The sequence below is a fragment of the Salvelinus alpinus genome, chromosome 17 (assembly GCF_045679555.1).
Source record: "Salvelinus alpinus chromosome 17, SLU_Salpinus.1, whole genome shotgun sequence".
NCBI lineage: Eukaryota > Metazoa > Chordata > Actinopteri > Salmoniformes > Salmonidae > Salvelinus > Salvelinus alpinus.
In genome coordinates this window covers 39,787,316-40,049,120 of record NC_092102.1, presented here as the reverse complement: position 1 = coordinate 40,049,120, position 261,805 = coordinate 39,787,316, and the positions used below count along the sequence as shown (strand labels likewise).

The 261,805-nt window shown below is 44.1% G+C and overlaps 9 protein-coding genes, 1 non-coding gene and 1 pseudogene across 27 annotated transcripts; 8 read left to right on the top strand and 3 right to left on the bottom strand.

Annotated features, from left to right (window-relative positions):
- Positions 1–23,341: 23,341 nt before the first annotated feature.
- Positions 23,342–27,150, bottom strand: snai1b (snail family zinc finger 1b). Of its 2 annotated transcripts, none has more exons than XM_071348929.1 (3): positions 26,763–27,150; positions 25,125–25,646; positions 23,342–24,650 (listed from the first exon to the last, which is right to left on the bottom strand). In XM_071348929.1, exons 1-3 carry the CDS (start codon positions 26,836–26,838, stop codon positions 24,469–24,471), a joined length of 780 nt encoding a protein of 259 aa, XP_071205030.1. In that variant the 5' UTR covers positions 26,839–27,150; the 3' UTR covers positions 23,342–24,468. The 2 variants fall into 2 exon arrangements, with proteins under 2 accessions (XP_071205030.1, XP_071205029.1); XM_071348928.1 differs by having other exon boundaries at positions 25,125–25,649; positions 26,763–27,148.
- A 32,660-nt stretch (positions 27,151–59,810) lies between these two features.
- On the bottom strand, positions 59,811–59,882 carry trnaa-ugc (transfer RNA alanine (anticodon UGC)). The gene has a single exon. It is a non-coding gene; the product is annotated as a tRNA-Ala (tRNA).
- Positions 59,883–81,159: 21,277 nt separating this feature from the next.
- On the top strand, positions 81,160–93,866 carry tp53inp2 (tumor protein p53 inducible nuclear protein 2). 3 transcript variants are annotated; one of them, XM_071348964.1, is made up of 4 exons: positions 81,160–81,450; positions 90,740–91,195; positions 92,248–92,404; positions 92,709–93,866. In XM_071348964.1, exons 2-4 carry the CDS (start codon positions 91,072–91,074, stop codon positions 92,974–92,976), a joined length of 549 nt encoding a protein of 182 aa, XP_071205065.1. In that variant the 5' UTR covers positions 81,160–81,450; positions 90,740–91,071; the 3' UTR covers positions 92,977–93,866. The 3 variants fall into 3 exon arrangements, with proteins under 3 accessions (XP_071205065.1, XP_071205064.1, XP_071205063.1); XM_071348963.1 differs by having other exon boundaries at positions 91,864–92,404; positions 92,712–93,109; XM_071348962.1 differs by having other exon boundaries at positions 91,864–92,404; positions 92,709–93,109.
- Positions 93,867–97,957: 4,091 nt separating this feature from the next.
- Positions 97,958–110,319, top strand: LOC139542928 (glutathione hydrolase 7). 3 transcript variants are annotated; one of them, XM_071348927.1, is made up of 15 exons: positions 97,958–98,187; positions 100,185–100,746; positions 101,033–101,259; positions 101,404–101,555; positions 101,713–101,830; positions 102,105–102,172; positions 102,905–102,978; positions 103,087–103,280; positions 103,956–104,043; positions 104,192–104,319; positions 106,085–106,173; positions 106,363–106,515; positions 107,586–107,703; positions 107,949–108,186; positions 108,324–110,319. In XM_071348927.1, the coding sequence occupies exons 2-15, from the start codon at positions 100,527–100,529 to the stop codon at positions 108,497–108,499; spliced, it is 2,043 nt and encodes a 680-aa protein (XP_071205028.1). In that variant the 5' UTR covers positions 97,958–98,187; positions 100,185–100,526; the 3' UTR covers positions 108,500–110,319. The 3 variants fall into 3 exon arrangements, with proteins under 3 accessions (XP_071205028.1, XP_071205026.1, XP_071205027.1); XM_071348925.1 differs by lacking the exon at positions 97,958–98,187 and adding an exon at positions 99,585–99,741; XM_071348926.1 differs by lacking the exon at positions 97,958–98,187 and adding an exon at positions 99,840–99,989.
- Positions 110,320–115,300: 4,981 nt separating this feature from the next.
- Positions 115,301–137,307, top strand: ncoa6 (nuclear receptor coactivator 6). 8 transcript variants are annotated; one of them, XM_071348921.1, is made up of 20 exons: positions 115,305–115,496; positions 119,036–119,357; positions 119,532–119,687; positions 119,820–119,942; positions 126,347–126,460; positions 126,570–126,676; positions 126,803–127,520; positions 128,024–128,161; positions 128,301–128,971; positions 129,088–129,372; positions 129,526–129,668; positions 130,419–130,537; positions 130,627–131,042; positions 131,163–131,393; positions 131,546–134,861; positions 134,963–135,019; positions 135,817–135,844; positions 136,351–136,392; positions 136,660–136,799; positions 136,953–137,307. In XM_071348921.1, the coding sequence occupies exons 2-20, from the start codon at positions 119,084–119,086 to the stop codon at positions 136,997–136,999; spliced, it is 7,125 nt and encodes a 2,374-aa protein (XP_071205022.1). In that variant the 5' UTR covers positions 115,305–115,496; positions 119,036–119,083; the 3' UTR covers positions 137,000–137,307. The 8 variants fall into 8 exon arrangements, with proteins under 8 accessions (XP_071205024.1, XP_071205023.1, XP_071205020.1 ...); XM_071348917.1 differs by adding an exon at positions 117,030–117,124 and having other exon boundaries at positions 129,088–129,668; XM_071348923.1 differs by lacking the exon at positions 136,953–137,307 and adding an exon at positions 136,074–136,124 and having other exon boundaries at positions 115,301–115,496; positions 129,088–129,668; positions 135,820–135,844; positions 136,660–136,755.
- Positions 137,308–137,603: 296 nt separating this feature from the next.
- top1b (DNA topoisomerase Ib) lies at positions 137,604–162,230 on the top strand. Of its 2 annotated transcripts, none has more exons than XM_071348915.1 (21): positions 137,604–137,751; positions 138,054–138,078; positions 140,568–140,658; positions 147,203–147,326; positions 147,616–147,674; positions 147,825–147,941; positions 148,205–148,268; positions 148,343–148,431; positions 148,929–149,044; positions 149,173–149,294; positions 151,672–151,794; positions 151,926–152,113; positions 153,645–153,789; positions 154,443–154,586; positions 154,759–154,944; positions 155,739–155,807; positions 157,400–157,514; positions 157,803–157,927; positions 158,140–158,234; positions 158,456–158,605; positions 160,778–162,230. In XM_071348915.1, exons 1-21 carry the CDS (start codon positions 137,719–137,721, stop codon positions 160,878–160,880), a joined length of 2,283 nt encoding a protein of 760 aa, XP_071205016.1. In that variant the 5' UTR covers positions 137,604–137,718; the 3' UTR covers positions 160,881–162,230. The 2 variants fall into 2 exon arrangements, with proteins under 2 accessions (XP_071205016.1, XP_071205014.1); XM_071348913.1 differs by having other exon boundaries at positions 157,800–157,927.
- A 3,426-nt stretch (positions 162,231–165,656) lies between these two features.
- Positions 165,657–202,181, top strand: plcg1 (phospholipase C, gamma 1). 5 transcript variants are annotated; one of them, XM_071348906.1, is made up of 33 exons: positions 165,657–165,967; positions 166,661–166,954; positions 173,320–173,472; positions 173,605–173,698; positions 173,821–173,868; positions 178,984–179,068; positions 179,187–179,270; positions 179,494–179,516; positions 179,600–179,669; positions 179,863–179,964; positions 180,685–180,803; positions 181,331–181,416; positions 188,090–188,210; positions 188,403–188,571; positions 188,714–188,836; positions 191,417–191,518; positions 192,662–192,849; positions 193,255–193,455; positions 193,574–193,693; positions 194,600–194,780; positions 194,872–194,949; positions 195,071–195,174; positions 195,293–195,386; positions 195,747–195,813; positions 196,706–196,869; positions 197,073–197,169; positions 197,260–197,484; positions 197,650–197,798; positions 198,000–198,114; positions 198,409–198,570; positions 198,727–198,815; positions 199,172–199,449; positions 199,608–202,181. In XM_071348906.1, exons 2-33 carry the CDS (start codon positions 166,738–166,740, stop codon positions 199,648–199,650), a joined length of 3,951 nt encoding a protein of 1,316 aa, XP_071205007.1. In that variant the 5' UTR covers positions 165,657–165,967; positions 166,661–166,737; the 3' UTR covers positions 199,651–202,181. The 5 variants fall into 5 exon arrangements, with proteins under 5 accessions (XP_071205007.1, XP_071205005.1, XP_071205006.1 ...); XM_071348904.1 differs by having other exon boundaries at positions 197,046–197,169; XM_071348905.1 differs by having other exon boundaries at positions 195,744–195,813.
- A 203-nt stretch (positions 202,182–202,384) lies between these two features.
- zhx3b (zinc fingers and homeoboxes 3b) lies at positions 202,385–214,751 on the bottom strand. The gene is made up of 7 exons (XM_071348908.1): positions 214,460–214,751; positions 207,567–208,522; positions 207,272–207,379; positions 205,245–206,990; positions 204,221–205,060; positions 203,459–203,762; positions 202,385–203,346 (listed from the first exon to the last, which is right to left on the bottom strand). Exons 2-7 carry the CDS (start codon positions 208,353–208,355, stop codon positions 203,336–203,338), a joined length of 3,798 nt encoding a protein of 1,265 aa, XP_071205009.1. The 5' UTR covers positions 208,356–208,522; positions 214,460–214,751; the 3' UTR covers positions 202,385–203,335.
- Positions 214,752–217,115: 2,364 nt separating this feature from the next.
- Positions 217,116–221,076, top strand: rab5if (RAB5 interacting factor). Its single transcript, XM_071348912.1, has 4 exons — positions 217,116–217,461; positions 218,113–218,216; positions 218,497–218,626; positions 219,525–221,076. Exons 1-4 carry the CDS (start codon positions 217,354–217,356, stop codon positions 219,564–219,566), a joined length of 384 nt encoding a protein of 127 aa, XP_071205013.1. The 5' UTR covers positions 217,116–217,353; the 3' UTR covers positions 219,567–221,076.
- Positions 221,077–229,862: 8,786 nt separating this feature from the next.
- On the top strand, positions 229,863–246,216 carry dhx35 (DEAH-box helicase 35). The gene is made up of 20 exons (XM_071348902.1): positions 229,863–230,020; positions 230,668–230,795; positions 230,888–230,980; positions 231,511–231,588; positions 231,784–231,888; positions 231,986–232,047; positions 232,182–232,251; positions 232,757–232,816; positions 233,276–233,388; positions 234,777–234,873; positions 234,954–235,112; positions 239,051–239,261; positions 239,454–239,578; positions 239,829–240,074; positions 240,293–240,370; positions 241,589–241,718; positions 241,818–241,899; positions 242,002–242,073; positions 242,316–242,427; positions 243,797–246,216. The coding sequence occupies exons 1-20, from the start codon at positions 229,960–229,962 to the stop codon at positions 243,833–243,835; spliced, it is 2,121 nt and encodes a 706-aa protein (XP_071205003.1). The 5' UTR covers positions 229,863–229,959; the 3' UTR covers positions 243,836–246,216.
- LOC139543307 (U2 spliceosomal RNA) lies at positions 244,178–244,283 on the top strand (annotated as a pseudogene).
- Positions 246,217–261,805: the final 15,589 nt, after the last annotated feature.

Sequence of the window (261,805 nt, the reverse complement as noted above, 5' to 3'; positions counted from 1 at the left end):
GCTCCCTGACAAAGGGATACACACACCGAAACATACACACACTTAGACAGTAATACCAGTCAGTCTGAGTAAGGATTTTGCAGGAAAGTATTGGCTGACTGTCCTGGCCCGAGTCCGCTGTGGAAATTACAATATTCTATTTCTAGTTGTAGTCACAGAGGAATTAACTTCTGTTGTTTGGACAGGAAAGTTATATTACAGGAAGTGGAGGTAAAACGCTGCCCTGTAGAATACTCTTCCATTGCACATCCTGTGGCACTGATTCTCAGAGCCAGCCGAGGAATATCCACCCCCCCCTCACACCACCACAAGGCCAACTGCCTGCAATAGTATTTTTATAATCTTCATCCTCCCTGACCTGTTGCTCCCCTCCTGGCGCCAGTGGTCTCAGCCCCCCCCCCCCCCCCCTGTCTCATACACAGACTCAGCCCCCCCACCATCCCCCTGTCTCACACACCCCCCCAGCCCCTCCATGGATAATTGAGACCAGCTGTTGCAAGGTGCCTTCCCTCCACCCCCTCATCCTCTACCCCCTCCGTTACCCTCCTGCTGCACTTGCCTCTCTGGCAGATTGAATTGGTATTTGTAGACCCCTCCTTGCTTTTCCAACACACAAACAAACACAATCCTCCCATTCCATAAGCCTCTAACTGTGCTTGTCAATACCCATCAATTGTGATGATTGACAATTGTGATGATTGATTTAAAAATGTGATTGTATTACCTGCATACTTGTGTGAGAGGCTGCTTTCTATGTGTTTGTCATTGATCCCCTGTACATTCTGAAACTCACATAAACCAGTATTAGACATTACTGATTTACACTCACTCACAAACACACACTGGGGGTGAAGGTATGGGGGAGCTGATCTCCTCAAGCCCTGACACAAATGGGCCAATGGTGGCAAAACACTAGCCCAGCCGACACTCTGCAAGGAATGGGGGGGGGGTGTATTCCTGCACATGGCTCTATCCCGGTTGGTCCTATGGGGTCAGAGCTACTGTGTGTGTGTGTGTCATGGCCTCTCATTGGGGGGTGAGACATTGAGGCTCCAGACCCCCATGGTAGGATTGCTCAGGGAGTCTGCAGGGATCCTGCTACTTTGATGCCCCCACCCCCTGCCAGGACGTTAATGAGGGGCTGTGGGGGATCTGACTGGAGCAGTGATGGTTGTGTATGTGGTACAGAGAGAGAGAGAAATAGGAGTATAGTTGTGGAGAATAATATATATAGAATAAGGAGAAGAATATAAGAGTAACTCTACAAAGCATTCAGTCCTTATCTGGTTAAACACCTAATCCCCATCTGTCAACCTATGAGGGTAAAGCACAATTGATATGGAGACGAGACCAAATTGACTTTTGGAGCTGGATTTCAATTTAGAAGAACTAAAAAGAAGAAGAAAAATATTGAATATAAATGACACTTTTGAATTGAGTGAATAGACATTGAAATGGAATTGACCCCAATGCTGCTGCAGTAACTAGCTTGGTAGTCTGTTGTAGCTCAGTTGGTAGAGCATGTCGCTTGCAATGCCAGGGTAGTGGGTTTGATTCCCGTGGGGGATCAGTATGATAATGTATTCACTCACTACTTTAAGTTGCTCTAGATAAGAGCGTCTGTTATATGACTCAAATGGACATCTAGAAGCTGAGAGACTGATGGTGTATGTGCGTGGGAGGTTTTTTCTGTTTAAAGTGTGGCAGTGCAAGTCCAGGCCAGCATGTATGGCAAAGGACTGGGACTCAAAACAGGTGCTCTCTTTCTTTCTCTTTCTTTTCATCTTACTCTTTTTTCACTCATTCTCTCCATTTCTCTCTCCACACTTGCTGAGGCGTGAGGGCTTTTGCTGGGAGAGGAGTAGAGAGGAGGAGGGAGAGGGAGGATGGGGAGCGAGGGTGGAGGCTGAGCTTAGGAGGGGCAGTAATTGCTTTATTAGTACTTTCTTTACCTCCCTCCTTATCCCCTCTTTCCCTTGATGTGAGGTGTCAATTCTAGGTTGATTAGATATTTGTTGCTCATTTAGCGCTCCAGTGATAGAGGCAGGAGGGAAGGAGAGAGGGGGTGAAATGTGGAGAGGAGGGAAGGAGAGTGGGAGTGAAATGGGGAGAGGAGTGAAAACCTGTTAATGGAGAGACTGTTAGAGTGATAGTGAGAAACGCTTAAGTCACCTCTGTTTGAAGAGTAGATAAATTAAAGACAAGTTGGCTAAATGTCCCGATATGCTAAAGTGGCGGTTTCCTGGCTTCCTAGCATCCTTTCCTGTCCTGTGTCCTCCGACCTGAAAGAGCAACTCGACCATGCCTTGTGTATCAATGACTCTAATCAATTCATCATGGAGCAACACTAATGCAATTGACACAAACAGCAACCACAAGAGCAACACAAACCCCTCCAAACTCTCAAAAGAGCAAGCCAAGGAGAGTGTTGCTCGCAACAAATCCAACATGTACATTGTATCTCCAAGGTTGATGGTGTCTTAAAATAGGAGAGGTGGAGCTGCGCCACTTTAGACAATTTGAACAGTCTTGTATAATCTGAGTGACTGATCCAGGCTCTAGATCTCCAGGACCCAGGGGGTAGTGGGGTGGTCTAGCCCCCAAGGGAGCACCTTATTGGGCCTACCGTAAGCCCCCTCTCCCTTGCCTGCCGTCAGTGTGACGTGGGTCCAGACTTATACAGCTGTTTGGGATAACTGGGGTAGAATCTTGTCTGTCACTGTAGGGGGAGAGAGGGGGGGGGGGGACAGGGACGAAAGAGAGAGATCCATAATCATCAAATTAATTTTAGAGTTGTGTATTGAGGATTGGGAGTTTTACAGTAAATTAAACAGAGAAAGGGGATGCTTACACCTCCCTCCCTCTGGCCTGTGTCGGATGATCCTCTGGTAATCATGTCCCATTTGGCTAGCGTTTATGACATCCTGTCTTCAGTGTGTGTGTTTGTATGTTTGTCCTTGGTGGCATCTCTCTGTAATAGAACGGATGAGGGCCAGAGCATGTAAGCGGAGTTGAGCGGTTGGAAATCCCGCTCATCCCTCATGGAGCACCGCTCCAGCGATCCACGTCCTTTCCAACCGCTCTGCTAAAAACCGCTCCGTCACAGGAAAAAAAACTGCCGCTCCAATTTCACTCATAAATGAATTATTTAGGCTATAGCCTACAAAGAAATACATTGTGAAGCATTTGCGAGGGCGACACAATAGGCTGGTATGAACATAAAGAGCTCAGCATTTAAACATGTTGTTGTGTTAAATCATTATATATACACTGCTCAAAAAAATAAAGGGAACACTTAAACAACACAATGTAACTCCAAGTCAATCACACTTCTGTGAAATCAAACTGTCCACTTAGGAAGCAACACTGATTGACAATAAATTTCACATGCTGTTGTGCAAATGGAATAGACAAAGGGTGGAAATTATAGGCAATTAGCAAGACACCCCCAATAAAGGAGTGATTCTGCAGGTGGTGACCACAGACCACTTCTCAGTTCCTATGCTTCCTGGCTGATGTTTTGGTCACTTTTGAATGCTGGCGGTGCTTTCACTCTAGTGGTAGCATGAGACGGAGTCTACAACCCACACAAGTGGCTCAGGTAGTACAGCTCATCCAGGATGGCACATCAATGCGAGCTGTGGCAAGAAGGTTTGCTGTGTCTGTCAGCGTAGTGTCCAGAGCATGGAGGCGCTACCAGGAGACAGGCCAGTACATCAGGAGACGTGGAGGAGGCCGTAGGAGGGCAACAACCCAGCAGCAGGACCGCTACCTCTGCCTTTGTGCAAGGAGGAGCACTGCCAGAGCCCTGCAAAATGACGTCCAGCAGGCCACAAATGTGCATGTGTCTGCTCAAACGGTTAGAAACAGACTCCATGAGGGTGGTATGAGGGCCCGACGTCCACAGGTGGGGGTTGTGCTTACAGCCCAACACCGTGCAGGACGTTTGGCATTTGCCAGAGAACACCAAGATTGGCAAATTCGCCACTGGCGCCCTGTGCTCTTCACAGATGAAAGCAGGTTCACACTGAGCACATGAGCACATGTGAGAGACGTGACAGAGTCTGGAGACGCCGTGGAGAACGTTCTGCTGCCTGCAACATCCTCCAGCATGACCGGTTTGGCGGTGGGTCAGTCATGGTGTGGGGTGGCATTTCTTTGTGGGGCCACACAGCCCTCCATGTGCTCGCCAGAGGTAGCCTGACTGCCATTAGGTACCGAGATGAGATCTGCAGAGCCCTTGTGAGACCATATGCTGACACATGCACATTTGTGGCCTGCTGGAGGTCATTTTGCAGGGCTCTGGCAGTGCTCCTCCTTGCACAAAGGCGGAGGTAGCGGTCCTGCTGCTGGGTTGTTGCCCTCCTACGGCCTCCTCCACGTCTCCTGATGTACTGGCCTGTCTCCTGATAGCGCCTCCATGCTCTGGACACTACGCTGACAGACACAGCAAACCTTCTTGCCACAGCTCGCATTGATGTGCCATCCTGGATGAGCTGCACTACCTGAGCCACTTGTGTGGGTTGAAGACTCCGTCTCATGCTACCACTAGAGTGAGAGCACCGCCAGCATTCAAAAGTGACCAAAACATCAGCCAGGAAGCATAGGAACTGAGAAGTGGTCTGTGGTCACCACCTGCAGAACCACTCCTTTATTGGGGGTGTCTTGCTAACTGCCTATAATGTCCACCTTTTGTCTATTCCATTTGCACAACAGCATGTGAAATTTATTGTCAATCAGTGTTGCTTCCTAAGTGGACAGTTTGATTTCACAGAAGTGTGATTGACTTGGAGTTACATTGTGTTGTTTAAGTGTTCCCTTTATTTTTTTGAGCAGTGTATAAATTGTGCATATAGGCTTACTTACAATTAAATACAAATTAAACAAAAAATTACTTATTAGTGCCTTTTTAGAAACATGAGTTTGGCTAGTCTTTGGCTTCAAGCTCATGCGATGGTGCCTGGAGAGAAGGCCAGCAGCGGAGAATACCCTCTCCACACTTGCAGAGCCATTGGGGATGCAAAACACCCTTTGGCCACTCTCGCCAGGCTGGGCAGAGATGCAGAGTTGTTAAATAAAAAAAATCTATAGGTAGCTCTCAAGGTTTTTAGGCAAAATAACCCAATCAAAACAGAAAGCTCCTTGACCATGGAAATATGCCAGGCATATTGGGCCAAAATCAATTCATCTATAGATAATAGAACAAAAATTAAGGAAATGTTTAAGAGATCAGATTTTTTGTTTATTAATACTTTGCTACTGTGACACAGTTATCTTCCCACCTTGTTCCTTTTTTTTAGCATGTGCAGGTAGTAAGTAGACCACAGGAGGTTGGTGGCAATTTCATTGGAGAGAACGGGCTCGTGGTAATGACTAGTGCTATTGGTGGAATGGTATCAAGTACATCAAACACATGGTGTGCAGGTGTTTGATGCCATTCCATTTGCTCCGTTACAGACATTATTATGAACAGCCTCCACTGAAGTACACCGTCATGCCTTCAGGATATGTGTCTTTTCAGATTCCACAATTACTATTTCGTTGTGGACACTATATCACCACACTCCCTCTCTTGGTCCTCGTTTTTGTAAATCCCCTTGATTTAGCATCTGTGTGTTTTATCAGTTTCTTTATGAAAATATTTAGTGAACTCCATGACAGTAGCTAAAGCAAAGGGCTATAGCAGCACACAAGTAGACTACAAATGCATGCACTCGTGAAGTGAATGGTATTGGCCCGAGCTCGTGAAGTTAGTGCTATTGGAGCACTACTGGAACAAAAATGGAGCGGGTGAGAAGGCCGACACTCCAGCCTTTGGGAATCTTGCTCCATGCTCCAGACAAATGGGGCACACTCCAACTCCACTTCACGCTCCGCTCCAGCTCCGCTCCGCGCTCCACATCATGCTCAACTTCACACTCCTGCTCCGCTTCGCGCTCCACTTCACGCTCCACTTCACGCTCCGCTCCAGCTCCATGCTCCACTCCATTCTCCACTCCACGCTCCGCTCCAGCTCCACTTCTCTGACATTCTCTGATGAGGGCACATCTGGAAAAGCTTTTGCACAGACCTAAATTGTTGTGTGTGTGTGTGTGGTGTGTGTGTGTGTGTGTGTGTGTGTGTGTGTGTGTGTGTGTGTGTGTGTGTGTGTGTGTGTGTGTGTGTGTGTGTGTGTGTGTGTGTGTGTGTGTGTGTGTGTGTGTGTGTGTGTGTCTGCGGGGGTCGGTGGCACCGTGTCGAGGCAGTCATGTGGGAATCCTCTCAGCACTGTCCTGGGGTGGGGGTGTTTTCCTTTGGGTTCAAGAAAACAACCTGTCAAGTAATGACTTCAACGTCTGAGGGAGAAGAGGGGGAGTGAGGGGAGGAGGAGGGGATGAAAGGGGGATAAGCATACGTACCTGCAAATTACTCTCTCTCAGCTGGTCCTGAGGAGTCAGAACTATGGTGTGTGTGTGTGTGTGTGTGTGTGTGTGTGTGTGTGTGTGTGTGTGTGTGTGTGTGTGTGTGTGTGTGTGTGTGTGTGTGTGTGTGTGTGTGTGTGTGTGTGTGTGTGTGTGTGTGTGTGTGTGTGTGTGTGTGTGTGTGTGTCTGATGAACTAATTTCATCCTATTTAAATCTGAAATACAAGCCATATAATTATGTAAAAGGAATAGGTATTCAAAATAGAAAAGCATTGAAATACAATGACCATAGATCCTCATATTAATTCATCACACTGGCAATTTATTATTTTAGAGAAAATATAGCCATGGTGGAAATGTGAGGGGCACAAAGTATTTGAAGATGGCTGGGGGTGGTCCGTACCCGTCCAGAAGTTGGAGAATTTTGCATTTTTCAAACACCTGAAAAAGCTTTTTTCCTGCAATCTAGAGCCATAATTATTATGCTTAATTAAATGTCAAAAATATGTTTATTAGGGCCCTCCCGAGTGGCGCAGCGATCTAAGGCACTGCACTACTAGAGACCTGGGTTCGATCTCAGGCTGTGTCGCAGCCGGCCGCAACTGGGAGACCCATGAGGTGGCGCACAATTGGCCTAGCATCGTCCGGGTCAGGGGAGTGTTTGGCTGGCCGAGATGTCCTTGTCTCATCGCGCTCTAGCGACTCCTTGTGGCGGGCTGGGTACCTGCACGCTGATTTTGGTCGCCAGTTGTACTGTGTTGTTAGTCTCTTTCCAACAACGACTGTGTGAAATACCACAGAAGAATAGTACTTTTCATTACTATATTAATCAATACCATATTTACAGGTCGTAGACAACAAACATCTTTTCGAGCTAGTAAATTAGCTTAATTAGCTAGCTAGTCATTTCAGGTAACTTAACCTATACTTATAGTACCTTCAGAAAGTTTTCACACCCCTTGACTTTTTTCACATTTTGTTGTGGAACAGCCTGATTTTTCAATTGATTCAATGAAGATTTTGTGTCACTTGCCAACACACAATACCCAATAATGTGAAAGTGGAATTATGTTTTTCGGAATGTTTACAAATTAATTTGAAATGAAAAGCTGAAATGTCTTGTGTCAATAAATATTTTGTTATGGCAAGCCTAAATGAGTTCAGGAGTAAAAATGTGCTTAACAAGTCACATAATAAGTTGCATGGACTCACTCTGTGTGCAGTAATAGTGTTAAACATGATTTTCTAATGACTACCTCATCTATGTACCCCACACATTATCTGTCCCTCAGTTGAGCAGTGAAAGTTTAACACAGACTCAGTCACAAAGACCAGCTATGTTTCCCAATGCCTCGCAAAGGGCACCTATATATAATTATTGCCACCAATAAAATGTTGAATATTTGGGGCATAAAATCATCGAAGCTCTGCAGATTTTGTTGTGAGGATACAGAATCAATAGACCATTTATTTTGGTATTGCCCTCAGGTAGCCTGTTTCTGGTCTCAGGTTCAGGAATGGCTGAAAATACAAAACATTGATCTAAAATTGACCCTAGAAATAGTACTGTTTGGAGATCTGGAGAGACCGGGTAAGTCAATTCCTAATATACTAATACTCTTAGTAAAAGTATTTATTTCAACTTGCAATCTGTGGATTATATTCGATTAGATAGATTGAAATTGTACATTAAACATCACAGCATAGTTGAAAGATATACACTACTGTTCAAAAGTTTGGGGTCACTTAGAAATGTCCTTGTTTTTGAATGAAAAGCAAATTTTTCGTCCTTTAAAATAATATAAAATTGATCAGAAATACAGTGTAGACATTGTTAATGTTGTAAATGACTGTTGTGGCTGGAAACGGCAGATTTTTTATGCAATATCTACATAGGCGTTCAGAGGCCCATTATCAGCAATCATCACTCCTGTGTTCCAATGGCACGTTAGCTTATCCAAGTTTATCATTTTGAAAGGCTAAATGGTCATTAGAAAACCCTTTTGCAATTATGTTAGCACAGCTGAAAACTGTTGTCTGATTAAAGAAGCAATAAAACTGGCCTTCTGTATACTAGTTGAGTATCTGGAGCGTCAGCATTTGTGGGTTCGATTACAGGCTCAAAATGACCAGAAACAAATAACTTTCTTCTGAAATTCATCAGTCTATTGTTATTCTGAGAAATGAAGGCTATTCCATGTGAGAAATTGCCAAGAAACTGAAGATCTCGTACAACGCTGTGTACTACTCCCTTCAAAGAACAGCGCAAACTGTCTCTAACCAGAATAGAAAGAGGAGTGGGAGGCCCCGGTGCACAACTGAGCAAGAGGACAAGTATATTAGAGTGTCTAGTTTGAGAAACAAACGCCTCACAAGTCCTCAACTGGCAGCTTCATTAAATAGTACCCGCAAACCACCAGTCTCAACGTCAACAGAGAAGAGGCGACTCCGGGATGCTGGCCTTCTAGGCAGAGTTGCAAAGAAAAAGCAATTTCTCAGACTGGCCAATAAAAAGAACAGATTAAGATGGGTAAAAGAACACAGACACTGGACAGAGATATGGCTTTTTCTTTTCATTTCACAAGGCCAAATGTACACTAGAGTTGTTACCAAGACAACATTGTTCCTGAGTGGCCTAGTTACAGTTTTGACTTAAATCATCTTGAAAATCTGTGGCAAGACTTAGCTGTCTAGGAATGATCAACAACCAACTTGACAGAGCTTGAAGAATATTTAAAGAATAATATTGTACAATCCAGGTGTGCAAAGCTCTTAGAGAGTTACCCAGAAAGAGTCATAGCATGAATCGCTGCCAAAGGTGATGATAACATGTACTGATGAATTGACCCAGGGGTGTGAATACTTACGTAAATGAGATATTTCTATATTAGATTTTCAATAAATTTGCAAACATTTCTAAAAACATGTTTTCTCTGTCATTATCGGGTATTGTGAGTAGATGGGTTAGAAAATAGATTTTGAATTGAGGCTGTAATACAACAAAATTTGGAATAAGTCATGGTGTATGAATACTTTCTGAAGGATTTTCTTTGGCCCCCAAAAATTCCTGCTTACATTGCTGTCGTGGAATGACGTTCATTGAGCACTAGAGACATCAATTGCTAATTCACGTCAAGGTTCTGGCAATATTGTTCCATCGTTTACGTTTTTGTAACCTGAATGCCTAGTTGTGCTATCATGCCAACTCCTTGTCACTAATTCTCATTCCAAAAATTTTTAGCTTTACAACGAGCAGTGGCTCACTCATGTCAATCATGGCTCCTCTCAGCCATTGATTGATGTGATTGTCTTTATTGCCTTGGCTGGTCAGTGGAGAGTGGTTTAGTATTGTGGTGGATAGAGGTGATCTTAAATGACACAGAGTTGGAGAAAGCAGATGGAGACAGGGTTGTGTTCAGTCTGTCACAGCCCACTGACCAGCCCACTGTGTGTGTGTGTGTGTGTGTGTCTGTGTGTCTGTGTGTGTGTGTGTGTGTGTGTGTGTGTGTGTGTGTGTGTGTGTGTGTGTGTGTGTGTGTGTGTGTGTGTGTGTGTGTGTGTGTGTGTGTGTGTGTGTGTGTGTGTGTGTGTGTGTGTGTGTGTGTGTGTGTGTGTGTGTGCGTACGTGCGTGGAGACACAAGTCTCTGCACAGACGGACAGGTGTTAGGGACAGGAGGTGCCGTGTGGCCTGGGGGCGTGGTCAAGTGGTGACACACCTGTCCCTACTCGCACAGGAGGGTCCTGTTACATAGGAACACACACACCTGCATCTTCCCTGCCATTGGCTCTGACATGCACATGCCAAGAGTAGCTTTCGTTCAGGCAGTGTATATCACTTAGCCATGAAAATCCAGTCCATTTTTCTCAGTAACCCTAGCCAAGGAAAACATGCCAGGGTTAACTCTATATGCCTTTCACACTATCATCACGTTGGAGACTGAGAGAAGTATGACATATGAGAACAATGATGTTACGTATAATCCTGGGTATGTGAAAGAGAAGAGAGAGAGAGAGAGAGAGAGGACGGGGAAGAGAGAAGGAATGAGAGAAAGGGGGAAGGACAGGTTCTTGGTCTGATTTAGGTCTTCATCTACCATGAGATACATTTCCATTTGAGTCATTTAAGATCTTCCCCGGTCAGTAAGGATATTGTTACGTCTGATGCTGTGCTATAGGGAGGAAAAGGAACGCCTCATATGGATCCAACTAAAGAAGGTTGAACAATTAAAGTGTCATTGAAGCGAAGTGAAAGACTGTGAAGGGGGCCGAAGATTCCAATCGTTTCATTCAGTATAAGAATGAGATGAAGTGGGATTAGACAGTGATGTCATAAATCTCAACATTCCTCAGGAAGGAATGTGCTTACTACGAACCAAATGGATCTCCAACTATACTGTCAATCTTAACCTGTGTGTGTGTGTGTGTGTGTGCATGCGCGTGTGTGCATGTGTGTGTGTGTAAGGGGACACCGGTGTGTGTGGCTTTAAGATGCTGTAAGAACTTGGAGATGGTTGGATAAGCGTCTGGCCTGGAGGTTTGGATTTCAGGCAGGTGCATTTGTGTGCCCTTCGGCTGCCCGAGGGACAGGATGAGACGGGACAGGAGAGGAGGAGGGTGGGGGAGTGGGAAGGAGGAGGGAGGTGGGGGATGCAATCTGTGCTCAATCACAGACAGTCATTCAAGCTCTCACTCACTCACTCAGACAGATCCCACTGGGCACAAACTGGTTGAATCAACGTTGTTTTAACGTAATTTGTAGACGTATTGTGACGTGGAATCTACGTGGAAAATACATTACATTTTGAAAAAGTTATCAAAGTATACTGTTGTTTTGAGAATGAAATTTGAACCAAAGGATTATGTCTTCATTGTAACCAATTTTCAAAATAGAAATACCTTGTATAAAAATATGTTCAATTTGTGCCTTTGAAACGACGTCAGATCTACAACTTTACATCCACTATCAGAAAAAAAACAATAGGTTGGGCAGCACCTCCTACTGGAGAGTTGATATTTGTACAGCTATTAAGTTGGTCTCCCATTCAGGGTTTTAACCAAGCCCAGCTCTGCTTAGCTTTTATATTTGTCACTTACAGTGCAATCGTGAGAATGATTATTGAGAAATATATTAATAACTAAATATATTCACTGTTGCTATCGAAGTCATTCGAAAGGGCAGGTTTAACAGAGCAAATTAAATGTAACTATTATTATCAATGATACTCTTTGAGCCTATATAGCATTTGCAAAAGTCATCAACAGCTATTGTTTAAATTCAACCCAGAGTTCAACTAAACATAGACAATATAAACATAGACACTACCGTACAAAAGGGTTTTTCTTTATTTGTACAATTTTCTACATTGTAGAGTAATAGTGAAGACATCAAAACTATGAAATAACACATACGGAATAATGTAGTAAACAAAAAAGTGTTAAAAAGTGTTAACCACTCTGCACTCTGCGGTCCGACTCATCCCAAACCATCTCAATTTGGTTGAGGTCGGGGGATTGTGGAGGCCAGGTCATCTGATGCAGCACTCCATCACTCTCCTTCTTGGTAAAATAGCCCTTACACAGCATGTAGGTGTGTTGTGTCACTGTCCTGTTGAAAAACAAATGATAGTCTCACTAATCCCAAACCAGATGGGATGGTGTATCGCTGCAAAATGCTGTTTAAGTGTGCCTTGAATTCTAAATAAATCACAGACAGTGTCACCAGCAAAGCACCCCCACACCATCACACCTCCTCTTCCATGCTTTACGGTGGTAAATACACATGCAGAGATCCTCCGTTCACCCACACTGCGTCTCACAAAGACACGGGATTGGAACCAAAAATCTCAACATTTCCACCGGTCTAATGTCTGTTGCTCGTGTTTCTTGGTTCAAGCAAGTCTCTTGTTATTATTGGTGTCCTTTAGTAGTGGTTTCTTTGCAGCAATTTGACCATGAAGTCCTGATTCACACAGTCTCCTCTGAACAATTGATGTTGAGATATATTTGTTACTTTAACTTTATTTGGGCTGCAATTTCTAAGGCTGGTAGCTCTAATGAACTTATCCTCTGCAGCAGGTTAACTCTGGGTCTTCTATTCCTGTGGCGGTCCTCATGAGAGCCAGTTTCATGATAGCACTTGATGGTTTTTGCGACTGCACTTGAAGAAACTTTCAAAGTTCTTGAAATTTTCCGGATTGACTGACCTTAGTGTCTTAAAGTAATGATGGACTGTTGTTTCTCTTTGCTTATTTGAGCTGTTCTTGCCATAATATGGACTTGGTCTTTTACCAAATAGGGCCATCTTCTGTTTACCCCTCTACCTTGTCACAATACATCTGATTGGCTAAAACGCTTAAGAAGGAAAGAAATACCACAAATTAACTTTTAAGAAGGCACACCTGTTAATTTAAATGCATTCCAGATGACTACTTCATGAAGCTGGTTGAGGGAATGCCAAGAGTGTGCAAATCTGTCATCAAGGCAAATGGTGGCTATTTGAAGAATCTCAAATATAAAACCCTTTTTTGGTTACTACGTGATTCCATATGTGTTATTTCATAGTTTTGATATCTTCACTATTATTCTACGATGTAGAAAATAGTACAAATAAAGAAAAACCCTTGAGTGAGTAGGTGTTCAAAAACTTTTGACTGGTAATGTATTGGCCTTGGGTTTCAAGCTGTGGTTGATTTCAAATTTCATCTTCAAGTTAATCATTGATACACTATATTTACAAAAACACATTAACTTGTATATAAATACAAAATATCTGACATTGTTTTCCTATTTGAACTTTGTTGTGCTTTTAAATGGTTGAAAGCGCAGTGATAATACATTTAGACAACTAAACCAAAAATCTTTATTTTTTATTACATTTTGGGGATTTTTAAACAGTCTACCTGCAGTGAAGCCGCTCAACATTACATTCAGTCATCCAACAGACACTCCCATTCAGAGCGACCCACAGGAGCAACCAGGGTCAGGCGTTTTTATTTAACCTTTATTTAACTAGGCATGTCAGTTAAGAACTAGTTCTTTTTTACAATGATGGCCTCCGCTGGCCAAACCCGGAAGACTCTGGGCCAATTGTGTTTAAATGTGAGTGTGTGTATGCATGTGCATGTGCATACAACTACAAGCCCCTGCAAGGCCTCAGCCTCAGGAAAACAGGCATCGGATGTAACAACGTTCCTTTTTAGTGTCAGTTAAACTTCTATTTTTTTTTTTTTTTTACTTTTATCTTTGACCGTCGTTCTACCCCATGTCCAGCAACTTCATTCCTACCTGTCTCCAGTTCCACATCCCAACCCTCAGTTTCCCTCAACATCTTTGGATTTCTACCAGCCTTATATCTTTCAACTATGCTGTGATATTTAACATACAATTTGAATCTATCTCATCAAATAGAATCCACAGATTGCGAGTTGAAGATAAATACTTTTACTAAGCGTATTAGTATATTAGTAATTGACTGACCAGGTCTCTCCATATCTCCCAACAATGCTATTTGTAGTGTCATATTTTTTTATATATTTTATCTGACATTTTTTTTCCATTGGAATTTGGTTGTTCTTTTAGATGGTTGAAAACATAGTGATAACACATTGGGAATTCAACAAACTTCTGGATGTCGTTTTGAGCGGGTGAATAAAGGTTGAAATCTCATTGATCAACATCTCAACCAAATAATACCCCCAAATCTACATTGAAATGACGTACGTGGTGTGCCCAGTTGGATCCCAGATATCCCCCAACCCACACGCCCCAGCCTCCCACCTACCCACCTCAGCTACCTCCACCCGACCCAATCCCTCATGGAGAGGAATGTCGGAACAATACAATTGTCCTGGCCCCTCCCTGCCCCAGCCCCAAGCAGGTCCTGACAGGAGAACAAACGTGCACCTTGCACCTCTCAGCACAACCGCTGGCGCCCCTGAGACACATACCTCAATACCTGTGGCAGAGAGGGAGAGAGAAGGGAAGAGAGAATCTCACTCTACACACTAATCTGCCTCTCTTTCTATACATTTCATCTATGATAGTACTGCTTTTATCCACCTGACTTCCGTTGTTTTCTTCCAAATATCTCACAATTCTTTTCTTATATTCTCCTTCACCGTCTCTCTCTCTCTCTCGCTTTCTCTCCCACTCATGTCATGACATGCTGTAGCCTTGGCCTATGTGTTTGTTTGGTAGTTTGACACCTCCTTCAGAGCACAGTGTTGGTTCCCCTCTAGCTCTCCCCTGCTCCTCTCTCCACTCCTTCAACGGGGAACAGAGGACAGAGAGGGTCTGTACTTGGGAAGAGTGACACAACACCAACCTCATGTCTCATTGGAGAGGTGGGCAGGAAATGGTGTGTACCCCCTCAATGGGGTCATATCCTGTCCAGCAGCTTGTATTTGTCCTGAGATGTGAAGTTGTGTGTCTGTGTGTGTGGTTATGTGTGTGTGTAGTTGTGTGTGGGGTTGTGTGTGTGTATGTATTGTGCGTGTGTGTGTGTGTGTGTGTATGTATTGTGTGTGTGTGTGTTTGTGTGTGTGTGTGTGGGGGGGGGGGGGGGGTCACAGACAGATTAGGGACTGAAGGAGAACCAAAGGAGGGACAGAGTGAAAGAGCGAAAGTAGTGTGTCCTTTTTCTCTACTTGGCACAGACACAGCTACAGCAGCCCATGACAGTGATCAGAACTACATTACAACATGTTCTATTCCTCAACCAATACAACACATCTTTTGACCTCCTGCTTCCCCTCGCTCGCTCGCTCTGACAAACCTCGACCATTTCATAATCTGTGTGTTTCATCATTCCTCTCTTTCTCTCTCTATGATCCCCCTTCTCTCTCTCTATCTCTCCCCCTCTCTTTTTCATTCCTCCTCTCCCTTTTTCCCTTTCTCCCTCACTTCATAATGAGAAATGTTTCTAAAGCTGTTGGGTCTGCACTAAAGTCCAGTAAAGCTCCATTGTGTGCAGGTATGGTGAGTATTGGGCTTGTAACTATGTTAGTAGTAATTCTAACCCGGTGACAAAGGCCTCCTGGCTGGAACCTGATCCCAGTGACTCAGCCACCAAACCCCATTGAGTCAGTCCTGGCTAGCTCAAAAACTCTAGTCTTTTTAGACATAGGCTGAACTCTGCTGTCACTTATTGATGTGCAGTGGTATACCCCCCCACCTCCTTCACACATAGGTACATCACACACACATACATACAGGCATGCACACACACACACACACACACACACACACACACACACACACACACACACACACACACACACACACACACACACACACACACACACACACACACACACACACACACACACACACACACACACACACACACACACACACACACACACACACAGGTGTACACACAGGCACACACATACACATACACACAGGTATACACACAGAGACATGCACACAAACACACACACACTGATGTGCGACCCCGCCCAGATGTTTTTTATCAGCGCTGCCGGATTGGTGCTGTTTATACAAGCCTGACAGCTCACTTCCTGTGTCCCAAACAGAGAGAGAGAGAGAGAGAGAGAGAGAGAGAGAGAGAGAGAGATTACTGCAGTAGAGAAGAGTTAAAAGAGGGGGACAGAAACACAGAAGCCATCTCCCTCTCTGTGTAAAGTAGGTCAGCAGAACATGCTACATTATCTAACCTGAACTGAACAACACAGCTATCTCAATGAGATGTTTCTCTCTGTTTCCTGGTTCTGTTTCTCTCCCTCTATCCATCCTTCTGTCTCTCTCTCAGACTGCCACACACACACACACACACACACACACACACACACACACACACACACACACACACACACACACACACACACACACACACACACACACACACACACACACACACACACACACACACACACACACACACACACACACACACACACACACACACAGTGTTTCAGAAAAGAAGGCTGTATTGTGTGTCAGTAATGGTTCAGGAATGTCACATTAGTCAGGCGCTGCATGTGTGACTCGGACATAAAAACACACACCGACATCACAAACATGATCTCAAACACACACCGACATCACAAACATGATCTCACACACACACACACACACACACACACACACACACACACACCCACACCCACTCACTCACTCACCCACCCACTCACACACACACACACACACACACACACACACACACACACACACACACACACACACACACACACACACACACACACACACACACACACACACACACACACACACACACACACACACACACACACACTTAGAAACACACCAGCATCTCCAGTGATCTCACTGCCTCAGAGCTACAGGGTAACAGGGTGCCTCCTACACAGACACAGACAATAGCCCAAATATGTCCCCCTGGCTGGCTGGCACAGCTTAGGTTTCATTGATGGAGAAAATAACGCTTTTTTTTTTACAAAAATGAATATAAAACTTGAGTCAGTACTTGCACAATTATGTGCATGCGTGCATGCATGTGTATGCTCACTGGGTGCCAGTGCGTGTGCGTGTGTGAGTATGACAGACAGATGCTGTTGCCACCAGACACTCAGCCCAGCGGGGGTTCTATTACCTCTGACTGTTGAGTGAAATGTTTAGTTAGAGTCGCGTTAGGCCTACTGCCAAATTGGTTGGCATGACAAGTGTCATTTTCAATACGACTGAAAAGAAATGAAGTGAACTCCATTACGTCATCCTCTACCACTCAACAAAACATGCACAGAAGTTCCATCCATACAACCTACCCACCCACGCTCCTCTCTCTGCCCAGCTAACCTGACACCGTCGGGGGATCAAGCAGAGTTCAGTCCCCCCTGCCCTGGCTCTCTCTCTCTCTGACTCACCATCTGTGTAGACCCACTACATCAAACTCCCCCAAACTCACACTCACACATGCCCATATCCCTATAAAACACTGGAGAAAAAAAATCACGCACACACACACACGCACACCATCTATCCACCACACCAGACTTTGGGATCCTTTTCCAAGGTGGGGTGGCTCTATTTACATTACACACAAATGAGGGAACCTGAGCCCCTTCTGGCCCTGTTGTGGCCCTCCTCACCCCCCAAAACACACACACACACACCCCATCGCCAGTCCCCGCTATGGGTAGAAACACATTGTTACCTCAGAAAGACTGTATGGGTGAGGAGGGCAGAGCATACTGCACACATACCCTACCCATGTGTGGGGGGTTAGTTAGGGGTTTAGCCAGGATGTAGTATGAAAGGCTGGAGGCAGGTAAGGGAGTCAAATGGGCCATATGTGTGAGTGTACCAAGACCATGGGATAGCTGGGGTTAGACCCTATAGCTGGGGTTATCAAATCAAATCAAATCACACGTGACAAATTATTTGTCACGTGTGCCGAATACAATAAGTGTAGAGACCTTACAGTAAAATGCTTACTTACAGGCTCTAACCAATAGTGTAAAAAGGTATTAGGTGAACATTAGGTAAGTAAAGAAATAAATCAACAGTAAAAAGACAGGCTATATACAGTAGCGAGGCTATAAAAGTAGTGAGGCTACATACAGACACCGGTTAGTCAGGCTGATTGAGGTAGTATGTACATGTAGATATGGTTAAAGTGACTATGCATATATGATGAACAGAGAGTAGCAGTAGCGTAAAAGAGAGGTTGGCGGGTGGTGGGTGGGACACAATGCAGATAGCCCGGTTAGCCAATGTGCGGGAGCACTAGTTGGTCGGCCCAATTGAGGTAGTATGTACATGAATGTATACTTAAAGTGACTATGCATATATGATAAACAGAGAGTAGCAGCAGCGTAAAAAGAGAGGTTGGGGGGGCACACAATGCAAATAGTCTGGGTAGCCATTTGATTACCTGTTCAGGAGTCTTATGGCTTGGGGTTAAAAACTGTTGAGAAACCTTTTTGTCCTAGACTTGGCACTCCGGTACCGCTTGCCATGCGGTAGTAGAGAGAACAGCCTATGACTGGGGTGGCTGGGGTCTTTGACAATTTTTAGGGCCTTCCTCTGACACTGCCTGGTGTAGAGGTCCTGGATGGCAGGCAGCTTAGCCCCAGTGATGTACTGGGCCGTACGCACTACCCTCTGTAGTGCCTTGCGGTCAGAGGCCGAGCAGTTGCCGTACCAGGCAGTGATGCAACCAGTCAGGATGCTCTCGATGTTGCAGCTGTAGAACCTTTGGAGGATCTCAGGATCCATGCCAAAACTTTTTTGTTTCCTGAGGGGGAATAGGCCTTGTTGTGCCCTCTTCACGACTGTCTTGGTGTGTTTGGACCATTCTAGTTTGTTGTTGATGTGGACACCAAGGAACTTGAAGCTCTCAACCTGCTCCACTACAGCCCCGACGATGAGAATGGGGGCGTGCTCTGTCCTCCTTTTCCGGTAGTCCACAATCATCTCCTTCGTCTTGGTTACGTTGAGGGATAGGTTAATATTCTGGCACCACCCGGCCAGGTCTCTGACCTCCTCCCTATAGGCTGTCTCGTCGTTGTTGGTGATCAGGCCTACCACTGTTGTGTCGTCTGCAAACGTAATGATGGTGTTGGAGTCGTGCCTGGCCATGCAGTCGTGGGTGAACAGGGAGTGCAGGAGGGGATTGAGCACACACCCCTGGGGAGCTCCAATGTTGAGGATCAGTGTGGCAGATGTGTTGCTACCTACCCTTACCACCTGGGGGCGACCCGTCAGGAAGTCCAGGATCCAGTTGCAGAATGAGGTGTTTAGTCCCAGGGTCCTTAGCTTAGTGACGAGCTTTGAGGGTACTATGGTGTTGAACGCTGAGCTGCTAGACGCTATAGCTGGGGTTAGACCCTATAGCTGGGGTGAGACGCTATAGCTGGGGTTAGACCCTATAGCTGGGGTTAGATGCTATAGCTGGGGTTAGACCCTATAGCTGGGGTTAGACCCTATAACTGGGGTTAGACCCTATAGCTGGGGTTAGATCCTATAGCTGGGGTGAGACCCTATAACTGGGGTTAGACCCTATAGCTGGGGTTAGATCCTATAAATGGGGTTCAAACAGGGTCTAGCTTACAATGTCTAGGGGCAGTGATGGCAGAGCAGAATGCAGACACACTGTGATTGCAGAGCAGAATGCAGACACACTGTGATGGTAGAGCAGAATGCAGACACGCTGTGATGGTAGAGCAGAATGCAAACACACTGTGATGGTAGAGCAGAATGCAGACACACTGTGATTGCAGAGCAGAATGCAGACACACTGTGATGGTAGAGCAGAATGCAGACACGCTGTGATGGTAGAGCAGAATGCAAACACACTGTGATGGTAGAGCAGAATGCAGACACACTGTGATGGTAGAGCAGAATGCAGACACACTGTGATGCTGGAGCAGAATGCAGACACACTGTGATGGTAGAGCAGAATGCAGACACACTGTGATGGTAGAGCAGAATGCAGACACACTGTGATGGTAGACCAGAATGCAGACACACTGTGATGGTAGAGCAGAATGCAGACACACTGTGATGGTAGAGCAGAATGCAGACACACTGTGATGCTGGAGCAGAATGCAGACACACTGTGGCTCTAGCGGCCAGGACCAGAGACTGCCTGGCTTATCCTGCAGCCTGCAGCTTGAGTTGAGCGGGGGGTTAATGCTCTGCTGGGGTTTAGCCTAGCTGTGTCCAGCTGTATCCAGGCCTGCAGCAGTACAGTGCAGTATGTGGGTCAGGAGGGTTTCTCAAACTCTGCTGATTTCAAGCTACCTCCTGCCTAGGGGCCAACTATCTCTCAGCTGGAGCCAGGCACAGGTTTTCAAAAGATCATTATGTCTCTCTTTGCTCGTCTCTCACTCTTTAATCTCCCACCCCAATAACTCAGACACACCTGTAGGATTGTCAAACATTTGCCTGACGACAGTACTTAGCACATTTGAACAGAGCGTCGGGGGGTCTCTTTTGTGTTCAGAGAGCAAAGACCTTGAAGTCGTCAGCCACTCAACCTTGTTAAAATACTCCAAAGCAGAAGGTGGCAATAGCCTTATTTGGCAATGCATGTGTGTGTGTTTGGCTTAGTTTTTTATATAGATTCCGATTTTAGCTAGCTAGCTGCACTAACGTTGCTATTTTGTAGAAACCCTTTGTTGATACTACCAAGATGGTCACAGCTCGAGAACTACCTAGCAAGATGTCGAAGAAACAATTTAATTCACTTACCATAATCCCTACTGCCAGTGCCAGCCCATAGCTAAATGTTTAGCTAGCTAGCTAACGTTAGCATATTCACTAGCTAGAACAACTTAGCTAGCTAGCTAAGGTCACTGCAGTAACTTGGCAGCTAACACAGGCAGCTGTTTTATGGAAACAAATCCATTGTGATTTAATTATAATGTCAATAGTAGCTACAGTAGTAAGATAGCTTGGAGGAAAATTGTAGTGTTGTGTGCATTGCGTCTGTGTACTACTTAGCTAGCTAACATCCTATAGCCTACATTGCATATGAAGTGTGACTGACTCATGACATTTAACCATGGATTTACGGAGGAAATGCCCTCTTTTTTCCTTTTGTTGTCACTCCTGTTGGCTTCCCCATGTGGGGTTTTGTGCTCTCTGATTGGCTCAACATCAAGTAGAAACGGCAGGTTCGTCGCTACCATGTCGGCACGCAGCAGGTAACACTTTTCTTATAGCAAGAGAAGGAACGGCCTCCACTGTTATAAGTACCTACTGGCAGTTTATCAGCAGTGAGATTCTCGGTGTGTTTCATGCTTAACCTCTCACTCTTTCTCCCTCATCCAAACTGCCCTCTCTCTCTCTCTCTATCCACCTGCAGTCAGTCCATTCATGCACCCCTCCAGAACATGTGTTGTCCATGTGTTGTTGGCTCAGCAGCCACACACATGCGTATGTGCTCAAACACACACTGCCCTGTGTAATCTGTGCTGAAAGCTTGGCAGGTGTGTGCAGGTGTTCCATACATCCCTCAACACCAGGGACTCAAACATGTCTGCACTCTCACACAGCACTCTTGCATACAGACACAGACAGACACATAGACACAGACAGAGACACAGACAGAGACACAGAGAGACAGAGACAAAGACAGACACATACAGAGACACAGATGGAAACAAAGACATAGACACAGACAGACACAGACAGAGACACATACAGAGACATAGACACAGACAGAGACACAGCCAGATACATAGACACAGACAGAGACAAAGACGGATACAAAGACAAAGACACAGAGAGACAGAGTCACAGACATAGACACAGACAGATACAAAGACATAGACAGAGACATAGACACAGACAGAGACATCGAGAGAGACACAGACACAGCCAGATACATAGACACAGACAGAGACACAGACGGATACAAAGACAGAGACACAGAGAGACAGAGCCACAGAGAGACACAGACATAGACAGAGACACAGACAGATACAAAGACATAGACACAGCCACAGAGAGAGACACAGACGGATACATAGACACAGACAGAGACATTGACAGAGACACATACACAGACAGAGACACAGCCGGATACATAGACACAGACAGAGACACAGACGGATACAAAGACAGAGACATAGACACAGACAGAGAGACAGAGCCACAGAGAGACATAGACACAGACAGAGACACAGAGAGACAGAGCCACAGAGAGACACAGACATAGACAGAGACACAGACAGATACAAAGACATAGACACAGACATAGACACAGACAGAGACACAGACTGAGACATAGACACAGACTGAGATACAGACAGAGACACAGACAGAGACAGAGCAGCACACTGAGACAGAGATAGAGCAGCACACAATATACAATGACTAACTAAAGTACTATATCAACATTTATTACCCCTACCTACATGTACAAAGTACCTCGACTAACCTGTACACAATATACAATGACTAACTAAAGTACTATATCAACATTTATTACCCCTACCTACATGTACAAAGTACCTCAACTAATCTGTACACAATATACAATGACTAACTAAAATACTATATCAACATGTATTACCCCTACCTACATGTACAAAGTACCTCTAAAGTACTATATCAACATTTATTACCCCTACCTATATGTACAAAGTACCTCTAAAGTACTATATCAACATTTATTACCCCTACCTACATGTACAAAGTACCTCTAAAGTACTATATCAACATTTATTACCCCTACCTACATGTACAAAGTACCTCGACTAACCTGTACACAATATACAATGACTAACTAAAATACTATATCAACATTTATTACCCCTACCTACATGTACAAAGTACCTCTAAAGTACTATATCAACATTTATTACCCCTACCTACATGTACAAAGTACCTCTAAAGTACTATATCAACATTTATTACCCCTACCTACATGTACAAAGTACCTCAACTAATCTGTACACAATATACAATGACTAACTAAAATACTATATCAACATTTATTACCCCTACCTATATGTACAAAGTACCTTTATTGTGTAATTTGTTTTTTTACTTTGCTTTATTTACTAAATAAGTTCTTATATCTGCATTGTTGGTTAAGGGCTTGTAAGTAAGCATTTCACGGTAAGGTCTACACCTTGTATTCTTGTATTGTATTCTTATTTTTATATTTATTTAAAAAAATGTAAGCTTTATTTAACTAGGCAAGTCAGTTAAGAACAAATTCTTATTTTACAATGACGGCCTACCCCGGCAAAACCCTAAACTGGACAACGCTGGGCCAATGTGACAAATAAAATGTTACACGGTGTGGTTATTGTGCGGTAACAACAGTACAATACATGTATAGTTATAGTTGCAAAATAATATTTGAACGGAGTGAAAAGGAATGTATTTGATACCATTCCACTAATTCTGCACCAGCCATTACCATGGGCCCATCCTCCCCAATTAAGTTGCCACCAACCTCCTCTGCCAATAACAGACCAAGAACAGATTTAAGACAAAGCTTTATTTACATATGGCAAGCAGTGGAAAGGAACATCTCTGCTGGTTTAGGAATCATATCAACACATCTCATGATAAATCACAAAGTTATTTGTAGCTTAAATAGAGCATCATGTTCCTGACAAATTGGCAAAGGTGGCACATACAAACTCTCGTTATAAAAAATCTGTATAAAATCTTGCACAAAATTATTTGAGGCATTTATAAAAGTTTGATTTGAAAATGTTAAAGCGCAGATGGTTCAAATGGCTTTGGTTCAGTTACCTATTGGATATAGGACTTAGACTGCCTTTGGTCATTCTGATATGGTCAACTGACTTGTGACCCAAAAACAGAGGGACGAAGAGGTTGTGAGTGAGGGGAAGAAAGTGAGGAGGTAAGGGGAGGAGTGAAGAGATAAGGGAAGAGGAGATAAGGGAGAAGGGGTGAGGGGATGAGGGGTGAGAAGAGATGAGGGTCAACTTTTGAGGTCAGAGCTAACACATCTCTCAGTATCCTGCCTCCACAGAACACCATACAGACAGCTGTCCACACCTGTCCCAATACATGTATGCTGTGTATGTGGACTATGAGAGACGACATTCACTTTCTACACACACGCCAGCAGCTGCACTATGGTCACAGTCCCGGACCAGCCAGGACCGAGGGGTATGCTGGGAATTAACTGCATGTCCAGCTGCTCCCTCCACACACATATACACTTGATTGACCTCACATTCAACACCAAGTCTCTATGCATAACAACAATATGAAAAACATTTACTTGTTTTCAATTGTCAGTTTTTTTATATATTTTTTTACAAATGGAAGGCACTTCAGAATTCAAAAGAGTTCACTTATAGGCAACACCCTCCCATCCCTGTCCTTCAGGCCACGAGGTTGCTCAATGGGGGTGCCTAATAGCCCTCCAAATTGATGGATGACAGTGTTTGGGGATCCACCCCCCCCTAAACATTGTCTGAGTGGTCCTGGGTCTTTCAACCCACTACAGTCGGTTCCTACTTTCACCCAGAGCAACTTACAGTCTGTATCGCAGTAAACATCCCTTATGGGGAATTGAACAACCGTGTCATCTTCGGCCAAACGTTCTAAGCCGCTGGGTCAGTGTGTGTCTAGGAGGCAGGGCAGCAGCCGGAGGCAGTGTGTTTGTGTAGCAGGGACATCCGGCTGAAGGTGCGAGAGCAGGAACCACACTGGTACTTCTTCACCTCAGAGTGGGTCTGCATGTGGGCCCGCAGGTTGGAGCGGTCCGCAAATGCACGGTTACAGTGTTGGCAGGAGAACGGACGCTCACCTGAAAGGGAGAGAGAAAGATGTTAGGAGACTTGTCTTGATAAAGATTGTGTAACCAAAACATCAACGATGTGCAATCCCCTTTGCTGACTAAAGCCTTTGATTGACTTCTTTCCTCGCATAAACACAGAGATAAGATAGTGTTACAAGGAGCAATAACATGTGTTTACACCTCAGGGGACATTAATGAATATCAATCCCTGGCCAATCCCTAAGCTTCAACCAGTTTGAACTGGGCCCGACAGAAAAATGGGTTTATTGGTCACATGCACAGGGTCGCAGATGTAATTGCAGGGTACAGTGGAATTCTTAAGCTCCAACAGTGCAGGTCCAAGAGAAGTTAGTGAAACAATAAAAATAGTGAAATAAATAAGGGTTATTACTATGTAATTACAATGTGTACAACTATCCAACAGTGTAGTAAAGACCCCTATAACAATCCCAGTGCCATAAGAATGTAGAGGGTAAGACTCACCAGTGTGCGTGCGGATGTGTCCTCTGAGCAGCCAGGGTCTGGAGAAGGCCTTTCCACAGGTGGTGCAGACGCAGGGCAGGGTGTGTGAGCGGATGTGCATCTTCAGAGCCCCAAGGCTGGTGTACTCCTTTGGGCAGTTTTTGCAGTGGAAGGCTGGTCGAGGCAAGGCCTGGCTGGGTACGGAGCTGATCTCGCTGCCCCTGGGGCAGTGGGTGAGCTGGTGCCTGGAGAGGCCTGAGGGGCTGCTATAGGTCTTGCTGCAGTGGAGGCAGTGGTAGATGTGGTGGGGGGGTACAGGGCTGGGGGGGTCCGATGTGCGCCCTGCCTCCTCCTCATCCTCCCCACTGCTGCTGGAGGGGGAGCTGCTGAGGTCCACAGGACCCGTGAGGGAGACGGGGGACACAGGGGAGAGAGGTGCTGGGAGGGCGTCCATGTTGAAGAGCAGGGCGGTGGGGTAGTAGGTCAGCACAGAGCTGTTGTCCCTCATCGGGAGCTCAGCAAGAGGATAGCACTCTGGTATGACTGCTGAGAGAGAGGGGGGAGAGATGTTATAAATGTTTAGAGAGAGCTGGAGTGGGTGAGAAAGAGTCAGTTAAATCTAATTACACAGGTAACTTGTTTTCCTTCTCAGTGTCTTGTTACAGTCAAACTCAGCGTTCAACGCAGCCCTGTTCCAGCCATATGACTCGATTAGCAAACTTCCCAATTCACCATGGGCACTTGCCGCAAAGAGATGGGCCACAACTCTTTCACACACACACACTTAAATGCACCAATAGAAAATGTGAACCCTTTCCTGTTAAGCGTCTTGTGCACCTTGTTACACACTAGGTGCCAAGGTTGACAACCGTATTCACACACTAGCCATTATTGTCTGCCTGCCTCTCTGGCTCCTCACCAAATAGGCCTATTAAGCCAACCTCATCTCATAGACCAGACTTAATATTGTAAATGGAAATCCGGGAAACTCAAATAAATATAATATGTTAAGTTTGGTATGGTTACATAAGACAGAAGGTTACTTAAGGCAAAAACGAAAGTAGGTTGGTCGGTTGTGGTGGACGCAACTACTTAGTTCTTTGCAACTATTTAGCATGTTAGCTAACCTTTCCCCTAACCCTTTTCCCCCTAACCTTAAACCTAGCTAATGTTAGCCACCTAGCTAACGTTAGTAACGCTAATGTTGGCAACAAAAAATTGGAAATCATTACATTATCATACATTTAGCAAATTCGTAACATACATACGAAATGGATGATGACGTCCACGTAAGATACTATTTGAAGTATCCCGGATTTACTTTTACTATGTTACATCTACTCCTGAGTCCGGGTTGCAGCAACGCTATTTCCGCAGCTTATTGACACCGGATCGCCAAAACACTGGAGGGGACGTGATCCCGACTGTTAAACGGGTTCATGAGGATGTATCAACGGAAAACGGTCTATTTTTTTAGTTGAGCGCTCACCAAGGTGAATTCATGACATCGAACCGTTATGAGGTGCACTTGCTGCTAGGCTACACTACTTAAAATCTAGGCTAACCTCGATTAAAATATACATGTGTTCTCATAGTCATTTTAACAAAAATAGCTCACAACTTTGTGCAGAATTAGAAGTTTTGATTTAAACAATTTACCATTCTGGCTTTCCAACTCGCTGTAATTTGGCCTCTTGTTGGTGAAATACTTCTTGACAAGGAATGACCGAGGCATCTTTGCACGCCTGGAATATTTCTGTTTTTGCAGATGAAGAGTGACTTCTGCTCTTTCCTTGCAGGGTGGTGCCCGTCTCCCAAACCTCTCAGGGAAGGAATTGAATCACAGCGTTCCAAGACACTTCACTATGCACCACTCGATGCAGCACACAGAAGCTGTCCACTCCAAAAGTCCAAAGATACTTTATTGTTTCCAAAGAGGCGCAGTTGTTGATAAAAGGATGATTCAATCGACCACCAGATAAAAGATAAGTTGGAGCAGGGAGTCTGTCCCCTGATATAGCAGCTGAGGGGGAGAGGGGGTGGGCAAGGATATCCCCGCCTCAAGACACACCCGCCCCAAAATACGCACCACTAGGATCCTTGCTGACCGCAGGTGCCCGATCGATGATGGACGCACTTGGCTTGCAGACCAGAATCTATTCACATTACAATCCAAAATTGCTAATTGATTGCAGACGAAGCGCATTCCGAAGAAGATTATGCAAATACTTAAATGTCCTGTTGTCACCTGTCTGCACTGGTGCGAAAGGCCACTGATGATAACTAATTCGGCTTGCTACAACAAACGAAAAAAATATTTAGTAGAAATTACGTTTAAAACAGTATTATAGAATGCATACACAATTTCCTATTTCTTTCCTTCTTTTTTAAATCACTAATTACCCTCAAAATGTTGTATTTATTTAAAAACAATAGACAGGCCTAATTGAATCAGAATGTTATCTTCAAAACACCGTTTATAAACCCACAAGAGTTTGTTGAACGCTCTCAGGTGACATTCCATGTAGCCTGCCTAATGGAAATAGGCCTAGAATAAACGCGGTTCCTCAGATAATTGCTCCTAACTGAAGCTGGAGCGTCCTCTGTTGGAACAAAGCAACACGGCCACTGAAACTATAATGTGTGTCACTGAACACCTTATCATGAACTATTAGTTTAACAACAATTCAGATGTAGGCCAACTTTTTATTTCGGCAATTCTGCACAACTGCGTGTTTTTACGGAGCCATTAAGGGGGTATGGGGCTATGTGTTATAGCCTATGCCATGTCAACTGTGCTTTGGTTAAAAATGGACTCCAACCTCCCTGAATTATCCACGTACAATGGCAGCATTTACGCACACACAGGCAAGGAGACATTTGTATTAACGCGCTGCAGACAAGCGCACCGTTCTCCTCTTTCCACACAAAGGACCGTGCTCTTCATTCATGCTCTCCACTGCAGGAGCTCTGCGGGAAACCACCCGACTTGCATGAAAAGAGGCGCTGTTCTCTCGCATGTGTTCGCAGTGGGACCGGGAGGGAAATTAACCGAGCCGACAGGAACAATATGACGCCGTAAAACCTCGCTAAAGTGCCCAAGGTGCCATGAAATTCACTGACCGGGTCAACCCCCAGAAGAGGTTACACACAGAGACACTGTTTGACACTTCTGTGTGCCATATATTTAATTGGTTTGTGTCAGGGTGTTGCCTAAGTAAGTCGAACTTTGTAAAACAAAAACTGTTCAAGGCAACAGTTAAACATATAAATAAAATGAGGCCTGTAATTCAATGTAGTTTATGCCTTGTTAGTTAGTAGGTTAGACATCCACAGCTACCTAGGCCGGATACAATCAGATAACTGGTGGTGTTGAGGTGCCAGTCGCCCTGTCCATTAGGCGTGAATGTAACGGTTCTAAGTGGCCCTGTTTAACATAACGATAGGGGGACCAAATGGCATATGCCATCTTGCGCGGGGTGAGGGGTGTACACCTGTCTATAGGCGCCATTGTTCTGGAACCCAGGAATGTCACGGCAACAGCATGCCTGATGGTTCACACGTCGTTAGCGCGCTCGTTCACACCGACGCCGTGCAGACTGGGGGTCATGGGGGCAAGGCCGCTGTACAACCTAAAAGCTAATAGCGTAGACATACAAGAAAGTAGTAGAACTATACATCATTCAAATACGACCATTGTAGGTACATATGTGAAGGTACTATTATCCAAAGTGTGCCACACAGAAGCTGCGCTTTTGTGTCAATCAAGGGTACTTTAGGTCACTTGTTGTTTTTTGTCTTTTGTTATCAGCCTCTCTTCATCCTCTCTTCAGCCTTTCTTCAGCCTCTCTTAATCCTCTCTTCAGTCTTTCTTCAGCCTCTCTTCATCCTCTCTTCATCCTCTTTTCAGCCTTTCTTCAGTCTCTCTTCAGCCTCTCTTCAGCCTCTCTTCAGTCTCTCTTCTCTATCAACGCCACATGCAACAATTTCAACAATTTTACTTAGTTACAGTTCATATAAGGAAATCATTCAATTGAAATAAATAAATTAGGCCCTAATCTATGAATTTCACATCACTTGGCAGGGGTGCAGCCATGGGTGTGCCTGGGAGGGCATAGGCCCACCCACTTGGCAGCCAGGCCCACCCATTGGTGAGCCAGGTCCAGCCAATCAGAATGAGTTTTTCCCCACAAATTGACTTTATTACAGACAGAAATACTCATCAGCACACCCCCAGACGATCCCACAGGTGAAGAACCCGGTTGTGTATGTCCTGGGTTGGCGTGGTTACACGTGGTCTGCGGTTGTGAGGCCAGTTGGACGTACTGCCAAATTCTCTAAAACAACGTTGGAGGCAGCTGATGGACATTCCTGTAGTCAGCATGCCAATTGCGCGCTCCCTTGAAATGTAAGACATCTGTGGTATTGTGTTGTAAAACTGCACATTTTTAAAGTGGCCTTTTATTGCCCCCAGCACAAGGTGCACCTGTGTAACGATCATGCTGTTTAATCAGTTTTTGATATGTCACACCTGTCAGGTGGATGGATTATCTTGGCAAAGGAGAAATGCTCACTAACAGGGATATAAACAAAAATATGCTTTTTGTGTGTATGAAACGTTTCATGGATTTTTTTTAGTTCAGCTCATGAAACATGAGACCAACACTTTACATGTTGTGTTTATATTTTTGTTCAGTGTAGATAGGGAACAAAGGCGAAACAGAGGGATAGAGAGGAAACAGAGAGATACTCCTGGTGTGCCTTCTCCCTGTACAAGACACTAAAACACTAAATACATGACCAATCATTATGAACATCCACGGTCAGGCCTCCTTGTTGCAGTGGATGCCTGACTGATTGCAGTGGGCACCATTATGTTTAAAAGATTAGGATGTATGGAGAAAAGTGGTATATTAAATTGAAAAGAAACTCTGACAGATGGTGATCGTGATGCTCCACGGATTGGATCTTATTACTGACGTTCCGGTCTCACAATCGACCAATCATCAACCTTGATTCAACCTTCGCCATGATGGAACATCAAAGGCTGAGTTCCTTTTCCATTTAGAATCTAGAGAGGCATACAGATGCACAACAAAACAAGATGAACTTGTTATTTTCCATGAATAAGTCAAATAGGGTACATTTACATTTAAGTCATTTAGCAGACGCTCTTATCCAGAGCGACTTACAAATTGGAAAGTTCATACATATTCATCCTGGTCCCCCCGTGGGGAATGAACCCACAACCCTGGCGTTGCAAGCGCCATGCTCTACCAACTGAGCCACACGGGACCACAGTGTAGGGTACCTACATTGGGTTCTTAGAGAAGGCACAATGAGATCAGGGTTTTCAATTAAAATGTCCACTCATTTTCTTTTACAATGTAAAAATAATTTGTCCCCTTATGCAGAGCTGACATGACAGACATATGACTATACATTGAGTGTACAAAACATTAGGAACACCTGCTCTTTCCATGACAGACTGACCAGGTGAATCTTGGTGAAAGCTATGATCCCTTATTGATGTCACCTGTTAAATCCACTTAAATCAGTGTAGATGAAGGGGAGGATCCAGGTTAAAGAAATATTTCCAAGCCTTGAGACAATTGAGAAATACATTGTGTATGTGTGCCATTTAGAGGGTGAATGGTCAAGGCACATTTTAAACGAGGTATGGTAGTAGGTGCCAGGCGCACCGGTTTGAATATGTCAAGAACTGCAACGCTGCAGGGTTTTTCCACACTCAACAGTTTTCCTTATGTATCAAGAATGGTTCAACACCCAAAGGACATCCAGCCAGTTGACACAACTGTGGGAAACATTGGAGTCAACATAAGCCAGCATCCCTGTGGAACGCTTTTGACACCTTGTAAAGTCCATGCCCCGGCAAATTGAGGCTGTTCTGAGCCCAAAAGGGAGTGCAATTTAATATTAGGAAGGTGTTCCTAATGTTTTGTACACTCACTGTATTTCCATGTAGTGTTTTTTTTGTCTTTACCTTTTTTGTTAATCTTTAATCAATGTGCTCTAAAGTGCTGTTTTAGTCCATTGTTCAGCTACAGTAATAGCCCTGCAATGTGAATGTTCCTATTAGCATGTTAATAGTCTGACTTTTTGTGTTTTGCATTTAAAGACATGCATTTCCAATCACATGTTAACGTGGCAATAGTTCTATTTCTTTGATCAGAAATGATTGGGAGGTAATGAACAACAGATATGGTAAACCAGCTTTTAGCTTGAAGCTAATCTATTGTCAACTCCTGATGAACGCAATAGCTTTGGACTGTCAGTGAATGCTTTCACTGAAGCATTCATATCCAATGCAAATCAAAATGCAATATACTGAAATGTAGTTTGGACTATATGCTCACCTACAAGAAGTCAATAGTACTTTCAATATTTGCATGCGAAAAAATTGACTCCACTAACATTTTTCTAGAAACGCTAAAGTTTTCCAAAGATAATGCTTATAGGACAGCTCCTCCGTGGTCTGTGTAGAAATGTAGGGGGTTGATCATGAGGGACCTATCCACCCTGATTAGAGTGTTGATGATGCGGTCGTTACCACTCACCTCTGTATTGTGTTGTAGAGTAGAGCCATTCCGATGCCTTCCTGCCGTATGGTGTGTGTGTGTGTGTGTGTGTGTGAGTGTGTGTGTGTGTCTGTGTGTTAGTGTGTGTGTTAGTGTGTGTGTGTGTGTTAGTGTGTGTGTGGGAGGGGGGGTGTTGGTTTACCCCAGGACTCAATTACTTGATTAGATAAAGCCATATGGTTGGAGAAATGTATAAAAGCTTCTGTGTTATATCGACAGTATCTCATCCCCATACAGTAGCTACCTGTTTAGGAGATTCACTGAGAGAGTATCTCTTTTGAACGACCGTTGTCTCCTTTGCCTCAAACAAGAAACAACATTTAGTAGGCATGGCAATGCAAAGCCACTTGACATAAGTTGACATTGGTGATCAAAACATATTGTTATGCCATTGCTATATTACAATGTTATGTCAAAGTGTTGACTAGAGGAAGAGAGATAGAGAGAGAGAGAGAGAGAGAATCCAATCCCATATCTACTGGGTGAAATACCACAATGTGAAATCACAGCAGCAAGATTTATGACCCGTTGCCAGAAGAAAAGGGCAACCAGTGAAGAACAAACACCATTGTAAATACAACCTATATTTATGTTTATTTATTTTCACTACAACACTGTACATAGACATAATTTGACATAAAACATTTCTTTATTCTTTTGGAACTTTTGTGAGTGTAATGTTTACTGTTAAATTTGTATTGTTAATTTCACTTTTGTTTATTATCTATTTCACTTGGTTTGGCAATGTAAACATATGTTTCCCATGCCAATAAAGCCCTTAAATTGAAATTGAAGAGATAAATAGAAAGAGAGAGAGAGAGAGAGAGAGCTAGCTGAGCTGCCTGGTGTTCTGAGGCTTGCTGACCTAGCAGGGGGAGATAAGGTGTCTTTGAGGAATGTAAAGACAAACCATATGGACACACTCACTCGGCAGGCAGCCCTAAATCACCACTGGAGTCAGTGGATTAGTCTTTTAGCACCCCTACTCAAACTAAGCTCATTACCTGTGTGTCACTTCACTGTTCCCCATGGGGTTCAACTGTAGTGTGTGTTTGCATGCATGTGTGTGAGGAGAAAGGGTCACCTTTTAGGGTGGATAGAATGGGAAACAGCAGGAAAGCGATTTGGGGGCACTGTCACCCTCTGTACCTATAGCAGCATACTGGAATAGTTTTGGGTGTACGCGTCTGAGTTTGTTTCACAAACAGTTTACCATTTCACTGTAAGGTCTACTACACCTGCTGTATTTTTTATTTAATTTTTTATTCTACTTTTATTTAACTAGGCAAGTCAGTTAAGAACAAATTCTTATTTACAATGATGCCCTACCAGGGAACAGTGGGATAACTGCCTTGTTCAGGGGCAGAATGACAGATTTTTACCTTGTCAGCTCGGGGATTCAATCTAGCCACATTTCGGTTACTGGCCCAACGCTCTAACCACTAGGCTACCTGCCCAACGCTCTAACCACTAGGCTACCTGCCCAACGCTCTAACCACTAGGCTACCTGCCCAACGCTCTAACCACTAGGCTACCTGCCCAACGCTCTAACCACTAGGCTACCTGCCCAACGCTCTAACCACTAGGCTACCTGCCCAACGCTCTAACCACTAGGCTACCTGCCCAACGCTCTAACCACTAGGCCGCCCCAGGTAGCCTAGTTTATTCGGCGCATGTGACAAATAAAATGCAATTTGATTTGATAAGTGAGACACACTTGGAAGTTTTTCCACATTTTCTAAGGCCTCATCCTATATGTAACGCGCTTATTTCTAATATCTTCAGGAAAATCACCACAACGTCAACACAGACAGAGCAAGCAGACACAGAGGAGAAAATGGCAGGAATGCATTTCTTACAGAGAATAACATGCCACTGTTACATGATGACAAACAAATGAAATATACCAGTTGATACATTTAATGAGCCTCTGTTGGACACAGATGTGTGCGGCTATCTATTGCAAAACCAGTGGAAGAGGTATTGCAGCAACACAGCACAAGGCAACATCCATCTCTTCTATTTGTGTAAGGAGATCCAATCTGCATGTGAATGACTTTGTACACCACTCACTCACTCACTCACTCACTCAATCAATCAATTCTTGAGGTAGTCTCTAGTGTCACTCCAGAATGGTCTGGTATATTTTGCTGGGAACAAACACAAAAATACAGTGTGTTTGTGTGTATGTATGTATGTGTGTGTGTGTGTGTATGTGAGTGAGTGAGTGCGTGAGATAAAGAAAGACAGACTGACAGTGAGAGAACTACAGACATCATGGATCACACTTATGTACTGTCATGGTAACAACTGATCTGCGTGGCTATGGGGGTGGATTGTATGGGGGTGGACTGAGGACAGTGTGTGGGTGTCCTTCGTGGCATCTCTCTGTAATAGAACGGATGTGGGCACATCCTGGAAAAGCTTTGTACAGAGCCGCAGGGTTTGGGTTGGTGTGTGTCATCTTCCCCTTCATCATCAAACTGGCCTTCACTTGTGTGGTGGGCCTTTTCTTTTTCAACCTCCACAGCCCAGTGTGGAAGGCCAGGCTGAGGCTAGGGACGGCGGTGCACTGCTGGGGGAGACGGAAGCCAGGGGTGGGGGTGCACTTGAAAACCAGTCTCTAATGACATACTGAATAAAATTACAATCTACAAAGACACAAATCATTTTGGGGGAAGCAGATGTTTTCAAATTTCAGTATATATATATTTTTTACAATTAGCATAATTATATTCATAAATGCTGTTCATAAAAATGGCCTTTTTTGAAAGTGCATCACAGGACACACACATCTAGCCTATAGGCCAGGTCTATAAAACGTTTAAAATGTAAATTCTGTTTCTGGTTTTGTGTTATGAATGAGTTAAATAAGTTGAAGGACTTATAGATTAAATAATTTAGTTGATTTAGTATTGCCATGATGACCAGTAATAAGGTTAACAGAGAGTGTATGGTTATTCATTGATGAAGAAAAACATGATCACTTTGGTGTGAAAAAATTATAGTTTTGGCAGTCACCCACAAGTAGTTATTTCCTGTTATTTTCTGAATACATTTCAGAAGTACACGCGGAAAGCAGGAGCGCGCATTAATAACGGGGCGCGCACCAGTGACTCCGTTTGATTGATTCATCAGCCCGCTGGTGCTCGTTCACGACGCTGAGGAAAGGACGCGGATGCAGACTATTGGATGCCCTAATGAGAAGGTGAGATTCTCAATAATATTTATTTTGTGGTTGATCTTTTTTGGTTATTTATTGTAATCTTAATCATGATTCAAATTTGATATAACACATTTCAGAGCATAATTAGAGGATTATTAAATCAGAAAACATTTCAAATGCATATGCATGAAATATTAACCTAAGATATTGATGTTGAAATAAGAAACATTTGCTAATGGATTCTTTGTGTCAGTCAGTCAGTCAGTCAGAAAGCAAACACTTATTATTGTCTCTATAGAAAATATTGTTGTTGTCACATACTGACCATAGAAAACCTTTATTTTCTATGGTAGAGTAGGTCAGGGCGTGACTAGTGGGGTTAGTCTAGTTTATATTTTCTATGTGGGGTTCTAGGTTGTTTTTTCTATGTTGGGGTTTTGGTATGATTCCCAATTAGAGGCAGCTGGCTATCGTTGTCTCTAATTGGGGATCATACTTAAGTAGCATTTTTTCCACCTGTGTGTTATGGGATATTGTTTGGAGTTAGTGCACATCTGTAGTCACGGCTTGTTTGTTTGTTTTGTTTCACTATTAATAAAGTATGTTGAACTCTACATTCGCTGCGCCTTGGTCCATCTCTACAAACGAACGTGACTGTTGTTTTTTCGTGCTTTGATTATTGGTTATTGCTAATCCATATTTGCCACTGCATTTAGCTCAGCATAAAACATGTTTTGCATTCATATCACTGAGTACCATTATTTAAACAGGTAAGTCAATTGAGAACCAATTTTGCATCAGTAACTGGTGTGTTTTTTTATGACACAGAAGATCTGTTCATAGATGAAGACTTTATCTATTCACCTGTTGATCCACTTCCTTTATTCACTTCCTCATTTATCCTACAATACCTTCTAACATGGAGAACTTGGAAACCTTAAACCACAATTGTTCTAGGTTCGCAACAGATTTCGGTCAGGTTCTCAACGTCTCCTTTATGTTCTGTCCTTTGCAATAACGTTGTGTAACGGGGTCAGTCACACCATCTTCCTGGGCTCCTGCCGTTTCCGGACCCCTCCGGGGGTACCTGTAGGCCTCTCGGGCTACAGTGGACCTAGCAGTGGGGGTACTGCTCATCACACAGAGATACAGGCACCACTGGCGGGAAGAGAAGGTGTGTAGGTCTTCTAACATTCTGATTAAGGTCACATCATTTTCTAATGTTCTGATATACTATTGGTCCTACATGCTGATGTTTTATTAAACAGTATGATGTTCTCTTCATTTGTTCTATCATTCTGTGATCCCTGGCTGGTTCCCGTCCACAGAACCACAGCCACAGGGGGTTGGTCCCTGTTTCCTGATAGGACCCATATTCGCTGGGTGTACGTTAGTTTCAGTGACCACCATCTTCCTGCTGTCAGTGGAGAGGGGTATAACGGTGCTGAAACCCCTGCATAAGAACCTAGTGGTGACCAGAGAGAGGACTCTGTGGCTGATCGCCCTCTCCTGGCTGTTATGCTTCCTCCTGGCTGTCTCCCCTCTTCCTCAGAGGCGATAATATCACTCTGGAGTACAACCTCTGCAGCAAGATGTGTAACTACGCCCTCTCACCAGGAGAGAGGCAATATTATCAAGAACATAAGGTTAGTACAGGAGGCTGAGTTGGAGTTGTCTTTTGTTTGTCTGTTTGCTCTCTCTATCTCTCCCTCCCTTCAATTCAAGGGGCTTTATTGGCATGGGAAACATATGTTAACATTGCCAAAGCAAGTGAAGGGGATAATATACAAAAGTGAAATAAACAATAAAAATGAACAGTAAACATTACACTCCAAAAGAATAAAGACATTACAAATGTCATATTATGTGTGTATGTATACAGTGTTGTAACGATGTGCAAATGGTTAAAGTACAAAAGGGAAAATAAATGAACATATATGGGTTGTATTTACACTGGTGTTTGTCCTTCCCTGGTTACCCTTTTCTTGTGGCAACAGTACACAAATCTTGCTACTGTGATATTTCACCCAGTAGTATTTCACCTGGGAGTTTATCAAAATTGGGGTTCTTCTAATTTTTTGTATCTTTAATCTGAGAGAAATATGTGTCTCTAATATGGTCATACATTTGGCAGGAGGTTAGGAAGTGCAGCTCAGTTTCCACCTCATTTTGTGGGCAGTGTGCACATAGCCTGTCTTATCTTGAGAGCCAGGGTTGCCTTTCTCAATAGCAAGGCTATGCTCACTGAGTCTGTACATAGTCAAAGCTTTCCTTAAGTTTGGGTCAGTCACAGTGGTCAGTTATTCTGCCACTGTACTCTGTTTAAGGCCAAATAGCATTCTAGTTTGCCCTTTTTTTGTTAATTCTTTCCAATGTGTCAAGTAATTATCTTTTTGTTTGGTTGGGTCGAATTGTGTTGCTGTCCTGGGGCTCTGTGGGGTCTGTTTGTGAACAGAGCCCCAGGACCAGCTTGCTGAGGACTCTTCTCCAGGTTCATCTCTCTGTAGGTGATGGCTTTGTTATGGAAGGTTTAGGAATCGCTTCCTTTTAGGTGGTTGTAGAATTTAACGGCTCTTTTCTGGATTTTGATCATTAGCGGGTATCGGCCTAATTCTGCTCTGCATGTATTATTTGGTGTTGTACATGGAGGATATTTTTGCATAATTCTGCATGCAGTCTCAATTTGGTGTTTGTCCCATTTTGTGAATTCTTGTTTGGTGAGCGGACCCCAGACCTCACAACCATATAGGGCAATGGGTTCTACAGATGCTACTTCTGGTTAGACAAGGGGAGGTGGTGTGTCTTTGACAATAACAGCTGGTGCGCGATGTCTAATAAAGAAGGCTCGAGGTATTGCTCACTTGAGGTAGAGTACCTTAGTGTAGTCTACAGCTTATCATATCTACCAAGAGTTCTCATCTAAATTATTCGTAGCTGTCTATTTACCACCACAGAACGGATGCTGGCACTAAGACCACTCTCAACCAACTCTAAGGCCATACGCAAAGAAAATGTTTACCCAGAAGTGGCGCTCCTAGTGGCCGGGGACTTTAATGCAGGCAAACTTAAATCAGTTTTACCCAATTTTTTCCAGCATGTCACATGTGCAACCAGAGAAAAAAATCCTAGACCATCTTTACGCCACACACAGAGATGCATACAAAGCTCTCCCCCGCCCTCCATTTGGCAAATTTGACCATAATTCTATCCTCCAGATTCCTGATTACAAGCTAAAGCTGAAAATACCAGTGACTCGCTCAATACGGAAGTGGTCAGATGACGCGGATGCTAAACTACAGAACTGTTTTGTTAGCACAGACTGGAATATGTTGCTGGATTCGTCCAATGGCATTGAGTACACCACCTCAGTCATCGGCTTCATCAATAAGTGCATCGACGTCGTCCCCACAGTGACTATGTACATATCCCAACTGGAAGACAGGCAACATCCCCATCGAGCTAAAGGCTAGAGCTGCCGCTTTCAAGGAGCGGGAGACTAATCCAGACGCTTATAAGAAGTCCCGCTATGCCCTCAGACGAACCATCAAACAAGCAAAGCGTCAATACAGGATTAAGATTGAATCCTACTACACCGGCTATGACGCTCGTCAGAGGTGGCAGGGGTTAAACTATAACGGACTACAAAGGGAAACTCAGACGTGAAGCGAGCCTACCAGACGAGCTAAATGCCTTTTATGCTCGCTTTGAGGCAAGCAACACTGAAGTATGCACGAGAGCACCAGCTGTTCCGGACGACTGTGATCCCTCTCTCCTTAGCCGATGTGAACAAAACCTTCAAAACAGGTCAACATTCAAAGCCGCTGGGCCAGACAGATTACCAGGACGTGTACTCAAAGCATGCACGGACCAACGGTCAAGTGTCTTCACTGACATTTTCAACCTCCCCCTGACCGAGTCTAATACCAACATGTTTCAAGCAGACCACCATAGTCCTTGTGCCCAAGGAAGCGAAGGTAACCTGTCTAAATGATTACCGCCACGTGGCACTCACGTCGGTAGCCATGAAGTGCTTTGAAAGGCTGGTCATGGCTCACATCAACAGCATCCTCCAGGACACCCTAGACCACCTCCAATTCACATACGACCCCAACAGATTCACAGATGACGCAATCTCAATCACACTCCACACTGCCCTTTCTCACCTGGACAAAAGGAACACCTATGTGAGAATGCTGTTCAATGACTACAGCTCAGCGTTCAACACCATAGTGCCCACGAAGCTCATCACTAAGCTAAGGACTCTGGGACTAAACACCTCCCTCTGCAACTGGATCCTGGACTTCCTGACGAGCCGCCCCCAGGTGGTAAGAGTAGGCAACAACACGTCTGCCACGCTGATCCTTAACACTGGGGCCCATCAGGGGCGTGTACTTAGTCCCCTCCTGTATTCCTTGTTCACCCACGACTGCGTGGCCAAACACGACTCCAACACCATCATTAAGTTTGCTGACGACACAAGTGGTAGGCCTGATCACCGACAACGATGAGACGGCCTATAGGGAGGAGGTCAGAGAACAGGCAGTGTGGTGCCAGGACAACAACCTCTCCGTCAATGTGAGCAAGACAAAGGAGCTGATCGTGGACAACAGGAAAATGCGGGCCGAACAGGCCCCCATTAACATCGACGGGGCTGTAGTGGAGCGGGTCGAGAGATTCAAGTTCCTTGGTAGCCACATCGCCAACGAACTATCATGGTCCAAACATACCAAGACAGTCGTGAAGAGGGCACAGCAAAACTTTTTCCCCCTCAGGAGACTGAAAAGATTTGGCATGGGTCCCCAGATCCTCAAAAGGTTCTACAGCTGCACCATTGAAAGCATCCTGACTGGTTGCATCACCACCTGGTATGGCAACTGCTCGGCATCTGACTGTAAGGCGCTACAGAGGGTAATGCAAACGGCCCAGTACGTCACTGGGGCCAAGCTCCCTGCCATCCAGGACCTATACAATAGGCAGTGTCAGAGGAAAGCCCATAAAATTGTCAGACTCCAGTCACCCAAGTTATAGATTGTTTTCTATGCTCCCGCACCGCAAGCCGTACTGGAGCGTCAAGTCTAGGACCAAGTTTATTTTAGTAAACTGGGTAAATATTTTTTTAACCAACAGTGCGGTTCAAGAGGAGTTAAGGGTTTGTAAGTAAACATTTCACGGTTAAGTCTACACTTGTTGTATTCGGCGCTTGTGACAAAGTTATGCCCTTCTTGCCTTGTCTGTCAGATCGTTCACAGCTTTGTGGAAATTACCTGTGGCACTGATGTTTAGGCCAAGGTACAGTTGAAGTCGGAAGTTTACATCCACGTTTTTCAACCACTCCACAAATGTCTTGTTAACAAACTATAGTTTTGATAAGTCGGTTAGGACATCTACTTGGTGCATGACACAAGTCATTTTTCCAACAATTGTATACAGATTATTTCACTTATCATTCACTATCACAATTCCAGTGGGTCAGAAGTTGACTGCCTTTAAATAGCTTGGAAAATTCCAGAAAATAATGTCATGGCTTTAGAAGCTTCTGTTAGGATACTTGACATCATTTGAGTCAACTGGAGGTGTACCTGTGGATGTATTTCAAGGCCTACCTTCAAACTCACTGCCTCTTTGCTTGACATCATGGGAAAATCAAAAGAAATCAGCCAAGACCTCAGAAAACAATTGTAGACCTCCACAAGTCTGGTTCATCCTTGGGAGCAATTTCCAAACGCGTGAAGTTACCACGTTCATCTGTACAAAAAATAGTATGTAAGTATTAACACCATGGGACCACGCAGCCGTCATACCGCTCAGGAAGGAGACGCGTTCTGTCTCCTAGAGATGAACGTACTTTGGTGTGAAAAGTGCAAAGCAATCCCAGAACAGCAAAGGACTTTGTGAAGATGCTGGAGGAAACCGGTACAAAGTATCTATATCCACAGTAAAACGAGTCCTATATCGACAACCTGAAAGGCCGCCCAGCAGGAAGAAGCCACTGCTCCAAAACCGGCATTAAAAAAAGCCAGACTACGGTTTGCAACTGCACATGGGTACAAAGATCGTACTTTTTGGAGAAATGTCCTCTGGTCTGATGAAAGAAAAATAGAACTGTTTGGCCATAATCACCATCGTTATGCTTGGAGGAAAAAGGGGGAGGCTTGCAAGCCGAACATCATCACAACCGTGAAGCACGGGGGTGGCAGCATCATGTTGTGGGGGTGCTTTGCTGCAGGAGGTGCTGGTGCACTTCACAAAATAGATTGCATCATGAGGTAGGACATTTATGTGGATACATTGAAGAGAAATCTCAAGTCATCAGTCAGGAAGTTAAAGCTTGGTCGTAAATGGGTCTTCCAAATGGACAGTGACCCCAAGCATACTTCCAAAGATGTGGCAAAATGGCTTAAGGACAACAAAGTCAAGGTATTGGAGTGGCCATCACAAAGCTCTGACCTCAATCCTATATTACATTTGTGGGCAGAACTGAAAAAGCATGTGCGAACAAGGAGGCCTACAAACCTGACTCAGTTACACCAGCTCTGTCAGGAGGAATGGGCCAAAATGCACAACTTATTGTGGGAAGCTTGTGGAAGGCTACCTGAAACATTTGACCCAAGTTAAACAATTTAAAGGCAATGCTACCAAATACTAATTGAGTGTATGTAAACTTCTGACCCACTGGGAATGTGATGAAAGAAATAAAAGCTGCAATAAATCCTTTCTGACATTTCACAGAAATGTGTTTTTTGCCTATATTAACTTGTTCTTTGTACATAAAGTGTACATAAAGTGTTTATCCTAACTGACCTAAGCCAGGGAATTTTTACTTGGATTAAATGTCAGGAATTGTGAAACTGAGTTTAAATGTATTTGGCTAAGGTGTATGTAAACTTCCGACTTCAACTGTATGTATAGTTTTTTTATGTTCTCTAGTGCAACGGTGTCTAGATGGAATTTGTGGTCCTGTCGACTGGACCTTTTAAAAAAAAAACTTACTGAGATTTACCGTCAGGGCCCAGGTCTGGCATCTGGGTGGAAGATCTAGATGCTGCTGTAGGCCCACCTTGGTTGGTGACAGAAGCACCAGATCATCAGCAAACAGTAGACGTTTGACTTCAGATTCTAGTTAGGTGAGGCCGGGTATTGCAGACTTTTCTAGTGCCCTCACCAATCGTTGATATATATGTTGAAGAGGGTGTTGCTTAAGCTGCATCCCTGTCTCACCCCATGACTTTGTGGGAAGAAATTTGTTTTTTGCCTATATTAACCGCACACTTGTTCTTTGTACATGGATTTTATAATGTCGTATGTTTTTTCCCCCAACACCACCTTCCATCAATTTGTATAGCAGACCCTCATGCCAAATTGAGTCGAAGGCTTTTTTGAAATCAACAAAGCATGAGCAGACTTTGCCTTTGTTTTGGTTTGTTTGTTTGTCAATTAGGGTGTGCAGGATGAATGCGTGGTCTGTCGTATGGTAATTTGGTAAAAAGCCAATTTGACATTTGCTCAGTACATTGTTTTCACTGAGGAAATGTACGAGTCTGCTGTTAATGATAATGCAGAGGATTTTCCCGAGGTTGCTGTTGACGTATATCCCACGGTAGTTATTGGGGTCAAATTTTTCTCTACTTTTGGGGTGATCAGTCCTTGGTTCCAAATATTGGGGAAAATGCCAGAGCTAAGGATGATGTTAAAGAGTTTTAGTGTAGCCATTTGGAATTTGTTGTCTGCTTTTTTGGGTTGGAGGGTTTTTATTTTGTCTTGTAGTTCATTCAAGGTAATAGGAGAATCCAGTGGGTTCTGGTAGTCTTTAATAGTTGATTCTAAGATTTGTATTTGATCATGTATATGTTTTTGCTGTTTTTCTTTGTTATAGAGCCAAAAAGATTGGAGAAGTGGTTTACCCATACATTTCCATTTTGGATAGATAATTCTTTGTTTTTTTTTGTGTTTTCCAATTTTCCTAGAAGTGGTTTGTCTATGGATTCTTAAATTACATTGAGCTGATTTCTGGCATGCTGTTCCTTTTTCCATAGTGTATTTCTGTATTTTTTTAGTGATTCACCATAGTGAAGGCGTAGACTCAGGTTTTCTTGTTTCTTTGTTTTTGGTAGGACTGGTTTTTCAATTCCTTTTAGGTTTTGCATTCTTCATCAAACCATGTCATTGTTAATTTTCTGTTTGACATTTTTAGATTTGATAGGGAAGCTGAGAGGTCAAATACTGTTAAGATTTGCTACTGCCAAAATTACACCTTCACTATTACAGTGGAACGTTTGTCCAGGAAGTTGTTAAAAAAGGATTGAATTTGTCGTTTCCTAACTGTTTTTGGTAGGTTTCCACACTACATTCCTTCCACCTATAGCATTTCTTAATATTACTCAGTTACTTTGGCTTTGATGCCCCATGACTGAGTATTGCTCTGTTCAAGTAGACTGATTTTGCTGTGGTCTGATAGGGGTGTCAGTGGGCTGACTGAATGCTCTGAGAGACTTTCCTTTTGCATTTCTAGCCAAGTGTAAAATATTCCTGTTTTGATTAATTTAATGGAGTGAGTTAGGTCTGCTCTATACCAAATTAGCATACCCCTTGAGTTCCTTCCCTGTTTCACACCTGGTAGTCTCTCTGTCTCTCAGTGAAATGACTGGGGAGATGATGAGAAACAAACTGATGCCAGCTGGTCCTGTGTTTTTTCTTCCAGTCAAGTCTAATATACTGTGAAAGACTTTATGTAACAGGTGCTTCAGATTCACTGCTTTTCTCTCTCTCTCTCTTATTTTTTATATTAAAATGTATTATCCTAACTTTGCAGAGCAGTCTTGCCTCGTATTTTAATATCTCACCCTCTCTCTCCCTCTGCTCCAGAGCACCACTGGGGGAGGGTGATGCTTCTCTTCCCTGCCTTCAATATCTCTCTCCTGGGGGCCACCTCAGTCGTCAACCTGGTCACCTTCTCTGCTGTCCGCAGCTTCTGCCACGCCAGGAAGCAAGTGCTCACTAAAGCTCAACACACACACGGGTCTGCCTTTTCCAACCTGCGAGCGGCCAAGACCATTCTTATCCTTACAGCCTTCCTCTTATCCTTGGTGGTCCCCGTGGCGGTTCTCGTGGTGGGGAGTGTTCCAGGTGTAGTCTGGTGTCGGTTCTCCCGCTATGCCTTCTGGCTTCTAGCCTGCAGTAGTGGGTGGAATATTCTGATCTACAGCGCATGGGACCACCGGTTCCATCAGAGGGTGCAGGAGCTGTTCCTGGGGAAAGTGGGCAGCAGGATGCGGGTAAAGAGCTGGGTCGGACCCCTGCACTGGCTCATTGGGGTCGAGGAAGGTCGGGACGCAGTGTGGCAGTCATCAGCAATGTCTTGGCCCCTGACTTTACACTGACATAAATACGCACCTCAGAGATCACCGTCAGACATGAGGTCCCCACGGTCACCAGTCTTAGGAGGACAGAAGACAGGTCACCTATTTGTTCTAAAAAAATGTAATTAAAAAATCAAACAGTTTATCTAAAAAAAAATTAAGTAGAGAAGTTGCCATAGCAGTTGGATAGCCAACCGACCTGCAGTAAAAGTTCAAATAAGAAGAGAAATATGAGGTCTAACATATTTAAGGCAGATGTATGTCCAAAATAAGGTTGGGCGCTGTATGATAGTGATCAGGGATGTTTTGAGCTTTGAAACTCAACGTTTCGGCTCCAGTGCAACTACAATCAGGAAAAAAAGGTGCTAACTAGAACCTAAAAGTGGTCTTACGGCTGTCCCCATAGGAGAACCCTTTTAGTTCCATCTAGAACCTTTTTGGATTCCATGTAGGGTTTCCAAAAGGGTTAGAGCTGGAACCAAAAACATAATCTTGCTGGAACCAAAAATGGGTCTCCTATGGGGACAGCCAACGAATCCTTTTTTTCTAAGTGTAGACTGCATGGTTTTATCATGAGCATTGTCTATGGTTTCTATATGATACAAATAATATTGTATTTGTCACATGGACCGCATACATGAAATGGTTATTTACAAGCCCTTAACCAACAATGCAGTTTTAAGAAAATAGAGTTAAGAAAATATCTACTAAATTAACTCCAGTTTAAAAAAGGAACACAATAAAATAACAATGAGGATATATACAGGGGGTGGTACTGAGTCAATGTGCGGGGGACAGGTTAGTCGAGGTAATTCAGGTAATTTGACAAATTAAAGGAGAACAGCACACTCTAGGAGCTCCGATGCAATAATTGAATTACCTAATATCCAACGTTTCAACAGACAAGCTGTCTTCATCAGGGTATAATAACAAACACTATGGGGTGACTAGTTCATATAGTGTCAAAGGACACACACAGGTGTCTGTAATCATGGCCGGGTGTGGCCTTATATCATTGGTTAATTCTCATATTAAAATAGCATTCAAAAAACATAAATGGATAGCATACGATCATAGATACAATTTGGCTACATAGGCCTACAAACATTTACAATAGCAAAATCACAATAATCACAAGAATGGCTTCAGATAAAAGTCTATGTTGAGACCAAAGGGATCAAGGATTTTTAAATTAAAGATCCAGGCAGCCTCTTGTTTTAACAATAAATTGTCGAGGTCACCCCCTGGGTAAATCCAGTTTTTGCACCTAATGGTGCTACGATGCTCCGAGATTCGTACATTTAAATCGCACTTTGTTTAACCCACATCATTTTTGCCACAAGGACAAGTTATAAGATAAATAACTGCCTTAGTGGAGCACGTGATAACACCTTTGATTGGGATCTGCTTCCCTGTTTGGGGGTGTTTGAAAGATCTACATTTATAAGTGCCATTGCATTGAGCACAGCCATTACACTTGTAGTTTCCATCCAGTAGGGGCGTAAATAGTCGTTGTGCAGGGATATCTTGGGGTGGTAAATCAGAGTTTACCTATTGATCTCTGAGATTTCTGCCCCGCGAGAATACGACCAAGGGAGGGTCCGAAAACACATGACCGATACTGTCATCGGATCTTAGAACGTGTCATTGTTTGTGAACGATTCCCTTAATTTGTTCAGAGCACTTTTGAACAGCGGGTAGTTAGAACGCAAGAGTGCTTCTTTTTGCGAGACTGACCTCGAAAAAGATCATGTCTCGGTTTGTTTTGAATTCTCAATGGCAGTATTAATCTGACTATTTTTGTATAGTCAGATCTTCTGTAATTTTCCTTGCGTCTCAGCCATATTTCTGACGAAATCGGATTGTTTGCAAATTATTTTGATTTGACAGAATTGGCAGTAGGGCAAACTGTTTTTCAAGGGAAGTGGGTGACAACTATCAGCCCTCAACAAACTGTTATGATCAGTAGGTTTCCTGTAAAGATCAGTGTATAGAACGTTATCTTCACACAAGATCAGATCAACGAAACTGATTTGACGTGTTTCTGATTGCATAGTAAATCTCAGATGCTCAGAACAGGAGTTAAGAAAAGCATGGGACACCTGGAGCTGTTTTGCATCACCCCTCCATAGAACAAAAATATCATCAATGTACTGTTTCCAAATAAAAATGTTAGGCAATATTTTTTGTTGTTGAGAGGGTTGAATATGGCCTGTTTCTCCATGTAACCCACATACAAATTAGCATAGTTAGGAGATGGGGGATCCCATAGCAGTACCCTTCGTCTGAATAAAGAAATCATTTAGAAACATGAAGTAGTTGTGTGTGAGTACTATATCAGCCAATGTTATAATGCATTCACTGGAAGGTAGTTCATTAGGGTCACGTTGAGGAAGAAAATGTTCCATAGCTTCAATACCGCCCTCGTGTGGAACATTTGTGTATAACGACTCAAGATCAAAAGTAACTAACAAAGTATTATCAGGGAGAGGATCAAGAGATTCAATAATAGAGATCATACTGCTGGTGTCCTTTACAAAGGAGGGGCGCTGTTCTGCGAGTGGTCTAATAAAAAAGTCAACAAAAGTTGATAGAGGGGTCGACACTGCGTCAATGCCCGCTACAATAGGGCGCCCTGGAGGTTTGGTAACATTCTTGTGTATTTTCGGCAAAGTATAGAAAGTGGCAATTTTAGGGTGTTGAATAGCCAAAAAGTCGTGTTATTTTTTTGGTTATCTGACCAGAACTTAAATACCCATCTAGGACAGTAAAGATTGTGTTCTGAAAATGGGCAGTGGGGTCACTCATTTACATAAACAGTCCTATCCATGAGTACAACCGACCCCGACGTATCGGATTGTAAATCAAGTTTCCTCTGGTAAAATATGGTAAGATATGTGCTCCTGTTTGTTCTTAAGGAGATGATTTTTTTTTTCAACGAGTCCGCAATATGTCTCAGAGTGATTGCAATTGGCTGGAAGTACAAAATAACTCTTACTTCCAAAAGGAGTCAGAGTATGTGCAGCAACCTACAGTTGAAGTCGGAAGTTTACATACACCTTAGCCAAACACATTTAAACTCATTTGCGACCAAGCTTTAACTTCCTGACTGATGTCTTGAGATGTTGCTTCAATATATCCACATCATTTTCCTTGCTAATAATGCCATCTATTTTGTGAAGTACACCAGTCCCTCCTGCAGCAAAGCACCCCCACAACATGATGCTGCCGCCCCAGTGCTTCACAGTTGGGATGGTGTTCTTTGGCTTCTTCGGTTCTTCGGCCTCCCCCTTTTTCCTCCAAACATAACGATGGTCATTATAGCCAAACAGATCTATTTTTGTTTCATCAGACCAGAGGACATTTCTCCAAAAAGTATGATCTTTGTCCGCATGTGCAGTTGCAAATCGTAGTCTGGCATTTTTTATGGCGGTTTTGGAGCAGTGGCTTCTTCCTTGCTGAGCGGCCTTTCAGGTTATGTCGATATAGGACTTGTTTTACTGTGGATATAGATACTTTTGTACCTGTTTCCTCCAGCATCTTCACAAGGTCCTTTGCTGTTGTTCTGGGATTGAATTGCACTTTTCGCACAAAGTACATTCATCTCTAGGAGACAACGCGTCTCCTTCCTGAGTGGTATGTCGGCTGCGTGGTCCCATGGTGTTTATACTTGCATACTATTGTTTGTACAGATGAATGTGGCACCTTCAGGCGTTTGGGAATTTCTCCCAAGGATGAACCAGACTTGTGGAGGTCTACAATCTTGGCTGATTTATTTTTATTTTCCTATGATATCAAGCAAAGAGGCACTGAGTTTGAAGGTAGGCCTTGAAATACATCCACAGGTACACCTCCAATTGACTCAAATTATGTCAATTAGCTTATCAGAAGCTTCTAAAGCCATGACAGCATTTTCTGGAATTTTCCAAGCTGTTTAAAGGCACAGTCAACTTAGTGTATGTAAACTTCTGACCCACTGGAATTGTGATACAGTGAATTATAAGTGAAATAATCTGTCTGTATACAATTGTTGGAAAAATTACTTTGTCATGCACAAAGTAGATGTCCTAACCGACTTGCCAAAACTATAGTTTACTAAGTGGTTGAATAACTAATTTTAATGACTCCAACCTAAGTGTATGTAAACTTCCGACTTCAACTGTAGATGTTCAGTTGAAACATCAGGATTAGGGGACCTAAAGTATTCCCTTGAACGGATGTTTATAAAAAAACTCAAACATGTCTAACTTAACATCAAAAGTTGTAGGCACAAAAGATAACCCTTTATTAAGCAAGGAGACATGGGCAGGGCTCAATATCTTGCTTGACAAATTAAAGGCACTCAGTCCCGTGAGTTCTGGAACCCCGTGAACGGTCCCCTCTGCTTCTGGCAGTCGTTTCTTCCTTCCCCGTCGGGTGCAGCTTCTCGTCGGTGTGCATGCCCGCTGCCACCTCCGCGCTTCGGTCGGCCTAGTCTCTCGTTGGATATAAAACTGGCACTGGAAGCGGATGAGGGTTGTTGGATAGCATGCAACCATAGATACAATTTGGCTACATAGGCCTACAAACATTTACAATAGCAAAATCACAATAATCACAAGAATGGCTTCAGATCAAAGTCTACGTTGAGACCAAAGGGAGCAAGGGTCTTTAAATTGAGGTAATTTGTACATGTAGGTCGGGGTAAAGTGACTATGCATAGATAATAAACAGAGAGTAGCAGCAGTGTAAAAACAAAAAGGGAGGTCAATGCAAATAGTCCAGGTGGCCATTTTATTAATTGTTCAGCAGTCTTATGGCTTGGGGGTAGAAGCTGTTAAGGGGCTGGATGTTCTCGATGGTGCAATTGTAACACTTGTTGAGGATCTGGGTACGCATGCCAAATCTTTTCAGTCTCCCGAGGGGGAATAGGCTTTGTCGTGCCCTCTTCACGACTGTCTTGGTGTGTTTGGACCATGATAGTTTGTTGGTGATGTGGACACCAAGGAACTTGAAGCTCTCGAACCGCTTCATACAGATAAGATATAGCTGAATTCTAACTTGATGCTTTCACAAAGCGATGTAAACTCAATGAACTGCTATTTCCTTGTACGGTGACATTCAGAATGTTGTAATTGTGTGAGTGTTGATTCAATGTACATTCAAATGAGTCATTGGCTGTGGAAGAAATGACATATTGAGCACATCATAAAACAACCAATTTCAGGTGGGAGGGAAGTTCCTCTTGTTTCTATCTCCTCTGGTAATCATTTGTCTGGTCAGATGAGAGATGGACTGATGCTAGCTGATCCTGTTAGTATACAACTCAGCTAGCCTGATAGGTAGCATCTAATAGTTTGTGAATTCACTTGAATAACAGAAGCTTGTAAGTCAGCCTTGCCTTTTTATTCGTTGCATATTCGTTGTCTTTCTCTCTCAATTTAATTTCATGTTTAAAAATTGTATTACAATGTATATTACTGCCTTAATTTCTGCTGCACCCCAGGAAGAGTAGCATCTGCCTTGGCAGATCCTAATGGGGATCCATAATAAATACAAAATCAAAGGGCTTTATTGGTATTGGAAACATGTTTACATTGCCAAAGTAAGTGAAATAGGTAATACATACAAGTGAAATAAACAATCAGAAATGAACAGTAAACATTACACTCACAAAAGTTTCAAAATAATAGAGACATGTCAAATGTTATATTTTGGCTCTGTACAGTGTTGTGAAAATGTGGAGAATTTCTCTCTGTCTCTCTCTCTCTCTCTCTCTCTTGCTGTCTTACGCTCACTCTCTTTCTCCTATTTCTCTCTTTATTTCTTGCAAAAAACTTAATTACTTTTGCTTTGCTGAACAGCTTTGACTAGTGCCTAGTGTGTGTGTGCGAGCATGTGTATCCTATACATATGTCCATTCCAGGTTTTGCTTTGGTTATTGCTCCAGGGTAAAGCCCCGCTATAACACATAGATTTAACTAAATCTAAATGTATTCTAGCATTTAAATAGGATTGCGGACAAGGCCCTCATGCTTCAGCAGCTTGTTACAGCTTGATGAGGATTCATTGATTGTTTTGATGCCAAGGAAAAACACCGCCCAAGGAGGAAAGGAGATAAGGTCTTTGTCCAGTTCTTCTGGTAAAAGAGACTATCTCAACAAGACTTCTGAAAAATCACAGCACCCCATGACTAGCCTGGTTGACACTCGACCCACGTAACTACACAGCGAGTTGAAGACTAGGGGAGCTGGTGTCAGACAGACTACCCCACGGCAACTTATTTGACAAATATTGTAATACATAACATGCCCATGGATGTTGCTAAAGACAAAGATAAATACATAATTTTCCATGTCTTATGTCCAGTGTTGTTTGGTTCAGAGGTCACCCGACCTGACCTGGTCTCACATGGGTTGTCACGCCCTGATCTATTTCACCTGATCTGTTTCATTGTCTCCACCCCCTCCAGGTGTCACTTATTTTCCACAGTGTATTTTCCCGTCTCTCTGTGCCAGTTCGTCTTGAATGTTTCCAAGTCAACCAGCGTTTTTCCCGTTCTCCTGCTTTTTGCATTCACCTTTTTCTAGTCCTCCTGTTTCTGGACTTTGTACCCGCCTGCCTGACCATTCTGCCTGCCTTGACCACGAGCCTGTCTGCCACTCTGTACCTCCTGGACTCTAATCTGGTTTTGACCTTTTTGCCTGTCCACGACCATTCTCTTACCTACTCCTTTGAATTAATAAACATTGTAAGACTCCAAACATCTGCCTCCTGTGTCTGCATTTGGGTCTCGCCTTGTGCCTTGATATGGGTAGGTTATACAGCCCAAACACATTAACTTCTGCTTTCTGGAGATCTACAGTAACTGAAGATAAGAGAAATGATTACCAAGGGCCAGATTCCTATTGGGGGTCAAGTGATATCCATCTGAGGCTGGAGGTTATCTTGACAGGAAGACCACTAACTCCACTTCAAAGTATCTTGATCCATATCTGGGCTGCTGTGATGCTGGGACTGCATGCAGGACTTATGCAGCAGGATGTAATGCCGTGTAATGGGGTTCGACAGCAACAGAGCAACACAGCAACACAGCAACTGAGCAACACAACACCAAATAAACACAGCAACACAGCAACAAGCAACACAGCAACACAGCAACTGAGCAACACAGCACCAAATAAACACAGCAACAGAGCAACAGAGCAACGCAGCAATGCAGCAACAGAGAAAAATCATCATATCATATTTGTTTTATGTTCTTGGAAGTGGAAATGACAGATGAATATGCATCATCATTATTCAGCTTTGCAGAATTTATGAATGTCTAAGAGGGTTAGAATTCTGGTTGCCTGTGTTTCATCATCAATCATTTGAAAGTCTAATTACAGAGAGAACAGGGAGAAAGGAGAGGCCACTTCACATTATTTAGAGATACACTATTGCCCAGAATATAGAGCTCTGTAAAGGGTCTCCATCTATTGGCCAATTGTGTAACTGAATTGAAGTGGGCGTTTTCTGCCATTGAACCACAAGAGAGCGATAGAAGGCTAGTTGTGTGACGTCTCAGGCCAGCGGATGGCCAGGAACATAATCAATCACAAACGGGAAATTAATTCAAACCGAGTATAACACAGATTCCTAGTGTAGTATAAATCTAAATAATTGTATTAAGTTGATCTGATTCCTTTAACTTGGTGAGTGTTTATTACCTGAGACCTTTCTAGACAACCCAGACAACATACAGGGAGCGGCCTTCTTACAATGGCTAATGATACCTCAAACACACACACACACACACACACACACACACACACACACACACACACACACACACACACACACACACACACACACACACACACACACACACACACACACACACACACACACACACACACACACACACACACAGTCACACACAGAAAGTACTGAACGCGAATGATGAGACACTGTGGAATGTGTATGTTGTGCCTTGCCCTAACATTAAAAGATCAACATTGTGCAATGCTGACCAACAGACTTCAAACAGCAGACAGACTGAATGTTATGACCCTTCCCCTGACGACAGTATGCCTACACCTATCTCCCCTGATGACAGTAGGCTTACACCTATCTCCCCTGACGACAGTAGGCCTACCACACCTATCTCCCCCGACGACAGTAGGCTTACACCTATCTCCCCTGACGACATTAGGCCTCCCACACCTATCTCCCCTGACGACAGTAGGCCTACCACACCTATCTTCCCTGACGACAGTAGGCCTACCACACCTATCTTCCCTGACGACAGTAGGCCTACCACACCTATCTCCCCTGACGACAGTAGGCCTACCACACCTATCTCCCCTGACGACAGTAGGCCTACCACACCTATCTTCCCTGACGACAGTAGGCCTACCACACCTATCTCCCCTGACGACAGTAGGCCTACCACACCTATCTTCCCTGACGACAGTAGGCCTACCACACCTATCTCCCCTGACGACAGTAGGCCTACCACACCTATCTCCCCAGATGACAGTAGGCCTACCACACCTATCTGACTGAGTCACATACTGTACAATCACAAACTAAACCATGCTGTTTTTCCTGAGTAATATAAAAACAAACATGCATCTACAGTACCTTCAGAAAGTATTCACACCCCTTGACTTATTCCACATTTTGTTGTGTTACAGCCTGAATTCAAAATGGATTAAATATATATTTTTTCTCACCCATCTAGCCTCAATACCCCATAATGACAAAGTGAAAACATCTTTTTAGAAATGTTTGCAAATTATAGAACATTTAATACAGAAATATCTAATTTATGACTGAGGGACCTTACAGATAATTGTAACACAACAAAATGTGGAAAAAGGCAATGTGACCGTATGAATACTTTGTAAAGGCACTGTACGTCTTCATGTTTGTGTCGGACATTATGTTTGAAGCTGCTAGTAGGCTACATGATGTTTGTATTGCCTTTATCCTGTCTAATAAACGCATCTAGCAGGCATAACTTTGCATTGTAAATGGATAGTTATTTGATGAAACATTTAATTTAGCCTTTACTACCATAGCCCATAGTAATGCATTGAATAGCACGTGTACATGGCAAAACAGACAGTTCAAAATAAATCGTAAGGAATAAGGTTTGGAAGTGTCTGTCCCATATCTGAGAGATATAAGACAACTTATAGTCAATGGTCCCCTCCTACGCCCCCTCGCTCTTTCTGTTGAATCGAACTGTTGAATCTAACTGGTGGATCAGACTGTTGAATCAGACTGTTGAATCAGACTGTTGAATCACCCATTCCCACAATGGTCAATTAACCGCACACGGAGACAAGAGTAAAGCCCCTTTCTCTCTCTCTCTCTCTCTCTCTCTCTCTCTCTCTCTCTCTCTCTCTCTCTCTCTCTCTCTCTCTCTGAATTCACAGTAAAAATAGAATAGATACTCATTTACCTCTCCATAATTTTCTGTAATGTCTCTGGTGTTCATTGTCAGAGGATAGAGAGAATCATATGCTCACATCAATCGTCTATATTCTAGAATGGCATTACAATCTACCTACATCTATAACCCTGGGTAGCGGCAGGGTAGCCTAGTGGTTAGAGCGTTGGACTAGTAACTGAAAGGTTGCAAGATTGAATCCCTGAGCTGACAAGGTAAAAATCTGTTGTTCTGCTCCTGAACAAGGCAGTTAACCCACTGTTCTTAGGCTGTCATTGAAAATAAGAATTTGTTCTTAACTGACTTACCTAGTTAAATAAAGAAAAAAGGAAAACAAACAAGAATGTTATTATAATGTCTCTACAGCTTTAACCCTAAACTGCTGGGAAGTGTCTCTATGTTGACAAGATAACTCCCTTTTGGGTGCTACAATACTGTCTTTATCGATTCCCCACAATCATTACACATTCTGAATGTGAGTATTACCTTTGTAACATAGCAGATTGCGGCCCGGTTGAGGCTTCATGTTGAAAGCTACGACCTGGTCGAAAGCTTTAAGTGACCAAATGTACTTGGCTAAGTGGGTCAGTCAGTCACAGGAAGGACAGTACGATGATCCCCCAGCATACTCCAGTTCCATGGAGGATAGGATGTCCTGTACAACTGTCCACACTAAACCTAGGACACTGATCTACGGTCAGTTGAGCTTTCATCTTTCTAACAGTTAAACTTGGGATTTGGAGAGGGTAAGCTGATCCTAAATCTGGGTAAATTCTACCCAGAGCCCAAAAGAACATGGTGTCCTTTTCACATATGTTTTGCTTGTTTACGTCTCTTCTTCTTGTTGGGTTGTTGTATCCATGTTGGGTTGTTGTGGTTGTTGTGTCCTTGTTGGGTTGTTGTGGTTGTCGTGTCCTTGTTGGGTTGTTGTGGTTGTCGTGTCCTTGTTGGGTTGTTGTGGTTGTCGTGTCCTTGTTGTGGTTGTTGTGTCCTTGTTGGGTTGTTGTGTCCTTGTTGGGTTGTTGTGTCCTTGTTGGGTTGTCGTGTCCTTGTTGGGTTGTTGTATCCATGTTGGGTTGTTGTGGTTGTTGTGTCCTTGTTGGGTTGTTGTGGTTGTCGTGTCCTTGTTGTGGTTGTTGTGTCCTTGTTGGGTTGTTGTGTCCTTGTTGGGTTGTTGTGTCCTTGTTGGGTTGTCGTGTCCTTGTTGGGTTGTCGTGTCCTTGTTGGGTTGTCGTGTCCTTGTTGGGTTGTTGTGTCCTTGTTGGGTTGTTGTGTCCTTGTTGGGTTGTTGTGGTTGTCGTGTCCTTGTTGGGTTGTTGTGGTTGTCGTGTCCTTGTTGGGTTGTCGTGTCCTTGTTGGGTTGTTGTGGTTGTCGTGTCCTTGTTGGGTTGTTGTGGTTGTTGTGGTTGTTGTGTCCTTGTTGGGTTGTCGTGTCCTTGTTGGGTTGTTGTGGTTGTTGTGGTTGTTGTGTCCTTGTTGGGTTGTCGTGTCTTTGTTGGGTTGTTGTGGTTGTTGTGTCCTTGTTGGGTTGTTGTGGTTGTTGTGTCCTTGTTGGGTTGTTGTGTCCTTGTTGGGTTGTCGTGTCTTTGTTGGGTTGTTGTGGTTGTCGTGTCTTTGTTGGGTTGTTGTGGTTGTCGTGTCTTTGTTGGGTTATTGTGTCCTTGTTGGGTTGTTGTGTCCTTGTTGGGTTGTCGTGTCTTTGTTGGGTTGTCGTGTCCTTGTTGGGTTATTGTGTCCTTGTTGGGTAATTGTGTCCTTGTTGGGTTGTCGTGTCCTTGTTGGGTTGTTGTGGTTGTTGGGTTGTCGTGTCTTTGTTGGGTTGTTGTGTCCTTGTTGGGTTGTCGTGTCTTTGTTGGGTTGTCGTGTCCTTGTTGGGTTGTTGTGGTTGTTGGGTTGTCGTGTCTTTGTTGGGTTGTTGTGTCCTTGTTGGGTTGTCGTGTCTTTGTTGGGTTGTTGTGTCCTTGTTGGGTTGTCGTGTCTTTGTTGGGTTGTCGTGTCCTTGTTGGGTTATTGTGTCCTTGTTGGGTAATTGTGTCCTTGTTGGGTTGTCGTGTCCTTGTTGGGTTGTCGTGTCCTTGTTGGGTTGTCGTGTCCTTGTTGGGTTATTATGTCCTTGTTGGGTTGTCGTGTCCTTGTTGGGTTATTATGTCCTTGTTGGGTTGTCGTGTCCTTGTTGGGTAATTGTGTCCTTGTTGGGTTGTTGTGTCCTTGTTGGGTTGTCGTGTCTTTGTTGGGTTGTCGTGTCCTTGTTGGGTTATTGTGTCCTTGTTGGGTAATTGTGTCCTTGTTGGGTTGTCGTGTCCTTGTTGGGTTGTCGTGTCCTTGTTGGGTTGTCGTGTCCTTGTTGGGTAATTGTGTCCTTGTTGGGTTGTCGTGTCCTTGTTGGGTTGTCGTGTCCTTGTTGGGTAATTGTGTCCTTGTTGGGTTGTCGTGTCCTTGTTGGGTTGTCGTGTCCTTGTTGGGTTATTATGTCCTTGTTGGGTTGTTGTGTCTTTGTTGGGTTATTGTGTCCTTGTTGGGTTGTCGTGTCTTTGTTGGGTTGTCGTGTCCTTGTTGGGTTATTGTGTCCTTGTTGGGTAATTGTGTCCTTGTTGGGTTGTCGTGTCCTTGTTGGGTTGTCGTGTCCTTGTTGGGTTGTCGTGTCCTTGTTGGGTTGTCGTGTCCTTGTTGGGTTATTATGTCCTTGTTGGGTTGTTGTGTCTTTGTTGGGTTGTTGTGTCCTTGTTGGGTTGTTGTGGTTGTCGTGTCCTTGTTGTGGTTGTTGTGTCCTTGTTGGGTTGTTGTGTCCTTGTTGGGTTGTTGTGTCCTTGTTGGGTTGTCGTGTCCTTGTTGGGTTGTTGTATCCATGTTGGGTTGTTGTGGTTGTTGTGTCCTTGTTGGGTTGTTGTGGTTGTCGTGTCCTTGTTGTGGTTGTTGTGTCCTTGTTGGGTTGTTGTGTCCTTGTTGGGTTGTTGTGTCCTTGTTGGGTTGTCGTGTCCTTGTTGGGTTGTCGTGTCCTTGTTGGGTTGTCGTGTCCTTGTTGGGTTGTTGTGTCCTTGTTGGGTTGTTGTGTCCTTGTTGGGTTGTTGTGGTTGTCGTGTCCTTGTTGGGTTGTTGTGGTTGTCGTGTCCTTGTTGGGTTGTCGTGTCCTTGTTGGGTTGTTGTGGTTGTCGTGTCCTTGTTGGGTTGTTGTGGTTGTTGTGGTTGTTGTGTCCTTGTTGGGTTGTCGTGTCCTTGTTGGGTTGTTGTGGTTGTTGTGGTTGTTGTGTCCTTGTTGGGTTGTCGTGTCTTTGTTGGGTTGTTGTGGTTGTTGTGTCCTTGTTGGGTTGTTGTGGTTGTTGTGTCCTTGTTGGGTTGTTGTGTCCTTGTTGGGTTGTCGTGTCTTTGTTGGGTTGTTGTGGTTGTCGTGTCTTTGTTGGGTTGTTGTGGTTGTCGTGTCTTTGTTGGGTTATTGTGTCCTTGTTGGGTTGTTGTGTCCTTGTTGGGTTGTCGTGTCTTTGTTGGGTTGTCGTGTCCTTGTTGGGTTATTGTGTCCTTGTTGGGTAATTGTGTCCTTGTTGGGTTGTCGTGTCCTTGTTGGGTTGTTGTGGTTGTTGGGTTGTCGTGTCTTTGTTGGGTTGTTGTGTCCTTGTTGGGTTGTCGTGTCTTTGTTGGGTTGTCGTGTCCTTGTTGGGTTGTTGTGGTTGTTGGGTTGTCGTGTCTTTGTTGGGTTGTTGTGTCCTTGTTGGGTTGTCGTGTCTTTGTTGGGTTGTTGTGTCCTTGTTGGGTTGTCGTGTCTTTGTTGGGTTGTCGTGTCCTTGTTGGGTTATTGTGTCCTTGTTGGGTAATTGTGTCCTTGTTGGGTTGTCGTGTCCTTGTTGGGTTGTCGTGTCCTTGTTGGGTTGTCGTGTCCTTGTTGGGTTATTATGTCCTTGTTGGGTTGTCGTGTCCTTGTTGGGTTATTATGTCCTTGTTGGGTTGTCGTGTCCTTGTTGGGTAATTGTGTCCTTGTTGGGTTGTTGTGTCCTTGTTGGGTTGTCGTGTCTTTGTTGGGTTGTCGTGTCCTTGTTGGGTTATTGTGTCCTTGTTGGGTAATTGTGTCCTTGTTGGGTTGTCGTGTCCTTGTTGGGTTGTCGTGTCCTTGTTGGGTTGTCGTGTCCTTGTTGGGTAATTGTGTCCTTGTTGGGTTGTCGTGTCCTTGTTGGGTTGTCGTGTCCTTGTTGGGTAATTGTGTCCTTGTTGGGTTGTCGTGTCCTTGTTGGGTTGTCGTGTCCTTGTTGGGTTATTATGTCCTTGTTGGGTTGTTGTGTCTTTGTTGGGTTATTGTGTCCTTGTTGGGTTGTCGTGTCTTTGTTGGGTTGTCGTGTCCTTGTTGGGTTATTGTGTCCTTGTTGGGTAATTGTGTCCTTGTTGGGTTGTCGTGTCCTTGTTGGGTTGTCGTGTCCTTGTTGGGTTGTCGTGTCCTTGTTGGGTTGTCGTGTCCTTGTTGGGTTATTATGTCCTTGTTGGGTTGTTGTGTCTTTGTTGGGTTGTTGTGTCTTTGTTGGGTAATTGTGTCCTTGTTGGGTTGTCGTGTCCTTGTTGGGTTGTCGTGTCCTTGTTGGGTTGTCGTGTCCTTGTTGGGTTGTCGTGTCTTTGTTGGGTTGTCGTGTCCTTGTTGGGTTATTGTGTCCTTGTTGGGTTGTCGTGTCTTTGTTGTGGTTGTTGTGTCCTTGTTGGGTTATTGTGTCCTTGTTGGGTTGTCGTGTCTTTGTTGTGGTTGTCGTGTCCTTGTTGGGTTGTCGTGTCCTTGTTGGGTTGTCGTGTCTTTGTTGTGGTTGTTGTGTCCTTGTTGGGTTATTGTGTCCTTGTTGGGTTATTGTGTCCTTGTTGGGTTATTATGTCCTTGTTGGGTTGTTGTGTCTTTGTTGGGTTGTCGTGTCCTTGTTGGGTTGTCGTGTCCTTGTTGGGTTGTCGTGTCCTTTTTGGGTTATTGTGTCCTTGTTGGGTTATTATGTCCTTGTTGGGTTGTTGTGTCTTTGTTGGGTTGTCGTGTCCTTGTTGGGTTGTTGTGGTTGTTGGGTTGTCGTGTCCTTGTTGGGTTGTTGTGTCCTTGTTGGGTTGTCGTGTCCTTGTTGGGTTGTCGTGTCCTTGTTGGGTTGTCGTGGTTGTTGTGTCCTTGTTGGGTAATTGTGTCCTTGTTGGGTTGTCGTGTCCTTGATGGGTTGTTGTGTCCTTGTTGGGTTGTCGTGTCCTTGTTGGGTTGTCGTGTCTTTGTTGGGTTGTCGTGTCCTTGTTGGGTTGTCGTGTCCTTGTTGGGTTGTCGTGGTTGTTGTGTCCTTGTTGGGTAATTGTGTCCTTGTTGGGTTGTCGTGTCTTTGTTGGGTTGTCGTGTCTTTGTTGGGTTGTCGTGTCCTTGTTGGGTTGTCGTGTCTTTGTTGGGTTGTCGGGTCTTTGTTGGGTTGTCGTGTCCTTGTTGGGTTGTCGTGTCTTTGTTGGGTTGTCGGGTCTTTGTTGGGTAATTGTGTCCTTGTTGGGTTGTTGTGGTTGTTGTGTCCTTGTTTGGTTGTTGTGGTTGTTGTGTCCTTGTTGGGTTGTCGTGTCCTTGTTGGGTTGTCGTGTCCTTGTTGGGTTGTCGTGTCCTTGTTGGGTTGTCGTGTCCTTGTTGGGTTGTCGTGTCCTTGTTGGGTTATTGTGTCCTTGTTGGGTTATTGTGTCCTTGTTGGGTTATTATGTCCTTGTTGGGTAATTGTGTCCTTGCTAGGTTGTTGTGGCAGCAGAGCCAGAGGTTGGTGGGTTGTTGTGTCCTTGTTGGGTTGTCGTGTCCTTGCTAGGTTGTTGTGGCAGCAGAGCCAGAGGTTGGTGGATTGTTTGGTTTATCTGATGGTTCCAGAGGGGGGACAGAGAGCATTCAGTTGTAAACGGTTTGGTCACCAAACAAGGACTGCACTGACCTGTAGCCTACAATATGACTAAACGGCATCCCCAACTCAAAGTTGAAAATAAGAGCCAATCATTATTTATTTATTTATATATGAGGATGTTTTCATCTTGCTGAATAAAGACACTGTTTGATGATGTAATGTATAAAATGAGTAGGCAAAAGTAATACCCCTGTTACTGTTCACATTTCTTTTTAAAATCTTTATCCAATTCCTCAAGTCACAGTCAATTTGAAGATTTGGCTGCAGAGATTGTCTTCTCCTTTCATTTAGACAAAATATATCCTGGAGATGCCGGGGATTGAACCCGGGGCCTCATACATGCAAAGCATGCGCTCTACCACTGAGCTACATCCCCTCCCATACAAGTACTTATGCAACAGGCTTTATGTGCTTTCCCTGCAGGCAGGTGTCAGTCCTTATTGGTCCTGTGAAAGAGGAGCCAATAGGCAGCCAGGATATTTCTGTTTGACTGTTATGCAATATGATTTGAGGTGCACAGTCTTAACCCTTGACCTTGTGTTCATTAGGTAGGTGTGTGTGTGTGTGTGTGTGTGTGTGTGTGTGTGTGTGTGTGTGTGTGTGTGTGTGTGTGTGTGTGTGTGTGTGTGTGTGTGTGTGTGTGTGTGTGTGTGTGTGTGTGTGTGTGTGTGTGGTAATTGGCTTTGGATATTTTTGGGATATTTTTTTTGTCATGAATTTTATTTTGGAGGAGACATATACCACAAAGTACATTCCTTTCTTCCATTCATGTTTTCTTCTGTTCTCTTCATTAAAAAATGCACAATAGATGAAAAACAAACATACAGATTATTTATAGATACACATTTCTTTTTGATATAATCCAGGCTATTTTTAGCTGAAGGCTGTATTTTGGTTCACTGTAATGGGATTGGGGAAACAGCCGATCTTCCCACAGCGCAAATACAGACCCTGGTTGGAAAGAGTGAGAGAGAGAGTGAGAGAGAGAGCGAGAGAGAGAGAGAGAGAGACTAAATTGGAGAAAGAGTGAGTGAGTGAGTGTGTGTGTGTGTGTGTGTGTATATGCATGCATGCGTGCGTGTGTCTCCGTGCGTGCATGCATGCATAATCGGGTGGAGACCAACATTTTCTCATCAGCCATGATATTCTAATCCAGTGGGAGATTAAAATAGCCCTGTTTCCTAATATCCTCCAGAGGGCCTTGGAAAGGACCATGGCCTCTTCCCGCTGATCCCCAGCGAGCACAGTTTGTTCCCCAGCCACACTCTCCACCCAGAGCCCTGCCAAGTACACCCACCTGCAGCCCTACTTGTGTTAGCCATGTAGGGACAGACCCACAGAATCGGACGCATGGAGTGAGGATTTTAGTAGAGCTAAAGGAGAGGAGGAGTGGAAAAGGGGGAAGGGAAAGAGAGGAGGAGGTTGACTCTCTAGCCCCATATCTCTCTCTCTCTTTCTCTCTCTCAATTCAATTTCAATTTCAATTTAAGGGGGTTTTATTGGCATGGGAAATATATGGATTGGCGCCGGAGGGGATGGCTGCCGTTTTACGGCTCCTTATCAACTGGGCTGTTTTGTGTGTTTTTCGCATTATTTGTAACTTATTTTGTACATAATGTTGGTGCTACCGTCTCGAAAAGAGCTTCTGGACATCAGAACAGCGATTATTCACATCGAACTGGACGAAGATCTTTTCTTTAATGAGTAGAATAAACTGGATGAGCTCCGTTCGAGACTATCCTACCAACGGGACATTAAAAACCGTAATATCTTATGTTTCACAAGTCGTGGCTGAACGACGACACATATAATATACAGTTGGCTGGGTTGGCTAGGAAGAAACCTAGAGAGGAACCAGGCTATGAGGGGTGGCCAGTCCTCTTCTGGCTGTGCCGGGTGGAGATTATAACAGAACATAGCCAAGATGTTCAAATGTTCATAAATGACCAGCATGGTCAAATAATAATAATCACAGTAGTTGTCGAGGGTGCAGCAAGTCAGCACCTCAGGAGTAAATGTCAGTTGGCTTTTCATAGCCGATCATTAAGAGTATCTCTGCCGCTCCTGCGGTCTCTAGAGAGTTGAGGGATTGCTCGCCTGAGATAGACTATCTCATGATAAGCTGTAGACCACACCATCTATCAAGAGAATTTTCATCTACATTTTTTGGAGCTGTCTATTTATCACAACAAACCAATGCTGGCACTAAGACCGCACTCAACGAGATGTATAAGGCCATAAGCAAACAAGAAAATGCTCATCCAGAAGCGGCACTCCTAGTGGCCGGAGACTTTAATGCAGGCAAACTTAAATCCGTTTTACCTCATTTCTACCAGCATCTACCAGCATGTGCAACCAGAGGGGGAAAACCTCTAGATCACCTTTACTCCACACACAGAGACACATACAAAGCTCTCCCTCGCCCTCCATTTAGCAAATCTAATCTAAATAGCAAATTCCTGCTTACAAGCAAAAACTAAAGCAGGAAGTACCAGTGACTCGCTCAATACGGAAGTGGTCAGATGACGCGGATGCTAAGCTACAGGACTGGTTTGTTAGCACAGACTGGAATATGTTCAGGGATTCATCCAATGGCATTGAGGAGTACACCACATCAGTAACCGGCTTCATCAATAAGTGCATTGACAACGTCATCCCCACAGTGACCGTACGTACAAATCCCAACCAGATGCCATGGATTACAGGCAACATCCACACCGAGCCAAAGGCTGTAGCTGCCGCTTTCAAGGAGCGGGAGACTAATCCGGATGCTTATAAGAAATCCCGTTATGCCCTCAGCCAAACCATCAAACAGGCAAAGCATCAATACAGGACTAAGATTGAATCCTACTACAACGGCTCTGACACCCGTCGGATGTGGCAGGGCTTGCAAACTATTATGGACCACAAAAGGAAACCCAGCAGCGAGTTGCCCAGTGACACGAGCCTACCAGACGGGCTAAATTCCTTTTATGCCTTCTTCGAGGCAAGCAAAACTGAAGCATGCATGAGAGCACCAGCTGTTCAGGACGACTGTGTGATCACGCTCTCCGTAGCAGATGTGAGCGAGACCTTTAAACAGGTCAACATTCACAAGGTCGCAGGGCCAGACAGATTACCAGGACATGTTCTCAGAGCAGGCATGGACCAACTGGCAAGTGTCTTCGCTAACATTTTCAACCTCTCCCTGACCGAGTGTGTAATACCTACATGTTTTAAGCAGCCAACCATAGTCCCTGTGCCCAAAAAACTGAAGGTAACCTGCCTAAATGACTACCGCCCAGTAGCACTCAATTCGGTAGCTCCCATCAACACCACCATCCCGGAAACGCTAGACTCACTCCAATTGGCATTCCGCCCCAATATACCGCCTCTCAGGAGTGCGTGCTTAGTCACCTCCTGTACTCCCTGTTCACCCATGACTACATGGCCAGGCACAACTCCAACACCATCATTAAGTTTGATGATGACACAGCGGTGGTAGGCCTGATCATTAACAACGATGAGACAGCCTATAGGGAGGAGGTCAGAAACCTGGCCGTGTGGTGCCAGGACAACAAACTCTCCCTCAACATGATTAAGACAAAGGAGATGATCGTGGACTACAGGAAAAGGAGGGCCGAACAGGTCCCCATTCACATCGACAGGGCTGTAGTGGAGCGGGTCAAGAGTTTAAAGTTCCTTGGTGTCCACATCACCAATAAATTATCATGGTCCCAACACACCAAGAAAGTCATTCAGAGGGCACGACAATGCCTTTTCCCCCTCAGGAGACTGAAAAGATTTGTCATGGATCCCCAGATCCTCAAAAAGTTCTACAGCTGCACCATCGAGAGCTTCCTGACCGTTTGCATCACCTCCTGTTATGATAACTGCTAGGCATCCGACCGTAAGGTGCTACAGAGAGTGGTGAGTACGGCCCAGTACATCACTGGGGCCAAACTTCCTGCCATCCAGGACCTACAGTGGGGAGAACAAGTATTTGATACACTGACAATTTTGCAGGTTTTCCTACTTACAAAGCATGTAGAGGTCTGTAATTTTTATCATAGGTACACTTCAACTGTGAGAGAAGGAATCTAAAACAAAAATCCAGAAAATCACATTGTATGATTTTTAAGTAATTAATTTGCATTTTATTGCATGACATAAGTATTTGATACATCAGAAAAGCAGAACTGAATATTTGGTACAGAAACCTTAGTTTGCAATTACAGAGATCATACGTTTCCTGTAGTTCTTGACCAGGTTTGCACACACTGCAGCAGGGATTTTGGCCCACTCCTCCATACAGACCTTCTCCAGATCCTTCAGGTTTCGGGGCTGTCGCTGGGCAATACGGACTTTCGGCTCCCTCCAAAGATTTTCTATTGGGTTCAGGTCTGGAGACTGGCTAGGCAACTCCAGGACCTTGAGATGCTTCTTACGGAGCCACTCCTTAGTTGCCCTGGCTGTGTGTTTCGGGTCGTTGTCATGCTGGAAGACCCAGCCACGACCCATCTTCAATGCTCTTACTGAGGGAAGGAGGTTGTTGGTCAAGATCTCGCGATACATGGCCCCATCCATCCTCCCCTCAATACGGTGCAGTCGTCCTGTCCCCTTTGCAGAAAAGCATCCCCAAAGAATGATGTTTCCACCTCCATGCTTCACGGTTGGGATGGTGTTCTTGGGGTTGTACTCATCCTTCTATTCCTCCAAACACGGCGAGTGGAGTTTAGAGCAAAAAGCTCTATTTTTGTCTCATCAGACCACATGACCTTCTCCCATTCCTCCTCTGGATCATCCAGATGGTCATTGGCAAACTTCAGACGGGCCTGGACATGCGCTGGCTTGAGCAGGGGGACCTTGCGTGCGCTGCAGGATTTTAATCCATGACGGCGTAGTGTGTTACTAATGGTTTTCTTTGAGACTGTGGTCCCAGCTCTCTTCAGGTCATTGACCAGGTCCTGCCGTGTAGTTCTGGGCTGATCCCTCACATTCCTCATGATCATTGATGCCCCACGAGGTGAGATCTTGCATGGAGCCCCAGACCGAGGGTGATTGACCGTCATCTTGAACTTCTTCCATTTTCTAATAATTGTGCCAACAGTTGTTGCCTTCTCACCAAGCTGCTTGGCTATTGTCCTGTAGCCCATCCCAGCCTTGTACAGGTCTACAATTTATCCCTGATGTCCTTACACAGCTCTCTGGTCTTGGCCATTGTGGAGAGGTTGGAGTCTGTTTGATTGAGTGTGTGGACAGGTGTCTTTTATACAGGTAACGAGTTCAAACAGGTGCAGTTAATACAGGTAATGAGTGGAGAACAGGAGGGCTTCTTAAAGAAAAACTAACAGGTCTGTGAGAGCCGGAATTCTTACTGGTTGGTAGGTGATCAAATACTTATGTCATGCAATAAAATGCAAATTAATTACTTAAAAATCATACAATGTGATTTTCTGGATTTTTGTTTTAGATTCCGTCTCTCACAGTTGAAGTGTACCTATGATAAAAATGACAGACCTCTACATGCTTTGTAAGTAGGAAAACCTGCAAAATCGGCAGTGTATCAAATACTTGTTCTCCCCACTGTATATACTAGGCGGTGTCAGAGAAAGGACCAAAAAATTGTCAAAGACTCCAGTCATCCAAGTCATAGACTGTTCTCGCTGCTACCACATGGCAAGCGTTACCAGAGAACCACGTCTATGTCCAAAAGGCTCCTTAATAGCTTCTACGCCAAAGCCATAACACTGCTGAACAATTAATCAAATGGCCACCTGGACAAAATAGTCCCTCCCCTTTGTTTTTACACTGCTGCTACTCGCTGTTTATTATCTATGCATAGTCACTTTACCCCTACCTACATGTACAAATTACATCGACTAACCTGTACCCCTGCACATTGACACGGTACCGGTACCCCCTGTATATAGCCTCATCATTGTTATTTTATAAAGTTTTTATTCGATTTTTTACTTCAGTTTATTTTGTAAATATTTTCTTAACTCTATTTCTTGAACTGCATTGTTGGTTATGGGCTTGTAAGTAAGCATTTCACGGTAAGGTCCACACCTGTGGTATTCGGCGGATGTGACAAATAGATAATAAACAAAAGTGAAATAAACAATAAAAATGAACAGTAAACATTACACTCACAAAAGTTCCCACAATGTTGTAACGATGTGCAAATAGTTAAAGAACAAAATGGAAAATAAATCAACATAAATAAGGGTTGTATTTACAATATTGTTTGTTCTTCACTGGGTGCCCTTTTCTTGTGGCAACAGTACACAAATCTTGGTATTTCACCCAGTAGATATGGGAGTTTATCAAAATTGGGTTTGTTTTCGAATTCTTTGTGGGTCTTTATAATCTGAGGGAAATATGTGTCTCTAATATGGTCATACATTTGGCAGGAGGTTAGGAAGTGCATCTCAGTTTCCACCTCATTTTGTGGGCAGTGTGCACATAGCCTGTCTTATCTTGAGAGCCAGGTCTGCCTACGGCAGTCTTTCTCAATAGCAAGGCTATGCTCACTGAGTCTGTACATAGTCAAAGCTTTCCTTCATTTTAGGTCAGTCACAGTGGTCAGGTATTCTGCCACTGTGTACTCTCTGTTTAGGGACAAATAGCATTCTAGTTTGCTCAGTTTCTTTTGTTAATTCTTTCCAATGTGTCAAGAAATTATATTTTTGTTTTCTCATGGTTTGGTTGGTTCTAATTGTGTTGCTGTCCTGGGGATCTGTGGGGTATGTTTGTGTTTGTGAAAAGAGCCCCAGGACCAGCTTGCTGAGGGGACTCTTCTCCAGGTTCAACTCTCTGTAGGTGATGGCTTTGTTATGGAAGGTTTGGGAATCACTTCCTTTTAGGTGGTTGTAGAATTTAACGGCTCTTTTCTGGATTTTGATAATTAGCGGGTATCGGCCTAATTCTGCTCCGCATGCATTATTTGGTGTTTTACGTTGTACACGGAGGATATTTTTTTGTACAATTCTGTATGCAGTCTCAATTTGGTGTTTGTCCCATTTTTTTAATTCTTGTTTGGTGAGCAGACCCCAGACCTCACAACCATAAATGGCAATGGGTTCTATAACTGATTCAATTTTATATTCCTTTTGATGGCATTGAATGCCCTTCCAGCCTTGTTTCTCAGATCGTTCACAGCTTTGTGGAAGTTACCTGTGGCACTGAAATTTAGCCCAAGGTATATATCGTTTTTTGTGTGATCTAGGGCAACGGTGTCTAGAATGGAATTTGTATTTGTGGTCCTGGCAACTGGACCTTTTTTGGAACGCCATTATTTGTGTCTTACTGAGATTTACTGTCAGGGCCTTGGTTGGGGACAGAAGCACCAGGTCATCAGCAAACAGTAGACCTTTGACTTCAGATTCTAGTAGAGTGAGGCCGGGTGCTGCAGACTCTTCTTGTGCCCTCGCCAATTCGCTGATATATATTTTCAAGAGGGTGGGGCTTAAGCTGCATCCTTGTCTCACCCCACGACCCTGTGGAAAGAAATGTGTGTGTTTTTTGCCAATTTTAACCACACACTTTTTGTTTGTGTACATGGATTTTATAATGTGGTATGTTTTTCCCCCAACACCACTGTCCATCAGTTTGCATAGCAGACACTCATGCCAAATTGCGTCAAAAGCTTTTTTGAAATCAACAAAGCATGATGCTCTCGATGGCTAGTAAAGAGAAATGTACCTGCATGTGTTCAAAGGGGCCCATGTCTTTGTCGCCCTGCTGTGAATACTGTTATGTGACTTCCTTGGAGTCCAAAGGTATGAACACTGAGCATTATGATGGAAACCTATCCAGTCGAGGAAGGAAATATATATTTTGGACAGGCTACAGGGTGCACTGCATCTGTCTACACTGTTCCCTGGTTCCTGGTTCTTTTCCTTCCTAACAGGCAGAGGATTGGGGCCTCAGAGGCATGGGACACAGCTGAGTAGACTGGACAGGAAACAGTAGGCCTTACAAGGGATTGACCAAGTCAGCCCAGAGAGAGAACACACATACACACACACACCGCAGACTATGATTAAAAACCAGTTGTTCCTGATCCAATAAGCCAGGCTGAAAGAGAACTCTAATTAAACATAGGCGGCATGGCAACTCTATACATGTTGTGTTATGCCCTATGACGAGCCATGAACTATGAACTGCTCTGCATGTTTTGTAATTAATTGCTGTAATGAATACCACTGCATGGCCTGTGTGTTAGTGCTGTGCGTTCATTGGCCTGAATTTGTTTCTAGTAGGCCTATAAACAGGCCATGGCCACTGGCATGTCTCTGGTGATACTGATAGAAAGAGTTATCCTGACCTCTCTGCTGTGGCTGTACACTTATCATGAGCCAGGACACTCACACTGAGGAGAGTGTAGAGAGGGAGATAAGGGAGAGAGGAGGGGGGGGGTCTGAGAGAAGGCAGGGCAGAGAGGGAGAGAGAGACATGGTGGAGAGGGAGAGAGAGACATGGTGGAGGGGGAGAGAGAGACATGGTGGAGGGGGAGAGAGAGACATGGTGGAGAGGGAGAGAGACATGGTAGACAGGGAGGGTGAGACATGGTAGAGAGGGAGAAAGAGACATGGTGGAGAGGGAGAGAGACATGGTGGAGAGGGAGAGAGAGACATGGTGGAGAGAGAGACATGGTGGAGAGGGAGAGAGAGACATGGTGGAGGGGGAGAGAGAGACATGGTGGAGAGGGAGAGAGAGACATGGTAGACAGGGAGGGTGAGACATGGTAGAGAGGGAGAAAGAGACATGGTGGAGAGGGAGAGAGACATGGTGGAGAGGGAGAGAGAGACATGGTGGAGAGGGAGAGAGAGACATGGTGGAGAGGGAGAGAGAGACATGGTGGAGAGGGAGAGAGAGACATGGTGGAGAGGTAGAGAGGTAGAGAGAGACATGGTGGAGAGGGAGAGAGAGAGATGGTGGAGAGGGAGAGAGAGACATGGTAGACAGGGAGGGTGAGACATGGTGGAGAGGGAGAGAGAGACATGGTGGAGAGGGAGAGAGAGACATGGTGGAGAGGGAGAGAGAGACATGGTAGAGAGGGAGAGAGACATGGTAGAGAGGGAGAGAGAGGGGCTGAGAGGAGAGGGGATAAAGGGGTAGAGAGGTCTGACAATATTGCGAAGGGGGGAGAAGGGCTCGGATGGCTGAGACTGGGGCAGGGTTAGCAAGGGGGAGTTACTTAGACTAGGTAGGGTTGTCACATTCCAGTGTAAATATGGAATAGGGTGAAAAGAGAGGTAGTCCTAAAAGTAATCTGAGAGAGACTGAGGTTCAGTGAACTGCAGGTCATACATTAGACTGTTGGTCCAGATCAAATAATGGGATATATTTATTCAATGATTTCACCAGCGCACATGCTGCAAACATAAACACTTGGTAAATGTATAGATAAACACTTGGTAAATGTATAGAGAAACACTTGGTAAATGTATAGAGAAACATAATTCTACAACATGAAACTGCACATTATGAATTCCTTTTCTTGTCCTTAACCCCTCCTCCAACTCCGCCTCCTCACCTCCCTGTACCATAGACTCCTCTCCTTACCTCCTCCTCCTCCTCCACCCATCACATGAGAGTGTGTTATGTCATCAGGTTTCCCCTGTTTGTGCTTCCCTCCGTATAGGCAACCCTGGAGATCCATCTATATATCCATCACTCCATCCATCTATCTATCTTTCTATCTACCTCCCTCCCTACCTTACGGCAAATACCTCTGTTCCTCAGGCATATTCTTCTGAAGGGTGCTTTGTCTGACCTGTTAGGGCTTGGCTTGAACAAACGCCTGAACACTGCGGCCCTCTAGGACCAGAGTTGCCCGTATATGTCTTAAAAGGTCAAATGTGGGCAAAACCTCCACAGACACAATGAGGGACACTGAGCCTTTGAGTTTGCTCTGTCAGCTGTTCTATTTCTCTTTCCTGTGAATCCATCTCTTATCAAAAGCACACATAGCTCTGTGATCCCTCTTGTTCCTAAAGCTGAGTACAGAAAAGAGGTCTTGGGTGATATAGTTAAGCAATAAGGCCCGAGGGGGTGTGGTATATGGCCAATATACCACGACGAAGGTACCTGGATACAACCCTTAGCCGTGGTATATTGTCCACATAACACAAACCCCAGAGGTGCCTTATTGCTATTATAAACAGGTTCCGAATGTAATTAGAACAGGACAAATAAATGTTTTGTCATTGGGGTAGGGTCAGGCGTGATAGCAAAGAGCAACTGTGCTAAGTGCGCACACACACACACACACGCACGCACGCACGCACGCACGCACGCACGCACGCACGCACACACACACACACACACACACACACACACACACACACACACACACACACACACACACACACACACACACACACACATATATATCCTAAACACACACACACAGCAGCCCAGTGACCTTTCCCCTACTTCCTCTACCAGCCCCTAGGTGCTTGCTGGGAGAAGTGTAGGAATCCAGTCAGTATTCTGTAAAAACAGTAATTGTAGTTCAGAAGAAGAGGAGGGAACGAGTGAGGAAGTCTATCACTTCTCTGTGTTCTTGATGAGAGTTTTGAAGTCCAGCTGACAACAAAAGACTCTCTGGTCTGGGTTTTTGTGAGAACATTTATGAATCACATTTCACAAGATGTATTTTTGGGTTTCAATCCCGAGAACCCAGCTTTTCATTCAGGGATGGATTTAATTTTATATAATGGGTACCTGGAGGAAAATGAAGGAGGGTCATGCTTTTTCCATTTCAGTCCAGCGGAGGGTTTAGTATGTTTCAAATCTAGTCCAGGGAAGGGTCATTTTCATTTGGAATTGATGACATTTCTATATTTCTCAGTGTTTTAGAATTATTTGCTTATTAGGCTATATATGGATGTGTGCCTGATGCCCCCCCTCATCTCTGATTGTCCGCTGGGCGTGAAATATCAAGTGCGCCTATAGCCTATTTGGTGTCATCTCAATCACATGATCCATAGCCTATAGGCTATGAAGTGCATGCACGGAGAAGCACACGGCACAGTTCTATTTCTAAGATAGCTGTTGGGAGGCTGTTCAACACACTGTCATGGATGCTCCAACCTGAGCCCCGGCATGCTCTGCTCTTGATGATCAAAAACTAAGTAATGGCTGTGCTGTTTGTTCAAATTAGTTTCCAACTAGTCAGTGACAACTGTTTGGAGTTTGATACAGCAATTATGTGAGCTTATTACAGTATTATAGAAACTATGTCCTGGGATTTCCTGTGATCTATGTAGAAGAACCCCTTACCTTCTAGCGACTCTTGTTTAGAGCAAAAGGTGTGCGTGTCCGTGAGAGTCTCAGCTTTTCATGGATAGATTTGAATAGTTTGTAGCTCAAACCCTTTAGGACTCTACAGAGGTTTTTGTAAAAATACCTGACCCTGGACCCCTTCAGGATCCACCCGTCTCACAAACACCGCTCTAGTTCAGCCCCCGATAATCACAGACTAATCACACAGGTTTCAATGGATGCAGAAGAAATCTATCGAATCCAATGGTGCTGTCCACACCCTGATCTGTTTCACCTGTCTGGTGATTGTCTCCCCCCCCCTCCGGGTGTCACTTATTATCCCTGGTGTATATATCCCTGTGTTTCCTGTCTCTCTGTGCCAGTTCGTCTTGTATGTTTTTCAAGTCAACCAGCATTTTTCCCGTACTCATGCTTCTATTCTCTTTTGCCTGTGCTCACGGTTTTTGACCCTTGCCTGTTTTCTGGACTCTGTACCCGCCTCCCTGACCATTCAGGCCTGCCCTGACCTCGAGCCTGCCTGCCACTCTGTACCTCCTGGACTCTGAACTGGTTTTGACCTTTTACCTGTCCACAACCATTCTCTTGCCTACCCTTTTGGATTGTTTAATAAATATCAAGACTCAAACCATCTGCCTCCCGTGTCTGCATCTGGGTCTCGCCTTGTGCTCTTATAGGTACAACCCAGTCTGTAGCTCAAATATACAATGCTTTAAAGGGGTTAGAAGTCCAAAACATGCTGGGACTGTAGGAGTTAAGGGGACTGAAATAAAATAATTTGATTATGTTTGAAATAGCTTTTGTCTCAGGCTGGTAATCAATAGGGCTTATACAGTAACTGAGCTGTAACAAACACCAGGGTCAAAGATAGCAGACAGACAGGCTATCTGCTCCATGTTTGTGTACATGGTGTTATCACAGTGCAGGTATCAGGGAGAGGTGAGGTGTGTGTGTGTGTGTGTGTGTGCGTGCGTGCGTGCCTGCCTGCCTGCCATTGTATACCTGTGAAAGAGTGTTGCTTAGCACTTGGTAACTGTACAGGCCTGTAGCCTTATCATCTTGCCTTCAGTTTAGACCGCTAAAGTTCACATTGCCATGGGGCTGGTCTCTCCTGTCATCCTTCAGTTTAGACCGCTAAAGTTCACATTGCCAAGGGGCTGGTCTCTCCTGTCATCCTTCAGTTTAGACCGCTAAAACTCACATTGCCATGGGGCTGGTCTCTCCTGTCATCTTTCAGTTTAGACCGCTAAAGTTCACATTGCCAAGGGGCTGGTCTCTCCTGTCATCTTTCAGTTTAGACCGCTAAAACTCACATTGCCATGGGGCTGGTCTCTCCTGTCATCTTTCAGTTTAGACCGCTAAAGTTCACATTGCCAAGGGGCTGGTCTCTCCTGTCATCTTTCAGTTTAGACCGCTAAAACTCACATTGCCATGGGGCTGGTCTCTCCTGTCATCTTTCAGTTTAGACCGCTAAAACTCACATTGCCATGGGGCTGGTCTCTCCTGTCATCTTTCAGTTTAGACCGCTAAAGTTCACATTGCCATGGGGCTGGTCTCTCCTGTCATCCTTCAGTTTAGACCGCTAAAGTTCACATTGCCAAGGGGCTGGTCTCTCCTGTCATCTTTCAGTTTAGACCGCTAAAGTTCACATTGCCATGGGGCTGGTCTCTCCTGTCATCTTTCAGTTTAGACCGCTAAAGTTCACATTGCCATGGGGCTGGTCTCTCCTGTCATCTTTCAGTTTAGACCGCTAAAACTCACATTGCCATGGGGCTGGTCTCTCCTGTCATCTTTCAGTTTAGACCGCTAAAGTTCACATTGCCATGGGGCTGGTCTCTCCTGTCATCCTTCAGTTTAGACCGCTAAAGTTCACATTGCCATGGGGCTGGTCTCTCCTGTCATCCTTCAGTGGTACAGTCAGAGAGAGCGAGGCTTACTGGAGAGCATGTAGCCTACAGGACACTGACACAACCTGTTCTGTTAGTTTTGATCTGGGTCTGTGTTCAAAACACACACACACACACTGTCTCCCCTGCCCACGTCTGTACTCACAGGACAGTATGCACACTAGTCAGTATGTACACTACTCAGTATGTACACTAGTCAGTATGTACACTAGTCAGTATGTACACTACTCAGTATGTACACTAGTCAGTATGTACACTACTCAGTATGTACACTAGTCAGTATGTACACTACTCAGTATGCACACTGGTCAGTATGTACACTAGTCAGTATGTACACTAGTCAGTATGTACACTACTCAGTATGTACACTAGTCAGTATGTACACTACTCAGTATGTACACTAGTCAGTATATACACTACTCAGTATGCACACTGGTCAGTATGTACACTAGTCAGTATGTACACTGGTCAGTATGCACACTGGTCAGTATGCACACTAGTCAGTATGCACACTAGTCAGTGTCTCTCTCTCTCTCACTCTCTCTGCCTCGCTCTCTCTCTCACTCTCTCTCTCTCTATTTCAATATCTCCCTTTCGCTCTCTCTCGCTCTCTCACTCTCACTCCGTCCCTCACTCAGATATAGGTTGTATTTACAAAGGTGTTTGTTCTTCACTGGTTGCCCTTTTCTAGTGGCAGCAGGTCACAAATCTTGCTGCTGTGATGGCACACTGTGGTATTTCACCCAGTAGATATGGGAGTTGATCAAAATTGGGTTTGTTTTCAAATTCTTTGTGGGTCTGTGTAATCTGAGGGAAATATGTGTCTCTAATATGGTCATACATTTGGCAGGAGGTTAGGAAGTGCAGCTTAGTCTCTCTCTCTCTCTCTCTCTCTCTCTCTCTCTCTCTCTCTCTCTCTCTCTCTCTCTCTCTCTCTCTCTCTCTCTCTCTCTCTCTCTCTCTCTCTCTCTCTCTATCTCTCTCTCTATCTCCCTATGTCTCTCTACACTAACTCACATTTGTATCATAGTGATTCAGATCAGAGTCTGTGGAGGACATTGAGTCCTGTCTGACCTGTCCTGTCTGATCTAGAAGAATGTGAATATCTGCTCATAAACCAGATTGACTACTGACCATTACACCCATGCTTAACAATAAACCTTTGTCTCAGATTCTGTAAGAGATACTGGCTAATCCTGTGGGCACTGAGTAATACTAACATGTAGACCTGCTGTTAAGCCTTTGCTATAGCAACCAAAAACCCTTACTGAAAGGTGCCTGATGGTCCAAACTTCAATGTACTAATTTCTTGGTCAGGTAAATATGACCTCTGGTGCTCACAGCAAGCCAATAAGACAGTGTATCTCAACACTGACAAGCCCAAACCCATTGGGGTTGTGTGGATGTTTGTGTGAGGGCTGTGTATGTGTGTGTATGTATTTGTGTGTGTGTGTGTGTGTGTGTTTGAGTGTGTGTGTGTGTGTGTGAACAGGATTCCAGACCCTCGGGAACCTTGGCCTGCTTCCAATATGGAGGGTAATGTTATGTGTTAGGTGTCATCTGTGAACGGCATCCTCCCTGACATAACAACAAACTTTCGCTCCATGTTGCAACAAGCAGCAGAACACAGCACGTAGGGCATACACACATTGAAGTGTAGATTCAGGAAAACTAGCACAAGACATAGCTTAAACAAACAGACAGTTAAGTTCTTCACAAAACATAGCTGTAGGTCTGTACATTAGTACAACTGTACTGGACGTTCAAGACTCCGACAAGTGCACACATCATTGAACACCTGTTGAAGTCACATACTGTATGCAAAACACCAGTCTCAACGTCAACGGTGAAGAGGCGACTCCGGGATGCTGGCCTTCAAGGCACATTTCCTCTGTCCAGTGTCTGTGTTCTTTTGCCCATCTTAATCTTTTCTTTTTATTGGCCAGTCTGAGATATGGCTTTTTCTTTGCAAGTCTGCCTAGAAGGCCAGCATCCCGGAGTCGCCTCTTCACTGTTGACGTTGAGACTGTTGTTTTGCGGGTACTATTTAATGAAGCTGCCAGTTGAGGACTTGTGAGGCATCTGTTTCTCAAACTAGACACTCTAATGTACTTGTCCTCTTGCTCAGTTGTGCACCGGGGCCTCCCACTCCTCTTTCTATTCTGGTTAGAGACAGTTTGCGCTGTTCTGTGAAGGGAGTAGTCCACAGCGTTCTACGAGATCTTCAGTTTCTTGGCAATTTCTCGCATGGAATAGCCTTCATTTCTCAGAACAAGAATAGAATGATGAGTTTTAGAAGAAAGTTATTTGTTTCTGGCCATTTTGAGCCTGTAATCGAACCCTCAAATGCTGATGCTCCAGATACTCAACTAGTCTAAAGAAGGCCAGTTTATTTGCTTCTTTAATCAGAACATCAGTTTTCAGCTGTGCTAACATAATTGCAAAACGGTGTTCTAATGATCAATTAGCTGTAACGGGTGTCGTCGTCGGATGAGGAATAATCGGACCAAAGCGCAGCGTGGTAAGTGTTCATGATACTTATTTTCCACCATAATTTGCAAATAAATTCATTAAAAATCCTACAATGTGATTTTCTGGATTTTCTTTTCTCATTTTGTCTGTCATAGTTGAAGTGTACCTATGATGAAAATTACAGGCCTCTCTCATCTTTTTAAGTGGGAGAACTTGCACAATTGGTGGCTGACTAAATACTTTTTTGCCCCACTGTACATGTTTCAAGCAGACCACCATAGGCCCTGTGCCCAGGAACGCCAATGTAACCTGTCTAAATTACTATCGCCATGTAGCACTCACATCTGTTGCCATGAAATGCTTTGAAAGGCTGGTCATCTCACATCCCAGACACACTGGACCCACTCCAATTCACATACCGCCCCAACAGATCCACAGATGACCCAATCTCCATTGCACTCCACACTGCCCTCTCCCACCTGGATAAAAGGAACACCTGCAAGAATGTTGTTCCTTGACTACAGCTCAGCGTTCAACACCATAGTGCCCTCAAAGCTCATCACTAACCTAAGGACCCTGGGACTGAACTCCTCCCTCTGCAACTGGATCCTGGACTTCCTGACGGGCTGCTCCCAGGTGGTGAGGATAGGCAACAACACATTCGCCACGCTGACCCTAAACACGGGGGCTACTCAGGGGTGCGTGTTTAGTCCCCTCCTGTACTCCCTGTTCACCCACGACTGCATGGCCGCGCACGACTCTAACACCATCATTAAGTTGCTGACGACACAAGGGTAGTAGGCCTGATCACCGACGACGATGAGCCATGCTATAGGGAGGAGGTCAGTGACCTGGTCGTGTGGTGCCAGGACAACTACGTCGCCCTCAATGTCTGAAGACAAAGAAGCTGATCATGGACTACATGAAACGGAGAGCCGAGCACACCCCCATTCACATCGACAGAGGTGTAGTGGAGTGGGTCGAGAGCTTCAAGTTCCTTGGTGTCCACATCACTAAGGACCTATCATGGTCCAAACACAACAACACAGTCGTGAACGCCTCTTCCCCCTCAGCTACAACACGGCAAGCAGTACTGATGCACTAAGTCTGGAACCAACAGGACCCTGAACAGCTTCTACCCTCAAGCCATAGGACTGCTAAATAGTTAACCAAAGCTTATTATCTATCCTGTTGCCTAGTCACTCTACCCCTACCTATATGTATATATCTAACTCAATTGCCTCGTACCCCTGCACATCGACTCAGTACTAGTACCACGACTCAGTACTGGTAACCCGACTCAGTACTGGTACCTCGACTCGGTACTGGTATCCTGACTCAGTACTGGTACCCTGACTCGGTACTGTTACCCTAACTCGGTGCAATTACTCAGTCCTGGTACCCCGACTCAGTACTGGTACCCTGACTTGGTACTGGTACCCTGACTCAGTACACTGACTCAGTACTGGTACCCTGACTCGGTACACTGACTCGGTACTGGTACCCTGACTCAGTACTGGTTCCCTGACTCAGTACTGGTTCCCTGACTCAGTACTGGTACCCTGACTCGGTACACTGACTCAGTACCGGTACCTGACTCATACTGGTACCCCGACTCAGTACTGGTACCCTGACTTGGTACTGGTACCCTGACTCAGTACACTGACTCAGTACTGGTACCCTGACTCGGTACACTGACTCAGTACTGGTTCCCTGACTCAGTACTGGTTCCCTGACTCAGTACTGGTACCCTGACTCAGTACTGGTACCCTGACTCAGTACCGGTACCTGACTCAGTACTGGTACCCTGATTCAGTACTGGTACCCTGACTCGGTACTGGTACTGTGACTCGGTACTGGTACTGTGACTCGCTACACTGACTCAGTACTGGTACCCTGACTCGGTACTGGTACCCTAACTCGGTGCAATTACTCAGTCCTGGTACCTCGACTCAGTACTGGTACCCTGACTTGGTACTGGTACCCTGACTCAGTACACTGACTCAGTACTGGTACCCTGACTCGGTACACTGACTCGGTACTGGTACCCTGACTCAGTACTGGTTCCCTGACTCGGTACACTGACTCAGTACCGGTACCTGACTCATACTGGTACCCTGACTCAGTACTGGTTCACTGACCCAGTACTGGTGCACTGACTCAGTACTGGTGCACTGACTTGGTACTGGTACCCTGACTCAGTACACTGACTCAGTACTGGTACCCTGACTCGGTACACTGACTCAGTACCGGTACCTGACTCATACTGGTACCCTGACTCAGTACTGGTGCACTGACCCAGTACTGGTGCACTGACTCAGTACTGGTGCACTGACTCAGTACTGGTACCCTGACTCGGTACTGGTACTGTGACTCGCTACACTGACTCAGTACTGGTACCTGACTCAGTACTGGTACCCTGACTCGGTACTGGTACCCTGACTCATACTGGTACCTGACTTGTACTGGTACCCTGACTCGGTACTGGTATCCTGACTCGGTACTGGTATCCTGATTCAGTACTGGTACCCTGACTCGGTACTGGTACTGTGACTCGGTACTGGTACTGTGACTCGCTACACTGACTCAGTACTGGTACCCTGACTCGGTACTGGTACCCTGACTCGTACTGGTACCTGACTTGTACTGGTACCCTGACTCGGTACTGGTGTCCTGACTCGGTACTGGTATCCTGATTCAGTACTGGTACCCTGACTCGGTACTGGTACCCTGACTCGGTACTGGTACTGTGACTCGCTACACTGACTCAGTACTGGTACCCTGACTCGGTACTGGTATCCTGAATCAGTACTGGTACCCTGACTCGGTACTGGTATCCTGATTCAGTACTGGTACCCTGACTCGGTACTGGTACCCTGACTCGGTACTGGTACTGTGACTCGCTACACTGACTCAGTACTGGTACCCTGACTCGGTACTGGTATCCTGAATCAGTACTGGTACCCTGACTCGGTACTGGTATCCTGACTCGGTAATGGTATCCTGATTCAGTACTGGTACCCTGACTCGGTACTGGTACTCATTGTGTATTTATTATTTTTGTTATTCTCTTTCTATTATTTTTCTATGTTTCTCTCTTCATTGTTGGGAAAGACCCATCAGTAAGTATTTCAAAAGTTAGTCTACACCTGTTGTTTACCAAGCATGGGACAAATAACATCTGATTGATTTGATTTACAGTGCATTCGGAAAGTATTCAGACCCCTTGACTTATTCCACATTTTGTTACATTACAGCCTTATTCTAAAATTGATTAAAAATGTTTTTTTCCCGCTCATCAATCTACACACAATACCCCATAATGACAAAGCAAAAACAGGTTTTTACATTATTTTTTGGAGAGAAAAAAAGAAAATAACTGAAAAATCACATTTACATAAGTATGCAGACCCTTTACTCAGTGCTTTGATAAAAAGCACCTTTGGCAGTGGTTACAGCCCCGAGTCTTATATGGTATGACTTTACAAGCTTGGCACCTGTATTTGGGGAGTTTCTCCCATTCTTCTCTGCAGATCCTCTCAAGCTCTGTCAGGTTGGATGGGAAGCATCGCTGTACAGCTATTTTCAGGTCTCTCCAGAGATGTTTGATTGGGTTCAAGTCCGGGCTCTGGCTGGGCCACTCAAGGACATTCAAAGACTTGTCCCGAAGCCACTCCTGCATTGTCTTGGCTGTGTGCTTCGGGTCATTGTCCTGTTGGAAGGTGAACCTTCGCTCCAGTCTGAGGTCCTGAGCTCTCTATAGAAGGTTTTCATCAAGGATCTCTGTGTACTTTGCTCCGTTCATCTTTGCCTCGATCCTGACTAGTCTCCCAGTCCCTGCCGCTGAAAAACACTCCTTCAGCATAATGCTGCCTCCACCATGCTTCACCGTAGGGATGGTGCCAGGTTTCCTCCAGACGTGACGATTGGCATTCAGGCCAAATAGTTATTCGTTTCAACAGACCAGAGAATCTTGTTTCTCATGTTCTGAGATTCTTTAGGTGCCTTTTGGCAAACTTCAAGCTGTCATGTGCCTTTTACTGAGGAGTGGCCACTCTACCATAAAGGCCTGATTGGTGGAGAGCTGCAAAGATGGTTGTCCTTCTGGAAGGTTCTCCCATCTCCACAGAGGCACTCTAGAGCTCTGTCAGAGTGACCATCGGGTTTTTGGTCACCTCCCTGACCAAGGCCCTTCTCCCCCGATTGCTCAGTTTGGCCGGGCTGCCAGCTCTAGGAAGAGTCTTGGTGGTTCCAAACTTATTTCATTTAAGAATGATGGAGGCCTTTGTGTTCTTGGAGACCTTCAATGCTGCAGAATTGTTTTGGTACCCTTCCCCAGATCTGTGCCTCAACCCAATCCTGTCTCTGAGCTCTACGGACAATTCCTTCGACTTCATGGCTTGGTTTTTGCTCTGACATGCACTGTCGACTGTGGGACCTTATATAGACAGGTGAGTGCCTTTCCAAATCATGTCCAATCAATTGAATTTACCTCAGGTGGACTCCAATCAAGTTGTAGAAACATCTCAAGGATGATCAATGGAAACAGAATGCACCTGAGCTCAATTTCGAGTCTCAAAGCAAAGGGTCTGAATACTATATATCTTTTTTTAAGTTTTAATACATTTGCAGAAATTTCAAAAAAACGATTTGCATTGTCATTATGGAGTATTTTGTGTAGATTGCTGAGGGAAAAAAATAAATTTAATACGTTTTAGAATAAGGCTGTAAAGTAACAAAATTAGGAAAAAGTCAAGGGGTCTGAATAATTTCCGAAGGCACTGTACATGTAGGCTACCCACAAATGTATAAACTCAACACACTCATACAAGTGTTCACATAATTAAAGCCTGGTACAACATATACTGTACATAGGCAAACACACACACATAAAACAAACACTCAGTCAAGGGCCATGGTCACCAGCTTGCATAACTTGTGAGGAGTGGGAGCAAGGGTAGAGGAGGGGAGTGCAGTGGGCGCTGACAGAGATTACTTGTCCCTGGCACAGATCACTGAGTCTGGAGTCACTAGCTGAGGCTTTCAAAACATTCACTGCCCATTGGCTGCTCAAATGCTGCATTCAGACTGAACCCATTTGATTGGCCATTTTGGGTCGAGTGGCGTTCAAAGCCACTCCCACTGAAGGGAGAATTAATCAAATATAGGGAGGGGGAGGGGAGAGTGGGGGACAATGAAATTTAAAGCGACAGTACTCTTAATAATGTGATGGAATATTACCACTGGACAATCAAGTTATTACTGTTGTGTCATTACACATCTATAACATTTATTCAGTGAACATATGTTCCTTATTCATGTGTTATTCAATTAATATAGGCCTAGAGAGGAAGGCAGATTGAAAACTTTATTTTAGGGTTAAGGTTATATTTTGTTTTAAATGTTGCATCGCTGGACTGAAGCTTGCTGGGCGACATTTAGGCCGACTGTAAAGAATTTTTCACACATGAGAGATTGATCAAGAATTTAGTTGCAATTCAATGTTTTAAATGCAAAAATGTTGGTATCTTTAAAAAAAATATATAACCAGAAAGATATTGTATTTCTCCTGCTATCTCTTAGTCCATCAGGAATTAGTAATGATGACAGTGAATTTCCTGTTATGCTGTCAAACAGCTTTCATCACTTTATTGGTCTCACCCACCCTCACCCACACACACAGTCACTCTATAGGCCATTCACAGCTCTAGGACCAGTTTCACCTCCCCGCCACGGGCGCCACCAGTCGTAAACAGTTGGAGGGGAAACAAAACACTGACCTTAGATCAGCTTCTAAGGGCAACTTTATTCTACTCCACCAGAGCAGGTTGACAGCTTTGAGTCGAACTACCCAAACCATACCCAACCCCCACTGTGTTACCAAGAGGCCCGGCTTGGCTCTTGTGTAATATTCCGATTGGTCGTCGGTTCTTGAGGGCGTGGAAATGGGCGTCACTGGAAGTATTGTGATATCACAATCAGCTGTTTTGTACGTTCTACATTCTGATCCGAGGATCAGCTGGAGGAAGCAATAACAGAGGGAAAATCTGCAGGGGAAAAAATCGAACAAGAGGGAAAAAACTGCAGATGTTATACTCTGAACATCAAGTGTAAATTCAAGTTTTACACGAAGCCCCTTCTTCTAAGAAGAAAGCCTTTTTTTATTTTGTATTATGGTGTTTTAACTACCTCACTTAAAAGGCAACCTAAAGCTATGCTTTAAGAATTATTGTCGTTTCTACTTTGTGTGAGATCATCACGTTTACAATTTGAAATATATTGCTAATACAGGTAAGCTATTAAATCTACTTTGCTGTTGTTGTTTGTGCTTTCTGAAAGGCAAACTGTGTAAGCTTGCAGGGTATCAGGCTACCTCTGCCACTGACGCCTGTATAGCTATCTCTGATGATGCATAGCCTATCTCATAACAGCAGATGAAGAAAATGCGAATTAGGTTGTGTTATAAACAGAATCATTCTGAAACAAAACAATCTACATTATGACGGAATTAATCCATTGTAGTAGTGGCTGTCACAGAGGACAATACATTAGTTCTGCATGAAATTAATTATCGACTGTTACGCATCCTAGACATCCGTTTATAGGTCATGGACGTTTTGATGGCTTCCATAAATTTATGCTTTTACGGAAACTTCGACGTCCGGTTTATGATCTCTCAGAATATGAAAATGATGTTTACATAATGTTTTTCACCAAACGCTGGGGTGTTGTGTCGAATGAAGACGATGGGGGGTATTTTTGAATTGTGCCTTTCTCTCTTCCTCAGTGCTTATGTAGGCCTATGTATGGATTTTGAACGACCTCGATATTATAATTGATTCCTTCGCATCAGTCCTATACTGGTGAGCCTATCTGTCATTGCCATGACCCTTCAGCTATATCCATAGCCGTGTCACAGACTCGGAGCTTACACGGATAATTCATGTTTAACCTGACCGCTATCGACAATGACTTATTCTGGGCCCTATTTTTCTCGTCGTCGGTGACATTGGGAAGGTTTTTGTCATCCAAATTACTTTATATCTGGCTTTAAATCAAATGTACACTGCTTGCTGTCGGACCCATAAAATAATAAAACAAATATGTTTTTCCTTATTTTTTTCTCTCTCTCTCATCGGCATCTGTCAATGTGGATCGAAGAACTCGAAACAAAGCAGTTAATGATGTTGAATCATTCCTTTATTTATTAACAATGATTGTGGGTTATTCTTTCTTTTGCATCCGAACAATTGCAGTTTAAATACATAAATAATTATTTGACGGCACCCGAATTGTTCCTTTTCTCTTCGCCGCTGTTCTTTTTTTCCTTTCCTCGACTGAAGTAGGCTGAACCAGCAGCATCAGTGACGTAAGAGTCCTTCGTCATGCAAGCGCATAGGAGGTATTTATGTTTTCTTCGCGATGCCACGCCCATCTCCCTCAGCTCCTCCCTCTGTTTAAACGGCCTTCTGACTGCCATGAGCAGAGAAATTATGAGCGCATCTGGGAATAGCAGAGCAACAGAGCGCTTTTGTTTTGTAGAATTAGGAAGAAAAAATGAAATATATAATTGTCTATATCTGGTCTTTAACTATTTGCTATGAGCTTATACTGGTTTATAACCAGTGGATCAGGGTGAAAAACACAAAAAGCATAAAAGTAATATGCATTTGTACACTGATTTAACACATATTATTATTTTGGCTATGTATAATAAATGATTACCTCAACAGGTACCTGGCAGGGCTGTAATTACCATACCATATGCCATTAGTTTTGAATAACAAATTTTTGCACGTGGGTTCAACCGCCATTCCACACCATTTACTGTAAGGTTATGTTTCCTTTTAGAATGAATTACACCAGTCACCAGTGCTGTCACAATGGAATCTTTATAACCACAAGTAATAATTTAACAGGTACAGTAAACATTGTGATGTCATCCAGATGATAAATGCCTTGTGTTGGTCTATCATATTTCCCCCTTAGTTTATACAGGGCAAAAATATGGGAAACCTCTCGACATTTTACTTGGATACATTTCCAATGTATTTTTTTCCTGTTTTCCCCAAACATCAGTCCTTATATGGACCACCTGAGGCATGAGAGACCACTGCTGGCTGTTTAATGATGTTTCCAATATGTTCCAGTGCTGTTCTTATCCCTGGTGTCGTCTGTCTGTCCCAGTAGACAGAATGGTATATTTATACACCAGGCAGATAATACTGAATTAGCATCACAGCTGACTGATAACATTTGCTTATCAAGGAGACTGAATGGTGCTTCACACAGTTCCTTTAAAGGAAGTGTGTTTGTGTGTGTTTATGACTTGAGAACTCATAAAAAAGTGGCCCTGGGACAGTTTAATATTCTTAGAAAGATTCAAAGTGGGTAAACTCACGTAAATACATTTTTTTATTAATGTTTTATCTCGCATCATCCTGTGACTTCAGTAAGCCTTAAGGAATGCATGAAAAACAGTCAAGAAGGGAGCGGATCAATTCCTCTATGTCCTCTGCAACATCTCTCATATCTCCACCTAAACCATCAACATTAATGTCATTGGTAGCCTTTCGCTTTATTTTACGAGCCTTCTTATGACGTTTTATATTTGCCTTATAAACATATGCAGCCACAGATAAGCCATTACAAAACTGTATAATACAACGATAAGACAGAAGCTAGAAGTTAGAATGAACTTTCTTAGCAGTAGGTTTTTATTGAAATAGAATAAGGCTTTGTTTTATCCTCTCCACAAGCACATCACACTGGTTGAATCAACGTTGTTTCCACGTCATTTCAATAAAATTACATTGAACCAACGTGGAATAGACTTTGAATTGACGTCTGTGCCCAATTAACTTCTGTTTACATCCCTGTTTTGAGAAAGGGCATCATTACTTTCTTCTTGGCTGCTTTCCTGACAGGAGGCTGATGGTCACACACACACACACACACACACACACACACACACACACACACACACACACACACACACACACACACACACACACACACACACACACACACACACACACACACACACACACACACACACACAGACTGGCTCTTTCACAAAGAGCAATTTTGATGGGATCCGATTATGGCTGACCTCTATCGCTTCTGACAAAATGTCTAGTAAATGTGATAATTTCTGTGTGTGTGTGTTTCTCTCCTGTGTCCTCCTGTCGGCCCCTGGTGTCAGTGTCACCATGGCAACCGCCCAAATAAGCAGGAAGTGTCGCTTTCCACCCATGCGTAACATATGTCCCTCTCCTTCTTCATCGCGCTCCTTTCCTTTCATTTATCTCTCTCACCTCATTTTACACCTTTCTCCCTCTCTCTACCTCCTCTGTTTTTATACATATCTGTAGCCTAATCGCTATCTCTTTCTATTCCTCTCTTACACCTCGATCCTTTCCTCTTCTCTCCTTACATTAATCTCTCTCACTTTTTGTCTAATTTTAGAAAGTACACCCTGTCAGATCAGAGAGGTCAGTGTTCCGTCGTACCGTCCAGTAGCCTCTGCAGGAATGATATGTCTCTCTGATATCCAATATCTCCCTCCATGGTTAAATACAGGGACAGAGACTGTAAGTGCAGGCTCCAGTGGCTCAGTTGGTTAGAGTATGCTGCTTGCAACACCAGGGTTGTAGGTTCGATCCCCAGATGACCTATGAAGTATCTAAACTTTTTTGTATATTATACTGTATTTGTTATTTTTTTACTGTCTTTGTGTTACTCCTTCCACCTAGACTCCAGGCCCTGATTACGACCCGAGTTAAGCGTGCGTAAATTGAACTTTTCTCTCTATGCGTACTCTGACCTTGATTTTAAGCATGGGTCGAGTGAACCTGCCGGTTCCAAGTGGAAAAAACGTGTACTTTATTTTTTTCATATAGAAATAACAGCATTCTCCATGCACTGTAATTTCTAAATGGATAAGAGCTAGGTAAATGCATAATCCGTTTGGAGAAGGGGATTGTAAATACACACAGCAATTGTTTTAAGTGATTTTTACTTATGATCCCTGGAGACGAATGTGAAACCAGTGATATGGAAGCTAACGGAAAATCATGTCAACATGACATGTCTTGCTGCCCCTTTTCCACAGTGAAATAGGTTCCAAACACACCAAGACAGTCTTGAAGAGGGCATGAAAACACCTTTCCCAGTCAGGAGATTGAAAAGAATAGGCATGGGTCCTCAGATCCTCAAAAAGTTTTACAGCTGAACCATTGAGAGCATCCTGACTGGTTGCATCACCGCCTGGTATGACAACTGCTCGGCATCCGACCGTAAGGCGCAACAGAGGGTAGTGCGTACGGCCCAGTACATCACTGGGGCCAAGCTTCCTGCCATCCAGGACCTTTATACTAGGCGGTGTCAGAGGAAGGCCCAAAACATTGTCAAAGACTCCAGTCACCCATAGGTCCAAAAGGCTCCTTAGCTGCTTCTACCCCCAAGCCTTAAGACTACTGAACAATTCATCAAATGCACCCTCACCCCTTTTGTTTTGACACTGCTGCTACTCGCTGTTTATTATCTATGCATAGTCACTTTACCGCTACCTACATGTACAAATTACCTCGACTAACCTGTACCCCCACACATTGACTCGGTACCGGTACCCCCCTGTATATAGCCTCGTTATTATTATTTTACTGTGTAACTTTTACATTTTTTACTATAGTTTATTTAGTACATATTTTTTAAACTCTATTTTCTTAAAACGGCATTGTTGGTTAAGGGCTTGTAAGTAAGCATTTTACGGTAAGGTCTACACCTGTTGTATTTGGCACATGTGACCTTTTTTGTGTGATTTGATTTCATAAATAGCTGTGCCATCGTTATGAATGTTAATTGTGTGCCCTCAAAATTTGCATGGATGAAAGTTGGACACCCAAGCTATAGGCTTCTGTAGGGCTGAACCTAGGCTTCTGTAGGGCTGAACCTAACGAATTTACAGTTGAAGTCGGAAGTTTACATACACTTAGGTTGGAGTCATTAAAACTCATTTTTTCAACCACTGCACAAATTTCTTGTTAAATTATAGTTTTGGCAAGATGGTTAAGACATCTACTTTGTGCATGACACAAGTCATTTTTCCAACAATTGTTTACAGACAGATTATTTCACTTATAATTCATTGTATCACAATTCCAGTGGCTCAGAGGTTTACATACACAAAGCTGACTGTGCCTTTAAACAGCTTGGAAAATTCCAGAAAATTATGTCATGGCTTTAGAAGCTTCTGATAGGCTAATTGACATCATTTGAGTCAATTGGAGGTGTACCTGTGGATGTATTTCAAGGCCTACCTTCAAACTCAGTGCCTCTTTGCTTGACATCATGGGAAAATCAAAAGAAATTAGCCAAGATCTCAGAAAAAAATTGTAGACCTCCACAAGTCTGGTTCATCCTTGGGAGCAATTTCCAAACGCCTGAAAGTACCACGTTCATCTGTATAAACAATAGTACGCAAGTATAAACACCATGGGACCACATATCCGTCATAACGCTCAGGAAGGGGATGCGTTCTGTCTCCTAGAGATGAACGTACTTTGGTGCGAAAAGTGCAAATCAATCCCAGAACAACAGCAAAAGACCTTGTGAAGATGCTGGAGGAAACGGGTACAGAAGTATATATATCCACAGTAAAACAAGTCCTATATCGACATAACCTGAAAGGCTGCTCAGCAAGGAAGAAGCCACTGCTCCAAAACCGCCATAAAAAAATCCAGACTACGGTTTGCAACTGCATATGGGGACAAAGATCGTACTTTTTGGAGAAATGTCCTCTGGTCTGATGAAAGAAAAATAGAACTGTTTGGCCATAATGACCATCGTTATGTTTGTAGGAAAAAGGGGGAGTCTTGCAAGCCGAAGAACACCATCCCAACCGTGAAGCACGGAGGGCGGCGGCATCATGTTGTGGGGGTGCTTTGCTGCAGGAGGGACTGGTGCACTTCACAAAATAGATGGCATCATGAGGAAAGGAAAATTATGTGGATATATTGAAGCAACATCTCAAGACATCAGTCAGGAAGTTAAAGCTTGGTCGCAAATGAGCCTTCCAAATGAACAATGACCCCAAGCATACTTCCAAAGTTGTGGAAAAATGGCTTAAGGACAACAAATCCAAGTTATTGGAGTGGCCATCACAAAGCCCTGACCTCAATCCTATAGAAGATTTGTGGGCAGAACTGAAAAAGCGTGTGCGAGCAAGGAGGCCTACAAACCTGACTCAGTTACAGCACCTCTGTCAGGAGGAATGGGCCAAAATTCACCCAACTTATTGTGGGAAGCTTGTGGAAGGCTACCAAAAACGTTTGACCCAAGTTAAACAATTTAAAGGCAATGCTACCAAATAATAATTGAGAGTATAAACTTCTGACCCACTGGGAATGTGATGAAAGAAATAATAGCTGAAAGAAATAATTCTCTCTACTATTATTCTGACGTTTCAAATTCTTAAAATAAAGTGGGGATCCTAACTGACCTAAAACAGGGAATTTTTACTTGGATTAAATGTCAGGAATTGTGAAAAACTGAGTTTAAATATATTTGACTAAGGTGTAAAATTCTGACTCCAACTGTACATGCATACATATACAGTACCAGTCAAAAGTTTGTTCACACTTACTCTTTCAAGGGTTTCTCTTTATTGACTATTTTCAACACCTATTGTACACTTTTTTCCACATTCCAACATTTCATGGTTTGAACTTGAATGTGACAACTTTCAGGATGAATCAAAACCCTGTATTTTTTGTGCGTAAGGGCTCTCCAAACCTGTTTTTTTTTATGATTCATGCATACTTTCCTAACCCTAAAATGTGCCAAAATAATCTACAAAATCAGAGTATTTTTTTAATCTACCAGTTGGTGCTGAAATGGAGACGAAGATGGATAGATGGGTTGGTTGTTTAGCAACAAAAACGACCCGTTCACAACCATCGGGCAAAACAGATGAGGTTGGCTTAGATTGTTGACAACATGTAAACTGTCTTTCTTCTCCAATGTTTATTGAAAACATAAACACATTTGCACAATGACCACTTGTTGTCTCTAAAATATATCGTTGAAGTTGTTGGTTAGCTAGCTAGCAATCAATAACAAGATTAAACAAGCTGAAACGAGCCACGTACGATCTCCACATGGCAGTTTCTTGTCATTCTTGCTAGCAATCTGGCCATCCAGAATCACAACGACAGGCGCGCTGAATTACATGTATTCAACGCGCGCAATGGAAGCACCGTTATATGCACCTTCATAAGGTAAGTCTGAATTCCAACTACTGAGAAGTGTGTAAGAAAGAAAGGCGTGCCTAAGAAAGGCTACTTTTCCTTAATCAGAATCGGGCCCCTCGTGTCTTCTCTCGGTTGTCCATCTGGCCTAAACCCATTCTGTTGTTCACTATAGCAGTAGCACAGGGGGGAGGGTGTAACGCCATTGCGCCTCAGGAACAGCATGGCTGCGTCTCCTTATTCTGCAATAGCTTCCTTTAATCTAAGTTCCTTCATTACAACCCAATTCAAAGAACTCATCTGAAAGAAGCAATCTATCTGTTGGCATTTGTGTCAGAGTGTCTTACAGATTCTAACTGCATGCATACATTTTATGATCCTATTGAGAAAAGACTATTGTGATTGTTTACGCGTATTAAGCTATTTACTTGTTATTCATTTCGGAATTACATTACAATTACCCAATAGTTACACATTTTCCAACTTGAGTTGAATCCTTTGCAGTACAATAAGCACCACAATGTGCGTACTGTTGTTAGGCATAATTTGCTAGTAGATTGAAGACAAATTGACCAGCTGAAACAGAACCGTAAAACTGTTACTGTCTCCAGTCAGCCTGTATCAGTCAGCCTGTCTCCAGTCAGCCAGTATGACCCAGACAAACATTCTCCTGCAGTCTCAAGCGACTGCATCTCAATACTCTAGTGCCTTCCTCTCCTCATCTCCTTCCCTTCATATGCACTGATCTGAGGACACAGAACAGGGGAAAGCATTATAAGTGGATGCCTACTGTGCATTTGGTTTCAGTTTACCCTTCAATTTCTTTCAGATTAGTGCGGGTGAAGGGAAGGAGGTGAGGAAAACACGTGAGACTGTTGAGATGCAGCCAACCAATCACACTTTCTAATCTTTTCCTCATAAATGATTCCTTGACCAACATGATTAAAGTAGCCCTGGAACAGAAAGGCTCTTTTTGTTCAGTTCTGCTCACGTGATTTTGCCACATACACTTCATGGACAAAAGTATAGAAACCTGCTCGTCAAACATCTCATTCCAAAATCATGGGTATTAATATGGAGTTGGTCCCCCCTTTGCTGCTATAACTGCCTCCACTTTTCTGGGAAGGCTTTCCACTAGATGATGGAACATTGCTGCAGGGACTTGCTTTCATTCAAGCACAAGAACATTAGTGAGGTCGAGCACTGATGTTAGGCCTTGCTCGCAGTTGACATTCCAATTCATCCAAAAAGGTGTTTGATGGGGTTGAGGTCAGGAGTCTGTGCAGGCCAGTCAAGTTCTTCCACACCGATCTCAAAACTATTTCTGTGTGGACCTCACTTTGTGCACGGGGCCATTGTCATGCTGAAACAGGAAAGAGCCCTCCCCAAACTGTTGCCACAAAATTGGAAGTACAGAATCGTCTAGAATGTCATTGAATGCTGTAGCGTTAAGATTTCCCTACACTGGAACTAAGAGCCCTAGCCGGACCAAGAAAAACAGCCCCAGACCATTATTCCTCCTCCACCAAACTTTACAGTTGGCACTATGCATTCGGACAGGTAGTGTTCTCCTGGCATCCGCCAAACCCAGATTCATCCGTCTGACTGCCAGATGGTGAAGCGTGATTCATTACTCCACTGCTCCATAGTCCAGAGTCCAATGGAGGCGAGCTGTGCACCACTCCAGCCGATGCTTGGCATTGCGCATGGTGATCTTAGGCGTGTGTGCGGCTGCTTGGCCATGGAAACCCATTTCATGATGCTCCCGACGAACAGTTCTTGTGCTGACGTTGCTTCCAGAGGCAGTTTGGAACTCTGCAGTGAGTGTTGCAACCGAGAACAGACGATTTTTACGAGCTACGCGCTTCAGCCCTCAGCGGTTCCGTTCTGTGAGCTTGTGTGGCCTACCACTTCACGGCTGAACTGTTGTTGCTCCTAGACGTTTCCACTTCACAATAACTGCACTTACAGTTGACCGGGGCAGCTCTAACAGGGCAGAAATTTGACTAACTGACTTGGAAAGGTGCCACGTTGAAAGTCCTTGAGCTCTTCAGTACGGGCCATTCTACTGCCAATGTTTGTCTATGGAGATTGCATGGCTATGTGCTCAATTTTATACACCTGTCAGCAACAGCTATTGCTGAAATAGTCAAATCCACAATTTTTGGCCATATCGTGTATCTCCTTCATCTCGCTTTTTACTACTTTGTGATTTGCAACGCTGCTTTCTAATGTTCCTCTCCACTTGTTCCCATTGTCTTTGGATTTGTAATCTAAATATTTTCTTGCTGTTATTAATAGTCTCCTGTCTTTCTTTTGTCTCCCCACAGGCCTTTGCAGCGATACCAAGTAAAACCTTACATTTGCACTAAGGAAGCCTGTCGAGTCCTGTAAGAAAATCAACCTACGAGATCAAGACAAGAAAAGGGTTGAAGCAAAGAGAGGCCAAGAAAACCGTGCTCACTTTCCTGACCTGGGAACTGTTTGACAAAGCGAAATAACGAACTAAATAAGACTACAAAAATACTTAATAAGTAGCAAAAACACACAAAGGCAGCTAGCTATACCTTGAGAACTACAACTATACACAGAACCTGACTTCCGCGATCCCTGACCCTTGACTTTTTACCCATTGACGTGTACCCGACCAACCAGCCTAGCCATGTTCCAAGCTCTGAGCAGCCTGTTCTTCGGAGAGGTGGAGGAGGTGGCCGCAGAGATCAAGGGGCCCAACCCCTGTGTGACCGACGCTGACGAGGAAGGATGGATGCTGGTCAACCTGCCCGGTGAGTCCTCCCTTAGGGATGGTTGGAAGGGGTTGGAAGTGGAGAGGGAAATGGTAGTCACTAGATGGCCATGCCAGAATGGACAGAAGTGAGGATATTGACGGTACTGTTGAGCATGTACATCAGCTGTTCGTTTTCTAAGGTCAAAGGTTTTGGTGATTTGTGGTCAGCACTTCAGTCCTCTCTAGTGTGGCCATATAGTGATGGGGGTGTGGGGGCTAATATATTGTTTAAAATCTCCATAAAAGGGAATCTGAATAGTTTAGAGGCCACGTCTCAAACTAATTATATAAGCCCCAATGAAACACATCACAAAACAGTCAGTACAACAATACTGTCACTGACATGACCAAGCGGTTATAGGGTCGAAGTAACTAATTATATTATTCCTATTTTTATGTTTTGTGTTTCTTTACCCTTTCTTCTCCCCCCTCTACAATTAAAAAAAAAATATCCTGACATTTCTCACACTGGTGTGTGTGTGTGCGTGTGTCTGTGTGCGTGCCTGCGTGTGTGTGCGTGCGTGTGCTCCCCTTTTAATGACCCCACAACCTGCATGGCTTCTTCCCCTTTGCCTTCCCCTTTCCCCCTAACCTACACCACCCTAAACATACACCCTACCTCAATTGGCCAACTCCTCCACGGTCCCACCTTTACTCTGTTCTCAGGGGAAGCTGATTGTGTGATTCTAGTAGAGGGAGGGATAGAGGCGCCATCGATAGCACAGGCGCAAGCACAAAACAACCAATCAAATCACCCAGACACACCCACCAGAACTGAGTGCCCCGTCCCCTCTCCAACCCCTCCCCCCAAACATCAGAATCGCCACAGAACACACAAAGCTTGTTCACGAGCGGCGACAGTGGCGCCATCATACCCCCTCTCCACTCTCCCTTCTGCTAGCCCGTTAGCCACGGGAATCGTTACGCCCATATCCCTAAAAAGGCGGGCCAGGCTCTCCACCCCATCTGTGTCCCCTGGCAGTAGTGGGTCGGAGAGAGGCTGCATGGACGAGAGCTGGTTCGTTACCCCTCCCCCCTGTTTCACTGCAGAGGGAGCCACGGCCGAGACCAGCCCCATGGAGGATCTGCTTATAGAGCACCCCAGCATGTCCGTCTACGTCTCCCCTAGCAACCTGTCCACGATCTCCAACGGCAACCTGTCCATCGTCGGGGAGGAAAGCATCACCAGCCTGACAGGCAGCATGAGGTGAGGACTGACCGACCGACCGACACCTTATTATATCTTTGTCACCATGTAATAGATCTGGCACATAGCCACAGTTCTATGAGAGAGCTACATTTACATTTAAGTCATTTAGCAGACGCTCTTATCCAGAGCGACTTACAAATTGGAAAGTTCATACATATTCATCCTGGTCCCCCCGTGGGGAATGAACCCACAACCCTGGCGTTGCAAGCGCCATGCTCTACCAACTGAGCCACACGGGACCACATAACTGCTTGACTAATGTTCTATACCCCCACTTCCTCCTATTCCTCCCCTCCTCTAGCAGGGTGGCAGAACCAGCCGCTACCTCTGCCGTCCATAATACCATGCCCACCAGGGTGACCCGAGGAGCCGCTGCCCAGGCTGGTACCCTGGCCAAGGTGACCCAGGTGGCCAGGGTTCAGAGGGGCAAGGCCCGCATTGAGAGGCGCCACCTTGGACGCAACCGCATCCAGCGCCAGAACCGCACTAGGGAGCAGGTTCCCCGCCACGCAGCCCACGCTAGAAACACCTACCTGCACCAGCCCTGCCAGCGTAACATCTGCCACTGAGCTTCCACAAACACAGGGGGAGCCATTTACTCTGAGGGCATTAGTGGTTATACTCCCCCTTACATATATACAGGTAGATTTATATGGACACACACACATATATACTCATGTCGACAAATATGTAAATACACATGCACACAACGTACACGCATCATTTACACATGCACACACAGCACATAGACACTCTCTCTCTCTTTCACTAAATCACTCTCTCACACACACACACACACACACACACACACACACACACACACACACACACACACACACACACACACACACACACACACACACACACACAGACACACACACACACACACACACACACACACACACACACAAATAATTGATTTACGTAGGCTACTGTGCCATGTTAGGCCCTAAACCCCAACCAAGCCCTCTAATTACTTAAGTCTATTGTTGTTAGCTGTCACATATAAACATTTTTGAAAAACTTGCAAAAAAATATTACTTAGCAACTAATATGTGTGTAAAACTATAAAAAGTTCAATCTACTCTCTCCATTTCAGTTGAAACACTCCTCTCCTCTGTCTCTTCCTAGTGGAAGTCCACCTATTTACTGTGATGGAACACATGGCCCTCTCCCCTTTGCAGCCGTCCTAATGCTTTTAATCAGGTTGGGGGACAGACAGGCTAAGGAGGAGTAATTAAAGATGCTCACTCTCTTTCTGCGGGAACAAGCTTTTTTAGGGAATCTTTATTAGATAGTACACCCATGGACACGTAATCATTTTAGCCGTTGAGTATCTACGTAGCTATACTTGTTATGAATGAAGACAGGGAAAGGCTGCCCACATCTCATCTTGTCCTTTATTTGCAGTGTTTGAGTTACGAAACACTTTTTTATTAAAAAAATCTGTTCGCAAAAAGGAAGGGTATACCGTGTACATTACAGTGAGAGAGGAGAAAAACCAGAAGAGGCGTTTTTCCTCTTGTCCCAATGTGAGGGATGGAAGCAGGTTGAGGAAGGTGAAAGAGAGGACGACGAAAACAGACTAAAGAGTAAAAAGAAGACAAGAAACGACGAATTGGAGAGTTTAGATAGGATGACAGAGGAACCAGAGTAGATATAGTTGACTGTGTAGTGTAGCTTTCTGGGTAACCAATAGCTCGTTTTTAGAATGCCTAACTGGCTACTTTTACATATTTGGCTTGCCATCTGTGACTAAGACAAGTTTGCCAATGCTGAAACAAACAGGCACTCTGTTATCTCAAGTCAGGCAGCCTTGCAAAGCAGGAAGCTGATTCCCTAATTTCCTAAACGTCTTTGTTCGACAACTACAACACGATCATGAAAGTAATTCAGAGCTGTCTGGTCATAAGAAGTCTAGTATAGCTAGCTTCAATGACTGTGCATAGTTAACTGTGTATGTCCTGTGCAAATTACTTTGTTGGGACGTACCATAATTATATATGTAGGGAAACTAGCCAAGGGTTGCCTGTAGGTTACAAGGTATGACAGGCTAAAGTAGGTGCAAGGCGGTATAGATGGCAACTCTTTATTATATTTTGGTTTGTTTGTTTGTCTGCTACTGTTATTAAAGTTATGAAGAAGGTAGGCCTAACCAATGCTCTCTGAATGATGTCTGTGATAGGAAAAGCCTGTTCCCTGCAGCCCCATAATGAGAGCACACCGTTTCATCCAAATAGCTGACAACCTAAAAACTTGGCCTAGTTTGACAGAATGACTGTGAAAGATTCACACTTTGAGGAGAATAGTATAAAGGAAAAAAATTGAGAAAAAATCTATATACATTTGCTCAGCACACACATTGGGCTCCAACTGATGTTGTTGTGCTATGATGCTTTTGCATTAAGACACCTCCCCCTAACTAAATATTAACCAAGTGACAACCTTACCCATGAAAAGACGAACAGGGAAATAGATAACATCGACCAATCCCTTTTCACTTCACGTCATTCAGTGACAACAGGGTAATCATGATAGGAGACTCGGGGTGAACACACAAACACACACACACACACGATGTCCACCGGGCTGATACTGCTCAGTGTTTCTAGTAAAGACTAGCTCAAGGACAGAGAATGAGTTATGAGTGACCCTTTACCTTCTACACCCACTCCCTGGCCTCCTAATAGCACATCCAGCCGTAACAGTGTCCCCCACCTTAAGATCCAGCTTACTGAGATGTATTCAACTACAATAGTAAACTATGGTGCTGAAGTCTATATGACTATATACTAACATTTGTCAATTATTTGAGACATGGATGTAAGTTTGCACTGTCATACATTTTTGTGAGTCAAAGTTTTAGCTGTGTGATGTGTGATGTCTTTTATTCTCCCTTGGGATGTTTACTCTTTTCTTTTTGTTTTGTATCGAACCATCAAAGGTCTGTGAGAGTGTGAGAGGATGTGTGTTAAAAAAAATACTTCAAAAGACAAATAATGATCAATTATTTTTCTTGTACATATTAGAATACAGGTTGTAATGCTCCTTGCCGTTAGGTGTCAAAGCGACTCAGGATTAGAGTCCTTAAAGTAGCTACCATCTTGACTGAGGACAATACTGTCCCTGCCTCTTTCCTGAATGGGACAGTAAGGATGCATCTCAATAATCTAAAGTGGCATCCTATCCACTTATCCTTTCCCTAATCTACACTGAGATGTGACCAATTGAGATGTACCCTATTGGAGCTTTTGGGTTAGATGTGTTAACGGTCCAATTAGACACTGCTCTCTAGGGGGATAAAAGTGTAATAACTTGTAACAACACAGGATCATTTCATGCTGGCATCATCATAACACAACACATATTTGAAAGTATAAAGATGTATTTGTGGGAGCAGTGGAATATTAATTGTTCTCTAGATACAGTGAGAGTGAGGTGAGAAATTGTTCTTATTGTTTAGGATGTTCTGAACTAGAAACATTTATTTGTCCCTTCAATCACAAACCACCATGTTCCACTCAACGTATCGCCAACTATCTTGTAAATTACTATATTTTGTTTGAATGATCTACTAATATGATATAATTATTAATATTATGTATATTTATTTTTCTGTTGCTGTTTTAAATGATGACTGTATGTAACTCTGTTTGATCCTATGAATGACGCAGTGTGTGGATTGCAGTAACGACTCACTCACACACACACATACACACACAGATACATACACATCTGGTCTCCATGCTTCCTTAACCCCTAGAGTTTTCTGAACCTTATACTACAGTATCTCTGTGGTCACACTTCTTACTCACATGATGAAGACATTTTACAAAGAGAGAGGGGAGGGGGCCTATACATGAGAGACCATAGGTGTGTGTGTGTGTGTGTGTGTGTGTGTGTGTGGAACTCACCACCTCTAACAAGGCCTTGTTGGTCCTCACTGCGAGACTGTTTTTCTCTTTTTCTTGTTGTTATTTTCCTTCTTTCCATCACCCTCTCACCTTGACGTCCATGTTATCTCCAAGTTGTTGTTTTCTGAGTATGTAGTGTGGGACTAATGAAAGGTGTGAGTTTAGGGTGGCAACCCGCCAATCACAGAGAGAGGGCGGGGCCACCAGGTGCACGTGTGTCTAGTGTGACGTGAGAGTTGTGGGGGAGGGAGGGAGGAAGAAAGAGGGGGTGTGACAGAGGATGGAGTAAGCAGATAGATTGAAAAAAAATCTGAAATGAAATGTATCAACAAAAAAAGATATGCTTGTATTTTTTCCCGTTTAGTTCTTAGAACAGTTGTTCACCTAGTATGTTAATGTTTTAAAAGAAAGGGGGTTGATTGTGTGTGGATTATTTTTGTTCTGCTTTGCGCCCTAAAAATGATGGCAGCTTAAAGATACTTTGGGGTTCTCCCGTGTACCATCTCAATGAGTACACCCCTCCCCCGTCAAAACAACTATTTATAGACATATAAAAAAGATTGGTGTATCTGATATCTATGGTGATCGTGCCTTTCACTATTTCTGCATGGTTTTTGTGATGTACTGAATTGTTCCATCCCTGAGTGGACAGTCAAGTCCATAGACAGTCAAGTCCATAGACAGTGAAGACCATAGACAGTCAAGTCCATAGACAGTCAAGTCCATAGACAGTGAAGACCTATGCAACCACCAACGGATGGGTTAATACAACATCCATTCAGAAAAACGCAGGTACCACACAACAACAACAACAACAACAACAATAAACACTCAGGTTGACAACCTGAATCTCGTCTCGTCATTTACACCTGAAGGACTGGTTGGTTGGGGTGAGAACTGGAGGGAAAGGAAGGGGGGGAGCAGGGTAGCTTGGCTGGGGGTTGGGGTCAGGACTGGGGGGAAGGGGGGGCAGGGTAGCTTGGTTGGGGTGAGGACTGGGGGGAAGGGGGGACAGGGTAGATTGGGTGGGGGTTGGGGTGAGGACTGGGGGGAAGGGGGGACAGGGTAGCTTGGGTGGGGGTGAGGACTGGGGGGAAGGGTGACATGGTCACATGGCTGGGAAAGACAAATGGGGAAGACAGAAACACACAGAAACAACAGCCTCTCCAAAAACGTCCCAGTTTTAAATCTTGTGGGGGAAAAATAAGTATGGGTTTTTGAGCAGCTGACACATTGTACGACCTAGCAGGGTTAAAATACACATACACACTCACATACACACGCACAAACACTCGCACATAGACACACAGACCCACAAGCATACCGTAAATACCATAGTACATAGACTAACAAAATAAGGATAGCAATTTAAATTATACAAGAGCTTCTCATCTAAACCATATTGCACATAGTGTTGCACACTTGATTAATGCTATGATTCACAAATGTGTGGATATTTTAAAAGCCTTTCATTTTCAATTTGTTAAAGAGAGCAAAAATGCTTACTACTGGTATTAAGGTAATTTTTTCAAGAGCCTTTGTCTTTACACTGTACCACTCAGAGGAGGGTATGTGGTGTTGATGTCTCTTAAAGAGATATTTGAATATAGATCCGTGTCTTTACACAAGTATCTCTCCTGGACCTAGTTTGTGTCATATAGTGTAGTGGAAAGTGGCCCTAATTCTATTTCCTTGAGCTGCAGGGTGGTGTAGCCTATAAACAGAGAGAGAGAGAGGCGGTCTGTCCAACCTCAGGTTTCCAATCCTTTCAGTAATCTGCTACAGCACGCCCTAACCTACTGAAACTAGTTCTGCAACTTCAGTAAAGAGACAACACCACTTCCCCTTCCAGAAGCACAGTCTCAGGTAAATGCTAAACCAGATACCTATTTATGTTTTTTATGGGGTGTTGTAGGCTATATGTAAATATACCTACATGTTACGTTTTCAACGAGATCTGTGTTTGTTCACCGACTGTAAGATTCCAACAGTTTGATTGCAGGTGAGTTCTGCCATCTCAAGGTGAGACCATATTGTATTTTAGGATCAACAACTGTAGGCTACCACATCTCATTGTGTGACCTGTAGGCTTACCTTCAGTGGTGACCATGTGACCATTCGCTTTAGTTATGTCACTGATCTTACATATCACCGAAGATCATCTATTATATTGACAAGATAACTGAGTGACCGCTCATATTTAACAATGGAAATACATGTCCTCAAAGATGGAAGGCAGGAAGGAGAAGGCGAGATCAGGTGGGACCATTCTAGCCAATGAGAGGGCAGATAAGCGTGGTAACGATAGGCACAACTCTGATATAAAGTAGTATTTTTCGAAGTTGCCAAAATGCCATGTGCATCAATTTAGGCTATATCGGTACATTTGTAACAACCTAACCATCACAAAACTTCTATTCGATCAAATAAGCCTCACGTATCAAATGAGCAATTTCATTTTTGTTGACCAGATTCGACACTCAATAACCACGTTTCCATCCAGTTTTTATGTGAGTAAAAAAATATATACTGTAGCCTATTAAAAAAAAAATGACAGCTGTGATCGAAACAGGAAGTTACCGTACAATTTTATAAATGCAGACAGATAATTTGTTCGTTCGACATGCGGGAGATCTTTGGTAAAATTAATTATGTGAGAAATGATGGTGGAAATGCCATTAGGCTGAAATATTGATATAATAATCATCATGTAAAGCAGGGGCACAACTTTCTCTAGGGACAGTTCTGAAATTGCATTTCTGTCCCCCCCAGTTTTATCATTGGAATGTGATACAAAACGAGGCAACGGTGTGCTTCAGGACCAATGCGGATGCCTCAGAGCAGTGGGGTAGGCTGTTTAGAGTGTTTATCCTGAAGGATAATAAAAAATAAAAAAATAATAATAAATGATGCCCCCCACTTCTTAAACGCAAGTTGCGCCTCTGATCACGTGCTCGAAAATGTGTCGCCAATTCAAATCACAATTTATTTGATTGGATGGAAACCTAACTAGTGACCTCCACACAAAAATGCCTCACTCCATAGTCTTATTTTCGTGAACAGATTTTAGGCGAAGTAAACTCCTCTTGCTTCTTCCTCTCTGATATCACATATTAGGTGTAATGATTAGTCCAAACAGTTGCAACGTTTTGCAACAAAACGAGAGTTTCTATTGGACGAGTTCAGGTAGTTCCCGCCCCGTTTCGTTCGCTTCCGTTTAATAAAACGTTTAGGAAACGTTTTGCAACATAACGTTTGTATAACGTTTTTATATTGACTGCGTAATGAATACGCCCCTGCTCTCTATCTGGACATGGCTACAGGAAAGCCCTAATGTTCTGCCTTCCTTCCATTATAAATTCTACAAGAACGTCCTATCTGAATTGGTTGATGCTTGAATACAGTTGTCTGTCTCAAATGGTAAGAATTTCACAATTTTGTTTTACTGCAAAGAATATTCCGTCGCAAAGGGGGGTAACCTTAGCGATGCGTCAATTTCTGGAAGCCAGCAGTGTAGGCTGTAGCCTATGTAGGTTGCATCTCGAAGCGTAGGCTGGAAAATCAACAAGGGGATTACAACAACCCTCCCAGGGAGCAGCTGACGCGATCAATTCTGACACATTTGATCTAATAACCACATTACGTGGGTTTTGTGGTTGTAGGCCTAGGTAGATATTTGCCGCATATAGCTGATGTTTCACGACCACTTTCACGGTGGAAGCATAGACTATTGGTAGCCTAATATTCATAGAGGGCTATGTATTTGGCCTACTGTTTTAATACTCAATCTATTAAGTTATGCATGTGGTGTTGGCTTTATTTTCAACTATGAATGATATTAGATGCGTTTGATCTTTCCACAGGTCTTGCGAATGGAATCGGATAGGCTATGAATAATTGCCGCATCACCTCCTAGACCTAGAGGGAGCCAGACAACAATGTTACGGATCAAGTGCAACATTGTTACAACGGAGCAATAACAAGTGTATTATTGCAGACCAATAGCATAACTAATTGCAACATTTTAACACACCAGGCGTAGGCTACATGGCTATCTCGTGTGAAGTCAAAAGGCAAAACTGAAGACAATTCACCCTGAAGTCTGCTGAACAACATCATCAGTGGATGCTGTAAGTCAACAAGAGAGAAGAGCTCAGGTTGCGCTGACTCCTCTATTCATTAGTTTTGTTAACTGGACCACCGCCATGTATAACCCTGCCAACGATGCCGTGGCCGGGTACTCCAGCGGCACCATGGCAGAGAAAGACCCAAGCCAGGAGACGACCCTGGGAAGTGCCTACTCACCGGTGGACTACATGAGCATCACCAGCTTCCCCCGGTTACCCGAGGATGACGTGGTTTCCGGGGAAAACACTCTCAAATCACGCAAAGATGACGACAACTTCCTTAGCGAGCAAGACACGGGTAAGAGACCGGTGGAGACATAGCAGACAATAAGGTGGTTAACCAAAACATCAGTCATAAGGTCTACATAACACTGTCATAGCAGTGACATCTCCTTTATCTCCCTTGTCTGCCAGACAGTCATGTATGATGTTCAATATGTTGTTGTACTCAGAGCCATATACAGTATTTAGATATAAATAATGGGTCTGGTTGTACTTATTCTGGCAACTGCTGCCTGCCTATTGCCCTTCATGCCCATTAAACGCTTCCTGAATTGCATTGACCTCTGACCTCAATGTTCCAGACCCAGACCTGTTTCTGAAGTCAGCCCGTCTGCAGCGTCTCCCGTCCTCCGCCTCTGACCTGGCCAGCCATGACATCACACCCCTGCGAGAGACCACCAGAGACCCCTTAGCGGAGGGCTGTGCCTGCCAGAGAGATGGCCTCACTGTCATCATCACAGCCTGCCTCACCTTTGCCACAGGAGTCACTATTGCTCTCATCATGCAGATCTACTTCGGAGACCCACAGGTGTGTGTGTGTCTGCCTTCCGCCCATCTTCCTCTCTTTACCCTCTACCCATCTCTCTGTCTCTCCATCCTCTCCCTTCCTCTCTCCACCCTCATTCCCTCCCCCAATCTAAGTAAATTCCCTCTCCTCTTCCCTGTGTGTCAGATCTTTAACCAGGGGGCAGTGGTGACTGACGTGGCCCAGTGTACATCTCTGGGCTTCGAGGCCCTGGAGAAGCAAGGCTCCAGTGTGGATGCTGCCATCGCTGCTGCTCTCTGTCTGGGCATCATACACCCACACACCTCCGGCATCGGCGGGTGAGTCTTCACATGTCACACCAGCAGATCATCACCAGCAATAGATAGTCAATAGGATTAGGTGGATCCAAATCAAAGTGTGAGTTATGTCCCTTAGATCTGCAAGAAGAGGATGTGCTTATTGCTGTTGAACAACACTGGTCTTTGTTATTTGCAGTGGAGGCGTGATGCTAGTGCATGACATCCGTAGGAACGAGAGCAGGGTCATAGACTTCAGTGAGACAGCGCCCTCTGCCATCCTGGAGGACATGTTACAGACCAACCTGGAGCTCAAGGTAAGAGCCTCATCATAACCTCAGGCCGAGCTTGAGAGCATCAAAACCGTAATGTATCATGGGTATATTGTGACTGACATGTCTGTTCTACAAAAAAATATTGAGTCGTTACTTATGATGCAAGGTGATTTGTAGATCAGTCAGTCGGCAGTCGCCTGCAATCTTTATGATGCTCTCGAACACGGCCTTAGTCTACAGCTAAAGGTCAAGTGTTGTGTCGGCCTGGAGTTCTGGTATTTGTAGTCACGGGAAATGTTCACTATCTCTGTTCCAGCCTGGCCTGATGGTTGGAGTTCCGGGCATGCTCAGTGGGATGCACCAGGCCCACCAGCTTTACGGAAGGTAAAGTGAAGTCTCCATGGCTTTTTATCACTGATGAAGTCTCTTTGTCTTAGAGCATTGAAGCTCACTAGCCCCAGTTAAATTCCACAAGGTTTAATAGGTTCTGGAGGTCTGCTTGCTCCAGTTTAGCGCACACAGACAGTCCCAAGCCTTTGAATGGGTTTATCAGGAGTAGAGTGTTATTCTCTGTATCAGCCTTGTACAAGGGGACTATTAGTCCATCTCCTGTACAGTGGAGCTATAATTACTCCAGTGATACATGGTCATTATCGTGGCTCAGTTGGAGGAGTGGGGTGCAGCGTTGAACAAAGCTGTGGGTTTGATTACAATGTTGTCTACATGCACTAAATATAGCTATGCACAGATGTTGGATCTTAATTTGATCACTATTTTTTTGCACCGCAGGAAATGCAAACTTATAGTCTATTTGAGTCTTAAAAACACTTCTAAAGTTTGTAATTTCCACTTTGAAATTTCAGAGTTGATTTGTCCTAGCGAAAAATTAATCACCCGCTACAAAAATGTCCATTTAATTATCATTCACATAATAATTAATATTTCTTGTTGCTGCAGAATCATTTTTCTGCTGTAGCAAAATGGCTCAAAATAAGATCCTACCTCTGTAAGTGGCTTTGGATACAAATGTCTGTTAAACCATATTTGATTACAGATTTAGGACATAAAATGTAATGATAACACAATCCAAACGGATATTTTTGAATTTTTTCCCAGAATGCCTTGGAAGGATGTAGTCACCATGGCAGCAGATGTGGCCAGAAGTGGTTTCAATGTTACACATGACCTGGGTAAACATGAGGAATTGATATTATGCTAAACATATTATGCATCGGTGCTCCTTAGATCAGTGTCTAGGGGCAACTTCATCCTACTCTGTATCCCCCCCTTCTCTCTAGCTGAGGCCCTGGCCAAGGTAAAGGACAAGAATGTGTCGGAGGCTTTCCGTGCCCTGTTTCTCCCCAATGGTCAGCCTCCCCTCTCCGGCCTGTTCTCCCGACGACCCGACCTGGCCGCCATCTTGGACGCTTTGGCAGCCAATGGGATTGCAGAGTTCTACAGTGGAAACCTGACCCAGGAAATGGCAACTGCAGTAAGCAGCTCATCTGTCTCCCGGCCGTCAGCCTCTGGCATTGTATAAGCACTCATAAATACTGTATTGGCTCCACTTTAAAAGATATGCTCTGGGTAGACGTAGCACTTAGGGACATCTCTAGGATCAGCTTACCTTCTCTAAATCCTAACCTTAACCATTAGGAGGGGAAAGCGTAACACTGTCCTTGGATCAGTGTATAGGGGTAACTTCATCCTGCTCCAAAAGATACTGCTTCTCGTGACGTCACTTGGTTATTCCTTATTTATAGGGATCTAGTCAACTTTATTCCATCAGCACAACACTTGCCAGAATGGAAAGGTATTATCATGTGTTTCATGTATTTAAGCGATAAGGCCCAAGGGGGTGTGGTATATGACCAATATACCACGTCTAAGGGCTCTACTTAAGCACGATGCAACGCGGAGTACGTGAAAACAGCCCTTAGCCATGGTATTTTGGCCATATACCACAACCCCCTGATGTGCCTTATTGCTATTATAAGGTGATTATCAACGTAATTAGAGCAGTACAAATAAATGAGAGCAGTAAAAATAAATGTTTTGTCATACCCTTGGTATACGGTCTGATATACCACGGCTGTCAGACAATCATCATTCAAGGCTTGAACCACCCAGTTTATAATGAGGTTTTTAATCATGTATTTTCTAACAGGTGCAAGCCAGAGGAGGAGTTCTCTCTGAGGAGGACTTTGGGAACTACACCACCATCCTACAGCAGCCAGCCGAGAGTTTCTATCAGGGTAAATATAGGGTTCCCTTTGAACAAATATCTTTTCACGATTATATTGTGATGATGCATCCTCGCTCCCAATTCTTGCCAGATGTGATATTTGAACCTGCAACCTTGCGGCTAAATGCATCCATTTCTCTGTTGTTGATGTTGTGTAGGGCACCATGTGATGGCAGCCCCAGCCCCCAGTGCAGGAGCAGCTCTGATCACAGCTCTGAACATTCTGGAAGGCTACAACATCACCAGCCAGGTCCCGCGCAACAGCACCTACCACTGGATTGCTGAGGTACTGCGCCCTATTTCATTTACATGACTTATGAAAATACTTGGGTGTCAACCTGATCATTGAGTTAATCAGTAATGGTTGATGATTACTACATGCATCCCATAGTAAATGTTAACCCTGTATACTGTGGTGTCTACAGCATGTACAGTCGTGGCCAAAAGTTTTGAGAATGACAAATATTAATTTTCACAAAGTCTGCTGCCTCAGTTTGTATGATGGCAATTTGCATATACTCCAGAATGTTATGAAGAGTGATCAGATGAATTGCAATTAATTGCAAAGTCCCTATTTGCCATGCATATGAACTGAATCCCCAAAAAACATTTCCACTGCATTTCAGCCCTGCCACAAAAGGACCAGCTGACATCATGTCAGTGATTCTCTCAGTAACACAGGTGTGAGTGTTGACGAGGACAAGGCTGGAGATCACTGTCATTCTGATTGAGTTTCGAATAACACACTGGAAGCATTCAAAGGAGGGTGGTGCTTGGAATCATTGTTCTTCCTCTGTCAAATATGGTTACCTGCAAGGAAACACGTGCCGTCATCATTGCTTTGCATAAAAAGGGCTTCACAGGCAAGGATATTGCCGCCAGTAAGATTGCATCTAAATCAACCATTTATCGGATCATCAAGAACTTCAAGGAGAGCGGTTCAATTGTTGTGAAGAAGGCTTCAGGGCGCCCAAGAAAGTCCAGCAAGCGCCAGGACCGTCTCCTAAAGTTGATTCAGCTGCGGCATCGGGGCACCACCAGTACAGAGCTTGCTCAGGAATGGCAGCAGGCAGGTGTGAGTGCATCTGCACACACAGTGAGTCGAAGACTTTTGGAGGATGGCCTAATGTCAAGAAGGGCAGCAAAGAAGCCACTTCTCTCCAGGAAAAACATCAGGGACAGACCCTTCTGCAAAGGGTACAGGGATTGGACTGCTGAGGACTGGGGTAAAGTCATTTTCTCTGATGAATCCCCTTTCCGATTGTTTGGGGCATCTGGAAAAAAGCTTGTCCGGAGAAGACAAGGTGAGCGCTACCATCAGTCCTGTGTCATGCCAACAGTAAAGCATCCTGAGACCATTCATGTATGGGGTTGCTTCTCAGCCAAGGGAGTGGGCTCACTCACAATTTTGCCTAAGAACACAGCCATGAATAAAGAATGGTACCAACACATCCTCAGAGAGCAACTTCTCCCAACCATCCAGGAACAGTTTGGTGACGAACAATGCCTTTTTTAGCATGATGGAGCACCTTGCAATAAGGCAAAAGTGATAACTAAGTGGCTCGGGAACAAAACATTGATATTTTGGGTCCATGGCCAGGAAACTCCCCAGACCTTAATCACATTAAGAACTTGTGGTCAATCCTCAAGAGACGGGTGGACAAACAAAAACCCACCAATTCTGACAAACTCCAAGTATTGATTATGCAAGAATGGACTGCCATCAGTCAGGATGTGGCCCTGAAGTTAATTGACAGCATGCCAGGGCGGATTGCAGAGGTCTTGAAAGAGAAGGGTCAACACTGCAAATATTGACTCTTTGCATCAACTTCATGTAATTGTCAATAAAAGCCTTTGACACTTATGAAATGCTTGTAATTATACTTCAGTATTCCATAGTAACATCTGACAAAAATATCTAAAGACACTGAAGCAGCAAACTTTGTGGAAATGAATATTTGTGTCATTCTCAAAACTTTTGGCCACGACTGTACTGTATCTGTAAAGCACGGATACTTCTGTAATTTTCACTTACTAATGTCTCTGTCCAGTCTCTGAAGATTGCTGTGGCCCTGGCCAGTGGGCTGGGAGACCCCATGTATGACTCTTCCATCTCAGACATGGTCACACAGATGCTCAGGTAGGTTCTTCTTGATCAACACATTACATCATCAGACACTTTGATCAAACAAAATAAGAAGATGATTGAGACATGAATCACCGTGAAGCGTGAACATCAGACCCGTGTGATGTTTTGAACCATCATAAAGCTGGCTAACTTGTTGATTCCTTGACCGCCCCCCCTGTTGTGCTACCTGTGGTCCTTCAGTAAGTCCCAGGCAGTGCTGCTCCGCCAGATGATCAATGATTCCCAGGCGTTTCCCCCGGGTCACTACATGCCCTCGTACGCCCTGGAGGAGGGCGCCGTGGCCAGTCAGGTCATGGTTATGGGGCCTGACGACTTCATTGTCTCCGTCATGAGGTACAGAAAAGAAACATGCTAGCAGATACCATAGACTTCCAGTCATTGTGCCAATGCTAGTTAGCGTTGGCTCTCGAAACTACCTCTAACTTCCTTCATACTAGACACAGATACATAAAAATGGTATCCATGAGTTCATCTGACTCTGGGGAAGCAGATAAATGGCATCATTGCCAAAATCCCAAAGTATCCCTTTAACCTCAGAGACATTATTAATCAAAAATGTTTGTTCCAATCTCCTATTGAGTTAATAATCCTGGACTTTGAAGGTTTGTGCAATGGAGTAAAGTACTTAAGTAAAATACATTAAAGTACCACTTAAGTAGTTTTTTTTGGTATCTGTACTTTACTTTACTATTTATATTTTTGACAACTTTTACTCCACTACATTCCTAAAGAAAATAATGTACTTTTTACTCCATGCATTTTCCCTGACTTCCAAAAGTACTCGTTACATTTTGAATGCTTAGCAGGACATGTCTAATGACATCCCTGGTCATCCCTACTGCCCCTGATCTGGCAGACTCACTTAACACAAATGCTTAGTTTGTAAATGATGTCTGAGTGTTAAAGTGTGCCCCTAGCTTTCCGTAAATTAAAAAAACAAGAAAACCGTGCCGTCTGGTTTGCTTAATATGAAGAATTAGAGATGATTTATACTTTTACTTTTGATACTTAAGTATATTTTAGTGATTACATTTACTTGTAATACTTAAATACATTTAAAACCAGATACTTTTAGACTTTTACTCAAGTAGTATTTTACTGTGTGACTCACTTTTACTTGAGTCATTTTCTATTAAGGTATCTTTACTTTTACTCAAGTATGAGATTTGGGTACTTTTTCCACCATTGGGTTTGAGTCAAGTTGCTTATGTGTAACTCAGGTTAGGATGCGGTCCAATATCGGCCAAATAGTCATGATTGTATTCAGATGCTGGGTGCTTTGTTCAGAAAAAGAGGACTGTGTAATATGTTTGATCTATTACTGTAAATGTTATTGCAGTTGTTGACTATACATATTTGATGATTGTAAGACGGTTGGTGTTATCTCTGCAATCTCCCTTTAGCTCCCTGAACCGTCCGTTTGGCAGTAGGATAGTGACACCGTCTGGGATCCTGTTGAACAGCCAGATCCTGGACTTCTCATGGTCCAACAAGACCCAGACCTCTCAGCCTCCGAACCCGGTACCACTGCCTGTCATATAATGGACTGGTTTTATCTTTGACTTGGATTTAATCAATCAAAACCAGGGTTTCCCAAGCTCGGTCCTGCCCCCCTCATGATGGGTTGGTTATTTGAATCAGCTGTGTAGTGCTAGGGCAAAAAACAAAATGTGCTCCCAGGCCAGGACCGAGTTTGGGAAACCCTGATCTAAACCACCAGTTATTGGGCATATGAATAACCCTCTCTCTGCTGTCTCTGTCTGCAGCATAATGTCATCCAGCCTGGTAAGAGGCCCCTGTCCTTCCTGGTGCCCACGGCAGTGAGGCCTCGCCTGGGTTTGTGTGGCACGTACGTGGCCCTGGGATCCTCCAACGGGGACCGGGCCCTCAGTGGCATCACCCAGGTGTTGATGAACGTCTTGTCCTCTCGTAAAAACCTGAGTGACAGCTTGGCATATGGTAGACTCCACCCACAGTTGCAACCCGACACTCTCTTGGTGGACTGTGAGTATGGCCTTCAGAAATAGTTTCTAACTTTGTCTCTGTTTCATCCACAAATAATCACATTCATGTACTGTATGTCTAAACACTAAACTTGTTTTTCATCTTTATTCCTTCCCTCACTTCTTTCCCTCTTTCAGCTGAGTTCCTGGAGGAGGATGTGGAGGTGCTGCAGTTCAAAGGTCACCAGGTGCAGAGGGTAGACGTCCTCTCATTGGTGGAGGGCACCAGGAGGACCAATGACCTCATCATTGGGGTGAAGGACCCGCGTAGTGCGGACGCCTCAGCCCTCACCATGTCCATGAACATGCCCTAGCCTTTCTTTACGCCAGGGTTGGGTGAGTGACAGGAGGGGGTGTAGGGGTGAGGGATACAAAAGGGAAACAGAGGGTTTTGAGGAGTATGAAGGACAAATGTCTATATATGATGCCAGTATTTTGGAGGAAAATGATGCTCGAAAGGGCTGATATTCCACCAAAGGGCTGATATTCCCAAAGGGACTGATAAAAACGGGATTATTATGGACAGGTATGAAGGAGGGATACTAAGGGATATTAAGAAGAGGAGTAGAGGTGCAGGAAATGGAGGGGCGTGGAGCAGTCTTTGGTTGTTCTGGAGAAATGTGTAATGAGTCTCTGAAATGGGTTATACCCTACTACTCACACGGGGTGTAGCATGCTGTGTGTTTTCGGTTGTCTTTTGCCAGGCACATTTCACTGTAAATCCACTGGGATATGGCTATGCTCACACACACTGAGAGGACGGAAACTGAAATGGCTCCTTCCACCACACACACACACACACACACACACATTCCTACATACGCACGCATTCATTCCTTTGCACACATAACACACACAGATGGCATGCTTACGTCTAGATTCTCCTCAGTGGCCCATTTAACTTAGCTGAGCATCCCCTCCCCTGCCTGTCGTTATACTTCCACTCATTCAAAATGCCGGCGAATGCCAGTGCATATAAAATCATATGGGTTTGATCTGCTCAGTTCCATTATCTTCCCTTGTGAACACTCAGGAGTTAGCTAGTCACATATTGACACACCTTGATTTATGCTTAGACCACCTGTTTACTGTGTGTGCATTTGTATGGGCAGTGAGTCAGTGACTGAGTCAGGGACTGTCCTTAATCGGATTCTTGTGGCTTGAGTCTAAAGGTGTAGTAGCTTGTAGATATCTAACCTGTTATGAACAATCACTAGGTTACTAGATGCCATTTTGTAAAGAATAGAGATCATATTCTTATCTCAAAAAGAGAGTGGACACCGCACACTACTCTTCACGTGAATGTCGTCCGTCCTCACTTCAATATTGAATGTTATTTATTGCTAGTACTACTGGGTTTAAATAATGTTGTATTATTATTTAAGGTGATCTGGGGTAATGACTGGAAAGGGAGTAGTTTGATAGCTTATTGCAAACATTTTTCAGAAAGGATATTTTTAGAATGAATGGTCAGAGTGACCAGGTTATGAACAATTGCTCGTACAATGGTTTTTGTCTATTTATATTAGCATATTTTGCTTATACTTTGTCATTTGCACAGATGTTTTCGGTTGAGACAACACTTGCGCTATCTGATTTACTTTTTAATATATTGAATGATTATTGTATTTTAGTGAAACAGTAGATGTTAGTCTTTGTGCCCATATTGCTGTGTCAATGGGCTATTTATTATAGCACGTATGAAAAGACTCTCCCTTTGTATTCCAAAATGCTACCACAGGCCAATTCTTATCCATAGCCTAACTGACCATTGTGCTAATACCTCAATAGATGTGGCTGTTTTCAATCTAACTTCAAAATGCCAATAACCATGATAAAACACTGCTTGGTTACATAAGTAATCATTGATGCCATTATGAAGCATTAAATAAATGCATCTTTTATTTTCTCATTTGTTGAGCAATGACTGGCCTATACATGGGCTCTGTTTTATGTGATGCTATTTGCCTTTCCTTCTCCTTTGTCTTAAATTTTAACGTCCACTTGTTTGCACAGTAACAAGGTTGTTTGTATACGCTACGCATTATGTACTTTGTATTGAAAAGTAAGAATTCACACTGGAAGAAACACTGTATAGGAGGGCCCAGTTATGGAATAAATATGTTTACACAGATATGTGTATATAAGGATGTTACTATGTTTTTGAAATGAATTATATTTTTAGACATACTGAACTGTCATTAAATGTATTATTATCAAAATATAAACTATAAAGGTAATCAAATGGCTGTGTCAATATCACGTTTTAAACATGTGGTGCAAATTATTTAAAACTAGTCATAAGCTAGGAACCCAGTGAAAATCTTTTAAGTTCAGGATTTATTTGTCACGTGCACAAGTACAGTGAAATGCTTAACTTGCAAGCCCTACACAAAAGTGTAGAATTCAATATAAAAAAAAGTATAAGTAATAAGAAAACAAAAAACACAAAATAAGATAGGAAGCTATACCGAACAAAAATATAAATGCAACATGCAACAATTTCAATGATTTTACTGAGTTACAGTTCATATAAGGAAATCATTCAATTGAAATAAATGTATTAAGCCCTAATCTATGGATTTCACATGACTGGGCAGGGGCGCAGCTATGGGTGTGCCTGGGAGGGAATAGGGCCGCCAACTTGGGAGCCAGGCCCAGCCAATCAGAATGAGTTTTTCCACACAAAAAGGCTTCATTACAGACATAAATATTCCTCAGTTTCCTCAGCTGTCCGGGTGGCAGGTCTCAGACGATCCTGCAGATAAAGAATCCGGGTGTGGAGGTCTTGAGCTGGCGTGGTTACACGTGGTTTGCCGTTGTGAGGCCGGTTGAATGTGCTGCCAAATTCTCTGAAACGATGGAGGCGGCTTATGGTAGAGAAATGAACATTCAAATCTCTGGCAACAGCTCTGGTGGACAATTTCATGCCAATTTCATGCTCCTTCAAATCTTGAGACATCTGTAGCATTGTTGTGTGACAAACCTGGCCATTTTAGTGGCATTTTATTGTCTCCAGCACAAGGTGTACCTGTGTAACGATCATGCTGTTTAATCCGCTTCTTGATATGCCACATCTGTCAGGTGGATGGATTATCTTGGCAAAGGAGAAACGCTCACTAACAGGGATGTCAACACACAGATTTTTTTGCATATGGAACATTTCTGTGATCTTTTATTTCAGCTCATGAAACATGGGACCAACACTTTACATGCTGCGTTTATATTTTTGTTCAGTATACATGACGGGTCAAAAGTTTTAGAACACCTACTCATTCAAAGGTTTTTATTTTATTTTTTACTATTTTCTACATTGTAGAATAATAGTGAAGACATCAACTATGAAGTAACACATGGAATGTACTCACCAAAAAAGTGTTAAACAAATAAATATATATTTGAGATTCTTCAAATAGCCACCCTTTGCCTTGATGACAGGTTTGCACATTCTTGGCATTCTCTCAACCAGCTTCACCTGGAATGCTTTTCCAACAGTCTTGAAGGAGTTCCCACATATGCTGAGACCTTGTTGGCTGCTTTTCCTTCACTCTGCGGTCCGACTCATCCCAAACCATCTCAATTTGGTTGAGGTCGGGGGATTGTGGAGGCCAGGTCATCTGATGCAGCACTCCATCACTCTCCTTCTTGGTAAAATAGCCCTTACACAGCCTGGAGGTGTGTTGGGTAATTGTCCTGTTGAAAAACAAATGATAGTCCCACTAAGCCCAAACCAGATTGGATGGCGTTTTGCTGCAGAATCCTGTGGTAGCCATGCTGGTTAAGTGTGCCTTGAATTCTAAATAAATCACAGACAGTGTCACCAGCAAAGCACCATCACACATCCTCCTCCATACTTTACGGTGGGAACCACACATGCAGAGATCATCCGTTCACCCACACTGCGTCTCACAAAGACACGGGATTGGAACCAAAAATCTCCAATTTGGACACCAGACCAAAGGACAGATTTGCACCAGTCTAATGTCCATTGCTTGTGTTTCTTGGCTCAAGCAAGTCTCTTCTTATTATTTGTGTCCTTTAGTAGTGGTTTCTTTGCAGCAATTCAAACATGAAGGCCTGATTCACACAGTCTCCTCTGAACAGTTGATGTTGAGATGTGTCTGTTTCTTGAACTCTGTGAAGCATTTATTTGGGCTGCAATTTCTGAGGCTGGTAACTCTAAAAAACGTATCCTCTGCAGCAGAGGTAACTCTGGGTCTTCCATTCCTATGGCTGTCCTCATGAGAGCCAGTTTCATCATAGCACTTGATGGTTTTTGCGACTGCACTTGAAGAAACTTTCAAAGTTCTTGAAATTTTCCGTATTGACTGACCTTCATGTCTTAAAGTAATGATGGACTGTCGTTTCTCTTTGCTTATTTGAGCTGTTCTTGCCATAATATGGACTTGGTCTTTTACCAAATAGGGCTATCTTCTGTATACCACCCCTACCTTGACACAACACAACTGATTGGCTCAAACGCATTAAGAAGGAAAGAAATTCCACAAATGTACTTTTAACAAGGCACACCTGTTAATTGAAATGCATTCCAGGTTACCTCATGAAGCTGGTTGAGAGAATGCCAAGAGTGTGCAAGGCTGTCATCAAGGCAAATGGTGGTTACTTTGAAGAATCTCAAATATAAAATATATTTTGATTTGTTTAACACTTTTTTGTGTTACTACATGATTCCATATGTGTTATTTCATAGTTTTGATGTCTTCACAATTATTCTACTATGTAGAAAATAGTACAAATAAAGAAAAACCCTGGAATGAGTAGGTGTGTTCAAACCTTTGACTGGTACTGTACATGTATGGAGGGATTAGAAGAAAGTGACTGGTAGCAGGATTAATAATGATAATAATAAACAGTATGGCAGCAACATAAGTGGTGGGTGTTTATGTAAGTGTGTGGGTCTTATAGTGTGAGTGTGCATGTGTCAGTGTAGGTGTGATAGATGGATATACATGTCAACATGGCTTAAAAGTGACTGGTATCAGGAATATATAAATACTTATGGTAATGTATTAATGATAATATGTACATATAAACAGGAGTAATAGTGACCAGTAGCAGGAGAAATACTGTAGATGTATACTAATTGTAATGGCAATCAATCAATGAACACTAGCGTAGTGGTAGTAATAAATCTAGCTAATCAATAATCATTTTAGCAGCAGTGTAGATGTGAGGGGGAGCTGTTAGCCAATTAACAGTCTTATGGCAAGGGGATAGAAGCTGTTTATGACTGCTGGTGTGAGAGGACCATGATAGGTCCTCAGTGATGTGGACACCGAGGAACTTGAAGCTCATGGCCCTCTCCACTGCCTGCAGCCCCGTCGATGTAAACACTTGCTTACATCTACTGTATTTGTTGTTTGACAAGATTATTAGTGTGTAAGCAAAATAAGGCCAAGTAGTGTCCCTATAATAAATCCATAATAAATAGTAAAATCACAGAGTATTTAAATTGTCTTTGGTAAAAGTTTCTCCTCCATCGACCTCAGCCTAGCATTTCACTTATTGGTTGTGATTTTTACTTATTTAAACCCCTTTCAGCCAATCGAGTTAACTGTCATTAGAATAAATTGTACTGAAGATTATCTATTATATTGACAAGTAAGTCAATTGACCGCTTCTAACAATGGAAATGCATATCCTCAAAGATGGACATGTACTCTACATCTACATCTGCGTTGTTGCTGTTTGGGCTTTTAGGCTGGGTTTCTGTATAGCACTTTGTGACATCGGCTGATGTAAAAGGGGCTTTATAAAAACATTTGATTGATTGATGGAAGGCAAGCGGGAGAAGGCAAGATCAGGTGGGGCCATTCTAGCCAATGAGAGGGCAGATACGCGCATGAACTACTAGGACAACTCCAAAAACATATATATTGCTGAAATGCACTTATATCATTGCATTGGTAAGAACATAACCATTATGGAACTTATATTTGATCAAATAAGCTTTACTCATAAAAATATGAATTACAATACTAGAATAGACATGAACCTTTTTATGATGGGATAAAGGTAATCCATTTTGGTCAACCATGGTTGACCATGGAGTCGGTCAACCATGGTTTGCAGTGCTGTGATAAGATCAGAGTAAAATATAGAATTTGAAGAATGTATCTGCACTGTATGTTTATTAGCTAGCTAGCCAGAGAGTTTTAGAGGAATTATTCCATATATTTTTCTAATTAACTGGCAACATTCAAATATACCAACATTCCATTCAAACATTTTAGTCAATCCACAGCCATACACTGGCTGAAATCTGTTGATGATAGGATTTAGACAAGTTGTAAGTGCAGCAAGTACATTTACATTTACATTTAAGTCATTTAGCAGACGCTCTTATCCAGAGCGACTTACAAATTGGAAAGTTCATACATATTCATCCTGGTCCCCCCGTGGGGAATGAACCCACAACCCTGGCGTTGCAAGCGCCATGCTCTACCAACTGAGCCACACGGGACCAAGTACTAATATTGCGTCATATAATAGAACTCACAGCTTTCCAAGTAAACAACCATTTTGAAATGTATTGTCTGTTTACGTATAGTTTAAGGGATATGTATACATACAGTTGGTATAAGCCCCCTATAAACTGTATTTATGATTATATGACAATATTTTCGATTGACAAAAATTCTGATACACAATTTCTGTAATATCACATGCCTTACTTGTATTTAATCAGGATTATGCCTCTACTGCCATAAATTACAATTAGACTGATTTGGATTTCTCCCTGACCAATATCGCTGCCATTTTCAGTCCATGCTGAACTTTGAGGGATTTATGACATATCCTATTAAATTACTAGAGGGGCTCTTTATGGCCTCACGTATGAAAAAAATAAAAAATAAATTTGGTTCGACACTGATTGACCTCCATACAAAAATACCTCACTTTGTGGTTATTATTTTCATGGACAGATTTTGAGCGGAGTAAACTCTCTAGTTTCGCCTTTTCCTCTCTTGATGGTACCAACTCCAGCTACGCAAACACCACCGCAAATAGCGTATTTTAGTAAGATAATGGTCCAGTCAAAAAACAGCATCGACAGTCCGTGGGTCGTACGCTACGTTTTAAACGCGGAATGTATTCACAAAGAATTACGACGTAGGTATGCGAGTACCTCTTTTTGAGAATACAGAGAAAACCGAAAGAAAAAATCTCGTCGGATTCCGATTGGAAATCCTCTCCTGTTGCGGTGTTGGTTGCCACTGTTCCCCGGTTCATGTTTTGTTAGCTATCAGATATTACATCGTTGGACTTTCTCCCTAATGGATTTATCTGGTAAGTATATTGCATTGTTATATTTCCTGTTAACATTTGGCTAGCAGTTGTAGCTAGCTAGATAGGTAGCAGTAACCGGGACGAAAATGATGAAATAACTTAATACGCATTGTCAAGCTAGCCATCTAACCGTTGAATAGTGAATAGCTGTTAGAAGTGTAGCTAGCTAATGCTAAAAGCTAACTACTGGATCTTGCTAGCCAGAGCTAGCTGTTTAGGCCTTCATATTTTTTTTTTGCTCAGCTGTGTGTCGTGATGTAAACTTTGTAATCAATTGGCTTTTCGGTGATCTCTAACGTTCATTTTCGACAACTACATGTTTTTTTTGCTTGCTAGCGCGGCACTATGCAGGCTTGACAAGCCAGGTCTTCTTCGTCAATGACCTGCTAGCGAAGGCCTTGCAATCAATCGTTCTGATTACCGCCTTAGCCAATCGAGGAAATTATTGAATCTCTTTTGCCAGATAGTGCTGTGGCTTTACATATTTTGTAGTAGGGGTCTTCTTATTATTTATTGCTAAAACTTGGCTTGTTATTTTGAATTATATCGCTAGATAGTTATTATTGGTGTTTTACTTTAGCCATTGCATTGGTGTTCGTTTACTCAAGTTAGGTAACGTTAGGATAGCTTAAAGCTACATGTCATGTTAATGATTGTGATAAACATCTTTGTAGCTAGCTAATTATAACCAAAAAGACTGTTTGATATACTGTAAATTAACAACTCCCGAAACTTTTGACAACATCGGCAGCTATCTTAGCTCCATTGAACAACAATGTTACATGGGGTATTCTCATGGGTACTACTAGCCCTTGATCATGACTCTCGGTTTCTTTACATTAAGGGGGATACCTAGTCAGTTGTCCAACTGAACGTTTTCAACTGAAATGTGACTTCCGCATTTAACCCAACCCATCTGAATCAGAGAGGTGCAGGGGGCTGCCTTAATCGACATCGAGTCCCTACGCTTGGATTTAACATTACCACTCATCGCTTGCAGTATGTTTTTGGAAGCACAAGAACCTTATCTTTCATATCAGCGAGAGAGAAAAAAAATAAACAGTTTAAATTGATACACAACTTTATAGGGCTATTAGTGTTCCCACACGGCCATATCTCCATGTTACAGCCTGTGTTTACTCTGCTCATCAAACTCGTTGGGGGGGATTGTTCGCGAACTGCTATTTAGCATGATCCAAACACCTGTGTGTAACTGAAGAAGGCCTCGAGAAACGTATTGTCACTGAAAAATACTGTCGGCTGCAACTGTGATAAATCTGTTGAAAACAGTGTACATGCAACACAGGAGGTTGGTGGCGCCTTAATTGGGGAGGACGGGCTCATGGTAATGGCTGGAACAGAGTTGGTGGAATGGTATCAAACACGTGGTTTCTATGATTCCATTTACTCTGTTCCAGCCATTATTATGATCTGTCCTCTCCTCAGCAGCCTCCACTGAATATAGTAAGTGTATATTTTGCATTTGTGAAATTATTTTGATGTGATATGAAGTAAAGAGCTTTATGTTTCTAGAACCGTATTGCAATGTGAGAATCGAGTTTTTTGCTGCCAAAGCCAGTCTACCTCTGAAAAATACATAAGGACCTTGGACCTTTTAAGGAGTAACGGTATGCTCCTTAAGACTACATCTTGGGTTAGGGTACTATGTAGTCACAACCCAGCAACATAGGTAACTTGTTTAGGATTTATATACAGTTCCAACTATACTGTACATATATTTGTTGCCTTCATAGCAAATAGAATCAAGGTCAGTAATTTGTTATCCATTATTGTGGTCAAGAAATATCTTGACACTTCCTTGCTTGTGTTTGCAAGGTCATGCTGTTTAAATGTATGTGTTAGGCCACTTGTTGTATAGTTTTAGTGAGCCTATCTCTCTTCTTGCTCTCATCAAATCTGTAACAAGTCAAGACTATATCTTTGATGTACAGTACCAGTCAAAAGTTTAGACATGCCTAATCATTTAAAGGTTTTTCTTTATTTGTACTATTTTCTACATTGTAGAATAATAGTGAAGACATCAAAACTATGAAATAACACATGGACTCATGTAGTAACCAAAAAAGTGTTAAACAAATCAAAATATATTTTATATTTGAGATTCTTCAAAGTAGCCACCATTTGCCTTGATGACAGCTTTGCACACTCTTGGCATTCTCTCAACCAGCTTCATGAGGTAGTCACCTGGAATGCATTTCAATTAACAGGTGTGCCTTGTTAAAAGATAATTTGTGGTATTTCTTTCCTCCTTAATGCATTTGAGCCAATCGGTTGTGTTGTGACAAGGTAGGGGTGGTATACAGAAGATAGACCAAGTTCATATTATGGCAAGAACAGCTCAAATAAGCAAAGAGAAACGACAGTCCATCATTACTTTAAGACATGAAGGTCAGTCAATCCGGAAAATGTCAAGAACTTCAATTGAAGTTCATTAGAGTTACCAGCCTCAGAAATTGCAGCCCAAAAAATTGCTTCACAGAGTTCAAGAAACAGACACATCTCAACATCAACTGTTCAGAGGAGACTGTGTGAACCAGGCCTTCATGGTCAAATTGCTCTAAAGAAACCACTACCAAAGGACACCAATAAGAAGAAGAGACTTGCTTGGGCCAGGAAACACGAGCAATGGGCATTAGACCGGTGGAAATCTGTCCTTTGGTCTGATCGGACCAAATTGGAGATTTTTGGTTCCAACCACTGTCTTTGTGAGACGCAGAGTAGGTGAACGGATGATCTACGAATGTGCGGTTCCCACCGTGAAGCATGGAGGAAGTGTGATGGTGTGGGGGTGCTTTGCTGGTGACACTATCAGTGATTTTTAAAATGTAGAATTCAAGGCAGATTTAGCCAGCATTGCTACCACATGATTCTGCTATGATACACCATCTCATCAGGTTTGGGCTTAGTCCCACTATCATTTATTTTTCAACAGGACATTGACACAACACACCTCCAGGCTGTGTAAGGGCTATTTTACCAAGAAGGAGAGTGATGGAGTGCTACATCAGATGACTTGGCCTCCACAATTCCCCTACCTGAACCCAATTGAGATGTTTTGGGATGAGTCGGACCGCAGAGTGAAGGAAAAGCAGCCAACAAGTTCTCAGCATATGTGGGAACTCCTTCAAGACTGTTTGAAAACCATTCCAGGTGTTGCTGGTTGAGAGAATTCCAAGCGTGTGCAAAGCTGTCAAGGCAAAGGGTGGCTATTTTGAAGAATCTAAAATATATTTATTTGATTAACACTTTTTTTGGTTACCACATGATTCCATATGTTTGATTTCATAGTATTGATGTCTTCACTATTACTCTACAAATGAGAAAATAGTACAAAAATAAAGAGAAACCCTTGAATGAGCAGGTGTGTCCAAACTTGACTGGAACTGTACATTGACACTTCCTTATGGCCTTTCTATTGAAAGTAGATTTAATTACATGGCATACATTTTCACATAACTTACAATATTTGTCTCAATTGGGTATATCATGGAAGATAAAGTCCTCTTTTGGTTCCATAGCATAAACGATTCCAGTCTTCCCCACGCCAGTCCTACTGAGAGGGGAAGATGGCACATCAACACCTCCCATTGGAGCTTCCCCAGTGGACAGCAGTCCCAGATGGGGACCCTGAATCAGATTCTGACCGGGACTCAGGAGTCGGAGAAGATGCCGGCAGTCACCGTGGCAATGACATCTCGCACCGGCAGGATGGAGTTCGAGAGCGAGGCGGAGAGGGGGATTTCACTATCTTTGTTGCCTTTCGAGGAAATATGGATGACGAGGACTTACAAGAGAAACTTGACAACATCCTTAACAGGATGCCTAGTATGCTTGAACTAGGTTAGTAATGGGTGGTGCACCTTTCTAACTGGTTAAACACTTTCCTACTTTGTCAAACTACTTTCAGGAAACATTCAATGTTTGAAAGCCATCATTTCAGACCTCTGTATTATTTCTAAGCTGAAAATGAAATGTGATATTGTACCTCTCATTCTCTGTCTTATCCCTCCCCAGATTCTGATAGACTCCAGCCCCAGCATGTGGAGCCTTGGAACAGTGTGCGTGTCACCTTTAACATTCCCCGGGAAGCAGCGGAGCGCCTCAGGCTGCTGGCCCAGAACAACCAGCAGCAGCTCCGAGACCTGGGCATCCTCTCTGTACAGATAGAAGGTATGTACAGTACGCAGATAGTCATTGCTGCTGCTATGATCAGGCCCAAAAGTTATGGTTTATTTTATAATATGTATCCAGAAAAGTACTTAGACCCTGATTGTTGTTAATGTTTGTTTTTGTTTCGTCCAGGTGAAGGAGCCATCAACGTGGCCATGGGGCAGAACAGAGGTCAGGAGGTCAGAGTGAACGGACCAATCGGCGCGCCCGGACAGATGAGGATGGATGTGGGATTCCCAGGACAACCAGGCCCAGGTACCTAACACTCGAATTATGTCATACTGACCCAGGATAGGTAAGTGACAAGTTGAACTATATACATTCATTGTTCATCTTTTAGTTGTTAAAATATAAACAAACCTCCATACCAATCCAGGGCTTGACATTAACTATTGTCCTCTTGTCCAGGACAAGACAAGTAGTCGGACAAGAAGAATATAGATTTAAGTTGTCCGAATAGTAAAAAAATATATATAATTATCACCCACAAATCACAATATCTAACTTTTTTACCCTGACCAGAGGCCAACATTGGAATAATATTGAAATTAATTTTTCATGTACATAAATAAAAAAGCCTACAGGTCAAATTGTAGGTGATATGCATATCTGCTACAGCCTCATGTCCAAACCCATGCTGACATGAGGGAGGTGCCAGAAAATGTAGCCAAACTTTAATGAGACTTTTAATTACTTGAATATAGGCTAAACACCAGTTATGTTTGACAAATATATACGTTTTATTGTCACATACAGTACACCGGATAGGTGTTTTACAGGGTCAGCCATAGTAGTATGAATGAACTGTGCCTCAAGTATGTCGACAGAATCAAGGCTTCAGCCTTTAGCGTGACTCTGTCACAAGACCGGAGAGTCAAGGACAGTGCCTGTCCACTGATGTGCACTGCACATCACCTACCTTAAATCTGAGCGGAGGCAGTCGTCATGTTGAAACTATTTAACCATCAACTTAATTGTTTAAAACCTTGATGTTTTATGTCATTTTTTAAAAGCATGTGTTACCTTGTTTCAATGTAGTTTAGGCTAAAATATGTCTACAGAAATGTTGGGATTATTTTATAAACACTTATTGAAACCAGCATGTTCTATTGGTTTTCAAGTCAATGTTATTTTATTGTCCAGCAGCCAAAGGCATAATCCTAGTCATATTAGTAAACCATACTAGTTGATGATAATCCTAGTCATATTAGGAAACCATGCTAGTTGTTGATAATCCTAGTCATATTAGTAAACCATGCTAGTTGATAATAATCCTAGTCATATTAGTAAACCATGCTAGTTGATGATAATCCTAGTCATATTAGTAAACCATGCTAGTTGATGATAATCCTAGTCATATTAGTAAACCATGCTAGTTGATGATAATCCTAGTCATATTAGTAAACCATGCTAGTTGATAATAATCCTAGTCATATTAGTAAACCATGCTAGTTGATAATAATCCTAGTCATATTAGGAAACCATGCTAGTTGATAATAATCCTAGTCATATTAGGAAACCATGCTGGTTGATAATAATCCTAGTCATATTAGTAAACCATGCTAGTTGATGATAATCCTAGTCATATTAGTAAACCATGCTAGTTGGTGATAATCCTAGTCATATTAGTAAACCATGCTAGTTGATAATAATCCTAGTCATATTAGTAAACCATGCTAGTTGATGATAATCCTAGTCATATTAGTAAACCATGCTAGTTGATGATAATCCTAGTCATATTAGTAAACCATGCTAGTTGATAATAATCCTAGTCATATTAGTAAACCATGCTAGTTGATGATAATCCTAGTCATAATAGTAAACCATGCTAGTTGATAATAATCCTAGTCATATTAGTAAACCATGCTAGTTGATAATAATCCTAGTCATATTAGTAAACCATGCTAGTTGATAATAATCCTAGTCATATTAGTAAACCATGCTAGTTGATAATAATCCTAGTCATATTAGTAAACCATGCTAGTTGATGATAATCCTAGTCATATTAGTAAACCATGCTAGTTGATGATAATCCTAGTCATATTAGTAAACCATGCTAGTTGGTGATAATCCTAGTCATATTAGTAAACCATGCTAGTTGATAATAATCCTAGTCATATTAGTAAACCATGCTAGTTGATGATAATCCTAGTCATGTTAGGAAACCATGCTAGTTGATGATAATCCTAGTCATATTAGTAAACCATGCTAGTTGTTGATAATCCTAGTCATATTAGTAAACCATGCTAGTTGATGATAATCCTAGTCATATTAGTAAACCATGCTAGTTGATGATAATCCTAGTCATATTAGTAAACCATGCTAGTTGGTGATAATCCTAGTCATATTAGTAAACCATGCTAGTTGATAATAATCCTAGTCATATTAGTAAACCATGCTAGTTGTTGATAATCCTAGTCATATTAGTAAACCATGCTAGTTGATGATAATCCTAGTCATATTAGTAAACCATGCTAGTTGATGATAATCCTAGTCATATTAGTAAACCATGCTAGTTGATAATAATCCTAGTCATATTAGTAAACCATGCTAGTTGATAATAATCCTAGTCATATTAGTAAACCATGCTAGTTGATAATAATCCTAGTCATATTAGTAAACCATGCTAGTTGATAATAATCCTAGTCATATTAGTAAACCATGCTAGTTGATGATAATCCTAGTCATATTAGTAAACCATGCTAGTTGATGATAATCCTAGTCATATTAGTAAACCATGCTAGTTGGTGATAATCCTAGTCATATTAGTAAACCATGCTAGTTGATGATAATCCTAGTCATATTAGTAAACCATGCTAGTTGATAATAATCCTAGTCATATTAGTAAACCATGCTAGTTGTTGATAATCCTAGTCATATTAGTAAACCATGCTAGTTGATGATAATCCTAGTCATATTAGTAAACCATGCTAGTTGATGATAATCCTAGTCATATTAGTAAACCATGCTAGTTGATAATAATCCTAGTCATATTAGTAAACCATGCTAGTTGATGATAATCCTAGTCATATTAGTAAACCATGCTAGTTGATGATAATCCTAGTCATATTAGTAAACCATGCTAGTTGGTGATAATCCTAGTCATATTAGTAAACCATGCTAGTTGATGATAATCCTAGTCATATTAGTAAACCATGCTAGTTGATGATAATCCTAGTCATATTAGTAAACCATGCTAGTTGATAATAATCCTAGTCATATTAGTAAACCATGCTAGTTGTTGATAATCCTAGTCATATTAGTAAACCATGCTAGTTGATGATAATCCTAGTCATATTAGTAAACCATGCTAGTTGATAATAATCCTAGCCATATTAGTAAACCATGCTAGTTGATAATAATCCTAGTCATATTAGTAAACCATGCTATTTGGTGATAATCCTAGTCATATTAGTAAACCATGCTAGTTGGTGATAATCCTAGTCATATTAGTAAACCATGCTAGTTGATGCATCATTAGATCTCCCCTTAATTTCTGACGGATATTTTCATCTCTGTCATATGTTTTCCCGCTAATTGCATTTTGGAACATACGCGTGTAGCCTACAGCCATGTGCACATTGTTGAGCTTATAATATGAAGAAATAAAACTTGATCAACATTTTAAGCTGAATGGTCTGATCTGTTGTATCAGACTCATTGCTTTATTTAGTATATTTTGCATTTTTACATGTTTTAATGTGCAGTGGTATTATGAATTTTGGATCTGCCATCTCAGAGTATTTTGAACCAAAGACATATTTATCGCCACTGGGATGACGGGACGCCCTTCATTTCAAGCCCTGGAGGCAATTATTTTATAAAGACAAAGCATTTGGTTGTAATCGTAATGTTGCAATATTTTATCGACTACCAAGGGTGGCCAATCACCTTGGTCCCAGTGATGTACTGGGCCATACACACTAACCTCTGTAGTGCCTTGCGGTCAAAGGCTGAGCAGTTGCCATACCAGGCAGTGATACAACCAGTCAGGAAGCTCTCGATGGTGCAGCTGCAGCACTTTTTGAGGATCTGAGGACCCATGCCAAATATTTTCAGTCTCAAGAGGGGGAATAGATTTTGTCATGCCCTCTTCACGACTGTCTTGGTGTGCTTGGACCATGTTAGTTTGTTGGTGATGTGGACACCAAGGAACTTGAAGCTCTCAACCTGCTCCACTACAGCCCCGTCGATGAGAATGGGGGTGTGCTCGGTAATCCTTTTCCTGTAGTCCACAATCCTCTCCTTTGTCGTGATCACGTTGAGGGAAAAGTTGTTATCCTGGCACCACACTGCCAGGTCTGTGACCACCTCCCTATATGTTAGAGGTCGACTGATTATGATTTTTCAACGTCGATACCGATTATTGGAGAACCAAAAAAGCCGATACCGATTTAAAATTTTCTTTTTTTTAATGAATTTTTAAATTTTATTTATTTGTAATAATGACAATTACGACAATACTGAATGAACACTTATTTTAACTTAATATAATACATCAATAAAATCTATTTAGCCTCAAATAAATAATGAAACATTTGGTTCAATTTGGTTTAAATAATGCAAAAACAAAGTGTTGGAGAAGAAAGTAAAAGTGCAATATGTGCCATGTAAGAAAGCTAACGTTTAAGTTCCTTGCTCAGAACATGAGAACATATGAAAGCTGATGGTTCCTTTTAACATGAGTCCTCAATATTCCCAGGTAAGAAGTTTTAGGTTGTAGTTATTATAGGAATTATAGGACTATTTCTCTCTATACGATTTGTATTTCATATACCTTTGACTATTGGATGTTCTTATAGGCACTTTAGTATTGCCAGTGTAACAGTATAGCTTCCGTCCCTCTCCTCGCTCCTACCTGGGCTCGAACCAGGAACACATCGACAACAGCCACCCATGCAGAGCAAGGGGAACAACTACTCCAAGTCTCAGAGCGAGTGACGTTTGAAACGCTATTAGCGCGCACCCCGCTAACTAGCTAGCCATTTCACATCGGTTACACCAGCCTAATCTCGGGAGTTGATAGGCTTGAAGTCATAAACAGCGCAATGCTTGAAGCATTGCGAAGAGCTGCTGGCAAAACGCACGAAAGTGCTGTTTGAATGAATGCTTACGAGCCTGCTGGTGCCTACCATCGCTCAGTCAGACTGCTCTATCAAATCATAGACTTAATTATAACATAATAACACACAGAAATACAAGCCTGAGGTCATTAATATGGTAGAATCCGGGAACTATCATCTCGAAAACAAAACATTTATTCTTTCAGTGAAATACGGAACCGTTCCGTATTTTATCTAATGGGTGGCATCCATAAGTCTAAATATTCCTGTTACATTGCACAACCTTCAATGTTATGTCATATTTACGCAAAGTTCTGGCAAATTAGTTTGCAGCGAGCCCGGCGGCCCAAACTGCTGCATATACCCTGACTCTGTTGCAAGAGAAGTGACACAATTTTCCCAGTTAAAAGAAATTCATGTTACCAGGCAATATTAACTAAATATGCAGGTTTAAAAATATATACTTGTGTATTGATTTTAAGAAAGGCATTGATGTTTATGGTTAGGTACACGTTGGAGCAACGACAGTCCTTTTTCGCGAATGCGCACCGCATCGATTATATGTAACGCAGGACACGCTAGATAAACTAGTAATATCATCAACCATGTGTAGTTAACTAGTGATTAGGATTGATTGATTGTTTTTTATAAGATAAGTTTAATGCTAGCAAGCAACTTACCTTGGCTTCTTACTGCATTCGCCTAACAGGCAGGCTCCTCGTGGAGTGCAATGTAAGGCAGGTGGTTAGAGCGTTGGACTAGTTAACCGTAAGGTTGCAAGATTGAATCCCCGAGCTGACAAGGTAAAACTCTGTCGTTCTGCCCCTGAACAAGGCAGTTAACCCACCGTTCCTAGGCCGTCATTGAAAATAAGAATGTGTTCTTAACTGACTTGCCTAGTTAAATAAAGGTGTAAATAAAGTGTTGTTTTTTTGGGGGGCCAAATCGGTGTCCAAAAATACCGATTTCCGATTGTTATGAAAACTTGAAATCGGCCCTAATTAATCGTCCATTCCGATTAATCGGTCGACCTCTACTATAGGCTGTCTTGTTGGTGATCAGGCCTACCACTGTTGTGTCGTCTGCAAACTTAATGATGGTGTTGGAGTTGTGCTTGGCCATGCAGTCATGAGTGAACAGGGAGTACAGGAGGGACTGAGCACACACCACTGTGTGGCCCCTGTGTTGAGGATCAGCGTGGCAGATGTATTGTTATCTACCTTTACCACCTGGGGGCGACCCGTCAGGAATTCCAGGATCCAGTTGCAGAGGGAGGTTTTTAGTCTTAGGACCCTTAGCTTAGTGATGTGCTTTGTGGGCACTATGGTGTTGAATGCTGAGCTGTAGTCAACAAATAGCATTCTCGCGTAGGTGTTCCTTTTGTCCAAGTGGGAAAGGGCAGTGTGGAGTGCAATATAAATTGCATCTGGATCTGTTGGGGCGGTATGCAAATTGGAGTGGGTCTAGGGTTTCTGGGATAAGGGTGTTGATATGAGCCAAGTGACATGAGCTTTTGGAAAACAAAAAAATAGGTCCTTCAGACAAGTAGGACAGGTGGCTAAAAAAGTTCATGTCAAGCCCTAAAATCTCTCATAGGAGGCATGAGAATGAGCAACCCGTCGATGGTCCCCCCTGGCCCCGGTATGTCTGGCCAGGCCATGGTCCCCAGCAGCAGTGGCCAGATGCACCCCAGACCCCCTTCGCAGACTGGTGAGGACATACTTGCTTAATAACCAACCAGTTAACTCATTCACGCATCCAGAATATATGCAACTTGTTCAGAGGTAGTGAACATGTATACGTTTTTCCCCTCCTTCAGATGCAATGGACCCCATGATGTCCTTACAACAGCAGCAGCTTCAGCATCCCCAGGCTGGCCCCCACAGCCAAGGCCCCATGCCCCCCCAGGCTGCTCACCACATTCAGGTATATAATCACTAATGGAGCTCAACAATAACCATGTTTATAATCACTATTAATTCTACCAAGTAATGAAAGGATCAACTGTATCAGGAGTTGATTGCATTTATAAAGGCTGTATTTTGACCACAGGTCATGCAGGCAGGGCGGCAGCTCAACCCAGCCGCCCTCCAGCAGCTGCAGCAGGCTCAGCAACAGGCCCAGCTCTCCCAGCTTGGTGGCCCCCGTCCCCCTTTCAATCCCTCCGGCCAGATGCCTGTACCCTCCGGCTGGAACCAGCTCCCCTCAGGGGTCCTCCAGCCCCCTCCAGCCCAGGGAGGACCCATGGGCCCAACAGCCTGGAGGAAGGCCCCTCCCCAAGTCCAGATGGGTCAACGTCCCCCCTCCCTGGCTACGGTGCAGACCCCCAGCCACCCTCCACCTCCGTACCCGTTTGGTAGCCAGCAGGCTGGCCAGGTGTTTAATGCTATGGGGCAGCTCCAGCAACAGCAGCAGTCAGGGGCTGGTCAATTTGCAGCCCCCCAACCTAAAGGTCCCCAAGGTGTGCTTGGAGGGGTGGCAGGACTCCCTAGACCTCATCTGCCTCAATCAGCAGGGCCTCAGGGTAACCTCACAGCCAAGTCCCCTGGGTCTTCATCTTCCCCCTTCCAGCAGGGTTCTCCAGGGACTCCTCCCATGATGGGTCAGGCCCAGCTAGGCCCGCGATCTATGGCCCCACAGGGTTTCCCTCAAGGGGTGGGCTCACCGGGCAGGGTGGTGATGGGACAGCAGGGTAACATGCAGCAAGGGTTCATAGGAATGCCCCAACATGGGCAACCTGGACCTCAGGTTCATCAAGGAGGAATGGGAGGTAAGAAACTAAACCATTGTGGATGACTACAAATGATTCATTCACTTTCATAGAGTATGTTTGTTTCATGGCCACAGATCATCTCCTGTGGCATTACCTTTGTAGTTGAATTGCTGTTAACTAGGAATGTGACTATTTCAATATTTCTTTCCATGGCAAAAATGAAAACACGAAACAGATAACACTTTGGTCCTTTTAAAAACCTGCTGTATATAAAATGTTGTGTGCTATAGCGTGAAAAATAAATGTATGTGATTCTGGATGACAACATGTTTGTTTCCAACATTGGGGATGTTTTCCTAAAGAAATGATATCTGCTTCGTGTTTTCTTTCCTTGCCACATACTAGCGTGTATTATGATACTGGTATCGTCCTGGCCCTACTGGTATCACAATTCACGCTTAACTCAAAGTAGTACTCGGACAGTTAGTGTAATACAGACTCACTATAATGACCATGTTAGCTGGGCTGATGAAGTTCCCCATGGTGATGTTTGATCACAGGCATGCCCAAACGTCTGCCCATGGGGTTCCCTAGCGTCTCAGGGAACCAGAACTTTGCCCAGGGTCAGGTGACTAGCGCCCCAGGAACCCCAGGGGGAGGAGCCAATCCCCAGAGCAGCCAGACTATGGCCCACACAGGTACAAGACAAAGAATAGATCAGCACATACCGTTCAGATATACTGTATACCATAGAAAAATGCCTAAGAGCAGACAACACAGTGATATGATTTAGACTGCATTCGTCAGTGTCATTCTTATGTCACAATCTGATTTCAGGAGCCCAGTCATCAGCCTCCACCCCCAACACCATGCAGGGTCCCTCACACTCCCAGCCCAATGTCATGGGCCTCCACAGTGGCATGGCTGGCCAGCCCCAAGGCACCAACTCCGGGTCCAGTATGAGCCAGCCCCAGCCAGGCCTCCAGTCCCAGATGATGGACCTCCAGGGCCAGCCCGTGTCCTCGTCCCCCAGCCAGATGGTTCAAGGTGGGGGTCAGGGGCAGACAGTCCTCTCTAGACCCCTCAACCCAGGGCAGAGAGGAGGCATGACCCCACCCAAACAGCTGATGCCACAGCAGGGCCAGGGCCAGATGATTGGAGGGCCGGGGCACCAGGCGATGCTCCTACAACAACAACAGCAAAACTCCATGATGGAACAGATGCAACAAATGCAAGGAAACAAGCAGGCGTTTGGTTTGAAAGGTCAAGCCGGGGTCATGCCAGGTCAGATGATGCGGGGTCCATCTCCTAACGTGCCCGGAAACATGGCTCAGTTCCAGCAGCCTCAGGTGGGCCAACAGCAGCAACAAATGACGCCGCAGCAGCAGCATCAACAGCAGCAGCAAATGGCTCAGCTCCAACAGTTACAACAACTGCAGCTACAACAGCTACAACAGCAGCAGCAACAACAACAACAACAACAGATGACCCAGCAGCAACCCCAACAGGTATTTCATTACTTTTTTTCCTTTTTTATTTGATTGGCGGAAAACCATCCACCAATTTTACTTCTGGGTAGCATTAAAGAGTATTATTTCACTCGCTCATTCCTTAATTTGTTCAGGTCCCCATTGGCGGCAACCCCAACCAGGCCATGGGTATGCAGGGTCAACAGATGAGACTCCCCAGTGGTCATCCTCTGGTCCAACAGCAGCTACAGCAGCAGCAGCTCCAACAAAAACAAGCCATGCTGCAACAGCAGCAGCAACAGGCGGCGCAGCAACACCCACACGCTCTCGGGGACCCCAGCGGTGCTACAGGCGACATGGGCGGTGTCCAACAGATGCTCCCGGACATGCAGGTTCAGCAACAAGGCATGATGGGAATTGGAGTCCCTCAGCACATGCAGGTGGGCAATGGCCACTTCCCTGGTCATGGGATGAACTTCAACCCCCAGTTTGGGGGTCAGATGCCCATGGGAGGGCCGTGTGCTCAGGCAGGGGGGTTTCCAGTGAACAAGGATGTGACACTAACCAGTCCTCTCCTGGTCAACCTGCTTCAGAGTGACATCTCTGCCAGTCAGTTTGGACCTGGGGGGAAGCAGGCGGCTGGAGGACCTGGCCAGGCCAAACCCAAGAAGAAGAAACCACCACGCAAGAAGAAGCCCAAAGTAGGGGAGGGACAGCAGCCGGTCGAGGGGCTAGGGTAAGCACCTGGATTTTATTGAAATTAAGAACTATACTGAACAAAAATATAAACGCAACATGTAAAGTGTTGGTCTCATGTTTCATGAGCTGAAATAAATGTTCTCAGAAATGTTCCATACGTACAAAAAGCTTATTTTTCTCAAATTTTGTGTACAAATTTGTTTATATCCATGTTAGTGAGCATTTCTCCTTTGCCAAGATTATCCATCCACCTGACAGGTGTGGCATATCAAGAAGCTGATTAAACAGCATGATCATTACACAGGTACAACCTTTTGCTGGGGACAATATAAGGCAACTCTAAAATGTGCAGTTTTGTCACACAACACAATCCCATAGTTGTCTCAAGTTTTGAGGAAGTGTGCAAATGGCATGCTGACTGCAAGAATGTCCACCAGAGCTGTTGCCAGAGAATTTAATGTACATTTCTCTACCATAAGCTGCCACCAATGTGGTTTTAGTAATAAAGCCCTTTAGTGGGGAAAAACTCTTATTTGCAGGGCCTTGCTCTTATTTGCAGGGCCTTGCTCCCCAGTGGGTGTGCATGGCTCTCAAGTGGGTGTGGCATATGTGAAATCCATAGATTAGGGCCTAATGAATTTATTTCAATTGATCGATTTCCTTATATGAACTATAATTCACAAAAATCTTTGAAATTGTTGCATTTTATATTTTTGTTAAGTATATATTTGCACAAGGTATTTGTCATTGGACATGGTTTGTCATTGAGGTATTCTTCTCTCCTCAGGGGTCTGGATGTGGGGGCTGGCCTGGAGGACCCGGAGCTGCCAGGGCTGAGTGGGGAACAGGGAGTGGGCATGGACCCTTCCGGACCCAAACTCTCAGACTTCACCAACAGGCCTGCAGGTATGCAATTTGAATGCTTCTTGGTTTGCTTACTCACACTGTTCTATATAGTTGATTGGCTTTCGATCACTCCTTTTTGCTCATGTCAGGTTTCCCAGGTCAGCCTGGAGACCAGAGAGTCCTACAGCAGGTGCCCATGCAGTTCATGCAGCAACAGCAGCAGCAACAACAGCAGCAGCAGCAACAACAACAACAGCAGCAACAACAACAGCAGCAGCAGCAACAACAGCAGCAGCAGCAACAGCAGCAGCAACAACAGCAGCAACAACAGCAGCAACAGCAGCAGCAGCAGCAACAACAACAGCAGCAGCATCAAATGCAGCATATGCAACAACAGCAAATGCAACAGCTGCAACAACAGCAAATGCAACAACTACAACAGCAGCAGATGCAGGGACTGCAGGTTCCTGCTGGACAGCAGCAGGGGGTGGCTGGAGCTCAGGGTCCGACTCAAGTCCAGCCACAGATGCACCCTCATCAGCTACAGCAGCAGCAGCAACAGCAGGTATAATCTACTGCCAATGTGTACTTGCTGCTTCCAGCCTTGCGTTTGTGTATGTGGTGAAAAGACACCTTTTCCATTTGGACTATGGATAATCTAGATAATTGGTTCCTTGTGTTAAAGCAGCAGATGCTGATGATCATGAAGATGCAGCAGGAGCAGGCTAAGAGCCGGATGCCCCTCCCTCCAGGCGGGCAGCACCCCCCCAGGGGCATGTTGAATCCCGGGGAGGCCCAGAGGATACCCGGGTCCCAACAGGGCAACATGCCTGTCATGATCAACCTCCAGGGGCACGGAGGAGTGCCTCCCTCTCCAGACAAACCCAGAGGGATGCCCCTCATCGTCAATCCACAGGTTGGACACACTATCTGGATGTTTGACATTTTTATATATCATATTTATTGTTATCGTCTTGTGAATGTTCTATGCTTGTTGAATTTGTCTGTGTGGACTAATGAATTCCTCTGTGTGTATAAATAAAGTATTCTCTTGCTCTACCTATGTAGATGGCTGGGGCAGCCAGAAGGATGTCTCACCCCGAGGCAGGGCAGGGTACTGGGGCTGAGGAGGCCCCTGGAGCAGCCAACTCCTTGCAAGACAGACCCGGGGGCCAGGAGATGGGCATGCCGCCTGGGAACGGGGCCCAACAGATGTTGGTGAACCAGGGCCCCAATACCCACATGATGAAGCAAGGCCCAGGCCCAGGCCCCTCGCCCCAGCACCCTGGAGCCAGCCCCCAGCAGCAGATGCCCCCTCAGCCCCAGCAGGGTGGCCCCATGCCAGGCCTCCACTTCCCTAATGTCCCCACAACTTCCCAGAGCTCCAGGCCCAAAACACCCAACCGAGCCAGTCCCAGGCCCTACCACCATCCTCTCACCCCAACCAATCGTCCTCCCAGCACTGAGCCCTCTGAGATCAACCTCTCCCCTGAGAGGCTGAATGCCTCCATCGCAGGCCTGTTCCCCCCCAAAATCAACATCCCTCTGCCCCCCAGGCAGCCCAACCTTAGCCGGGGCTTTGACCAGCAGGGTGGGCTCAACCCCACCACTCTCAAAGCCATAGGGCAGGCCCCTCCCAGCCTAACTCTGCCCAGCAACAACGGAAGTGGTGTAGGTAACTCTAACAACGGTCAGCAGTCTTTCCCTACAGGCAGTGGAGCTGCCAACTCGGGCCAGGGCAAACCGGACAAGCAGCCTGGAGGAGGTCAGGCTAAAAGGGCCAATCCCAGTAACGGCCGCAGATCCAGCCCTGCCTCCAGCCGCAAAGTCACTAACCCCAGCTCAGGGAGGCAGAAGTGGACCAAAATCACCCTCACATCCCCTTCTCACCAGCAACAAATGGTCAACCCCCAGACAGGGCAGACCATGATGCTGAGCCCCACCCCGGTGCCTCCTAGCCCAGTCACTCTCCCACCAGCGGCGGGGGTGGGCCTGGAGCCCCAGCAGATCCAGACCCCCTTCCAGGTGATGCAGGGTAACCCAGCTGAGATGCCCAGGGAAGGGCAGGGAATGGCAGGTGTAGAGCACCGGCAGATGCCCCAGCCTCTGAGGGAGCTCTCCGCCCCACGGATGGCTAGCCCCCGTGTAGCCACTCCTCAGGAGGCTAAAGCTGGGCTGGAGCAGACAGTGGCGATAGTGGCGAGGCAGCCTGTACAGAGCACTCCTCAGCAGGTGTCTGGATCTGAGGCCTCTCCTTCTCTCAACCAGCTGCTGGATAACGCAGCCACCCCCAGCGTGCATCCCAGGCCCACTCTGATTGCTCCAGCTGGGGATGCTGCCTGCAAGGAGAGCTCTAAAGCCTCCATAGTTTCAGAGAACCTATCCAGTGTTTTTCAGAGCTCGAATGCGGGGGCTACCACTGTTGCTACTACTGCTGCTGTGAACGAGCCAGAAGCTAACCCCAAGCCTAGCTCAACCCCCAGCCCAAAACTCCCAAATCCAGTCGGTAGTCCTAACCTGCAGCGCAATGCAAATACCAATCTGAATGCTAATCCCGGCCCTAGCCCCAATCTTAACCCAACTGACAGCCCCAACGTCAACTCTAACTCTAGCCCCAGCGCCAAGCCTAGCACCCCTAGCCCTAACTTAAACCCTACCATTACCCACGGCACTACTCTAAATCCTACTCCTAGTTTTAGCATCAGTGTGGGTGCCAGCGTCAGTCACAGTAGTCCCCTCCCCAACATTACCTCCAGCCCCAAACCTAACCCAAACCCTGCCATTAGCCCCAAACCAACCCCCAGCCCCAAACCTAACCCAAACCCTGCCATTAGCCCCAAACCAACCCCCAGCCCCAAACCTAACCCAAACCCTGCCATTAGCCCCAAACCAACCCCCAGCCCCAAACCTAACCCAAACCCTGCCATTAGCCCCAAACCAACCCCCAGCCCCAAACCTAACCCAAACCCTGCCGTTGGCCCCAAACCAACCCCCAGCCCTAAACCCTCGACCAATATCCCCACTGTCCTGCAGATCCCTGCATCATCTGCCACCATCTTCCCCAACCAGATCAGTTACACCCCAGCTCCCACCCCCCAGGCCCCCCCAGGTGTCATCTCCGCTATGGTGGCAATGCCCAAAAAGAACATCAGACCCCAGCAGTCCAGCCAGCAGACCCGTGGCCCCCACCCCCAGTTTATCACCACTCCTGTGTTTAACACCGGTACTCCCATCTTCCACGTCCCTACAGTGTCTGTGGCCCCCAACGCCACGGTAGTGTCCCAGCCGGTCACCATGGTAAAGCCCATACAGGTGTCCACCACTAACATCCAGCTCACTGCTGCTCCAACCCAGGCCCAAGCCCCGGCCTCGACTCAGGCTGCTGTGGTCAGTGTGGCTAGCTACCAGCCTGCCCGAACGCTAGTTGGGCAGGTCCAGATGGCCACTAGACGTGCTTCCCCTGTCCCTGTTAGTACTCTGCCTCGACCTCAGCAGCAAAAGCCTGGCACTCCCAAGTCGGAGACCCCGGGTGAGGCGCCCCCTGGCCAGAAATTGAGCCCACCAGTTGGGCAGCCATCCCCCCATCCCAGCCTCTCTCCCACAGCCTTGGCGTCTGCCTCGTCTTCCGTCCAACAGCCCCTAGCGTCCCCTCCTCCATGCTCCAGTCCTGGTGCCCCAGCCAGCGCCCGGAAGAGCCCTATGTCCCCCCCCAAGCCTGCCCAGGGAAAGCCTGCCGAGGGAAAGCCTGCCCAGGCTCCTGGCTCCGCACCACCAGTGGGTAATCGACCAGACTACCAGCAGGTTGCTGAAGCACGGGCTGCCCAACCTTTAGAGGGGACTTCCCAGCCCCAGAGGGGGCCGAACTGGGCTGTGCCCCCTCACGCCTTCCCTCCACCCCCTGCATCTGTCATCCAGACTCGGACCACAGTGTCTGGAGCACAGACTCGGACCACAGTGTCTGGAGCACAGACTCGGACCACAGCTGCTGCTGTTCCTATGAAAGTCACCACTCCTCCAGTATCAGCGCCAACTCCTGTCCTTGCTCAATCTGCTGCACCAGCCCAGTCCTGTCTTCCTGCCTCTAATACTACCACCCCTCCCCCAGTGTCAGTCCCTGTCACCACCCGAACCTCTACTACTGCCCCTGTTCCTACCCCTGCTACGTCTCTCCCTGCTCCTTCTTCAGCCTCAGTCCCAAGTCCATCCCCATCCACCTCTCCTGTTGCTGCCGCCCCTGGACCCCCCAACCCCCCCGGTCCCTCCCCAGCCATATCCTCCCTAGTGGCCCCTACCCCTACTGGGGCTCAGCCTGCCCCCACAGCCATGGAGCCTCCCAGCCAGCCAGCCCCACTAGAGCCCCCAGCACTTGCAGGCAACACCCCAGGTACATATTGATCGATAAATCAATCAATGATTGAGTGACTTATCCCCCACATGTCAAACTTCGACTGATAATAATAACCTCCACCATGTCCTTTCTCCCAGTGTCAGTCCAACCTGAACCTCTACAGCAAGAGGAGCCTGCTGCTACGGAGAAGACTGGTAAGCACTGTCACACTAACTTATCTGTAACAAAATGGTTAATGCTCCGGCCATGGTAATGACATGATATGGCATATTGTTAACAGAGGACGGATGGGAACATCCATAACGTAAGCAAAGATTGTGATATATTATGAGGGAATCATAAAATGTAAATGTGTTAGAGCAAGTAATAGAGCAAGTTATTCATGCAGGCTGTGCTGATCTAGGATCAGTTTTGCCTTGAAGTTCAGGGAGTGGAATGCTAGCTAAACAGACTGGCAACCAGGCTAACACTGCTCAAGAATCTGTCCAAATAACCTTATTCATTATGATCTTAATGTCATGTGCCATATGTTTGGGCGTGGCCAATGGTGCGGTTTTTATAGGCCCTTCTCTTGGCCGCAGAGACATTTCACCGTTTTTAAAGCTAATTTCCTACAATTATACACGTTTTACCATGGCTGAGGCCTTGTTCTTATGTTATCTGAGTGACTCAAGCATTATAACAAAGTCAATGCCATGACATTATTGGAATTTAAGATTCTCCCTGACTGTCAATTTTTTTTGGGGGGGGTGATTATTAGTTCTCAAAGATGATCTTGTTTAAAAATATTGCTCCGTTATCTTTTCTACATACCCCCCTATAAAACATTACTTAATTTTTTTGGGCTGCCACGATTTGACAGTGTTGGTGCGCTGCTGCTAAATGCACATAGGGGTAACACTGCTTTATATGATACCCTATATGCTGTGAACATAATATGGCCTTTGCTGTGATATTTAGTAACCTTTTTTTTGTTTTTTTCCCTCTACAGCAGAAGTTGCCACAGTAACCGAGCAAGGGTGAGGTTATCAAAACAGATTTCAAATGAACAAAATGTAACCCTGTTCTTTTTAATAAATAAATACTTTTCATGCCAGGGGTGATTGGGATATTCCATTGCCTTTTAAGGTTAACATCAGTATTTAGTACTTGGCCTAGTCTGCTGTAAGTGCCATCCATGTTTGTAAACAGAAATGCTTAGACATTTGTAACTCTACTGAAACTCAGGGAGTTTATTTGGTTGGCCAGGGCAGGGGGGTACATGGCGAAACCCAATGAGCCACGTGGCCTCAGCACTTGGTATGTATGCTTAGCATGCAAACTATATCCAAACTTAATGCATGTCGAAAGACAACTCAAGCACTACCACTCCATAAGATCTTGTGTTTACAATATGAATATGGCCATATCTGATTTATATTTGCTGGTGATAATTATAATCATTAAGAGTATGTTGGTGGACTAAAACCATGTTTGTTCAGCATCACAGTTTTAGTTTACCGCTGTTTTTCCACTTCTATCACAGATGGGCAAAGAAAAGAAAGACTCCCGTCAACTTAGTCCCAAGGTATGTATTTACATGCATGAGTGCTGCCAGGAAAGCAGCCCTGTCGTGTTCACCATTTTGTTATCTATCGGATACTGTTTGGGGTGAAGACGGACGACAGTATCTGTGGTAGATGAGGGAAAACAGCCCATTCCCGAAGCGGTTTTCCCAACTGAACTTTCACTGAGTAGCTACTGTAGAGTTACTATTTTTATTATTATCTCTGTAAATGACCTGTCCTTCTTTTCTCTTTCTCCCCTGGTCTGTTTGCTGTTGGGAATCTATCAGGGCTGCTGTGGAGAAGCCGAAAGGTCCCAGCAGACGGAGCTCGCGGGCTGAAAAGGAGGTGGAGGAGGAAACGGTGGCAGACGGCGTGCAGAGGAAGAGACCAGCCAGGCCTGGAGCCAGCGCTATGGTTGCTGCTAAAGGTACACACAGGCACATGTATACAGTACACACACCTCCCACTGAGGGCATACACTCTCTCACACAATTTACTCTTGCATAGCTTAAATTGTTATTTTAAAGTTCTTTGTTGTCTCAAACTTGTCCCCCTCTCCCTCTTTCCTGTGTCCTTTCAGAAACCGGTGCCAGTCCTACCCAGGCTAAGAGAAGGAAGTCTAAATGACCACAGTAGTGAAACCCTGTGAACTGTAAATGTGTTTTTCTGTCAATCATTCAATGAGTTTATTTTCTCCCAGATTATGAATTCTCAATGGAGAAAATAACCATGTACAGATAATTGTTTGAAAATAATTATGTTGATGTTTTGTCCCAGCTATCATGTGAGGTTGTAGCTAGTGTGTGTTTGTGCGCGTGTGAATGTGTTTTGTTTTTAAACAATTATGCTGGATTAATCATGTGAAGACTGATAATTGAAGGTGTCTCAATTGTATAATTATGTTGTGAAACTTATTAAAATGTTCTGCTACTTAATTGTCCTTGTTTTATGTGTTGAACTGACATTCTGTGAAAGAAGTTCACACACAAGTGGCCTACATGGCTGCATGAATTGTTCCATTTTACAATATTTGGTTAGGACTGAATCCCCTTTTAAAAGTGCAGTTTGACAACAAAGTATTTTCTATAGTCTATATCCTACTGTTAATCTACCATAGAGAGATTTTACGACAAATCAGGGAACTTTAACTATTGTAGGGAGGAACCATGCAGGACAGTAGAAAACATTTATTTTTCATTATTTAAATTCGAGCATGCGCAGTTGCAGAGAATTCGGACTTAGCCCGGTGCGCAACGACTCCATTCCACAGTCTATCCAGACTACTCTGTCAACCTCATCTTCTTACCTTGGGCATCTCTGACTTGTGCATTTGGCTTTACAAGACAATGAGCGGGGATCACGGTGAAAGAGACTCGCAGGTAGTGTTATTATGCTGAACGAGATGTAGGTAGCTGGTTATTTGCATTATGTGACAGTTGGTTTGGTTGACTAGATAATGATAAAATTACATTAATGTGATAGCCTATCGATTGTGTCCATGCAATGTTAACAAGTTGCATTAGTTGTCTTTCAAGTAGCAACTTTGTTATAAATATCACAAGCGATCGCTGGGCTTTGTGTAGAATTTCTCATATTTCCCTGTATGAAACTTGACATTCTCCTTTCTACCGGCATTCAGAAAATATAAACATTAATTTAATATATTTTTAAAATTTTGCAGGTCAATTCTGGGTCTCGAGCCAATGGTAAGTTGTTTTTAACGGCAAAAAAAATATTGATCATGGTTTTGCTTGTGATCTTCATTCGTCTACTCCTGTTAGTTTTTAAAGGACAGAAATGGCGTCCCAGAGACTAAGTCCCTTCTCCTCCACTCTCTTGTGTCTATTGTTCAAAAAGAGGGCCTCAAAATTACCCTTTCGATATATAATATTGCGATCTGAGGGTAAATTCTGGCAGCGCTTTACACCGTGTTTCTCAAATAGACCATTGTTTGTTTATGTTGTGGTGCAACAATGTATAATTTTTGAGCCGAAAGTAGTGAAATGGGGGTTTAGGACTTAGTCTCTGCGCCATTTTCTTTTTCTCTGTCTAGCAGCCAGTGCGCCGAGCACTGATAGAACAGTTGGCGGTGATATGGAGGCTAGAGCTGGGAGTTCATCGGCCTCTCCCACCCCATGGCTCCTGGTACAATCGCTGCAGACATTACTGCCACTACATTTCATCTGTCAAAGATAGTTGCTTTATTACAAATATATGTTTTAAATGTTGTTATAGCTTGTTGCATTTGTTAGTCAACTTTGGGCATGGTTTTTAGAAATTATACTGGAATTCTGCCAGCACAATAATACTGTAATAACATATATTTAAAAAGGGGGGAGGAGGGGGAGAATCAAGTGCACACACCTCTGACAACTCAACATTTCATTAGTTTTATAATTAAACAGTCATGGAAATGGGACAGAGATATAGTAGTGGGAGCATATTATTGTTTCCTATGACAATAACCCCCTACCCGTTATTTAACTGCCATGACAGAGGGACGCCACAAGGTGACGTTCAAGCTCAAGACTGACAGTTATGTGGGCCCACCCTCTGACAAAGCCACCACAAATTGGAAGTTTTTCCCACTTTTGTTCAGGGGGGATTTTAAAAAATTAGTCACCCAAAAGAGATGGCCCAAATTTTACTTATTGAGGAATCATAGACCGTCTCAAATTATAACCTGTTATTCTTAATCTAGTGCACTACTTCTCACCAGCGACACATAGACTATTGTGCACCTCTAGAGGAAAAGGGTATCCTATCATTTAAGACAGGGGTATTCAACCTGGGGTCTGTGGCCCCCCAGGAGTTTGCCATGGTACTGCAGAGGGTCTGCGAAAATACATGTTTTTATTGAAATGTTTTCATGAATATCGCTTGCAACAACAGAATAAATACATTTTGAATTACAAACCTACAGTAGAAAATAGGAGAATATATTAGTTCTTATTTCAACTTTATTTCTATTCTCCTAATATTGAGCTAATTACACTCACTGGAGTATCTGACATAGGCTTTGAAAAAGCACCCGCTTTGAAAAGTGCCACTGGCTGCTGGTAAGCTTTCTTGACTTGTACACTTCCTCTTCCAATTATGTGGGAAGGTCAAAACAATTAAAAACTATTAATTGTACATTTTCGATTACTTCTTGCCACTATAATTTACTTCAAGATCAGACATATGATGGGGGTCCCTGGGTCGCCTGTTTGCCTAGCCGGGGGTCCCTGGTCAAGAAAAGGTTGAAGACCTCTGATTTAAGATTTTACCTTAGACAGTGATGTAGTGGTAAAAAAATGGTGGGTAAATGCTGATTGCAAGACTGGATTACAGAGGTAACGCTCCCTATACTTTCAATGCATTTTTCCACAAAAGGTGTGTAAACGCTCACCCAAAATAAAAAAAGGTGCGTAAACAACGTTGTATGCGTTTACCCTCCACTACACCACTGACCTTAGGTCTAGGGTTACATGTGAGTTCAACGTGTGTCTCACAAGACCCAGCCAGTTGTGATGTTTCTATCAACAGAGAACATGCAGGCATGTGTGTGCGGGTGGTTCAGGTCTAGATGTCTGGGGTGCGTGTTGAGACAGGGCAGCAGCAGTATGGATCTCTCATGTTTTGGTCTAATAACAGAGATATGCAGCCTCCATTGTAGGAAAGTAGACCCACCTAGATGTGTGAACCTCCCTCCCATCCCCACTCCCCTGGACCCACTTTGTTTCTCTTTGACACTCCCTGTGGGATCTCATTCTGAGTTTAGACAGGTAGGGAGAGATATGCAAGGGGGGTTTTGACTTTCAATTACCCAGTCTTGTTTACGTACTTGATTTTACAGGTCATTCTTCACATTAAATGGTACGATACCGTTTAAGCTTTTAATTGTGGTGTAATTACAAAGTAACTACACAGTAACTTAATAATCCAGCCAACTAATTTGAAAGAAAATGTGGCACTAAAGAGGCTTGGTTAGGGGCTGTTTGATGTTTAATATTGAACACCCTTGCGGTATAAGAAGTGATTCTATTTGTTGAACCTGCAGTTTGTATTCATTACTATGTGACGTTGAAGACATGAGCTTATCCATACACTAGACCACCGAGGGCCACAACATGCTCAGATTACACTGTGCTGTTACAGTTCCTATTGTCTGGGGGATCTCTACTAAGCAAGTCAATCTCTAACTTTGTCCCAGACGCTCACAAACACAAGGACAAGCACAAAGAACACAGGCGCAAAGAACACAAGAAAGACAAGGAGAGAGATAAAGCCAAGCACAGCAGCAGGTATGTTCCCTCTCCCCTCCTCTCTTTGTCTCTCTCTCTTTTTGCTTCCTTTTGCCAGTCATCTCCATCCCGCTGAGGGTTTCTCAGAAGTCTTTCCGTCTTGTTCTCCATCTCTCATTCCTTCTCATTTCCCTTTTCATTTGGTCTGTGGGAGAGTTCTGAGTATACTGCCATTGCTGACCATAACTTTGTGTTGTACAAGACCATAAGACAACACCACATTACATCATTCAACAGGATATCTTAATTTCTTATGCTGCCCCTATGCTGTCTCTGTGCTGTTGTACTATGCCTTCAGAACAGTGGCGGTCGGAGCCATTTAAGATGAGGGAGGACATTTTGGTTTTATGAGCATGGCCTTATTACAGCATATTGGATGAATATCATTCATATTCCATTCACCCAGCTCAGTGTAACATTGATAAGTTTAGGCTACTACATGATACAAAAATTTCTCTACATTCATCATGAGGTTGCTACAACTTAGCCTATGGATGAAAGTTTACAACACAGGTCAATTTATTTTTGAGTAATCAAGGTGACAGACATTGACACATTCAATACTGCCTTGCACACTCTTGCCAGCATCTAGCTGATCTAGGGTGTAATCATTAGTCCAAGAGCTCCAAACCAAAGTTTCTATTGTACAAATTCAGTTATGTTTATCCCTGTTTCTTCCATTTGAGAAATGTTTTTCAACAGAATCGGCAGAATGAATACGCCCCTGATCACACTCAAACACGGTTTACTTTCATAGCAGCCACATACAAACAGCATGATCCCTTTGATTGTTGTATAATTCCTTATCGCATCTATGCTCTCTCTTCCTCTCACCTTTTCCCTTCGGTTGTGGACTTCAGTGCCCTTCACATCACCAGTCTGTGACAAAAATTAACAAGCCAAACCTTCATGAATGCTAACCGCTACACACAATCTACATAATTGTCACTATATTAGCTAATGACATAATCAACATAGCTACTAGAACTAACCCACTACAATCACGCAGTACAGTGTACAGCAAGCAATTTAGCAGTTACACCGTCGGGCCCCAGTGGCAATACATTTATAAAATCAAAAGCTTACTTTGAATTGGAAGAGTTCCAGTGTTGGATAGTCATAGCCAGCTAGCTAACATAGCATGCCTCTCTGTTTGAGCCGGGTGTTTGAGTAGGCTAAACTAGCTAGATGGGAAAGGGGGATACCTAGTCAGTTATACAACTGAATGCATTCAACTGAAATGTGTTTTCAGAGAGGTGGGTGTGGTGGCTGCCTTAATCGACATCAACGTCATCGGCACCCGGGGAACAGTGGGTTAACTGCCTTGCTCAGGAGCAGAACAACAGATTTTTATCTTGTCAGCTCGGGGATTCGATCCAGCAACCTTTCGGTTACTGGCCCAACACCCCTACCCGCAGGCTATTTTGAGATGTATTGGTTAGCTAAGTAAGTGAAAGTGGGGGGGGAAAATACAATGAAATATGTCTACTTTAGGTAGCTGCTTCTCCTTAATTGTTTAAGAAATTAATTTGTTAAAAACTGTTCAGCTATTGTCTTTCTCTTTGAGTCAACTACTCACCACATGTTATGCACTGCAGTGCTAGCTAGCTGTAGCTTATGCATTCAGTAATAGATTCATTCTCTGATCCTTTGATTCGGTGGACAACATGTCAATTTATGCTGCAAGTGCTCTGATAGGTTGGAGGACGTCCTCCGGAAGTTGTCATAATTACTGTGTAAGTCTATGGAAGAGGGTCAGAACCACATGCCTTCTAGGTTTTGTATTGAAGTCAATGTACCCAGAGCAGAACGGAAACTAGCTGTCCTCCGGCTACACCATGGTGCTACCCTACAGAGTGCTGTTGAGGCTACTTTAGACCTTCATTGCAAAATAGTGTGTTTTATTCAATTATTTGGTGACGTGAATGTATTTAGTATAGTTTTAAAAAGGATAACTATTTTTATTTTTCTGAAATTCACTGAGGGGGGGGGGGGTCCTCCCCTTCCTCCTCTGAGAGCCTCCACTGGTTCAGAAACTATTCACACCCATTGACTTTTTCCACATTATGTTGAGTTACAGCCTGAATTTAAAATTGATTATATTGAGATTGTGTGTCACTGAACAAACAGTACTCAAAGTACTAAATAATATAATTAATTTAATCCATGCTCGAAAGAATACTAAAAGTGAAAGTGCAAGGTGCTAAATAAAATAGAAAATAAACGGAGCATACGTTTCGGCCTTATGCCTTCATCAGTGCTGATGAACAAAAGGACAAAAGGAATACCTATCTGAGAATGCTGTTCATTAACTACAGCTTAGCGTTCAACTCCATAGTGCCCACGAAGCTCATCACTAAGCTAAGGACCCTGGGACTAAACACCTCCCTCTGCAACTGGATCCTGAACTTCCTAACGGGCCGCCCCCATGTGGTAAGAGTAGGCAACAACTGCCATGCTGATTCTCAACACGGGGGCTCCTCAGGGGTGGGTGCTTAGTCCCTTCCTGCGTGGCCAAGGACGACTCCAACACCATCATTAAGTTTGCCGACAACACAACACTGGTAGGCCTGATCACCGACAACGATGAGACAACCTATCGGGAGAAGGTCAGAGACCTGGCAGTGTGGTATTGTATTCTTTCAAGCATGGATTAAATGAATTATATTATTTTTGCATCTCGGCCTCCTTGGGTAATTCCTTTTCGTGGTTTTGAGTGTGAGTACTTTTTAAACTCTACAGGTATATTCTCTCCCACGCACCTGCCTTCTTTCATTATAGCCTGAGCACAAACCCTCATAATGGCTTTCTTCTGAGTCCCTGATCTACACTTGTTATGGCAGTGACTGCCCCATCTCTACCCCACACATACATTTAACTGTAAGGTCCCTCAATCGAATAGTGAATTTCAAGCACAGGTTCAATCACAAAGACCAGGGAGGTTTTTCAATGCCTCGCAAAGAAGGGCACCGATTAGTAGATGTGTAAAAATGTTAAAAAGCAGATGCTGAATATCCCTTTGAGCATGGTGAAGTTATTCATTAAGCTTTGGGTGGTGTATCAATACACCCAATCACTACAAAGATAGAGGCGTCTTTCCTAACTCAGAGAGGAAGGACACTGCTCAGGGATTTCACCATGAGCCAATGGTGATTTTAAAACACAGAGTTTAATGGTTGTGATATGAGAAAACTGAGGATGGATCAACAACGTTGTAGTTACTCCACAATACTAACCTAAATGAAAGAATGAAAAGAAGGAAGCTTCTACAGAATAAAAATATTCCAAAACATGCATCCTGTTTGCAAGAAGGCACTTAAGTAATACTGCAAAATATATAGCAAAGAAATTAACTTTTTGCCCTGAATACAAAGTGTTATGTTTGGGGCAAATCCAACACAATACATCACTGAGTGCCAGTCTTCATATTTTCAAGCATGGTGGTGGCTGCATCATGCTATGGGTATGCTTGTCATCGGAAAGGACAAGGGAGTTTTGTTTGGGATAAAAAGAAACATACAGCTATAAGCACAGTCAAAATCCTAGAGGAAAACCTGGTTCAGTCTGCTTTCCAACAGACTGGGAGACTAATTCATCTTTCAGCAGGACAATAACCTAAAACACAAGGCCAAATCTACACCGGAGTTGCTTATCAATATGACATTTATTGTTTCTGACGTAGTTACAGTTTTGACATAAATCGGCATGAAAATCTATGGGAAGACTTGAAAATGGCAGTCTAACAATGATCAACAATCAACTTGACAGAGCTTGAATAATTTTAGAAAGAATAATGGGCATATATTGTACAATCCATGTTGACAAAGCTCTTAGAGACTTACCCAAAAATACTCACAGCTGTAATCACCGCCAAAGGTATTGCAAAGTAAAGTATTGACTCAGGGGTGTGAATCCTAATGTAAATGATATATTTCTGCATTTCATTTTCAATAAATTTGCTAACATTTCTAAAAACATGTTTTCACTTTGTCATTATGGGGTATTGTGTGTAGATGGGTGATATTTAATTCAGGCTGTAACACAACAAAATGTGGAATAAGTCAGGGGGTATGAATACTTTTTGAAGGTACTGTATGTCTTCTACCTAGTTCTCTAGGACATCTAGGACATCAATGCATGATTTTCACAGAAATTACTTTATCTCACTCTCCATCTTTCCCTACCCCTTCTCTCTCTTTCTCTTTCTCCCTTTCTCTCTACCCCTCTCTCTCTCCCTCTCTCTACCCCCCTCTCTCTACCGCCCCTCTCTCTCACTACCCCCCTCTCTCGCTCTCTCGCTCTCTGCTAACATCCATAGGCATGAGTACCCTTTCTGAAACAAAGTGTTCCCACTTGTACTTGTTATGAAAACATTTTCCAATTGATATTTGGCACAATGTGGGTCTTATGCTTTTGAGGTTATGTCTGGGCAGTAATGCTAGATAAAGAAAATCATGCTTTTAAGAGTTTTTGAGGATACCTGGGATTTGTGTATTTATTTAGCTCATATGTGTCTATGTAAGTTCACTGAGAACACATTATAATTTATAGCAAATACCTTGGGAAATTTGTCAGAGAGAGAGTTTGAATGTTGTCTGTGACACAGAATGGCTATGGTTTCAGTCAGGAATACTGTGTGCAAGTGACACGTTTCATACGTCGTACTTCCTTGTTCATGTCTCTGGTCTTTTGAATGGGCTTGAAGATTATATAATACAATTCATGAAAACGTGGTCATATAAGTTAAAGTGCATTCAGAATGTATTCAGACCCCTTGACTTACAGCCTTATTCTTAAGTTGATAAAGTTGTTTTTTTCCCCTCATCAATCTACACACAATACCCCATAATGACAAAGCGAAAACATTTTTTGTTTGTTTAATTTTTGCAAATTTATACAAAAAATGTAAAATAATACATATTTACATAAGCATTCGGACCCTTTGCTATGAGACTCGAAATTAAGCTCAGGTGCATCCTGTTTCCATAGATAATCTTTGAAATGTTTCTACAACTTGATTGGAGTCCACCTGTGGTAAATTCAATTGATTGGACACACACCTGTCAATATAAGGTCCCCCAGTTGACAGTGCAGGTCAGAGTAAAAACCAAGCCACGAGGTCCAAGGAATTGTCCTTAGAGGTCTAAGATAGGATTGTGTCGAGGCACAGATCTGGGGAAGGGTACCAAAACAATTCTGCAGCATTGAAGGTCCCTAAGAACACAGTGGCCTCCATCATTCTTAAATGGAAGGAGTTTGTTACCACCAAGACTCTTCCTAGAGCTGGACGCCTAGCCAAACTGAGCAATCGGGGGAGAAGGGCCTTTGTCAGGGAGGTGACCAAGAACCCGATGGTCACACTGACAGAACTCCAGAGTTCCTCTGTGGAGATAGGAGAACCTTCCAGAAGGACAACAATCTCTGCAGCACTCCACCAATCAGGCCTTTATGGTAGAGTGGCCAAAACGGAAGCCACTACTCAGTAAAAGGCAAATGACAGCCCACTTGGAGTTTGCCAAAAGGCACCTAAAGGACTCTCAGACCATGAGAAACAAGATTCTCTGGTTTGATGAAACCAAGATTGAACTCTTTGGCCTGAATGCTAAGCATCACATCTGGAGGGAACCTGGCACCGTCCCTACGGTGAAGCATGGTGGTGGCAGCATCCCTACGGTGAAGCATGGTGGTGGCAGCATCCCTACGGTGAAGCATGGTGGTAGTCTGGATCGAGGGAAAGATGATCGGAGCATAGGACAAAGAGATCCTTGATGAAAACCTGATTGAACATCTCTGGAGAGACCTGAAAATAGATGTGCAGTGATGCTCCCCATCCAACCTGACAGAGGTTGAGAGGATTTGCAGAGAAGAATGGGAGAAACTCCCCAAATACAGGTGTGCCAAGCTTGTAGCATCATACCCAAGAAGACTCGAGGTTGTAATCGCTGCCAAAGGTGCTTCAACAAAGTTCTGAATAAAGGGCCTGAAAACTTATGTAAATGTGATTTTCACATTTTTTACTTTTAATTGCTTTGTCATTATGGGGTATTGTGTGTAGATTGATGAGGGGGAAAAAACTATTTAATTCATTTTAGAATAAGGCTATAACGTAACAAAATGTGGAAAAAGTCAAGGGGTCTGAACACTTTCCAAATGCACCTTATATCAATAAATTATTTCAAATGCCTTTCATTAAGTTTTTGCGCAGAAGACTGTTGCACTATGTTTTTTGCCATTGAAGACCATTCAAAAAGCCTACAAAAGTTTTTAAAAAACGACAAGGCTACTTGCCGCGTCAATTGCGTAGTCTATTCAGTGAAACAGAAAGCTGTAGACAAAACAAACAAGCCCTCCATTTGCAATCTACATTTTAAAAGTCTTTATTACGTTGACTTCTTTGCCTTCTTTGATATGTTCTGTGTTCATCCAGGTTGTGTGTTGTAGTCTCTGTGGTCTGAATCAATTTGTGTTTGTATAGCTTTCCTGTGTCTGACCCCTGTCCATTGACCCCTAACCCCTGACCTCTCATGTGTTGTCCATCTCTCAGTGAACACAGGGAGCACTCTGAGAAGAAGCACAGAGACAAGGAGAAGGAGAGGTTGAAGCACAGCGACGGGAGTGTCGACAGGCACAGGGAGAAACAGAAGGAGAAAGACAGAGAGAAAAGAGAGGTTTGTTTTCTCCGTATAGAGCAGGGTTATTCAACTCTGACCCTATGAGGTCCGGAGCCAGCTGTTTTTCTGTTCTACCTGATAATTAATTGCGCCCACCTGGTGTCCCAGGTCTAAATATGTTTGTGATTAGAGGGGAACAATGAAAACATGCAGTGGAACTGGCTTTGAGGTCCACAGTTGAGTTTGAGGGGTATAGAGCTTTTCTATCAGAAAAGCTAGATCTCAGATGTCACAGTGACTCTACTAGTAGACTACAATTCCCAGCCAGTTTGTCTGTTTCTCGCAGGTCAAATCCTCCCATGTTGAAGGCAAGCCCAAGAAGGAGAAAGAAAATGGTCATGCGAGGTAAATGGGAATATAGAATTGATTGTTCTATTTTATTTTTAATTGTAACTACAAGTAGTAGTGTAAACAACTATGGGTGTAGAAGGCAGATACTGTACATTTTATGAATATCTATGGATTGCACCTTTAACACTGTAATGTGTCCTACAGGGAGATGTGGAACAGCCCCAGCCCTCCTGCCATTAAGAGTGAACCAGAGGAGGACAACGGCTTGTACCCCTCTCCCAAACACAACAAGACTCTGAAGAGAGAGAGAGACGAGGAGGAGTGAGTATCCACAACGTTCTAAGGCTCATTAACTCTTGGTGCAGTATGCTAAGGTTTGTTAGCCATGCCTGTTGAGCCAATCAGGAAGACAAACAGATTAGAAACTAATACAAAAACACTAACACTTATGTGTGCATACTCACACATAAATATTACGTACGCTGCATATAAATAGTTCATTAATGCATTTTTTAAATGAAAGTGATCAAATTAAACCTAGATAAAACAAATCATGTTTCATCTGATGGTTGTATTTTGTTCAGATTTGAATACAAGCCCAAAAAGATCAAGACAGAGAATGGCAAGAAGAGAAAACAGGAGGAAGAGGTGAGTTGAGGTTCTCAGCTGAGGTTGGACACTCTTTCCTCACCCTTGTTCACACTCGTTTTTGTCTCGTTCAGGACATAAAACCCAAGAAGAAGACAAAAGACAAGAAAGCTGGAGCGGATGGCAAGAAAGCCAAGAAGGAAACAGAGGAGAAGTGGAAATGGTGAGATGTTTGGGAGGATTGGTTGATTCCTACAGATACAATCACTAATTGGTGAGATGTTTGGGAGGATTGGTTGATTCCTACAGATACAATCACAAAATGGTGAGATGTTTGGGAGGATTGGTTGATTCCTACAGATACAATCACAAAATGGTGAGATGTTTGGGAGGATTGGTTGATTCCTACAGATACAATCACAAAATGGTGAGATGTTTGGGAGGATTGGTTGATTCCTGCAGATACAATCACAAAATGGTGAGATGTTTGGGAGGATTGGTTGATTCCTACAGATACAATCACTAATTGGTGAGATGTTTGGGAGGATTGGTTGATTCCTGCAGATACAATCACAAAATAGTGAGATGTTTGGGATGGTTGATTCCTATAAATACAATCACTAAATGGTTGTGGGTACTCTAAAAAAACAAAAATCTACAGTCCTTCTACTGTTTACTTGTTATTTTTCTCCTACACATTTTGTCATCCATCCATTTTAGGTGGGAGGAGGAGAGATCTACTGATGGCTCCAAATGGAAGTTTCTGGAACACAAGGGACCTGTTCTTGCTCCTCCATACGAACCCCTACCTGGCCATGTCAGGTTTTTCTACGATGGTGAGTGAGTCCATATAGATTCACACTTTATGTTTAGGTGGTTAGATTATATTTTTGATATGATGATATCACCATGTCTCTCCGAAAGACAAGTCATATTTTATGTGCTCAATCTTTCTATGCCCCAGGTAAGCTCCTGAGACTAAGTGCCCCTGCAGAGGAGGTGGCTACGTTCTTTGCTAAGATGCTGGACCATGAGTACACAACCAAGGAAATGTTTAGGAAGAACTTCTACAAGGACTGGAGAAAGGTAGGTACATGGCTGCTCTGTTTCATCTAGTGGAACGTTCAGACAGATATTAGTTGAGTTATGCCCCATGGAATACTGTGTTATACTCCATTGCACCTACTATTGGCCAAGCATTTTCAAATTCTGGTACTGCAGAAGACACTTTCTGATCTCAAGTTGGTGCTGAATGCTAACAAAACAAAAGATATGCTCTTCTCTAGACTACATAATTTACATCTAAATTACTATTAAATTACTAGTCTGAACTAGTTCCTTATTATAAATATATTGGTATATGGCTAGATGACAAGTTGTCTTTCAAAACACATATCTGAGCTGGTAAGAAAGTTGAAGTTCAAAATCGTTTTCTTTTACAGAAACAAAGCCTGTTTATCATTTGTTATTTGAAAGAAAATGGTTCAAACCACATCAAATCAAAGTTTATTTGTCACGTGCGCCGAATACAACCGGTGTAGACCGTACAGTAAAATGCTTACTTACAGGCTCTAACCAATAGTGCAAAAAAGGTATTAGGTGAACAATAGGTAAGTAAAGAAATAAAACAACAGTAAAAAGAAAAATAACAGTAGAGAGGCTATATACAGTAGCGAGGCTATACAAGTAGCGAGGCTACATACAGTCACCGGTTAGTCAGGCTGATTGAGGTAGTATGTACATGTAGATATGGTTAAAGTGACTATGCATATATGATGAACAGAGTAGCAGTAGTGTAAAAGAGGGGTTGGCGGGTGGCGGGTGGTGGGTGGCGGGACACAGTACAGATAGCCCGGTTAGCCAATGTGCGGGAGCACTGGTTGGTCGGCCCAATTGAGGTAGTATGTACATGAATGTATAGTTAAAGTGACTATGCATATATGATTAACAGAGAGTAGCAGCAGCGTAAAAGAGGGGTTGGGGGGGCACACAATGCAAATAGTCCGGGTAGCCATTTGATTACCTGTTCAGGAGTCTTATGGCTTGGTGGTAAAAACTGTTGAGATGCCTTTTTGTGCTAGACTTGGCACTCCGGTAATGCTTGCCATGCGGTAGTAGAGAGAACAGTCTATGACTGGGGTGGCTGGGGTCTTTGACAATTTTTAGGGCCATCCTCTGACAACGCCTGGTGTAGAGGTCCTGGATGGCAGGCAGCTTAGCCCCAGTGATGTACTGGGCCGTACGCACTACCCTCTGTAGTGCCTTGCGGTCAAAGGCCGAGCAATTGCCATACCAGGCAATGATGCAACCAGTCAGGATGCTCTCGATGTTGCAGCTGTAGAACCTTTTGAGGATCTCAGGACCCATGCCAGATCTTTTTAGTTTCCTGAGGGGGAATAGGCTTTGTCGTGCCCTCTTCACGACTGTCTTGGTGTGTTTGGACCATTCTAGTTTGTTGTTGATGTGGACACCAAGGAACTTGAAGCTCTCAACCTGCTCCACTACAGCCCCGTCGATGAGAATGGGGGTGTGCTCGGTCCTCTTTCTCTCTCTCTCTCTCTCGTCGTTGTCGGTGATCAGGCCTACCACTGTTGTGTCGTCTGCAAACTTAATGATGGTGTTGGAGTCGTGCCTGGCCATGCAGTCGTGGGTGAACAGGGAGATCAGGAGGGGACTGAGCACACACCCCTGGGGAGCTCCAGTGTTGAGGATCAGCGTGGCAGATGTGTTGCTACCTACCCTCACCACCTGGGGGCGGCCCGTCAGGAAGTCCAGGATCCAGTTGCAGAGGGAGGTGTTTAGTCCCAGGATCCTTAGCTTAGTGATGAGCTTTGTGGGCACTATGGTGTTGAACGCTGAGCTGTAGTCAATGAATAGCATTCTCACATAAGTGTTCCTTTTGTCCAGATGGGAAAGGGCAGGCAACCTTTACCTTTATGTGTGTATTGGATTATGGGGGTGTTATTTACATGCATGCTGCAGCGTTGACACTTGGATGCTGTATATCATTGTGCCCTGAGGTTCATTACTGGCTCTGGTTTTAAAACTCACCACTGTTCCTGATATCTAGAAGTAGGTTGGGCCTCTTTAACCTCCAGAAGAGAGCAGCATTTTATGTTAATTATCTATAAAGCGTTAATGCAAATATTTCCAATTTATCTGACATCTTTGATCTCTTATAGAGTTACTCATTCTAAAACGATGTCAATGAATTACATTACACTTCAGATATGCTACACCTTACATGTGGAACAATTTACAAAAAACTGTTAGAATGGATGTTCTAGTGCCTCTTGGGCCATTAAAAAAATAGATTTCTGATCTTTTAAATGTTAATTGTGATTGTTTTTCATAATGTCCATGTTTTTTCTTTGTATTGAAAACAGGGCTCTACTGCAAATGAGACCTTAGTCTCAGTTGATCCTCTGTATAAATAAAATTTTATTCTGTCCTTTAACCCCAGGAAATGACATCGGAGGAGAAGTCAAAGATCACAGATATAAACAAGTGTAACTTCACGGAGATAAGCGAGTACTTCAAGGCCCAATCAGAGGCCCGGAAACAGATGTCCAAAGATGAGAAACTGGTGAGGCCCTGAACCAACATGTGCACACGCGCGCACACACACAGACACACACATACAGTACACATACAGTACACACGTCTACAACTCGCACACCCTCCAACGTTCTCCAATGTTATTCCAACGTTTTCCAGAAAATCAAAGAGGAGAATGAGCGTATCCTCCAGGAGTATGGTTTCTGTGTGATGGACAACCATAAGGAGCGAATTGGAAACTTCCGCATCGAGCCTCCCGGTCTGTTCAGGGGGCGTGGGGACCACCCAAAGATGGGCATGCTGAAACGCCGCATCCGCCCTGAAGACATCATTATCAACTGCAGCAAGTGAGTCTCCCCATCTTCATCATCATCAGTTGGAAAGAGGGTGATGAATGAGCATTGCGAGGGATTGTTGGTAGAACGGTAGCCAAGTGGTTAGAGCGTTGGACTAGCAACCGAAATGCTACATCAAATCCCAGAGTTGACAAGGCAAAAGTCTGTCGTTCTGCCCCTGAACAAGGCAGTTAACCCACTGTTCCTAGGCCGTCATTGTAAATAAGAATTTGTTCTTAACTGACTTGCCTAGTTAAATTTAAAAATTAAAAAATTCTATGGATCACCAAGAGGTTTTGTGTTCCTACCACAAGAGGTCCCTGTATACCACTATATATTTGAGTGGTACGCTATTGAGGCCTGCAACAATCACATTGAATTGCCAAGTTGTGCCTGCTCCTGTATAGATTCTATCGGCATCATGTGTAAGGGTGTGAACCTATGTCTCGTGAGAAGAGAACATGTTATTGGGACATTGTGTTTTGTGGGAGTTTTATGTTCCTGACATCACACACTTGTTTTTCTACGGTGACGGGATTTCTTATTGTGCGTGTGTGTTTTTATGTAAATGAGTCCTCCACCCCTCTGCGCCATTGTTATGTTCCTCTGTTCTCTCTCTTATCCCACCCCCTTCTCCCTTATACCTCCTCTCCCTGCTGTATGTCTGTCCCTCTCTTCCCTTCTTCCTCCCGCATCTGTATGTCTGTCCCCCACTTCTCCCTCCTTCCTCTGTATGCCTCCCTCCCTCCCCCCTCTTATCTCCCCCTCCATATCTGCCTTGTTGTGATTGCTGCAGCTATTTTTATCCAGGGTAAAAAGTATCTTTGCTTGCTGTCCTGTCCTGGCTCTGTCCTGTCCTGGCTCTGTCCTGTCCTGGCTCTTCTAGTTTCCGTGCATGGTTTGTGTTTGTGTGTGTGATGGTCCTAAACATGCCATATGGTTGTTTACGTGTGTCCCCGTCTGTGTCAAAGGCCATCTCTCTGTCTGTGTAGCCCCAGGCTCAATTGTGTGTCTGTGTGTATGTGTGTGTGTGTGTGTGTGTGTGTGTGTGTGTGTGTGTGTGTGTGTGTGTGTGTGTGTGTGTGTGTGTGTGTTCGTGTGTGCACGTGTGTGTGTGCATGCAAACGCATGTGTGTGTCGCCTCGAGCCCAGTCCGGTGGTGGAAACAATAAAAGGACAAGCTGGCCATCTACCTGCTCAGCTTGGCGTTGTTTTGTTGTGTTTTTCACCTCGGTCCTGTAATAGTTGTACACAGGAGAGGAAATGTCAAAACAGGATCAGCTTTGACTTTAGAACACAATTGAAGCCTTACTCCCTTGAGGAACCTCAGTATCCCATCTCATGCATTACGAGAGGTCTGAAGGCCTCAAGCCCTAAAGGATTTGGGGTGAACCCACGTGGACTAGGCCTACCTCTTAGACCAGCTAAAACACTACATCTCTCAACCCCTCTTCCCCAAGTTGTCTCACTCAGTCTCTTTGATCCAAGGTATTGCTTAATTCTTCTTCAAACCTTCTCTCTGCCCCTCTCCTCTTCTCCTCAGAGACTCCAAGCACCCCAAGCCGCCCCAGGGCACGCGCTGGAAGGAGGTTCGTCATGACAACAAAGTCACATGGCTGGTGTCGTGGACTGAGAACATCCAGGGTTCTATTAAGTACATCATGCTCAACCCCAGTTCCAGAATCAAGGTAATGACAACCTTAAACCTCCTCACTCCTAACCCTAACAAGTACATTTACTTCAGCTCCAGAATCAAGGTAACTCTAAGATCTAACTCCTAACCATGACCCTGTCCCGTGTCTGTCTCTGTTCCGTGTCTGCCTCTGTTCCGTGTCTGTCTCTGTCCCGTGTCTGTCTCTGTTCCGTGTCTGCCTCTGTTCCGTGTCTGTCTCTGTCCCGTGTCTGTCTCTATTCCGTGTCTGTCTCTGTCCCGTGTCTGTCTCTGTTCCGTGTCTGTCTCTGTCCCTTGTCTGTCTCTGTTCCGTGTCTGCCTCTGTTCCGTGTCTGTCTCTCTCCCGTGTCTGTCTCTATCCCTTGTCTGTCTCTGTTCCGTGTCTGCCTCTGTTCCGTGTCTGTCTCTGTTCCGTGTCTGTCTCTGTCCCATGTCTGTCTCTGTCCCGTGTCTGTCTCTGTTCCGTGTCTGCCTCTGTTCCGTGTCTGTCTCTGTCCCATGTCTGTCTCTGTCCCGTGTCTGTCTCTGTTCCGTGTCTGCCTCTGTTCCGTGTCTGCCTCTGTTCCGTGTCTGTCTCTGTTCCGTGTCTGTCTCTGTCCCGTGTCTGCCTCTGTCCCGTGTCTGCCTCTGTTCTGTGTCTGCCTCTGTTCCGTGTCTGCCTGTGTGTAGGGCGAGAAGGACTGGCAGAAGTATGAGACGGCCCGGAGGCTGAAGAAGTGTGTGGACCGCCTGAGGGCCCAGTACAGAGAGGACTGGAAGTCTAAAGAGATGAGGGTCAGACAGAGAGCTGTGGCTCTCTACTTCATAGACAAGGTGAGGGGAAATACACGTTACAGTACATCTATTAGCTGTGACTGGATTGTTGAGAGCAAAGTTACTGCCCTTCTGCTTTCACCACTCCAAGCCTTTTCGATTGAGGTTGGATACCTAAATACTCGAGGATGCTCAAACACAACCTCTGTCCTCCACCCTGTGTGTCCTATAGCTGGCCTTGAGGGCGGGGAATGAGAAGGAGGAGGGGGAGACGGCTGATACGGTTGGCTGCTGCTCCCTGAGGGTGGAACACATCAAGCTGTACCCCAAGATGGACGACCAGGAATACGTGGTGGAGTTTGACTTCCTGGGAAAAGACTCCATCAGATACTACAACAAGATGCCTGTGGAGAAGAGGGTGAGGAGAGGAGGGAAAAGTAGGAAAGAGTGGAGGAGAGAGGGGACAGATGGAGAAGAGAGGAGGGGGAACACAGAAGAGATTGAGAAGAGGGGGAGGAGTGGAGGAGAGGGTGGACAGACGGAGAACAGAGGAGGGGGGAGGAGAGAAGAGGAAGGAGAGAATAGGATATTGATTTAGAATTAAAGGGATGTTTAAGATTTCATCCCTTCCATTTGATCGGGTGGTCTAGTCTGTGTTGGGCGAGCATTTAACAGATGTCTGGAGCGTGTGTTAGTCATGTACAAATGATCTGCCTGTGTACGCACACCTGCCTGTGTGTGTGTGTGTGTGTGTGTGTGTGTGTGTGTGTGTGTGTGTGTGTGTGTGTGTGTGTGTGTGTGTGTGTGTGTGTGTGTGTTCGGACACACACTGCTCAGAGGATGTTTGTACAGACAGGTGATCCAGGCCTAAAGTGCTTTCCGTCAGCTCTGCCTCTGGGGGAGGTCTGTTTCCTGCTATTACTGGCATACACACACACACACACACACACACACACACACACACACACACACACACACACACACACACACACACACACACACACACACACACACACACACAACCTGCTCAATGACGGCACCCTCCTCTGGCAGGAATCAGACATTACAACTAAGAGAATAACTAGATCACCAGCCTGGTCAGGGTTATTTATCTGAACCTAAAAGTCAAATGTACGAGAATACTGGTGTATTTTATAAGGAATAAGACATGTCAAGACTCCCTCTTAAATGAACCTGTGTATTCTATCTCAGGTGTTTAAGAACCTGCAGCTTTTCTTGGAGAATAAGCAGCCCGAGGACGACCTCTTCGACAGACTCAATGTAAGAGAGACAACCTATGGTCTTAATACTGGGTGAATGAAGGAACTGAGGGCTAATAGTCAAATATAAAACAGGTCCTACATAAGTGTCTCAAATGTGCTCTCCCTCTCTCCCCATCTCCCCTAAACTCACCCCTCTCTCCCATCTCCTCTAAACTCACCCCCTCTCTCCCTCTCTCCCCATCTCCCCTAAACTCACCCCTCTCTCCCCATCTCCCCTAAACTCACCCCTCTCTCCCATCTCCTCTAAACTCACCCCCTCTCTCCCTCTCTTCCCATCTCCTCTAAACTCACCCCTCTCTCCCCATCTCCTCTAAACTCACCCCTCTCTCTCCCATCTCCCCTAAACTCACCGCCCTCTCTCTCTCTCCCCATCTCCTCTAAACTCACCCCCTCTCTCCCATCTCCCCTAAACTCACCGCCCTCTCTCTCTCTCCCCATCTCCTCTAAACTCACCCCTCTCTCCCCATCTCCCCTAAACTCACCCCCTCTCTCCCCATCTCCTCTAAACTCACCCCCTCTCTCCCTCTCTTCCCATCTCCTCTAAACTCACCCCTCTCTCCCCATCTCCTCTAAACTCACCCCTCTCTCTCCCATCTCCCCTAAACTCACCGCCCTCTCTCTCTCTCCCCATCTCCTCTAAACTCACCGCCCTCTCTCTCTCTCCCCATCTCCTCTAAACTCACCCCCTCTCTCCCTCTGTCCCCATCTCCCCTAAACTCACCTCCCACTCTCCCCATCTCCTCTAAACTCACCCCCTCTCTCTCCCATCTCCCCTAAACTCACTGCCCTCTCCCTCTCCCCATCTCCTCTAAACTCACCCCTCTCTCCCCATCTCCTCTAAACTCACCCCCTCTCTCTCCCATCTCCTCTAAACTCACCGCCCTCTCCCCATCTCCTCTAAACTCACCCCCTCTCTCTCCCATCTCCCCTAAACTCACTGCCCTCTCCCTCTCTCCCCATCTCCTCTAACCTCACCCCTCTCTCCCCATCTCCTCTAAACTCACCCCCTCTCTCTCCCATCTCCTCTAAACTCACCTCTCTCTCTCATCTCCCCTAAACTCACCCCTCTCTCTCCCTCATCTCCCCTAAACTCACCTCTCTCTCTCTCCCTCATCTCCCCTAAACGCACCTCTCTCTCTCTCCCTCATCTCCCCTAAACTCACCTCTCTCTCTCTCCCTCATCTCCCCTAAACTCACCTTTCTCTCTCTCCCTCATCTCCTACACTCACCTCTCACTCTCTCCCTCATCTCCCCTAAACTCACCTCTCTCTCTCTCCCTCATCTCCCCTAAACTCACCTCTCTCTCTCCCTCCTCTCCCCTAAACTCACCTCTCTCTCTCTCTCTCCCTCATCTCCCCTAAACTCACCTCTCTCTCTCTCCCTCATCTCCCCTAAACTCACCTCTCTCTCTCTCCCTCATCTCCTCTAAACTCACCTCTCTCTCCCTCATCTCCCCTAAACTCACCTCTCTCTCTCTCCCTCGTCTCCCATAAACTCACCTCTCTCTCTCTCCCTCATCTCCCCTAAACTCACCTCTCTCCCCCTGCCTTTATATCTTTCTCTGTTCCTTCTCTTCCTCCTCTTCTCTAGACCTCTATTCTGAATAAGCACCTCCAGGAGTTGATGGACGGGCTGACAGCCAAAGTGTTCCGTACGTACAATGCCTCCATCACCCTGCAGCAGCAGCTCAAAGAGCTCACCAGCCGTGAGTGACAGCACGCAGACAGCCAATCACACACACTGCTCCCATGAGTGACAGGTCCACTAGCCAATAGTGGATGAAGTTGTCTGCCCACTGTTTGCTTCTACTAACCTGATGTCGGGGCAAATGTTATTGTTGCTGTGTTACTAGCTTTAATAAAGATCACATTGGCAGCAGCAAACAGTGAGCAAATAGTTGGTTCAACTTTATGTTGCGGTAGCCTACACAATTTACCAGATATTTCCTTGAAAAGTGCATGGTAAACACTGTATCTGTGTCTGTCTCCAGCAGATGAGAGCATTCCTGCTAAGATCCTGTCCTACAACAGAGCCAACCGGGCTGTGGCTATACTGTGCAACCACCAGAGGGCTGCACCTAAGACCTTTGAGAAGTCCATGCAGAACCTGCAAACCAAGGTAACAGTAGAATAGAATAAGTCTCTATTGTCCACTTGCACTGAAATGTATATTTTTGCTGTCACAGTACCCACATAGTATACACAGTAATGACCTTGTGTGTGTGTGTGTGTGTGTGTGTGTGTGTGTGTGTGTGTGTGTGTGTGTGTGTGTGTGTGTGTGTGTGTGTGTGTGTGTGTGTGTGTGTGTGTGTGTGTGTTTAATGCTCTCAGATAGATGAGAAGCAGAAGCAGCTGTCGGCCACCAGGAAACAGCTGAAGGGGGCCAAGACAGAGCACAAGGCCTCACATGATGACCAGAGTAAAAAGTGAGTACAGCTCTACTGAAACTACACCAGACTAGCGCCCCATGCCAAGTCAACCCCTAGCTAGCCCCTTCCCCTACGTACTTTGTGCTGCATACAAATGACAATAGACTCACCTTGCCAGCAGATAGGTGGAAGTTTCTACTCATTTCTTACCCCAATCCAATTTGGTAGAACTAGTGATCGATCAATCAACTAATCAATGACTTGTGTGGTGTCCTCAGGATGGTGGAGGTGAAGAGGAAAGCGGTCCAGAGGATAGAGGAACAGCTGATGAAGCTACAGATGCAGGCCACAGACAGAGAGGAGAACAAGCAGATCGCCCTGGGAACCTCCAAACTCAACTACCTGGACCCACGCATCTCTGTGGCATGGTAACTAACAGACAGACAGACAGACAGACAGACAGACAGACAGACAGACAGACAGACAGACAGACAGACAGACAGACAGACAGACAGACAGACAGACAGACAGACAGACAGACAGACAGACAGACAGACAGACAGACAGACAGGGGAATGATCACATTACATAGAGTAGATTACATTTACTTCACAATTATCACAGATACCATGTAATTTATCTTGTAATTACACGATAAGTAAGTAAGTAATGTCTAACGTTACCAGGTACAAACTAAGGAATATATTTGTTACTAAAGTAGTTACATACGTAAGCCTGACATAAGGGTAACTACGGTACATATAATGTTTTCATAGGCGGGGGTGGGTGTGTGTCTTGGGTGGGTGGGGGGGTAGTGGTGGGGTCACTAGTGGCCGCCAATGGTGACAGAAGGCAGGAAATGCTTGTGCATTGTGGGAAAGCAGAGTGAAAAAGAGAACGAAAGGGTGAGAAGGAAAAGTGTGTGAGCGTGAGGAACAATAGGGTTTGTTTGTAGGGCCAGAGAGCGTCCCCTCACAGAGCTCTTCCTCCACATGTAGAGGCAATGTGACGTGGCCGCCCGGAACAAATAGCCAGTTGTGGGAAAAGTACTCAGTTCTCATACTTGAGTAAAAGTAAAGATAGCTTAATTGAAAATGACTCAGGTAAAAGTGAATGTCACCCAGTAAAATACTACTTGAGTGCAATTCTAAAAGTATCAGGTTTTAAATGTACCTAAGTACAGTGGTGGAACAAGTATTCAACATGAAACAATTGTGAAAAGTAAAATGCTATACATCAAATTCCTTATATTAAGCAAACCAGATGGCACAATTTTATTTTGTATTTTTTACGGACAGACAGTAAAACACTCCAACACAACCACAGTATATATTTTTTTGTGAGTCCGCCAGATCAGAGATCTTAGGGATGGTTGATAGGTGTGTGAATTGGACCATAATTCTGTCCTGCCTTAGCATTTGAACTGTAACAAGTACTTTTTGGTGTCATGGGAAATGTATGGGAGTAAAAAGTACATATTTTCTTTCGAAATGTTGTTTCTTTAGGAATGAGTAACAGTAAAAGTTGACTAATATATGAATAGTAAAGTAAAGTACAGATTCCCAAAAAAACGACTTAAGTAGTACTTTAAAGTATTTTTACTTAAGTACAGTACACCACTCCAAAGAGCTTACTGCTGCTGGATGAATGGAGGGCTTAGACAGAGGGCCCTCCACCCACACACCCTTACAGAGGGCCCTCCACCCACACACCCTTACAGAGGGCCCTCCACCCACACACCCTTACAGAGGGCCCTCCACCCACACACCCTTACATGACCAATAGATTATTTTATATAATCTTCAATGATAAAAGGAAGAAATATGAATAAAAAAGACAACTGTCTTTGGACAGTCATTGTCAGTGATTGAGAGTGTGAGGGATTTAAATACAGTGAGCTACAAACGTATTGGGACAGTGACAATTTTGTTGTTAATTTGGCTCTGGATTGAAATTATACAATGACTATGTGGTTAAAGTGCAGACTGACAGCTTTAATTTGAGGCTATTTTCATTCATATCGGGTGAACCGTTTAGAATTTGCAGCACTTTTTGGGCATAGACCCCCCATTTTAGGGGACCAAAAGTATTGGGACAAATTCACTTATATGTATATTAACATAGTCAAACGTTTAGCATTTGGTCCCATATTCATAGCACGCAATGACTACATCAAGCTTGTGACTTTATACATTTGTTGGATGCATTTGCTGTTTGTTTTGGTTGTGTTTCAGATTATTTACCATTCATTTAAATTTAATTTAATAAAGTATTCTGTCATTTAGAAGTCACTTTTATTGTAGATAAGATTAGAGTATGTTTCTAAACACTTCTACATTAATGTGGGTGCTACCATGATTACGGATAATCCTGAATGAATCGGGAATAATGATGAGTTAGAACGTTACAGACACACAAATATCATAACCTCCCCTGTTATTAACATGACTTGGGGGTAGGATATTTATGTGTCTGTAGCCAAAACAACAAAAAATGTGTCACTGTCCCAATACTTTTGTTTGCTTTACCTCCTATGTCTTTAGTTCTCTCTCCTAATGCCCTGCTCTCCTTCTCTCTTCCTCTCCTCCTCTCCTCTGCAGGGTTAAGAAATGGGACGTTCCCATGGAGAAGATTTACAACAAAACCCAGAGGGAGAAATTTGCCTGGGCCATCGACATGGCTGAAGAGGACTACGAGTTTTAGATCCTGTTCTGTCATTTTATCCCTACATTTTATTATTGTTTCATTTTAGAAGTATGTGTCGTTCATGTGATTGATTCCACCATGTAAAATGGGGATCATTCTTTGCAATTGACCAGGGTCCTGTTTGAAGCATGTACTGTATCCTTCCTTCCTCCCTTGAATTGAACGCAGATCTGATAGGTTAAAGCAGTATGGTAGAAACATTGCTTACACGTATCCAATCACATGCAAATCAGTGATGAGGAATAAAATAGTGCATTGGCCAAGTATTCAAACAGGGATCACGCCCTGAGTCTTACTGCAGTGCAAAGTATAGTAGTGTGTTTGACCAAAACATGTTAACTTGACCTTTCAACCTTATCAGCTTCTGTGATTTTCAGCTAGCTAATAGAAGAACTGTAAATGCCTGCTTTTTCTATTGATTTATGCTCCAATATCTTAGTCATCAAATATATTGATAAATTCTATATTTTGAAATATTCATGAATTAATCAAAGAATTCCCTAACGAGCAGCACCTTCATACCTTGTGGAAAGAAACAGAGCAGTGGTATGCGTGTGTGTGTGTTTAATTGTGAATGAGTGCACCGTATTTTATGATTTATGAACTTTGAAATCTGTATGAAGAGAGGAGAAGAATATGAGGATGATGTTTATAATGGATGATGATGAATAAGAAGCAACCAATCACTATGCTCGTGTAATTCTAGCACATAGAATGTGAATGTTTTTCATTGGTTTCATTTTGCTGTTTATTTCAGGGATGTATATATTTCTTGTCTGTTTTCAGTACGTACTGGTATGTTATTCTGTATTTTGTAGGATGTGTATTTTTCGTGTTGTCACCAGGCCTCCCTACCTGTAGATAGATGTCTTTTCACACATTTTGCTGAATGAAAACGATTCCACTGTATGTTACTTGAAGAAATGGCTATATAAAAATGTATTGTTTTGGTGCCTGTTTTGTGTAGATACAAATGACTGCTTGCTCTTTTAAAAGGAGCAAAATAGAAATGTGTTAGGGATATGGATTTTGCCAAAAACAAAAACAACTGTTACATAAAGATCTATCATTAATTAAAGATTTGAGGGTGTTTCTTTTTTTTGTACTGCTGTAAACAATGTGGAAGAAATATGTCCTCAATGAAATGATTGTTTCATGTGAATAAGCATTTACGTAACATTATTAAATTAGCATTATTACCACTAAGCACTTATTTAGCATTAATGTAACTAGTCAATAGCCTTTCTTAATAACCCTTTAACCATCCTTTAGCCATTTAGTTTGTTTGTTGTTTGCTAATTATTTTGCCTTTGTAGATTATTTGAGAATAAAACATACAACTCATCATTCTACTGCTTTCCTTCCCTGAGAGATTAAAGTAAAATTTTCTTATGTAATGACTAAAACATCACATGCTGGAAGATATTTGACATGAATAAGATCAATCATTAACTACAGGACCCATTATGGCAGTGATGTACTCTACATACTATCCAGCAGTTGTCACTCTGGGATCATACACAGCCAAATTCATTTTGTTCATCAAGCTTAAATTCAAGTTTCTGAATGACTTGAATCCAAAATACAGCACAATGGGATAGTGTATCAGAACACACAATACATTTAGAGAGAGAGAGAAATGTAATCCTGTCAGATAATTAACAGTGGCCAATCAGGGTGGTGGTCGCAATACAATTCTCAATGATCTTATGTCCTTTGGGAGAGAGGGGGGAGGTAACAGGGTTGCGTGCTGTGCTGTTGTGTGTTGTGTTGGCTCTACAGTTTCTGTCTGTGCTGTGTATTCCTGCTGTGGTGACCTGTCCTGTTTATGGGTCTATGTGTACACTCAGTTTAGAAAGAAAAGTGAAATGAAATCACAACTCAACACATGCCATTGTCATCTTTATGAAACTGAAACTTATTTGCGGTACCTCCTGAGACCACAGGAGGGCTCTGCTATGAAAACAGGTCAAAACTCCCCACACAATGACAAAAGTAGTCTTGCAACAATTGCCATTGTATGACTTGATAAAGATTAGACAAAGAGTGGATGTGTGAACATGTTTGTAGTTAGATGTTTTGTAGTGAGTTTCAGGGCACTCTATGGGTGTCATAGGAATGTGACTTTGGCTTTCAGCAAGAACACTAATTATTTATGTACTTGAAATGACTGTAAATGGGATGAGGTGCACCAAGGACAATGTTGGATTACATTTAGTCAAAGAGCACTAGGCCTATAGCCTAGAGAAGGGCTCTGCAACACTGTTCCTGGAGAGCTATCATCTTGTAGGTTTTCACCCTAACCCTGTTCCTGGAGAGCTACCCTCCTCTACAGGAGGGCTCTGCAACACTGTTCCTCGAGACCTATCATCTTGTAGGTTTTCACTCCAACCCTGTTCCCGGAGAGCTACCCTCCTCTACAGGAGAGCTCTGCAACACTGTTCCTCGAGACCTATCATCTTGTAGGTTTTCACTCCAACCCTGTTCCTGGAGAGCTACCCTCCTGTAGGTTTTCACTCCAACCCTGTTCCTGGAGTCTACCCTCCTGTAGGTTTTCACTCCAACCCTGTTCCTGGAGAGCTACAAACCTGTAGGTTTTCACTCCAACCCTGTTCCTGGAGAGCTACCCTCCTGTAGGTTTTCACTCCAACCCTGTTCCTGGAGAGCTACCATCCTGTAGGTTTTCACTCCAATCCTTTTCCTGGAGAGCTAACCTCCTGTAGGTTTTCACTCCAACCCTGTTCCTGGAGAGATACCGTCCTGTAGGTTTTCACTCCAACCCTGTTCCTGGAGAGCTACCATCCTGTAGGTTTTCACTCCAATCATTTTCCCGGAGAGCTACCCTCCTGTAGGTTTTCGCGCCCACCCTAATCTAGCACACCTGATTCTAATCATAAACTTGTTGATAAACTGAATCAGGTTAGTCACAACTGGGGTTGGATTGAAAACCTACAGGAGGGTAGCTCTCCTGGAACAGGGTTGGAGAGCCCTGGACTAAAGTGTAATAAATCACACATGACTATATTGCGTAAAAACACTCAGAATATGCCATATTCAGGCTTGTAGGCTACTTTTTTTCAGCAGGTTTGTGAGTTTGTATGCAAATGCAAATGCCTCATAATGCCACTGGTTGGCAATGTATTGCACAAGTACAGAGCCTTCAGAAAGTTTTCACAACCCTTGCCCCTTTCCACATGGGATGTGTGGAAAATGGGATGTGTTACAGCCTGAATTCAAAATGGATCAAATCTTTTTTTTTTCCTCACCCATCTACACACAATACCCCATAATGACAAAGTGAAAACATGTTTTTAGACATTTTAGCAAATGTATTGAAAATGAAATGCAGAAATATCTCATTTGCATAAGTATTCACACCCCTGAGTCAATACAAGAGCTTTGCACACATGGATTGTACAATATTTTCAAATTATTCTTCAAGCTCTGTCAAGTTGGTTGTTGATCATTGCTAGATAGCCATTTTCAAGTCTTGTCATAGATTTTCAGGACAATTTAAGCCACTTATGAAAATCTTGGTAATCAACTCCAGTGTATATTTGGCCTTGTGTTTTAGGTTACTGTCCTGCTGAAAGGTGAATGCTTCTCCCAGTGTCTGTTGGAAAGCAGACTGAACCAGGTTTTCCTCTAGGATTGTGCTTAGCTCTATTCTGTTAATTTTTATTCTTTAAAAAAACTCCCTAGTCCTTGCCAATGCCAGCCATACCCATAACATGATGCAGCCACCACTCTATTGAAAATATAAAGTGTAGTTCTCAGCGATGTGTTGTGTTGGATTTGCAAACATAATGCTTTGTATTCAGGACATAAAGTTCATTTCTTTGCCACATTTTTTTACAGTTTTACTTTAGTGCCTTATTGCAAACAGGATGCATGTTTTGGAATATTTGTATTCTGTTTATTCTGTCATTTACGTTAGTATTGTAGAGTAACTACAATGTTGTTGTGCCATCCTCAGTTTTGTCCTATCACAGCCATCACTCTGTAACTGTTTTAAAGTCACCATTGGTCTCATGGTGAAATCCCTGACTGGTTTTCTTCCTCTCCGGCAACTGAGTTAGGAAGGACCCCTTTATCTTTATAGTGAGTAGGTGTATTGATACACCATCCAAAGTGTAATAATAACTTCACCATGCTAAAATAGATATTCAAAGTCTGCTTTTCACCCATCTAGGAATAGGTGCCCTTCTTTGCAAGGCATTGAAAAACCTCCCTGGTCTTTGTGTTTGAATCTGTTTGAAATTCACTGCTCAACTAAGGGACCTTACATATAATTGTATGTGTGGGGTACAGAGATGAGGTCGTCATTCAACAACAAAAAACACTATTATTGCACACCGAGTGAGTCTATGCAACTTATGCGACTGTTTACTCCTGAATTTATTTAGGCTTGGCATAACAAAGGGGTTGAATACTTACTGACTCAATACATTTTATGAGTTTGTAAAATAATTAGCAAACAACAAACAAACTAAATGTCTAAATACATAATTCCACTTTGACTAGGCAGGCCAGTGACACAAAATCTCAATTTAATCCATTTTAAATTCAGGCTGTAACAACAAAATGTGGAAAAAGTCAAGGGGTTTGAATACTATCTGACGGAACTTTTAGTTCTCACTGACACTGACCAAAGGCGCGCAATAATTAGCGATGGTTAGTTAGCCTAAGAGTAAACAGATAATTATGAAAACAAAGTAGACTGAGAGGTGGAAAAGTAAGTGCTGTATCTTTAAGAGGCCGATCTATCCGATGCTTTGTTGTACAGAGGGGTCGGATGGGGGAAGGGCCCGAGCCGTGCATGATACAGACAAAACTTGCTTATGGCTCTCTCGGTCGATGGGGAACTGTGACAGGACGCAAAAGGAAAAGGGATCTTTCTCCTCACGACTGAAGCGTTCGTACACTGTCGGGACCACAATGATATAATCACAAAAAAGGGGAAGACAGGAGGACAGCCGAAGTTGGACCGGCGGAGATGAGCGGGGCCGTGATTGCGGCGATATACCGAGGTGTTGTTCTGCTATTGTTGCGCTGCTCGCGTGTTCCAGTTGGATTTTGAGACGGTAAGACGAAGGGTACTAGAAGGGTGACCTAAAATAAATGCTATGGCGATAGCTAACTGGGTTTGTCTGCGTTGAAATCAGCCATACTTCCTTGGCCGAACAACTGCCCACCACCCTCGCCTTTAGGAAAATGTAGCACGGAATTCCTTGCCTCGCAGTGTATCCGCTCTCTCTTTCGCAACGACTGTTATTTTGTATTGCTTGTTACAAAAAGAGCAGAATCTGGGCCCATGGAATTAAACTTTATGTGTAGCTTGGGAAGGAAACAGATTCCATTGAGCTAATAGGCCAGTTTCAGAGGGTTCAAATCCCATCTAATCTATTTAAATGTGCCGCGGATTACAGTTAAAACCTGTGGATTTCCATGTATTATCTTCGTGAGAAAAGTGTTCTAAAATTATGTAAATCGGTTTCTATATTCCCATACCTAGTGTGTGATCAACTAGAGTTGATTGGTGCACGTCTGTCATTTTTTCAGTCCAGCACCTGTAGGCCTACTGCACAAAATATGTAGCATCATAGCGAGGACTATTGCACAACATATTACCCTAATAACATAGGTTTAGGCCTACACCTAAACTCACCTAGCCATATTTCTAACAGTAAGGCAATATGCAAGTTTGACAGACCTTAGCCAAATAGATGATCAACTCCAGAGAATAGGTTTTCATGGGTTTTCCCCCTCTTCTGTAGGTATCCCTGTCTATGTCTAGCCCCTGGCTGTGGAGATTGTTCTGAAAGGAAAAGGACAACAAACGGGGGAAGTGAACATGGCTGGGACCTCGGGCTTCTTTTCCAACGGACCCATTCCGTGGATTGAGAGTGACACCGAGATGAACAATCTTTACCGGGATCTGGAATTGGGGACCGTGTTGACTTTGTTTTACTCCAAAAAGTCCCAGCGACCTGAGAGAAGGACATTTCAGGTCAAACTTGAGACGAGGACAATTATCTGGACCCGAGGCACTGATAAAATAGAGGGAGAAAGTGAGTATGGCTCTCACTTTCGAAAATGTGTGCAATGCATAGGCTGCATGATATTCTGTTTCATCCAATGAATATAATTTAGGTCTATCTTTGTCAAAATTGGGTAACTGGTCGTCACTGTCGCACAGAATATGTTCTGACAGGAGAATATGACGCCAAACCGGTCTGTTTACCTGCTGTCATAAACAGGAATGTTTTTACAAAACAACAAAGCTGTGAGAGGCACGAGTGTCACACAATAACAAAACACTTGCTATGTCATTTTGTCCAGTAGCTTGTGATTAGATGTGTGCAATTACGAAATTGTGTATTTGTTAGTACTATTATGAAGCAATTATGGGATTTGAAGCGTGTTCAATGTTCAGATAATGGAAAAACCATGTCACACGAGGCCAGAGCAAATCCAAAAAGTCAGGCCTATAGCCTATTGAAACATCCTTATTTGGCCCCATTTGAACATGACCTACATATCTTTTTGTCCCAGTGTTAAATAAAGTGTAGAAACGCATGCTGGATAGAAGTGTCAAATTCATCACAGGCCCTGTGTGTTTTCGTGAAGGGAGCCTTGTGCGTGCGCCCCTCACTCAGAACGGTCTCCCGGGTAGCAGGATGCCTCTCACACAGCTGTACTCTGCTCCGGATGCAGCCAAGGAGAAAGGGAAAAAAAGGTTTAAACGACCCCCCCCCCCCCCCCCCCCACCACCATGTACCTATGGTTGTCCTTTGTTTGCTTAAATCCATACTTAAAACAATATTTAAAAATGTAATCTTATTGCTACAACCAACGACAGACTGATTCACATGAGATTCAGTGTGCACAGCGCATAACATTTTATTAAAACTTAAGGATTTCAGGAAACAAATTAAGGCACGCAACAACAAACACAGGTGAACAGTTTTACATTTGTGAAGTATGTATTCATAGCAACTTTAAGGAGTCGGAGGTTAATTTAGAAAAATGTAGTCTTTGCTCAACTCCGTGGAGGAGTTTCGGTACTTGACAACGTCGTCATATGATATCCTACTCTTTGCGAGTGAGATGATATTGGCGAATGCGTCTCCTTAAAAATAGAATGGGTAGTTTTTACTGGAAGTGTGGGATCATTTGGGAAAGAATCAGCGCCATTTTAGTATTCCAACCTATCGATGACGGGGAGATCAGTGGGTCTCTCACATCACCACTGACTCAGCATTTTTGATGCTTGCTGGTTGCCTCAGAGGAAATAATGATGATGTCCAATTACCTGCTGTAGGCCTATGTAGATCATTCTCCCTAGTAAATTATCAAATGTAATTTGAATTTAATACAAATCTAATTGTATTTGTCACATGTCCCGAATACAACAGGTGTAGACTTTACCGTGAAATGCTTACTTACAGCCCTTTCCCAACAATGCAGAGTTAAAAAGTAAGAAAAGATTGGCAAAAAAGTAAATAACATTTACAAGGACTACCTGTACCTAGTCAATGTGTCAATACCTCCTTAGTGATTGGTGTGCTTTTGGTCCCCTGATAAACATTTGGCATATAATAAGTGATGTAGTATTCAAATTGTAACAGGTGAACAGCAGTTCACTTATTTGATGTACACTAACCTCACAGGAGTGAAGGACTGCACTAACGGACATAACTTTTTGTGTGGCTCAGTAACCTATCAAACCCTAACCCAGCCGCCTCACTGCTGCTTTCCCCGCCTACCCCTGACTGAATCTCAAGCGAAGACCACAGCTTAGGTCTAAGTGCACCGCGAAAATTCTAGACGGAACAGACAGAGACCCAAAATGTCAGTGTGGCCGAGACGGTCCTGTCCCAAACACACATCAAGCAGGTGACCCCCTCATCTCAAACACACCAGGCCTGGTGTGTGTGTGCCTTTATCTAACCACAGTCATAGCTTGCATCAACACACAAACATCAGGGTTTTGGTGTAGTGGTAGACAGTATGCTGACCACGACTCCATTTTGTTGATTCCAGCCTACAAACAGAAACTCAAACAACAAGCTCCCGCGCTCAGGTCTGTTCAACGCTGGTCCGACCAATCTGAATCCACGCTTCAAGACTGCTTCGATCACGCGGATTGGAATATGTTCCGCATCGCGTCCAACAACAATATTGACGAATATGCTGATTCGGTGAGCGAGTTCATTAGGAAGTGCATTGACGATGTCGTACCCACAGCAACGATTAAAACATTCCCAAACCAGAAACCGTGGATTGACGGCAGCATTCGCGTGAAACTGAAAGCGCGAACCACTGCTTTTAACCAGGGCAAGGTGACCGGAAGCATGACCGAATACAAACAGTGTAGCTATTCTCTCCGCAAGGCAATCAAACAGGCTAAGTCCCAGTACAGAGACAAAATCGAGTCGCAATTCAACAGCTCAGACACAAGAGGTATGTGGCAGGGTCTACAGTCAATCACGGATTACAAAAAGGAAACCAGCCCCGTCGCGGACCAGGATGTCTTGCTCCCAGACAGGCTAAACAACTTTTTTGCCCGCTTTGAGGACAATACAGTGCCACTGACACGGCCCCCTACCAAAACCTGCGGGCTCTCCTTCACTGCAGCCGAGGTGAGTAAAACATTTAAACGTGTTAACCCTCGCAAGGCTGCAGGCCCAGACGGCATTCCCAGCCGCGTCCTCAGAGCATGCGCAGACCAGCTGGCTGGTGTGTTTACGGACATATTCAATCAATCCTTATCCCAGTCTGCTGTTCCCACATGCTTCAAGAGGGCCACCATTGTTCCTGTTCCCAAGAAAGCTAAGGTAACTGAGCTAAACGACTACCGCCCCGTAGCACTCACTTCCGTCATCATGAAGTGCTTTGAGAGACTAGTCAAGGACCATATCACCTCCACCCTACCGGACACCCTAGACCCACTCCAATTTGCTTACCGACCCAATAGGTCCACAGACGACGCAATCGCAACCCTGGGTCTCGACCCCGCCCTGTGCAACTGGGTCCTGGACTTCCTGACGGGCCGCCCCCAGGTGGTGAGGGTAGGTAACAACATCTCCACCCCGCTGATCCTCAACACTGGGGCCCCACAAGGGTGCGTTCTGAGCCCTCTCCTGTACTCCCTGTTCACCCACGACTGCGTGGCCATGCACGCCTCCAACTCAATCATCAAGTTTGCGGATGACACTACAGTGGTAGGCTTGATTACCAACAACGACGAGACGGCCTACAGGGAGGAGGTGAGGGCCCTCGGAGTGTGGTGTCAGGAAAATAACCTCACACTCAACGTCAACAAAACAAAGGAGATGATTGTGGACTTCAGGAAACAGCAGAGGGAGCACCCCCCTATCCACATCGACGGGTCAGTAGTGGAGAAGGTGGAAAGTTTTAAGTTCCTCGGTGTACACATCACGGACAAACTGAATTGGTCCACCCACACAGACAGCGTTGTGAAGAAGGCGCAGCAGCGCCTCTTCAACCTCAGGAGGCTGAAGAAATTCGGCTTGTCACCAAAAGCACTCACAAACTTCTACAGATGCACAATCGAGAGCATCCTGTCGGGCTGTATCACCGCCTGGTACGGCAACTGCTCCGCCCACAACCGTAAGGCTCTCCAGAGGGTAGTGAGGTCTGCAGAACGCATCACCGGGGGCAAACTACCTGCCCTCCAGGACACCTACACCACCCGATGTCACAGGAAGGCCATAAAGATCATCAAGGACAACAACCACCCAAGCCACTGCCTGTTCACCCCGCTATCATCCAGAAGGCGAGGTCAGTACAGGTGCATCAAAGCAGGGACCGAGAGACTGAAAAACAGCTTCTATCTCAAGGCCATCAGACTGTTAAACAGCCACCACTAACATTTAGCGGCCGCTGCCAACATACTGACTCAACTCCAGCCACTTTAAAAATGGGAATTGATGGAAATTATGTAAAAATGTACCACTAGCCACTTTAAACAATGCCACTTAATATAATGTTTACATACCCTACATTACCCATCTCATATGTATATACTGTACTCTATATCATCTACTGCATCTTGCCATCTTCATGTAATACATGTACCACTAGCCACTTTAAACTATGCCACTTAATATAATGTTTACATACCCTACATTACCCATCTCATATGTATATACTGTACTCTATACCATCTACTGCATCTGCCATGCCGTTCTGTACCACCACTCATTCATATATCTTTATGTACATATTCTTTATCCCTTTACACTTGTGTGTGTGTGTAAGGTAGTAGTTGTGGAATTGTTAGGTTAGATTACTTGTTGGTTATTACTGCATTGTCGGAACTAGAAGCACAAGCATTTCGCTACACTCGCATTAACATCTGCTAACCATGTGTATGTGACTAATAAAATTTGATTTGATTTATGTCTTTATACTCTCAGCCAGCCAGGAACATGTAGTAAATAAGCCTACTTGACAAATCTAAACTCTTGTTTGAACAGGTGTTACTGGCATTTCTTAACATGGCACTTGTATGTTGTAAGACTTTCTGGTTTAGCTAGTGTCACTAAGACTGAAATCCCAGTGTTGGCAGAATGTAGTCCGAGCACTTGCACTCAGTGTGACCTGAGAATGTGGACAACATAGGTTCTCATTTGTGCCGACAATTATTCCCCCAGATATCTCCATGCCCTAGTTTAGTAAGCACAAATCAGTCCCAAGCCAGTGTGTAAACAAATCTGAAACCAAACCTGTTTTTTCTGAGTGAAGCTATTTTAGGGTTAGGGTAAGGATCATGCTTATTAGAATCCCACTATAGGAAAGAGGGTTTACTAGACATGGATAAAGGCGTTGATGAGGTGGCTACATCAGTGACTGCACACAACAGAATCCGAGACCCAGTAACTGCAGACATGCAGCGGTGGCTGGCCTGGTTCCATTCTGTGTGGACCATGAGCTTCCTTTTGAAAGTTATTGTAGCTGTCACATTGGATAAGATCTTCTGATAAATGTTGTGGTGAGATTCTGACGAAAACTCTTCTTTTTTTTTTTGGTGGGAGATATTTTGATATGCTGAAACCGTCTCAGATTTGAGAGAGAGGTGTGTGTGTGTTCCGACAAAGGCACCTGCACGCCTCTGTGGAAACTGTCAGTCAGTATATGTAGGCCAATGGCATGCCTTGAACTAGGATTTTCCATCCTTTCAGTACACAAGTCTAATGAAAAAGGACAACCTCTGCAATACCACAGTCAAATATAGCCTACATCATGGGTGACTGTGCATGGGCCAATTAGTTTGTTCAAAGTTCAACAGCTCTGCTCTAATACTTCAAAACAAACTACACTTCAGTGTAGTTTGTTGTTATCCTCCCATGCTTTCATCCTCAAACGTGCATATTGTCCCTAAAGTAAACACAGATAGTTGTGAGCCAATGAGAGAAAGGTTAATGGGCTAGAGGGAAGTAAAATGAAGAGCAAACAGGGAGAGACGTGTCGGTATGTTAGTCAGGATGCCTCCTCTCCTCTCCCTGTGTAAGGTCACACCTCTGGCTAGTTCTTATTTCCTGGAGCTTCACAATAACTCTGCAAATATTTAGACTGACTTACATGTTCTCTCGAATATCAACCTGTCAGATTGACTTAGTCTCAACGGAAGTCTGCTGCATAGATGCATGTGATGCAAAGTAGATGTGTGTTTTGTGTGTGAGATTCTTCGAGATGTAAGAAGGTGGGTACATACGCACACACAGACACACAGACAGTGTAGGCGGCAGAGCAGCACAGGATGTGTGGTTTAGGGCAGGAAGAGGAGCAGGAGCAGAGCTATGAGAGACGTGTGTGTGTGAATATCTTATTGCCTAACTAACTGCACCAGGACAATCGGTGTACCTCAACACTGTCACTAACACAATCCCACTTTGCTACTGTCTGTAACTTCAACTCTCCATATGCTTCACAGCTCATTCTTCTGGCCAAATCAGAACTTGAGATGCACATTTATACAGTAACTAGATGTCTTGCACAAATCTCCCATTGACATGATTTATGACGAAGTTCAAGGTATGCACTGAAACATGCACTAAATTGGGCTATTCAGGTGTCTGTTCATTAGCTTTTGATCACCATCTGCAAGGCAAAGAAGGAAAGCTCTTGTTCTGTCTCCTCTGAGGCCCGGTCGGCCATTATAGTGAGCAGGTGTGTGTGTGTGTGTGGGTGGGTTGTGGTCCTCTGAAGGTCTGTCCCTTGGCCAGTCTGTTGCAACAGTGTGGCTGGACTAAAGAGCAGTGTCTTAATATGTCATGCATTTGTAACACTCTGCTCTGCTTGAAAATGTGCAAACCAAATGTGATTGGTGGATACTGTTTAGCTAACCTTAACAGACTGTTTCATGTTGGAGTGACTTGGCTGACCCCTGTATCTGTCCCCCCTCCAGTTGATATCCGAGAGATAAAGGAGATCCGAGCGGGCCAGAAGTCTCGGGACTTTGAGCGCTATGTGGAGGACGCTACAGCACGACTAGACCAGGCTCACTGCTTCGTCATCCTACACGGCACTGAGTTCCGCCTCAAAGCACTCAGCCTAGCGGGTAAATACTAAATACACACCACAGTATTACCTCCTACCGCCTTCCGTTTTGTCAGGTAGAGACACACCCATACCATAATATGGAACTTGAATGTCAGGACGTTGACGCCTAACCCTTGACCCCTCTCCCCAGCGACGTCTGATGAGGAGATGACCATGTGGGTGAAGGGGCTGACCTGGCTGGTGGCAGACACACTCAAATCCCCCACCCCTCTACAGATAGAGAGGTACACCTTTATTCGGTTGGGTAGGCTGTGTGGGCATCACTTGATGGTACGTTGCAAATGGCTATCACAGCACTTTCGGTGTTGAAGACTCATTCTTCAATGTAACTCTTTTTTTCACCCAGGTGGTTACGGAAGCAGTTTTATGCGGTAGATCGCAACAGAGAAGACAAGTAAGTTAAATAAATCAGTGCTTTTAGACATGAACTAAATACAGTACCATCGGAAAGTATTCAGACCCCTTGACTTTTTCCACATTTTGTTATGTTACAACCTTATTCTAAAATGGATTAATATTGTTTTTTTTACTCATCAATCTACACACAATACCCCATAATGACAAAGTGAAACAGGTTTTTAGATTTATTTTCAAATGTATAAAAAATTTAAAACATACCTTTACACAAGTATTCAGACCCTTTGCTATGAGACTCGAAATTGAGCTCGGGTGTATCTTGTTTCCATTGATCATCCTTGAGATCCTTGATTGGAGTCCACCTGTGTTAAATTCAATTGACTGGACATGATTTGGACCGGTACACACCTGTCTATATAAGGTCCCACAGTTGACAGTGCACGTCAGAGCAAAAACCAACCCATGAGATCAAAGGAATTGTCTGTAGAGCTCTGAGACAAGATTTTGTCAAGGCACAGGTCTGGGGAAGGGTACCAAAACAATTCTGCAGCATTGAAGGTCCCCAAGAACACATTGGCCTCCATTATTCTTAAATGGAAGAAGTTTGGAACCACAAAGACTCTTCCTAGAGCTGGCCACCTGGCCAAACTGGGCAATCGGGGAGAAGGGTCTTGGTCAGGGAGGCCAAAAGGCACCTAAAGACTCTCAGACTCACTCATGCTGCCAAACATAGCCTCGTAAAACTGACCATCCTACCGGTCCTCGACTTCGGCGATGTCATTTACAAAATAGCCTCCAATACCCTACTCAATAAATTGGATGCAGTCTATCACAGTGCCATCCGTTTTGTCACCAAAGCCCCATACACTACCCACCACTGCGACCTGTACGCGCTCGTTGGCTGGCCCTCGCTTCATACTCGTCGCCAAACCCACTGGCTCCAGGTCATCTACAAGACCCTGCTAGGTAAAGTCCCCCCTCAGCTCGCTGGTCACCATAGCAGCACCCACCTGTAGCACGCGCTCCAGCAGGTATATCTCTCTGGTCACCCCCAAAGCCAATTCCTCCTTTGGCTGCCTCTCCTTCCAGTTCTCTGCTGCCAATGACTGGAACGAACTACAAAAATCTCTGAAACTGGAAACACTTATCTCCCTCACTAGCTTTAAGCACCAGCTGTCAGAGCAGCTCACAGGTTACTGCACCTGTACATAACCCATCTATAATTTAGCCCAAACGACTACCTCTTCCCCTACTGTATTTATTTATTTATTTTGCTCCTTTACACCCTTATTTATATCTCTACTTTGCACATTCTTCCACTGCAAATCTACCATTCCAGTGTTTTACTTGCTATATTGTATTTACCTCGCCACCATGGCCTTTTTTTGCCTTTACCTCCCTTATCTCACCTCATTTGCTCACATTGTATATAGACTTATTTTTCTACTGTATTATTGACTGTATGTTTGTTAAACTCCATGTGTAACTCTGTGTTGTATGTGTCGAACTGCTTTGCTTTATCTTGGCCAGGTCGCAGTTGTAAATGAGAACTTGTTCTCAACTTGCCTACCTGGTCAAATAAAGGTGAAATAAATAAATAAAAGACCATGAGAAACAAGATTCTCTGGTCTGATGAAACCAAGAATGGGAGAATCTCCCCAAATGCAGGTGTGCCAAGCTTGTAGCATCATACCCAAGAAGACTCTAGGCTGTAATTGCTGCCAAAGGTGTTTCAACAAAGTACTGAGTAAAGGGTCTGAATACTTATGTAAATATATATATTTTTTTAAATAAATGAGCAGAAATGTCTAAACCTGTTTTTGCTTTGTCATTATAGGGTATTCAAATCACATTGTATTAGTCACATGCGGCGAATACAACAGATGTAGACCTTACAGTGAAATGCTTACTTACGAGCCCCTAACTAACAATGCAGTTTCAAAAAATAGAGATAAGAGCTAAAAGTAACAAGTAATTAAAGAGCAGCAGTAAAATAACAATAGTGAGACTATATGCAGGGGGGTACCGATACAGAGTCAATGTGCGGGGACACCGGTTGGTTGAGGTAGTATGTACATGTAGGTAGTGCTATGCATAGTTACTTTAATAAATGACAACAGAGTAGCAGTGGTGTGGAGAGGGGGCAATGCAAATAGTCTGGGGAGCCATTTGACTAGCTGTTCAGGAGTCTTATGGCTTGGGGGTAGAAGCTGTTTAGAAGCCTCTTGGACCTAGACTTGGCCCATGCCAAATCTTTTCAGTCTCCTGAGGGGGAATAGGTTTTGTCGTGGCCTATTCACGACTGTCTTGGTGTGCTTGGACCATGTTAGTTTGTTGGTGATGTGGACACCAAGGAACTTGAAGCTCTCAACCTGCTCCACTGTAGCCCTGTTGATGAGAATGGGGTGTGCTTGGTCCTCTTTTTCCGTAGTCAACAATCATCTCCTTTGTCTTGATCACATTGAGGGAGAGGTTGTTGTCCTGGCACCACACGGTCAGGTCTCTGACCTCCCTATAGGCTGTCTCGTCATTGTCGGTGATCAGGAATGAGCACACTGTTGTGTCATTGGCAAACTTAATGATGGTGTTGGAGTCGTGCCTGGCCGTGCAGTCATGAGTGTACAGGAGGGGACGAGCACGCACCCCTGAGGGGCCCCTGTGTTGAGGATCAGCGTGGTAGATGTTGTTACCTATCCTCACCACCTGGGGGTGGCACGTCAGGAAGTCCAGGATCCAGTTGCAGAGGGAGGTGTTTAGTCCCAGGGTCCTTATCTTATTGATGAGCTTTGAGGGCACTGGTGTTGAACGCTGAGCTGTAGTCAATGAATAACATTCTGACATAGGTGTTCCTTTTGTCCAGGTGGGAAAGGGCAGTGTGGAGTGCAGTAGAGATTGCATCATCTGTGGATCTGTTGGGGCGGTTTGCAAATTGGAGTGGGTCTAGGGTTTCTGGGATGAAACCAGCCTTTCAAAGCACTTCATGGCTACAGATGTGAGTGCTACGGGTCGGTAGTCATTTAGCCAGGATACCTTTAGTGTTCTTGGGCACAGGCACTATGGTGGCCAGCTTAAACCATGTTGGTATTACAGACTCAGACAGGGAGAGGTTGAAAATGTCAGTGAAGACACTTGCCAGTTGGTCAGCGCATGCTCGCAGTACACGTCCTGGTAAACCGTCTGGCCCTGCGGCCTTGTGAATGTTGACCTGTTTTTAAGGTATTACTCACATCTGCTGCGTAGAGCGTGATCACACAGTCTTCCGGAACAGCTGGTGCTCTCATGCATGTTTCAGTTTTATTTGCCTCAAAGTGAGCATAGAAGTAGTTTAGCTCGTCTGGTTGGCTTGTGTCACTGGGCAGCTCTCGGCTGTGCTTTCCTTTGTAGCCTGTAATGGTTTGCAAGCCATGCTACATCTGACGAGCGTCAGGGCCGGGTGTAGTACAATCTTAGTCCTGTATTGACGCTTTGCCTGTTTGATGGTTTGTCGGAGTGCATAGCGGGATTTCTTATAAGCTTCCGGGTTAGAGTCCCGCTTCTTGAAAGCGGCAGCTCTAGCCTTTAGCTCAGTGCAGATGCTGCCTGTAATCCATGACTTCTGGTTGGGGTATGTACGTAGGGTCACTGTGGGGACGACGTCATCGATGGACTTATTGATGAAGCCAATGACTGATGTGGTGTTCTCCTCAATGCCATCGGAGGAATCCCGGAACATATTCCAGTCTGTGCTAGCAAAACGTTCCTGTAGCTTAGCATCTGCTTCACCTGACCACTTTTTTATTAATCAAATTTTTGCTTGTAAGCAGGAATCAGGAGAATAGAATTATGGTCTAATTTGCCAATTGGAGGGCGAGGTAGAGCTTTGTATGCGTCTCTGTATGTGGAGTATAAGTGGTCCAGAGTTCTGTTTCCTCTGGTTGCACATTTAACATGCTGATAGAAATTTGGTAAAACGTATTTAAGTTTCCCTGCATTAAGGTCCCCGGCTACTAGGAGCGCCGCCTCTGGGTGAGCGTTTTCTTGTTTGCTTATGGCAGAATACAGCTCATTCAATGCTGTCTTAGTGCCAGCCTCTAACTGTGGTGGTATGTAAATTGCTATGAAGAATACAGATAACCTGTAGACAACACTACCTACCGAGAGAGTTTATCATGAGATACTCTACCTCAGGCGAGCAATAGCGCAAGACTTCCTTAGATATCGTGCACCAGCTGTTATTTACAAAAATACATAGTCCGCCGCTCCTTGTGTGTATTGTGTGTAGATTGATGAAAAACAACAATTGAATCCATTTTAGAATACGGCTGTAACCTAACAAAATGTAGATTAAGTCAAGGGGTCTGAATATTTTCTGAAGGCACTGTAAATTATTGAAAAAGCATTGCATCAGCTTGGAGATAATGGAGAGCAATAATGCTTTTCTTTCGGAGACTTGGTACATTTGGGTTAGTGTATTATCAATAATTTAGACCAGTATGACTAGCCACCTGCTGTAGCAAATAGCAATATAGGCCAGCCAGAGGCATTTTGGACAGACTAGGGATGAAAGTAAAACCATACAATGCATGCGGAAAGTATTATTTTTCCACATTTTGTTACGTTACAGCTTTATTCTAAAGTTGATAAAATAGTTATTCTTTCTCATCCATCTACACAATAACCCATAATGACAAAACAAAGAGGTTTTTAGAAATGTTTGCAATTTTATAATAAATGTGCAACATTTTCTAAACCTGTTTTCGCTTTGTCATTATGGGTTATTGTGTGTAGATTGATGAGGAAATGTTTTTATTTAATCCGTTTTAGAATAAGGATGTAACGTAACAAAATGTGGAAAAAGGGAAGGCGTCTGAATACTTTCCAAATGCACTGTATGCACAACTAGGGAATGAGCACAGCTTAATAGTTTTTGAAGAAGCTTCCTACCAGCTCTGGCTGGTGTGTGTACGTGATGTGGAGGTGTGAAGGAACTAACCTTTCAGCCACAGACCTGCACAGCTTCCTGGTGTGTGTGTGTGAGTGTGTGAGAGCACCCCCCCATTCAGAAGAAGCTTCCTTTAAGTAGTCCTGAGGTGAAGTCACTACATGGCACTCTTCCAGAAGTGTGTGTGTGTGCGCATCTTCATTTGTGTGTTTGGCGTTGTGTGTATTTTAGGATATCCTGTAAGGATCTGAAGAGCATGCTGTGCCAGGTTAACTACAGGGTCCCCAACATGAAGTTCCTCAGAGAGAAACTTCCGGTAACATCCTCACACATCACATTTCCCTAATACCCCCCCCCCCCCACCAGTGTGTGTTTCCAGTGTCATCCTAACCCTGTGGCAACATTGCCCCCTCTCCTCTCACTCTTTCTCTCAGGACTCGGAGTTGAGGAATGGAGACGTGTCCTTTAGCCAGTTTTCCCAGCTCTATCGCAGCCTGATGTTTGACGCCCAGAAAGCTGTAAGTCATCTTCAGCCTTCTATCCTAATCTTCTCTCTCACCCCCTCTCTCTGTCTGTCTGCTTCTCAAATGGCTCCCCAATCAAGAGGCTAGTTAAAACCCACAGATTCTATGGTAGGAACCATTAGGCCCAGCAGGCAGGCAGACAGACTGGAGCTGTGTTGTCATACTGAAACGACAAGGTTTATTGTGTTTAATAATTTTCTTTACGTTTGTCTTTCAGATGGAGATTCCTTTTCTACAGAGGTAGATACTCACACACCCAAGCCGCCTGAGCATCATGTTATACTGTAGATGTGAGTTGTGTAACACCGCTCTCCCTCTGTCAGGTTCATTGAGAGACCAGAGCAGAAGATCTTACTAGAAGACTTCAAGACTTTCCTTCTGGAGGCCCAGAAGGTATACTGGATGATATAGCATTATCATCTACCTAAGTTTCTAGGGATTCAGTACAACACAACGCTTGACTTGTCATACACTTTAGTAACTAGTTCTTTTGTAAATGTGTTACGTGTTGATACACAAGGAAATCAAATGACCTGAATAACATATTTGTGCAACAATGTGTTGTGTGTGTTGTGTGTGTTCGTAGGAGCTGTGGGCCACCGACAACAATAAGGTGCAGGAGTTTATGTTTGGGTACCTGAAGGACCCGCTGAGGGAGGTGGAACAGCCCTTCTACCACCAAGATGAGGTACCTTCTCACTCTTAAGCTCGTCCCCTAGTCTCTGAAATCCCAGACCTAGAGAACATTGTTAACAACCCGTCTGCCTAGGGAAACGAATCACACCCCCCTCTCTCTCTCACTCCTAGGCAATAAAATAAATAAAAATGCCACTATGATTAATCTTTCATGTTACACAGTGGTGAGAGTACATCCAACAGACATTGCTCATCCTAATATTTATATATTTCTTAATTCCATTACTTTACTTTTAGATTAGTGTGTATTGTTGTGAATTGTTAGATATTACTGCACTGTTGGAGCTAGGAACACAAGTATTTTACTACACCCGCAATAACATCTGCTAAATATGTGTATGTGACCAATAAAATTTGATTTGACATTTCTCCCAGGTTTCACATTGTATAACTTAATTTGGAATATAACACCCACATCTTGCTGGTGACCTGAATGTGCCTGAGTTCTGTGGAACGGAGACATTATTAGTTATTGTCAAACCACGTGACTTGTCTGAAATGTCTGACAAAGGAAGTGGCTCTAGTGTCAACCTACAGGATGGTACACTTCATATGTTTTGGCCTGTGATTAGTAGAAAACTCTGACTTTCAGTTGAACACAATCACAAAGGGTGCCTGGTTTTCGCATGGTAGTGCTCTTCATTGGACTGTTTCTTTGCATTCATCAGAACCCCAATATTGATTGCGTGTCTCCCCTCCCCCCTCGGTCTAGTTCCTGACGTACCTATTTTCCAAAGAGAACACCGTCTGGGACTCAGCCCTGGACCAGGTGTGTCCTGAAGACATGAACAACCCCCTGTCTCATTACTGGATATCCTCATCTCATAACACGTAAGAACAGAGGGAGTGGGCGAGGGAGCAGAATGGATTACTGTATTTGAAATCAGTGTTGTATTAATGCTGGCTTCACATGAATGGTAAGAGAGAAAGCATAGTTTCCCAGACATTTTTCCCTAGTCCAAGGGGATTTGTGTCCTACAGTTCTGTATATCAGATTAAATTGGTATTATCTAACAATTATTTTTTAACAATGAGAACTGGGCTTTGATTGTGTAGGAAAATGTCATTTTCCTCCCATTGAAAACATGGTGAGAAGAGGTTAATGTGATAACCTTTTGTGTTGGCTGTGAAACAATACTCCTGGAAGTGAGGAATGAAAACGTCCATGTTGCTTTGATAAAGTCTGAATTGCCTGGCTAAGTGAGAAAGGGGTGTTTACGCTAACCAACAAAGACAGAAATACCTTTGATTCTGTATTCAATGTTTCACTACTGCCATGGAAGGGGATGTGAATAACACAGGATGAAGGGAAAGGAGGCTTCTGTGGACTATCTGATGTCGTGTGTGTGTGTTTGTAGCTACCTGACAGGTGACCAGTTTTCTAGTGAGTCGTCCCTGGAAGCGTACGCACGCTGTCTGAGGATGGGCTGCCGCTGCATCGAGTGTGAGTTTATTATATACACACCCCTAACTCTGCTCTCTCCATAACCCACTGTCTTTCAGACCTAAAGCAATTCTTCTCCACAATATATGCATGACTGCATGACAAACACCTCGTATACTGTATCCCTACAGGCTGCACTGGCAGTGAGGGAACACTGTTCAGACCGCTTTCTAAAGGATCTGACTATTTTTAGAGATAGTCGTACTGCACTGCTGCTCCATTCAGAAAGGCACATATGACACTTTAATATTTCATCTTGATTTAAACCAGGAAGTCCCTTTTTTTATGTGTGTTATATACATACACACACACACACAGTGCCTTCAGAAAGTATTCACACATCTTGACTTTTTCCACATTTTGTTGTTACAGCCTGAATTTAAAATGGATTAAATTGAGATGTTGTCACTGGCTTACACAATACCCCATAATGTCAAAGTGGATTTTTTTTTTTTAACAAATTAAATGAAAACATGAAATGTCTTGGGTCAGTAAGTTTTAAGCCACTTTATGGCAAGCCTAAATAAGTTCAAAGTAAAAAATCTGCTTAACATGTCACAAAATAAGTTACATGGACTCACTCTGTGTGCAATAATAGTGTTTAACATGATTTTTGAATGACTACCTCATCTCTAACTTACATATTCAATTATCGTTACGGTCCCTTTGTCGAACATTGAATTTCCTAATGCCTCGCAAAGAAGGGCACCTTTTGGTAGATGAGTAAAAATTTAAAAAGCAGACATTGAATATCCCTTTGAGCATGGCAAAGTTCTTTAATGACACTTTGGATGGTGTATCAATACACCCAGTCACTACAAAGATACAGTCATCCTTCTTAACTCAGTTGCCGGAGAGGAAGGAAACTGCTCAGGGATTTCACCAAGAGGCCAATGGTGACTTTAAAACAGTTACATGGCTGTGATGGGAGAAACCTGAGGATGGCTAAACATTGTAGTTACTCCACAATACTAATGTAAATGAAAGGGTGAAAAGGAGGCCTGTACAGAATAAAAATATTACAAAACATGCATCCTGTTTGCAATAAGGCACTAAAGTACAACAGAAGAGAATAAAACAATTTTAAAAAGTGAGGAAAAAGAACTTTGTTTGGGGCAAACACATCACTGAGTACCACTCTTCATATTTTCATGCATAAGGTAGTGGCTGCATTATGTTATGGGTATGCTTGTCATTGGAAAGGACTAGGGATTTTTATAATTTTTTGCATAAAAAGAAACTGAATAGAGTTAAGCACCGGCAAAATCCTAGAGGAAACCTGGTTCGGTCTGTTTTCCAACTGTTCTGGTGAAAGGTGAATTTTCTCCCAGTGTCTAACTTAAACACAAGTTTACATACACTAAGTTGACTGTGCCTTTTAAATGGCTTTAGAAGCTTCTGATAGGCTAATTGACATAATTTGAGTCAATTGGAGGTGTACTGTGGATGTATTTCAAGGCCTACCTTCAAACTCAGTGCCTCTTTGCTTGACATAATGGGAAAATCAAAAGAAATCAGCCAAGACCTCATAAACAAATTGTAGACCTCCAGAAGTCTGGTTCATCCTTGGGAGCAATTTCCAAACGCCTGAAGGTACCACATTCATCTGTACAACCAATAGTTTGCAAGTATAAACACCATGGGACCACGTAGCCGTTTATAGCACTAAAGGAGACGCGTTGTCTCCTAGAGATGAACGTACTTTGGTGCGAAAAGTCCCAGAACAACAACAAAGGACCTTGTGAAGATGCTGGAAGAAACGGGTACAAAAGTATCAATATCCACAGTAAAACGAGTCCTATATCAACATAACCTGAAAGGCCGCTCAGCAAGGAAGAAGCCACTGCTCCAAAACCGCCATAAAAAAGCCAGACTATGGTTTGCAACTGCACATGCGGACAAAGATTGTGCTTTTTGGAGAAATGTCCTCTGGTCTGATGAAACAAAAATAGAACTGTTTGGCCATAATGACCATCGTTATGTTTGGAGGAAAAGGAGGATGCTTGCAAGCTGAAGAACACCATCCCAACCGTGAAGCATGGGGGTTGCAGCATCACGTTGTGGCGGTGCTTTGCTGCAAGAGGGTCTGGTGCACTTCACAAGATAGATGGCGTCATGGGGAAGGAAAATGATATGGATATATTGAAGCACCATCTCAAACATCAGTCAGGAAGTTAAAGCTTGGTTGCAAATGGGTCTTCCAAATGGACAATGACACCAAGCATACTTCCAAACTGGCAAAATGGCTTAAGGACAACAATGTCAAGGTATTGGAGTGGCCATCACAAAGCCCTGACCTCAAGCCAATATTACATTTGTGGGCAGAACTGAAAAAGCGTGTGTGAGCAAGGAGGCCTACAAACCTGACTCAGTTACACCAGCTCTGTCAGGAGGAATGGGCCAACATTCCCCCAACTTATTGTGGGAAGCTTGTGGAAGGCTACTTGAAACATTTGACCCAAGTTAAACAATTTAAAGGCAATGTTACCAAATACTAATTGAGTGTATGTAAACTTCTGACCCACTGGGAATGTGATGAAAGAAATAATAGCTGAAATAAATCATTCTCTCTACTATTATTCTGACGTTTCACATTCTTAAAATAGTGGGGATCCTAACTGACCTAAGACAGGGAATTTTTACTTGGATTAAATGTCAGGAATTATGAAAAACTGAGTCTAAATGTATTTGACTAAGGTGTATGTCAAATTCCGACTCCAACTGTACATATACAGTACCAGTCAAAAGTTTGTTCACACTTACTCTTTCAAGGGTTTCTCTTTATTTTTACTATTTTCTACATTGTATAATAATAGTGAAGACATCAAAACTATGAAATAACACATGGAATCATGTAGTAACCAAAAAAGTGTTAAACAAAAATTTGAGAAGTCAAAGTAGCCAGCCTTTGCCTTGATGACAGCTTTGCACACTCTTGGTATTCTCTCAACCAGCTTCATGAGGTAGTCACCTGGAATGCATTTCAATTAACAAGTGTGCCTTGTTAATTTGCGGAATTTCTTTCTTCCTTAATGCGTTTGAGCCAATCAGTTATTTGTGACAAGGTAGGGGTGGTATAGAGAAGATAGCCCTATTTGGTAAGAGAGCAAGTCCATATTATGGCAAGAACAGCTCAAATAAGCAAAGAGAGGTGACAGTCCATTACTTTAAGACATGAAGGTCAGTCAAATGCAGAACATTTCAAGAAAAGTTTCTTTGTTTCTTTGAGTGCAGTCGCAAAACCCATCAAGCGCTATGATGAAACCAGCTCTCATGAGGTCCGCCACAGGAAAGGAAGACCCAGATTTACCTCTGCTACAGAGGATAAGTTCATTAGTTACCGGCCTCAGAAATTGCAGCCCAAATAAATGCTTAAGTGTTCAAGTAACAGACTCATCTCAACATCAACTGTTCAGAGGAGATTGCGTGAATCAGGCCTCATGGTGGAATTGCTGCAGAGAAACCACTACTGAAGGACACCAAGAAGAAGAAGAGACTTGCTTGGGCCAAGAAACATGAGCAATGGACATTAGATTGGTGGAAATCTGTCCTTTGGTCTGATCAGTGTCTTTGTGAGATGCGTTGTAGGTGAACGGATGATCTCTGCATGTGTAGTTCCCACCATGAAGCATGGAGGAGTGACACTGACACTTTGCTGGTGACACTGTCTGTGATTCATTTAGAATTCAAGGCACACTTAACCGGCATGGCTACCACATGTTTCTGCAGCAATACGCCATCCCATCTGGTTTGGGCTTAGTGGGACTATCATTTCTTTTTCAACAGGACAATGACCCAGCACACCTCCAGGGCTATTTGTCCAAGAAGGAGAGTGATGGAGTGCTGCATCAGATGACCTGGCCTCCACAATCACACAACCTCAACCCAATTGAGATGGTTTGGGTTGAGTTGGACCGCAGAGTGAAGGAAAAGCAGCCAACAAGTGCTCATCATTTGTGGGAATTCTTTTGAGACTGTTGGAAAAGCATTCCAGGTGAAGCTGGTTGAAAGAATGCAAAGTGTGCAAAGCTGTTAAGGCAAAGATTGGTTACTTTTTGAATAATCAAATATATTTTGATTTAACACTTTTTTTGGTTACATGATTACATGTGTTCATAGTTTTGATGTCTTCACTATTATTATACAATGTAGAAAATAGTACAAATAAAGAAAAACCCTTGAATGAGTAAGTGTCCAAACCTTTGGATGTGTGTGTGTGTGTGATAGATGGATAGATACAGTGGGGAGAACAAGTATTTGATACACTGCCGATTTTGCAGGTTTTCCTACTTACAAAGCATGTAGAGGTCTGTAATTTTTATCATAGGTACACTTCAACTGTGAGAGACGGAATCTAAAACAAAAATCCAGAAAATCACATTGTATGATTTTTAAATAATTAATTTGCATTTTATTGCATGACATAAGTATTTGATCACCTACCAACCAGTAAGAATTCCGGCTCTCACAGACCTGTTAGTTTTTCTTTAAGAAGCCCTCCTGTTCTCCACTCATTACCTGTATTAACTGCACCTGTTTGAACTCGTTACCTGTATAAAAGACACCTGTCCACACACAATCAAACAGATTCCAACCTCTCCACAATGGCCAAGACCAGAGAGCTGTGTAAGGACATCAGGGATAAAATTGTAGACCTGCACAAGGCTGGGATGGGCTACAGGACAATAGGCAAGCAGCTTGGTGAGAAGGAAACAACTGTTGGCGCAATTATTAGAAAATGGAAGAAGTTCAAGATGACGGTCAATCACCCTCGGTCTGGGGCTCCATGCAAGATTTCACCTCGTGGGGCATCAATGATCATGAGGAAGGTGAGGGATCAGCCCAGAACTACACGGCAGGACCTGGTCAATGACCTGAAGAGAGCTGGGACCACAGTCTCAAAGAAAACCATTAGTAACACACTACGCCGTCATGGATTAAAATCCTGCAGCGCACGCAAGGTCCCCCTGCTTAAGCCAGTGCATGTCCAGGCCTGTCTGAAGTTTGCCAATGACCATCTGGATGATCCAGAGGAGGAATGGGAGAAGGTCATGTGGTCTGATGAGACAAAAATAGAGCTTTTTTGGTCTAAACTCCACTCGCCGTGTTTGGAGGAAGAAGAAGTATGAGTACAACCCCAAGAACACCATCCCAACCGTGAAGCATGGAGGTGGAAACATCATTCTTTGGGGATGCTTTTCTGCAAAGGGGACAGGACGACTGCACCGTATTGAGGGGAGGATGGATGGGGCCATGTATCGCGAGATCTTGGCCAACAACCTCCTTCCCTCAGTAAGAGCATTGAAGATGGGTCGTGGCTGGGTCTTCCAGCATGACAACGACACAAAGCACACAGCCATGGCAACTAAGGAGTGGCTCCGTAAGAAGCATCTCAAGGTCCTGGAGTGGCCTAGCCAGTCTCCAGACCTGAACCCAATAGAAAATCTTTGGAGGGAGCTGAAAGTCTGTATTGCCCAGCGACAGCCCCGAAACCTGAAGGATCTGGAGAAGATCTGTAGGGAGGAGTGGGACAAAATCCCTGCTGCAGTGTGTGCAAACCTAGTCAAGAACTACAGGAAACGTATGATCTCTGTAATTGCAAACAAAGGTTTCTGTACCAAATATTAAGTTCTGCTTTTCTGATGTATCAAATACTTATGTCATGCAATAAAATGCAAATTAATTAATTAAAAATCATACAATGTGATTTTCTGGATTTTTGTTTTAGATTCCGTCTCTCACAGTTGAAGTGTACCTATGATAAAAATTACAGACCTCTACATGCTTTGTAAGTAGGAAAACCTGCAAAATCGGCAGTGTATCAAATACTTGTTCTCCCCACTGTAGGTGAGTTGCCTACCAAGAAGACAGTGAATGTTCCTGAGCGACCAAGTTTTACTTAAATCTGCTTGAAAATCTATTTCAATACTTGGAAAAGCAGTGTAGCAATGATCAACAACAAACTTGACAGAGCTTGAATAATTTTTCTAATAATAATGGGCAATTATTGTACAATCCAGGTGTGCAAACCTCAGACGTACCCAGAAAGACTCATAGCTGTAATTGCTGCAAAAGGTGACAAATTCCCCTTTTTAAAAGTTTTTCTTTTTTTTTTTGCCTGTATTGACTCAGGTTGTGAATACTTATGTAAATAAGGTATTTCATTTTCAATAATTTGCTAAAAACAGGTTTTCACTTCGTTATTTTGGGGTATTGTTTAGCTGGCTGAGAAATTTAAAGAAGCTATTTAATCAATTTGGAATTCCGGCTGTACCACCACAAAATGTGGAATAAGTCAAGTGGTATGAATACTTTCTGAGGGCACTGGATGCTGTCCTTCCTCTCTTTGTCATTGAATAAATTATTTTCAATCACATTTTTTGATAGTTTATCTTTAATTTTGAGTCTGGTTGTGGAGGCCTAGTCTAAGCATACTACACATACAAACCATGGCCAATGGAGAATCTCCACTAACAGTAGTGTGCTTATCCTGGGATTGTGTAGCTGCCCTTGTAAATGAGAATAGACAAACTATAGTTTGTGTACTCAACAGGTTAACTAGCGTGGTTAAAGCCTACTACTCCCTACTTACCCTTTTAACAGACACCCACTCACCAAATATGCAGACCAGACATCTCTACTATACCATTAAAAAAAGTTTGTGTGTTGGCAGTGGACTGCTGGGATGGTCCAGATGGAATGCCTGTCATCTACCATGGACACACCCTCACCACCAAGATCAAGTTCTGTGATGTCCTGGCGACCATCAAAGAACACGCCTTTGTGACGTCTGAGTGAGTCCATGTGCTCACAGTCTTTGTGTTTTGTATGCTTGAGTGATACTCAGTAATCTACTATCCTCTAAAGAGAACATGAAATTAAATGAGAAGTTCACAAGGGGGGGGGGGGGGGGCTTTCCACCACGCCTTTCACCTTTGACGTGCTGTTGGCCTCTGACCCCTCTCCCCCTCTTACTCCTTCCCCAGCTACCCCATCATCCTGTCCATAGAGGATCATTGCAGCATTGTCCAGCAGAGGAACATGGCTACCTACTTTAAGAAGGTCTTTGGAGAAATGCTGCTTACCAAGGCTGTGGACATCTCCGCCGACGGACTGCCCTCACCCAATCAGCTTAAGAGGAAGATCCTCATCAAGGTCAGAGATCATAGGGTCATGTGGATTTGGAATTAAGATGTTTGTGTTGTCATTTTAATGTACTTGTGGATCAGAGCATCTGCTAAATGACTGTATAAACCAACTGCAGTCTCTTCACTCTTCCTCTCCCTGTCTTGTGCAGCATAAGAAGCTAGCAGAGGGCAGTGCCTATGAGGAGGTGTCCACCTCCACTCCCTACTCTGAGAATGACATCAGCAACTCCATCAAGAATGGCATTCTCTTCCTGGAGGACCCCATCAACCATGTGAGAGCTTTTTTTTCTATTTATCTACAGTGAGCTAGTGGAAAGCCTTCTAGTGGAAAGCCTTCCCAGAAGAGTGGAGGCTGTTGTGGAAGCAAAGGGGGGACCAACCCCATATTAATAAGGACAATGTCTGCACCCTGACGGAAATCTAACTAGCATAATAAAATAAGCATAGTAAAATCTCCATGAATGTCACTTTAAGCTAGAGATCAGTTTTTTGTTTACGTGTCAATCCACCGCATCTGCCTATGTCGCACTTCCGCAGCTGAGGTGAAAGGTGACAGAGCTAGAGCAGTGTTTGTCAGACCATGAGACATCCCAAAAATCGGTCTTCTCACAAAATCATCTGTAGCGTCGACTGGTTTGGCCTACAAAACTATTATGACCCCTCTATGGAAAGATGACTCTCGCGAACAGTGTTTTGCTCTACGACCTCCACAAGTGTCAAGAGACTCATCTGACGTTGGTACAGCTGATCTGCCAACTTCTGTCTGTAGCGTCCAAACCTTTTGGGTTACACACTCTCACGAACATGTACATGTTGGATATTTTGCTCTAGGATGCCCAAGACTCATCTGAAGGTCCCCCGGTACCAGTTGAAAAAATGTATGGAAGTACACTACCATTCAAAAGTTTGGGGTCACTTAGAAATGTCCTTTTTTTTTTTTTTTTTTTGAAAAGCAAATTTTGCAATTGTTAGCACAGCTTGCTTTCTTTAGACTAGTTGAGTATCTGGAGCATCAGCATTTGTGGGTTTGATTACAGGCTCAAAATGTCCTCTTGCTCAGTTGTGTACTGGGACCTCCCACTCCTCTTCCTATTCTGGTTAGAGCCAGTTTTTACTGTGGGCTGTTCTGTGAAGGGAGTAGTACACAGCGTTGTACCAAATCTTCAGTTTCTCGTATGAAATAGCCTTAATTTCTCAGAACAAGAATAGACTGACGAGTTTCAGAAGAAAGTTCTTTGTTTCAGGCCATTTTGAGCCTGTAATCGAACCCACAAATGCTGATGCTCCAGATACTCAACTAGTCTAAAGAAGGCCAGTGTAATTGCATCTTTAATCAGGACAACCTTTTTCAGCTGTGCTAACAACTGCAAAAGGTTTTTCTAATGCTAGCCTTTTTAAAATGATAAACTTGGATTAGCTAACACAACACATTGGAACACAGGAGTGGTTGCTGCTAATGGGCCTCTGTAGGCCTATGTTTTAACCTTTTATTTAACTGCGCAAGTCAGTTAAGAATAAATTCTTATTTACAATGATGGCCTACCGGGGAACAGTGGGTTGTTAGCACAGCTGGCTTTGTTCAGGGGCAGAAGGACAGATTTGTACCTTGTCAGCTCGGGGATTCGATCCAGCAACCTTTCGGTTACTGGCCCAACGCTCTAACCACTAGGCTACCTGCCGCCCTTAAATAGATATTCCATAAATAATCTGCTGTTTCCAGCTACAATAGTCATTTACAACATTAACGATGTCTACACTGTATTTCTGATCAATTTGATATTTTAATGGACAAAGAATTTGCTTTTCTTTCAATGACAAGGGAATTTCTAAGTGACCCCAAACTTTTGAACAGTAGTGTATATATGGAGACTGGTTAATACCAAAAAATATGTGGTTGAATACATGTAAAAAAAAAAAAAAAAAAAAAAAAATAGATATAGGAGAGACACTTCAGCACAAACTTCCTTTTTGATATTTTTTGGGAACTATCTGTTCCATGTAGTGAATCTGGTTTTCAATGTGTTCATTTTTTTTTGATACTTCAGGGGATCTTAAACTCCAATAGCTAAATGATCCTTGGTATGACCTTAAAACAATTCCATATAGTTTAGTAGAACCCCCCCCCCCCCTTATTGTAAGTAAGAATAGAATATATTTCTAAACTCTTCTATGTTTAATGTAGTTCCGTGTAGCTCAGTTGGTAGAGCATGGTGCTTGCAACGCCAGGGTTGTGGGTTCGATTCCCACGGGGGACAATGTTAATCATGGATGCTACCATGATTACAGATAGTTCTGAATGAATCGTGAAAAAGTTAGACGCTCAAATATCGTACCCCCAAGACATATATTGGGGGGGGGGGGGGTTGTTATTTATGCCTCTAACTTTCTCACTCATCATGATTCATTCAGAATTATCTGTAATCATGGTAGCTTCCACATTAATGTAGCAATGTTTAGAAACATATTATATTCTTATTTACGATAACAGTGAATCCAAAATGACACACTACGTTATTTACCATCAATTTATATTGGGCACAAAATAATCTGAAACACAACCAAAACATTGGGGGGGGACTACGTACAAAAAGTGTTATGATTTCAAAACGTTTCACATGATATGGATGAAAAAACCCTCAAATTAAAGCTGACTTTAACCTTTATAGTCACTGTATAATTTCAAATCCGAAGTGCTGAGTACAGAGCCAAAACAACAACCAATGTCACTGTCCCAATATTTGTTGTTCTCACTGTATATGCCTTGGTTGTATGGTCCATAGCTCTCTTGCCACTGTTACCTTTTTTTAAATACCTTTTTCTAACTCAAACACCATCTCCCCCTCTCTCTGCAGGAGTGGTACCCTCACTTCTTTGTCCTGACCAGCAGTAAGATCTACTACTCGGAGGAGACGTCTAACAACCAAGGCAACGAGGATGAGGAGGAGCACAGAGAGGTAAGGCCTTGCGGTACATCAGTGTTTCATCTGAAAAAATGTGTAGCAGTGGGAGGGAAAGGAGCCGGGGGTGCAAATAAATAGGCTGAAGCATGGGGTTGCCTATCTGCATTTACCCCATTGGGCAGATCTCAAATGTGTTCTCTTAACTAGTTATCATATTGATTCATTTATGTCCCAAGAAACTTGCATAAGCACTGAATAAAATCTAGGCCTATTTGTTAATTTTTCCCCCAACACTTTATCTGGGTTCCACTCCTTTTGCTCAACCAAAAATATTATCTGTCTCATCACAATTTAAGTCATTCAAATAAATAATTGAGGTAGTGAGGCGTTGTACCCCAAGTCACCCTACAATTGACCGGTGTTACATTCAGCCCCACTCCCCTATGCACTCACTGTGAATTGCTGAGCATAACATGCTTAACCATGCTTCTGCTAAAAACCATGGGTTTAAAATGGTGCAGTTTGTGCATATTTAGGAGTTAAGAAATAAATTAAGTAGGAATGGAAAGCTGGGATTCCCCTCTTTATAACAAAAGCCATTAAAACTGCTGTTTTCGCGATTGCAATAATTGTTGTGCATTGACTGCTTGTCAGAATGCATGTTTCCCTTCCTATGGCACTTATAACATGAATGAGCCACGGAGAGGAATATTTATCTGGCATAGAACACAACAAGCCGACTAGGTAAATAAAGACACTATTCCACTATGGGGTTGTTATTTTTTCTATTAATTAGTTGTTTTGTTTGCAGATAAAGCACATGTGGAATGGAAAAATGCTCCTCAACAGAGTTTTTCATGTTCCATATTTTTTTTATTGTGTGGAGGCAATGATTTTGCAGTGGCGCAGCACCACAGCAAATAAAGCCAGCGGACACACAGCGGTCCATACAGGACAGAACACCACTTTATGGTGCTTAATGCCATAGGACAGGGTTTCCCAAACTCTGTCCTCGGGACTCCAAGGGGTGCACGTTTTTGATTTTTGGCCTAGTACTACACAACTGATTCAATTAATCATCAAGCTTTGATCATTTGAATCAGCTGTGTAGTGTCAGGGTAAAAACCCCTCGGGGTCCCCAGGACCAAGTTTGGGGAAACGCTGCCATAGGAGTTCCAACTCTAGCTGTCTGTCTAGGTCTCTAACGGTATGGACCAACATATAGCAGAGAAGTGGTTCCATGGGAAGCTTGGTGCTGGTCGCGACGGGAGACAGATAGCTGAGCGGCTGCTGTCTGAGTACTGTCTTGAGACGGGCGCTCCCGACGGGTCCTTCCTGGTCCGGGAGAGTGAGACGTTCGTAGGAGACTACACCTTGTCCTTCTGGTAAATCTCCCCTACTGTACCCCCCTCTACTAACTCCCTTCTCCTCACTCTGAACCTGCCTCACCCCACTCCTCATCCCTGTTCCTAGCACACTTACCTAACCCCCCCCTTCTCCTGACCCTCTGTCTCCTCACCCACCTCATTGCTTGCATCACATAGTTCAGATAATACTTGTGCTGTATGTTCGGCTAGCCCCGGATCTACGGTGCCCATAGGTTTGCTACACTGCTAAACCTTGGACCTGAACAGTCAATCAATCCAAATGGTTGTCCTATTGATTTTGTGTAGTAGCCAGTCACGGTGTAGGCTAGGCTGCTGGTCTCTCTGCTAATGCATGGGACAGGGCTGAGTAACTGGGATCATTTCAAATCAATACCTGGTCTCTCTCTTTCACTGTCCACACAGGCGTTCAGGCCGGGTGCAGCACTGTCGCATCCACTCTCGCCAGGAGGCGGGCAGCCCCAAGTTCTACTTGACAGACAACCTGGTGTTTGACACGCTATTCGCCCTCATCATCCACTACCAGCAGGTAGCGCTGCGCTGTAACGAGTTTGAGATGAAGCTGACTGAGCCTGTGCCCCAGACCAACGCCCACGAAAGCAAAGAGTACGTCCAGCTTTCAAGGCTTCAGATAGTCATTCATTTCAATCTCATGTGTGTCAGTGATGACTTTATGAAAGGAGAAGGAGGGTAGGAAAGATGTAAGTATGAGTGTATGTTCTAGGTGGTACCATGCCAACCTGTCTCGGAGCCACGCTGAGAACATGCTGATGAGGGTTCCACGTGACGGGGCGTTCCTTGTCAGGAAAAGGGCAGAGCTAAGCTCCTTTGCCATTTCCTTCAGGTGAGTCTCAAATGTATAGAAACAAACGACTAAACAAAAAGACAATTGTTTGTTCTGGTTGTTACTGATGGGTAAAATGCAGCATTCCGGTATTAGTTACTTGATATTAGGAAAGTTGACATACATTACCGCCTCACCAGCTTGCTAGAACTTGTTTTGAAAGCAAGACGTTTAGAGTACTGAGCTAGCTCAGAGAACGGTGACCTGGTGCAAACTTCTATGCCTTCTACCTTTTAAAGATTTTCATGAGAAAGACCATTGTTCTGTTTATCCTACAGTTGGAAACCTAAGCCACAATATCGTAATATGGGACGGCAAGGGCTCTAAATAAAAACATGTCATTGGTAACTTAATGGCATTATGTAACTTTATGGGCGACCCTACCAAATTCACATAGAAATGTGAGTTATAGCTCTATTATTAACCTTGAATGCAAGTCTAAGACACGGTAGATCTGTTCTAGATGCACTTTCTATGCTTCCCGTTAGGTTTAGTTTGTGTCTCTTCACTTTCGGTTTTGTACACCAGCTTCAAACAGCTGTAACAACATTTTTGGTTATGTAAAATATATTTGACAGCGGTTTAGACGGTACGATGATTCTCTCCACTGTACTGTGTTAGATCACTAGTATAGCTCACGCAGCCATCCACCTGGCCTCCCGAGACATGTGTTATAGCGTCTGCTCTGTTATTACTGACTGGGTTGTTTTGAAAATGTACAGGCCAGTTATAGGTCTAATTACAATGAAAAGCATCTTCCATGACCATGGGTTCTTGCCACTGTCGTCTTGGCGTCCTCTTTTGTTTACGGGGGTTTTGGTTCAGATTGCTGTGAAGCACCTGATGATTAATGCATGCAGCAGGACACGTACGTGTGTGTTTAACCCTGTTTTGTCGTCCCCTCAGGGCAGAGGGGAAGATCAAGCACTGCAGGGTGCAGCAGGAGGGCCAGACGGTGGTGTTGGGGACGTCGGAGTTCGACAGCCTGGTGGATCTCATCAGTTACTACGAGAAACACCCGTTGTACCGCAAGATGAAGCTCCGCTACCCTATCAATGAGGAGACGCTGGAGAAGATAGGCACCGCTGTGAGTGGACCACACACACTTGTGCTCATGATTGTTGCTGTAGTCAATGTAAGTGAGTTGGATATCCTTTGAACTGTCATGTATTTGTCAGGAGCCAGATTACGGGTCTCTGTATGAGGGGCGGAACCCTGGGTTCTACGTAGAAGCCAATCAGATGCCCACCTTCAAGGTAAGACTGCACCGGATCTCTCATATCCTGTGTGTTTACATCCTGTCTCCTTCCCTCTCTTTGCAAATGTAACAATGCAAGGATTGTGTGTGTGTCCTAACCCCTTCACATCGGTCTGCAGTGCACAGTGAAGGCCATGTATGAGTACAAGGCCCAGAGGGATGATGAATTGTCCTTCAGTAAGAACGCCATCATCCAAAACGTGGACAAACAGGAAGGAGGCTGGTGAGTGACATCACACACAGGAAGTCAGGTTCACCATCCAAATCTATCAAATCATCACATAGAACATCCTTCTAGAGTAAACCCCATTCCGTGTGTGTGTTTTAACTCTCTCACTCAGGTGGAAGGGGGACTGTGGTGGGAAGAAGCAGCTGTGGTTTCCTGCTAACTATGTAGAGGAGATCAGTCCTTCAGCTGTGGAGCCAGACAGATCAGTAAGGCCCTCTACCCTGTAGACACATACTGGGATATGCATCTGCTAATCCCACCTGCTAATAATCCACATTTTACAGCCACTAGTCTATGCTATGAGGGACTGTCATTTTCTAGCATCGTTTATAGCAACAACATGTAAAATGCTGCTGTTGGGTTTTTCGATTAGCATTCACGTCCCTCTCCCCCTCCCTCCTCTCCCCCTCCCTCCTCTCCCCCTCCCCCTCCCTCCCCCTCCCCCTCCTCTCCCCCTCCCTCCTCTCCCTCCTCTCCCCCTCCCTCCTCTCCCCCTCCCTCCTCTCCCCCTCCCTCCTCTCCCCCTCCCTCCTCTCCCCCTCCCTCTCCCTCCTCTCCTACAGCAGCTGACAGAGAACAGTCCTCTGGGAGACCTGCTGAGAGGAAGTGTAGATGTGTCTTCCTGTCAGATTGGTGAGTAACTCCTCCCCTTCCTGTTTCTATCCTCCTGCAGATAGCATGGTCACCTTGCCTCGGGACGACCTCTAGATACTTGTATCTCCCTCTCAATCTCTTCTTTGTCTCTCACCACCCACTCTCTCTCTGTGGGGTTATCACTGTTCCATCTCTCTCTCTCTGTGGGGTTATCACTGTTCCATCTCTCTCTCTCTGTGGGGTTATCACTGTTCCATCTCTCTCTCTCTGTGGGGTTATCACTGTTCTCTCTCTCTCTCTCTGTGGGGTTATCACTGTTCTCTCTCTCTCTCTCTGTGGGGTTATCACTGTTCTCTCTCTCGTGTTCTCTCGTTCTCTCTCTCTGGGGTTATCACTGTTCTCTCTCTCGTTCTCGTTCTCTCTCGTTCTCTCGTTCTCTCTCTCTCTCTCGTTCTCTCTCTCGCTCTCGTTCTCTCGTTCTCTCGTTCTCTCTCTCTGGGGTTATCACTGTTCTCTCTCTCGTTCTCTCTCTCTCTCTCTCTCGTTCTCTCTCTCTCTCTCGTTCTCTCTCGTTCTCTCTCTCTCGTTCTCTCTCTCTCGTTCTCTCTCTCTCGTTCTCTCTCTCGTTCTCTCTCTCGTTCTCTCTCGTTCTCTCGTTCTCTCTCTCTCTCTCGTTCTCTCTCTCTCTCGTTCTCTCTCTCTCTCTCTATCTCTCGTTCCCTTTCTCTCTATCTATCTCTCTCTCTCGTGTCTAATCTGTATTGATACTATAAAGGTTCAATACACGGTCCTTCCATTACTACAGGCACATGCTGTGCCATGCACCACTCTGTTTGTTAGGAATAACTAGCACATGTTCATGGCTGCCACAGCTCTCGCTCTGCTCTCTCGCCCCACTCTCTCTCATCTTGCGCTCTCTCTCTCCCCCTAGTGGTGCGGCCTGATGGTAAGGGAAGCAGGCTGCATGTGTTCTCCCTCCTCCCCGCTGCCTCTCCTAGGGCAGGGCAGGTCTTGGACATTGCTGCCAATACCCAGGAGGAGCTCAAGGAGTGGGTCATCAAGATCAGAGAGGTCACCATGACATCAGAGGCCAAGGTATGGAAAGAATACTTTGTAGTAAATGTGTAAGAATAAAGAATGGAAGAAGCGTATACCATGTGCAGGAATACTTCCTCAGAAACTGAGTCTTATGGCTGTCTGTGAAGTAATGACTGTGAGTAGTGTCAAACTGAGTCTTGTGGTTGTCTGTGAAGTAATGACTGTGTGAGTAGTGTCAAACTGAGTCGTGTGTGTGTCAGCTGGAGGAGGGGAAGATGATGGAGAGAAGGAAGAAGATCGCTCTGGAGCTGTCTGACCTGGTCATCTACTGTAGACCTGTACCCTTCGACGAGGACAGTAAGGACACGTCTATACAGTTAAACACACTCTGTCACTCACACACACACAAGGATATCTCACCCTCCCATCTCCCCCCTGCTCCTGTAGAGATTGGGACAGAGCGGGCGTGTTTCCGGGACATGTCGTCGTTCCCGGAGACCAAGGCAGAGAAGTATGTGAACCGGATCAAGGGGAAGAGGTTCCTGCAGTACAACCGGCTGCAGCTGTCCCGTATCTACCCCCGTGGACAGAGGCTGGACTCCTCCAACTACGACCCTCTGCCCATGTGGCTCTGTGGATCCCAGCTGGTCGCGCTGAACTTCCAGACTGCAGGTACAGAGGGAGGGAGGGATGAGTTGTTACTGAGTGAGAAGGGGGATTGATACACTGGGGTAGGAGAGGGAATTTTTCAATAAAAAAAAAACATTTTTTAACAGTGGCTGGTTTTCCCTACATTACCTTTTTGAAGATGACTGACTGAACTTCTCCCCTCTCCAGACAAGCCCATGCAGATGAACCAGGCTCTGTTCATGTTGAACGGGAGGAGTGGCTATGTCCTCCAGCCACCAATCATGAGAGACGACAACTTTGACCCCTTTGACCGACACACACTGAGGGGCCTGGAGTCAGTCACCCTGCAGATAGAGGTGTGTGGTCTTCTATCCTCGTGGAAATCCTCAGAAGTCCCCACAAGGATTGTAAAACAAGGAAAATTCTCCCTCAATGGGACATTTCCCACGTCCCCATGAGGACAACGGCTATCTTAAACTTAGGGGTTAGGGAAAATTTTAGGTCCCCACGAGAATATAAAAACGTGTGAAGGTGTTTAAACTGTCTGTCCTCTCCAGGTGTTGGGTGCTCGTCATCTGCCTAAACACGGTCGTGGCATCGTGTGCCCCCTGATCGAGATCGAGGTGTGTGGCGCAGAATATGACAGTGCCAAGCAGAAGACTGACTCAGAGGGTGAGTAACACACCTTACACTAATACTTAATTCAACCAATCAGGTTCTTTACATCTAGTTAGTAGTTGGTTAGTTGAACCAAGTGTTATTTCGAAGAGAAGGGTCCTAGGTTTTAGGGCAAGGATGTAGTGATGGGTTTGGAATTAAGCTCGTCATTTCCTGTCCAGTTATGGAAAAACAAAGTTGTACAAATATCTAAGGATTGTGTGGCAACCTGATGGACAAAACATCTCCTAGTGTGTACACACAGACTTGGCTGATCTAGTCTTCTCTCTCTCTCCATGTTCTCTTCAGCGGATAATGGTCTGAACCCCACGTGGCCTCGGAAGCCTTTCCAGTTCACCGTGTGTAACTCTGCCTTTGCCTTCCTGCGCTTTGTGGTGTACGAGATTGACATGTTCAGCGACCAGAACTTCCTGGCTCAGGCCAGCTTCCCCATCAACAGCCTCAAGACAGGTAGGTGTCATATCGCACCAACATCCACTCGGATTGGCTGAGACAAGTATGATACACCCTGACTGTCTCTCTGACTAACAGAATAGTTTGGCATTTCAGATTATCATTCTTTTGGCATTACTAGACTCATGTCTGTCTGTCTCTGTGTGGTGTCAGGTTACCGGTCGGTCCCTCTGAAGAACAGCTGTAATGAGGATCTGGAGCTGGCCTCTCTGCTGGTGCACATGGACATCACCCGGAGCAGGGTGGGTACTGGTACACTCACTGGACTGACTCCACCACCACTGTCAGAGTTCCCATCACACATTGACAGTTATTCACTAGGGCCGGGATGGTACCAGTATCGCGTTACTCGTTAGTATCCTGGCAAGGAAACCAAATACATGTTTCCAACATCCCTAATGTTGGAAACGAATATCATTATGTTGTCACCCAGAATCACATTTAATTTCCAAGCTATAGTGCACAGTATTTTACATACAGCAGGTTTTTAAAGGACCATAGTGTTACCTTTGTTTTTCATTTTTGCCATGGAAAACACATTGCATTACTGGTATCATCCCTAATATTCACTCCAACTTATTTTCTCTCCCTCTACTAGGCTGAAAATGGGGAGGTGCTGAGCCCGTTTCTGCCGGTAGGAGGTGTCTCTGCAGCGGTGGTTACCCAGACAGGGCGTGAGCGTCTGGGGGAGACAGGCTCCACGTCCTCAGCCTCCTCCATGTCCCCTCTGCCCCAGTCCCCAGCAGCCCAGACCCAGGCTCAGACACAGGCCTACAGAGGCAGAGAGGGCTCCTTCGAGGCCCGCTACCAGACACCTCTGGATGACTTCAGAGTATCACAGGAGGCTCTGCTGGACCTGGACCCTCAGAACAGGAGGTATGTGTAAGGAGGTATGTGTAACTTTTATCTGTCTGTGTTGGTGCATTTCAGTTTTGTGAGATTTTAGTGTGTCCTTGCTTGCTCTCTCTCTCTCTCTCTCTCTCTCCCTCTCTCTCTCTCTCTCTCTCTCTCTCTCTATTCCAAACCCCCCTCAGGATGATGCGCAGGACCAGAGTGGGCGGAGAGAACCGTGTTTAGGCCGGACCAATCAGGGCGCATTCCAACCCCTCCAGCTCCTCCCCGTACCGATGATGTCACTGACTGCTGTGAACACTGTTTCTATGGAAACACCCACCACCGCTTTGGCCTACATTTCAGGCAGCTCTCCCTTGCTCTGCTCTCTTTCTCTCCTCTGTGTGTCCCCCTCCTGGAGTGAGTGTGAGGTGGAGGGGGCGGGAAGGGAGAGAGACGACAAAGATGACAAGAAAAAAATAATACGCAAAGAAGTTTCAGCCCTCGGCTAAGATGTCGGGAGATGGGGGATTTTGGCGTGCTTGACTCGGGCGCAAAGGTTTGCGAGGGAAAGAAGAATGGAAGAGGGAGGGAGGGATGAGATGAGGGAGGGAGCTGTGAAGGTGTCAGTTTGAAACTGTTTTCCACGTTAGGTTATTATTTTTCTCTTCTCTCTGGCGTATATGAGTATATATATTTATTCCTGCTGTGCTGTTGGCCAGACGACGGCAGCAGCCAACCTGCTCTTAAAGAGCTTCTGTCTCCATGTTTTTTTAATTATTTTTATTTAAACTTTTAAACATTCATGTGATTTTTCTTTAATGTGTAAAACACGAGGGCTCTCTGTGGAGTAACTCAAGCCTTTATATATATACACAGGCTTTTCTTATTTTGCCAAACTTGCATTCTGAAAACTACGGGTCATTCCGTTGCCTGCCTTGTGATGTAAAAGCAGTTTCTCTTAACAGTCTCTAACAGTAAAAACACTCACACTCTTACCCCCTATACACTATTCAATCTGGAAAGCTGAAGTGTTAGATTCCGTGATAGAAATGTAAAGGTAATTGAGCCGACAAATGCAGCATTTACAGTGAAAGCAGAGACTGCAAACGCGGGAACATTGCCTTTAAATTCTAATCACGCTGTAAAACTGAACTTCTGTTGTGTATTGAATAGAGCCCAAATTACCCCCCCCCCCCCAAATATAGAACCTTGTCAAATGTGCTACCCTATTTGGAGATTAGCATGGCATTATTTTCCCTTTTTAGGATGCCATACTGCATTGTAGAGTGCTGGAACTGAGCTAGCCTGTCTGTCCCTGAAAGTTGTGTCAGTAAGCAATGCTGTGAGTTCAAATGCTAGTGATGAAGTCACATCCTTAATGTTTTATCTCTGTTTCAATGTGGATATATGACGGCGGGAGGAGAGACAGGGTGCCACTGGATGCAGTGTGTTGTATTCAGTTCTGCCCACACGTTTACAAGACGGGCTTGGTTTTAGCAGACATTCCGGTGCCAGCGCAGAGCGATGTTTTTGTTTTTTTAAATAATGTTTTATTGTAGCAAGTGTCTACAGTTTCTGCTCTGGACTTCAATACATTTCCACTTGGAATGAAAGGCGAGGTCAATGGAAGACATTAGTTATCTTTGTTTACCTATGTGTTGTCTAAATTGTAGACCGTCTTAACTGGTTTTGAGGGCTTGTGTGTAGATAATCTTAGAGTAGAGCGCGCTAGGAAGTCGACTAACCTAATTAAGTGCAGTATTGCTGGCCGAGAAAGACCTAACTGAAATCCTATAGACAGTATCGATTGAAAGGCTGTAGGTCGGTGGTTCTTGTATGCATATTATTCAGCTGAGGGGATGTTTGTCTTTTCCATTGCGGCATTCCGGATGCTCCCAAAGATTTTCTGAAGATTCTTTCAGCACAGCTGTTTGCCACAGAACTGCTGATTGATAAAGACTTCTGTATTAGACATGAAGGGGTTAAATCACTGTGGTCTATAGTGACATGACTCAGCCTGCAGGGGTCATAACAGCACATTTTTTTATGTAATTCGTAAATCTCCATAGCAGATCTTACTGAATGTATATCGGTGTTGTTCCTGAAAGCTCAATTGATCATTCCTGACTGACAAACGCCCCCAGTCGGTGGTTTAATGGAAGTTGCTCTCGGCAACCAATCTAAGGTCACGCACTTTTGTGCTTACCCCCACAATGGTTTAGGCTGGAAGTAGTGGACGCCGGAGTCATATTTCACTTGATATGCAATGCCCCTCTTGAGCAGACCATACAGTCTAAAACCAGGATTTAGAATGTTATGCCATGGAGGGAATCTCCTTTTGAAGCCATATGGATTTAGTTAAGTGGAACATGGGGGTTGGAACTGAATACCTAAGGTCTGAATCTTCCCACCTTTTGTTTTGCGGCCAATGTCAAACTTTCACAGTAAGGTTGAGGGAATGTGTGCATGCACACACACTTTCGCTCTGTGTTGTCCCTGTTGTGCTACATAGCTCCTAATGCTGACCAGTGTGCTTTCTTCCATGGGCCTCGATGTACACAACTATATATATCTACATTGTTCATTCAGAAATCCTGTTGTCATCTACTGTTTCTTTTGATCTAGACACATCACAATTGTGACTGACGGTCTCATTTACAAACCAAGCCTTTCTGTATTGTGCCTAAGCTATGGAGAAAAAGTATTCATTTTAATTTTGCCTTTCATATGCAACATATTCAAGCCTGAGAATTAAAGTACTTAATCAACTATGATTGGCCTGATCTTGTGCTTGTTTGATTATAATGTATAAACAGTCCTATGAATAAAAATCAGTTTAGTGCACATTCACATCAGGCAACTGTAGGCCTACAGTGAAGGTTTGAAGTGTTAAGAAATTGCTCAATGATTAACTCCTCTGATCCACACAAACGTCAACCTCGATCATTGACTTTGAAAATAAGTGACAGGAAACCAATTTGTTACATTGTTTATTCTGCAAATATCTGTAAAAAGTATACAACAGGCCTAACTAAGTATGTTGGAACTTCTTTTACAGTCAGTCAAGATGTTACAGTTTAAGAAAAAGATCCATGAAAAGATAGACGACATACAGAACAGAAGCACTTGATGTTAAAACAAGGACACATCTAATATTCACCTCAAGTCTCCTTTAAAAATAAAATAAAAACCTGTGCAGTTTCTCCTACCCCAGTACCAAAAACCTCTTGGATACAGTCAGTCTCTTCCCCTCCCTCACACCAGTGATCCTCCCTTTGGAGGATTGGATTGGTCGATATCTGTCCAGTCAATTTTTTTTTAAACACCCCACACCCTCCTTTCACGTCTGCTGGAGTCAAAATCCCAACCTCCCCTTTTCTCCTCTCCCTCCATTCGCAGGAGAGGATGGGGAGAGAAACACCCCCCTTCCTCAGCAAATCCTGCACTTGAGTCTTAACTGGAACTTGTTGTTTTGAAGGAGAAAATGGCAGATTAGAGGATGTGAAGGAGTAGGGTGGGGGGTGTCGGAAAAATGGAAAGCAGACAGGAGGCCATCTTCAGCATAGCGGAGGGTTCGGGGTTCAATGTCCATCCCCAGTAAAAGGGGTGGTTGTGTGGGTAGGGGGGAGTTCAGGGTCCATTTCTAGTGATCCAGTTACAATCACATCTGCTGTCATGCACTCACAACACTCCCCGTGCAAAGACCACCTGCATTGTCTCTCTGGGCCACCCCTAGACCAGGGTCTCCCAAACTCGGTCCTGGGGAGGACCCCTGGGTGCACACGTTTTGGTTTTTGCCCTAGCGCTACATAGCTGATGGAAACAACCAACTCATCACCTTTGATTATTTGAATCAGCTGTGTAGTGCTAGGGCAAAAACCAAAACGTGCACCGGGGGAGGGGAAACCCTGAACTAGACAAAGGCCCCTCAGTCTGTTCCTGTGACAAACGAAAAAATAAATACAATAAATAAACCTTGTATGTAGTGCTACTTTATGACAGTGTCATGTGCCAACATTCTAAATGCATATACCAAGAAAAAAAACACTACCTTTTTCAGGATTCACAGCCTTGGTGTCCACGCTCCTCTCATCTTTCGCTTCTCCACACACCGACTGCTCCTCATCTTTCGCTTCTCCACACACCGACTGCTCCATCTTCTCCTCACCTTCAACCGGCTCTGACGATCCTTCCTCCATGGGTGCTGGGTTGGGTGTTATTCCCCCTGCCACGGGTGTCTCCTCTGTGGCTGCAACACCCCTATCCTTCCCATGCAGCAGTATAGGAGCCTGGGTAGAGAACCAGCGTCGTACCAGCTCTTCGGTCAGCCCACTAGCCTGGGCCAGCTCCAACACCTGTAGAGGACAGACAGTCTTACTAATCACTACTGACCGGCATTCTGCTACTCAACATTTGGACACACAGGCAACATGATACTATAGACACACTTTACATCCAGGTGCACAAATGCCATGTCATTTAATGATAATTTCTTGGTGTTATTACATGTAACTTGAACCAACTCAGTGGCCTTGTGGTTATAGTATCCGCCCTGAGTTTGGAAGTTCGATCCTCGGCTGAGTCACCCCAAAGACTGTAAAAATGGGACCTGAGTAGTCTGCTTGGCACGCAGAATTAAGGAGATAAATTGGGGGCAAGGCACTGCGATAGACTAGCGTCCTGTCCAGGGGGTGTACTTGTACATCAAGCTACAGAAACAGGATCCTGCTCCTATGAGCAGCTCGTGCAAGGGTACTTCAGAATATGAAGATTAAAAGAAAAACTATTTATCCCAGATAATTTAGAGTCCTACCTGTTCTTCCTCCAGACTCCCGTGGGCCTCCAGATGGGCCTTGAGCATCTGAGTGTCTCCCCTCTGGAAGTCCTCCTTAAGGACCATGGTCTGGTAGGCCTCCAGCCACTTAAGCTGGCCGTTCTTCTGCACGTAGCGACAGTCCCCGAACCAACGCACTACCTCAGGCCTGGGCAGCCCTGTGGAAGAGATCAGCTCGTCATACTGGGCTGCACTGGGCCACTGGGTCCGGACAAACACCTGCTTCAAGAGGTGGAGCTGCTCTAATGTCTTCTTGCCCCGGATAGGGGAGGGTTTGGGGGACGCGGAGGGCTTGAGGGCAGGGGTGGAAGATGGTGCTGCTGGTTTTGGGGTTGTAGTGGGGGAGGGTTTAGGTGATGGAGATGGCTTTGGGGTTAGACTTGGAATTGTGGATGGAGCAGGGGTAAGGGTGGGGGTTGATGTTGGGTCTGGGGAGGGAGACAGGGTAGGCATGGTGGGGCTATCTGCCTGCCCTCCCTCAGACTCCAGTTTGCCATCTGACTCAGTCACTTTGAGCATCTTCAGGTTGATCTTAATTGGGTTCACCTTCAGCTCGGAGCCTGAACCATCCTCCTCTTTCTTCACCCCGACATCATCCTTACTCTTACCTCCCTCCTCCCCTCCACCTGCTTCCATCTCATCCGCTTGCTCCGCCCTCTCCAACTCCTCTTTCTTCTTCTCAGCAGCGACTCTCTTCCTGCGTTCAGCGAACCAGCCGTGGATCTCTCTACGGGTCATTTTGGTCTCGGCCCGGAGGCGGTCCACCTCCTCTCCAGGTGGGTCAGGGTCCTGGCTGAAGCTGGCCTCCAGCGCCTTCACCTAGTGGGGTAGAGAAGAGATTAGTGTAGGGTAGACGAGCATAGGTTTCTCATGTCCCAGTGAGCAATTTGATTGGCAGTAAATACACACTAAAGGGATACTTCACCTATAATAAAAAATTGTTTTATCTTATGGGGGAAAAAATTAAGCTGTGTGCAAAGTCAATTGTCACACCACCACTCACCTGCTGAGGGTCCCTCTCTTTGTAGCGGATGGCTGTGAAGTCTGGGGAGGGGGGTCTGGGTGGCCGTCTGGACGGGGTGGTGGGGGAGGTGGGTGTCTGTGAGGGAGGGGGGCTGAGGGCTGCCAACCCCTGCTGGGAGATTTTAATATTCTCATTGGGAGTGGCAGTGTCCGAGAGGTCCATTGGGGTAGCACTGTTACCACGGGGCGTCCCGGGTGTGGTCGTTGCGCTAGCACCCCCCTGACCGCCCGTGCTTGAACGCCCCCCCTTGAGGTTGCGGAAGTGGTAGCGGCGGTCACTGAACCACTTACGGACCTCGCGCACGGTCAGGCCGGTGAAGGAGATGAGACGGTCCACCTCTTCCTGGTTGGGGAACTGGTTGTTGGTGAAGCTCTCTTTGAGCGCGCTCAGTTGCTCCACGGTCTTCTTGCTCTTGTAGAAGCCGGGGTCCAGGAAGGTGTTGGGGAGCGTTCTGGAGCTGGGGGTTCCACTGGCGTCTGTGCTCCCGCTCTGCGCCGGAGAAGATGAGGAGGAAGGTTTGGTGGAGGGGGAAGATGCCACCTCTGTTTTGGTGGTGGTGGGGTTACTGGTAGGATTACTGGTGGTGGTGGGGTTACTGGTGGTGGTGGGGTTACTGGTGGTGATGGCAGTAGGGGTGGCTGTGGGGCCACTGGTTGTGGTGATTGTTTTCTTGTTGCTCAAGCTGCTGCTGTTAGTATCTTTGCTGCTGTTGGGTTTGTTGTCCATGGTGCTTTTAATATCAGCGGTTACTTGACTTTCACTTATCATTTTAGCAATAGTACTGCTGTTGCTTTTGCTGCTGTTGTTGTACCTACTGTCAGTGCTGCTGCTTTTAACCATGCTGATAGCATTGCTGTTGCTTTTCCCACTGAGATTAGCAATAGCATGGTTGATTTTACCATTGGCGTTAATGACTTTTCCAGTGCTATAAATGCTGTTCCCCCTGTTGTTGCCAAAGCTAAGGTTAATAACACTAGCATGGCTGCTGAAACTACTGCTATTGTAACCACTACGGCTACTGCTGATGTTACTACTAGTACTCCCTCCACCATTACTAGTACTACTAGTACTCCCTGCACCATTTCTACTATTACTAGTACTACTGATACTACTAGTACTCCCTCCACTATTACGGCTACTGATGATGATGTTGTTTCCAATACTACTGCTCTCCACCACCATGCTGATCCCCTTATCGGCCACTAGGGCGGCAGCAGGCCGGGCCTGCATCATAGGGCGGGCTGCAGCTTGGTGCTTGGGTGTGACCGCCAGGGCCATGGGGGCACTGTTGACCTGGATGCTGTTGGCCATCATGGGCTGGGTGACAATCACCCCACCCTGACCCACCAGAGAGCCCTGGAGGATGTGAGGGATCCCTGTAGGCCCCAGAGAGGCAGGCAGGACCCTGATGGTGTGCTGGGCTGGACTGTGGTGGGTCTGGCTCAATGGCTGGTACTGGGTGCTAGGGGGAGATGTCTGTATGATGGTGTTGAACATCTTCTTCCTGGCCTCCTCTATCTCCTCTGGAGACCAGCTGATGCCTTGCTTGAGTCTCTGGGCGGTGAACCAGATGTTGATCTGCTCCTCTGGGAACTTGGTGACCACGGTGAGGTAGCAGAGCTCTGCCTTGGTGGGATAGGGGAACTTACTGAAGGACGTCTTGAGGAAGGAGGAAGAGTCCATGGAGGCGCTGTAGGTTGGGATGCTGCTCAGAGGGATCATCACCTGCACCACAGAAGGTAGAATATATATTTCATGTAGTACCAACATCGGAATTACATTGAATTTACACTACTTCATGTAACTATTTCATATAAACTAGGAGCAGATTTACACTGACAGCTCAAAAGGCACTGAAACCCATGTATTTCCATGGTAAATGTAAATACACTGTAATTAAACTTCATCAAGCTGGACTGACACTAGTCAATCACCAGACACAAATTGGTATGTTAAGAGCTCCAGGCCTCCTGGTAAAATGACAGGAAGTAAATCAATGTTTGTACCTTGGGCATGTTCTTGGAGGAGGTGGATGTGGAGGAGGAGAGGGCAGCGGACACTGTGATGGGAGCTGTCTGATGGTAGACGTTCCTGTTCTGGACCACTGACACCACCTGGTTCAGAGAATAGAAAACAAACATTATTGTCGACAGTCTGATATGAAATGCATTCAACTCCCTGAGGAAACTTGTACACATTCTGGCAATGTAATTCAATGAAGTTAATTGAGCACCAATTGTAATTTGCAGTAATGGACTGACCAAGATGTGAAACACAGAAAAGATCAAATGCACTAAGTACCTGTGTGATGGCAGTCTTGAGCATGGGCAGAGCCCCCGAGCCGTTCACTATCTGGATAGCAGAGGGGAGCGTGACCTTGGTGGCTGTCCCGTTGTGCACTATGGTAGGGACGTGGGTAACCGTCACTGTGGGGGTCTCTTTTCTCTCCATCTCCTTGGACTTAGAGATGGGGAGGGTGTCTGGGGAGGGTTCATCAGGAGAGGAATGGGACACCACAAACCTCTTGGACTCTGACTTCCCTTTCATCATCCTCATGATGGGGGTCTTTGTGATGGTGATCTCTGTGTCCCTCCCGGTCTCTGACCCTGTCACCAGACTCTGCTCCACCACCACCCTCCTGTCCCTCCTCCTCAGCTGCAGGGTGGTGCACACTGTGCTGGGGTGAACCTGGGCATTGTGCAGGGCCAAGCCCTCAAACTTGGCCGCTGACACCCCACAGTCCACGCACTGGAAGCTGGGGTCAGCTCTGAAGTCCGGGTGGCCACTGTAGACGTGGTCCAGGAACAGGTTTAGGTCCTGGGTCTCAAAGTTACACGGCCTGCAAGTGTAGGTGCCACACCCATCTTTGACATCATTGCCCCCCTCAGGCCTGGAGGATTTGCCTGGGGATCGCTCCCGGGGGCTCTGCCCGTTACCGCTCGCACCCATAGAGGGGTAGCCCTGTTCCCGGGCCTGTCGGAGGAGGGAGAGAGGGTCTGACAGGCATGAGTCCTGCTCCAGCTCCTCCCGGAGGTGCATGGTCTTATGGGGGATCATACAGGGTATGGTGGATTTCCTCTTGCTGGCCATGGTTGGAGCGGATGGTGTGGGGAAGGGAGGGGGGTTGTGGTAGCCGGCCAAGGAGTACAGCAGTCAGTTTGTAGTTCAGTTGGGGCGACTATGGACCAGCCATTGGGAGGGGAGCGTGGTGAAACATGACCATGAGTTGGGTTTGCTCACGTCTCAGTGTGTTTGCGCTGAAAACAAGATGGAGAAGAAAAAACACAATTAAGCTTCAAGTCATCATTATGAAACTATACTGTAAGAGGTCAATCATTTTTATACCGAGTCCCAGAAGCATATTACACTACGTAATGAAATTCATTTGATACAGACAAAGGAAAGGCCAACATGCTCTGATATGAAAGATGTCTTGAATTGTGGTACAGTGTTCTATCATTTTCAGTGTTGTTTCTTTGTCAATAAATACAGTCTGCTCCTTTAAAAACTCAACTCACAAGCCAAGTAACTCAAGGCTGTCTTACAATTCACACCACCAAAGATATTGGCCAATATTGGGTGTTTCTCTCTGCTCCCCTCCTAGTCTCTCACTCTTCTGTAAAAAAGTTTTTTAGAGAGCTATCCCAGGCCACACCCTCTCTCCTCCACGCCTCTAACTTCCCCAGCCTCATACACAGTACACCCTCAGAGGGAACACAACCCACCCTGGACAGACGCAGCACAGCGCATGACAGATCCACACTCATAGGCTGGCCAAACAATTCACACCACCAAAGAAAACATTAGTGAATATTTTCAAATCTGTAGCGGGACATTCACTCCACAGGATTTTGGTAGACTTCATTTGGGTAAAGGTGGGATTCGTATTAGGCATGCGAATGGCACACACACAAAGATTCAATCTCTACACTATCCAAACTTTTCCTATGTTATAACTACCCCTACAACAACAACAAAATGGCGTAGCTTCCTGTTAGGTGTGCGACTTCTCCCTTCCTTCCCCTCACTTCCTCCCTCCCAAGATGCATTGGTGAAATAATGGAGGACAGCAATTACTCCCAACGGCACCACACACACACTACCAGTCCTTCAACCCAAAGCCTCCTCCATGAACACAATGAATCCCCCTACCATATAAGGAGCTTACACACCTCTGTCTCTCACCTCTGCCACATGGCAGACATGTCCACTGTGCAAATTAGGTCAGCGTCATCTTACTCTCTAACCCAAGTTCCCTGCATCCACACACACACAGGGTGGAGCAGAAACCATAGTAAGATGAAGTCGGCCCTACACACTGGTCTAAGACCTGTTGTGTTTCCCTCCTGATGGCGCCGAAGAGCAACGTGTTATTTTGTAGTCCCAACTGACTGGACCCAAACTGCCGACCAAAGTTCCAGTGAGCCTCTGAGCTATGGACTAAATGGTGTAGGGGTGTAGAGTTTCAAATCTCTTAAAGGTGCAGTGGCTTTTGGAGGACTGAGGTGGCGGATGTTTTGCGAATAGGACATGGTGTTTAAATGGAGTTATGGAGAAAAAGCTTGACCTGACTTACTAATCAGCGCATCTGTATCGATTCTATCAATGGGGGAGTCTTCTTCAATAAAGAGAGTGGGTCATGTGTTGAAAATACACAATCACTGAAGACGATATTGCAAATGATAATCTGAAAACAACGTTTCATCTTTTGTTGCTACTGTGAGTCTCCTATATTACGCAGCAAGCCAATGACCAGTCCCTTCCGTAACATATTCACCAACAGCAATATCTTATGTTTTTTATGCCTCAAACTGTGTTAAAAGTAAAATTGCTAACCTCATTGAAAATACTTTCCGGTCTTCTCCAAAGCATCATACTTTTCCTCTACACTGGTGTCTGGTGTACGAGTGGTTAACAGGCAGAGCAGGCCTTTGCCATTGTGGGGGGAACGCGATCCCCCCCCCCAAAGGGAGTAACTGCCCTCCGTTTTGGCTATAGTGCCCCCCTCTCTCTCTCTGCAACCCGCCACTCCCTCTCCCCTGCCATTCAGTTCTGCATCAGGGGGCACAGCTTTGCCAAGGCGGCCAAGTCACATGACCAACACAAAGGCTTATGGGGGGGTGGGCAGGCCCTGCCATCCATCACATGGGCCTGATGGGGAGAGGGGGGGGAAAGAGGTTGGTGGGGGATGGGCAGGAGGGTTGGGGTGAGAGTGGAGAAGCGAGGGGGGGTGTTAACGGTCTCGGAGGAAGCAGTTAGGTGTTTCAGACAGGAATTTTCTGCCCCAATACCACCCCCCCCATCCACCCAACCCCCGCTCTCTTGCTCCCTCTGCCTCTCTTCGCACTACAATCACATCAAGTCATTTCTCCTCCCCCTCCTCGACTGCGAAGACTGGAATGTTCCGCCGCAAGCTCTTCAGCCAGTGGACACAACCTGAGAGCTGGGCTGCAGTGTGTGTCTGCACATGTGTTTTTCTGAATGAGCATGATATGTGCGTGTGTGCCTTTGTGCCGAGTACCACACGCCAGCCCCCGACTGGCTACAACGAGCAGTTAAAAGACAAGATCACAAACTGTGTGTGAACCCCCCATTAACACCTTGGAGCACCACCGTTAGGCTAACTTGACTACTGTAGGTTCACACAACACACAGCTGGGAGGAGAGCTCATTCTCCAGGTGGACTTTTGTTAAGCAGTATTTACACTGAGTATCTCCGAGAGGAACATTTCACAGAGATTACATGAACAAAGAACCTGCTTCACAGGAATTGAGTAGATACATGTATCAGTACAACACTGGTGAACCTCTCCTCTTGATCTCAGCAGATCTCAGACAAGCCCTGTTGACTTATGGGAGATCCGCTGAAAACTAAAATATGGGTCAGAAATGTTTTTCCATGAGCACAGCGAGACTTACCATGAAGCTTGATTGTGTGTCAGTGTGGGTGCTTGCATGCGTGCGCACATCAGTGTGCCTGTGTGTGAGCATGCGGGGTGTGTGTGAGCACGGGGGAGTGTGAGTGTGTGCTTGTCTGCATGCCTGTGCGTGAGGCTTGTTTACCGAGGCAGTAGGGCGGCCATTTTCCCACACGACACAGCTCGCTGTGACCCACACAGACAGAATGTGGTTATTGTCCTGACACTCAAATAATCTGTCAGAGGTAGAGCGCTCAAACTCACATGCCCACCCGTCGCTCTATCATACCCTGGACTTGCTTCTATACTCTGTGTATAGTCCAATATTAGCCCCCACACACTAGAGACCAACACTCCAAATAGTCTAGGAGCGTAGCCGGCCGGGTGCGTACGCCATCCCAGCCAGCATGACATCCCTGACTATGGCTCCTGTCCCTCATCTCTGCTGTATGCCTGTCTGTCCACGTGACAGTGTCCATCTGTCTGTCCTCTCTGTGTGAGAGAGACTCTCCCATATCCCCTAGCCTTCCCATGTTTGCTTGCCTCACCCCTCCCCCTTCTTCCTCTCTCCCCCTTTTTCTGTCCCCTCTTTCTCTCTGACCCACTCCCTTTCTGAATAAGTTCGGCCAAGAGAGACAGGTCGGCAGTGCCACTGGTATGTTACTGTCCCCATGGCAACTGCCCCCCCCACCCCCGTTCCCTCCCACTCTCCTCATTTCACTCACTCGTGCATCCACCCACAAGCTCACACACAAACAAATACACCTCAAATGCCATCCAGGTCCTGGCTCTAGTGGGCTTGTTTTTTCCACACACTCCTGTGAGTGGTGACTGGAGAGTCCGTGCCCTGCTCCTATTTCAGTGCCTCACTCACGCGGTGTGCATGTCTTCTAGGTGTGGTCGCCCTCGCCAGCGCACGCTATTGGCTGGTGCGAATGGCGTCCTTTCCTTTCCTGCTCACACTCTGTACAGACAGACGCCTGGGTCACTGCCCACCGTTACTGAGAGACAAGCTGGGAGCACTGAGGCCAGTTCTCTTTGTTTCCCTGAGACCCTCTACCCCTTTAAAATAGCCATACTCCCACCATACTACCCCTACAGTTACCCTTCTACATCCCTCCTCAGCTCCCTCTAAACCAGGAGTATGTGGTAGTAATCTCTCCTTCCATCACCACCTCCTCCTCCTTTCCCTCCTCTGGCACCACAGCAGAGGCTTGCGTATGTTTGTCTCTGAGGTTTCCCTTCATTCAGGCTGTATCATTTGTTCTTCGCTTTTGGCAACAGAAACAAAACCCTAATGACACTGTCTCTACACATTGTCACAGTTCAGCTGCTGCTGAATCCCAATTGGGCTGTGTTCAAGTCAGGGAGCGCAAACGGCTGCAAAAAGGTTGCGAAAGCCTGCGTTGCTGTGGCCACTGGCAGTGCAGGCTTTAAAGCTGGATTGTTAAGAGGGTAGGGAGAGAAAAATGGCGGAGCACCACCATGCTCTGTGCTGGCCAACCTAAAATGGCTGACATCACAGGCTGTTAGCCAGGCAGTGCTCTGCCGGTTACTGTTGACCTAAACCTGCTGGCTCTGGACACAGGCACACACGCTCTCTTCCTCCTCTCGCTTCCAATCCTCTCCTCCTATAGAAAAAGGGGTCTTACAGCAGACAGCCTTAGTGGGGTTTTGTGGAGAATAAAAGTTGAACAGTTGGTAAACGAACGCAGGCCAACACAGAAAATAGTCCAAGTTTATTTTGAAAAATGAGGACGGGCAAGAAAATGTTTAACTGCTACCCTTGCCAGACATGTTGATGAAATACAGGCAAATAGTTGTATGTTTTTATTTATAAACAAATAAGGGATAGTTTAAACTACCACGTGCATGCAGCAGCTAAATTATTCTGTGTGGCCTACATCTCACAACAACAATGCCAATGGAGCCATTGGGGACACTTTTCAAATCTGATGGTAACAGAGTCAGATATTAGAATCATTCTAATGCAGCCTATGCTATATTGAATTACTGTCCATATACAATCAAGAATTTGTGCCAACACCAGGCCTGGCAGACTGTGCCACAAAGAGAGAAAGGGAGGGTGTGTGTGCGCGTGCGCGATCAGGGAGATAGGCACACCACCATGACCTCAGGCAATCAATTCAACACAAAACACAGTTACTGACTAAATGCACCAACAACCCATTAATAAATTATTTAATGAATCTCATCTGAAACACTGAACCCCTCTTCATATCATAAATGACTAGTCTACCTTTTTCTCCCCAACAATGGTATGTCAGGGGTGAAAACTGTGACATGGTTGATTAATAGATAGCTGGATTAGAGTTGGGGCTCTATGGCTGTTTTATCATGTGGACATCAGATACAAATTTGCCCTTTGGGAACAGCTTTGAACTAATATCTATCATGCACAGAGAGCATGGCAATGTTGACATGTGGTGGGAGTAACCTAAACAGCTACTGCTGCTGCGTGCATACATTCATATAGCCTAGGCTATCAGGCATACACAGTACATTAGTCGAGATATGAATGTAAATATGAAGAGACAGAATAGTGAAAACTATATTCTGAAAACATTTATCATCCAAATACATTTGATTACTAAGCAGACAATGTCTGTCATATCTAGAATGGGAAAAACATAGTATATTTATTAGTCTTATACTCCAATAATTGTAGATTACAAATTGCATAACAGCGTACTAAACTGGCATGGTCAAACGATTTTATGACATCTAGATATCTTAAAGTTAAACTTTCATAGCCCATCTTCCTCAAAATCGTGCACGAGGATGCAATATGATGGACTGATTACAATAAAATCATTCTACATAACCCATAACGCCTAGAGTGCGTCAACGTAAAGCAAGTTGTTATGATAACTAACTACATTAGTTAACTGATAAAACTGTGATTAATTAAAATTGGGAGAGTGATTTTAAGAGGAAAGCCTGTAAATTACATCTCGTCAATGAGACAGTCAGGAAAATTAATTGATACATTGTAACAAAACTGGCGCGTGTTGTTCTTCCGCTCAATTGCGAAGTGAGCGATAAGTTAATAGGCTGGCTACATACATATTTGTAATATTGTAACCAATTCAGAACAGGGGAAGAGACAAGCCTCCAAAAACTACTCGCCCCTTGCTGTCGCCATTTTATGCGAGCGACATGCAGCTGGCTAACATTAGCACCATAAAGGTAACGCTCGCACAACTTTGAAAAGGTAAAAACTCGTTTTTAAGAATAAATTCACAGAAACCTTACCTTATTTGATAGAGGTGGAGTTCAGATTGTGGAGAAAGTCAAAAATAAACGTAAGCATATGTAACAAAATAAATAAATAATGTGAGATTTGGGGCTTTGTTGATGCCAACTTAGGTAGGGTGGTACCTCTCTCTTCCTCGAATGGTGATAAACGTGATACTGGCCACTTGGGCTAGTGACACAATGGCCCCCGTCGTTCTTGTTTATTTCGAATGGCTCTCACAGCTTCTGGAGGCGTGTGGAGAGGGAAATACGACGCACGTAGTCAGCATAGAGACAGGCACGTGGTACAGAACGTCATTACCGACCTCTTAAGACCTCAGATCGTCTTGAATTTAGAGAGAGAGGGGTTTCATAATAAAGAAAAGTGAACTTCACCCTTCAATATGGTAGTCTAAATTACTCATGTTAAAGGCTTTCCTTTCAGTTGGTATAGGCTAGTCTATACCTCTATGCCACAGGAGGTTGGTGGCACCTTCATTGGGGAGGACTGGCTCCTGGTAATGGCTGGAGCGGATTTGGTGGAATGGTATCAAATACATCAAACACGTGGTTTGATGCCATTCCATTTGCACTGTTCCAGCCATTATTATGAGCCGTCCTCCCCTCAGCAGCCTCCACCGCTGTACTGAGTTAGGCCTAATGTGTTTTCATACCCTAGGTTTTTAGCCTAGGTTACTTTTCTGTTCTTATGTCTCATGGGGTGTGAATGCGAAACAGCTCTGATCCTGCCACCACAGCCTCATGGTTATCAGACACATCAGACATGCATGTGAAGTCATGCACACATCACTTTCAATGTGGTGGATGGGCTACAAAATCTGTAGCACAGTAAGGTCCAGATGATCAAATGCTGGAACAGGCCTACCGTTAATGGCTGATCGTTTTTATAGGGATGTATTTAAGCACTACTTTACTTTATCAAGATTCTGCAAAGGAAAAGCACACAATCTCAGATTCCCTAGTGAATTGATTGAGAACGTTCATCCATGTTGTTCTTGTAACGAAGCCTTCAAGGCTTACACTCAACTTTAGAGACTATGACATTTGTACTCTGCCTTCTTCCTGGTCTTGACCTTTATGCACAGGTGGTATAGTGCTGTGTAGTGTTGTGCAGTTGGTTCACAGGTGGTATAGTGCTGTGTAGTGTTGTGCAGTTGGTTCACAGGTGGTATAGTGCTGTGTAGCGTTGTGCAGGTGGTGTAGTGGAGTAACACGTTGCCTTAGACCTGCAGGACTCGAGTCTGCTCCCAGAGCCTGATGGTGGACTAACACAGTCTGAGTCTGTAGTTACACATACCGCACAGGTTACATACTAGGTCGGCTGCTGGGGTTCATGCAAAGAGATGGAGGACAAGAGTTTACTAATGGTAGCTCCTCTGACCAAGCTTAATATCTAGGGTTAAGCTCAATGGGCTAACACAGGCTCAAGTCCTTCAAACAACCCAAGTTTGATACCAAATTGGTCACACTAGTTTCCCTCTAACGGTTGATTGTGCCCCACTACATCAGTGGTGGTTGTAGTGGGATGTCTGCTGTCTATGTAGCAGTTTGCCTTGGGGGTTGGATGCAGACCTGTCTAAGGTATGTGAGGCCTGGACCTTTATGGCAAATATGTCTTTGCCCTGTAACCACAGAGCAGTGGTGGAAAAAGTACCCAACTGTCATACTTGAGTAAAAGTTAAGATACCTTAATAGAAAATGACTAAAATAAAAGTAAAAGTCACCCAGTAAAATTCTACTTGAGTAAATGTATAAAAGTATTTCGTTTAAAATAGACTTAAGTATCAAAATAATAGTATAAATCATTTCAAACCAGATGGTACCATTTTCTTGTTTTTTTTTATTTCCGGAAAGCCACGGGCACACTCCAACATTCAGACATAATTTACAAACGAAGCATGTGTGTTTAGTCAGTCCGCCAGATCAGAGGCAGTAGGGATGACCAGGGATGTTCTCTGTTTAGTGAGTCTACCAGATCAGAGGCAGTAGGGATTACCAGGGATGTTCGGTTGATAAGTGCGTGAATTTGACAATTTTCCTGTCCTGCTAAGCATTCAAAATGTAACGAGTACTTTTGGGTGTCAAGGAAAATGTATGGAGTAAAAAGTACAATATTTTCTTAAGAAATGTTGTGAAGTAAAAGTAGTCAAAAATATAAATAGTTAAGTAAATTACATATACCCCAAAAAACTCCTTTAGTACTTTAAAGTATTTTTACTTAAGTACTTTACACCACTGCCACAGAGTCAGTGGAATTAACTTCAGCCATAGTCTTGTAAACCCGACCCTAGGCAAGCCAGAACTTTTGAAAATTGTGGGAGACAACCTGGATGTCTAGAGAGACTACTTCAATCATTTTTACCCATCAATTGCTACAATAGTGATACATTGTGAGTTGCATTTAAGCTTGAGTATCTATTCCAAAGACTTCCACATTGAAGAAAGGACACCCTCCATCCCATAATCTACATCAGCCATACTCAAAGACACTGAAAATACTGCTCTGCATCTATGATTAGAACACAGCTCTATCATTTGAAAGGCCAGAGCAGCCGTACAACAAAACCAGAAAGACAAAAAGAAAGAGGCAATAGCATGACTCCACCTCCAGAGTGCGCTGTCTTTTATTTTTGTGTGAAACTTGTCCGTTGGGTGAACGTAGCATTTTCTTATTGGCTCTTACCGACAGGCTAATTTCGGGTCAAGTCCTTCCTGCGCATGAAGTCTGTAGTGTCAGCAGTGCGGTGGTTCCTTTAGCCCTTTGTAAACATTTGACAATAATAATCGATTGAAATAGACGACGGGAACCGTATAATAATAACATTATTGTAAGGTGTGTTGCACGCGGAGCTTCATTTAACGTCTGCAGAGCAAAGGGGTAACAGCAGAGAATGACGAACGGTTCAAAGAGAAAAGAAGAAGTTCATCTCGCCAATGGGGGTGTAAAGCAGTCCACATGGAGCAAAGTCTTAAATAGTACCGCTGTATGGGAAGAGAAGGTTGGTTTAGCTCATCTGATTATATCGATATGGTTGTTTTTCATGTATATTTTGGACAAAGCTGGATATTTAGCGTTTTCATATTGGGCCCTCCTCACTTGATTAGCCAGACAGCTAACTTTAACCAGCATGCTAACGGAGCTAGCTGGCTGTCACCAGGAGTCAGGATCGGGTAACGTCGGGGTAGGCTAACGTTAGCTATTTAGGCTGGGGACATGGTTGAGGGATCTGATTGCCCTGTCTCAAGTGCCAACGATAGTTGTGACTCCTATGATTTTGTATTTTAGCTAGCTACATTGACATTGTGAAGATAGGGCCCGGAAGTTGTCGTGGCCTTTGTTACAGTCAAGATTAACGCAAATACTAATCAGTCTTTGAGTAGCCGTTAGCTTCACCCCTCCTCAGTGACTTCTTCCTCGAGAGTAATCAAACGTTCGCTAGGTTGTCGGTATATAGCACAGCAGCTCTCAAACGTACCACTGTTTACACTACGCTCGTACATGAATTTGTGGAGATTTCTGGATACTGTCTTTAGGGGAAACTTGCCAGTGGATGAATATAGAATACTTTATCAATGTGACTATGACATTACTTGCTCCTCTTTTGAAACAACTCACTTACGTTTATCCTTTTCTTCTGCATACTCTCCAGGATGAGTTTTTAGATGTGATCTACTGGATTCGACAGATTATCGCTCTCATCCTTGGAGTGATATGGGGTGTTGCACCACTAAAAGGCTTCCTAGGAATAGCCATGTAAGTATCATAATGCCTACTCTCCTTTTGCACTCATTGTGGGCCTGCAGGGCCAGGAGAGTACACTGGTTCAATGCATCTTTCTCTACGATACATCCCCTTAAAACAACTACCTCTTGCAGTGTTAATCATTTCTTTTACAACAGTAACATCTTTGTGTATAGCTTCCCTCTCCCTTGTTCCCTTCCTGTTTTTTCCCAAACAACTATAACAACTGTGCCTTAACTTCAATAACAACGATGGCTCCATCTCTGTCTAACACTACCCTCTGGTCCTCCAGATTCTGTGTCATCAACGCAGGGGTCCTGTATGTGTACTTCAGCAGCTTTCAGCAGGTGGACGAGGAGGAATATGGAGGAACGTGGGAACTCACCAAAGAAGGCTTCATGACATCCTTTGCATTATTCCTGGTACGCACACAATCATTTGTTGAACCTTTGGAAGTAATGGTCCAGGCAGTATTTATGTTGTGGTCAGTGGTCACCAACCCTGGTCATGGAGAGATTGTTTAGGCTGGGGACATGGCTGAGGGATCTGATTGTCTCAAGTGCCAATGATAGTTGTGACTCCTATGATTTTGTATTTTAGCTAGCTACATTGACATTGTGAAGATAGGGCCCGGAAGTTGTCGTGGCCTTTGTTACAGTCAAGATTAACGCAAATACTAATCAGTCAAACCCACTGATCTTTGAGTAGCCATTAGCTTCACCCCTCCTCAGTGACTTCTTCCTCGAGATTAATGAAACGTTCGCTAGGTTGTCTGCATTTAACGATAGTTGTGACTCCTATGATTTTGTATTTTGTTCCTGGTTAGCAGTAGCACTAACACATATATTTTTTTATTTTATTTTTTTACCTTTTATTTAACTAGGCACGTCAGTTAAGAACAAATTCTTATTTTCTATGATGGCCTAGAAACAGTGTGTTAACTGCCTTGTTCAGGTGCAGAACGACAGATTCTTAACTTTTCAACTCAGGGATTTGATCTTGCAACCTTTCGGTTACTAGTCCAACGCTCTAACCAGTAGGCTACATGCCGCCTCCATCTGATTGAAGTAAAAGCCTGATACGTGATCTATTAAGAGTTAAATTGGATATTGATGTGATGTAAAAAGAACCTGCACAACAAGATACATTCTTTGAGCGTTTTTGCATGGATTCAGTACCCTGATATGGTTCTGAGAATTGAACAAACACTGTTTTCACAAGAACTGAAAATAGATGCAGATTGCGAGACTTTTGTCTATCAGTTTCTGATACTGTATGTGAAAATGTCCTTTATCCATGGCTAACCCTCTCTCTTTCCAGGTGGTGTGGATAATATTTTACACAGCGCTTCATCATGACTGAAGACCTGAGGGGAATCCAATCCATTTGAGAAAAATATGAACATTTCAGTTGAAGTTAAAATGTCAAGACATGAAGTGTTTAGAAATAGTTTTTAAGACAACTCGGAAACTCGGATCCTCTTTAGTTAAAATGTACATACGTTTTTTTTTTGCGTAGAGCTTCCTATTGGTTGATTCTGATATTTTCCAAGTGGGTAAACTGAGCTCATTTTTCTACAATGAGTTTCCAAGTCGGAAATGTCAGAGTTTCCGAGTTGCTTTGAAAGCGGCAAAACTCCACAGTTTCTGGTGTGTCACCACCCACACCTAGGACCCGTCTTTATGCAGTGCATTTTGGGAGCCATAGTTTGACATGAATGACCTTGTAAGACCATCAGGTTAACATTAAGTTATGGCTCTGTTTGAATACTTTATTGGTGCATCTCAATAGTTTAACATGGCTTCTTCTCTTCACCTCCTTTCCTTTATCTGAACTGACCTGTAAACACAGCACTGGTGAGGGAATGTGGAGGATGCCATTTAGACATTTGCTCTCACCTGTCCAGTTATTTCATATCAATGCAGATAAAGGGGATGAGGAGAAGAGGTATTTTTTCACTATTGAGATGCAACCTTTCCATCCATCTGTATTTCTCCTTACCTTTCTAGAGCTGATCACTGATCTGACAGAAATGGGTTGATGAAAGCAAGTGCTCAGCCAGATTGTTTCCACCTACCCATCCCATAGAGAATGATAGAGGCCTCTAGTGGCCAAAAGGCTGTATTTGCATGGGCAGCACCATTGAGGACTAACACCATTTTAATGTAATCAACTGGGTGGGACTTTTAACTTCATTGGCTGATCCCTCCTGGTGACTCTGATGGAGTAATGTCCAACCGGGTCATCAGAAGGGATCAGCCAATTGTAAAGAAGAAATTTGACTACTTAAAAATGGAGATTGCCTCAATCGTGCTGCCTATGCTGTCACACACGCTATAATTGCACAGATACAAAGATGAGTCCTCTGTATATCTTTGACCCACCCAGCCTAGATCAGTGTAATCTTCATGGAGAGATGGAAGGAAACCTTCATCTCTGAAGTGTTGGAACTGTCCAACTTTTAAGCTAAAACTGTTCTACAGCCATAATTTGTTATTGTTTTTCTTTTCACTCAGTAATGGCAGTAATTGTATCTAGCAGTCAGAATTGGTTTTAATGAAACTTTTTTTGTTTGTTTTCCCTCACACATAGCTTCCAAATCAAATAGTCTTACCTAATGTTCTGAGATTATTAATTTAAACATCTGTCAATTCTGTGAAATGTTCCCTTTTCTCAATCTGCATTGTATTAAACTGATTTATTTGTACTACTTTGTTATATCTTGGTTGATGTAACATACTTTTCAGTATTTTATAGTTAATTCAAGATGGCTGTAATGACACTACTGTACCACGTACATGGTTGGTTTTTGAGAGTATTGTATTTTCTGATTTGGAAATCACATTAAACATTGGCTTTGTTTATCATCCAATTTCAAAGAGATGCTGTGTCACTAATTTAGTATTTGTTAAGAGCATGTCAACTCTTGCTGAGTAAAATCATCTGCATTCACACAGGTGCAGTTCTTTGAATATGAATGGTACAGTACAGGAGACTCAAGTGTGTGCACATCCTTGTCTCAACAGCTAGTTACTAGTACATCATCTTGCAAGCATACAGTCTTCTGATTTTTCAAATAAACTGTCTCCATAGCATGGACAAGAAATGTCACATTTTTGGAAACTTATTTGCAACTCGTCCTCGCCTCAAAACCCATTGGAGGAGAAGGTCAGAGGGGTGGGACCAATGGGTTTTGAAAGGTGGCAAGGAGTATTCATTTGAGATTAGCCCATTGTATTATTAGTATAGTACTTTATATACAGTACCAGTCAAAAGTTTGGACACCTACTCATTCCAGGGTATTTATTTTTACTATTTTCTACATTTGTGGAATAATTCAAAATTATGAAAACACATTTAGAATCATGTAGTAACCAATTTATTTTTTAACTAATCAAAATATTTTAAATTTGAGTTTCTTGAAAGTAGCCACCCTTTGCCTTGACAGCTTTGCACACACTTGGTGTTCTCTCAACCAACTTCATGAGGTAGTCATCTGGAATGCATATCAATTAACAGGTGTGCCTTGTTAAACGTTAATTTGTGGAATTTCTTTCCTTAATGCGTTTCAGCCAATCAGTTGTGTTGTGACAAGGTAGGGGTTATTTTCAGAAGATAGCACTATTTGGTAAAATACAAAAGTCCATATTATGGCAAGAACAGATCAAATAAGCAAAGAGAAACAACAGTCCATTACTTTAAGACATGAAGGTCAGTTAATGCGGAACATTTCAAAAACTTCGAAAGTTTCTTTGAGTGCAGTCGCAAAACCCATCAAGCGCTATGATGAAACTGGCTCTCATGAGGACCTTCCTTTCCACAGGAAAGGAAGACCCAGATTTACCTCTGCCTGCAGAGGATAAGTTAGTTACCAGACTCAGGAATTGCAGTAACAGACATCTAAAGATCAACTGTTCAGAGGAGACTGCATGAATCAGGCCTTCATGGTCAAATTGCTGCAAAGAAACCACTACTGAAGGACACCAATAATAAGAGACTTGCTTGGGCCAAGAAACACGAGCAATGGACATTAGACCTTTAGTCTGATGAGTCCAAATTTGAGGTTTTTGGTTCCAACCGCCGTGTCCTTGTGAGATGCAGAATAGGTGAACGGATGATCTCCGCATGTGTGGTTCCAACCGTGAAGCATGAAGGAGGAGGTGTGATGGTGCTTTGCTGGTGACACTGATTTATTTAGAATTCAAGGCACACTTAACCGGCATGGCTACCACAGTATTCTGCAGAAATACGCCACGTCATCTGATTTGCGCTTAGTGGAGCTATCATTTATTTTTCAACAGGACAATGACCCAACACACTTCCAGGCTGTGTAAGGGATATCTGACCAAGAAAGAGAGTGATGAGTGCTGCATCAGATGACCTGGCCTCCACAATCCCCCGACCGCAACCCAATTGAGATGGTTTGGAATGAGTTGCACAGCAGAGTGAAGCAAAAGCAGCCAACAAGTGCTCAGGAAATGTGGGAGCTCTTTTGAGACTGTTGGAAAAGCATTACAGGTGAAGTTGGTTGAGAGAATAGCAAGAGTGTGCAAAGCTGTCAAGGAAAAGGGTGGCTACTTTGAAGAATCTTATTATTTGTTTAAACACTTTTGATAACTACATGATTCCATGTGTGTTATTTAATAGTTTTGATGTCTTCACTATCATTATACAATGTAAAAAAATAATAAAGAAAAACCCTTGAATGAGTAGGTGTGTCCATACTCTAACCAATGAATTACAGTACTTGACTTTTTTGATTCAAATTAGATTGTGTCACTGGCCTACACACATACCCCATAATGTTAAAGTGAAATTATGTTTGTAGACATTTTCCCAAATATTTAAAACTGAAATGTTCTAACTTAATAAGTATTCAACCCATTTGTTATGGCAAGCCTAAATACATTCAGGAGTAAAAATATGCTTACGAAGTCACACAGACTCACTATGTGAAATTGTGTTTAACATGATTTTTGAATGACTGCCTCATGTCTGTATCCCATACATACAATTATCTGTCAGGTCCCACAGTTGAGCTGTGAATTTCAAACAGATTCAACCACAGAGACAAGGGAGGTTTTCCAATGCCTCGCAAAAAAGGGGACCTATTGGTAGATGGGCAAAAAAAAAGAAAGACATTGAATATCTCTTTGAGCAAGGTGAGGTTATTAATTACACTTTGGATGGTGTATCACACCATGTCGAAGCATCAAACAGGCAAAGCGTCAGTACAGGACTAAGATTGAATCCTACTACACCGGTTCTGACGCTCGTCGGATGTGGCAGGGCTTACAAACCATCACGGACTACAAAGGGAAACCCAGCCGCGAGCGGCCCAGTGACGCGAGCCTAACAGACAGGCTAAATGCCTTTTATTCTTGCTTCGAGGCAATCAACATTGAAGCATGCATGAGAGCGCCAGCTGTTCTGGACGACTGTGATCCCTCTCTCCTTAGCCGATGTGAGCAAGACCTTTAAACAGGTCAACATTCACAAGGCCTCGGGGCCAGATGGATTACCAGGACTTGTACTCAGAGCATGCGCGGACCAACTGTCAAGTGTCTTCACTGACATTTTCAACCTCTCCCTGACCAGGTGTGTAATACCTACATGTTTCAAGCAGCCTTGTAGCACTCACGTTGGTAGCCATGAAGTGCTTCGAAAAGCTGGTCATGGCTCACATCAACACCATCTTCCCTGAAACCCTCGACCCACTCCAATTCGCATACCGCCCCAATAGATCCACAGATCACGCGATCTCAATCGCATGCCACACAGCCCTTTCCCATCTGGACAAAAGGAGAGCCTATGTGAGAATGCTGTTCGTTGACTACAGCTCAGCGTTCAACACCATAGTGCCCACAAAGCTCATCACTAAGCTAAGGACTCTGGGACTAAACACCTCCCTCTGCAACTGGATCCTGGACTTCTTGACGGGCCGCCCCCAGGTGGTAAGGGTAGGTAACAACACATCTGCCAAGCTGAGCTTCAACACAGGGGCCCCTCAGGGGTGGGTGCTTAGTTCCCTCCTGTACTCCCTGTTCACCCACGACTGCGTGGCCAAGCACATCTACAACATCATTACATTTACTGACAACACAGCAGTGGTAGGCCTGATAACTGCCAATGATGAGACAGCCTATAGGGAGGAGGTCAGAGACCTGGCACTGTGGTGCCAGGACAACAACCTCTCCCTTGACGTGAACGAGACAAAGGAGATAATCGTGGACTACAAGAAACGGAGGGCCGAACACGCCCCCATTCACATCGACAGGGCTGTAGAGGAGCAGGTCGAGAGTTAAGTACCTTGGTGTCCACATTCCCAACAAACACACCAAGAAAGTCGTGAAGAGGGTACGACAATGCCTTTTCCCCCTCAAGAGACTGAAAAGATTTGGCATGGGTCCCCAGATCCTCAAAACGTTCTACAGCTGCACCATCGAGAGCATCCTGACTGGTTGTATCACCGCCTCACAAGACCACTTCTGGTTATCCTCACTGATTCCACAGCACCCAAATCGGTTTTCACCCACCCTGAAACAAAATAGATCAGGCAAAAGGCAAGGGTCCACTTTCTCCAAAAACACAAACTCATCTTTAGCCTGACCCTTGGTGCAAGCCTCAGGCTCTGAGATTTTCACCACACCTACCACCTCAGATACTTTGTAATGGTTAAAAGAGATCCAGCTATTATTCAAATTAAAGTCAAAAGTGAATTTATTTTTTTGTATTTTATTTAACCCTAACCCTTTACCTAATTATCCTCACCTGCTACATTAATTCTCCAAACTTGCTGCATAAGTTCTCCTAACCTCCTCTGACATGCGCTGTCAACTGTGGGACCTTATATAGACAGGTGTGCGCCTTTCCAAATCATGTCCAATCAATTGAATTTACCTCAGGTGGACTCCAATCAAGTTGTAGAACCGTCTCAAGGATGATCAATGGAAACAGGCTACACCTGAGCTCAATTTCTAGTCTCATAGCAAAGGGGCTGAATACTTATGTGAATAAGGTATTTCGTTTTTTTATATATTTGCCAAAAATTCAAAAAACCTGTTTTCGCTTTGTCATTATGGGGGTATTGTGTGTAGATTGATGAGAACATAAGGCTGTAACATAAAAGAAATGTGGAAAAAGTCAAGATGTCTGAATACTTTCCAAATGCACTGTAAATTATTTCTGCACTGATTTCTGCTCTCGTAAAAGCCTCCGGTTTCTGCACGTTAACACTAGAAGCTAATTAACTAAAATGTATCAATTGAAAGTGTGGGTTCACAGCTCCAATCCAGATGTGTTGGTAATTACTGCGACGTGGTTAAGAAAGTGTTTTGAACACTGATGTTAACCTTTCTGGTTATAACCTTTTTCACCAAGACAGATCTTCCTAAGGTGGTGGAGTGGCAAGCTTTACCAAGGAACACCTTCAGTGCTCGGTTGTCTCCACCAAGTCTGTCCCCAAACAATTTGATTTGCTGGTTTTAAGCATTAAACTATCAAAAAACACCCAGTAACAGTCAACAAAGAGTTATCAGCCACCATCAGCACGTACATTAAATGCCCTAAGCCAGGGCTTTCCAACCCTCTTCCTGGAGATCTACTGTCCTGTAGGTTTTCAGTCCAACCCTTATTTAACAGTTCTCATTCAGCTAGTTAAGGTCTTGTTGAGCAGCTAATTAGTAGAATCAGGTGTGTTAAATTAGGTTTGGACTGAAAACCCACAGGATGGTAGATCTCCAGGAAGAAGGTTGGGCAGCCCTGCCTAAGCTCTCTCATGGCCCCTTACACTAAGTTTGAATTTGTCCTGCTAGGTGACCTAAACAGGGACATGCTTAAACCACCTGACCAAGTCCTAAAGCAATGGGACTCCCTAAATCTTTCTCAGATTGTTACCATTCCCACAAGGTATGACTCCAAACACCCAGAAATGGCTACTCTCCTTGATGTTATACTTACAAATAATCCTGATAGGTATCAGTATGGTGTTTTCTGTAATGACCTTAAGTGATCACTGTTTAACAGCCTGTGTTTGTAATGGCTGCTCAGTGAAACGACTTGTCCTGACTTGTCATAGACGCTTGCTAAAAAACTTTAATGAGCAAGCCTTCCTTCATGAACTGGCCTCTGTAAAATGGTATAGAATCAGCTTGATCCCCTCTGTCGAAGACGCTTGGACCTTATTTTTTAAATAATTTCAGTGGTATCATTAACAAACACTCACCCATAAAGAAAATTAAAAACAGGTTCAGCCCCTGGTTTGACCGTGATCTGGCAGAGTTACTCCACCTCAAGAATTCTATTTGGCAAATTGCTCGGCACATGCATACTCAGGCTGACTGGCTCTCATTCAGGCAAATTTGAAATAAGTGCACTCAGGCTATCCAGAAAGCCAAAGTTAGTTACTTTAAGGAGCAGTTCTGTCTCTGTGGGTCTAACCCCATGAAGTTCTGGAAAATGGTTAAAGACCTGGAGAATAAACCCTCCTCCTCACAGCTGCCAATGTACCTTAATGATGATGTGGTTGTTACTGACAAGAAGCACATGGCTGAGCTCTTTAATCACCACTTCATTAAGTCAAGATTCCTATTTGACTCTGCCATGCCTCCTTGCCCGTTCAACATTTCCTCATCTCCCACCCCTTCTAATGTGACTATCTCAGATGCTCCTCCCTCTTTTCCCCCTGCCCCGCTACTTAGTTTCTCCCTGCAGGCGTTCACTGAGTCAGAGGTGCTAAAGGAGCTCCTTAAACTTGACCACCAAAAAAAATCTGGTTCAGATGGTTTAGACCCTTTCTTCTTTAAGGTTGCTGCCCCTATCATCGCCAAGCCTGTCTCTGACCTTTTTAACCTGTTTCTCCTCTCTGGGGAGGTTCCCATTGCTTGGAAAGCAGCCACAGTGCATCCTTTATTTAAAGGGGGGATCAAGCTGATCCTAACTGTTTTAGGCCAATTTGTATTTTGCCTTGTTTATCAAAAGTGTTGGAACAACTTGTCAATAATCAACTGACTGACTTTCTTGATGTCTATGGTATTCTCTCGGGTATGCAATCTGGTTTCCACTCAGGTTATGGATGTGTCACTGCAACGTTAATGGTCCTAAATGATGTCACCATTGCCCTTAATTCTAATTCTATGTTGTGCTGCTATTTTTATTGACTTGGCCAAAGCTTTTGATACGGTGGACCATTCCATTCTTGCGGGTCTGCTAAGGAGTATTGGTGTCTCTGAGGGGTCTTTGGCCTGGTTTGCTAACTACCTCTTTCAAAGAGTGCAGTGTATGAAGTCAGAACGTCTGCTGTCTCAGCCACTGCCTGTCACCAAGGTAGTACCCCAAGGCTCTATCCTAGGCCCTTTTCAATTTACATCAACAACATAGCTCAAGCAGTAGGAAGCTCTCTCATCCATTTACATGCAGATGACACAGTCTTATACTAAGCTGGCCCCTCCCTGGATTTTGTGTTAAACACTCTACAACAAAGCTTTCTTTGTGTTCAACAAGCTTTCTCTGCCCTTAACACCTCCAAAACAAAGGTCATGTGGTTTGGTAAGAAGAAAGCCCCTCTCCCCACAGGTGTGATTACCACCTCTAAGAGTTTAGAGCTTGAGGTAGTCACCTTTACAAGTACTTGGGAGTATGGCTAGATGGTACACTGTCCTTCTGTCAGCACATATCAAAGCTGCAGGCTAAGGTTAAATCTAGACTTGGTTTCCTCTATCGTAATCATTCCTCTTTCCCCCCAGCTGCCAAACTAACCCTGATTCAGATGACCATCCTACCCATGCTAGATTACGGAGACGGAATTTATAGATTGGCAGGTAAGGGTGCTCTCGAGCGGCTAGATGTTCTTTACCATTCGACCATCAGATTTGCCACCAATGCTCCTTATAGGACACATCACTGCACTCTATACTCCTCTGTATACTGGTCCTCTCTGTATACACGTCACAAAACCCACTGGTTGATGCTTTTTTATAAAACCCTCTTAGGCCTCACTCCTCCCTCTCTGAGATACCTACTGCAGCCCTCATCCTCCAAATACAACACCAGTTCTGCCAGTCACATTATGCTAAAGATCCCCAAAGCACACAAATCCCTGGGTCACTCCTCTTTTCAGTTCGCTGCAGCTTGTGATTGGAATGAGCTGCAAAAAACACTCAAACTGGACAGTTTTATGGCCATCTCTTCATTCAAAGACTCAATCATGGACACTCTTACTGACAGTTGTGGCTGCTTCGCGTGATGTATTGTTGTCTCTACATTCTTGCCCTTTGTGCTTTTGTCTGTGCCCAATATGTTTGTACCATGTTTTGTGCTGCTACCATGTTGTGCTGCTGCCATGTTGTGTTGCTATCATGTTGTTGTTATGTTGCTACCATGCTGTGTTGTTGTCTTAGGTCTCTCTTTATGTAGTGTTATTGTGTCTCTCTTGTCGTGATGTGTGTTTTGTCCTATATTTTTATTTGATTTGTTATTTTTAATACCAGCCCCTGTCCCCGCAGGAGGCCTTTTGCCTTCTGGTAAGCCATCATTTTAAATAAGAATTTGTTCTTAACTGACTTACCTCATTAAATAAAGCTATAAAATAAAAAATAAAAGTTATGGAAATAAAAGATTGATCTATTATGAATTATTATTCGGCTGTATGGATTCATTAACTTTTTTGGCGGCCTTTTTTGTCAACAATGTGGCCTCATTAACCTGGACAGTGGTCTCGAGTGGAAGGCCTCGAGCGGAGCATGGGGGGTTCTCAAGCTGAGAAAATATATATTTTTAAATGATTGCTAGTATTATTATTTTTAAGTTATGCCCAGCTCAAGAGGCCCCTTGATGATGTGAGCCCTGAGGCAATTTCCTCTTTTGGCTACTGGTAAGTCGCCACTGCTTGACAGAGCTTGAATAATTAAAAAAACAATATTATACAATCCAGGTGTGCAAAGTTCTTAGCGACTTACCCAGAAAGACTCATAGCTGTAATCACTGCCAAAGGTGATTCTAACATGTATTGAGCAGGGGTGTGAATACTTATGTAAATTAGATATATCTGTATTTCATTTTCAATCAATTTGCAAAAAGTTCTAAAAACATGTTTTCACTTTGTCATTATGGGGTATTGTGATGGTTGCGATTTTTTGTTTGTTTGTTCATGCTTTAACAATAAAATGTGAAATAAGTCAAAGGGTATGATGAATACTTTCTCAAGGCACTGTATGTACTGTATAAATCATAAAAAATGTTTTGTATATATATACACTGTATATAGCATAAAGCATTCACTTTAACCTATGGTCATTTGTGCCATATTGTGGTCAAAATAATAAACACTTATATTCCTAACACCGCGTTTTATGTTTTTTTTGCCGCGTTCAAAACAACTAGGAACTGGGTACTCGGAAATCGAAATATCCGACATCCGACCTCAGTGTGTTCAAGACAATTGGGAACTCGTAAAAAACGTGCACAACCTGGAAAATTTGTTTTGAACGGTCATCCAACTCGTAATTCCAAGTCCTAAACTCGGGTATCTTTCTTGAGCTCGGATTTTCTGATTTGAATATTACTCACGTCATGATTGGAGCTCTTATCACCTGGAAAAATAGTTTTGAACGGTCATCCAACTCGGAATTCCAAGTCATAAACTCGGGCATCTTGCTTGAGCTCCGACTTTCTGACCTGAAGATTACCGACGTCATGATTTGACCTCGTATTTTTCCTTGTTCTCAGTTGTGTTGAACGCACCATTAGGCTAGAAAAAATGTGTGACGTAGAAGCCAAGATGGCGGCCCCCCTCTCCACGATGAAATTTTGGAAACCGGGTAAGCGCAATATTGTTAAATTAGACAATGATTGCATGCATTTGGTTGTTTCACGTAAAAAGTGTATTCATTTGTGCATGTGAATTAGTGCGTAAGACATTTATAGCAGATAACCAACGTTTTTTCCCGCCTGCGTTGTGTTATGATCGCTAACGTTACTGCTGTGGTCCATTGTCCACGATACTAGCTAGTTATAACGTTAACTAGCTAACGGTAACGTTAGTAACTAGTTACTGATATCTTGAGGATTGAGAACGTATTTAAGTTGCCCAACATGACAAAATATACGTTGTCAAGCCACATTGGCTAGGTTGTAAAGGGGTGTAACTAGCTAACTAATTAACTAGCTAGCTAGCTAGTTACTATCATTCGGTTCCCGCTCGGTTATGCATAAGGATTTTGCACGTCCCTTTGCAGTAAAAATGTATCTATAGCTATATTGGCCCGTCATCATATCAGGCGTTAGTTATGTAAACGTTAGCTGAATCCAAGCTGTCAGCAGTATTTCACTATGCAGAGAAACAATCTGTGGTGTTAGGTCATCTTATCAATGTTGTATTTGTTTCATTGCGGCGTTGATTACGGTTGATCATGAATTTACGCCGATCTTTGATTATCCTACATCATCATCATCGTCTGTGTCTAAGGTTCGGAGGCCCCCGGGATATCGGAGGAGCGGCATGTCACGACAGAAACGACAGGCTCCCCCATAATTTTCAACCCTCACACCGCGCTGTCCATCGAGAAGCAGCGACAGAAACTTCCTGTTTTCAAGGTTGCTCATCAACTGTCATTAGTAAAGTGTTTTTTATTGTTTCTACTAAAATCATAGGAGCCCTGTTGACATGTCTGCCATGTTGTTTTCAGCACAGAAACAACATCCTTTACTTGGTGGAGAGTTACCAGACAGTGATCATCGTAGGAGAGACAGGATGTGGGAAGACTACACAGATCCCCCAGGTTTGGATAAGCTAATATACAGTAGCCAGGCTTGACAATGACAGAGTTGGCTCAAGCAGCAGTTCATATCTGGCTAGTTCTAACTAAATATGAAGGATTTTGACCATTCTCATGAAGTAGGACAGATTAAAATAGAAGTTGGGGTAGGGGAACACTTGACTCATTACTGTGGAGAATAATATGGACACACCAGTCTTCCACTAGTGAAGCTGAGTTGTTTTGCAGCCAGTAGAACAGCCTCCAGGCAGGACACTGCAGCAGTGGACTGATACCCTTCACACAGCTTCCTTCTTACGGAGCGGGAGAGTGACCTTGTCCGCTGCTTACGAGCCATTTTATCTTCTATGCAACCAGGGTTCGGAGCAAATCAAGTGGGACTTAATTTCTGCTGAGTAGGCTGTCCTAGACTTTATATTGATGCCCCTCGCTCTCTTTCTCTCACACTCCCCCTTGTCCTCTGTCTTTCTCTTGCTCTTCTGCATCCCACTCTTCCCCTCTCTCTTACCCCTTCCTTTCTTTCTCCACCTCAGTATTTGCTGGAGGCTGGCTGGGCAGCTGAGGGGAAGGTGATTGGTGTGACACAGCCTCGTAGAGTGGCTGCTATCTCAGTAAGTACTCCTATCTCCCTCACATTCTCCTTAAGCTCTGCCGGCCCTTTGGACCGCTTACTGCCCTGAATATCAAATAGTCCCCTTTTATAATTTTAAAGAGTTGCAAAGAACGATATAACTTTATTAAAATAACTGTATTTTGGCACTTTTTAGAGGGGGGCACTGAGGCTGTTTCCTCTCTCTTCCTGTCAGGTAGCCAATCGTTTGGCAGAAGAGCGTGGAGCCCTGTTGGGGCATGAGGTGGGCTATACCATTCGCTTTGATGACTGCTCTGACCCCCATGCCACCCGCATTAAGGTACTACAGTCAGCCTGTCGCCATGTCCCCTGACACATAGTGGTACCATCAATTCCTTGGATCTTTTCCTTATGTGAATTTTCTTTTTCTCCCTCAGTTCCTGACAGATGGGATGCTGGTGAGAGAGATGATGGCTGATCCTCTACTGAAGAAGTACAGGTGAATAACTTCACTAACAAACTGATCTAGTATTGGCTACGCCATACTAGCCTCAGACTGAATATCAATGGTGGATTCACAGTCTGGGTTCATCCTGTTTTAACCCCAGGGATCTGTCTATCTTTCCTCCTCAGTGTCCTAATGCTCGACGAGGCCCATGAAAGAACCCTCTACACGGACATAGCCATCGGCCTGCTAAAGAAGGTAGCTTCTGTGCATGTCTTCTTTAATGTTGGAATCCTTAATTGAAAAGATAGAGAAGTGTTTACCCTGCCTATGTTTTGGTAAACAGCTGAGGGATGGGCCTGGAGAAATGAAACCACTCTTAAATTCAAAGCCACAGCTATGTATCTGAGGACTGACCATCCATGATATAAAAACTTGAGTTTTGAGGCTATGCAATGTTATATTGACTTTGTTTGCAAACATTGGAGTATAACAAGCTTATATTTTGCGTTTCTGATTGGTATGACCGTTGAACTAAGCTCATCAGGCATTTATAAGTTATGTTCTTCAAGAATCAATGGGCGTATGTTCAATTTATAAGTCAAGAAATGTATGTAGCAACTAAGGATTCACAGCTTTAACAGCTCTATCTACTTCACTGTAATGTATTTCCACTGACCATGCATTCAGTTAGGCTTACAATGCATCTGAAATCTATTAAATCTAATAAATAAAGCTATCTCCTCGTTTCATCCTTCTCTAGATTCAGAAGAAGCGCAGAGACCTCAGGCTGATAGTGGCCTCTGCCACTCTGGATGCCAAGGTGATTCTCTGATTCATTAAGATGGTAATGCTTCAGTACAGAGAAACAAAGCAACCGGGAGAGATGAGCTGATGTCATGAGAGACCACAGTGCACTGACATCTGAAATGTACTACCAAGATAGTGCAGTCGGCTCATGAATGCGTCAGTCAGCAAGCCAGATGGGACATCAGGCTGTATTTTTTTTGTTTGTCTTGTGCAGAAATGGTTTTTATGTTAGCCAACTCAGCAATTTTTGCTTCATAGGATTTTTTCAGAATTGCTGTAGTAATGCTGTTCCCTGTGTAGCTCAGCCGAATCTCGCTTTAGGTACAGTTACATTTCACATTTGCAAATACAGTTGGATAAAATATCTATTTTGTCTTAGAAACAAACAACTCCTTTGTTGTGGTCATGCCAGTGACAAGCCTGTTTAACTGGTTACATCTTACCCACTCCTATGTTATCACCTTGGCTGCAGAAATTCCAAGAGTTCTTTAACCTGAATGAGACTGGAGATCCTAACAAGGATACGTGTGGAATTCTGACGGTGGAGGGACGTACCTTCCCTGTTGACGTCTTCTACACTGTCAGGTATTCCATGGAATTCTGAGCGTCTCTTCTGACTCCAAACCTGTCACATATGATCACATTCTACAGCCCCACATCCTTAATGTTTAATTGGTGTCAGAATTAATCAAGCTCAGGACAGACTGAGTTGAGCATCTCCTCACATTGTCTGCGCTCTCTTTCTCTCTGTCCCCAGACCAGTCATTATACACTGTCTCCCCTATCTCTGTCCCCAGCCCAGTCATTATACACTGTCTCCCCTATCGCTCTGTCCCCAGCCCAGTCATTATACACTGTCACCCCTATCGCTCTGTCCCCAGACCAGTCATTATACACTGTCTCACCTATCGCTCTGTCCCCAGCCCAGTCATTATACACTATCTCCCCTATCTCTCTGTCCCCAGACCAGTCATTATACACTGTCTCCCCTATCGCTCTGTCCCCAGCCCAGTCATTATACACTGTCTCCCCTATCGCTCTGTCCCCAGCCCAGTCATTATACACTGTCACACCTATCGCTCTGTCCCCAGCCCAGTCATTATACACTGTCTCCCCTATCTCTGTCCCCAGCCCAGTCCTTATACACTGTCTCCCCTATCGCTCTGTCCCCAGCCCAGTCATTATACACTGTCTCACCTATCTCTCTGTCCCCCCAGTCCAGTCATTATACACTGTCTCCCCTATCGCTCTGTCCCCAGCCCAGTCATTATACACTGTCTCCCCTATCTCTCTGCCCCCAGCCCAGTCATTATACACTGTCTCACCTATCGCTCTGTCCCCAGCCCAGTCATTATACACTGTCTCCCCTATCTCTGGCCCCAGCCCAGTCATTATACACTGTCTCACCTATCGCTCTGTCCCCAGCCCAGTCATTATACACTGTCTCCCCTATCTCTGTTCCCAGCCCAGTCATTATACACTGTCTCCCCTATCTCTGTCCCCAGCCCAGTCCTTATACACTGTCTCCCCTATCGCTCTGTCCCCAGCCCAGTCATTATACACTGTCTCACCTATCGCTCTGTCCCCAGCCCAGTCATTATACACTGTCTCCCCTATCTCTGTCCCCAGCCCAGTCATTATACACTGTCTCCCCTATCTCTCTGTGCCCCCAGCCCAGTCATTATACACTGTCTCACCTATCTCTCTGTGCCCCCAGCCCAGTCATTATACACTGTCTCACCTATCTATCTGTGCACCCAGCCCAGTCATTATACACTGTCTCACCTATCTCTCTGTCCCCCCAGCCCAGTCATTATACACTGTCTCCCCTATCGCTCTGTCCCCCCAGCCCAGTCATTATACACTGTCTCCCCTATCGCTCTGTCCCCAGCCCAGTCATTATACACTGTCTCCCCTATCTCTGTCCCCAGACCAGTCATTATACACTGTCTCCCCTATCTCTCTGTCCCCAGCCCAGTCCCAGACTATGTGAAGGCCACAGTGGAGACGGTGCTGAAGATCCATGAGACTGAGGATGATGGAGATGTTCTGGCCTTCCTCACTGGACAGGTGTGTTTCTCTTACGGTTTGATTTTGAGCTGGGTACTTGTTGTCATGTGACCTGTGTGTGACCTGTGTGTGTCCTGTAGGAGGAAGTGGAGAAGGTGGTGTCTCTGCTCCAGGAGCAGGCCAGAGCTCTGGGCCGTCTCGGCATGAAGAAATACCTCAAGGTGCTGCCCATGTACGCAGGCCTGCCCTACACTGACCAGATGAAGGTGTTTGAGAGGACGCCCCCTACTGTCCGCAAGGTGAATTTCAATCTGCCTCTGTGCTCCGTCCCAATGTCCCTACGCAGTGGTCATCAACCCTGATCAATGGAATGTTAAATTAGTTGTTTTGTTACTGGGCTGACACAAAAGTCTGCACATCTTCTAGGTCTCTAGGACCAGGGTTGGTGAGAGCTGGTCTAGGGGTACTGCATATGATGCATGTATCACTATCAGCGTCCTAAAGAGACGCAGGGTCTTGTCCGGGACAAGTAAAAACAAATGGACATATTTATTTATTGTCGGACAAGAAGAATATAGATTTAGGTTGTCCAAATGGACAAGAAAATAAAATCACACATCCCAATATCAAACAATTACTCTGATCAGAGAGGCTAACATTGGAATACATGTTTTAATGTACATAAATAAAAAGCCTACAGTGCCTTCAAAAAGATTTCACACTAGTGGTCTTCACGGATTCAAAAAGTTGGACCGGTTCTGAAATGGATCTGGGTCTTTCCCACCCGGACCCAATATGCATAATCTTTTTAAATATAGAGACCCGTTCCAAACGGACCTGGGGTCATCTAGGACACGTTCCATATAGTCCTAGGTGGATCCCAGTCCGCTCTGGGTGAACAAAGCATCAGAAAAGCTACTTTATTAACCAGAGCTGATAAAGCACAAGAGGAGGGAGAGAGGTACCACTCTAGCAGACGGGGGAGGGGGCATACTGTGAGCGAGTGACAAGGGGAGGAGAGACGGCAACCAACCAAGCCGACTCGTGCTATAATAGACTAAGGGCTGCCATAGGTAGGTTATTTATCATCAAATATGATTACATAGTACCTGTCTTGGACTGCATCGAACCAGGAGAAGCTAATTAAGCTAGCTAGCTAGGCTAACTGATGCTGCAGTTCATACACTTTCTCATCTTAGTTACAAATAACTCCATTCAGAATATTAAGTAGCAGCCTGCCTACCTGTTTGCTCTTGGTCGTTGTAGCCTATCCTTCTCCTTTTTATTCCGTAATTTTAATTCCATCTTTCACTGATTAGATATCTCCTAACTTTTGCCACACACTGAGCGATGCTCTATGACTGTAGCCTATTGCCACTTTGATGACTTATGATTGACCAAGAGAAAGCGCCGTTCTTGTGAAAAGCAAGAGCAGCAGCATAAATTATAAAATTTCTTTCTCTACTGCAGCAGTCGTGTTCGGATCTGTATGGGCCCTTCCGGACAAGTCAGTTAAAGTCAGACCTACTGGTAAATTTAAAAAAGCAGACATTGAATATCCCTTTTGAGCATGGTGAAGATATTAATTACACTTTGGATGGTGTATCAATATACCCAGTCACTTCAAGGACACAGGGGCCTAACTCAGTTGCCGGAGAGGAAGGAAACCACTCAGGGATTTCACCATGAGACCAGGGTGACTTTAAAACAGTTGGTGTTTAATGGCTGTGACAGGAGAACGCTGAGGATGGATCAAATCAACAACATTGTAGTTACTCCACAATACTAATGTAAATGACAGAGTGACATGAAGGAAGCCTGTACAGAATAAAAATAATGCTAGTTGATTCTGTTGACATACTCGAGGCACGGTAGTGTTCAGATCAAATGGTCACGTTAGCGGAGGCAGTCATCATGTTGAAACTATTTAACCATAGACTTAATTGTTTAAAACCTGGATGTTTTATGTCATTTTATGAAGCATATCTTACCTTGTTTCAAAGTAGCCTAGCCTAAAATACGACCATAGAAATGTTGAGGGAATTACTCTACATGGCCAAATGTATGTGTTCATCCTTTCAAATTAGTGCATTCTGCTATTTCAGCCACACCTATTGCTGACAGGTGTATAAAATTGAGCACACAGGCATGCAATCTCCATAGACACACTTTGGCAGTAGAATGGCCCGTACTGAAGAGCTCAGTGACTTTCAATGTTGCACTGTCATAGGATGCCACCTTTCCAACTAGTCAGTTCGTCAAATTTCTGCCCTGCTAGCGCCACACAAACTCACAGAATGGGACCGCCGAGTGCTGAAGCGCGTAAAAATTGTCTGTCCTCAGTTGCAACACTCGCTACGAGTTCCTAACTGCCTCTGGAAGCAACGTCAGCACAATAACTGTTCGTCGGGAGCTTCATGAATTGCGTTGACATGGCCGAGCAGCCGCAAGCACACAAGCCTAAGATCACTATGCGCATTGCCAAGCTTTGGGCTGGAGAGGTGTAAAGCTCGCTGCCATTGGACTCTGGAGCAGTGGAAACCTGTTCTTTGAAGTGATGAATCACGCTTTGCCATCTGGCAGTCCGACAGACAAATCTGCGTTTAGCGGATGCCAGGGGAACGCTGCCTGCCCGAACGCATAGTGCCAACTGAAGTTTTGTGGAGGAGGAATAATGATCTGGGGCTGTTTTTTATGGTTCCAGTGAAGGGAAATCCTTTACGCTACATCATACAATGACATTCTAGACGATTCTGTACTTCTATCTTTGTGGCAACAGTTTGGGGGAGGCCCTTTCCTGTTTCAGCATGACCATGCCCCCGTGCACAAAGTGAGGTCCATTCAGAAATGGTTTGTCAAGATGGGTGTGGAAGAACTTGACTGGCCTGCACAGAGCCCTGACCTCAACCCCGTCGAACACATTTGGGATGAATTGGAACGCAGACTGCGAGCCAGGCCTAATCACCCAACATCAGTGCCCGACTTCACTAACGCTCTTGTGGCTGAATGGAAGCAAGTCCCCGCAGCAATGTTCCAACATCTAGTTGAAAGCCTTCCCAGAAGAAGAGAGGCTGTTATAGCAGCAAAGGGGGGAACAATTCCATAATAATGCCCATGATTTTGGAATGAGATGTTAGACGTGCAAACTTTTGGTCATGTAGTGTATTTTATAATGCTTAATATGACAATGCAACCAGCCTTTTTCTCATGTTCTATTGGTTTTAAATCAATGTTATTTTATTGTCCAGCAGCCAAAGGCATAATCCTAGTCATATTAGTAAACCATACTAGTTGATAATAATCCTAGTCATATTAGTAAACCATGCTAGTTGGTGATAATCCTAGTCATATTAGTAAACCATGCTAGTTGATAATAATCCTAGTCATATTAGTAAACCATGCTAGTTGATAATAATCCTAGTCATATTAGTAAACCATGCTAGTTGATAATAATCCTTGTCATATTAGTAAACCATGCTAGTTGATGATAATCCTAGTCATATTAGTAAACCATGCTAGTTGATAATAATCCTAGTCATATTAGTAAACCATGCTAGTTGGTGATAATCCTAGTCATATTAGTAAACCATGCTAGTTGATAATAATCCTAGTCATATTAGTAAACCATGCTAGTTGATAATAATCCTAGTCATATTAGTAAACCATGCTAGTTGGTGATAATCCTAGTCATATTAGTAAACCATGCTAGTTGATGCATCATTAGATCTCCCTTTAAATTCTAACTGATATTTTAATCTGTGGGCTTTTGAGAACGGTGTTTTCCTGCTAATTGCATTTTTTAACATTTGCGCATAACCTACAGCAGGGTTAGCCAACTGTCGGCCCGCTAGTTGGTGTTGGAGACCCTTTTCCAGGGGTGGGGGTAACGTGACAGGTGACTTTAACATTTGGGCAAGTAAAAATTCTGTCCTATTTATCTGAAGGACAAGTGGCAAAGAAAAGTTAATGTCAAGTTCTCAGATGGCCAGATTGTAGTTTGTGGCAAAGAATGCTTTTATACCTCTGCTTGGACATAGGACAGCCATGGGTATACGGTAAGCTTCCTTAAGAGTACCGAGCGATGAAAACACTTTTTGCCACAGGATGAAATCATCTGAGTGGCTGAAGCATGTGCTTTATAATCAATTCACAATGTGCAATTCCCCTTTGCAAAGCCTTGTATTGGATATACAGGAGTGGGCGGTCTATGTTAAAGCGCTCTCTCTGGTTCGCTAAGGTGGTGGTGGCCACTAACATAGCAGAGACGTCCATCACCATCAACGGCATCGTGTTTGTGATCGACTGTGCGTTTGTCAAGCTGCGGGCATACAACCCTTGCACTACCATCGAGTCGCTGGTGGTCACGCCCATCTCCAAGGCCTCAGCCAGTCAGAGGGCAGGACGAGGGGGACGCAACCGAGCCGGGAAGTGCTTCAGACTATACACAGGTGTGTATGTGTGAGGGAGGGGGGGGTCTCTGTGTGTGTGTTATCAGAAAAGGCCATCGGTGAGGGGGAAAAAGTGTCAAGAAAGCTCTAAGCTTTCTCAGATCAGCAATGGAGAGTGAATGACAGCAGGGGAAGGGTGTGGAATGCAGCCCTGTACTGCGGTGTGTGTGTTCTGACCTGTCTGTGCTCCAGAGGAGGATTTTGAGAAGCTGCCTGCGTCCACGGTTCCCGAGATGCAGCGCACCAACCTGGCCCCTGTCATCCTGCAGCTCAAAGCTCTGGGCATAGACAACGTGCTGCGATTCAGCTTTCTCTCTGTGAGTCCATCCAGTACAATGTGTGTACTTTGTTTTGAGCACTGTAATCTCGGGTTTACTCAGATCTAAAATCTTTTGGAATTTGGTCAGATGCTGAAGTAGTCTGTACACAAGATTAAGAGCACTGTGAAAGGCTCACAATTCTGAAAGATGGTGAATTGACTCAAAGAGCACCAAGACTGGTTGTCAACAAATGATAAACTTTGATAGCCTGCGTATTAAACTAACTTTATAATTGTTCCCACTCTAGCCTCCTCCAGCCCAGTCCATGGTCCAAGCCCTGGAGCTGCTCTACGCCCTGGGGGGTCTGGACCAGTATGGTCGTCTGACTGACCCTATGGGCGTGCGTATGGCAGAGTTCCCCCTCAGCCCCATGTTTGCCAAGATGCTGCTGGAGTCAGGAAACTTTGGCTGTTCCAAGGAGATCGTTACCATAGCAGCCATGATGCAGATCCAAAACATCTTCATGGTGCCAGCCAATCAGAAGAAACCAGCAGTGAGTGTTGCACATGTCATCATGTTGAATGCCCAGTCTAAAATGTTCTGTTGTGCAGATCTGTATGTCAGTCTCTGTGCTTCGAGACTCCAAAGCTTTTACCTGTGTCTGAGAAGCACGGCATCTACCATCCTAATCACCTCTCGTCTCCCTCTCTGTCTGCATGTCTCCCCGTCTCTTTTTCTCTCTCTGCTCCCATCCTCCTCCCTCCTCCATAGGCGCGGGAGCATCGCAAGTTTGCTGTGGCGGAAGGAGATCATCTCACCATGCTCAATGTGTACGAAGCCTTCATCAAGGTGGGCACTGCCACTGTATGGGCCACCGCTGGGAATGAAGCCTTCCGTTTAGCAGTGAAAAACCTGAATCTTTTTATATGAACATGGTCCATGAACAGCAAAACACTCTGAATGATATAACATTTTAGATTGATATCTTTTCAGGACTTGGTGCTAAAGATCAGCTTTACTAAGCATTTGCATTTCTGAGAACTATACTGAACAAAAATATAAACGCAGCATGCAACAATTTAAAAGATTTTACATCTAAGGAAATCAGTCATTTTAAATAGATTCATTAGGCCCTAATCTATGGATTTCACATGACTGGGAATTCAGTTATGTATACAGATACCTTTTTAAAAAAGGTAGGGGTGTGGATCAGAAATCTGGTGTGACCACCATTTGCCTCGTGCAGCGCGACATATCTCCTTTGCATAGAGTTGATCATGCTGTGGAATGTTGTCCCACTCCTCAATGGCAGTGCAAAGTTGCTGGATATTAGTGGGAACTGCAACACGCTGTCTTACATGTTGATCCAGAGCATTCCAAATGTGCTCAATGGGTGACATGTCTGGTGAGTGTGCAGGCTTATTCAGCTGTCAGGGTGGCTGTTCTCAGACGTTCCCGCAAGTGAAAAAGCCAGATGTGGCGGTCCTGGGCTGGTGTGGTTACACGTGGTCTGTGGTTGTGAGGCCGGTTGGACGTACGGACACATTTTCGAAAACGATGTTGGAGGTAGCTTATGATAGAGAAATTAACATTCAAATCTCTGGCAACAGCTCTGGTGGACATTCCTGCAGTCAGCAAGCCAATTGCACGCTTCCTCATCTTGAGACATCTGTGGCATTGTGTTCTGTGACAAAACTGCACATTTTAGAGTGGCCTTTTAGTATCCCCAGCACAAGGTGCACCTGTGTAATGATCATGTTTAATCAGCTTCTTGATGGCCACACCTGTCAGGTGGATGGATTTTCTTAGCAAAGGAGAAATGCTCACTAACAGGGATGTAAACAAATTTGTGCACAAAATTTGAGAGAAATAAGCTTTTTGTGCTTATGGAACATTTTCTGGGATTTCAGCTCATGAAACATGGGACCAACACTTTACATGTTGTGTTTATATTTTTGTTCATTGTAAGTACCCTTGTTATTTTCCAGAGGGAATAAAACCTAAATGCTAGACCAAAAGGTCAAATACATGTAACTGGTTTGTGTCTACCCCCTCTCATCCCTCCAGCACCAGAAGAGCTCTCAGTGGTGTCAGGAACACTTCCTCAACTACAAGGGTCTGCAGCGAGCCATGACTGTTCGAGAACAGCTCAGACGACTCATGAATAAATTCAAGGTGCCACGCACCTCCAGCGAAGGTGTGTATACCCCACATTTCTGTCCTGTTTGTATCCTTTATGTGCGCCTCTTTACGGTGTTCAAATTAAACAGGAAATTGTGTTTTTTGTCTTGTCCAGGTGACCCGGATGTGATCCTGAGATGCATTGTGTCTGGGTTTTTTGCCAACGCTGCCCGCATGCACCACTCAGGATCCTACAGGTGACTACCAACTACCTGAAACACTGTTGCTCATTGCTTTTGCCTTGACTAGGCTGAATGTCTCTACAGTTAATTCATCCCCTCACACCTTCTGTTTCCAAGGACTCTACGGGATGACAGAGAGCTTCACATCCATCCCAACTCTGTGCTGTTTGGAGAGAAGCCTACGAAGTGGTGAGGATTTGGCTTTTACATTGGTCCAAGGGTTCTCAAACCTCTCCCTGGGGACCCCAGAGGTTTCACTATGTTGTTGTAGCCCTAAACTAGCTCAGCTGATTCATCTACTCAAGGGCATAATTGATAGTTGACTGAATCAGGTGTTCGAGCTCTGGAATAGATCAAATATGTCTGGGTCTCAGAGGAGAGGAATGAATCTCCCAGATATATGCGTCTAACACTGCCATGTCCTCCCCCAGGGTTGTCTTCAATGAAGTCGTGCAGACCTCTAAGTACTACATGCGTGATGTCACAGCTGTAGAGTCCTCCTGGTTGGTCGAGCTTGCTCCCCACTTTTACAAGCAGGCTAAGGTAGGAGAAAAACACTGTCTTTCTAATACTCTACTCTTTTTGTTCTCGCTTGTTTGTTCTGAGAAAAGAACAAAGCACGCCCATAACACATATTAGGGCTATGTATGTACATTACATTATCAAAAGTATGTGGACACCTGCTTGTAGAACAGCTCATTCCAAAATCATGGGCGTTAATATGGAGTTGGTCCCACCTTTGCTGCTATAACAGCCTCTTCTACTCTTCTGGGAAGGTTTTCCACTAGATGTTGGAACATTACTGCAGGGACTTCCTTTCATTCAGCCACAAGCATTAGTGAGGTCGGGCACTGATGTTGGGTGATTTAGGCCTGGCTCGCAGTCAGCATTCCAATTAATCCTAAAGGTGTTCGACGGGGTTGAGGTCAGGGATCTGTGCAGGCCAGTCAAGTTCTTCCACACTGTTCTCAACAAACCATTTCTGTATGGACCTCGCTTTGTGCATGGGGGCATTGTCATGCTGAAACAGGAAAGGGCCTCCCCCAAACTGTTGCCACAAAGATGGAAGTACAGAATAGTCTAGAATGTCATTGTATGCTGTAGTGTAAAGGATTTCCCTTCACTGGAACTAAGGGGCCTAGCCCGAACCATGAAACAGCCCCAGACCATTATTCCCCCTCCATCAACCGTCAGTTGGCACTATACATTCGGGAAGGTAGTGTTTTTTTCCCTGGCAACCCAGATTTCGGACTGCCAGATGGCGAAGCGTGATTCATCACTCCAGAGAACGCGTTTCCACTGCTCCAGAGTCCAATGGCAGTGAGCTTTACACCACTCCAGCCGAAGCTTGGCATTGCGCATAGTGATCTTAGGCTTGTGTGCGGCTGCTCGGCCATGTCAACGCAATTCATGAAGCTCCCGACGAACAGTTATTGTGCTGACGTTGCTTCCAGAGGCAGTTTGGAACTACCACTTTGCGGCTGAGCCATTTTTGCTTCTAGACGTCTCCACTTCACAATAACAGCACTTACAGTCGACCAAGGCAGAAATTTGACAAACTGACTTGTTGGAAAGGTGGCATCCTATGACGGAGCCACGTTACAAATAGCCGAATCCACAAATTTCACGGGGTGTCCACCTACTTTTGTGTATGTATAGTGTATGTAAGCATGCGTGTAACTGTCCGTAGGACCTTTTTTTGGATCTAATCTTATGTATGTAGAACAGTCTATTGATGTTCTGTGTTATGTTCTGTGTGGACTCCAGGAAGAGTATCTGCTGCTTCAGGAACAACTAATGGGCATTCTAATAAAACACTACCATATGATATGTTTATCTTAGTCTTTCTCTGATTCACTTTATATCCCTCTTGTTCTCTCTCTGTCTGTATCTCCTTCTCCCCATCTGTTAGCATGGGTCATTAACCAGCAAGAGATCCAGGGTCCTCTGAGCTGGTTTCTGTCCGCCTGTCATAACTCTGACCACTACGTCCTGGTTCCAACCCCTCACCCAGAGAGGACCAGCGTTAGGGGAACAGAGTCATGGGAAGCAGGGTACTGGGTAAGACCCGAAGAGGAGAAAGGAGAACACCCCTCCTAAACCTACACTGTGCCCCCCCCCCCCCCCCCCCCATTCTGATACCCTCTTCCCCTTTATCACCCTGTACAAAGATGTATTATATATTTATTTCTCATTCCACATGGTAGTCACTAGAGGGCCATTCTGAAACGGACAGAACAAATGAGCATGTACATGGGCTATTTGTTCTGAATTTACTGAAGGGTTAGGGGACCCCCCCTGTCTGCGTTTTGGCTTAGATCAAATGTAGGATCTGTTCTTATCAGTTTAATGTCTGAAAGTTATAGTATGGTTGGAGAGCTTTATAGTTCTGTCCTTTCCAGCATGGCCAGATAGACCAGGTCCCATCCACACCTGTACATATAGAGACAGAGCAGGCTCGGGTCCAGGGAATGGGGGTACCATACCTGGTCCTTGGTTCCATGGTTATTTTTTTATGGCTTTGGGCTCAATTCAATCGAACCCTGTAGTATTTACGCAGTAGCTCTTTTTCCCCATGGTCAAATAAAATCTCAACCAACACCAGCTAGACTCCACAGGTAGATGCTTCCAGTTTAAGATAATCTGTGTGTGTGTATATGTGCAGTAATTTGTAAAACCAAGATGCTGTGTAAACATTGCTATGGGGGGTTTGATTTGAATTCCAGCCTCTGTTTTTACGTCGTGGCATGGCGCGGTAAATAAACAAAGACTGAGTGTGAGGATGTGAAACGTTTTTTTGGGGGGGGTGCAAAAAATGTGTATCTTATTTTGTAATAATTTGCTCCTCCCCTAGACTGGGTGCTAGTCTCATCCTACTGTAGCTGTCAGTACCAAGGCTAGCGGTCTCCTTTTTCCAATACTTGTCTCTAGAACAGGAATCCCCAACTCCACTCCTGGAGAGATACGGGAACAGCAGGGTTTTGTTCCAACCCAGCCCCAACACAATCAATCAACTACTCATGGTCTTCAATCTGGATCACGTTTAGCTAAATCAGATGTGTTAGTGCTGGAACAAAAGCCAGCACACCTAATGGCTCTCCAGGACCAGAGTTCGAGAACCCTGCAATCTTCAATCATAAGTGTTTTGACTCAGTGGCACAGATCTATAAGCTTGTGCCACAGATGGAAATTCCATTTAGGATTTGATGTGTCGACACAGAATGTAGCGTTCTGGGTTATTACTGTGAAAAAGACCTCTTTGCTTTTAGACAGTGTCTCTACAACTCTTTACTACTGTCTATCTCAAACATAGTGGCCTTTTTAACCGTTCTGTGCCAAATGATCTAACCATATTTCACATTTCATTTTGGTATGAAATGTGCAAATAACCCATCAAGCATTTTAAGTGCAAAAGAAGCAATCAAAACTGAAAAATGTAAGTGCCATTTTTCCATACGAATAAGTGCATTGAGAGATGCATATGAAGCCTAAAAAATGTAAGCATTGTATATTTTTGAGCCATTTCTCTTTGGCCCACCACTGTTTCCCTTTTTCACCATTGGTTGTGGTTTGCATAAATCAGTTGTTCTTTTGTACACCATTGTCTGTGTCAAGACCAGTAATGTTCAACAGAAAGGAAGGCACACATTTTTATGGGTCACTGCTATCTTGGTTCCTTTGGATGTCCCTGCTCATAACCCTAACATTTTACATTTTAACTTCAATGGGTGGGTAGGGACGTCAGAAGGATACCGGATAGCATGGCCCATTTTTAAGTACGTTTCACCCCATATATTACAACAACCCCTGCTCCTGTCTTGATTTGCTCTTCCTTATTTTCTTTGTTTTTCTCTAGGAGTGCTATTATTATTGGAGAAAAAAAATCACCCCCAAAAGCTTTAGAGTAAGAAAACAAACAAACCCATAGGGCCTGCTTTCATTTCAGTAAGGTTACTGTCCTTACTTTATTGACTTATGTCTGCATGGTTTTAACTTTCAATTCCTTGTCCTTTCTAGGTACAATATAACTGCCTCTGAACTCTGGAAAACTAACATACCATAGATGATCCAATGCAATCTGAATAGTAGAATGACTACAAGTGAAATACTCTTGCATGTTAAATTGTAGTCTTTTAAGAACACTGCTAAGATCACAATGTAGATTTGCACAAATGTAGTTGACTGTGAGATGACTGATGTTCCTCTGTGCTGAGAATCTTAATGCGTCTGTCACAAAGCCACAGTGTAATCTGTAGTCTGTAGTTGCCCAGCTCTGATAAGCAGCTGTATCCCTCCACATCTTGAAATAAAGCCGTATGGTCATGGGCTCAACTATGCCTGTCTGTGTCTGTTAAATGGTTTAAACTTAAGCAATAAGGCCTGAGGTGGTGTGGTATATGGCCAATATACCACGGCTAAGGGCTGTTCTAAGCACGACGCAACATGGAGTGCTAGGACTCAGCTCTTAGCCGTGGTGTATATTGGCCATATATCACAAACCCCCGAGGTGCTTATTGCTATTATAAACTGTTTACCAACTTAATTAGAGCAGTAACAATGTTTTGTCACACTGATGTACTGCAGCTTTCAGCCAATCAGCATTCAGGGCTCGAACCACCCAGTTTATAATGACCATTAGATCAGTGTTTAGGGGAAACTTCATCCTACACCTGAGTCCTGGGTGAACTTACTGGTGTCCTCAAATACTGGTGCTGTAGTGTACTTGTCCAGCAGGTGTCAGTGTTGTACTGTAAACTGATCTGGAATGGTTTCCAGTCATGCCAGTATTTCCTTTGATAGATGTTATTCCATTTAAGATTTAAAGAATATAATCAGTATTATTATGGGAGACAATGCCAGCATGTTAATAATGTAGTATGCCCAGTTTTTTTTAAACCTTTTTCTGTTTTCCCTACTCATCCAACAATGTACTGACAATTCTTAAAACAACCTTGTATTGGCATTAAAGACAATCTTCACGGGAATGCTCATAATTACACTGAATTAGATGTTTTGTTTCAACTTAAGGTATTTTGAGTGTTTTAAATTACTAATGTAACCAACTGGATTTATCCTCTGATTAGGCAATTGGAGATTGTGTTAGGCATATGGCTGATGTTAGGCCCTGGTGTGTTTTGACTGGCTGATTAGGTTACAAATGATTTCATATTGGGCGCGCATTTAGGCATCTACCTGGCGCGTTGATTGATCTCTGACAGCGGTAAAAGGGAATGTGGGTAGAGTAACCTTACAGCGGGTAGCGGAAATGTAAATAAACTCTTTGAGATGACAGTATGAGAGAGTGCGGCTGACTTCCTCGCTTAGCGCTCCAATCAGTTTGCAGAGTTGCGGGAAGAGCGTGCTCACGACTCCTGGGAATTGAGGGAAGCTGGCAACCTGGTCTCAGAGCATTTCGTATTATTCTGTATGTATATCCGAAACATTGCTTTAGCTTGATGTTATGTTTCGTACGGTATGTTAAGAATTACAATGGCAATTTGTATATGTTACGAATTTTCAAAACGTTTGAAATGTTACAAATTACAATTTGTTGTGGGTAACGTTAGCTAGGCTATGGGTTAGGGTTAAATGTAGGTGTTAGGTTAAAGAGTTAGGGGAAGGGTTAGCTAAAAAGTTATATGCAGTTGCTAACATCCTAAAGTTGTCCGTGATGAGATTTGAACACACAACCTTTTGGGTTGCTAGCTGTTCACATATGTCCACCCTGACCAACCACCCTCCTTTCATCTTTGCCTTAAGTAACATGTCTTACATAACCATAACAAACATATTGACATTTCAATATCCTGGATTTACATGTACTATGCTATGTCTAGTCTATCAGACCAGTCTGAGGAGAAAGAGTCTTCTACTAAAATGTAAGAAAGAGACCTAGGACCTAAAATTAATTTTAAAAACGTTGTGACTCTTAAAGGGATGGCACTGGCAACCACTTGGTGGAGTGGAAGGAGGGAGTCATGGCACCAGGCTTTTTTGTTGTTGTTGTCTTGTATGGTTTTTATTTTCTTAACCCAAACACTTTTTTAATGCCTGCTGCATACATTATCCTAACCTGTTATGAAAGTCACTTCTGACATAAACTGTATACCATCTAGTCAAAACTTTTATATAGCCCTGCCATACCTGGAAGATACCAAAGGCATGCAAGTAGGCTAAATATGATTAGCCTAACCCTAAAGCTTTTCAACATGAATACTTCCATACAGCATATGCATTTGAAATATCCCCATTTAGATTATTTATTCAATAAAGAAAAATGCTAACCATAATAGTTTTATCACCAGCAAAATAATTTGTAAACCAAAAAGATACCATACCATCTCCAAGGACAAAGTAGTGCCTGCACAGTGAAAAGGCCACTGTCCTGGAGAGAAACCCAGAAAAACGCACACCAGATGTAAGTTAATGGTGATGTTAGACAGTAATATAATGATACTTTTAGAACAGTGTGCTGCACCGTTTAAAAAAAAGTATTATCCTTTAAAGTACTACTACTAGTTTGATGGTTGTAGCCCATTATCACATTTCTCTAGTATAGGCTTCTTATCATAATGAACCATATCAGCAAATTGCCTGCGATAAGTGACCGGTATGATGTGTCGATAGTCACTAATCGTCTCAGTTCTAGGGATTTAGTATTGAGACATTTGGGGACACGCTTTCCTGAAGGAAGGGGGTAATGTACTGACCTTAAACCAGCACGTAATCACCTCATCAACAGGGGCCGCTTGGCGTAATGGTAAAGGTGTTAACTTGACAGCCTCTGTACCCAGGTTAGAGTCCTGGTCAGGGCTACCCCCCGAATTCAATAAAAATGTTCAGAATTCAATAAAAATGTTCAACAGTAGCCTAATACATATCAAGAGTAAATAGGGTTCCTCCTGTTACAATATTTTAACTTTTGACCAAACAAACAAGATGCTGCAAGGCGCTAACTGGCCACTAGCCTAATTGGAATAAGGACAATAACCATTAGCTCCAATGATCATTCTATGATGAGTAGCCTAGTTAAAAATAACCATGCTGGTTGGCAGTCTGGCAGATGCTGTCCAAGCCAAGGTGAAGGGATAGAGCCGGTATTCTTACAACAAACTGGTAGCCTGATGAGCCCCATGTGTGTTCTCAACATTTCAAAGATGTCCACGCTCCCTCATCTAAATAAGATTTACTGTCTCAAGGTATCTCACTTCAATATCACTTATAGCCCTATTGATAAGAATTTATCGCGACAGTTGTCATCCCAACCCTGTTGATGGGATATTCTACCTCGTGTCTAGGCTAGGAAGGAGTTGCCCCTCTGTCCTTGATCTAGGCTGCATTTCTGCTTTAGCTTACATCTAGGTGTTCGGGTCTGTAAAACAGTATTACCGAACCTGTTTTCCAATTCCACTCAGTTGCCTATTCTAGTTCTCCAACCATGGGATGACAGGAGGAGTGACAGCCACATCTGTTAGTAATTCATAGTAGCCTATTGGACCACAGGATTTAGACGAGGCAGCAGTTTGAACAGGTTGTGTGTCTTAGGTCCACTGTCTTCCTTTCCGTGTTCTAGGCCTTCATTTAAACAATCATTGACATGTTTGAGTCCATTTGAAGAATGTTTAACAGTGATAAAGTGTTCTGGAGGGGAGGCATGTCATGTTTAGATTGTAATTAAGGCCTACCCCCTGTTCAAAGTTTACACATGTTTTGAAAGAAAACAATGTGGTTATTTTTTCCTATCTGTCTTGGTCATTCAAGCGAGAAGTGTCCACGTCTACACCTACATGTTTTTTTGTCACTATGAACGTGTAATTGTATAAACAATATGTCAGTTGATCAATAATATACAGCAGGTTAGTTGAGCTGTAGTCTTGGAGGGTGCTGAGTTGAATTTCATTTTATCTTCCTATTATCAGTTTGTTTTTCATCTCTTGTAAGGAAAGGATAGCTGTTGTAAAAATGTACAAATGCTGATGAATTTGAGTTAAATCTGAGTTGGGGATGAGATAAGGTTCATTACAGCTGACCCTTTTGATAGGTATGGGTGTAAGTTAAGTTGCATACCGAGAGGCAGCTTGTGCCCATCAGATCATTCTTCGAGGGCTATGAGAAGTGTCTAGAGGTAGGGGGGGACTGACACATTTCGTTGACATCCTAGACCTAGATGGTAAACCTGTGGCAACATATTGGCAAATATAACCACTCACATGATGGTCTTCCATCCTGTTTGGCCACACATTAACATATTCTAATAAATGGCCAGAGTCAAAGGGCCCAGACATGTGCTGAGGGTTAATACTGTTGAATAATAGTTCAAATAACATTTTACGTTCTGCTCTGTTATGTGCGAGAACTGTTGTTGTATTCCCAGGAAGAACTATTGACCTGTTTAATTAACCTTGTGCGCAAAAAAAACGTTTAGCTGAGGATTGTGTAAGATCTTACCAGTACTGCCTCATACATACTGCGTAGTCACTAATGGACACTATATTATATTCCAAATGATCTCTCTTTATAAAATATTATATAATTGAAGGATTGAATTCTTCTCACAGTTTGTATTGCTTAAAAATAAATATATCTTCAAAAACGGTGAAAAGTGGATATTAAATAGACAACATACACTACAAAGCAGGCTTCAGTTTCCACGGGCTTTTGGAGCCTGTAAAGGACATGGTGGAATGGACTGGCGGAGGGCTTGTAACATTTTGCCATAAATGTTAAGTAGTAGAGAAAATAAAATGAAAAGGAAGAAAAAAGGAAAAGACCAGAAAGGATTTCAACCGCGGGAGGAGTTTTTACATTTGGAATGGTGGATGCAATCAATTGTGCGAGGCTGGTTAGTGGGCTCCCCGGGTGACAAATTGAAAGTGTCTCGGTCTAGTTTATAGCCCTGATCAGGTCAAACGAAAAATATTGGAGGTCTGGGTGAGAAGACAGGCCCGCCTGGCGCAGATAAATGGACTGATCATTTCTTATTGAGAAACAATTCCTAAAAGGTAGTTTACTGTGTGACTGGGGAAGCGGGGGAGCGGAGAGCACGACTGCTCCCTCCCTGACCCTTCCTCCAGCGCCGGAATGAAATGGATAGAGAGAACGCGCGTTTCTGATGGCACTCCTCCGCCAGAGAGACACTCCATTTGTTATGAAGTAGGGGTCCTGATGAAGTGTAGGGAGCGCCTCCTTTTTTCTCTTCTTTTCCCCCCTCATCCCTCCTTTCTCAGGCACTACAAGGCCGGCCTTCAGTCTGCTACACTCGAAATGGATGGAAGGAGCCGATTGAATTTTACACTCCCTTGGTCATGATTAATGTGTCTGGAGTGGGGCGTCGCGGCAGTGTCATGCCATGACCACTAGGTGGTGGTCAAGCTCCTCTGGTTGAAGCTTGGTACTTGGGTTTGGGGGCAAGTGGCGGTGAGGGGCGCATTGGTGTTTGGAGATACGACTCCTCTCTTAGCAGTCGACCCCTTCAACTCCTCTCTCTAGTGTTAATAGAAAATGTGTGCTCACTCCCACTCCCTCTCGTTATTAGGCTACTTCACGGTCTGTTTCTCTGTGCTGTGCGCTGCCCTCTCTGTGTAACTTGGCAGGGTTGGCTGTAAATGTCAGTTTATCACTTAACGCATTGTAAAAGGGTGCGAGGCCTAATAAAAAGAGTCAGGTCGCATTACTAGACTTTGTAACAGATGTTTATGGTGTCCCTTTACTCATGTACAGTTCAAGCCAGATGTCTATCAGTAGGCTTAAGTGTGTTGTGGGTTTTATTCTAGATTCACCTAAGAGGGAGCTTGTACAAGGTAATGTTTTCTTTAGTGGGTTGTGTCAGTTGATAACAGTAGCTTTTCTCTGTTGGTGTCACAGTGGGGGTCAGCTCTGATGGGGTCTGTGTATATTCATTCCAGAGAAAGAGGATTTCCCCACATTGATGCCAATAATACCAGCTATAATCTTTCCCTGGTTAAATCCAGGAAGTCTGATACTGGGATAATATTGTGACACACATCCAGGCCCAAGCCAGCCAATGGTCCTTAAAGTGGCTGGTGATAAGGGTCTGTGTTTCATGGTATTAATGGCATTAGGGCAGGAAGTACTTCAGAGATGAGGGATCAATAAAGGCCAGGGGGGGGGGGGGTTTCATGCGTGTGTGTGTGGCTGGTTTTCCCAGACAGGGAGCAGGTTTAATTTGGCATGAATAATGCAGACAGAGAGAGGAGAAAGATTGGACGGAGGAAGCTGAAGCCTTCAGGTAGACAGTGGCTCTTATCTTGTCCCTTCTCCCCTTCTAAATGATCTGCTACTATCTGATGCTACAGGACATCTTGTGATCGTGACTGATTTTGTGTATGTTTATCAGGTCGAACACAGCAGGTCATTGGCTTATCTTCATCTTCTTCCCAATATCTTTTTTTCTGTTGTTCATCTCCTGGAAGGAAAGATTAATTTACTGATAACAACATCTTGTCAATGCATGAGGAACTCACATTCTCAGAACTCCGTCTCAATGATAGGCAAAACACGTGGTGTTCTGCCTTAGAGGAGCTCTCGTCCTATTCTGCTCCTCCTGTCCAAACACTGTTTTCATCATCAGGACTACAGCCTGTGATGGATGGAGCTGTCCATAGCCAGGTTGTCATAGCATCTGTTGCATGGCACTACCTCTGTATACTGCTTTCTAGATGCTTTGTGTCTTCATATCCTCACACAAACACCATTACAAAGACACACACACACACACACACACACACACACACACACACACACACACACACACACACACACACACACACACACACACACACACACACACACACATACACACACTTGCTCTGTGGATGCTTGGTGCCCAGTCACCTCACTCTGGACCCAGTTCCTCTTAGGCAATATAAACGCTTCTAGAGCAGTGAACTCTCACATACTCAAGTCCCAAATGGACTGGGTTTGAAATCGGATCATCTGCGTGCCATAAGACTGTGTAGGCCTTTGAGCTCATTAGGCATTTGGTAATTGGTCATTTGGTAATTGGTCTCCAGGCAAGTTTACTCAGCAGGCCAGTGTCATTCACCAAACCACCTCCACTACCTGAGCTCTCCTAAAATGGCTGACAGGACCGCGGTCTCATCATGGAGGAGGAACAGAAGGATGGAGAGAGGAAGGGAGGAGATAACTGGAGATAAAAACAATGGGAGAGTGACGAAGCGAGAGATGGTGGAATGGAGGGAGAAATCAATAGGAAATCAGCGTTTGGGGAGGGCCCGCCGTTTATCAGGTGACACGGTTAAACAGCGTTAAGGCACTAAAAGTGAGAAAAATACGGGCCGTCCGGCAGGCCATATTGATCACAGCGGAATGGGCCAGCAGAAGGCCGAAGCCACTAATAAAATAAGACGTATCTGAGAGGGAATCAGCCAGGGATCGATCGGCGGGGTGATCAAGGCCAAAAACATCTTCACTGGGATTTAAGCCCTCTTCCGCTGACCTGTGGCCCTCACACACACACACACACACACACACACACACACACACACACACGCACACACGCACACGGGGGCACAAACACCTCAGACCACGGAAGGATTTTCCCCCAGTTTTTTTCTCTCCACCTATAGCCTATCCCTGTCTTTTTGGTTCAGTGAAAAGGCAGTAGAGGAGACGAGCAGAGGAATCCAAGTTGAACTATTGAGATGCACCCGTAACATCTCCCCCTGTCCTCCTTCCCCTTCTCTATACCTCCTCATTACCTAAGTGCCTGGATAGTACACATTAATGGCTTTATTCACTACCCCCACAGACCTCAGGCTTAAACATGTTTTATAGCCCACCTAGCTTGTTTCAAGTACTCATTTAAATCAGGACCAGTGAAAATGGCCCATCATTGAGTAAAAGAGAGGGAAAGAGAGTAGAAATCAGAACGCCATGCCATTTAACATCTGTCCATAGGCACATAATGAGAGTAGTTCAGTTGACTAGGGGGCAGGGCTTCGAGATGGAACACTTCTGGGTCTTGACCTCGTGACATAGGAATGGAGTTCCCCTTTACACACTAATCTAAGATCAGGTCTTGCTAGAACTATCAGGTCTTGTCTACCAGAATCTCCAGTAGGACTTCTGTGGAAAGAAGGGTCATGGTAGCAGAGCAGAAGTGCTAACAGACTGACTGAGACCCCTCATCTTCAGGGACAGTCTTTCCAGTAAAATACCACAAACCCTCGCCATTGTCTGTCTTGTTATTTCTAGGAAAACAAACAGGTGTCATTGGGCCAGGATGACCTGACCGAGAACGTCTCCTGTTTTTCCTGGGTAAGTCACATGGTCAGGTAATAATCATTGGTGTGTTGAAGGCCTTCCCAAACACCAGAGGTTAGTTGATAGACAGTTAGTGCTCCTCATTGACCCCTTCCCACAACTTCCACATTATGAGAAGCTCTTTCCTCATCTCTTTCAACAGCCCAGGCGTTATACCAAAATATCTTTGTGTTGTGTAATAACCGTTAACCAGTTAGGATGTTGTCAGTGATTCACAGAAACTCTGGGATATTTTCCTGCGTTCAGAATGGCAAGTGTGCATAATAATTCATAATAATCATTTGGTGGGTGCTTATATTTGTCCTATTTCACACATGTACAAGCGTGTGTTAATATGCGTTTGTGAAATGTGTTTTTTGCATATCCCACTCCCTGAGAGGTCACGGGCCAGGGTCTGCCATTATCAACAGTGTGTGTATGGTGAGAATGGCAGTGCATTCAAGTCAATGATGCATAATGAGTGTACCATTGTGAGTGTACCCATAAGAGCAAAGCAGGAAAGATGACATTTTGAGCCAAGGTCAATTGTAGTTTATTGAGAACATTTCCCACAGCCCCCTTTATCTCCCCTTTCTAGTGAAGGGAAGGGCAAAACAGGAAGTGTGCCAGTCTCTGACCTGTGTCTCCAACATATCTCAAACTTCCTTCCTCCCATGATGCAATGGTAGGAACCAGTGGCATTGACTCAGGGTGGGAGGGACAGTCTTTCTTTCCCCATTGCGTCGTTCTGCGCTGGCATTAAGTTTAACAAGTGCTACAAGTGAGGGGCGGCTGGGGAGAGAGCGGGAGTGTGACAGATCGCAGCAGATCATGCAGAAAATGTGCCATGCTAAACATCACTTACTGCACATGGGAGAAGTGGCGTGTTTGTGCGGTGTTTGCTATCCAAGGAGTTCTGGTGATGGGAGTAAAACAGAGAGAGAGGGTTGTTTGCCTTCACAGCTGGGGACTGGAAATTGAATATACAGCTTCATTTTCACAGTTTGAAAAAAAAACACAAAAAAAAACACAGAAACTCACAGGAATTATGTTTAGGAGGGCAGAAATTGTTGCTGGGGTTTTGAGTTTCGTTTGATGTGTCCTGATGACGATTATGAAATCCAATAAAAACTAATTAGGAAATTAGGAGAGGGGGATCAATATAGTATGCTCTAGTGGAGCGCACTCTGCGTGTGTTTTGCAATGTGTGTGTGTATGTGTGTGTGTGTGTGTGTGTGTGTGTGTGTGTGTGTGTGTGTGTGTGTGTGTGTGTAGTACGTGTCAGTGTATGTGTGATGGTCAGCCTTCAGTAACCCCCTACACCCCCAGGAGTGAGGTGCAGACCCGACCTGGCCAAAACAATCGTTAGCCTGTGGTCCTCTGTGGACTCTCCCCCCCTCCCACAGAAGTCATTTATATTTTGTTGACTGCCAGTTCCCTCTCCTATGTGTAATTTGATTCCAGCCAGGGCTACTCATTTCTGATTATTCCCCCCCTCTAATGTTACACCTAATGTACTCTGGAACCTGCTTATTGCTCTTTAGTTACTTAATTTATTTATTTAGACTCTGTTTGGCCACCACAAAAACAAATGACGTAGTAGTGTTGGAGTAGGAGCCTTGTGAAATGTCTCTCCTGCAGTGTTTCTCAGTGCCATGGTGACGGGTGGATGGTGACGGGTGGATGGTGATGGTGAAGGGTAGATGGAGACGGGACGATGGTGACGGTTAGATGTGACGGGTAGATGGTGACGGGACGATGGTGACGGGACGATGGTGACGGGACGATGGTGACGGGACGATGGTGACAGGTAGATGTGACGGGTAGATGTGACGGGTAGATGATGATGGAAAGATGGTGATGGGTAGATGTTGTTGGGTAGATGTGATGGGTAGATGATGACGGGTAGGTAGTGATGGGTAGATGATGACGGGTAGGTAGTGATGGGTAGATGATGACGGGTAGGTAGTGATGGGTAGATGATGACGGGTAGGTAGTGATGGGTAGATGATGACGGGTAGGTAGTGATGGGTAGATGATGACGGGTAGGTAGTGATGGGTAGATGATGACGGGTAGGTAGTGATGGGTAGATGATGACGGGTAGGTAGTGATGGGTAGATGATGACGGGTAGGTAGTGATGGGTAGATGATGACGGGTAGGTAGTGATGGGTAGATGATGACGGGTAGGTAGTGATGGGTAGATGATGACGGGTAGGTAGTGATGGGTAGATGATGACGGGTAGGTAGTGATGGGTAGATGATGACAGGTAGGTGGTGATGAGTAGATGATGACGGGTAGGTAGTGATGGGTAGATGATGACGGGTAGGTAGTGATGGGTAGATGATGACGGGTAGGTAGTGATGGGTAGATGATGATGGGTAGGTAGTGATGGGTAGATGATGATGGGTAGATGATGACAGGTAGGTGGTGATGAGTAGATGATGACATGTAGATGATAATGGGTAGATTTATATATATATTTATATTTATTTCACCTTTATTTAACCAGGTAGGTAAGTTGAGAACAAGTTCCCATTTACAATTGCGACCTGGCCAAGATAAAGCAAAGCAGTTCGACACATACAACAGCACAGAGTTACACATGAAGTAAAACAAACATACAGTCAATAATACAGTAGAAATATAAGTCTATATACAATGTGAGCAAATGAGGTGAGATAAGGGAGGTAAAGGCAAAAAAAGGCCATGGTGGTGAAGTAAATACAATATAGCAAGTAAAACACTGGAATGGTAGATTTGCAGTGGAAGAATGTGCAAAGTAGAGATAGAAATAATGGGGTGCAAAGGAGCAAAATAAATAAATAAATAAATACAGTAGGGGGAGAGGTAGTTGTTTGGGCTAAATTATAGATGGGCTATGTACAGGTGCAGTAATCGGTGAGCTGCTCTGACAGCTGGTGCTTAAAGCTAGTGAGGGAGATAAGAGTTTCCAGTTTCAGAGATTTTTGTAGTTCATTCCAGTCATTGGCAGCAGAGAACTGGAAGGAGAGGCGGCCAAAGGAAGAATTCGTTTTGGGGGTGACCAGAGAGATATACCTGCTGGAGCGCGTGCTACGGGTGGGTGCTGCTATGGTGACCAGTGAGCTGAGATAAGGCGGGGTTTTACCTAACAAAGACTTATAGATGACCTGGAGCCAGTGGGTTTGGCGACCAATATGAAGCGAGGGCCAGCCACTGAGAGCATACAGGTCGCAGTGGTGGGTAGTATATGGGGCTTTGGTGACAAAACGGTTGGCACTGTGATAGACTGTATCCAATTTGCTGAGTAGAGTGTTGGAGGCTATTTTGTAAATGACATCGCCGAAGTCAAGGATTGGTAGGATAGTCAGTTTTACAAGGGTATGGGTTTGGCAGCATGAGTGAAGGATGCTTTGTTGAAAAATAGGATGCTGATTCTAGATTTAATTTTGGATTGGAGATGATTAATATGAGTCTGGACGGAGAGTTTACAGTCTAACCAAACACCTAGGTATTTGTAGTTGTCCACATATTCTAAGTCAGAACCGTCCAGAGTAGTGATGCTGGGCGGGCAGGCAGGTGTGGGCAGTGATCGGTTGAAGAGCGTGCATTTAGTTTTACTTGCATTTAAGAGCAGTTGGAGGCCACGGAAGGAGAGTTGTATGGCATTGAAGCTCGTCTAGAGGTTAGTTAACACAGTGTCCAAAGAGAGGCCAGATGTATACAGAATGGTGTCGTCTGCATAGAGGTGGATCAGAGAATCACCAGCAGCAAGAGCGACATCATTGATGTATACAGAGAAAACAGTCGGCCCGAGGATTGAACCCTGTGGCACCCCCATAGAGACTGCCAGAGGTCTGGACAACTGAACTCTGTCTGAGAAGTAGTTTTCGAAGACCTTAGAAAGGCAGGGTAGGATAGATGTAGGTCTGTAGCAGTCTCCCCCCGATACGAAAGAGAGGTTGAACAGGCTAGTAATAGGGGTTGCAACAATTTAGGCGCATAATTTTAGAAAGAGAAGGTCCAGATTGTCTAGCCCGGCTGATTTGTAGGGGTCCAGATTTTGCAGCTCTTTCAGAACATCAGCTATCTGGATTTGGGAAGGAGAAATGGGGGAGGCTTGGACAAGTTGCTGTGGGGAGGTGCAGGGCTATTGACCGGGGTAGGGGTACCCAGGTGGAAAGCATGTCCAGCCGTAAAGAAATGCTTATTGAAATTCTCAATTATCACAGATTTATTGGTGGTGACAGTGTTTCCTATCTTCAGTGCAGTGGACAGCTGGGAGGAGGTGCTCTTATTCTCCATGGACTTTACAGTGTCCCAGAACTTTTTGGAGTTTGTGCTACAGGATGCAAATTTCTGTTTGAAAAGGCTAGCAATGATGATGGGTAGATGGTGATGGGTAGATGTAGATGGGTAGATGGTGATGAGTAGACTGTGATGGGTAGATGGTGATGGGTAGATGTAGATGGGTAGATGGTGATGAGTAGACTGTGATGGGTAGATGTAGATGGGTAGATGGTGATGAGTAGACTGTGATGGGTAGACTGTGATGGGTAGATGTAGATGGGTAGATGGTGATGAGTAGACTGTGATGGGTAGATGGTGATGGGTAGATGTAGATGGGTAGATGGTGATGAGTAGACTGTGATGGGTAGACTGTGATGGGTAGATGATGATTGGTAGATGGTGATGAGTAGACTGTGATGGGTAGATGGTGATGGGTAGATGATGATTGGTAGATGGTGATGAGTAGACTGTGATAGGTAGATGGTGACGGGCATATGGTGACGGGTAGATGTAGATGGGTAGATGGTGATGGGTAGATGATGATTGGTAGATGGTGATGGGTAGATGTAGATGGGTAGATGGTGATGAGTAGACTGTGATGGGTAGACTGTGATGGGTAGATGGTGATGGGTAGATGATGATTGGTAGATGGTGATGGGTAGATGTAGATGGGTAGATGGTGATGAGTAGACTGTGATGGGTAGACTGTGATGGGTAGATGGTGATGGGTAGATGATGATTGGTAGATGGTGATGAGTAGACTGTGATGGGTAGATGGTGATGGGTAGATGATGATTGGTAGATGGTGATGGGTAGAAGGTGGCGGGCATATGGTGACGGGTAGATAGTGACGGGTAGATGTGATGGGTAGATGGCAATGTGTAGATGATGATGGGTAGATAGAGTGATGGGTAGATGATGATTGTCATGCCCTGATCTGTTTCACCTGTCCTTGTGATTGTCTCCACCCCCTCCAGGTGTCGCTTATCTTCCCCGGTGTATTTATCCCTGTGTTTCCTGTCTCTCTGTGCCAGTTCATCTTGTATGTTCAAGTAAACCAGCGTGTTTGTCCCGTGCTCCTGCTTTTTCTATTCTCTTTTTGCTAGTCCTCCCGGTTTTGTCCCTTACCTGTTTCTGGACTCTGTACTCGCCTGCCTGACCATTCTGCCTGCTTTGACCTCGAGCCTGCCTGCCACTCTGTACCTCCTGGACTCTGAACTGGTTTTGGCCTTTTGCTGGCCACGACCATTCTCTTGCCTACCCTTTTGGATAATAATAAATATCAAAGACTCAAACCATCTGCCTCCCGTGTCTGCATCTGGGTCTCACCTTGTGCCCTTATAGATGATATTTAGATGATGATGGGTAGATGGTGATGGGTAGACAGTGATGGGTAGATGATGATGGATAGATGTCATGGGTAGATGGGTAGATGGTGATGGGTAGATGGGTAGATGGTGATGGGTAGACAGTGATGGGTAGATGATGATGGATAGATGTCATGGGTAGATGGGTAGATGGTGATGGGTAGACAGTGATGGGTAGATGATGATGGATAGATGTCATGGGTAGATGGGTAGATGGTGATGGGTAGATGGGTAGATGGTGATGGATAGACAGTGATGGGTAGATGATGATGGATAGATGTCATGGGTAGATGGGTAGATGGTGATGGGTAGATGGGTAGATGGTGATGGGTAGACAGTGATGGGTAGATGATGATGGATAGATGTCATGGGTAGATGGGTAGATGGTGATGGGTAGATGGGTAGATGGTGATGGGTAGACAGTGATGGGTAGATGATGATGGATAGATGTCATGGGTAGATGTAGATGGGTAGATGGTGATGGTGTTGTGTCTTTGGCTATGCCGGATTAAGTGATATGACATGCTATTCTATAAAATAAGTTCTCTGTAATTAATATTACCTGATTAAGCTAATCAGGTAAATGTAATTAACTAGAAAGTCGTGGCACCACGAAATAATGTTTATAGAACTGTTATCTTCCGAATAAACTCTTAAAGACCAAGTAATCTTTTACATCTGTAGCAGTCAATATTTAATCCTCACTTTATTCAGTCTCATCTGAAAGTTGCAAATTCTTGGTTATCTTCACGAACCCTGGCTAACAAGTTGAATCAGCAATTCAAAATTTGGTTTAATTATTTATTTACTAAATACCTAACTAATCACACAGAATTACATCTACACAGAATTTGATTACAAATTATGTCATAAAGGAAAACGTCCCTAGCGGCCGAACATATATGGCGGCTCGTTACACAAAGAAAGGGGGTTGGGTTTTGAATGAAAGAGCGGGAAGACAGAGAAACAAAATCTATTTTGTTCCTATCGGGCTGTAGGCAGCTATGCTATCGTAAATGCAGTATCTTATGCATTCTAAATTACCACCCATTTGAAAAAGGAAAATGCAATAAATATTTACTCTGAGCTGCGCTTCGGTAGATTGGTCGTAGATACAAGGCCAGGTTGTCCAGCATGGATCTCTTGTCCTCTGAAGAATGTCTAGTGTTGAACTGAAGCGTGGTAGAATGGATACTCTGTTCGTCCTCTCCTAGCCCACGTTTGCAGCTGCTGTTGCTAACGCAACGGCTAGAGGTATCACTTCTTTAGTGAATAAGAGTTCAAAGTTCATACCAAGTTGCCATACTTTAAGCTCATGCTATATTCTGGCTGGTATAGTCAAAATTCATCCTTTCGGCATGTTGATCGTCATCTTCACGTAAAAATTTTATGCTAATTTTATTAGGTTCTTGTCGTTCAACCAGAGCTCACGCTGAGGTTGGCTTAGTTCTGTAGGTGATCTTTGTCCTTTCAACATGGGGACCGCAAGTCCTCACGTCTTTGGAACAGAAAGTTGAATTTTCGTCAACGGGTTTATATAGTGGTGAAAGAAGGGCATGTTTCATAGTTTACAACCAATGTCTGTTCACTTGGGCGGGGCCTCTGAGTGAGCAGAGTTTCTCTATGACAAACCGTTCTCTCATTTAAGAAGCTAAAATTACATTTAATCTTTTCACAAATAGTTTTATATTTAAACATTTAAATTGCACAACAATTCCATGTGATTCTGATAACTAGAATGTGTGGACTTTCCAAGAGACAGTTTATGTCATCCTGTCATTAGTAGTAATGTCTCAGACAACAACTGATCTGAGATCATATTCATTAAGTACCAACGCATATTTTCAACTGGTTGGATTACAGAAATATGGTTCCGTTTCCCACCTTTTGATGTTACCAGACTCTCTTTGTTACAAAGGCTTTACAAGAGTCAACTCTATAAAGTAGAGAGAGAAAAGGGGAAAGGTATTTAAGGGGGTCATAAACCTCCCCAACAG

What these genes read in the sequence shown, in the direction of transcription:
- snai1b (XM_071348928.1), bottom strand. Translation starts at nt 26,838, where the DNA reads ATGCCTCGGTCATTCCTTGTCAAGAAGTATTTCACCAACAAGAGGCCA. An exon ending in CGAGTTGGAAAGCCAGAATG is followed by an intron (nt 25,650 to 26,762) that starts GTAAATTGTTTA and finishes CCTCTCTCTCAG; the next exon opens with CAGTCATACCAGAGTGCTAT. An exon ending in ACACATCCGCACGCACACTG is followed by an intron (nt 24,651 to 25,124) that starts GTGAGTCTTACC and finishes TCTCCCTTTCAG; the next exon opens with GTGAGCGTCCGTTCTCCTGC.
- tp53inp2 (XM_071348962.1), top strand. Translation starts at nt 91,072, where the DNA reads ATGTTCCAAGCTCTGAGCAGCCTGTTCTTCGGAGAGGTGGAGGAGGTG. An exon ending in GATGCTGGTCAACCTGCCCG is followed by an intron (nt 91,196 to 91,863) that starts GTGAGTCCTCCC and finishes CTCTGTTCTCAG; the next exon opens with GGGAAGCTGATTGTGTGATT. An exon ending in AGCCTGACAGGCAGCATGAG is followed by an intron (nt 92,405 to 92,708) that starts GTGAGGACTGAC and finishes CCCCTCCTCTAG; the next exon opens with CAGGGTGGCAGAACCAGCCG.
- LOC139542928 (XM_071348927.1), top strand. Translation starts at nt 100,527, where the DNA reads ATGTATAACCCTGCCAACGATGCCGTGGCCGGGTACTCCAGCGGCACC. An exon ending in TTCATTGTCTCCGTCATGAG is followed by an intron (nt 106,516 to 107,585) that starts GTACAGAAAAGA and finishes ATCTCCCTTTAG; the next exon opens with CTCCCTGAACCGTCCGTTTG. An exon ending in CCTCTCAGCCTCCGAACCCG is followed by an intron (nt 107,704 to 107,948) that starts GTACCACTGCCT and finishes CTCTGTCTGCAG; the next exon opens with CATAATGTCATCCAGCCTGG.
- ncoa6 (XM_071348916.1), top strand. Translation starts at nt 119,084, where the DNA reads ATGGCACATCAACACCTCCCATTGGAGCTTCCCCAGTGGACAGCAGTC. An exon ending in AGGCTGCTCACCACATTCAG is followed by an intron (nt 126,677 to 126,802) that starts GTATATAATCAC and finishes TTTTGACCACAG; the next exon opens with GTCATGCAGGCAGGGCGGCA. An exon ending in CTTCACCAACAGGCCTGCAG is followed by an intron (nt 130,538 to 130,626) that starts GTATGCAATTTG and finishes TGCTCATGTCAG; the next exon opens with GTTTCCCAGGTCAGCCTGGA.
- top1b (XM_071348913.1), top strand. Translation starts at nt 137,719, where the DNA reads ATGAGCGGGGATCACGGTGAAAGAGACTCGCAG. An exon ending in TGTCAGGTTTTTCTACGATG is followed by an intron (nt 149,045 to 149,172) that starts GTGAGTGAGTCC and finishes TCTATGCCCCAG; the next exon opens with GTAAGCTCCTGAGACTAAGT. An exon ending in AGATGCCTGTGGAGAAGAGG is followed by an intron (nt 154,945 to 155,738) that starts GTGAGGAGAGGA and finishes ATTCTATCTCAG; the next exon opens with GTGTTTAAGAACCTGCAGCT.
- plcg1 (XM_071348903.1), top strand. Translation starts at nt 166,738, where the DNA reads ATGGCTGGGACCTCGGGCTTCTTTTCCAACGGACCCATTCCGTGGATT. An exon ending in GACAAACAGGAAGGAGGCTG is followed by an intron (nt 195,175 to 195,292) that starts GTGAGTGACATC and finishes TCTCTCACTCAG; the next exon opens with GTGGAAGGGGGACTGTGGTG. An exon ending in GCTGAACTTCCAGACTGCAG is followed by an intron (nt 197,485 to 197,649) that starts GTACAGAGGGAG and finishes TCCCCTCTCCAG; the next exon opens with ACAAGCCCATGCAGATGAAC.
- zhx3b (XM_071348908.1), bottom strand. Translation starts at nt 208,355, where the DNA reads ATGGCCAGCAAGAGGAAATCCACCATACCCTGTATGATCCCCCATAAG. An exon ending in TCAAGACTGCCATCACACAG is followed by an intron (nt 207,380 to 207,566) that starts GTACTTAGTGCA and finishes TCTCTGAACCAG; the next exon opens with GTGGTGTCAGTGGTCCAGAA. An exon ending in CCTCCAAGAACATGCCCAAG is followed by an intron (nt 206,991 to 207,271) that starts GTACAAACATTG and finishes TCTGTGGTGCAG; the next exon opens with GTGATGATCCCTCTGAGCAG.
- rab5if (XM_071348912.1), top strand. Translation starts at nt 217,354, where the DNA reads ATGACGAACGGTTCAAAGAGAAAAGAAGAAGTTCATCTCGCCAATGGG. An exon ending in CCGCTGTATGGGAAGAGAAG is followed by an intron (nt 217,462 to 218,112) that starts GTTGGTTTAGCT and finishes CATACTCTCCAG; the next exon opens with GATGAGTTTTTAGATGTGAT. An exon ending in GGCTTCCTAGGAATAGCCAT is followed by an intron (nt 218,217 to 218,496) that starts GTAAGTATCATA and finishes CTGGTCCTCCAG; the next exon opens with ATTCTGTGTCATCAACGCAG.
- dhx35 (XM_071348902.1), top strand. Translation starts at nt 229,960, where the DNA reads ATGTGTGACGTAGAAGCCAAGATGGCGGCCCCCCTCTCCACGATGAAA. An exon ending in CCTCTACTGAAGAAGTACAG is followed by an intron (nt 232,048 to 232,181) that starts GTGAATAACTTC and finishes TTTCCTCCTCAG; the next exon opens with TGTCCTAATGCTCGACGAGG. An exon ending in CCATCGGCCTGCTAAAGAAG is followed by an intron (nt 232,252 to 232,756) that starts GTAGCTTCTGTG and finishes ATCCTTCTCTAG; the next exon opens with ATTCAGAAGAAGCGCAGAGA.